The sequence below is a fragment of the Anguilla rostrata genome, chromosome 12 (genome assembly GCF_018555375.3).
Source record: "Anguilla rostrata isolate EN2019 chromosome 12, ASM1855537v3, whole genome shotgun sequence".
In the NCBI taxonomy this organism is placed as follows: domain Eukaryota; kingdom Metazoa; phylum Chordata; class Actinopteri; order Anguilliformes; family Anguillidae; genus Anguilla; species Anguilla rostrata.
In genome coordinates, this window is record NC_057944.1 from 24,058,941 (window position 1) to 24,284,523 (window position 225,583).

The window sequence follows — 225,583 nt, forward strand, 5'->3', positions numbered from 1 at the left end:
TGGGATTGGTTAATGGTCTGCATGAAATATGACAGGCAATGCAATTGCAACCCCTGCACAAGTCAGAGATGCTGTTTCCTGAGTTTCCTGAGTTCTTCAGTGCATAAACCACAGCAATGGGCACTTTTTGCTTCTTCCAGGGGAACCATTTCAAGAGAGCATGGCATAAGGCTCAAGAGATGAAGGAATGCTTTGCAACCCAACCCTAAAACATGCCTCTACAGTGGGCCCAGGAGAAACTCTTTAATTATGAATTGATTGTGTTGACTCGAGACTTTTCGATTTTACTTCAATAAATCAATTTCGCCAACGCAGCAAGTACCTTCTAGTCTGACTCCGTCAGTCCCTCTCTTCAAGTCAGCTTCTGGCAGTTTGGAGGTAATAAAATTGGGCTGGTGTGCATTTCAGAGCTCAACTAATGATTATGGCATTCGTTTATTATTAAAGACTTCTACGTATCAGTATTTTACCCTGGAAGAAACATGGAATAGAAAGCAGCTACTAGAGACTAGGACATGTTGAAATGATGAATTATTTCATAGCTTGTACCCACTTGTTTTATACTGATGCATTATTCATTTCTGCCTTTGCAACCTAAAGCTTGTTTGTCCCACAGTTCAGGGCTTTCTCTATGTCCCCCCTGATGATACATGACTACAAATCAAAACAGATGCATTAAAGGATAGATTTGCAGCAGAATTCAATATTATACATTAAATATGTATGTTATAAGGAGGTGTCTCTACCTATAGGTCGGATGCAAGTTATATTTCTATATACCATAGCTATATATAGAATGCAATATTTGGCCATCCTATAGCTGTTTAAGCCTATTACTTAAAGTGACAACATAAACATTATACATGTCACAATGGGGTAGATCTGTACTGTGCCTGGGAAACTTTTCTCAGGGCACACTGACCCTGGATCAGTTCTAGCCTGTCACACAGATTGCTGTTAATGTTACATGTACTGATCTGGGATCAGACTGGGTTTGTTGTGGGTGTGGGAAGCAGAAGTTGTTTTAAAGAAGGGAAGAGTTCCATTCTTGCAGGCATTGTAAGAGAAAGTCAGGATCGCAGTGAAGGGTAAAATAAATTCCAGAATTCCCTTGTGTTCACCTCGCATTAGGCTGCATGTCATGTCCGTCATAAATGCATGGTTTGCAATATCTCTGTTACGTGCTTTCTTCCTATGACTTTGCATTATTTATTTGCTTTTGCAGACATCCTCTCCCAAGAGCAGTATAAACAGCTCACATGAATGCATGCTGTCCAGTTATGTGAGTGCATACATCCTGATGCAGTTCAATTTATTTCAGATGCCCTTTTCAAGAGTGCCATTGCATTCTCTTACCAGGGATTTTAAGCCATGCCCTAGTGGTAACAAGCACATCCACTTCAGACTAGCATTCTGATGCATTGTTCAATTACCAAATAGATACCACAAGATTTCACTGGGCAGAGGTGTAGAGTAGGGAACAGGGCTGGGCAGTGCCATTTTACCCTTGAACAAGGTACCTTAAAATTAGAATTCCTTCAGTAAATATCCAGCTCTCTAAATGAATTACATACTGTATCTTAAAAAATATAACCTGGATACGAGCATTTGTGCACTTTGTAACTGTTCTGTATCAGGGATACGCAAATCTCACCCTCAAGGCCGGGAGTTCTTCTGGTTTTCATTCTTCCCCTCTAATTAGGACTGCTTTAAACTTGGGACACCAGGTGAGAGTTAAATCTCTGGCCAATCAGTGGCATTTATCGATCAATTAACTATCAGGTAGAAAAGAAACCAGCAGAACTACTGGCCTTGAGGGCAAGATTTGACTACCTCTGTATTATATTCTTGATACAGCAAAATGTTCAGTGTAAAATCAGCTCTGATTACTATAGAATTTTTAACTCTAGTACTGTCTCTGTTGGACTCCATGAATTGAACTAACACAGAGGATTTTGCTGTGCATGATTCTTATTTTCACTTTTATTTTCCATAATAAGCAGCCCTGGTTTACTTAATCCCACCCTGTGCCCGGTTTACCCACCCTAACCTTGGTTTATTTAAATCCACCCTATCCCTGATTTACTTAAACCCATACTATCCCTGATTTACTTAAACCCACCCTATCCCTGATTTACTTAAACCCACCCTATCCCTGGTTTATTTAAATCCACCCAATCCCTGGCTTACTTAAACCCACCCTATCCCTGATTTACTTAATCCACCCTATCCCTGATTTACTTAAACCCACCACCTGATTCTTAAATCCCTGATTTACTTAAACCCCTATCCGCTTATTAACCATCTGGTTTACTTAAACCCACCCTATCCCTGATTTACTTAAACCCACCCTACCCCTGATTTACTTAAACCCACCCTACCCCTGATTTACTTAAACCCACCCTATCCCTGGCTTACTTAAACCCACCCTATCCCTGGCTTACTTAACCCTGTAGAACCCATAGCAACCGCACACTGCTGCCTTGTAGAATCCCATAATGGCCATGGACGGCCTTCACAGCTCACGACATTACTGACAAAAGCCGGTCCACGTTTTTTACCATTGAAATATGTATACCCAGGAAAACAGGAAATTACGCAATACAACAAACTGGCAAAAACAACACTTGTTACCATAGGAAATATCAATGATATTTGGTTTACAATTATAACAGCGCAAAGACCTAAGAGACCGGTGATTCTGCTAACATTAATCCAGTGACAATGAAGCAGAGGCTGATAAGGAACTAGTGAGGGAAACATAAATTAAATAAAGGTGATCAAAAAACTAATAACATATTAGTTGCTAGTTGTTTGGGAGAGTTATACTTGCTGGCTAGCTAGCTAACTAGATGTAACTTTGGTGAGATTAGCCAGCTAATCGGCAAGAAAGTGTTTTAGTTGTTATTGTTGCTGTCCCTACTCCACATGGCACTCCCAATCTAGGCTCGCTCGTATCACTGTATCCTTTAAATTTGTTCCTGTAGCACTTTCATGTTACACTTGTACCTCCATCCAGCACTTATACTGCACTTGTATCATTATCCTTATGTTGTAGCTCATGTCATGCCTCCTAGGTTGACTTAACATAACTTTCTGACCTATTTCATACTTACTGTGTGAACTGGACTTAATGTTTTCATGGCTATGAAAGGGTGTTACATAATGAATATTGTACCTTATCAAACCTGCGCTTTTTAGTTGTTTCAATGACCTTTTGGCTTGCACTTACTGTACGTCACTTTGGATAAAAGAGTCTGCCAAATAAATAAATAAATGTAATGTAATGTGAAGATGTCTGGGAATCTTCAACCCACTGTGCATTTCTCATTGCCATTGTTACTGGGTAAAGATTTGGAACTACTTCGTGATATGTGATATATTTGTGAGCTACATGCCTGTGTGTGCCAGAGAACAGATCCACTGGAGCGAAACAATGTGGTTTCTGGGTCTGAGGATTAATGCTCTCTCACCCAGTCTTACCAGCATCACGTTACTCAGCAAAATAATTAAATGAGGGAAATAAATGAATTAATAAAACCCTACGGTGTTCACAACAACCCAGAGTACTGCAGTTTTCCACGCCTGCAGGTCAATTTTGAGCTTTGTGAAAAGCCAATAGAATTAGGAGCCCTACCCACTGAATGCTGTCTAATTACGCTATTGAAGGATAAGAAGTTGGAGGCGTGACACGTTGTACCTTGGAGCTTTGGCCTTCAGAATGAAGCTTGACTCCTGTGCTCTCAGGGGTATGAAGGGAGGCACTTGAACGTGACAAGTGTTGCCTGATATTGTGGTTTACGAGGAATTGTGACTCGTGGTACAGCCCCTGAAAATCGCTGAAGCCGTGAAGGGAACAACCTCTTTCAGAACGGTATTGCGAAAGGATTTGAAACAGCTGACGAGGATTAATTGCATGTTTGTTTGTTTGCTTGTTTTTGTAATGCTGGCTGCAAAGGTTTTAACAGAAGGTTTTTTTTGGCGCTCGTGAGCTCACAGAATGAAAAAATATAAATATAAACTGAACAGGCCGATATTTAAAGCTGAACTGTGTTTTTGGACATAATGATACATTAAATCTTCTCAAACAGACTGGGTGGTGTGATAATGTCTAAACGGCATAACAGAGCAGAAGAAAGTGCCCAGGAAATTCCTTTGTGTGAACACACTCAGATATGAACCTGGTGCCTCCGAGCCCAGAAACCCACCTTTACCTCTGTCCTTCTTTCTCTGCTGCCCATATTGAGCCAACAGCAGCTCCTCAACTTAGTCTGACCACATGTGTGGTTCACCATCACCATGTGCACTGAACATGTTTCAGCCCTCCTCCTAGAATTTTCTGCATGCACAATTTTGCTACATATAAAGGACACGGATGTGCCGTTAGTTCCTCTGTATATGGCTTCTTCAGGCATTCTAAGCTTGGGACAGGGAGGGGGATCTTTCTTTCTCTGAGCATTGTTCAAAATGCCCTTTGAAACTCGATAAATATTTGATTAGATAAAGGTCTGAAATTATTTAAAATGCTTTAAGCACAGCCTCATATCTAATGCAAATTATAAAAAATTAAAAATGTGAATGTATGCTGGCCATCCCATGAACCTGTCTCTGGAAATGGAGTGATTGCATATCAGGAAGACATTAGGCTGATGAGCTTCAGAGGCGTAAAGGCCATATTCCAAAGATCCAACGACTAGCGCATGAGCGCTGAGACAAGAGAGCCACACCAAAACAACATTCAAAAAGCTGTAACTCATGGCGAAGCAACGATCGCCAGGGTTGGAAAGATACCAAAATAACAGGTTGCTTTCAAGCAGCCATCAGCTGTCACAACAGGGGACAAGGTAAACACACAGTAAGCTACCGCAACACCCTATTGTGCGTGCACAAAGATGCCCAGATAGGTCATTACGGGGCCTAAATACAGCAGAAAGAACTTCCTGAAGGATACATGTTTGGAAGGTAATATGCGTGTACTTTGTCACAACAGTGACCCCCCAACAATAGGTGTGAATGACGACCGTCCCAGGAGCTCACACCTGATTCATACCTTCAGAACTTCGCTTGCACACCCCTACAATGGGACTGAAACAACAATATTATACCCAGGAGAGGTTATCTTGACCTAGGCCATGATCTGTTATCTCTAGATTTAAAACTCATTCTTGGGACCATCCCATCTGTCCAGAATAGGAGGGGATGTCGTCTGAGCTGAAAGGAGAGCAGAGATTCCCCAGGACCCCGGTGTGTGATTATCGGAACCAGGCTTGGCACTTTCTATGTTCTGTCGAACCGAGCCATCACGTGCATACCCTCTGTCGAACCGTGACATCACGTGCATACCCTCTGTCGAACCGTGCCATCACGTGCACACTCTGTCGAACTGAGCCATCACATGGATGCCCTCTGTTGAACCGAGCCATCACTTGCACACTCTCTGTCGAACCGAGTCATCACATGCACACTCTCTGTCGAACCGAGTCATCACATGGATGCCCTCTGTTGAACCGAGCCATCACGTGCACGCCCTCTGTCGAACCGAGCCATCACGTGCACGCCCTCTGTCAAACCGAGCCATCGCGTGCACGCCCTCTGTCGAACCGAGCCATCACGTGCATGCTCTTGGTCAAACTGCACCATCACGTGCACGCCCTCTGTCGAACCGAGCCATCACTATGTATGCCCTCTGTTGAACCGAGCCATCACATGCACGCTCTCAGCTGAACTGCGCCATCACGTGCATGCCCTCTGTCGAACCGAGCCACAACGTACATGCCCTCTGTCGAACCGTTTCATTAGCATGCCACAACGTGCATGCCCTCTGTCGAAACGTGCCATCATGTGCATGCTCTGGGTCGAACCGAGCCATTACGTGCATGCTCTCTGTCGAACCGAGCCATCACGTGCATGCCCTCTGTCGAACCGAGCCATCACGTGCATGCCCTCTGTCGAACCGCTTCATTAGCATGCCACAACGTGCATGCCCTCTGTCGAAACGTGCCATCATGTGCATGCTCTGGGTCGAACCGAGCCATCACGTGCATGCCCTCTGTCGAACCGTGCCATCACGTGCATGCCCTCTGTTGAACCGCTTCATTAGCATGCCACAACGTGCACGCCCTCTGTCGAACCGCTCCATTCACGCACCACATCATGCTGTAGGCACAAGGGACTGGTTCTCCTGCTGGTGAACACACAAGCTGGCTACTTGACAAAAAGGGCTTATTTTAACCTGCAACATGGTGCATGCTGGCATCTGTGTCAACGACAAATACTTGCATGCCTTTTCATCTTGATAGTGTGTGGGGGGTGGGTACATGGGTAGGGAAGAGGGGGGTGTAATAGGGGTTTGGGGGGGGGGGTTAGGGTAGTCCTGGCTGAAAGGGTTTTGTGGGGTAAACACCATTGCACTAAAAGGGGGGGGGGGGGGGTTGTCTGTGTGCACGTGTGTGTGTGTTCAGGAAGATTGCACAAATAGGTTCAGGTCCTCTGACAAACTCTATAAAAAGCCACAGGTGCAGCATGGCTTGTGAGAAAACTTCTACTGCTATTCCTCTAAGGACACACCTCCCCATACACGTACACCTTCGCTGCTGGTGCAGAGAGCGTGTAGCCAGAAGAAAGGCTCCCCATCCACCCCCACAGCTTTTCTGGAGTCCTGTGCCCTTCTCCTCCACCAGGTAAGCTCCACGTCTGGGTGAAAGGGACTCTCTTCTTCCCGCTGTCTCTTTACAGATTTCATTACATTACATTACATTACAGGCATTTGGCAGACGCTCTTATCCCGAGCGACGTACAACAAAGTGTATAACCATAACCAGGAACAAGTATGACAAAACCCCTAGAGAGAAGTACCGGTCCAAGTACAGGGAACAACCGCATAGTTCAACTTGGACCCTGATGGTTAAACTGATTAACACTAACTGATTAACACTAACTAACACTAACTAATAATTTCAGCGTTGTGGCTCTCCTACAAAATGAGTTCACAGGCATTTACAAAGTTACAAGTTTGGAATAGTCTCTCACTGTATATGTGATTGTTCCTCATGTATTCATCATGCGGGAATCACACATTGACATTAATTAGTCTAATATCCCCTAATTTTACCCTCTGATCATTGGATTCCAACCTGCTCTGCTTTTAAGCGTTTTGTGTTTTCACTCATAATCTACGGAATTAAACTTCACTCCAGTGTCAGTCTTCTGTCCTGGTTCTTTTCCTGTACATCAAGGTTAATTTACAAACATCCCTTCTGGATCATATATATTATTACATTTCATTCATAACAACTTTTTCTTATTTACATGGAAAATAGCCACACACCAAACTAGAAATAACTGAAATGAATTTGAAACATTAGTAAAATACATGCGAGGCTGACCTCTATAACACACCCTTTAAATATCTGTGAATCACTGACTGACTCATGCAGATGGAGAGCTGATCAAAATGAGAACAGAAACAACACTCTTCTCTATTCCTCTGTTCCTACACAGAATGTACTATACAGTATGCAGGTGGAAGGTAAAAAATCATCAGTGATTCCTTTTCCTATGGTTGTGTATGAAGGTAAAATAATTTTAAAAATATGTCTTCAGCTTCTTCTGCACCTTCAACAATTTCTCTCTCTTTTATCATAAAAGCATATGGCAAGTACTGGTGTCATAAACTAGTCTTGGTAAAAAGAACACTTTGGTATAATTCAGCTGAGAAATGTATTGCATAATGATGCTAATTTATCAGACAGACAATTTAACTGATACATTTTCTTTTGATTAACAATAGCAAATTGTGAAACCATACTGTTAAGAGAATGTGTCTCTCAGAAATGTGAAAAGCCTTTTCATTTTAAAGTTTTATATCAACTGTGAACCAGTTTTTCTGAAACTGAGAGGAAGTGGGTGCTGTGGTGACATGTGGTTTTTGGGTAACAGTCCGGCATCTTGCTTGGTGACATGTGTGCAAAGATAGTGCAAGAGAATTCTTTATTTGACCATTTGGTCAATCTTGGGTATCTCCTAGTCATGTGCAATTGTATTACAAAGGTGATTAGTTGATTTGTTGATTTTATTATTTGACTGACCCGCGATTAGAATATTGATGACTCTGAGTTTTAATCTAACCATGCCGAGTGAATTAGTCTGCAGTTTTATTTCACAAGCATTGCCAGGAATTTGGGTAAACAAAGAAAGTCGCAGCTTCATTCAGTAAGCTTGTTGTTAGTATTCTGTGAATAACATTCATGTTTACTGCAGAGGTGGGCGTTTCATTTTTACCTGATTCAGACCTATCTGTGCCACTGAGTACTACCTACATCCTGCCTGTCCCCCGTCCCCCGAAATGAAAAGGGGGCGAGCACACTGAATAATGATAAAATCAACAGGGTATTCAATCAGTTGCTTGGCTAATCTTTTTCATAGCTGAGCATCAAGACGTTGAAGGCAATTCTCTCTGTATTCTTGCAGTAGTTCTTTGGCATTTTCACATTTAGGTAGAAGGTTTGGCACAGGAGGTCCCGGTTGTTTACTGGAGGCTTCATGGCCCCTTAATAAAATTTAAGAAGCATCAGATTTGAAAGTTTCCTCTGTAATGAGAATGACAAAACGTTCAAGGATAAGAATGCAAAGCTGAGTACTTAGTGGGACTACAGAGAGTGTGACACGGCCCGGGTGGTCCTTGGGCCCATGCTGTGTCATGTTTCGTTGTACATTCTCACTGAAAATGCAGGAGCCACACTATCAAGGCACAGCAGTTGGTAGCACAGCATGGTGGAAGGAGGATTTGCACAGACCAAACTGCACACACACAAACTTGCTCTCACATTCACCCACAGACAGACACAAAAAAGACTCCCCCCACCATAAAAAAAAAAACAACAAAAAAAAAAACGTGAAACTTGATTAAATAATTACTTTGTGTGGGACACAGAACGTCTCGGTGTACTGGGGCAAATGCAGGGAGTGCTTTTAGCACTACTTGTGCTGTTCTATCTCTCTTTCTCCCTCACACTCTGTCTCTCACTCCCTCTCTCTCTCCCTCCCTCCCTCTCTCTCTATCTCTCTCTCCGTCTTTTTCTCTCTCTTTCTGTCTCTCGCTCTCTCTCACACTCTCCTTTCGAAGGTGCACCACCTTCCAGGCCATTGCTGTGTACAGGGTAGGGTGGGAGTCAGATGTGGGAGGTAGATGTCGGTTGGCATGCACGGTAGCTGTAAATTTCAGAATATTCTGGAAGTGCGCCCATGACTAATCACTCATGTAGGTAACCATCAGGCCACCTTGCCCTGGCCAACCATGTGAAAACAAAACCACAAACAAACACGAGCACTGCCATATTGAGGAGGGAACTGGGGGCATGCTTGGCTGCAGGTGGTAGCAGTGGTCTGGTTCGGTATCAGAGGCTAGACAAGGGAATGACACACTTCAAACAGACCTCTTTTTCTGCTACCTAAGAGGGTGTGGGGAGTCTGGGGTTGGAGTCGGGGGGTGCAGGGGGGTGTAAACTGCTCCATGTGCCCAGGATTACAGAATTTCACTGAGGATTAAAACTCACAGTACACGCAGGAAATTTAGTGAGCGGAGAGAGCCTATAACAGCGAAACAATCCCATGACAGAGGGAGCGCAGAGACAGGTATGTGGAGAAAGATCTGCCAATGATTGTGTTTGGGCTGATGAGGTCTAAAGTGGTATGCTCCTCATTTGGGCAAAATTGGTGGGTACTGCACGCTTTACAGGAAAGGTTTCCTGTGAAAGGTCTGTTTGAGTGCCGAAGTTTCCCTGCTCTCCCTTAGAGCTTTGACGTCCTACACTATAACCCTAGCAGAATTTTTGCCATCTCAATTTAAGCAAAGACTCATGAAAAGGGATCTTGTTTTGAACCTTTTCAGTTCACGGACCAGCAATTTGTGTTCTGTTGATAATACCGATGTGTCATTTCAAGCTGTGGTTACTGAGAGACCTTGTATAAAATGTTTTGGTATGTCCTACTTATGAAAAACCGTAAAACCTGTCCTACAAACTGAAAGGGATGGATTTTGGATTTTGTCAGAAAGATAATAGAAAATGAATTTAGTTCATTATCAAAGTGTTACTGTTTAGGCAAGTTTAGGAATTTTATGTTTTTATGCATTAAATATTCAAATGAATATTACTGTTATCCTTTTAAAAGTATGCCTTAAAAAAAAAAAAATATATATATATATAACAAACAAATCGCCACTGATCTTTCTGGCACAAAAGACATACTAAGTGGAGTGCAGCAATTAGGTCATCCTAGGGTTGTGCGGTATACCTGTACTGAAAATGTATAGTACCAAAATTTTACAATGGTACGATACCAGAATTTTGCAAAGTTTAATATTTTATGAAAACATGTCTGACATTTTTTTCTGTTGTAGAAAAATGATTGCCATCCATTGGAAAATAAATACTGTGCCTTTCAGAATTGAATATGGATGTACCAGTACACATATTCATACCAAACCATTGCATGTACACTGTAAACTGAAAAATGTGCACCCTGGTTTTAATGCACATGAATGTGGAACTTAAAATTCAAAACTCAGAGTTCCCCTAATGATTTGGCGTTAATGTACCTTATTTTGTTCAGCAAGAAGTTATGGCCAGTTGGCCCAGGGTTGCCAACCATCATGCTTTTGGCATGAGACACAGGCTGTCATGCTTTGCTTATGCTTTCATACAAATGAAACACATTTCATACCAAATAAAAAGACTGCGACTAAAAACAAAGCCACTCCCAGATTGATCAAATTGTGTATCAGCTTGCAAGACAAAGTTAGATTGGTCCATAAACGTTCCAGAGAGACTGTCAATTGGCTTCCTTTCTGCAATCCCCCCTCCCTCTGTCGGTCCATCCACAAAAAAATGGATGGCACTTGAAGAAAAGGGCATTCTCAAATAGATAGTCCTGGTTCATCACTTGCAAAAAGAATAGGTCATTTTGTCAGTACAACCATCACCTTGAGCAATATAGATGTGTACAGATCATTGATCATTAGGCTCAAACCTTCCTCCATTTTTCTTCCTGCAGAAAGACTCCGGACCTCCCGGAATGTTTCCGTCTGTCCAGAAGCGTGTCCGTGAATATTTGGCAGCCCGGCGGATCCATAGAACACGTCTGGTGACCAAGGATGGCCGCTGCAACATCGAATTTGGCAATGTGCTGTACAGCAACCACTTTGCCCTCCTGGTGGACTTCTGGACCACATTCGTGGAGATCCGCTGGCGTTACGTGCTGCTAATCTTCACCGCTTCCTTCGCTGGAAGCTGGTTCCTCTTCAGCCTACTCTGGTACTGGATCGCCAAGAGCAACGGGGACCTCCAGTGGCAGCACCCACCAAAAAACCACACCCGCTGCGTGGACAACATCCATGGGCTAACCAGCGCATTCCTCTACTCCCTGGAGACACAAACGACCATTGGCTATGGTGGACGAGCCTTAACAGAGCACTGCGGAGGTGCTATTACCCTGCTCATAGTCCAGTCCATCCTCGGAGCTGTTATCAACTGCTTCCTGTGTGGAGTCATCCTGGCTAAGATCTCCCTTCCTAAGAAGAGGGCCAAGACCATCACATTCAGCGATATGGCTGTCATCTGCCCCAAGCGGGACGGCCTGTGCCTGCGGATCCGGGTGGCTAACCTCCGCAAGACCCTTCTGATCGGGAGCCAGATCTATGGCAAGATGCTGAGGACCACGGTCACACCAGATGGTGAGACCATCATCATGGACCAGGTCAACATTGACTTTGTAGTGGATGCTGGTAAGGACAACCTGTTCTTTGTCTGCCCACTCACACTCACCCATGTCATCGACAAGACCAGCCCTTTCTTTGAGATGGCTGTGGACACGCTCCACAAGCAGGAGTTTGAACTGGTGGTCTTCCTAGATGGCACTGCCGAATCCACCAGCTCCTCCTGCCAGGTGCGCACTTCTTTCATCCCCCAAGAGATACAGTGGGGCTACAACTTCTTGCCCATAATCTCCCGCACCAAGGAGGGAAAGTACCGGGTGGACTTCTCCAACTTCTCCAAGACGGTGCCTGTGGCGACTGCTCACTGTGCCTACTGTTTCCACAATGAAAAAGGCCACCACCACCACCACCAGAACCCAGGTGTAGAAAATCAAGGCTTTGAGGTGATCGACATAAATGACCAGTAGGATGGCACCAAGATGTGAGCTACACTTCAAGTCCTGGGCCGTGAGACAGAGATTAGTTTGTCTTGGGTAGGGCAGACCAAATCTGTCCAAGACGCCTTAGACCATGAGGTGCTCTGGAACTTGTACAGCCCTCTTTCCCCAAGAACAATTAAAAGCTCTCAGGCCGGGGCTAAAGGGACATAGAGTGCCATCTGTGGGACACTGGAGAGTCTTCCAAAGTGGACCGTGTCAGGAAGAGGACATAGGGTACAAAGCGCTGCTACATTCACTGCTTACAATTAATGTAGGATTAGTGAGCTGTGTCCACTGCCTATGTTTTTAAATCAGATTAAGGTAACAGGCAATATTATTTCACCGCCTGCAAGTGAAGGGAGAGGGGAGGGGGAGGGAGAGAAGATTTGGGAAGCAGGAAAAAAAGTTCAGAAATGACATCACCGGTAAGACCCCTTCTTGGAATTGTTCTGCATTTTTAATGGAACAATTATTCACTATAGGCCATGAAACATCACAGAGAAAGGTGGTGCAATTTTGCACCCATTTTAATAAAGCTAAATGCTCGTGAGTGAGTGAAAAACGGACAACTGGACCTAAACATTGGCTTATTGAATGTTTTTATACTGTGAAACAGAGGACAGTGTGGGGATGGGGAACAAAGGGTGGGGGTGGGGGGCTTGGGAAATCCATATTTTTGTGAATCCATCTCAAATGAGAGCTTCTTTAGTAATTAATTTAGGAAAAATCTAAAGTTTTAAGTAAAGCCTTAAGTTAACTTTGTTGGGATTTCAGTTTAAGTCCATTTTTATGAAATATTTAAGAGCTGTAGGAATAACAAATGGGGTTGATTAAGAGGGATTTTCTCAACACAGCTGTGTGTTTTAATAGTGTTAATTTTCCTCCATATTGATTGAGGGCTAAAATACTCAGGAAATATGAACTGCAGTGGAATGAATGTTCGGATACTGAATGTTAACTGCACACAGCCATGACAAAGAGTCAAGCGCTAATACTGTTCTGTATGCATGGGGAACAAAAGATGTACGATGTGTTCTTTGTGAAGTAGTTTTGTATTTGAACTCAGGGTAAAACACCACTGGTAACGAATAAAAAACATTTTCTGAAGTGTTGTGTGATTTCCCAAGGTCTTTTTTTTTTTTTTTTCTTGCTGCAGCTTCATTGCTTGGGAGACCTCAAAGACATGCTTTGTATGTAACAATGAAAGGTGAGATTTTACAGGGCTTGGAGATCTTTCACACACACAAAGCTGAAGCTTCAAGTTGTAATGCAGCGCAGAAAATGCTTAAATTCATCGAAAGTGAAAATGAATTCTCCAGGCGAACATGATGAAGGTGAGATGTCTTCAATAACTTTCAGTCCTCGAGTCCAAAGAAGATGAATTTAATCAGAAACCCGATGCACCCACAGGGGCAAATGAACTGTAATTTGATTTAATGGCAACACATGTCCAGAAAACGATGAAATGCAAAATGTCCTTAAGGACAAATGACAGAAAGTCCATCCCTGTACACCGTTCTACATGCCACAGATAAACCATATAACATGTTTACCTATGGAGCTTGAAAAAAAACATGGTAGATTTCATTCACTTTGTCAAGGATCAATCAACCAAGAGGTTCAGAAGACAGAAACAACTTTAGTCTTCCTTTACAGCACGCAATATGTGACCAGCTTATTCTTATTTCAACTCTAGCAAAAAAATTAGCAAAGAGCCAGCCATGCTGAGTTGGATTTATCTGAAAGCTAATAACAATATGCACAGTAATAATTATAATATAAAGAGACTTGAAACTTTTATTATGATAAGCGATCTGAAGAAAGCAGAAAAAGTGACACACCTGTTTAATCTTCTTATGTTTAATATTTTTTTCAACCACTTGCACAAACATTTTTCTATGATGCCATTTAAAAGGCATTGTAATTTTAATTAGTAACCTGGTACCAGTCCATGTTTGACATTTAAAACGTGATATCAACATTTCACCATTTCCTTAAAGAGATTAATTAATATTTAGAGAGGCATAAAAATAACTCACTTTTAGTACACAGTGAACAGACAAATTACTTATCATACATGTCCCAGTGGAAATGACGTTTCATTGTTCATTTAAAAAAAACAAACAAACAAAAAAAAAAAAAAACTCCAAGATAAATGTACGAAAAATGTAGAAAAAGGTTCAGGCACATAAAACTGAATCCACTGTGGTGGACCAAGTACTGGTAAGGCAGCTTTTAAACAATTACAAAAAGTAATAGCACATAGTGAGGCTAGAAATAATTGCAGGCCAGATATGACAGATAACAATGACATTCAACAACAAACCTGGCTACGCAACCAGAACAATGACAACGAAATGCATATCAGCGATGTTAATTATAATGACAAGAAACGAAGTCTGTCATCGTACACAGTAAAATGTCGTGTTAATTCAACTTTTTAACGATAACCTTTGGTGCCACTCTGGAATGTGGGACCACATTTTATCTGATAAGATGTGAATTAACACTATTAAGAGTTTAATTAACACTGCACATTTTACTTTGTAGGCCTGCTTCTAATTTAGATGTAGGCTGCCATCGATTTGAAAAAGAAAAATAACATTAAAAAAAAATAAAATAAAACACGCTGACAAACCCTCATGATACCGATCGACTTTACCCACAAACAAGTTAAGTAGTGACAGCAGACTCAGTGTTATCCAAAAACATGGCTTTGATAGTTTGCCAGGTGTCAGTCATTTGTGGTCATTATTTGCCCCGAGGTAATGAGACATTTACAAAAAAGTTTAAGGGATCGAATGAAACAATAAGCTATGTTTTAAATAGGTTTACAAGAACCATAATTATTTTAAATGGGTTTAACTTATAGGCTAACGTATAAATAAAACGATTCCCTTCGACGCAGAACACTGTCTAATCTCGCCTTCGTTTTGCCCGATGTAAAATTAGAAAGGGTCGTATCAGCCTCAGAAAATTATTGTTACAGTGATAATTATCGTAGTGCTAGGCTATACAAAGTGTCGTTCACATATAAATCGCCGTATCCGTCCCTGCAGTCGCACTGTTTCTCTACGAAAAAGAATAGAACAGAAATGTACTGGATGTACCTGAATTTAATTACATATTTACAGTTCAGTAACAAGTCTTCTGTTCCAACTGCGCTTGTTACCAACCTTATTTGCAGAAGGACACTCTGTTTTAATGCCGAAATCGTAAGAGCAGGGTTTCCTGCACTGTCAGTATTCTGATACGTGACTGTGAAATGTTGTTAAAGTTATTTCTTCACCTGGAAACAATAGGGGAAATGTTCTTTCTAAAGGAGCAATGCGGATAAACAGATGCAAGTTGTTTAATGCAATATTTCAAGGTCTGGAGACCAAATAGCCGCATTGGCAACACTGAATCTGAAAGCATAGCCAAAATTATGCCGTACCGCACGAGGGCACTGCCGACACGCGTAGCAAAATACCGTTACTTAGCCTAATTCTTTACCTCATATCAAGAATTTGACTGCAGCATGGAGTCTCAGTTTTACTGAAAACGGATTATATGGGAAGCTATATCACGGATTCTTAGCGTTGTTGCAGTGTATTCAGGCCAGATCGACGTCATTTAAAAGGGGACATACTAAATTAATTCGGGTTTCGTGATCTTGATCCGGTTAAAGTTCGGTTGACCGAATGCATCGATTCAGCGGTTGTATTTACCACAAGTTAATGTGGTGTACAACTAAACTATGATTGAACCATTCAGGTCAAGTAGAGTTCAGTTGTCAGAACTCGAAGTTTAAACCTCAGTCTTCAAAAATGTCTTTGTAGATGGCCCAAAGACATTTAGTCAGTTGCAAAATAGCATTGTTCTTGGCAGGCTGTTATTATGTTTGGTCTGTGTTGAGTACCCCAGGCATTGGATTTAACTAAATCCTGTGGCCAATCTCTTCCCAAACTCTATTGCACTTTCATTGACTTGTCATAGAACACATACATGCCATTCTGTTTTTCATTAGTTCACAATGGAACTTCCATTCCCAGATTGAAAGTGAAACATGACAAATGTACATTAACAGGGTGACATTTGACTATGCATGCATGCGTGAATGTATGTACATACACATAGTGTGTATTTCTATATGGTGAAAACAAACTACCAAAGTGTATAAAAATACCCTTAAATAAAAGCTAATGTGCACTCTAACCATGTGTGAATTTGTTTGATTACAAATATAAAATTGTGGAGTACAGAGCCAAATCAAGAAGAAAAATGTCTCTATCCCAGTCATGATGGTGCTCACTATAAGTGCATACATCAGAATTAAGGAATTTCTTAGTTTCCCAGAGCTTTGGTTGGGTTACAGTTTAGCTTAGGGACTTTATTTTCTACATAAGTGGTTTATTGAGCTGATCAGACTGCACCCCTTTTGCCAGAGCTCTGCTTGTTTTTTAGAGAGCCATGCTTTGGATATGCCCAGTTAAACCTGCAGGCACTGCAACCCTCCAGGACTGGAGTTAAACCTGCAGATACTCCCGCCCTCCAGATCTGGAGTTAAACCTGCAGATACTCTCGCCCTCCAGATCTGGAGTTAAGCCTGCAGATACTGTGGCTCTTTAGTACTGGAGTCCCAGGTCCCTGATTTGTGATCTTTATGGTATTTTTTGTTGACAAAAGTTGACAAAACTTTTCAGGAGCTGCAATGTCAAGGATTTGGGAACCGTGTCACCAAGTAGGATGGGGGCAAAAGGGCAGGTTTATCAGCAGGGGTGAAAGGCTAGCTTATTTTTTAAGTAAGTTTTTGCATTGGCGTTTCAGAGAACCGGTGTCTTGAAAGGGCCCACGCAGGAGGGGGTGAAGCTGAATGGGGCAGGAAGGAAGGAGGTTGGGGGAGGGGGGAGGGTGGAATCCCATTGTTGAGACCCCCACCCAGTGGGCCCCCCACCCCAACTTTCTGACGCGGCGCACTGGGAGATATGCAGCTGCTCGTCAGCTGTTACAGTAACCACGACGATCCTGCATTGTTATCGGTGGCACAGAGGTGAGAATCCATTCCGCTGGTATGCAGCCACTTCCTCAAAAGAAACAGAGGAAGGAACACTGGGAGTAAACAGCTAGCAAGAGACAGAGGGCAAGAAAACAATATACACCCCTCCACCCACCCACTCACCCAACCCCACCTCGGTGAAACAGAGTTCATTGTCCCACAGTTCATATTCTAACTTTAAATCAACAGGCCTCAGGTAGCTTTTAGGTTCTGAACTAGTCAATTATTTTCCCTGGATGACAAGAGAACCAAGAGATGTGGTATGGAAAAATATATCCCCCTCCTGAGACTGCGGTTGCTCATTTATACCGTATAAGGCATGCACAGGATACTATGTTGGAGCCATTCCACTTCAAGGACCGAATGCAGACACGGTGAGCTACATGTGTCAAACTTCTCTCAATTAGGCAGCTTAGATGGCTTATAGCCAGACAGTGATGCAGTAAAGGTCAGTTACATAGAATATTTCATATTGTACATTCATGTCAGTAACTGCTAAGTTGACAATGTGTAAGAAAAGTGTGTTTTTTAAATAAAAAAAACAACAAAAAAACAACAACTTTTTGTGTTATTTAAACAAGGGGCATACATACACACTCCCTTATAGTGAAATGTTTAATACCATTCCTTCATCCCACCTAATGAAGTGCCTAATTTAAAATCATCAGTCAGTATAGTCATCAGAAATCATCCTGAGAAGTCACATTGATTTTGCACCAGGACTTCACTTTTTCCACACACCATGTACACCCCCACATCCCCACCCTGCAGAAATTCAATGGAAATATGTTTTCGTTCAGCTTCAAACGTGCCCCCCCTCCTCCCCGTCTCCCAGTTTGTGTCTGGAGGGGTGTCTGGTGCGGAACATAATATGGCTTTCTGGAGCTGTGTTGGCTGGTCCTTGGCACAGTGCTTTGAAAGGCAGGTAGAGCAGGTCGACCAGGGTGGAGGGGGGCCAGAAGGTAGGGGAGGTGGGGGAGGAGGGTGGAGGCCCCCTCCTGACCTCCACAGAGAGGAATACCATTCCAGAAGTTTCCATAATTGCACCCCACCCTCTGCCACTCCTGAGCTGAGCTTGTAGTGTCAGGAGCATGAATAATTTCCATTTTAATTTTGCAAAGTTTACTTTCGTGAATCAATTGCATTGCCTGGAAGTTAAACGAAAAATGTGAGGAAAAAAAAAAGCTTAAAACACAAAAACCAAGTTCAGTCAAGGCTGTGCTGAAAACTATTGGGAAAAGGCTAAAGGAGATAAACCAGCAAATCTATACAAAATGGTTTCAGTATTACTGTATATGGAAACATTTGGGCACAAAGAAATGTTTAGGAGATACTATGAGAGACTTAATGGACATTGGCTGAAAAGGTGAGTTTATTTTGACTTATTTCAACAAGAGAAAAATATGTGTTCTTTTTATTTTTTGAAGAAAACACATTTATTTTGTCATTTCCCCTATACAACAACCCTTTTACAAAAGGTAATACATAATATATTGCAGGAAAAACAGTAATAACAAAAGAAAGATTACTTGCAAAATTATATATATATATATTTAATATCCAAAGTACATTGCATATATAAAGTAGCAAATTCCCCCTTTCCCTGACTAGCCATGGTGCTAAGAAATGGAAACGGGTTACAATTTTCAGATTATTGCGTTCATGCTACATCTAAAGTGTTTCCCTTATTTTTATTTGCATAACGCAACATAATAAATCAAATAGAGGCTGCAGTACAAAACCTTTTAAGTGTTGCTTACGCTGTCTGCATGGCGTCTCGGGTCCCTTTGCACACATGGAGGGAAGCTGCCTTCTGTTTGAATAGAACTGGGTGATTTTTAAGCACTGATGCTATTTACTTACTAACATTTATAAAAGTCCATAACTCCTGTATCAAATGAAAAGATTGTCTTATGGAATTGACAAGAATTTTTTCCCTTTTTTAAATTGTGGGTAGATGCTTTAAGGCATTCGGGATTGTATATCGATAGCCACAGCAAGGCACTGGCAGAAACAATTTGTTTTCAGTGTAAAAATGAAAGCAGTAATGGACACTTGTCGGCGTTGGCTTGACTACTTTGGTAAGTCCCCTTTCTTAGTGCCATCTAGTGGTAAAACCAAGGTACTGTCATTACGTTGGGGAAGGAGCTCACTGGCCAAGACAGAGTGAGCAAATTAGTGAGTGACTACTGTTTCTGGGGCTGCTTATTTGCAATTAAAAGTCAGTTAAAAAAAAAAAAAAAAAAAACCTATTGCCCAAATGTACAGATAAACAAACAATATAACGATGTACATATCACATATCAGTTACTGATTCTTTTCCAAAAAATTTGCATTTTTGACCGAGGTCAACTCGTATTAATTCTCAAGATCTTTTAATACTGTCATATATGAAAATAAATCTGCATAATTTATACAGTAAGTTGCTTTAACGCTTAGTTGACCAATGTTAAAAAAGAAAAACAAAAAGAAGGAAATAGTTCTGACGAACGCACAGCGTTCGCGAATCCGAGGAGTTCTCTGTTTCTTCACTGTTTGGCGTTTATGTTATAGGAAAACCGGATGATACAACCTCTCTGAATTCGGCTGTTCATAGGAATCCTTACCAGTAAAATAGGAGCCCTACTGACTGATTTAAAAATTGAAATAATGGCACACAACCAGAAATCTATAATGGTACATAGAGTGAAATGTGGGAGTGCAGTTAACATGGCGAAAATGCACCTCTGAACTCTACAAGGGTAATAACATAGGTATAAGTCAGTTGTGCTCCTATCTTATGTGAATAAACAGAGATGAGCTCCATCAATCAGAGTATATTGGTAACAGCTAGTAGAATAATAGATATTTTCCTTCTTCCTGGCTAATATCCACAGGGGCCCAGCAAGTACGGCCAGAAAGTAACTAACCAGTTACCGATGTTGTTGTTCTCTTGGTTGCTACCAACATATTCTGTGAGTGGCGGAGTGCCTCTCTCTGTTTTCTGAGCGTAAGATGAGGTCAGAACTGTCTTATCTCTATTTTATTATCCCAGGAGCTGCACAGGAAGTGGCCTCAGTCCAGAGCCCAGATGTCTGTCAGGCTGGGCAGAAGCTGCGGGCACTCACCGCCCGTGGCAGCAGGCCAGCAGGGACACGGGGGCTCCCCAAGAAAGTTCCTGCTGGGGGGTGAGGGATGGGAGTGTGTGGTCCGGTGGGACTGCAGAGCATTCACATTATTACCAGCCTGTGCCACAGCACAGGGGCCACAGCGACCTCTTATATCTTGTAGTTTCCATGCCAACTGGTTTCATTTCCTGAGGCCGCCCCAACATGGACAAAAAAATAAAAATTAGAACATTAAAAAAACAGCACTCCAGCTCAGGTTTCTCCAACTTCCAGTTTGGAGGAAAAGTCTCCAGTTTGGAGGAGAAATCTCCAGCTGCCAGATTTCCCTCCAGAGCACGAGATGTCCTCTGTTATCCTTTTTTCCCTCCTCTGGAGTGCCCTGTCAGCTCCAGTGGGGGCGGTCCAGACGGGATATGGACGGACGGACAAGCTGACTCAACGTCATTAGAAACTGTGTCGGTGGGGCTCAAAGGGGTTTTTTGGGGACTGGACAATTCAAGACCCACGGGAAGCCAAGGACAGAGTCTGGCACAGAACACAACAGTTAAAATGCCAATGTGGTCCCATAATGCCCATGATATGGGGGTACAGTTTTTGGGGAGGGGGCAGAGGGGTAATACCCCAGCTCCGAGTGCAGCTTTAAATGGAGGAAGGCACAAAAACACACAAAAAACATACACAGCCCTCCCCGGCCCCACACATAAACAAAAACAGTCTATTTTTTTAAACATACGATTAAGTAGTACTCCATTTAAGACTGGATTGTGAAATCCATTGTATTCCTTCTTTTTGAGAAAAGTAAATCCTTAATTTAATCTTTCATTTCATTCAGGCAGTTTCAGAGGTTTTTTCAGATGTAAAGGTGGTCGCCCTTCCCCTGCCTCTGTTTGTGAGTGCGGGGGGTTGGGAGTAGAGGGCGGGGTTGGGGGGGGGGGGGGGAATTTTAATAGTAGCTGCCCAGGTGGGACGGCACATGAGAGTTGGGGTGGCGGGGCACGTTGGGGTTTGGGTAGATCCCCCCTGCCGGCGAGCTCCAGTAGGGGGCGGTGGGTCCAAAGAAGTTGGAGGAGCTGACGGGCATGGAGGGGGGGTGGGGGGAGACGAAGTTGACCTTCTGCTGGTGGGCGTGGTAGGGGGGCACGTAGGCCAGGTCCGAGGGGTACTTGTAGACCGAGGACTCCGTGGGGTGGGGCTGTAGCGCCTGGGCGATGCCGTGGAAGTCGAACTTGTAGGCGTAGCGCTTGCCGTGCACCTTGGTCATGATGTTCTTGTCGTAGTAGTAGCGCAGCGCGCGGCTCAGCTTGTCGTAGTTCATGTTGGGCTTGCTCTTGCGCTCGCCCCAGCGCCGCGCCACCTCGTCCGGGTCCGTCATCTTGAACTCGCCGTTGGTGCCCTCCCACGTGATGCAGCCGGCGTTGGCGCTGTCCGACAGCAGCTCCAGCAGGAACTGCCACAGCTGGATCTGACCCGAACCTGGGGAGAGAGGGACGGGGAGGATGTCCAATCAGAGTCCCCATTTACATTAACATCCATTATCACTAAAGTGCACATCTGCCATCAATGGACTTGCATTATCACTAAAGTGCACATATGCTAACATTGAACACCCATTATCATGGAAGCACAGATCCATTGCCATTGGACAAGCATTATGATTGAGGCATAGATCCGTTCTCACTGAATACCCATTATCACTTAAGTGTACATACAGTGTCGTGAACGGCCATTTTCACTGGTGTTCCGCTTTGACAAAATCCCTAACATGACCACTTCTCTCCTTGAGGGATTTAGTTTTGGAGTTGCATATTGATGCCCTTAGAAACTGAAAACAGAAATGCAGCTTGGGATCCCTCAGGCAATACAACAGCAGCCTCTTCCTACAGCACAGAGCCTGAATGTCCTTACCTGGGTTAGCTAACCGACTACTGGTGGGGCCCAGGATCTGGTAGGGATCTGGGGGTACAGAAACACACAGGGTGAGCCCATTATTGTGGGTAATGGGGGGCAGTACAACAGAGTGGTTTATTAATATTAATAATAATAATAATAACAAGAAGAAGAAGAACTTAATTAATGGTTATGTAAGAAACCCCTTAGATACAACAAACGGTGCTGATAAGAGGCAGACTTCTGTGAACTGCCCTACAGTTATTATTTTAATTAGCAATGAAAAATAATAATTTTCATGGGTATATAAATGAACAAAGGATCACCTGGCTGTGTCCTCTGCTGCTGCTCAGGAGTCTTGGACATGCTCTGTGTGACCGCCGGCGGGCCTGTGGAGGGGGTGGGGGGAGGGTGGGGTGGGGTGGGACGGGGCGGAAGGACAAGGCAGAGAGAGTGGTTTGGAAATTCAGTCAGGCGGCAAGGTGGACAACCAGGGGCATGCTCTCGAGGCGCGCTGACACAACTCCAGAAAAAACAGGGCAGCAGCCGGCTTCTCTGCTAAGTGCTTAATGGAGCCGAAAGCCTCTGTCCCAGGCCCCGCCCACGGGGCTCTGACTGGCGCGTGCTGGCCTCAGCATGGGCGCACTAAGCGGCTCAGTAAAAACCAGCGCTGCCACGCCCATAGAAACAGAGTCACTGAAATGGTTCCGGTCCTAAAAAGCCGAGGTCCGGTCACCAGTGTGAACAGAAACCTGGAGGCTGTGTGGTAGAACTGTCACTTCTCATTTTCAGTGGTCTGCTCTGTGGTGGCTAACAGTCTATCTGTCAGTGTGAAACAGATGCTTTGGGAGCAGATCTGGCTGTTGTATATCTGTGGTGGAATGGGCTCTCTCTCACCTTTTCCACTGTGCATGTTGTTCGACCACCCTGTCCTCCGTGCTGATTCGTATGAGGTGTCTGAGAGGAAGAGAGAGTGACATGTAAAAAACAAAAAAAAAACAAAAACAAAAACAAACCAGCCTTTAACCTTGAATTAAACAATGAGCGCTTATGTTTTCCATTTAATTTTCAAGTATAAAGTATTTAAAACGTGAATGACTTTTAAATACTAAAAAAAACTAGAAATTGTAATGTCCTGTGTGTGCTGTTATTTTTGTTCTGCATCAACTTCTCGAAGGACAACTTTTTGTTGACCATTTTCTGTAGAAAGTACAAATTTGTATACAGAAAATTTCAAGTTAAGAGAGAGAGAGGGATATATAAGGAGAGGGAATTTGACCAGAAAACGAGAGAGAGTAGAGACGAGAGTGATAAAAAAGAAGAGTAAAATTGATAACAGTCTTTCCCCAAATCAGAGAAAACCTGCAATATCGTTGACACCAAAATGTGACACCATACATTCCTCAAATGACCTTGAAAAGACCGTACAGTCCAAACACAATGTCACCAAACATCAAAACCACCACTGTGAAAAAAGACGCATACTGCGACACAAAAGCACAAAACTGACTGTAGTGTATAAATGAAGGGCTTGGCTTTCAGGGCTGGTCTAACACCTGCATCATCCTTCACAGGGGTTCAGTCATGAGTGAGGAGAGACAGGCCCTCATATCTCCCACACAGACAGGCATATCCCCTCTCACCCCCCCCCCCCCCAACACCGCCCTGGATTTTGTGAGTAACCAGATTGTCACAGGAAAAAGAAGAGAGGTGTGCCAAGAGACGGCTATAAAAAGCCTCCTCAGCCGGAGATCTGTCCAGAACCTTCTGAGGATATCTGGCTGGGTTTCGCTGCTGGAACCGGAACGCAGTTACGCCTCTAACCTGACAGAACCCGCTAAACGGTTTATGGGACAGCAAGGCCGGCTGAGCCTAATCCATCGGGACTTGACTCGCCAACACACGGACACGCACATAAGTGCACATGCATACACGTACATGCACACACACGCAAACACACGGTTAAGAGCCAGGTTGTGAAGTATTTCTACTTTTGAAGAGTTAAAAACAGATTGAATCTGGACAGGAAATGCTGGGATCCCATGATGCTATTGGGTGGCTGGGGCAGAAATCGTAAGGAAAGTGCCTTTCTCCACTGAGCGCTAGCGCTAACTGTCTGTCAATGTTCCGCCGCAGCCAGGCTTGTGAATAGACCCATCGGGTGCATTATTGCGTTGCCAATCTGTTCGATCTGTATCTGCATGCTTCTGTTTGGGCTTCTCCCATGCCTCGGCCCCTGTCCCGCCCATCTCTGGGAGCACCGCTCACTGCAGGCGGGATGTCCCACACCCCCAAACTGAAGCTGGTTAAGGGCAGTTACACCCGCTATACTGCTGCTATTGACTCAAGCCCCTGGAGACCTGCCAGGTCACCTAAAAATCAGAAACCAATTTAAGCTAAGAAAATAGGTGGTGTGGGTTGACTGTATAATCAGTTAATTTAATTGATAAATTAAACTGCAAGAAGAACTCTCCAAGGTGAACAGTTACTGCTTATTTCATTACCAGCTACCGAGTGTGAGGTAAAACACCACCCTAGGCCCTGGTGAAGACAGACGTAAATATATTTTATGTGCTTCTGACAGAGGAGCAATGCTACATCACGTGTTAATGTGTGCCTTTCTCTTCTGCCATTTAGTGTGTGCTCCGTGCTCTGAGCCTTATGCACATACAAATCTGGTGCAGCTTGTTTAGCTTGGGGCCCTCCTGCGCTCTGATAGGCTCCTCAATGCCCAGAACACGGTGCAACATCGCCCTCTTCTGGACTAATGGTATAGAACAACAAATCTTTTTTAATAATAGGACTTGCTTTGTAGTTTCTCAGTAGATTTTTTAAAGTTGTATGAACAGCAAAGTTTGCATCTCCAATCCAGAGCCTACATGAAAACATCTCTCTCAGTGTTATAACCAAAAGCAAGAAAACCTGTATATTTTATGCAATGATCTAAGTAGCATAGCATATAGGATTCACATTTGAAATGCTAATGTTCAGGAAAGGAAAACATCCATACTGTTTAAAGTTATGTTGTGTTTGCTATGTGGCCAATACAACATCAACTGCATGTTTTAATAAGCCATAGAAAAGACAAATGAAGAACAAAAGATGAGAAATAGGAAAGCAAGCACCAAGCATGTTTTTGTCTCATTACCATAGAAACCAGCTCACTCAGCAAACTGAAGGAAGGAAACATACATTTGAACAATTAATTCCTTCTGCAATTAAGCCATTGTGAGTTTGGCCTCCTATTAACCCTGGGATTGAAAACAAGTCACTTATGTTATACTTTCCAGTATACATTAACACATCACTAGATGGAGCGGAAATAGAATATAGACTACACATGCGTATGTCTATGTATGTGTTTATAACAACAAACCCATAGAGGTGAGACTATTCTTTCTCAAGAACCGCTTTTTGGGGGGTGGGGAGGGAGTCGGAGGGGGGAGAAATAACAAGCGGCCTGTTGGATCGCTGCAGAGTCTGTCAGGCCCAATCTGGAGGGGGCCAGAGGGCCAGCCACGGCGCTCTGCCTGCGGTGGGGGGGTCCTCAGAGAGTTGCGTTTCCTGCTCGCCTCGTCTGCAGACAGCCTCTCTTTGTTTAACCGACCCTTCCACCCCCCCACACCCCTTTCCCTCCTGTGAAAAAACACACAGGAGCTGCCTCCTTCCAGGAGAAGGGAAGGGTTACGGACACATGAAAAGAAAGAGAGAGAGAGAAAAGGCGTGAGAGAGAGAGAGACAGACAGACAGACAGAGACAAAGAGCAAGAGAGAGAGAGGCAGAGAGAGAAGCAGCGAGTGAGAGTGAGAGTGAGAGAGAGGGGGAAGTGGGAAGGGGAGCCCCAGACGAAACACAACTTTGGAATTTGAAAAGAAAACAATTACAATGGATCCCGCTACTGTCTGATAGCACAGATGTGTCAGCTTTCCCCTGTGTCCGTCTCTAGGTTATAAAAAGGGGGGGGGGGGGGGCGCGTCTGGCGGCCGCAATGGTGTGACATCACAGAAAAACTCTGGCTGCGGTTAGCATTTATAAATTTGATTAGCCGAATCAAAAGTGCGGCAGGACACAATAGTGAGGCTCAAGTGCAGTGCACTGTCCGGGGGCGGGGCCCCATAGTGAGGCTCAGGTGTGGTAAATGGTTTGGTGTGGGACAGAACTGCAGCAGGCGCTTTGGTTGGGTGCACCGTGCCATGCCCCGGCTACAGAGGGAGGCCTGGCTCTCCGTGCCCCGCCCTCGCCTGTTCCCTCAGGCCCCGTCTGACCATTTCCATGGCAGCAGCCTCTGGGAGACTCGGCTGTGGAGCAGCGAGTTCAGGCAGGATCCAGCCTCCACTGAGGGACCAGTGTGGTGCTCTGTGGGAGAAACCCTCGCCGCCCCAGCCAAAACCACACTCTGCCAGCCTGCTGCTCTCCCATGCACCCGCACGGAAGGGTCCGGAACCCAAAATCCACTTTCGGCAGCGTGAGCTCGCATGCGTGTGCGCACGCACAGACACACACACACCTGTGCACATATAGTACATGCAAGCATGTACACAAACACGCATACTGTACATGCATGCGTGTTCAGTCATCGAGTCCACCACTATATATTTGTTTGATTACTTGCTGAGCCAACAGCTTTTGCACAGCTGAAACTCTACATATTAACCACACGTGCAACTGCTCACAATCTGCAACAGTAATACCACCGCTATGGATTTCCCTCTGCAGCTTAATAAGTTTAGTTCCTTAGCCACGGCTCCACAATGCCTGGCTTGTTCAAAGCCGTTTGCCATGTTTACCTCTCCTGCATTTATCGATCACACTTTTCTTAAACAGTTTGTTTCATTAAAAAACCTCTGTTTACCCAAAAGATTATAAGACCCGACTGCAGCCCTCAATAAATTGTAAGTCAAAAGCCTCTTTTCTGAGCGCACATACACACACACACACACATGATCCCATGTTTATACAGCTCTTGTCTTTTCATCGCGATTGCAGAGCTAGACCTGATGTCAGTTTACCGTTTAACATTTAATGGAAATATAAATATAAATATATTAATGGAAAATGGCTACAGTAATGAGTAGACTGGACAGAACTGCAGGGCGTCAGACAGACACTGCTGTGCTAGGGCTCGGATGGCACCCCACCGTGTCTGGGACCAAGCGCCACAGAAAGCTGGAGCGGGCTAAATCAACTCCAAGGCACATTCATATCCTGTGTAAACATTTTAGAAGCTTGGAATTATGGGAACCTATCTGCAAATAGTTTTCAGATGTCAAGCTTAGGAATTTGGAATTTTCAATTTCCATGTCACAGCTTTGTTTTGTAATTGTAAAGTAATTCACTGAGTTTCAACTATTGCATAGCAAGAAATGTGACAAAGAACATTCTCACATTAACTATTTTTTTTTTTTACAAAAATGTCCAGTCAAACCCCATAGCTAAGTCTTGTCATATCAACCAAAACAAGTAAGAGGACTTGTTTTAGGTGTAAGGGGGGCTCGACTGGGATCTTATCAGAACAGCTTCTTCCCTGAGCCCTACCCAGAGTGCAATACTCACAGAACCCCAAGCCTATCAGTATTATTGCAGCCCTGCTTCCTCCCTCTGGACCAGACTGCCCGGTCCCAGCCACCCTGTCCCCCAGAGCCATGGGGCAGTAATTCCCTGCTGTGTGCCTGTGAGATAACCGCTGGGCCCATGGCAATATCCAGTGTTCTTCCCTTCAGGAGATGGTACCCTGTGCCGTAAGATGTCTGTGTAACAAATCACCTATCAGCTTTTTAAAGATGTGTTTCACATTTAGAACAACGATTACGTCAGGATATACAAGAGATTTATGAGGCTATCAGAACGCTTTCTCTGAAATACACTCACATAAAAACAAACACACACAAACTCACAGATACATTCATAGTTCCACGATCACGCACACACTCACAGGCACTCACACACATATATTCATACACACACATACATATTCATACTTACATCTCGCGCGCACACACATTCACACTTACACATGTACGGACACAAACACACACACACACACACACACATACACACACGTGAACGTCCATACGCACACACACATACATATGCACACAGTAAGCATACACCTTTCTCCTCACCCCTTCTATCCCTCCCCCATCCCCTCTCCCTTGCCCCACCAGCCCCACGTTCTGACCCTCTGAATCTAATTTCCAAAAAAACAAAGGTATGATTCTCTCTTCTTTTTGTTGCCCCTCACCACCTGTCCCTCTGCTGACTCCTCAAACAACCTGCCCGCGACACAGACTCCTTCTCCCCCAGTCTCAACACTCACACACGCTCCTGCTAATTCTCCACCAGCCAACAACAGAGGCCTGCTTCTGCCTTTTGTCTTGCTAATGCCCCAGTATTGTAGCCCTCCCAATGGGCACCCCTCTTCGCAGGTAGGGTATGAATGGGAGGTTGGAGTGGCTCTGTCATTAGCGCTTTGACAAAGGATACACCTGCCAATGGCAGTGTTTACGATCATATCTGCGGCTGCTCAGCAGGGAGAGCAGAGGAGGCGCTGGCAGCCACCTCTGTGACTCAAAACTGAAGTGCTCACCACAGCAAGGATTTGCCTTTTATTGTTTTTGCTAAATAAATAACCGTAGCTACCGCTACTGCTACTGCTATCCTACCTGCCACTGCTGCTGCTAATGTTAACCCACCCATTAATGCTACTGCAACTGCTATCACAACCAGTAATGCTACTGCTACCACTACCATTATCTCACTCAGTTCTACTACCATTAACCCATTCACTAATGATAGTGATGCCCCTATTCCACCTGCAACCGCTGCCTATACAAATATTATATCTGCAAGCAATACCACTGCCTGTACTGTTATTGCAACCACTAGCACTATTACAACCACTACCGCTATCCTATCCATGACTGCTACCGCTATCCCACCTGTTTGGGCTAACATTGTGCCGACTGCTATCCTACCAACTGCCACTGCTGCAGCTATGCTTAACAGTCCCTGGTTTATGGACAGGTGAACATGTACACTGTCTTACCTTCCTTAGCGGCCAGGCGCGGGGGCTGGTCAGTGTGAGATGCAGTGTTGTATGTTAGCGATGAGCTGCCTGTAACACACAAGAGACCAAGTGATGGTGATTAAATGTTCATTTAAATGTACTATAAAATTTGTGGAATATGAAAACGTTTTGGTTTCACGCTTCCCTTTAGTACAGACCAAGTAGATGTCACTAAATAGTATTCTGGTGAAAACAGGTTTTATAATTTTGGCTCAGAGTTCCATAGATCTGTTTTCAGCCCAAGTGTATTGTTAAGTATCACTTCAGTTTAGTCTTAATTTGAGACCAGTAAAATCCTATGACAACTATTTTATTGCACACAAGGGCTCTAAACATTCTATAAGCAGGTTGCCGGTGTGTTTACCAGTACTTACAATTAGCATAATTATGTTAGCTTACAAAAACAACCTTCCCTCTCATTGTCTCCTATGTTACTTTCAAATGTCTTATTCTCCTAGTCTCTGGTCGTCAGGCGGCACTTTAGGCAAAATGCAGCAGGATGCATATTTAAGGGAAACACAAGACCAAAATCAAAACAGAAAAAAATTACCATACGAGGCTCCTTTGGGAAGTTTTTATTATTATTATTATTTTTTGGAATGGGAACAGGGAAAAGCAACAAAATATAACTGAACTAGTCTTTTTAAAGCTAAGCAGCATGCATTGGCTGCTGTCGAGAGAGGAATTAATTCTTTATTTTTTTGGGGCGGGGGTCTCCAGGCTGTGTGCTGGGCTGGACTCATATTTTACCTTACGCCTAACCCCCTCCCCCCCTCCCCCTAACAGTTGCAGTCAACTCCTGAATGTGCTGTGGCCAAACAGGGCTGCCATTGTGTGAGGTGGAGTCCCTGCACAGCAATCAAACGCAGCTCCCCATACAAAAATAATTCCATGGGCGAGCGAGCGCTGGGGTGGGCGTGCAGGCCTGGGATGCATCCTGAGAGAGGGGTTAACCCTTTCCCGCCCAGACATACCACAGACAGGGCCTCTGGTAAACAGAGAGAGAGCGTCCCAGTGTTCCAGCGGCACAGTAGGAAGGCAGTGTGACCTTTGCCCCCTTAGGCTACACCTGCACATGCTCTGTGGACGTTTTATTCTTTAAAAGATGATGCACGCAGTGACTGTGTGGCCACCTGCGGCCTTCGGTATAGAATATGTGGTTTCAGCCTCCTGTAATGTCACTGTTTATCCTCTAGGGGTCTGCAGCACATGCAACCAAAAAACCACTGCGGGACCGCTGCCCGTCACAGGCGCCTCTCCCCTCAGTTTGCCCCAAAGTCCCAGGCCAGGGGGTGGGTGGCCTTCTTGGCAGCAGTACAGGCTGCTGGCCTTGCTAACAGTGCTAATCTGCAAATAGAAATGACTAAAGCAGAGAGCTTAAAAACAGAGAAAGGGAGGGGAGAGCGAGAAAAGAGTAGGACAAAATTAAACGTGAAAGGAGGAATGGAAAGAGCAAAGAGAGGGAGTGGGATTGAAAGGGTTAGAGGACATGGAAGAGGTAGAGACAGAGGGCAGAAGAAAAAACAATGAAAGAGGTGGAAGTAGAGAGACAGACATGCCAGAAACAGACAGACTGACAAAGAGAATGTTTATGGCCTGTAAACCATGAGAGGGAGAGGAATATGACGAGCGCCATGGGAGGGGGCTCTCTCTCGCTCCCGCTTGCCCCTGGCCCCCCTCCCCCCCGCCGCAGCGGTCCTGCCGGGACGTCTGGAGTGGTGAAACCAAACCGCTCCATCATGTGACGCTCAACCACTCCTGCGGCTCTAGACATTCAAGCCCCCCCCCCAAAAAACCCAAAACAGACGTGCGTTTTCTGCGAGTGCTTTGCCACAGGATACATTCGTTCCTCGCAGTATTAGGGGAGGGGGGTAACACGTGGCATCAAACCCACGCACACGGGTGCGATAACAAAAACAGTCCGTAGACTTTCCTCTGACAGGATAATTTGGACAAATTCTCAAATTGCGCCCCAAATTGAAAGCACATTGGCGCGCTAGGGCAATCGCTTCAAAGATCTGGATAGAGGACATACGTAGCGTGCAGACAATCAGCCTTTTACCCAGTGATGGCAAGATACAAAAATCCACAAATGCATTGAATACCTCAGTGTATGTGTGCATGTATGTGTGTATATGTGTACATATGTACGTATGTATGTTTATGTGCGTGTGTGTAAATATATATTTATACTCACATACACACACAAACATATGCGCATGTGTCTGTGTGTGTGTGTGTGCATTTTTATTCTAAATAACCTTTGGCATATTTTATTGGCCGAGCCCTGTACTGCTGTGGCCTGAGGGCGGGGTCACATCTCTTTTCTGCTGTGAATGAACTTAATGACACCAAAGAATGTTAATCAGAGTTTGGATAAACAGAGACAGCCCCCTCGCTATAACACACATCCGTAGCACTGCTGACGGACACTGCCAGGCCTGTAATCACTAAACACTTCCCTACCCCGCTTTCCGGTGTTTGGCTTTCCCTCCGAACGGGAAGCCCCAGAGTCAATCCAGTCCTCACGAGCCAAGGAACTGCGCTATTTTCTGGAGTGTTTCAGAATAAACCATGACTCCTCCCCAACCCCCACACCTCGCCACCTTCTGTGACTCTCCTGTTCATTACTGCTATTGATTGATTTTTTGGGAGTGGGTGGTCCTCCCTAATTTTGTGCATCCGCTGCACCCTGTTTCCTTGAGTTTCGTGCCTGGATGGAAGCATCAGTCTGTTGCATCTTCCCTGAATGCTGGCCACCTTTGGCGGGCGCTTGCATGCTTTTTCGCCCACACAGGGCTGGTGCCAGAGAGCCTGAATGTCCCTCTGAAACGTGTGCCCTTTAGCAAAGATGACACATGCTGCCGGCCCTGGTGACACACAGGACTTGGAGATCAGAGCCGGTCAGAAGTGCTATCCCTGCATCCGTCGCATTTCCTCCACCACCACAGCCATGGGCTGACAAAGATCTTCCCATGATGCCACGGTTGCAGATCATCACGATTCCGGGAATCTCATCAAATAATCTCTCTCTGCTGGGACACACCCACTAATAACTGTGTCATAATATTTGGGGAAGTGCAGCTGCAGCCGTCATTTGCGCTGGCTGTCGGACCTGAGCCCTGGCAGAGGATCTGAATCAGACGGTGCTTGATGCGGGACAGGCTCAGAAGAACAGCCATCCTTGCTGCTCACTACTCCTCTCTGCAGAGGACAGGAATCATCACACAGAGCCTCTGAGCCTGCTGGGAAGGGCTGGTTCCCCCCTTGGGAAGGCCAGGTAATTCCCAGGGAAGGGCTGGTTCCACCTTTAAGAATGTGTGTGTGCATGAGTGTGTGTGTGTGTATACCTGCCTGTATGACACCTGTGTTGTGAAATCACTGCATAATGGTAATGTAAAGTGCTATGTAACAAGTTGTGTAGTCGCCTGGTAGCTTACTATTCCTGGTAATTGAAGTAATGAGGACACGGCTTGTCGGTGACCTCATGAATTTTTGTATTGTGCGGGATCCTGCCATCGGCGAAGACGCCTGTCAATTCCCTGAGGTAATTGAATGGCCAAGAGCAGGCTACGTGGCATTGTGACCCGAGGTGAGCTCATGAAGGAGGCAGGAGCTGCTTGCCAGCTAGTGTCAGGAGAGTGGTTTAATCTCATAGGCCTGTCCCTTAATGTCAATTCCATGTTCACGGTCCTCCTGTCATTTGAGAGCCATATTTTTTCAATTCTCACTGTTGCTCTTTAGCCATATCAGAAATATATATATATATATATATATATATATATACACACACACAGCATTTTGCATAAATGTCAAGTTATGCATGCATTCAATCATGCTTCAGTTGGTTTTCTCTTTCACCCATTCATACTTGGTTTGTTATTTTTTACACAATCTAATTTATTTTCTCACTCATACATAGAAAACTTGCTCAAGACAAATTATTCATACATTAATTCAGACACTAATTCATGCACTAGTTCATTTATTTCTGGTTCCTCCTATCATCTATCCATACATTAGTTGGCATGTTTTTCATTTATATAGTAACATTGCTAACCCCTTACATGCCACAGTAATTCAATCATGCATGCATTCTCATTCATCCCTGCATCTATTAGTTCACTCCTTCATTTGTCTGCTCACTCATACAAGCGCAACCCATTCAATACATTAATCCATTCATTTATTCATCATTGCTTTCCTTTATGCATTGCTGAATCTATTAATTCAATCACTTCATACATCATGAAATATTTCTTTTTAATATTGTAATGTTAATTCCTTGTTTTCCAGACTAAACCCAGGGTGAGCAAACTCAGTTTATGAGAGAAATTGTCAGAATTTCATGAGCAAAACCACAGATTAAATTCTCCCAAAAGCCCACTAATATATAAAAATAAATATTAACAAGTGTAAAAGGTTTTTCTTTTCACACGCTAAACTTTCCATTATGTTCAACGACTGCCAAAAAAATCACAGTGACACATGCTTAAACCCCTCAAGTCAAACTGAAGAGCAAAGTGTGCCGCGGTTAAACAGAATGGAGCCATGTGTTTGCAGTAACTTGCAGTCGTCCCTCTCTGTAGGACGTAGCGGTTGCTGTCCTCCTTGGCTCAGTCACCCCTGCCCAGTCTCTTTGGCATCTAGGTACATGAATTTGGTCCCCGCTCTCAGACACTCTCCCTGCACAGGCTGGATATCCTCAGAGCAGCCATGTATGGCACAATAATCACATCTTGTAGGGATAGCGGCCCTAAGAGAGCGCGTTGCAAGTAGCTATTATGTGTGAATCAACTGGCCTATTTGAATGTTAATAGCGGCTATTTACCAATATGGAGTCTTTATGTGTTTAGTCATTGGACTGTGTTTAGTGTTCAGTCACAAAGGCATCAAAGAGCCTTCTCCCTTGGCCTAGCTGAACAGATGCAGGCATAACACAGACACACACATATCTATTCGGCATTAGCATTTCATTATGGAGATGGAGACAATGATTACAGCTGGCTCCATTTAAATGAGAAAGCAAAAAAGAAAAAAAAAGAAAAAAGAAAAAAAGAAACACCCGCCATATAAATGAATTAAATTCCCCCTCAGAGTCTAACACAAAGAACAATGAAATCTCACCTGCAGGAGGTGTTTCTGAACAGGCAGTTAGACAACCCCTCTTTTTTCCATCTAATTAAAATTTTAACACAATGACATAAGTAAAAGTATAAATGCATCAATCATGAATTAAAAAAAAACCCATTAGCATGCCATTATTATGGAAAAATATGAGTGCGTTAATAAAAGCATGTAATTTATGTCTGCACCGGCATGAACCTACTGTACCTCCTTTTTATATATTCAATGCTTTCACTCCAGATAAGTATTTTATATCTCTACCAAAAAAAATTACATAAAGATTAGTAAGGCATTTCTTTATATCAGGCATACCAAAACCTTTGTCTTGGTGGGCTGCAGAGTATTTTGTCTCACCGTTACTCAGATTGATCATACGTGCAGTTCCCCCAATCTACGCATTTCCATAAGGTCTGTGGTGATCATAAGCCCAAAAGAGCTTCACGTTTTGTTCTACGATTTAAATGACACCCATTAATATCAACACCTTGGATTTCCAAACTGTTATGCACTTTTAAACAGTAGGTTGATATTGAAACTACAACAACCGTCACCCTAATTTCAATACTAGCCCGCATGCGCGGGACAACCGTCGTAGTTCAATATAGCAACTTGTTGGTAACTTACTTTTTTAAAGCACATAACGCCTTCGAAATTCACGGTTGAGATATTAATCTAATTTATCCCGTAGAACAAAACGTGTAACTCTCGTAGTATTACGTTAACCATAGACCTTATTTTCGGCAGAAAACGAAATCCCTATGGGGAAAAAATCATCTGCCGAGGGAACCCATCGCGGATGAAACATCCCGGTTGATTTACAAAAAGACGTCATCACTAAACACTCTATTCTGCCCGTCAGTTTGCAAACTAAAGGTGAGTATGACGAATAGTAGATGTACGAGAATAGGGAAAAACACATTTTTTAATGTTGGGTTCCCTTTGGGAAATATCAAGCTAGCTTAATTGCTGGTTATCTAGTTAATAAAATTAGATTTCTGGCAGTTAATACCTTTCTACCCAGGTGGTTTCCTATCATGGGGTTAACACACGTCCCTGGAAATTCGTACTAGACTATTTTGCAGTCATTGAGAGCACGCGGAAAATGAGACAATTGCTAAAAACAACCAGTAATGCCAATAAAACGAAGCAAAGCGCACTGCAACGCGACAAACAAAATAAACACGGCAACGCGTCGCGACTGAGTTTAAAGTTATAGCCTATGACTGGCCCCACAGATCGGTTTTCGGAATTTACACGTTACAGCAAGTTTTATTGCTATATTTTCTTCACTTACTACTGTAGCTTGATCTTAGCAACTTTGCACCGTTGCTAGTCAAATATGTTATCAGATATCTAGTTTAGGTAGCTAGCTAATGTGACAGGACAGGGTTTTTTAAAAGAGAACTTGCAATAAAATGGGGGAAACGAATGATTGAAGAAATAAATTGTATGGTGGACATAAACCAACTATGGTTTCCTCCCACAGTCCAAAGACATGCAGGTTAGATTAACTGGAGAGTGTAACTGGCCCCTAGGTACTGTATGAGTGTGTGTGTGTGTGTGTGTGTGTGTGTGTGAATGGTGTCTGTGCCTTGTGATGGATTGGCAGCCTCTTCAGGGTCTATTCCTGCTTCTCACCCATAGACCGTATAGCTCTCACCCAATGCATGCTGCCTTAGGCTCTGGCACCCCCTGTGACAATGACCAGCAATAGGTACACTAGATAATGGATGGATGGGCGAATGGACATAATACATCCACATTTTGTTTGTGCCCCCTGAAAAGTTTTTGGTGCACTATGCCCCTGCTGGCAGTGTTTGCATAGTGGCTCATAGTGGCCTGCTTTGTTAGAATTCAAAGCACTCGTAATGAATTTGAGTGTCTTTCAAGTGTTTTGCCCTATTCTTTAATGTGGGCAGTTTACATACTGTAGTGTAAGTGATAGGTGGCTCAGTCATGTGTAATGTTTCATGCACCAGTTTACCATTAATCTAGAATACTGCCAACATTTATTGGAATATTATTGTAATCTTATTGTGCATAATGTGGGGTATTAGTATCTCCATGATATATATTATCTGTTCAACTTTACAGTGTTCTGATATGTGCTAGATTTCCCTTAGAGTGGTTATAGCCTAAATGGTAACATTTGTAAAATGTTATCCCATCCCCCTGTAACAAAAGATTACATGCTGTAGAGTACACAAAAATATACAAGAATGAATGATTACATATTTAGGTATGTGTAGCACAGTGTGTTACAATTTTTCTGCATTACAAAAAGCATTTTATTCATTTTTGGAGAGGTTTTTGGACCCAAAGATATCTTAGACCCCTATACTGATTGTAGTTCCCACTTGAAAATGATGCAAAAGTGAGTTTCATGAGTCCAAACTGTTGATTTGAAGTCCAATATTTGACTGTATTGATTTACGGCAATGCACATTTTGGATAGTTTTGGAGACACAGAGGGACACCAGGGTACACTGCTTACTTTTTGCTTCATATATTTTTAGTAGTTCTTGTGTATCACCCTCAGATTTTGTACGCTTGTGGTCAAGTTCATTGATTAGTGTATGATCGAGGACATGTATAGTTTTACCTGCTTTATAGGCTATATGTCATCTCTCAGTATTTAATTTCAAACTAAAGGAAACCAACTTCATTTTTGCACAAATAATTGTATTTGTGGCACTATATATCTGCTTAAAATATAAACATCAACTAATCTAAGTCTCTGTGATGCTCACATCTGGAATTATAATGCTTTAAATAGAACGCCCCCAAAATGGGTGAGGATTGGCATATGTGTGAAGGGGTTAAGATAAAAACTAAAACCTGTCCCTGTTATTCTCTGGGTCCAAGTTTCAGAACCACTGATCTGCACTTTATCAAGTTCATACTGATGTTTTTTTTGTGTGTAAAGAATACTACAGGTAGGCCTACTCTTACGGTAATTTATATGATGTTTATGAGGACTGTTGTTTATACCACTTTCATGCAGACTGTCAGTTATATCACATTTATGCAGACTGTTATACCTCGTTTATATGGCATCTATTTCGGATTGTTTGTGAGGAATACTGCAAGAAGCACAGGTGGGTGGTGCTCTCACCTGCAGGAACGATGACCCGCCTCTCATTGGTGGTCATGTTTGGGGGTGGTCCATTTTTTTCATCCATATAGCTCCCGTAGTTCATCTGAGAGCCGTCCGTCCCGCCCGCCAGTTTATTGCATTTCCCCACACTGCAGTCGACCGGGGACTCCCTGCAATGGGGGCAGGCAGAATGAATGGGGGCGGGATCAGGGGTAAGGGTGTTGGGGGGGGGGCGGGGCAGAATATATGAGGGGCAGAGTCAGTGGTGAGAGTGTGGGTGGGGCAGAATGAATGGAGGCAGGGTCAGGGGTAAGGGTGTTGGGGGGGGCGGGGCAGTGGTGAGAGTGTGGGTGGGGCAGAATGAATGGAGGCAGGGTCAGGGGTAAAGGTGTGAGGAGGCAGAATATATGAGGGGCAGAGTTAGGGGTGAGAGTGTAGGGGGGCCAGAATAAATGGAGGCAGGGTCAGGGGTAAGGGTGTGGGGGGGCAGAATGGATGGGGGCAGAGTCAGGGGTAAGAGTGGGGGTGGGGTAGAATAAATGGGGGTGAATCGTGAAACATATCTGTTTTAATGGAAATGATTGTGTGCCTGTGTGTGTGTTTGTGTGTGTGTGCATGCATGTGTGTGTGTGTGTGTGTGTGTGTGTGTGTGTGTTTGCGTGCACGCATGCGTGTGTGTGTGTATGAATTATGGATGTCCCAGTGTACACTGCAGTGAATCCAGCCCCAACTCTACCTGGATCCATTAATGTGGTCATATTCCCGCTTGACATTGACGCGTACGGGCTGGCTGATCCACTCTTGCTGTGGGGGTAAGGGGTTGATCTTGTGGGGCTGTCCGTAGTCCTGTGCGCCCGATGCAGTCATGTCAGCCTTGGGGAGAGGAGCAGCAGCAGCGTATGGCGGCTCGAACAAAGACTGATCTTCGCTCACCACTGACAGCGCCTCCTAGTGGGCAGGAGGAGAAAAAAGCAGATGCTCATTTAACAGATGCATCCAGGTATTACAGTATTATGGGTGCACATCACCCATTGACATTCATTCAAGTGATAATAAACATTAGAACTCCTGACATGTCATGGAGTGCATGTATTAATTTCTGTATGAACAAGGCGCTTCAGTATTAAGGACCACAACAAGTGAACAAATGTCCTAAATCACAGAAATCATATTTTCAGGACAAAAACGTACATTTATAAATTTTGTTCCAGTGTATTCATCATTTGAATGACCTGCACGGAAGATGCACTAAATATGCTATTTTCACTGGCAAGCCAATGAAATCTCTAAAACGGTATTTCTTTATGCAAAAATCTTTTTTAGAAACAAATTGGCTAGGAAATGGTGATCACTTTGAGAAAAGCAAAGTGCATTATATCCATTTGCATTTGTGCAGTTTTGTGTAAAGCATTACAGTTAAGATAATGCCAGTATCAGGACTGTGGCAGAAAGATAAAAAATAAAAAAAATTCACGTTATATGGGGGCTGAACTCAGGTTGTGTTAGGAATGAACCCAGGCCCAGGTTGTATTTGGGCAGAACCCAGGCTCAAGTTCTAATAGGGCTGGACCCTGGCTTAGGTGTTTTGGGGGCTAAACCTATAGGCTCAGGTTCTGTTAGGGCTAAATTCAGACTCCTATTAGGGCTGAACCTTGGCTCAGGTTCTGTTAGGGCGAAACCCAGGCTCGGCTGAAGTAGTCTCTGTCTGGCACATTCTGCAGCCAATGTAGACTCGTTAGATGAAGACTAACCAGACTGAACAAAAGCAAAATGCTATTTTTGCAAAAAAAAAAAAAAACATTTAAAGAATGAAAAGACAGATGATAGATGACAAAAAAGTACAGTTTACCTGATTTGTGAAATGTGCATTTTTATGATATTCTGAGCCTTGCAAGCATTCGCTAATCTGTGTTTTTCAAAAGAGAAGCTTGTTGTGGCATAGTAATATAATAACCTGCCTGCTTTATACAGACGTGTGTGTCTAATCTTGTCTTAAGTACTGGGTGCGGCCATTTAGGTATCAATAATAGAGGTTATTTTATGTGCAAAAAACACATTCTGAAATAACAGTGTCCTTGTATAACAATTAGTATTCAAAGCTAATATAATGGCACTTTACAAGCAAAAGGGTTTTCTATGTGAAATGGTTTTCTTGTTGCTTGTAAGAAAAGAATATAGAAAGAAGGACCAAGAATACATACATAATGACATGGAATCCAGTTGTTGCATGTAATATATCTCACTATTTTCCATTAATTTCTCTAAAACTTATGAATTTTATACAGCTTAGTGTAAAGGACACATGTAAAGGACGCACTGTAAAGCAGTGGTTCTCAAACTCGGTCCTGGAGGCCCCTGTGTATTCTGGTTTTCGTTCCAACCACAATTGCAATCCCAGAATTTTAACAAGCTGTTAATTTTTCTTGATTGGCTGCATTTCATGCTTTAAAGGGATTATTTACTCTCACTCTCTTAAACCACATTATGCCAGAAATAGCTATGCATGAAGAATACAATGCCCATGTTCATATTGTGCTATATTGAGCTATATTGCAAACAATTACATAGAAGTAGGTGTTTTTATCAAATGAAAGACTAAGGTTAATTGATAGGTTCCTAATTTGGTTGTTGAACTCATATTTTATTTCTTTAAAATTTTCCTAAACTTATTAGCTCAGGGAACCTTTTGGGTTCTTGACTGCCTGAAAACTGGCTCATTGCACCAGTGTCTGCTGCTTGCTTGCCTGGAATGGATGTCTTGCGATCGATATTAATTCATGTGGGGCTCCTGCTAGCATATTCAAGTAAGGTCACGGTTCTTTCTATCTGAAGTTCTGTTGACCCTTTAGTGAAAACCACTGCCATCAATAACTCAACTTAGCAAGTGCTTCTTTTCTTTCAATTTGTTCTGTAAGATAGTCATTTTGTCAGACACTGAAATGAGCAGAAATTATAACACTGTAAGTTTGTTTTGCAAAACAATGGCCTAAGATTAGTCACATTTGTTCCATCTATTGCTGTCTCACCATTTTGAATGACACTGAACTATGTCTAAATACCCGTTGTTCTCTAGTGCTGGTTCAAAACAACTGAGAACAATCTATGGGAGTTGGTGGGATTTGATCCAAACCAAACCCTTCAGGCCATTGCAAGACCGGATAATGCCATGCCTGGAAAATCAGCTGCAGTTGTTCTACCTTTTCCATCCAGGTGAATTCAATAATCATCAAGAATAGCCACAAGCGTATTTATCAGAGTCAGGCCAAACCGAAATATTTAAGCTCTTTAGATTTAGGTAAAATGCTGTCTAAAGGATTAAAGTATTTCAAAACATGATTTGACCCAAGTCTGGTTTTCACACATTACTATTTTCTCCAACGTACTTAAGATATTGGCAAAAATATTTAGCCTCCCTACTTCTGAGAAAAAATATTCCCTCCATCTGGACACTAATTAGATGCAAAGAAGTTATTTTTATTCTGAGGAGGCATTCCAGTGGTGTATTGTTTTAGCCTGAAATATGCACAGTAAGTATTACATTTTATGAAAATAAGTTTTTAAAATTTGTTCATATTGCTTTAATTTGTTTGGATCGCTTTATATAAGTGGGCTCTACTTTTCCTGCACATAGTTTACCAGTTTTGCAGTTAGCAGTAAACAGCTTCATAATGGTGTTAAGGTGGAGAATTTTCCTAAATTGCAGAAGGATAAAGAAAAGGGTCCCAAACTATGCTGGAAAGCTGTGAGTAAAATGAGCAGTAAAATGGTATTGAGAAGATATCAGGAAACTAGCAAATGAACACAGGGCTATGCTTATAGAGGGAAGCTCATAAGCACCAAATGCATGCTGGCAAAATGAATTGCATGTGAATACCATTTCTGAAACGGATCTTGGAGAGTGCACTGCACAGATGCAAACCGCCTACCAAATACAGTACTAAAGCTGTAAATACCTGATGACAGATGGCACAAAATGCTGCCTTAATTAGAATCTCATAAACCAAGCCAAAGGTTTTTTTTTTCCATAACATTTTTACAACGGGTTTTGTTATACTACACAATTTAATCAATCATGTTACCTTTTTTAAGAAAGTAATAACATCAGTAAAAGTTTACTGTAGGACATTGTGATTGATAACAAATATGAAATGAAGGCTTACAGTTTATGGAAGCAGATAGGCCTACATCTCAACCTATCGTTTTCTACTGGCTAGCTTGGCTTCAGCACTACCACTGTAGTATCTCTGCTTTGCTCTTATCTTTGTAGCTCCGACCTATCTCCGCTGGCAGCGCTGTGAACGCGCAACAGGATTCACAGGCAGGTAGAGAAGCCTCCTTGCAGGGAGCTATCCTGATTGGTTGTTAAGATGTGTGCACACACATGTGCATTATACTTTATTTTCTTTTGGAATTTAAAGGAGACTGATGTGTGTCTGATTTCATTAGGATCAGGACCTATAAGTGATTAAACATCTTTTAAAGCAGTTAATTTGTCGAGGTAATAGGAATCAGGCATACGTCTGGGTGAATGCAATTTGCATAGAGAAACAGAATCAGAGGTGGACATTCCAGGGGTCAAAAAGTAAAAGTCCTGCCATGTATTTCATCCACCCCTGAACTCAGCCAGCTGATTTAGCTCTACCTCCTGGCTGAAGAATGGTGCTCATTAGCAAATCCAGGTGACTTGAACAAAATCCTGGGATGAACTTTTACTTTGTTCACCTCTGAACAGAATGGAAGTTTACTACTTGTTGAATGGAGTGAAGGCCCCATTGAGGGCTGGCTGGGAATATTTTGGACTAGAGCCGAAGCCTGAGAGGCTACTAGGTTTCCCTTTGACCCAATAATGATGTTTGTTATAAGAGATATACACCGAATAAGCTGTCTATTTGTATCCGGTTTTGAAGTAATGGGATGGTGTAGCGGGGATGGCAGAGTGGTACAGTGGGTGAAGAGCTAAGCCTGTAAATCTGAAGGTTGCAGGTTTAATTTTGAGGTGGGACACAGTTGTTGTACCAAAAATAAACAGTACCTAATCTGAATTGAATGGATTACATGCTTTATAAAAATAAGCTATCAAAACCATTCTGCAATTTATCAGACCTGTGTTTAGTAGTTGTTCCAACGACCTTTGGTATGCAATTGTTGTACGTCGTTTTGGATAAAAGCGTCTGCCAAATAAATGTAATGTGAGGTAATTCTGCAATTAGTGAAATGAAAGTTTAGCCAGTCATATTTTGTTGGCAGTAAAGAAAAGGTCAATGCATTATAGGATTTTGAACCACATTTACAAAAGAGGGGGAAGATATATTTATTTATTATGAGTTGTTTTTTCTTAAGTTAAAACTCATTTACATCTTAGGTATTTGGTAGATTGACACGATTTACACACAACTCTTCTACATATAATCGTTTGCACAGCTGGATATTTACTGGAGCAGTTTAGGGTAAGCACCTTTCTCAATTTACCTCTCCAACTGGAAATCAAACCAACAAACCTTTGAGTGGCAAGCCTGGTTCTCCAACCGTTGTGCTAGTTAAGAATGTAAAGTTATAATAATAATAAAAATAAGTTATATCGTTTTTAGTTTAAATTCAGATGTTAAGCCAAAATGATTTACTTAAAACCAGCAAACTCATAAAATGTGTGAGAAATAAGAAACAAAAACACTTGCTGAAATTCCTTACTGAAGGTTAAAGCCAAAGCACACTGTTTTTAGTCTCAATAGAGGTCTTTGAGTTTATTAAGAAAGTCCTGCTAAATTTATGTACCCATATTTTCCTGTGGTGTGCTTGATGTCGAGATTCCTATATGAGGTAAAATAAATTCATATTTGTCATATTTGCTTGAATTAGTTGGCTTTTGCTTAAAATGCACCGTGGTCATGGAATGTGCTACAAAACAACAAAAGATGGATGGCCCTGACACTTTGGCTGAATTCAAAGCACTGTAACTGAGGAGAGTTCAGTGTTCATGTGCCATTATCCTGAAGTTATTTTTTTCTTCTTTATTTTGTATAATTTGAATTGTCTTATATTGTCTTACTTATTGTCCTTCTTCCTGCTGTTTACCTATGACACCCTTGTCAAAGAGATATTGAACACAATGGGACTCTCCTGGTAAAGAATAAATAAATATAAGAATAATAAGAATGAATGAATAAATAAATAAATAAATAAACAAATAAACACATAAATAAATAAATAAATAAATAATGCCCTCCATAACGTTTGGGACAAAGGACACATTTTTTCTCGATTTGGCCCTGTACTCCACAATTTTAGATATGTAGTCAACCAGTTCACATGTGGTTGCAGTGCAGGTCCTCATCCTTTATGTAAGGGTATTTCTATACCATTTATAGTTTCACCATGAAGAAATTACAGAATTTCTGGCTTCACAGGTGTTTTCAATTAGTCAGGTGTGTTCAATTGCAGGTAAGAGTCTTGATTCTAGGCTTTGCTTGCTTTGGAGTCTGTTATTGGTGTTTGTCAACATGAAGACCAGAATTTTGAAAATGAAAGTCAAGTAAGCCATGAGGCTGAGAAAAAAAAGATAGTCGAAGACATAGGCCAAACTTTAGGCTTACCAAAAAAAATGTTTGGAACATTAAGAAGAAAGAGATTATTGGTGAGCTCAGTAATCATAAGTGGCCTGATAGGCTAAGGAAGACTGTTACAGTTGATGAACAAAGAATTTTCACCATAATGAGGAAAAAACCCCTAACACCTGTCTGGCAGTCCAGAAACACTCTTCAGGAGGCCGGCTTGGATGTGTCAGTGACTACTGTATTCAGAAAACCTCACAGACAGAACTACAGAGGCTACACTGCAGGATGCAAATAATTAGTTAGCTGCGAAAACAGGTTGGCCAGGTTACAGTCTTCTGAGTAAGTTCTGAATAAAGATCTTGTGGATCGATGTGACTGAGATTGACTTGTATCAGAGTGATGGCAAGAACAAAAAGAACTGTTCAAGATCCAAAGCACCCCCCCCCCCCCCACCATCATGGTGGTGGGGGTGTTATGGTTTGGGTATGTATGGCAGCCCCAGGTATTTGTTTTCATTGATGATGGAGCTGTTCATAGCAGCAACAGAGTGAATTCTGAAGTGTACAGAAGCATCTGCTCATATTCAAGAAAATACCTCCAAACTTATTGGATGCCGCTTCATCCTACTACAAGACAAGACAATGATCCCGAACATACTGCTTAAGCAACAAAGCCAAAAACTGGAATATTCTTGACTGGCTAAGTCAATTCACCTGATCTGCATCCAAATGAACATGCATATTACATGCTATAGAGAAAACCTAAGGAAACTAGCCCCTGAAACAAGCAGGAGCTGAAGATGGCTGCAGTATAGGCCTGGCAGAGGACCAACAGAGAGGCTACTCAGCACCTGGTCATGTCTGAGGGTCACAGACTTTAGGAAGAAAAGATCTGTAGTTTCTACCTGGTAAAACATAAAACACAGGTGATACATAGATTCAGCAGATGACTTGTGAAGCTCCAGGGACATGGGAACAGACTAGTAGTCTCGGGGTAACATACACCCCTGACTTCAAAAAGTATAGCAGTGTGTGGTCCACACCATCAATACAATCGTTCAAGCAGATGTTGCGAGTCATTGTCAACCCAAAAACGCTATCGGAACGGCCCATGCCAGCTAACTGAAGCCTGATTAGTACAGGACTGTCAAAAAAAGCGTCACAATATTGCCAGATAACAGCGACTGTGCCATTATGGCTGTTGCAAGCTGCTGTCGCTTTGACATATCGCCAACCCCACATAATCCTTGATTGGCAAGGAACGTGCTCCATGATGATTGTGGAACATTTTAAAAATAGGATTGTCAAAATTCATATGTGATGGTGCACTATGCAAGTGCATTATGCACTGGGTCACAAAGAATTTTCAAATGGGAGTGGAGATGGTGTGTGCGTGTGTGTGTGTGTGTGTGTTAGGGAATGGGGCTGGCATTGGAGGGTACACAGCAGGCCCAAACACTCTTGTTCCTAGGGAGCGACACCACAGTCCCACAGTGCCCTTTCTGTTTAAGAAAACAAAAGAAGTACCTCACTGTAACTTATATTATTGAATTTTACTCAACCAGGCCTTCATTTTTCCTGTGCCCATGAAATGTCCTGTCCTCTGACCTGGGACTGCTCCTTTTTCAGTGTGACACAATGAAATCACTTGACTTGACATTGTGCTCTGAAAGCAATGCACCACTGCTGCTGATACCGTTAGGATTACTGTATCTACGACTGCTACCAGAGATTGCAGTAACAGGATTAATAATAATAATAATAATAATAATAATAATAATAATAATAACAACGCTCTTGTAGAGCTACATCGCTAAAATTGCCACGTGCCAGAGCCAGTACCAGCGGCCGCAGTCGCAACTAATCAAGCACGACCGCGTCGTGACTTGAGGTCTGGAGGGATTCACGCGCTTGAGCGACACACTTCCAGTCACGACTTCACAGAACTGCGAAGTTGTTTTTTTGCGTTCACACGCCCTTTTCGTTGCAGATCTACTGAACATTCCTGCCTTTTGTTTGAGGAGGAAAGGGAAACCTGTCCGGAAACGAGATTGTGTAGAACAGGAAGCCTAACACAGCTTGATAAAGACTCCCCCATTTGATGCGTTCGTTTGGATACAGTTACTAGTCAATCAAGAATGTGGCTCTTGAGAGCCACAGAGAAATACACCATATTTATGTTGAGAGGGTGTGGGCAAGATAATTTCTTCTGAATACAAACAATTTTATGTTGCCTAAATTTGATTTGAACACCTTACGGATAAACAGGCGAACCACCACTGCCGTTTTAAACCAAATAAAACTTAAATACGTATAAATACTGATAGCTAATCCTTATCCTTGCACACAGACTCTCTCTCTCTTTCTCTCAAGGCATATATACATGCAGTAAAAATCTGCTTTTTAAAATTACAATATAAATTAGAATCAACAATATATTTTCCTTGTCTGTTATTTAATACGAATTGTTTATATTCCAATGCACTTGCTTTGCACTTTGCAATCTCAACCGCAAGCACAGTCTTGGGTGAAAATGATTTCATCTCCAGCAAGCAATTATGCTCCGTCAGTGCTTTCGTGGACCCCAGAATCACACCACACCCAACGCTGCTATGATACTTTTTCAACCACAGGAATCCCACTTTTTTTGCTTTCAAGGAAAACATATTCGCGTTTAATTTCTTTACATTTTTCCTGAAAAATCAACAGCGACCATCCACAGACTGTTTCAAGTATACAACATGCCGAATTTGTCTAAATATTAATCCAGACACATCATCTTTATGATGATGCTTAAGGGAGCTGTTCACTGCGAAAATGTCTGAAGTTATAGACGCATTCCTGTTTAGCCCCATTAGCCGGCCAAACCTTCTTGAACTCACTCATACAGGTTATGTTAACATAAAACGCGTCTCATACATGTGAGCTTTATTAGTTGTATGGTAAACTGCGCAACAAGAGTCAATATGTGGCTTCCAGCCATGATATTAGGACGGAGGACGGAGGACGGAGTGTGGCACAGTGGGTAAGGAACTGCGCTTGTAACCAAAAGGTCGTAGGTTCGAATCCCGGGTAAGGACACTGCCGTTGTACCCTTGAGCAAGGTACTTAACCTGCATTGCTTCAGTATATATCCAGCTGTATAAATGGATACAATGTAAAGTGCTAAGTAAAAGTTGTGTAAGTCGCTCTGGATAAGAGCGTCTGCTAAATGCCTGTAATGTAATGTAATGTAATATTATCGATTTATTGTACTCAACAGTTTTGCGGTTTACGCATGTAAGTGTGATTCTCAAAAGACAGTTTGACGATTTCTGGTTAACAAATAGTTAAGTGACCTAACTGTGAATGTGTATTTAACATTACAGCTTTAGACAGGCTGAGAACGAAAAGACGGGGGCGTATATATTTTAACGAGCAATTGCTTGTTCATACAAATAGGCTATAGAAATAAACATCTGGCGAATTCGTTACGCAGTTAATTTCATAAATATGGTTGTATTATTACTATTCTTATTTTCCTAAATAATTTCGAGTTTTCCATGTGCGCTGGACAGCTGGATTATTGGCGCTGTGGTGTGAAAGTCCATCTTTCACATTTCAGAATAATGTTTTCTTATGATCACTTTTAGCACTGCCACTAAATCATATTCCGTGCCTTTTAGTTTAGCTAAGTACAATGACAATGCGTCACCTAATAATCCGTTTGCATTTTAGTCTGGAAATGTACACACATACAGGCATAGCCTGTGTATATTGTTCGGACAAAATAACCACATTGTTTAGCTTGAGACGTGCGTCTGCGATGCGCTCTGCCCAACTACAACTGCAGATTTCGTTAAAATACTACGTCTCGTCCTGCAACGCCTTTTTACATTCAACAAGTTTCTGTACAAAGGAAAAGGAAACTTAAGCAGAAAGAGGAAAAAAGAAGGAAATCTGGTTACCGCTTTCGGGGCAAAAAAGAAACCGACACTTCACTAGCACCGCTCAACTCCAAAGCGGGACGACCCATGCTAAAAGGAGGCGCAACTCCAAAATTCGAGCTCTCCCTAAAGCCGTGATCCCCGTTCCCCACCCTTACCTTAATAGTTCCGTCCATTTTGGGAAATTTTCAGTGGACCCCAACAATATTCCAAACATGACACGCTCCTGAATTAATTCCAGCGCCCGATATGTCGCGGAGAGAAAGAGACAGTTAACCGGATGGTTTTTTTTTCTAAATTTGGGAAGTGAAGTCACTACTTTTGAGTAGGAAGCTATGTGTGTCACTGTTAGCCCTGCCTTCGTTACAACGCCAAAGAGCAGGATACTTGTCCTGAACAGATAAGCAGAGAAAACAATGGAATTTTTTTTCTTGTTTAAAAAAGTTTACTCTGAAATGTTTATGAAATTGTTCAACGCGTTTTGCACACAGCGAAGAATATTCGTTTGTATTTAGTCGAACTGTCAGTGGCTGCGGGATAGATTTGCCTTTTAATATTTTCTAAACTTTTTCCGGACATAAAAACGAATGCAAAATCGCTCTGCATTGCTCTCAAAAGCAAAAACATTACAATGATGTTCCGTTATTTTGACATAAAATGTCACATGTTTGTTTAAATGAATTGTCCGTATATACGTTAAAATCGAATTCGGCAACTCGAAACACTAACACGTGGAGTCATAGTATTCAAATCTCTTAAATCTTTTTATTAAACCCTCGCTCTGGTGCATTTAAAATTATCTCTGCCCAGTAAAGGGGTAGGATTAAGATCTAGAATCGCTGACGCAAACTGCTACATTTCAGTAAAACAGCCATTAACTGATAGTAAAACATTCAGGACATAGACAAGCTTAAGAGTGTTACCTGTGACAACGAATTCGCCAATCTTTCCTTTTCAGTGGTAGTCCAAACCTCGATAAAGTTCCCCTGAAACACCATTAATAAATTCCGAGCAGGCGCGCCCCTGCTGCACTTTTCCAAGTCTGCGCTACACGTGCCTCCTCTACCCAACTTAGAAACGAATGATGGATCCTATATCTCCATAAGGTTGAAGACATATCTATTGGATCTAATAACGAAGTCCTTGTTCTGCATTCTTTGTATCTGCCCCCCTCCCACTGATATTAGACAGCTTACGATACATATTACAAACAGACTGGTTTAAAGCATCAATGTAAATAACGTAATATGAAATATGCTCCATTAGAACAATGAAACTAAATCTGGCACATGGTTTTACCTGGACACTAATGCATTCCGGATGGCCTCTAAAATTTACGCCAGATATATTGTCTATTATTATTAATATTATTATGATTATATTGGAAATATTTTAAAGCGAATATTTTATGTATTTTAAACGTAGCTGTAAAGTGTAACAAAATCTCAGCTAAAGGGGCCCGTCTCTGACTTTTTCCCTTCCCAAAGCAGTGTTTGGTGAGGCAGCATGCTGGAGCTCTCCCCCTCTACGCATTTTTTTCTCCTTCTTGAAATTACCCTCATCAATTCCGCCAAAATCTCAGCGCAGATGCTAGACAAGGAGCCAGCACTGAACGTGACCAGACCAATGGGGTCTCAGCCTGGAGGAGCGGGGCTGCAGCTCAGCCCAACGGAGTCTGCGCCGCCGCGACTGACATGAGGGGTCGGGCTGTCTGCTCTCGACTTGGGGGTTTGCGCAGGGGAGAGGCCCCCCTTGGGACCGCCACATCTGGATCCTGCTAGGGGTCAAGGCTTCTCGTGCCTTGGGCCAGTTCAGTGTGGTGTGATTAAGGGAGACACCTTGTTTAACTGTTTGGTGGCGGTCCACCTTTTTGCTTAAGTTGACCATATGTTGGTTTTTAAAATTTCATTCAATTGTCACTCGCTTTGATGTCATGCTATAGTCTATTTGAATACGTGAATTTAAAAAATTTGAGGGGAATATTTTTGGTTTCCCTTTAGTCGGTGAAATGTATCCTCCGATTTTCTTCATTGGCGTAGTTCGATATAGTGTTTAGGGCAGACTTTACACAATATATGTTTGTAACTGATTCTCAGAGCCTTGTCTGGAAACAGGACGCATCGCATGGAGACATGCATACCCCCCCCCCCACCATATCACGCAGCTATTCAAAGAATCACTGAAGTTTGGAAGCGAAACATGTGCCTACCCGAGGGCCTGAAAAGTGTACACGCCATTGTTCTAATTAAAATAAAATTATCTCTAAATAGATGGCGAGACAGAGCTCTTTCTAGGCTCGGGGGAGGAATGGGCCATTTGTAATGGGGAGGGATGTTGGCGTGAGTAATGACGGAGCTCGAGGCTTCTTGGGAGCACGAAACCAATTCCTTTCTAAATTTCATGCCCGTTTCAATAGTCAATGAAAAACAGTCCAGAATAAGTTACCTCGCTATTTCACATTTCACAACTTCAAAAAAGCAAGTTGATATTTGAATTATTAAAATGTTATTTTGATATGATCTGCATATAAATATGGCCAAATAAATTAATAAATAAAAATAATGAAATATTAAATCAAATATTAAGCAATCTACGTGTTTAATGGTCGAGTACAAAACTGCGCACATGATATAAAATGATGTAGTCTAAATCGGCCTAAATATTTATGGATGGGAAGCTGGAAAACTGACTATTTTACTGTCGCTGCCATTGCCTGCCAATTTTATTGAAAACAACCCTACTGCGGACACCCCGAAGCGGACAGGACAGCTAAAATAGAAATGCATCTACAAATAGACCTAACAAGTCAGTGACTGTAATGCTTGGTCGAAGTTTATCAAGGAGCGTTATGCATATATGATGTGGTCGAGACCGCATTCTCAGCCGCTTCCCTAGCTTGACCCATTTATTTTTTGTGAAGTGAATCAACTAAAGGTGCGAACCAAGGTTTTGTTTTGGCATCGGCATAGTCCGGCATACATTTTTTCTTTTGCATGACTACCATATTTTGACATGGTCTATTCTTGAATGATTTAAATAATTTAAAAATTGTATCAAAGTAAGCCTAAGTTTTTGTGACTGGTTGTGCCGTCGTTGTCATCACCTAATTCCACTACATACAATGACAATTAACTTATTTGTACGCTTTGCCATTCTTTACACAAATTGATTTTGGTGTGTTAAACATAAAGTACTGGAAGGATAGAAGGACTTGTTTATAGTCACATTAATGTCAATCGGACAAATATTAAAACAACCAATAAATCACGTTTAGCAGCAGGCTTTCCAAGCACCCCACTTGCCTGGGCCCTAGTGCGGTAACAAACATTTTTGAAAGGCCAGTAAACAAATGCAAGTTGGTTTATACAGTGAACCACAGAACATCTGGATCTACGCTCACGCTTGACAGCCAAACACGTCCTCCCACCCTGCGCTGCAGGAGGCCAGAAATCCTCCACTGCTGGGAGGGAATCTGGGAAGTGGGCGGACACCGTAAGGTGCAGGCTGGATTTAGACTATTCTGACTATCCACAGCCACTTACCTCACGTGGGCCACAGACGCCCTCAAAAAAAAAAAAAAAAAGATTTTCGTTGAATTTCAAAAGCAAAATGAACAGCTATATGAAACGGAATGTTCAAATAATATCTAGGCCTAATAATCATGCTATTATTCGGGGGTCTTGTATTATTATTATTATTATTATTGTTGTTGTTATTGTTATTATTATTATTATTATTTCACTAACATTTTCACTATAAGTGTGCACTGTGGAGTGTGTTTATTGTTTGTTTATAGACCTCGTAATCACAGACAATGAAAGTGAGTACAATTAATTGAATTCTCCACACCTCTTTTCCCAGTAAACGCATAAACAAAGTCCATGGGGTAGGCATCCAAATGTCACCGTCTCTAGTCTCTGGAGTCACCATATTTAGCCAAGATAAAAACAGCATTAAAATATGGAAGAGTTATAATGTTCATTTTCGTGACAAACCTTTTAAGACATCTCTCTTCAACCATGAAACTGTTCGGCCGACATGCATCGGGGCTTTCAGCCTCCACACTGAGTGCTCTGGTACGCCCGCTGCCTCTCTCGGGTAAAGGAAAAGCCAAAGTCAAAATATTGAGGGCAGAAAACGGAGACTGCTCCACACAGACTCGGACTGTCTGGCCCCTTGCTTGAGGCCATAATTAATTTGAGATTTATTTTTATTGGAGAGTTCGGGTCTCGCGGGTCTCGCCTGGCCTTAACCAAACAAAAGTACAGCTAGACCGTAGATTCGCTTGAATGAAGTTGAATATTTCTTTAAAACTTGTCTCGAGGCGTGCCTGGTTCACATTCTGACCGATATTTTGCTCCCATACAAAATAGAGGAGCTCAACTCTCTAACTGCCGAAAAAAATAAATCATTGCGCTGACCATATTTCTTTAATTTTCCGCTCCAGTCATGGCTCCTTTTCTCTTCATTGATATGTACGATTTAATGAACGTTTGACGTGTCTGCTGAACACTGCATACAACATTGTACGACACAGCTCTTATAAAAGAACCCACGAGATCTGTTATCATAGTCAATGCATAGCACTTTCGAACGGGCCTACCCTGACTTTTAGTATAGCCTACTCGGTATCCTAATCATGTGAAAAAAATAAACAATAGAAATTAGTCTCAAAGCCTGTTTATTAAACTGATTCACCGTTAACCTGATTATTTAGAGACAATTATTTTATTCCATTGATTATTCAGCCATTATCAGATGGCATTGCGAAATGTGTGAAGAGGAAACCTAAAAGCAATTTGTGACATATATTTTATTTAATCAGTGACCTTTGGCTTTCATTTGTCAAAAATTATGCCCGCCCACGATAACACCGCCAAAAAGTATTCAGAGCTATCTTTTGATTCCCATTTTGGTATATTTTCTTACTCTTCTCACTCTGCTTTTTGTGAATTTTGAATGTTTTTTTAAGGATTATCAACTTCCGTTTTATTTTTATAATTGAGAAAAAGGAAGAAAAAATCCTTGTTCATTTTCATAAACGTTGTGTATTCCAGTCACTGAGCGCTCCATATCCACTTGGAGAGGGAAAGTCTGATTTCAAAGCATTTTTTCTCCTCAAACATTCCGTTGCAGCCGGTCTCTGGAAACAAATCGAGAATTGTTCGTAGTGCTCAAGCATGTGCCTACTCTAAAAAACAGTCTTTGTGCAAAGCAACACAAACGTTATAACTCTTGAGTGTGTGGAAAAATCTTCGGTGCCAAGGGTAATAGGTTTTCATAACATTACACAACAGTACACCTTTGAATTAGTATTCAGTATACTAAGATACTATAAGTCCTAGGGCCAGAAGAAATCTAAGCACTGCAGGCTTTGTCTTCGACCCCGAGCGAGGAGATCAGACCAGGAAACTGACATTTGATTTCAGAAAAATCTTTTTTTCTGGTTTCTTGCACGGAGTTAGAGTCGATGGCTTCTGGGAAAAATAATACACAATGAATGAATGAATGCATTAATGAATGAAGGACAATTGCTTCCGCGCATTATTTATAATCAAGGACAACACGCTGGACTACTGTTAAATGGGACAAAAACATTTGTTTTATAATATGTAACTTATCTAACATGAAGTGACGTGTTATACTGACAAAATATCTGGAAAATAGCTACAGCATTCATTCTTATGAATTATTCAAGACAACTCCCTTCAAATAAACACGACAGAACATGCGTTGTTTCGATTGTGATAGTTTTCATCAGTCTGTAAACGTTCGGAAGACCGAGGAGAATATGTGACACATATTTTATTTGAGCTCATAAAGTTCCAAACATTCCACCACAGAAGCTTGCAGTTATACTCCTGGATTTTTCCAAAAAAATCCATTTTTGTTCTGGAGCTGTGCCATGTCAAATGAAAATAGGACAATAAAAAACATCCCCCCATCTCCTTCAAATTGTCTCGAGGCATTAAAGTTACTGGACGAATTCCATAGCGTTCCATATGATCTGATGTGCGGGGTGTGTTTTAAAACGTGTAAACCAGATGTCGGCTATTTGGTTTGTTTACATTCTTTGAGACTGTGGTGGAGAGAGACGAAAAAACTGCACGATGTCACATATAATAAAACATGTTGAAGTAATCAGAATGACCCACTATAAAGGCCACGAGATAAAATTCGTACTGACATCTATGTAGATGAACAAAATCATATTTTATGGCCCAAACGCATTGGCAGCAGGCCGTTGTCCTCCTGCACAAAATAAACGCAGCTCTTCATCAATTGCGGTGACGTAACAAATCTTTGTCCTGCTGTCCAACTTTATGACGTCATGTCGTAAACACTTCATAAATGGTAGGCTATTTGCAATAGCTCGTGTCTCATTTTGGGCCATGAGGTGCAATAACGAAACGAAAGGTCGTTATCGCAATACAATTAAGCTCAAGAAAATGACCATGCATACGTCGCAAGAGTCATTTAAGTGCAAAGAGGTAAAGGTGCGGCCCAGACCCTTTCTCCTACATTACCTGTTCGAAGAGGCGATGGTGTCTTACCTTGACGTAAGACGCGGTGTCTGGAACAGTCTGGAACATTTTCTTCGTTGGAAAGGGCCTGAAAATGTGTGGGTGCGTTCACGTTACAGACCCTGAAAATACCGACGGGAAAAGAAATTCATTAGAAAATAATTAGAACAACTTAACCATTAAATTATTATTATTATTATTATTATTATTATTATTATTATTGGTGTTGTTGTTTTCTTTGTTTATTGTTGGTCTTCTTGTTGTTCTTGTTTTGCTGAGTAGTGCAATTACATTGCAATGGCATTAACCATCACGTACATGCCAGTTTTAACCAGAGCGTCCTGACAGATGCGCAGCATCTTGATTCTGACTTTGACAGCCTCCTTGAATCTCTGGCGGAGACATGCAAAGTATTATGTGTCATCTTGCCCGCTGTGCTATAAACAGAATTATCACCGATATTTGGGTTGCTGTTCCAATATCAATTCCTTTGCAAATGCCTGACCTGCCGACGACGCTGTTCGCATCTGTTTGCAAATATTTTCATGTTTTTAATTGATCTCAGATTTAACTGTGTTATTTGCTGAGGCTACAATAGATTGTATTTTAAATTACTTAAAAGAGAATTAGACACGTGTACATGGTAAATAGGGAAGTAACACACCATGAGCACCACAGTGTTTAAAGGTCTCACTATAGACCGCGACCATCAAAATAAGAAAAAGAATGTTTTGTTTTGTGAGCCGACTGGGAAAACTCAGAAACTGCTTCTAAAAACATGCTGATGGGTATAGGTAATTCCCATTCCTTAGACTCAGAACAAGAAGGTGGAATAGTCTTACCCACTGTGCACGCAACAGGCTAATTGGACAGACACATGGAAAATTGAGCATACTATTGACATCATGCGTTTGTAGCCTAGCCTACACACGTTATGACCAGGGAGCTAATTAAATAATATTAGCCACCAGGTCATAACGGACACACGATATGATCCGTTATATTTTTGGATAATGATTTGATAAGTATTCATAAAGATAGTCTAAACCAAAACAACAGCAGCCGCAACAATGTCAACACCTACTACTAATACTACTAATACGTATAATAATAATAATAATAATAATAATAATAATAATAATAATAATAATAATAATATAACGTGTAGTAATACATATTTTTGCGCTAAGGAAAAATGGTTAGTTTCTTCCCTACCCCCATCCCGTTCTTCGCAAAAGCTTGCCACATATTGAAACACTTTTCTCTTTAATAAGTGCAGCTTACAAAGTCTGGGGCGAAAGGGCACCGCGAGGACGGTGTCTTTAGGTTTTGCCTCAACGTGCAATTATCGAGCGTGCAGTTTAACATTCCTTACTAGTCAGAATAGAATGAAAATAAGACCGCCACTACTTCCAGAACACGCTACAAGAATTAAAAAAAAAAAAATCAATGTATGAATTCAGTAGCCTACTTTTATCAGACCTATGGGCGCCGCCAAAGCCACCAATCCTACTGGCTATTAAAATATTAGTATGATGGCATCTCATTCATTCATTCAGTCATTCATTCATTCATAAAGTCATCAATACAGCAACATGATCTTCAGGAGCCATGGTATAATTTCATTTTTAGGTCTACATTACGGAGGAGATCAATGCATTACCACTGTGTAATTCCATACGAAAAGCTTTTACAATAGCATTTAAATTAACGGAGGAGATCAATGCATTACCACTGTGTAATTCCATACGAAAAGCTTTTACAATAGCATTTAAATTAAATATATTTATTTGACAGACAATAACTCATTTCGGCACTTATACTCATTTCACAATCTGCTACGCAGAACAGGCTACCAAATGCGCGCGCACAGACATTTGCACACACAGGACATAACTTTTGGTTCAACAAACAAACCGCAGGAGTTACAACCTACGGAATAGGCCTATTAGATTACCACTTCGTGCAGCTACAAAACATGTAACCATTTTCTGAATGGTCGCACAAGTACTTGCATTTAAGTATCTTTTTTTCAGATTTAAGAACTTCATAATTGCATAGCTGTTTGTTTACCATTTTAAACATTACAAAAATAAAACGAACCACTCAAAATATAACCCTTTATATTAGCTGTAAATAAAAATAAATAAATAAGATTGAATAGTTCAATCAAGAATATCAGCAAATGACACTTTGAAATAAGTTTTGATCATTGAACATCTTGCTTTATTGTTAATTGGAAATCAATTGGGGTGTGTGTGTGTTACAGTGAAAGGAAAACGCGAATGCTTGAAACTTTTTTGAATCACTTTAAGGTAAATGTTGGGCTCGCCCCATAAAGTTTCCCGAATGCATCCAATTCCAAAAGGTAAAGGGGCGTACGATTCCGCATCTGCACCCAATTACTCGGTTGGGGACTCAGGAGGACTGTTAAATAAATGCCTGGACTTTCCTTTGGGAGGGCCTGTAGACTGAGTGCCTCTAGTGTTACATTTTAAGCATCTTGCCTTGCACGAGAGCCGTACTGTTATCCATCATAAATTAGAGCAAACTTATTTCGCAGAGTAAGAAATATTTATACATTGTATAGTGTTCATGTCTGTCGCATAGGACAGATTGAACTAATAACTGCTTGGAGAAATTTAATCCAGAATCCAGAAACCGCGAGGACGTGAGCATGTGCAAATTCTACTTAATTAGTCCCCATGCAAGTCGCAGGCTTATACAATTTCTAGGTATCGCATGCATTTGTTATGTTATCCAAGCAAACAGCGGGGCCGTAACCGATTGATTGACACGCTGTGCAAAACTTGCAAGTCCACCGATAACTCCACGAGGGAAGGAAGAAGAGAAACGAAATAATAAAAACAGGATTTACAGTGATGTTATTGTACGGAGGGAATATTTCCAAGGAACGGCAGCTGGGAAGAAGAGAACACCAAAAGGTGGAAATTACGTATTCTCTCACTCACCTTTCGATATCTTCGTTGTAGCTGGTAAATCTTTCCCTCAAATTATTCCTCGATATAAATAATTAGTCCCTTTACGAAAAAAAGTTTCTAGCACAGATGACAGTTAGTACGGTGTGCCGGGATTTATGAATGAAATCGCTTCTGTGATGTCTCCCGTCCACAGCCAATGAGAAAAGAGTGACAAGACTCCCCCAGCATCCTTGCGTAGGAGGTAGTCCGGACTACAATCCAGCTGAACCGTGAAATAAGGAAAATTTAGCATAAATGGGAACAGCGCCGTGAAAAAACAAAAAGCGTGAGGTCCTTTTTTATATTTGAAAACAAATGACCTCCCTCCCGAGTCGCTAACTGGTTTCAATATGTCACTTACCGCTGAACAAAAGCGGGTGAGCTCAACCGGTTGATCAAAGTGGTACTTAAAAGTAATTCGCATTATAACACCTGCTGTTTAACGGCGCCTTGATATTTGGTCAGGATATGGGCTCGGCCTACAAAAAGTACAGTTCCACCTAGTGCCTACAACAATAACTTAGTATATGAAAAGAGAGAAAAATATATTATGTAAAATGATAGTATTTATGAGCTCAGATAAAATGCTTAACTAATTACTGTATGTATATGGAATGTACTTTGGAATAATGTAGCTCGACGCCTTTTTGTCAGCCAAGCTGGTCGGATATCAATGTCATAAAAATAACAACCCATAGGCTTCATAACCACTGGAATTGTTTCTCAACTATTCGTGACAGACCATGAATTTATAGATGCCCCATTTCCAACTGTTCCGCAGAAATAGTTCCCAGGAATATATATGTAAACCCATTGTCCAGATGTTTGGGGTTTCGGTCTCCATCACATTCACAAAACTGATAGTGTTCACGTACTTAAACAGATATTGACATTAATGACTCACTAGAGAGTCCTCGATAAAACGTTTTTAGTGACCAATGAGCTTTTCCGCAGCGCTAGTTTTGCTTTTATTGTTTCTGCCGCGTAATGTCTTTTTCAGAAACCATTTCATGGGGAAGTTTTGAGGTTGCAGGACCCGGTTTTGTCTGCCGGTTCCTGGTGGACAACCTATCGACAGCATCCGCGCACCATGGCCTCGTGACTGAGACACGCGTCTCCAGTGAGCCTCTTTTTCCTGTTCTGTTGACCCCACTCACTCCACTAACTCCATTTCCTATACATGTTCTATATCCTGCACCAGAAATGCACTATAAAGGAAGTCAGTTAACGCACTGGGAGAGAAGTTGCTCAGGCATGCAATTCCGCTGTGACTCAGGCTACACGACGTCATCGTGACAAGCGGTTCACTCTTGGGGGTGGAAAAAAGTCTTACATGCCTATCTCACTTTGAGCATTTACAATGCTACATGCATCTATTCTCACAATAATAATAGCGTATGTAACTTTATCAATTAAAGCAATGTTGCTGAGATATTCAGGATCCTAAAATAATTTTCGGACCATATAGGGTGAAAGATGATTCACTTTGCAAATAAGGGTCATGCAAAAGCAAACACGAACCCTAAGGAAATAAGGATTCTTGATAAATATATTTAGAGTTAAAAGCAAAAACAAAATTGTTATTATGTGTATTCAGCCAAAGATTATTTCAAACTACTGGAAGAGCTCTTGTGATAACTGCAAAATATTTGAGAATACGGTGGGGAGTTGCATATCTGCATTTTCTGTGTGCTTTTTTAATTAGTAGTAACCAGAAATAAATGCAATGTTGAGTTATAAGCTGTCAGCAATTTCAAATAAATGGCAGTTTATAGTCCTCTTTTTAGTTTGCTCTACTAATGAGTTCTTAGAGTATATGTGGTTCCTAGAGCATTCTTATTCTTATAGTAAATGTGGTTTGGCATGCTGTGATAATACAAAGTGTGTGATGCATGTGTAACAGAATAATATCAATGAAAACCTTTCTAGGACCTGCAGGACAATGATTCATTTTCTTCACAATGCAGAACTCTGCCCCCCCCCCCCCCCATTGCAAGTGAACATGAATAGTGCACAAAAACATGGTCAGACCTCATTTAGTCAGTCCAGAAATGGGTGTGGACCACACAAGTTTAATTACATCGTTATTACAGCAGAAACACTGGCAATAAATAGGATCTATGGGATGTTTTGATGACCGAGCCAAAGCCAGTGCATGCATCTGTTGATAGATGACTTATATTTCTGGGTGTGTATTATTATTATTATTATTATTATTATTATTATTATTATTATTATTATCATACACAACCAATGAACAGCTATAATAATAATTTTGTATGGAAACTTGAACTGGAGAGCTTCATTTGTTAAAAACCACAAGTGAATAGGGAGGACTTCAATGAAAGGGCGAATTGTTGCGACTCAGAAAAAGGACTGCAGAGGTTTTATAGAAGGCAGGGATTTATCCTGAAATCAAAGTAGATTCTACAGAACAGCGAGTCTGGTTTTATGATTTGCTCCAGGTGTATCAGTAATGTAATAATCTTCTTTATCCCGCTGTCTTCAATATCCTCAACCTATTTTACTGATTTGCGTACCATGCTTTTGCAGAGGAATGAAGTAGATCACAGGTAAAATACCAAGCTGATTTCAGGATGGGGTCACCTGAAAATGTACCTGTAGAGCAGTCTTTCCAGTCGCACAATCCCAGTCAAAATAAGAAATTCCTTAAATATGTTATCACTCAAGTGATAATGAATAAAACAACATTTGTATGTGCTTACATAAAACATTGAAATCACATGAAATCAGTTAAAATGGAGACATTTTAAGACCAGACATTCCTTCCTCATGCCATGCTGGAACTTCCTCGCAGGAATCCTGCTCATGCTCATTTGTAGCGGGATGCTAGCTCATGCCAAGCCGGGCCTTTGTAGTGTGAAGCTTGCTAATGCCACACCGGGCCTCCCTCATTGCAATCCTGTTCATGCCACGCCAGGCTTTTCTAGCGGGAAGCTACCGTCATACTGGACTTCCAAGTGGGAAGCCCGTGGGAGTGAAATGTCGCTTTCATCTGAGTGACAGTTATATTACAGGTAACTTCACAAAAACGTTTGCGCCTTTACATTGATGTTATCAATGGCAGTGCTGACAGACACAGCTGGCAGGGAAATGACATCAGGTCTAAACCATGAAAACCATTGAACCATTGGGTGGATTGTTGAGTTGTCAGTGGAGTGGTGTCCCAGCAATATGGCCGACTTTCTTCACTTAATTTTAAATTTCATAAAATACATTTACTAAGAAGGACAGAGAGTGGAATAACTGAAATTCAAAGATGTCAAATAACTAACTAAAATAGGCTTGGGCACAATTCAAAATAGCTCCTGTTTGAACTGTCAAAATCCCTTTAAATCAATAAACCTCTGTACTTCTGAGGAAGTGCTTGTTGGTTTGGGGTTGGCACTGCATTTTCTCATTGATCTAAAGCGTTAACATGGCATGGTGGGCCCACTTCTCCTGGGAGTAACAAACATCTCAAAAATGTTTGTATTTGGGAATATGTACCAGCATACAGACATCTCTGATTGTATCACAGAGGGTAATGAAGCCCCTTTAGCTCTGAAGTATAATTTGTTATTTATTTAGCTGAAGGAGGTACCGAGAGAGATGATCTGGAGATGGAGATAGCCAGCATTCCAAGCCAGTCCTCGGGGAGGGAAAATGGGCAGAGTAAAGGTTCTATTCACGCTAACATGGTTAGCGCAGATATGGTGCTGGCCAGGGAGCCTGTGACCCCATGCTGAAGAGTGTTCAAGCACTGAAGGGTTTTGGAGGCTCTGTGATGATGTCCCAGCACTGAAGAGTTCTGTTGGTTCTGTAATAGTATTTCAGTAATGAAGAGTTCTGGTGTTTCTGTTGTGGTGTTCCAACAGTGGAGGGCTCTGCTAGTTCTGCAATGGTGTGGGGCCTTTTCCCTGGGTGCACTAACACCTGATAGCATTCACTGCTTAATGCTGCTGAATGATCATCTTCACCCCATGTTAAAGCATTTCTGTCCTGCAGAGAGGGGGGTGACAATGCCCCCATCTACAGAGCTTGAGGCTTTTCTCAAAGGTTTGTGAAGAGGAAGACACTTATTTTATCCATGTGTCTGCTTTTTTTATTTTAGCCAGATCAGAACTCAATCATGCATTTCTATATTATTGAACATTATGTCCCACTACTGCTAATTAAGTCTTAAGTGTTGATTGACATTCTCATCACAGAGTGGTGTTGTCTGCCTCCTGCAGAATTCCATATGCTGCATATTCCGCCCACACATAGGGGTCCATCACCCTGTTCAGTGACTCTATAGTGGTGTTAACAGTTGCACACTAACTGTTATTACTGGTGCTGGACTTGCTAGCTACTTGGTGCACTCCTACAAAATGACCAAGGGGTTGCTTACAGAAAACTTGAATCGTTTTTCAGCTGCAGCAAGTGAAAGTCATGTTGTTGTGATGAGGATGTGGAAGTCAAGTGTACAAGCGGTGCTGTAATCAGGAAACTGTTTGAACAGGAACATGTGTGTCAGAGAAGGCTGGTCCAGGTTTGGAGCAGGAACGTGAGTGTGCCAGAGAAGGCTGTTCCTGGGTTGTATGCGTGTGTGTATGTCTGTCTGTATGTAATATGTGTAATGCTTACAAGTGTTCTTTTCTACCTATATAACTGGGCACCATGGTGTTGTTCCACATCCAGCAAGTGGAAATATGTTCATGGTGTGCGATTGTGTGTGTGTGTGTGTGTGTGTGTGTGTGTGTGTTTGCACGTGTACGTGTGTGTAATTGTGTGGTGTGTGGGGTGTGGGGTATATGTTCATATATTATATGTGTAGTGCTTCATGAACAGAATATGGTGGAGACACACCTCCCTCCCTCCAAACTCACACAGACAGGCCAAGTCTCACCGCCACAGAAAACATCCGCAATGGTCTCATGCGTCTGCACAAACATCCACTCCCAAAGCACACATGTATACCTTTACATACACAGCCCAGTCTGGGTGGGGGGGGGGGGGGGTGACCAGTGGATGCAGTAAAACACTGGCTACTGAAAAATACACCCCATGCTGGGACCGTTTAAAAAATCTGAAAGCGTCTTCAGCTGATATATCCAGTGACTGTTCCTCATTCAATAAAAAAAAAAACATTCAAAAGAAGGAGAGATGAAATGAAATAGATGCGCTGGCCCCTTTAATTTCTGCGTGTCCGTCTGCACGGAGAGGGCCCCGCTCGGAGAGGCTTGACGCGCGGTCTGCTTCGCCTTCTGCGGCGTTCTCTTTGAGGCTCCCGTCCCCCAGACGCGCCCGACAGGCTGAACTCGATGTGGGCTGCTCACCAGACTGCGAAATTCATTCATCTGTGCCTTCAGACGGCCAAATCTGGATCTAATAACGGGACCTGGCTATTGATCCAACTCTCTGAGAGGGTGTGATTGCACGGAGCGGTCACTAGAGGGCTCTATGCTCTAGGCTAGCGGCTGTTCCTAAGCCTGCACGCTTTGCCATTCAGTTTAAAAATATAAGACCCTGCCCACAGTTTTTCACAAAGCCAGAGGACCTGTCTTTGTAGACCATAACAAACAAACACTGTTCAAACTTTGTGGTAGCCTGCTGATCTTGGTAAGAATATTGTTCAAATGCTTCCTGCAGATTCACACTCACTACATGTTGAAAAAGGGGTTGCTCCTGTTTGTCCAGAAGGCCCGGGTGAAATGACTGTTTTGGGTTATACTTGACGGTAGCTGTGTAATGTCACTGTGAACCAACGGCGTAGTTCCTGATGTTTACATGCAGGACAACTAGACCGCTTTGGACCGTGGCCTCCCTAAATCCCCGTCCCCGCGCCGACGTGCGAAACGGGAAACAGATTTGCATCTTATAGACGCAGGGCTGGCCAGACTAGGCAGCCAAGGGGGGAGTGTGGAGTGTGTTTTTGGAAACATACAGGGGTAAAAAAAAAGGGAAAATAGGCCAGGCACAACAAGGCAGCCTCCTCCTGGGGACCGAGGGGGCTGCAGACTTCAAAGCCGGGCGAGGGGGCGAGCGGGTCCCGGGTCGTGTTTGTGAGTAACTGTGAGGGCTGGACCCCAATGCCGGGACTCCCCCGCTGCATTCGTCTCTCTCTCTCTCTCTCTCTCTCTCTCTCTCTCTCTTAAAGACGCAGGGACCCGCATTCAGTCTGTGTAAAACCTGCGTTAGCCTTCACTTTGCAGGAACAGATTTATTTCTCACATAATACCCTTTTCCTTTACACAATATGTGCAATATGATTTTGTTATTGTTGTCGCAACAATATGATGCTAGCGCCTATAGCTGCCCAATGAGAAATGCAAAAGTTTTGGGAACTGAATTCTTGGAAACATTTGACTTTCCAAAAATTCAAAAGTTTTGGATCATTTTGATGGATCATTCATCAAAATTATCCAAGTCAGAAGAGCAGTTAATGAGTAAGTGAACACTTACTAATATATTCAACATAACATCTTTTTTCAACCCCCCCCCATCTCCCCCCACCCCCTCAAAAAAATAAAAATAAATAAAACTTGAGAATGAGTTCTCCAATTGTCAATTCATGTTCATAGACCATTCAAATGTAGATTTATGATATCAGGGAAAAGCCATGTTTCCTCTGAAATACATTGTTGAAGTTAAGGAAGTAGAGTGCGTTAGAGTTTGGCCTCAGTCTCACAGTTACACTAGTGAATGCAGCACCCACTTAAAAAATGACCCTGGTCTCTCTTGTTACTGACACAGTGACAGTTAGTGGATGACAGACTACCCAGGCACTTTAATGATCAAGCCAGAAAAATAATACAGGTCCTGAAAGGAGATATGAGAAAACTCCTGTTTGTTGTGACTCTGGATGCTGTTGCTGTTAGAGCTTGAAAATTCCATTGCAATTTTGCAAGTCTGTGCGCAGTATGTACAATAGAGGGCGCAGTTGAGCTAAAAAACGAATTGCCTCACAATCATTGTAAATTCACAGCACCAGTGTTGATGCTGATGTACACATTTTAAATATGGGTGCACCAGCCAAATCCCTGATGCACGTATATAACAGTGAGTTGTAGCTATTTTGGTGGTGTCAGTGAATGTAAATGTGTCCTTCATTTCAGCATGAACATAGTTCATAGTTCACATAGTTGTTGTAAAACAACATTATCCATTTCTCTTGCAGTAGAGGAAAATAATTACCTTGTCCTCGGTGATCAGTTAAACATTTTCAGCAGTTACTTTTGAGAACTTACGAATTCTGATACCAACAGATAAGCACAATACGAGATAAAAATGTATGTGCCAGATTTTCCTCTGAAACACTATCATGTGTTTCACTGAATGTGCAGATTGAGTTACACATCTGTGAATTTTCTATGTCAGTGACATTCACTTCTAGGCCAGGGATCCACAGTCATGAGATTTCACACAGATGTTTCTCAGTGGTTGACACCTGGAACCCCATGGTAGTCCGCACACATCCAGTAACAGCCACTACATTTGGAACCGTCCTATGAAGACTGAGGTCATGTAGATCCCCACTGGATGCTACATGCTACATAATGTCACTGAAGAGCGGGCACATTTTCAGAGAGATGATTTAGTTAATTTGAGTTCAAATAATGACATCTGAGTCATGTGAGACCCCATTGCCTAGGGGAGTTGAGACCCACAGGAAAAAAAGCCTGAAATCAGTAGTTCCAATGGAGTGATCCTGATAATTTGACAGGATCTAGGAAAATTAATCAAAATTATGCAAACCATTAACTATGGGGGTATCCATTACTGCAGCTGTAGCTCTGAAGGCCTTTGTGTTTCACATACAGCCAAACGCTTCTCTCTGACTTCATTAAAAACAAAAAAAAAAAACATTTTGTCAAACATTATACATTTCAGGTGCTGCCTGCAACTTTATATTCTCAGCTAAATACCCAGATGGACAGCTTTATTGTTGCGTTCATCCTCTCTGCTTAATGACAAGGGGTTCTGGTTAGTAACGGGGTTCCACTGCTGCTACGCCACACCTCTTCACAAATGAGCCCTTTACCATTTACAGTACAGGGCCTCTTTTGTCACAGTACTGCCCTTGATTCACACCCCTTCTTAAATATTTATGAGGCACGTCAAATTGGAATTTTTTGGCTTCATGACATTATATCACGCTGCAATCGCTTAGCGTGCTTCGATGGTTCGGAGACATAACGTTCTGTGTTAAGAACAGAGTTCAGTATCTGGCGGGTTTATAGTATCTGTGCTATAACTAAGTGCCGCAGAACTCCTTGTCCTGCTATGACACTTTAGAGGAGCCAAGATGACGTGCAGCAACATCCCAGGGCTACATCTGAATGAGGCGGCAACAAGCGTGCAAGCCTCTCTTGTTTTTATGTCCGTGCAAGATCTGTAATTATGCATGCCTGCAAACGGGCCAGGGGCCTGGAATGGGTGCACTGAATATTTTCCCATAATTTAGGTCATTTCTTACCTGCAGATAAGAGGGAGATGAAATGAATGGCAGTATTATTACGTCAAAGATGTTGTTCACTGAGGGTGACTACGATGGTGATTTATGAGTGAAATACACCTGCATTTTATTTTATTTTATTTTTGGGGGGGGTTCTTTTTTGGTATTTTGCACCATATTTATCTTTCTGAAAAGAGGAAAATAGAATATAAATGAAGCAGCAATGAGAGGTTGAGCTCAGGAGGGCTGAAGCACTTTATTTTTTGTGATGAGCGTGAGCTTGATGAGAGGGGTCTGGAGCCGGTGTGAACCTGTCGATGGAGAAGAGCAGTGTTTTTTTTTTTTTTTTTTGCGAGGGGGTGGGTTGAATGGGGCCTGCCCTGTGGTCTGCACCTCACAGATTCACCTGTGAAGGTGAGAACTTAACCTGTCTGCAATCAGCTGCAATCAAGTTTTTTTTGGTACATGTCACTCCTGAATGAAATTCATTCATTTCATTCCATCACACTAGCACACACTATATTAGGGTGGATGGATGTTATTGAATGAAATTATAAGAAGATAAAAAAGAATACTGAGGATGACACCAAATGAGTTACAAGGCTCAGTACAAAATGTAATAACTAAAGAATTGACAAAAGTGAAAGGTAAGGAGGATGACGGGGAAGTGATGCTCATTAAAATCTCTACACTGTAGGATTTTGTCTCAGACAATTTATGCCTGATAAGAGTGTACATGTGGAGAGAGAGAGGAAGGAAGAGAGTGGCAGAGATGGAGAGAGAGGGGAAGGGAGAGAGTGGCAGAGATGGAGAGAGAGGGGAAGGGAGAGAGTGGCAGAGATGGAGAGAGAGGGGAAGGGAGAGAGTGGCAGAGATGGAGAGAGAGGGGAATGGAGTGAAAGGCAGAGATAGAGAGAGAGAGGGGAATGAAGAGAGTGGCAGAGATGGAGATAGAGGGAAAGGAGAGAGAGGCAGAGATGGAGAGATGAGGACAGAAGAGAGTGGCAGAGCTGAGCTAGAGAGTGTTAAGGTGTCAGTATAATCAGAATGAAACAGTCGAACAAAAAGACGTGGTGTTTTCAGTTTGAACAACTCGGTGTGTGCAAACCCCCTGCGTGAACTGCTTGCAAGCAGCTGATACATTTGCAGACCCCTGTCTGCAATTGGTCCATCCAAACATCACATGCTTGGTTGTGTCACGGATGACTGGCTGGGGAGTAGAGTTCAACTCTATTTTCCTGTTCATCTCATCACTGTACTGTCCTGTAGCAGGTTATGTGATGGGAGACCTACATTTTTAGCCATACTAAGGATAAATCTTTTGGACAGAAATGTAGCCAAATAAAAGATGAGGAAAAGCTAGGAAGGTAGTAACTTCATTACTAGTTTATATGTAGTTTCCTCATCTTTTATTTGGCCACCTTTCTGTCCAAATAATGTATTCTTAATTTGACAAATGAGGTCATAATTTCCTAAATTTAATTGGTCTATTGTGGTGAACCTATCAGATAGCACACTACTTCCTGAAATCCCCTGTATCCCATTTAGACATAACCTAGTAGCATCATCGTCATGACTGGAATACTTTTGAGATGAACACTTTTGAGGTAAGAGTTGCTGAACTTCTGCAAGGATGTCATCATCTTTATAATCGATCACGCATTTTAAAGACGATGAAATGCGGGCAAATTCCTGGCACAAAATTTCCATGGAGTTGGGTTCCAATGATGCTGAGCTGTGCAGTGGTTCTTTTTTGGGAAGTTTGTATGTTGTTTGTAGTATACCGCCTACTATAAGGAACCAGGGGGCTTCCTAGATTTGTACCATAGTAAAGACAGACCTGGAAGGGGTGGTGTCATTACTTGCACCAGAACCAGAACACTGGTCCATCAATTATTTACAGCAAAGGCTCCATAAACATTTGGATCCGGGCATGGAGCAGGGTGGGAGGGGGTGGGGGGTTGGAAAGGCTGTTCTCAGTACCTGTCGGGTGGGGTGGTGTGGGTGAGGTTTAAGGTGGGAATTTGAGAATTCATGGTGTCCAGACATTAAAAGGATAAGCTGTAAAGAAAGAGTCCATTTTAGCACCACAGTGCACTTCTTGGAAATCGGTGTCTAGATGGAACAAGCAAATGAAAGAACGGCCGTTTTTCTGGGAATCTCTTCTGAAAATGGAGGCGCAGCCCCACCCATTTGTTTGTCCTGGCTGACCTGCCCCTTCTACAGGGGTGGAGACCTGCAGGGTCTGCTGGCGTTTCATTGGTGCTCAGCTCTTAGTTGATCAATTAAAGCATTCAATCACTCACATCAGGTGGTCTCCTGGATTTAAATCAGCAGACCTGACTCTCACTGTTCTCCAGCCATGGCCATCTCAGCCACCATGAGCTGCACAGGTTTGTGGTTGTAGTAAACGTGCACGTCCATGTGAATGCCCATGTGGTGGCCAGGCGAGTATTCAGTAAGGCACCAAACACATTGCTACAGTTGACCTTGAATGCGACTTTCACTCTGAATGCTTTGCAGCGTTCAGAAAAAATGCATGCTTGCTTCTGCAAGGTCAGCATGCTGGGGGTACTATGGTGTGAACGCAGGTGTAGCCAGAAGCAGCAAGAGAGGCATTTAAGAATCGGTGTCACACTGTACACAGTTTCCCCTCACCGTGAGGTGTTCAGAGTTAACATTTCACTGTGTTTCTTCACTATTCACAGGGTGAAGGGACACAGGGTAGAAATCAGCCCCCCCCCATCCTCTGCATCTCCTTCATCTTCATTAGACATTAACCTGAACCCGCACCCCCCACCCCCCACCCTGTGTCCTGAACCCTACATCCACCCAGATTTCTTCATTTTGCATAACCATTTAGCACACTCCCTTTCTCATTACGAGATAAGCATCTTGCTGTTCAGTTGCTAATTAAGAGGACAAGTGGGGGTTAGGGCTAAAATGGGGGTGGGGGCGTTTAGTTTATTTTGGAATATTATCAAGGTATGAAGGGCATGCTGGGTCACACATCTCCGGTAGTTAAGGGGCTGTGGCGCTCTCTCCTCTTTCTTCGCCCCACTTCACTTTTTAATTTTCCACCCCCTTCTTCCTCGTGCTTCCTTTAGTTATTTCCGTCTTCATTTTTTGGAGCGTTTCAGTATTGGGCGACTGCGTGTAGTGTGGGTATAAAAAAAAAACAGGCTTCCATGTTTTACTTTAATTTGCTGAGTTGGATGAAAGATCAAAAAGCACATGTTTTTAATTAGATGATTATTGATGGCAGGTTAATCAGAAGACTTACTTCCAGAAGACAAATATTCTGCTGACTGCAAAACTGCAACCAAGAGCAGATTATTTAGAGACATCACAGTTTTCTGTGTAGAATTGGTTTTGTAACGATTGTATTTGCACAACTGAAACAACTGAAAATTATTTTGGTTAGCTTTGCAAATCACAACTGCAACTGCACTGTATTTTTATTGTTATTTTTATTTGAAAATGAAGTAACAATGCCAAATGTATTTTTGTAATCTTAAAGGCTTGCAGTAGAATAGTAGAATACATAGCACACAGTCCCATGATTTCATCAAATAAGTTTGAGCTCAATCATATCCACATATTTCATACAAGAAACCATTTCATTTAAATAATTATATATAAATTCTAGATATATGTTTTCAGGGGCTCCAGGACTTCCACTTTACATTGCACTTCACATGCATCAACCAGGACTTGATGAAATGAAAGGCAGGTAAAGTATTGCATTTGAATTACCAAGCACAATTGGCCCTTTTCATACTAGTTTTACAATTCCTGGTACATTCACCAAAATACCTGAGTTAATGCAATCTGAGATTGCAACGTGAGATCAGCATTTGTGGAATGATTCTTACATGCATCACATAAGCCTAATTGCTCGCTTTCAGGAAAGTTTTTATTTTTGCCATTAACACATGTAGGTGCCACACACATAGAATTTGGTCTACAAGTGACTGATGCAACTTAGATGCTGGTGCAAAGTGACTGCTGAACTCAACTCCAGTCATTCAAACAGTGCTCTTCTGAGCATGCCCAGATCATCAGAATTTGTGGGTGGGTCGGGGGGGAGGCATCAGGGAGTCACTGACAGGGCATCTCCACACGCGTTTCTGCAGGACGGCCCCGCAGGAGTCGCTATGGAGACAGGATCGCTGTCCTGGGGCTGTCACGACGTGGCGCTCAACACGAAACATCTGGACCCCTTTTCGCGATGTTCCGAAGCCACAAGGAGCCGAGGATGTTTGCCTGATTTAAGAGGCCTGTTTAGAGCTGTTTGGACAACTCGCTGCATGGATTAGTGCCTTAATTAAAGATAATATCAACTCGTAATATCTCTCCCACAGAATTCCCTTTCACACAATGTAACAGTCTAAGCTCTCTGGGAGGCTGACCCCCGGGTACTTGACCTGAACCAGCCAATGGGGGGCAAGTTGTCACCATCACCAACTCTCAAAATTCCAAAGCTGAGGGCCAAGTTATAATGTTCAGAGTGCATTTTGTGTGAAACCACACAACGTGAAAATGCAGCCTAATGTATGGTCAAAATGGAGTAAACTACGCCTTAGATCTAAATTATAGATTGTACACTGACCAGTGCACTGCTTAGTTTGCTTTGCATGAATATCTGGAGATGTGGTTACATACATTACCCTATGTGGTTTTCCACATCTATCTTAGACACCTTCCTCCATGCCTCTCCTGGCCCACCAGTGGATCCTAATACACAGCATGACAAACACTGACATTACAAGTGCAGCAACATTTATAGGGCACATTTAGCAGGCTACACTTAATCACATTTGGACTCATGTAAACTATAAACTTACACTGAATATGCTACAATAGACCGGCTGAGTTGTTGGAACACTCTGAAGCCAGTTTCAGTTTAGATAAGGCAGTTATTCATATTAGTTCAAAGTTTCTGGCAGGGTAGTAGACCTGCAATGGACAAATCCGTTGAGAAAAATATAAAGGAGATTCTACTTCCATGACATAGCTTACTTTTACCAACGTGAAGTTCCAACAAAAATATTTACACTAAGGCTCTCAATTACTGATGGATAGAGGAGAGCAGGGAAAAAACTCTTCCTTTTTTGAGGTCTATATCTAGCCTGGTGATCAGAAGTTGATAGTGTCATAAAGTATTATATCCTCACTTTATTCACGGCAACACAGCTTTAATCTAAAAATACCCCAGCAAGAAAGAGAGGTCTCAGCACAAAGATTAGGCTTCTACCTCTCAAAGCGAACAGCCAGGATACTCAGGTCCCAAAATAAACCGACTCCTCATAAAGGGCTCCTTCTTTGTAGTCTGTGTAGAAACATCTGTGGGGCAGTCTCTTATGGGGAAAGATTCAGGCAACGTATCAAAGCGAAACCCCGACGATTCTCCTGAAAGAGCAGAGTGGGAGGAGAACTCTTTCTTCCTCAGAACGCAGAAAAGAAAACCTACAGCAAACAGAGCCGGTGCTAATAAAAATCTATTAATATGAGCTGTCGGACATATATCTTCAAATATAACCCAAAAAAGAGTGGTGCTCAGATAAGGCTTCAAGGTTCGTCCTCACTTGCAAAGCGAAGAGTCTTGGGCCAAGGTCACTTAATTACACTAAAATACTTGAACATAGTGACATTTAAAAGCATGAAATTACTATTTAGATGACAACAGTATTCCCACATTGATGTGAAGAGTATTCCCACACTGATGTCTTGTAAAGAGGTGAGATCTCGATGGTCAGAGATCAGACTGCATGGTTGTTCTTAAAAGTATTTATTTATTTATTTATTTATTTATTTATTTTTACAGTTGATTAGATTTAATATAACTTGTGGAATTACTTTTAATCATCAGTAGCCTTATATGTAACTCATGTGTGTTCTACAAGCGTAAATTAAAAATCACTCACTTATTTTGATAAATATCTTTAAGTAGTTTGTGAGTGCTTTCTATTTTAGAATGAGCATTACAATAAAAAAAGAATAATGTTAAAATAACACATTAATTAATGCAATCTTTTAATGTCCCTCTTTATACTACATAAATGAAGGCTCAGTATTACATTGCGGTCTGAAGAAAAAAAAAAAAAGATTAGCCTCATAGAATGCACATATCAGCTGCACAAACTGCACCAACTCTGCATCCGGAAATGTGTATCCAGCGAGGGACTATACTCCTGTACTTTGTGCGCTGTCTGTAAAATCTCCTCAACCAGGTCAGGGTAGGCTATGCATGGCACAATCAAGCCATGCGGTATACGTTGTTGTAGGAAATGTAATTACCACATCTGACCAAAATCATACATTCAGAAATCTGACTAGGGCAGTAAGTTCAAGCAACACTCATTACACATCCCGCAAAACATTCCGAGACTTCATGGTGATCTCCGATAAAGCGGCCTTTTGAGTGATGGGTTTTAATAACGGGGCTTTTTTGCCTGTTTAGTGTAAAAGCGTGACCGCGAACGACCGGAGGAGGAGACAGTCAGAGAGAGAGAGAGAGACGGACACAAGGTTAGTGATGAGAGCGGTCTCATGTGGAGCAGAAGTGTATCGAGGCCTCCGCCTTTGAACTCACAAGGTCGCTAATTGAAACAATACCGTGGCATCAAAAAAGAGAGATCTGGATCGCATTCATTTCCCTTGATTCAATTTAGCCTGTCAGGAGGGAGCACCCAGATCTCCGTATGGCGATAACTCATCCCCATCTCCTTTCACCCTGCCCGCCTGCCCATCTGCGCCCTCCACGCCCGCCTCGCTGCTTCAAAAAAAAAAAAAAAAAAAAAAAGTGTAGACAGAACCGTCTGATCGTAGCTCTCCGTGGCACGGTCTAACCTTGAACTTGTAGGAGCTTTTAAATTTACCTGTAGGGGAGCAGCTTTCCCCGGCTTTGACCGTGCACCTTTTAATTCAAACAAATGTTGTACCCGAGGGTCAGGGAGTGTCAGCATAACAGAAGGTGTTTCGGAGGAGCTGCGGGTGTTTTGCTGATAATGTTCATTTTTGGGGCTGAGAAGTCATCTCTAGACGGGAAAAAATTTCTTTTTTGCCACTTTCGTCGATGCCTGTATATCTAAGCTTGTGATCTGCCTTCCGAAATTGTAAGATGTCACGGCACAAGGCTCACCCTTCTCATTTCGCACAAGACTGCTTTAGACACCCGGACTGCTGTAATCGGTGTAGCACATCCGCAACTTACTCCAACTCAGCCTGAGAGCTTCAGTGAACACTGCTGACATGAACACTCATTGAATATTCAGGAACCAAGTGCGCTGCCTGGTCTGCTCCCTCGCCGTTAGTATTGTTTGCTATGACGTCGTGTGGGTGGTAAGCACATCCTTTCTCGTCTATAGTGCATGAGCTGTTCAGTTCGGCACAACACAGGCATTCAGTATAAGAGGCCTTGACTACCTTTTCCTGACCAACCTCTCCCTCTAAATTGCTCCATGACAATTCTGGCGTAGTGGTCAGGACGCGTCAGGGGAAGTTAAGTCACGGGAGTAACCATTGTTTCCCCTTCCTTTACGACTTTATATGGAAATTTTCCTGGTCTGTTGTTGGAAAATAACGAGGCCTCGTAAATGCACAGTAACGGGTTCGGAGTGGAAAGACACAATCAGTCCATCCCTTCTTCCCGAAAGGCGTCAGTGGGCATGATAACACGTGCGTCTGGACTGAAGAATCCAGGACAATTCTCAAAATGTTACTCCGAGAAATTCCTGGTGGGAGAGATTTGAGTGTCATGTTCAGGGTCCTTAAATTAGTTTATTAGTGGGGCAATACCAATTACAACCTGTCTAGCTGTTTTTTTGAGTAGGCTACATGTGACCCCACTTCTGAAACGAGTGGCTTTTGGTCTGGTTTCACGAATGAATTCGAACATTAAACAGAATCTACACCTAATGTTTTATCATCAAAATGTGTTGTGTGCTAATTTATCATCCACCCCCCCCCCCGCCCCCATACACACACACACACACCTGAACCATTAAAACAGATCTCCATTTCTATATCGAACTGCCACTGAGCTAAATTTCACTTGTGTCCCACTATGATATTGATAGATGATTATAAACGGTCTCTTATCAGTTTCAGTTTGATTTTGAATGACACTCAACCTCATTAAATTAATGTGAAAAAAACTTCTCATATGGTTTGGTTAAAGCTCCGACGATAACATTCAAAGAGATGCCACTGTATAATTTATGAGCACTTCACACAGCACCCTGCTCCATTCTAGCCCATTTAAAATACTGACACGCACTTCTTCATATTTTAAGGAAACCCCAAAATCGGTTTTCAGTGGACCCCTGTAATTGCCGAGGGTGGGACTAATCCGCAAAGTGTGCCTTCCCACCTCCTCGCAGTAAACGCTACAACTGGCAGGTAGAGCTGCAGTCCGGCCAAGCACAGAGCTGTCAGGAAATCACGGAGAACGAACGACCAGGCAGAGTTTCACTGTCAAGCAGCGGTAAGTTTGTAGTTTTGTTTACTATTTTGTTGTATGCACTAATACTTGCAGAGAACTAAAAATGAATGAAGTAGCATACGATTTTGTTTTTAGATTGTGCAAAGACGACTGAGATGTGCCATAAATAATTCGCGGTTGAGGTTTCAGGTTGAAAGGCAAGCTTTGAAGTTGCGTTCAAGGGTGCGCTACTTACTAAAAGGGGGGGCTGTGTTTTGATTTCGCGTGTTTTCAGATGGGCTGAACAGCTTAATTATTTGGCAAGAACAGAATAGAATAGGAATAATTCAATTTAAATTAGACATTTGGCAATGCGATGTGTTGGCTTGCCTATCACTGACATAGCGTTTTGCGTAGCCTACTGTAATGTGTTTAATGCCGCGAGGAGCATGCAAATCAATGTATCCTGTATTATAACGAGTCCGGTTAATTTGGTGGACATCCGTTTCTTCGCGTGGCAATAAGCTTCTTCGTTTTTATTAAACGAGTTGGGAAGTAGACGTAGCTTATTTTATGTTAATTATTTAAAAGTAAACACATTTTATTACTGTTTTACATTTTTTGTGAGAGCTATTTTGTAAATGTATAATAATAGTAGGCTATCACATAGAGACATTTATTAAACTGTCCACCTTTAAAGGATCACACACGCTGGACTATAATATATGTTTGATATTTTGAAACTTTTTATGCACCGATTACCTTTGCTTTATAGTATATCGACGATCTTTTGTGCATTACCTTTAAAGCGGCTTGAACGCTTTAAACGACTCGAAATGTGCATTATTTGATCATATGCAAAGTTCCCTCAATGCTTTATGGTGATCGACTCTTGGTCCAAATTAGGTATTTTCCTTCCGCAAGGAAAAGCATACAGATCAGGCTGCGGGTCTGCGTTAAAATGGTCACGTAGTTTTGATATAGTCCAGTATACAGAGAGTCTGGGGGGGGGGGGGGGGGGGCTAGTTCCCAGCTCCTTTACATGGATGGGCCCTACTTCATTTTTTGGGTTGAAGATATAATTCTGCTGCTGTCATGGTTATATGTTTTCTTTTGTGAACTTTTTTCACATTGTTCAACATATGTGTGAGCATAGATAGACTACATTAACACAGCTCACTGACACTTTCCCACACTACAGAGAGCTCAGAAAAGTAATTCAGCCACTGGTCACAAATAAAAAAAAGTACTTGCAGGGCTCTGCATTTTCTAGATCATCTGTAAATATAGGTAGCCAGATTAATGTCTTTCTGTGTTGCAATAGAATACACCTAACATTGATGAATGAATAAGTGGACGAATGAGTGAATAAATAAATAAGAAACTGAACAAACAAACCTATAAATAAATAAATAAATAAATAAATAAATAAATAAATAAGAAACTAAACAAACAAACCTATAAATAAACAAACAAATAAATAAATAAATAAAACCAAGAAAGATGTTTGGTTTGATATAGCAATCACACGCAGCCGAGAACTGCAAATTGCATTCCTTTTTGTATACTTGGTAACCTTACATAGCATTTGGTTAGTGTTAAATTGACCCTGATTAGACTGACATTCTCATCCCTTGTGAACTTATATAAACACAGTTAGTCTTAAATTAGTACTAACTATATATTTAAAAAAAAAACAATCTCAATCAAGCTCTTGTCAGATATGCATGAAAAATTGCACATTAATGGTTACTTCCTGCGGAATATAGAGGGGTGGCCTGAGACCTGTATCCAGAGCTGGCAGAACGTTGTGAGAACATTACAGCATGGTTGCAGGCTCCATGGTCCGTCCGCCTGAGCGCTGTCTCCCAGGGTAAACAACCATTGATTGATGGATCCTCTCTCCTCTGTCTCTTACTCCAGCACCCAGGACCTCCGCAATGAGTTACTACATGGATCCTCTTTCTGTCTACCCTGTCCCTCACCCCTCTGACCGTCTGGACCTGACGGTAAGACCCCGCCGTAAATCCTGCCCCCGTGTTTAGCTTCCGCACCGAGCAGCGTGGCAGCCAGTACCTCTGGACTCCATCAAATGGTGATGATTGCATTTCCGCTGTTGCCTGAAATACAAACCTGGATAAGGCCATGATCAGAAATCATGGTGAAACTCAGAAGTCTTTTCTATTCATAATTTCTGAAAATATACAGTATCTGTCACAGACCAAACCCCACTTGCGTGTGGATCAGTGGTTACCCCAATGAATACAGCGCTGACTACATCACAATCTGCAAAGCAATTGTCCTGGAACGTAATGTCTGACCGTAATAGTGAATCGTGGTTCTCACACTGCACAGGCTGTGGTTGGCCATTTGACCACAGCTGTGTGCCACAGTTCTCACACCGCACAGGCTGTGGTTGGGCTGTAGGGTCACCAAGGAGGAAGGATCACGTTGGGGCATCTCTCACCTCAATCCTCAGCGGCGAGCACAATTAGCCTCCACCAGCAGCAACCATGATCAGCCTGCACCAGCAGTGACCAGGATCCATCTTTCCTAGTGGCTGGCTGAGTGAGCATTTCAGAGGGAGTTCCCACAAGGCCAGCTGTGCCTGAGATAAGACTGGGCAAAAAAAAAAAAAAAACCTCACTTTCCTGCCATCAGTCACAGACAGGTGAAATGACAGTATTGTGTGTTTTTTTTTAATAGCCTTCAGTGCAGTCCTGGCCACAAACAATGAGCTCAACTCTGAAATGTATTTGCTTTTACCTCAGCCAGAATGTGGCCTGATCTCAGGCAGGCACTTAAAAACCGCAGGACTCACACTAGCACACCTGAGTGTTTCTTACTGAGCTCTATAAGGACTGAACACCCAGTATATGTAGTGCTTGGAAAAGGCTTGGCAGCATTCATTTATGCCATGTTTGGGTCTGAGGTGGAGGAGGGATTGTGCAAACAGCAATATCGCCACAGCAAAGGCGGTAATCAGCACAGGCGCCGTGGCTAAGGAGGGGTGGTCAGGAGGGCGTGGGGATTTGCATCGGGTGGCCACATAAATGTTCTCATTTGTATGCGGAAAGTGGGCCTATTAGGTGCCAGAGTGGAGGCCACATGCTAATAGCCACCCAACCTGGCCTTGCGCGGAACCTTCCGGAATAAAGCTCCTGTGTGCCTAATTGGCTCAGGTGGTCCGCGCTGCCTTTGAAAATGAGCTGGCCGCACGGGCCTCATGCGGGCTCGGCGAGGTCACAGGGAGGGCTTCGGGGCATATTCCCGCTCTTTTAAATTTACATGAATTAAAGAGGGGATTGTTCCTCGCCACACACCCCCTCCACCGCACACACACAAACATAACCACACACGCACATGCACACACATGCGTGAATGCCATACACTTGCCCCTCTTATCCATGGTCTGAAACTCTGAGCAGGAGCTCAAGGTTAGCCTTGACCTGGCACACCTGGATTCCATTAGCAGTTGTGCTTAACTGCTTAAATGCAAAATCATAGACTTTCGTTTCTTCTCAGACATGTTTTGGTGGGTTAAGTTTGGCATTCACTGAACTTGCCAAACAGCGTTCATGAAGATAATGTCAAACATTTAAATGTGCATCAGATTTTAAGAAGACATGGGTCCAGGGTCCAGGTCTTGGATGTATCTTGTATCACATCATCATCACTTATTCATTGTCTCTCTCCTTTTCACTCACTCAATCACTCACTCACTCATTCACTGAAACAGACATGGGGTAAGAACATGACAAATTTGAAATTGCCCCTTTCAAAAGATAAAAGTTGCTGTGGTCTAATTATCTGTACTCAGTACACAGTTTAAAAACTAATATATAAATATATGCATGTGTATGTATGCATACATAGTGTATTTCTACATACTTGCAGCATTAGATATGTACATATATCTCCATAATCCTTTGTGCATTAGGAGAAAAACTGTGACTGAAGCCTTGATTCAGTCATCACTTGTCTGTGATCTCGACCTACAAATGAATACATGGTGTTTAATGAGTTCACTTACATTGCTGAACTCAAAAAGCAAAAAGAACACATTGCATGTGTCTGCTGGTCACAGGACACATAGTGATTGAATCCAGGCCTAGGTTATGGAAAAGAGTGCTGTGCAGTTATATTTCATTCCACTAAACGTGTCTCCTTTTTGCAGAGACAGAGTGGCAGCATGGACATTGCTCCACAGAGCTCCATGCTTAGCACCTGTCAAGCACAGCACCACTACCCACCACGACCCGTCTATCCACAAGAGGTGACCCTGCAGGAAGTGCCCAACGGACCGGAGTTCTGCCAGTCAGGTAAAGGCACCGACGCTGCTGGCAGTAGGAGTGGCTGGCAGTAGGAATGGCTCTGTGTGTTGTGTTTCTTGCGGAATTGCCTTCTTTAAAAGACAGGTTTTGAAAATCTAAGGTACAAAGGTTTAAGAAGGAAAAGGATCAAACAATGTTTCCTGACAAAAAGAACAACAAACTGTATGGGAAAGCTGTAGAGACCAACATACTTTAACAATTTGTTACAGGTAATATTCAAATGCTAACAAAGGTCTTTGAATTGTAGGTCACTTGATAGACCCTTTTTTCTTTTTCACTCTCATACACAAACACACGCACATACACTGAGTCTCTCTCGTGTGCACTCTCATGTACACTCACTAAAATATTGTGACTCTCTTTCATATTCCTGTCCCTCTCATAAAGTGCATTAAAACGGCACACATTCCTGGAGCAGATCGCTGGTGTCCATATTTGGGTGAAAGTCCTTTGGGTGGGGGACTCTTGCGGTCCGTGTCCGACCGTGGAGGGGGGGGGGGCTCGGCGACGTGCGACTCTGACCCCGAGGTCGATGCCTTTAGCAGATGCCTCATACTTTCCGCCCCCGGCCGCCTTGCATGCCCCACATTTTTTGCTCTTTTTGCCTCTTTTTTTCGGTTTATTTTTAACCGGAACATTCCTCCCACTGTGTCGCCTGCCTTTGACTCCGGGGCTCCCTCCTTGAAAGAGTGATTTATTCTGAGGATGGGGGACGCACGCCACGGGGAGGGGGAGGTGGAGAGGCGGGGGGGTTGCAAGAGCGTGCTCGACGGCCACCAGATTTCTTCCATCAACTCCCAAGCTGGCCCCGTGGGCGTGAGACTGGGGGGCCCTGGGGAACGCGGCCCCTGGGATATATTTGATGGCGTTTGCTGACGCTCCTTGCCGGAAACGCACTCCGGGCCCAGTGCTGGACCTCTGACTAAACACTGTCTGTCAGAAAACAGAGCACCAGCTGAACTCCCTCTGAAGCCAGCATTTCTAGTGTAGTACAATGATGGTACAATATGACAGTAGAATGTAGTCTAATGGTAATACAGTGGCTGGTCTGAGAACTAGGCTTATAAGTTAGGGGTCGCTGGTTTGATTCCAAGGGAGGGCACTGTTGTTATGCCATTGAGGATGTCCTGAATTCCTTCCATAAACATTCAACTGTTTAAATTGACTTTAATTACGACAAAAATGGAAAAAGTAAGCTCATTAGTATGCCCAAGAAAACAATTTTTTTCTGCAGTATGCCTAAATATAATACTCTCACTGTAAGTGGAAGGTTGCTGTACACAGTGACACCAATAGTGCAGAAAATTAGGGCTGGATGGGGGGATTGAGGTGGTTTTAAAAGGTGGCTAAAATGTACAACATGTGGAGCATGTTTGGCACTGTACTGTAGCATTTTGGCAAATACGCTCTCTAAGTTGGAGATTGCAGGTTCAATTCAGTGGTGGGGCACTGCCACTGCACCTTTGAGCAAGGCACTTAGCTTGAACTGCTTCAGTGATGGAAGGCTCTACAGTTAAAGCTGTTATCTGAGTTCCCCTATCCAAGGAGCTTTGCTCAGTAAATGAATTATGTAACGTAACTTGAGCTTGGACATCCGTGCTTCAGATACATGCTGTTATTTATTAGCTCCATTATTTTTGGGTAATGATTATCAATATAAATGTGTGGTGATGGCAGAGAGAACCTTCATTAACCCCGTAGTGGGTGGAGTGGCTGTAGCAGTGGCTTTCACACACGCTCGTAGGATTTGCGCACACAATAGGCGCAAAACTTTTCTTTAATTCTTAAATTCTAAAAAAAAAAAAACCAGCACAGGCGTCATGAAGCCAGGCCTTCGATTTTGTGCATATCTCCGGTGTGTCAGAGGAAGGATGCCAATCGTTCGTAAACTGAAGGAAGCACCTTAGCAATCGCATACAAGCCATGCATACTGTAGGCCCGTGTGCATACACCAGCCGTTCGTCCCTCTCCGCAAACGCGTCTGCGCCTCAGAGCTTATGCATTGTCCCCAAAGACGCGTTCTCTCTGCAAGGCACGAGGAGCCAAGTAACCCAAAAACAACAAATACGCCACTGCTGTGTTGGGCTTGGCAGCGCAGTTTGTGGGTTTTTACATATCATTATCAATCATCATAAATCACTATTATTAATGGACAAAATGAATTACCCACAATCCCAACAAGGTTATTATTGTAAAATAAAAAAATAAGTGCGCGAGGGAAAAAAATGAAATACGTTTTTGAAAAAACAAAACTAAAACTGCCAAACCTGCTTTTAAAACTACATAAAGCTAAGCTGGAGTTGAAATCAAAAGCTAGTGAAAAATTTGAGGTTATTCAGACAGGTTAGTTAATGTAGTTAAAATCAACACATATTTAATATTTTAATATACTATTATATTGATATAATAATTGCACCGATGAACACTTGTTACCATGAGGTCTGTTACTACTTAAAATGATTTGCTTGAAAAAGCATTCTGAATAGAAACATCTTTTGTGACTGCCAAAGAAACATAGAAATAGTTTTCATAGAAACGTTCGTATGTTCTGTATGTTCATATGGAAACTTGTATGTAAATTGCACAATTACCACTGAAACTTGAGCTGGAAATACTTCCATTTCCTGCCTACACTGCTTATTTTAGTTTCGCTTCCCCCTACTAAAGGCTTAAATGAAATTTTAGCTTGTAAGGTATATAGGCAATGTAAGTGTGCACCTGGGTCTGTTTTATCTTGCATGCAACATTTTCATTTGGGGATTTGGAAGATTTAAAAAGGAAACCCCTTATATGTATGTGCTACTGACTATAATGAAAGTCACCCATGTCTTGTGACATAGGAAATGGGCTTATATAAAGGAAAAGGCAATAGAATGGGCATGTGGGCAGGATGAGGTCACTTGTGTGCCACCCAGTTTGGAGTAAGGCTCCGCCCATTTTAGGTTTTGTGACGCCTCACTCTGACATCACCGAAGATGAGGGTCAGGGGGCAGCTTCAGAGAGGAGCAGACAGGGAACCCCACCACAGGTGTGCTAACTCAGGTTTCCACAGGTCAAAGGTCACAGGCTCCACCAGCACAGCTCTGTCACCAAGGTAACCTTGGCTGCCTAGTCTCACTTTGAACATTTTTGGTCCTTGCTGAAATATACAATTAATCAGTTTCATATTTCCTGCTTTTGAAACCTCAAGGTTTTTCCACATTTTTTTCCGTGTGTAAAACCATGCTAAAAATGTCTGGTTCATATTTTTTAATTTATGAAAAATGTAGCTGGTGAATGGGCGTCAGCTGAAATGTGGCAAATGTTTCATAATCAGATAAAAACACTTCTTTATGTGCTTGTTTGAATCTCATTCAGATCTTTACTTGGCTCTCAAATTATTACAAGTGGATCTAATATCTAGTCTTGTGAATATTCTTAGGTTTGCATTGGTTGATACATTACTATTTTACAGTGCAAACACCAATTTAATGTTTTAAATAAAAAAGCAGATATTCTACTCTCCTCTTTAGTGATCATGATGGGTTAGTTTGTTTGAACATTGAGAGGTAATGATTGTATAGCATGTAGTCATTAAGCATGTGTGTAACTGGAAAAAAGCGACCCTGCTTTGAGTGTCTTTCGTGTGGGGTGAGAGCTGTATTAACGGGCCGTGTTTGGCTCTAAGCCGACTGTCACACAAAGCTGTCTGACGTCCTCCATGCCAGAGCCGTGTTTATAATCACTCTCCTCCACCTCCACGCCCTGAACACTTTCACAAGCGCTGCACGATCTGCTCCCAGTCACACACACATGCACGCACGCACGCACACACACACTCACATGCACATACGCACACATGCACATGCACACACGCACACACACACACACCCACACACGCACACACACACACACCCACACACGCATTCATGCACACACACACACACATACACACACATGCATGCATGAACTCACACATGCACATACGCACACACACACTCTCTGTCACACACACACTACACACACTAACACACACAAAGGCACACACTCTCTCGCACACACATGCACACACACACACTCACACACCCACATGCATGCACGCACACACACAAACACACAAAAAAAAGTTTAACACACAAACATGCACACACACACACACACACACACACACACACACACACACACACACACACACGCACACACACACACACATATGCACACTGCTTTCCAGTGTGTTTTTATTTGATGTGATTTGACAGCTGGACAGTTCAACGAGGGAGAGGAGTGGAGGGAGGGTGCGGGGTTTGGGGGGGTCACCGCTGAAGAGGGGCACGTCCTCACGGGCGCATGCACATTTTTTATTTCTAAAAGTAAACAGGCGGCCTGCGGGGGTCTGGAGGTTATGGGAAAGGAGGAAGCGCAGATGCTAATCACAGCTCCGCACACTTCCCCCCTAAACACCAGAGCATACAGGCCAAGCGTAGTGACACAGGCTGGCCTGGGCCAGAGCCTAGGGCCCTGCGCAGTAACACAGGCTGACCTGGGCCAGATCCTATGGCCCTGCGCAGTAATACAGGGTGGCCTGGGCCAGAGCCTAGGGCCCAGTAACACAGGCTGGCCTGGAGCAGAATCTAGAGCCCAGTAACACAGGCTGACCTGGGCAAGAGCCTAGGGCCCTGCGCAATAACACAGGCTGGCCAGAGCCAGATCCTAGGGCCCTGCACAGTAACACAGGGTGGCCTGGGCCAGAGCCTAGGGCCCTGTGCAATAACACAGGCTGACCTGGACCAGAGCCTAGAGCCCTCACACAGTAACACAGGTTGGTCAGTCACGTTTTATCCCCCAATTTAGCAACAATGCAAGGTATGCTGGACAGCAATACAATGTCCCTCCAACTGATATCTTCAGAGTTATGGTTATAGCTGGTTAAGGCTTGGGGTAGAAGTTTGGAGTTACAGTTTATGGTTAGGAAAAGGGGTTGGGGCAAGGGCTTGGTTTCAGTTTGGAGTATTCTTGCTGCTATCACAGATTCGACACAAGCGGTCCTTAAATGCCCATACTACGTGCTATCATATCACCAATTAAGATGTTGTATGACATGTACCACAGGTTGTTATTAGTGTTGTGTTTAAGGTGGCTGGGTTTATGTTTTCTGAAACTCAGCTTCTTGTGAATGCCTTGTCTTGTGTTTTCTCTTGTGTTTATAGTGGTTCTCCTGGGGTAGGTTTAAATAGGATCAACCAACCATCTTTTCTCAGTGATACAACACACACACACACACACACACACACTCACATAGACACACACACAATCACTTGTTTAAAACCAGCACTTTGTTACTGATCATGTGTGATCGCTGTGCCCTACTCAGGAACTGAACCATTGAACATGCAACCCTGCAGTTGCAAGCCCACATTTTAAAAACACTTGTAGCTCTACAGTGCTACCTAAATGAGCCCGGTGTGTGTAATTAAGGTTAAAGGAAACACAAGCGGGGCTCCCCTACTTCAGCGCAGTGGCCTTTTGTGAAAGACAATAAAGAGGAGATTAAGACATGGGTCTGAAAGCCGACATGAGAAGGGGGACTTTCCTTTTGGCTGGGATCTCAATCAGTGTAAGGGGAGGGGGGGGGGGGCGGAGGTGTAGACAGCCAGGAGAGAGACATGCCTCCCCCACCCCTCGCTCCACCCCCGGCACTGGAGGCTGAAGCAGGGGAGGATAATTGAATTATCTGCACAATGGACTGCTGGGGGCACGTGGTGGCGCTAATGGAGGAGAGAGAGATGTCCTTTTAGCGAGGCTAATTGTTTGGAAAGAGCCTGGCCTTTGTGCGCCGTCCCGCCCCGCCGCCCCTCACCAGCTCCACGGGGGTCCTGTGTGATCTCGGCAGGCCTGCGTCCTGCCCACAGACCTGATCAGACAGCCGGGACACCAGGCAGGCTGGCCCGGGACACCGGGGGCAGGACGGAGGCCACAAGACTCCCATTCATAGAGCCAGACGGGGAGGGGGTGGAGGTGGTGTGCTGGGGACGGGGGGGCTGAAGGGAGGATCATCCTCCAAAATCTGATCACAGGAGAAGAGCCTTTCCAATCTACCCCTGGGAATAAAGGCATGCTAATTTGTTACTTGAGCTTGTGGGTACGTGAGCTTCACTATTTACTGTGTGTGTGTATGTCATACATTCAGTACATACATTGCTTAAGCAACCAGGGAGTTTTTCAGGGCGAAGTCAACCACCTGACCTGAATTTATATGAATTTGCTTTGGAGGGTCAGTACTGCGAAGAACAGAAACAGAGCCATTTCCTAAGAGGTTGCGTGGTCTGTGGTTGCTGACTGTCTCAGTGTAGTCAAATGAGAAGCTCATTGATGGTATCAGTGGAGGTGCACAAATGTAAAGTACACACTGCAATAAAAGCTGTTTGCTCGCTTTGCGCTATTTCAAGAAACGGCCGATGGAGGTTGACCTCAGCTGTGGAGGACTGACGTATGAAAGATGTCACAAAACCAGAAAATGAAACTCATGTTTTTCAGTGTCAGATAATCAAGCGATGCTTCAGCGCTGTTAGCCAAACTGGTGACAGCAAAAAAGAACAGAGCGGTGTTATTTTCAAGAAAAACATTCTGAACTGAAGCACATTGTTAGTACCGGGAACTCTCTTTTCCCTGCTTTAGATCACTTAGTCATGACGAGAGTTTGTCAAATCATTAACTCTGTGGCAATCCGAACTAGAGAAGTCTCTATAAAGGCAACTCCCTTAGCTTACACTGTTTATTTGCATGACAGATGCCTATTCAGGGTGACTTACACAGCTGATAAATGCTTATTCAGGGTAACAGGGTAAAACAGCTTACATTTTTTAACTCTATCCATTTATACAGCTGGATATTTACTGAAGAAATTTCAGTTCAAGCCACTTTCTCATGGGTAAAACTGCAATATTCCTTCTGGGAACTGATTACATTTTGCAACTTACTGATTACAAACCCAGATCCTCACCTGGTTCTCTACTCCACCAACTCAACAGTAGCTTCAACAGCTGAAGAATGGTGGTCCATAGGTACCACAGAATTCCAGGTTGGTAAACCGCAGAGTTTGATCTGGACCAGAGGCAGATCAAACAGCAGCACTCACACTCCCACAGTGTCGGAGGACCAAGTATCCCCCTTTCTGCTTTATGGCATTTCCCAGCTTGCGCCCATGGTAACGTGGTTCGCCAGGTGTTGAAACAGATGAGGCTGGAACCCAGGACATCATGTTGCCGGGATACGGCTCAGAAGCGTAGTCTATGATCCCACTGAGCGTGTCTAGCTGCACCAAGCCTGACCTGCCTGCCCTGCATGCTTTCCCCATCATCCTTATTCCCACGCACTTCAGGAGAAGGCTTTTGGAAATGATTGTGGTGGAGAGAGCTGTGCGTTCAGCGAGGAACCATGAAAGCTGGCTTTGGGATAGAAAATGACATACACACATCAGTATTGTCCTGGCAGTGGCTCATTTTAGGGGGGCTGACCAAGAGCCTTATCTGGAGTATGAGGTTTATTAAGTATTTTTATAAATATCCCAAGACCAAATAAACCCATTAAATCTACATGTTGCTATATCTGTCACTTCTGTTTCTCACACGCTTTTGGGCCTATTCTGCCTTTATGAGCTCCTTACTGGCAATTTGACACATGATAAATGCATGAATACTAATATGAAAGATGTAGGCCAGTTGCTAGTTCCAAACTGCAACACTCACTATCTAGCCAGTACAACAGCACATGCAGTTAGATGTCAGAGCTGAAGACCCAGGTCCCGTGAGCAAGGACCTTATTGTACTTTAGCTGTTTCAGGGACTTCACGTTCTTACACTATCCTGTTCCAACATGTATGCATGGTTGTGAAAAACCGAACACTGGAGGATGCAGAAATTCCACTGAAATATTTCTATAGGTTTGTTCCTGTTCTGTACGTATTTCTGAAGCATAGAGGCTTATCTGTAGCCATGAGAACCTTGAAGGTTGTTTCGATGCTTTTTGCAGTAAAACATCAGAACGGCATGCGTGTTGCCAATAAAAAGTCTCAACTTGGCACGCAGCAACAAAATTTAAGTTCACGTGTGCAGGATTGAAACGGAACTCATCTCTGTTATTAAAGACTACTCAGCAAGCCCCAGTCCAGATAATAGTCAAGGGGAGCACCATTAGTCTTAATGGCCACCCCTCAGGCACCAACCGGCCCAGACCATCCTTTTAAGAGTAGATACAAGGAGCTCATTAATACAAAAACAGAGGGGGAACACAGTGAGTGAGAGAGAGAGAATGAGTGAGTGAGTGAGTGAGTGAGTGAGTGAGTGAGAGAGAAAGCGAAGGAATAAGTGAGAGAGAAAGAGAGGGAATGAATGAAGTGTATGCCCCCCACCACCCACCACTAAAGGCCACTAAAGGCTCCTTGTGAAGACCTGACCACGAACCACACCACATCTCAGAGGTTTCCACTCCAGCTTCCATTTCTGTCAAGTGAAACTCTATCCAGGCCAGCTAATGGAAACCTTGTGAGATTCCGGTTTTAAAATCCATATGTAATCAATGCAGCTGGCTGCTCCCTACCCACAATTCCATTTTGAAGGAGTGCAGTGTTGTGATGCAAGCCATGCAATGCAAATCCATATTGAGTTCTTATAACAGTTATAAGTTATGGCATTTATACATGCAGACCCTGTGACAGTACTGCATGTTACTATGATAACACCAATTTTCAAAATTTCTAAATGTCATTAGGATTGCATGCATGCACATGTGTGTTGCAATAAGTACTCATTTTTTTGAAATCACATTGTGGTTCTTTGGACTTGCCCATGTGCACAATGTTACATTATATCTCTCTTCCACATGAACCAACCTTGAACATATGACAATTGCAGTGGCAATCTGTTGCTATGGCAGCTAATTTGCTTAGGGCTCATTGTCAAAAGACGATTTCTCTCTCTCTCTCTCTTTCGCTGTTCCCTCCTGCATTCACCCCATCACTTTCCCTTTCTTTCTCCTTCTGTCTCTACCTCTTTCTCATATGGTCTGTTTAGACATTACTGGCTCCCTGCTCATGGTAATAAGCCTGATTCAATTACAGAAATGACATGTTCATTGTGCTTAATTAAATTTTCAATCTCAAAATAAATACAATAAAATAAAAATATTTAAATGAATGAAATAAAATGAAATATTTAAATGAATTAAACAGAACCTCACACAAATCAAATTCCTGTCATGGACTGTGATGACGTGACACTCCCGATTCAATTTAGTTGCAATAAATAGCCTATTGACCTGAATAGTATGCTATTTCTTACTTGTCTGAGTGGCTTTTGAACATGCAGCACATTCCTATATAAAAAGGAGTGGTGGGGGCCCTTAAATTGGACAAAAAATGTGTTGCTCTCAGAGGTTTTGTTTGGTAGGTGTAGAACAGTCATAGATGAGGCCCGGAGAAGTGATTCTGTAAAAGCCAAACATGGTTTTTATTTATCAGGACAATGTGAACAGGAAGTTCACAGGGGTGTTTATGAGGAGAAGCACAAGTTATGAGGACTCAGGCCCCTTTGAGCCAGACAGTTTCCTGGGTCAAAATGATGTTTTATGTGGGTCCACGGCAACCATCTACCACTCATCAACACCCCTCTCCCACACACCCATGCACACGCACACACGCAAACACTTGTAGACACACCCATACACATACACACTCAAACACGTGTGCCCGACACTTTCAGTCACACATGCACACTCAAACACATGTATTTAAACACCCATGCACATACACACTCTTTTTCATATTGACACATGCTTACACACACGCGCGAACACACACACACACACACACACACACATTTGAGCATGATTGCTGAGAATTGAAAAAAATAAATAAAAACAGCTCTGCCCTTATTTAGCCGTCTGTCTAGCCTGGAATTATGTGGGTGATGGGCTGTGTCATTGTGTGGTGTGGTGTGAACATTGCATTGTCATTTACAGCACTCTTTTCTGCGTGTGCACTTTGGGATGTACATTATGTTTCAAAAGTGTTGCTCAATATGTTTCCTCACATCATTATGACCAAGTTCGAGAGCTCAGCCTTCTGTTTTCCGATGCTGGCTTTGTTAGACGCTGTTCCAGCTGTAACGGTTTAAGTGCCTTGTTTGTAGGATATCTCAAAAAAAGTATGGGAAATTCCAAGAATGAATTAGTCGACATCTCGGGGTGTCCTAACCAGCTATCAGCCTTTTTTGGGTTGTGTAATTTGCTGAACACATGTATTGGCGCAATCACTGTTCCCCTACGGGGTTGCACGATAATGTCACCGCATTTTGAAAGTGAGAGAGCAGACAGGAATGTAATTGAATTCGGCGTGCTAACGCCGCCCCTTAGAGATGACATGCGTGTGTACGGAGTTGAGACCAGCCTCTTCTGAGCATAGAGGGACAGAAACGCCCTGGCGGGAGGGAGGGAATGAGAGAGGGAGAGAGAGAGCTAGAGAGAGAGCGCGAGAGAGAGAGAGAGAGAGAGAGAGAGAGAGAGAGAGAGAGATTTGTACAGAAGAAATTAAATCTATTGAGGGAAAGAGAAAAAACGCGTTTAAGACTGGGAGGAAAAGGAAGGAGCGTGCGAAAGCGCTTATTTCTGCAGCGCCAGAGAAGAGTTTAAGTGAAAGCAATTGAATTGGATATAGTAAAAGAAAAACGAGAAAATATTATATTTTTGATCTGAAGATCATGACGGCAGCTGTTGATATGAAACCGACGTTAACTATCATAAAATCAGAAAAAGTGGACGGTGAGTACTAGCCTAACAGACTTTTTATTGCATGGGGATACTGCAGTCTCGCCGCTGTGTTCGTTTCTGAATTGTGACTGATGGACACATATAGCGCCACAGAGACGCAACTTTTGAAAAGATGAGTTGAGTTCCTGTGGCGTTTTAATGTGTGGGCTGAAGAAAGCCTCCCATCTTTAAGGTTATACTGCGTAACTGCTTGCCCGGGATTCATTTCAAACCCATCTACTTGTATCCACTGTAAAACGTCAGTAGCAGTGCCAAACAATGTATCGTTTCCAATATGAAAATGTAACTGAAGATGAGAGTCAACAATCGTTTACAAAATAATGACAGGTTATTGACATGCCTTGTGGGGAGATCGTTGAATTGAGTGTTTATTTTACAAAACAAACAACCATGGAAACGCGTGTCTACGGATAACTTTTTTGTTAACATCATCATCAAGTATTGCTTGATTATTAGTTATTTTCAATTTCGGATTGATATAACTGTTGATTGTTTTCTGTTCTAGATATGTGTTTAATTTCTAGGTGTATTTGTCCACAGAAGTTCGATTAGAGTTAACCTCTGTTGAAATTACACGAAGTCGCAATAATTGTGAGAAGTGTTAAACCGTTTCATTCAGAGAAACGTCTGATAACTTCAGTTCCATTCTAACTCTGAATGAACACGGACTGTTAAGACTTGACTGCTAGACCTGTTTTTGCGCAAGGTAGACAAACGGGCCTTTGGTTACAAAAAAGACAATGTCCCTTCATGGTAAATCTTGTGTTCGGACATGATGTACTACGGTATGCAGTGACGATCAGGGCAAAGTTTTTGAGTGGAGCTATACAGACCCGTGCTAATGTACTTTCATTCCATTCACTAACGTATCAGGTTCCCCAGTGTATTGATTGATATTATAATTCTTTTAGCGAGTAAGATACTGCACTGAAATGCATTTGCCAAACCATTAGGTCTGCATTTGCTCAAGCAATGCTTGTGGTCATATTTTGTCTTCCAATAGGAAGTATAAACTTAAGGCCACATGAAAACATGGCCTTGAATTTTTGAGTTATTTTTAGTTTCAACTTATCCCCCCAACATGGGGAAATTGTATCTGCAGTGTTTTTGTAGTATCCCATGGCTATTTCAGGCTAGAAAGCTCTTTTTTTGTGAAAATTTTATGCTCAGTTCTGCAACAGTAAACTATAAGTATGACTGCTAAATAGCATTACAGATGATCAGTGTGTACACCCACTGGCCTTCCCAGTGTTAATTTATGTAGGGGTGGCAGTTATGTGTGTGTGTGTGTTTGTTGGGGGGGCATTTCTTGGATTCACTTGGATCCTCCACATGTAAAATTGAAAAACACGGCAACCCACATCTGTCCTATGCCTTGCAGCTGGATCAGCCTCACGCTTCAGTGTTTCTACAGGGTGTGGTAGCGTGTGCGGTAATGTTCTGCGCTTGGCTCAGTCCTGGCATTGTGTCAGTGGCAGCCCCGCCCCTCCCAGTGAGGTTCAGCAGAGTCGGGCAGCGCCCAGGTGATGGATCTGCCAGGCCCTGCCCGTGGAGGAGCCGGCCGGCGGCTGCACGCGCCCACACACAGCCCAGCAGAGACGCCGCACACGCTGGCTTCCTGTTTCAGGTCCCACTGGGGTCCCCTTCTCCCTGAGGGTCAGAGCCGGGTCGGTTCCTCTTTTTTTAGGGATGAGTTTGGGGCTGGCAGTGTGGTAGTGAGCAGTCTGCGCTCAAGGTCTCACCCCCCCCCCCCCCATCGCTTCCTCCTCCTTCGTGGGCTGCATGACTGCCTCGGTAATGTAGGTGAGGTTTAGAGACGTCATGGAAACACAGTTCTCACTTTTTAAACCACTTCAAGCTGATGAGAGAAGGGTAATGCTGCCTAGAGGGGTGGGTTTGACTCAAAACCCTGTGAAGGCACCTGGAGAAGCCATAAACGCGCACACACACACACACACACAGACACACACACGCATATATTCTCACAAACTCACAAACACACACACGCACACAAATGCTCACACACAAATACTCACTGCCATAAATAGAAACAAGCATGTATGCACACCAACACATACACAGGTGCAGGCACATGTATGCACACTTCAGCAAACATGCCTGCACACACATTCTTGCATAAGCCCTATTTCTTTGCACCGGCTCTTTCATTGTCATACACAAACACACACATGCACCTGCATGCGTGCTTATGTACATACAGTACAAACACATGCATGCACCTTCATTCATATTTATGTATGTAATCACACACATGCATCTGCTTGCATGCCTATGCACATACAGTACAATCACACACATGCACCTGCATGCATGCTTATGTGCATACATAACATATGGATATTTTTATAAACACACTTATGCATATTCATGCATACTCTCTAACTGACACAAACACAGATGATTCAATGTAGTCTTAGACGTTATAACTGACCACCTACTGTTGTTTATAATTTCTTTCTTGTGAAGCTGCAAAGGTTCACGACGGGAGTTTGCTAACAAAAACTTATTTCACAGAATGCCCTCAATGTCCTTCCTTCTCAAGTGCTACTAGTTTCAGAAGGTCAAACAAAGCCTCCTAAATTTTGCTAACCACTTTCCAGGGTGTTACAGTGACATAATGACATTGTAAAGTAACAAAAGAGAAAAAACTTTCTGCAGAACAGGAAGAACCTGAAACGACTCTCTTCAAACATGGATCCATGGACGAGGTTCACGTCTGCATAAATCTGCCAAAGCAATGACCTTTTGAATGTTCTACAATAGTCTCATTACACAATAGGCTGTGGTGGTACACAAAAAACGACCTTGAAATGACACAAGTGCGTAGACTGGAGACAGAAAAACAGCCACTGGCCCGGCAGACTTGGCCTGCCAGACACCCGTACTCCGGTAGATTCTCCTCGAGACTCCGGGTCGAGGTTTAAAATGAGACATTTTTGGCACAGGCTTCAATGCACAGCAAGAAAAAAATAGCATTTGAAAAATGAATAAAGGAAATGTTGGGAGCAGATGTGCAGTACCCTGCCAGTTATGCTGGGGTGAGACTGTAGTACACAGAAGGTAGGGCCTGTCTGAGCTCCATGCTGGGGTGAGACTGTAGTGCACAGAAGGTAGGGCCTGTCTGAGCTCCATGCCCGGGTGAGACTGTAGTGCACAGAAGGTAGGGCCTGTCTGAGCTCCATGCTGGGGTGAGACTGTAGTGCACAGAAGGTAGGGCTTGTCTGAGCTCCATGCTGGGGTGAGACTGTAGTACACAGAAGGTAGGGCCTGTCTGAGCTCCATGCTGGGGTGAGACTGTAGTGCACAGAAGGTAGGGCCTGTCTGAGCTCCATGCTGGGGTGAGGCTATAGTGCACAGAAGGTTGGGCCTGTCTGAGCTCCATGCCAGGTTGAGACTAGTACACAGAGGACAGAGCCTGTCTGAGCTCCATGCGAATGCCAAACATGCAGCTCGCTGGTGGAAACGTGCTCGACGTGGCACACGCAATGTGCAGAACCTCAACAAAGATAGTGCAAGGATTGATAAAGCAGTTTGAAAGTATTCTTGATGCTTGGGCACCCTTGTTTGACAATTGGCATAAATGCCATATAAATAGAGAGTGAGGCTATTTTTGGTAGCGTGAATGGCTCCTGGTTCTGGGGGGCGGGGGGGGGGGGGTCTGTTTGTTTTCCTGCAGAGCGCCTCTGCAGCAGACAGGGTTGAGCGATTGGCAGGAATCTTCAGTGGGAGGGGTGGGCGCTTATCTGATGAAGATGGTGCGCCCGTGCGCCAGCCCCGGTCGGGGAAGGAGGCAGCCAGCGGCGGAGCTGGAGGGCTGCCGGCAGCGCGAAGTTGGGGCGGCGTCACCCCAGGCGCACGCTCCCGAACCCGCGCTCTCTCCAACCTCGCCACGCCGCACCGCCACCCACTCCCCGCCCCCCCCTCCCAAAAACCAGCAAAAAAATGCACCTTTGATTTGGGCCTGGCTGCAAGCAGCTGTGTAAACAGTTCGATGTTTCTGGTTTTTCTGATGTGGGTCTCCTGGCCGCCCAAAACAAATGACTCTGCAGTCGGGATCGGGATGTTGCTTTCCTGCGCAGAATACATTTGCATCAAGTCATCAGGTTGGAGGGGAGGGTTGTTGGGAGAGATCAGAATTCACGAGGTAGGGGTGGGATCATAATTGGGTGAGTTTCAGGCAGTGGGTGTCCTGGTCTCGTAGTCTGGCTAGTCTTACGGTGTCCGTCAATTTTCTTTTTCAAATGCATGGACTCAGCATTATCTTTTTACCCAGAAGTCTCTGCACTTGTACCCAGTGGACATAACTGCCGCCTGCTGTGAATGGGTTTGGGGGTGGGGGGTTCTTCTTCCCAGGCTTCTGCTGTGAGTTCAGTCTGGGAAAGAAATTTGTGCCTCCCAAAGGCAGGACGGGGTGTTCTTCTGTAATCAGGACATGGAGGGGTGGTATTCTCCATGACTGGCCTTAGGGGCCACGGACCCCCCCCCCCCCCCGATCACTAATAGCCAGCGGAGTCTTCCTCTCCGGGCCGGGACTCACCGGCCACGCGTGAGACTGTTCCCCTGTTCCGGGGGCTTCTGTCTCCGCGGCTTCATCGTGCCTTTTGAAGCTTTAGAGCACACTGCCCGGTGACGCATCAGAGTTCTGCAGTAAAGGAAAGCGCGCATGAGAGTATCTGGATGAAACAGTCTCGTCGTCTCGCAAAGTTTTCCGCTTATCAGGCATCGCGAACCAATTCACCTCTGGCTCAACCAGCATTTCGTAACACTTCGGCACGCTTAAAAACAGACAAAGTGTTGGAACTTAAAGGTGATATTAGCCACATTTCCCAATGAGAGCTGCAAACATTTAAAAGGTGTGGGGGGGGTTAACCCTAACCATGTAACATGTGGAGCTGGGCTCCCATTCCCCAAGCCCAGCACCCGCCCACCCTCCCCGCCCCCGCACCCCGTCTCGTTCCACCGAGCAAAAACAACAACAGAAAGAGTGTGTCGCGAGCTGGAAGTTAACAAGCATGAGGGGTTTAAAATTTTACAGCACCCCTCTTCCCCCCTCCCCAGGCCCCTGTGCACCCTTTGAGCCATCCCCAGCCTCTGTCTCGCGTCGCCTCAGCCCTTGATGTGGCGTCGCTCGGCCCCAGCGGACCGACGCGGTTAATTACTGAGTCACAGGCCCCGAAGCCGTGTGCCGCGCTGGCGAGGCTAACGCTTAATGACGCTAACGCTTAACCACTCCATGCGCAGGCCTCCCACCACACTCTCTGGCGCGGTAGGAGACTCCATCTCCCAGAGTTCCTACATGCATCTTGTGCCTCTCCTTTGAGGCATTGTGCGTGGATGTCATGAGTCATTTGCGTTGAGATCAGTTTTGTCGGCAGGTGCGTTACATTGTCAGGCCTGTGTTTAAAATGCAGTCCTCTACTGATAGATTTGTTCTGCATGCAAAGGCCCATGTGCGTCCTTTAAAATAGAACTGTGCTCAACTTTATAGTTTTAGTTATTGGGTTTAAAAGCAGACGTGAGTAGATGAAAATGATTCACTAAATGCATCAGAACCCTGTCGCTCAATCGGCCCGTTTTCAGATGTGAGGCTAAAGTTGCATAAGTTTTGGCCTGCTATATGGCTCTGCCTATATACCTGCCATGTACCTCTCATCCTGCATGGAAAACGAGGGATGTGGTGGGCAGGACAGGGGGATGGGGGTAGGGGTTGGATTTGGGGGCAGGGCCCTAGGGGAGTGCAGGGGGGTCATGTTGTAGGTGAGACTTTTAGGGCCGCTTTAGCTTCGGAGGGGCATGAGTGACACGTGATCAAGTAGTGCCTGGGAACAAGACGGCTGGGGGGTGAGAGGGGAGTTGGAAAGGAGAACAGCTGGATTTCTTTTCTATTCTTTTCCCATTCCAAATCATTTTTCTTTTTTCTGGTTTTTTTTTTTTTACAAAAGCAAATGAACCCCCGGTTCAGAGGTGAATGTTGCTAGCTACAATTACCGCGGCCGTCTGGAGCAGGCCCCCCCCCGGGGTCTCCCAGGGGTCCCCCTGTAACGAGACCGCTGTCTGTGACACTGAGCGGGAGACAGCCTGCTGCCAGATTCTCATAAAAGCACTTTAATGGCCCTGCTTGCTGTTTGTGACCCAGGCTAAATGGCAACTTGTGAAACAGGGAGTTAAAAAGGCAAAACAAACAAACAAGCCTGTTCCTCTTCACTGTTTTTGAGCTCAACTTTTTACTTTTGTGATTTTTTTGAGTCGTTATGCCAACTAAAAGTCTTAGAAAAACCTAAAATTGAGAATAGAAAAATTTAGTGAAGCATGTTGAAATATTGAGGATTCTGAGCTTTTTTATTGGTTCATCCAAATGTATTTTTTGCTACACTTTTTTAACTTTTACCATATATATTATTTCTGATAAATTTCAATCTGTCTGGTTTGTTTTAGTACACTATATTCTCAGTTTGGATCAGGTTTCCCTTTAAAATGATGATTCTGAGATTGATTCCTGATTTTTAAACAGTTCCCTAATCACTAGATCTTTTTTATCACAGTGCTTTGATTATTTTTACTCACAATGTTCCATGAAAGAACATGCCCCGAGTACTGATTAGATGCGTGATTAGGTTCCCTGTAACAGCAGCAGAGCATCGATTACATCGCTTATACACTGGGGAAACTTCTATTTGTCTGTCTGCAACTGCTGTTCAACTCAGGGCCAAGTGGGCGAATTACAGTGTTGACTGTACATGTGGTGATAGCATGCAAAATAATATAAATATGATATTCTGTTGATACTTGTCAAGTCGGCTGAGATAATGATTCACGTCATACATTTTTTATGTGACAGGAATATGTGCATTATAGGGAATTACTAGTCAGTTTGATGTCTGTAATTGTTAACTAATTCATGTTTGCTCGCAAACTTACAAGATAAATTGAAGCTAAACATTGCTTTATTTGTACACTATTTGTACACCACATGCATTCACATGTGCGGATAACATTCAGATGATTTTGTAGATAGAAAAATAATGTTCATTATTCAATTTGGTCATTATATTCACACAAATGTACAATCGTACCTTTTTAGTGTACATCATTTTATTAACGATACATCATCATTTGGTGTACAAACTGGGCAAGCTCTTACCAAACAGCAAAGGTAAAAGTTAAAGAGTAGTATGAGAGAATGTTCAAGCAGAGAATGTTAAAATCAAGCCGTGCAGTGTTCAATTTTACGTAGTTGAAATAGTGTAAAAATTTCCATGGGAAATTTACCATTTGTAAATTCCAGGAAATTCGCAGTCCCAGCTGGGGGGTTGTTCCTTGCATAACCTTATAACCAGACCATCGCCAGACTGACGCCAGATCTGCCGCCCCGCCTCTCACGGCAGACTCTTACTCTCGGTTTTGCTGTGTGCCACTGAGTCACCGGAATGCCGGCCATATCTATACCTTTGAGACAGCACTTTTATTTTCCAGCAACCAAATCCCCAACCCCCCCCCCCCCCCCCCCGTCATTTCATTGACTCTCTCAGTTCTCTCTCAACTGCTCGGTTACTCATTCTTTTAAAGGCGGGTAATTGATCTTTCCGTTTTAGCTCGCGGGGTGTTCGCGAAGACTCTGGTTAATTATGCCGTGCAGCCGTATTTGAATTGGTTTTTTGTCCCCTTTTTGGAGGGGAACGAAAATCAAGAGCGCTCAGAGTAGCGGACGGGGAACACACGTGTGATGCGTGGCGTGCGGCGTGAATGGGATACGGTGTGCGTGAGACATGGAGCGTCTGTTGCCTATGGCTGTGTGGGTATACTGGGGGCTAAACTGTGTCAGAACGGGGGATGGGGGGGGGGGGGTCATGTAATGAGTATTCCATGAGTTTTGAAGATTTTTTGTACACTGCTAGTTTTGTTATTTCATTTCACTTTTAAGAAACTGCTGTGGGCCTTTACAGTGTAGCGTGATGCAAGAAAACAAAAAAAACTAAAAAATGTTTGAGGAGTTTATGCAAGGGCTGACTTTGTTCAGCGGGGGTGTGGGGAGGCAGGATGGACAGGTCTTGGAAAGGGACGGGTGGTGGGGGGTGAGGGGAAGGAGGGAGTAAACAGTTTGTCAGAACGGCCGTGTGTTTGCTTTTTACACCTAAACATTTTCTGAGGCTTTTTTAAACCAAAATGGTGCGTGCGTTTCAGACCGCCGTGGTTGCTCTGCGACTGTTTACATGCAGGGTGGGGAGCGGGAGAGGGACAGTCGGAGGCCTGTTGGCCCGTTGTTGGGACCACATCGTGGATACCTGTGCAGTGAGAGACCAGTTGAGGTTTCCTGGTCCTGACTGGTCGTGACTCTTGCTGAGAGTTGTGGTCCACTGGAGCGCTATCGATCTCAGTCAGGGTTTGTTGGGGTTTCTTTGTTAAGGGAGGTTCCTGTTCATAAGAAAGAGTTGAGACATGTAGCAATGTGGCAACATGTACGTTTGTGACTTCCTCATATGTCAAAATAAACATAGTGTGGGATCCTGTCTTGGTTTTGGCATGTGCTGTTTGAGAATCATGCTGCATTGAAAACTCTGGAGTGGTTCTGAACCCATCAGCCTGAACAACACCGGTCCAAACTGTGGCGGTGAGTCTGACTGGTGCCTCAGCGGCAGGGCGGGTTTGTGTCCGTTAGCATCAGGGACAGGGCGGGTTTGTGTCCGTTAGCATCAGGGACAGGGCGGGTTTGTGTCCGTTAGCATCAGGGACAGGGCGGGTTTATGTCTGTTAGCATCAGGGACAGGGCGGGTTTATGTCTGTTAGCATCAGGGACAGGGCGGGTTTACATTCGTTAGCATCAGGGACAGGGCGGGTTTACATTCGTTAGCATCAGCGGCAGGGCGCGTTTGTGTCCGTTAGCATCAGTGGCACGGTGGGTTTGTGTCCGTAAGCTTCAGGGGCAGGCCGGGTTTACGTTTGTTAGCTTCAGCAAGGCTAAATCTACCTGCTGTTTTAATGTACTGGTCCAATGGCCCTTCCCTTCTGTAGTACTGTGTGGCCTGCAGTGTTGTAAGCATTGCTGCTCATTAGCTGGTGCTCTGTGTGCACGCTCCAGCTGAAGTGCACTTTACATGAGGCTGTGAGTTGGCACAACAGCTACTGAAGAGACGCATTTGGCAGCTGTAAAAATGGGGAAGGCTGTTATAAAAAAAGGAGAAAATGCCGGGTTTTCTAACTGTGTGAAAGATTTGCGGTGGGTGGGTACAAAAGTCCTCGGTTCTGCCCCCAAGCTTTTTGCTTCTTCCTGTCCGCTGTCTAGGAACCGCACGGCCGCCCGACTCTCGTTCTGGCGTCCTCTCCTCCCGTCTCAGGGACCACCCAGGAGCCACCAAGGCCTAGGTCACACAGGGCACCGCCCACCTCCAGATAAATGCTACTAACTGACATCACTGAGAGAGAGAGAGAGAGAGAGAGGCATGTGGTTCCCATTCCGCCTAACCGCTGAATGCGGGGAATTTGCACGTGTTTCCGGCGGGAATCTTGTCGGGCTAAGGGCTGTGACGTCATGTGAGAAAAGGCGGTAAGACAGATTTCATGGGACAAATGTGAATGGGGAGATTCCAATACTCTTACACAGAGAGAGAGGGAGAGTCTGTGTCACAAAGAGAGATGATGATTCATTCAGTTTTATTAAAAAGAACACACCACCAATATTTCTCGTTATCACATGAAAACTGACATTCATATAATTATAATTACACTCCAAACTTGTATTTATACTATTACAATAAAACTACTATTACATGACATTACCCTGTAGATTTCCATGACGTTAGTAACCATACTCTGGCAGTGCTGTGTATTAGTTGTAAACACATGGAAAAACATTTTGAGTTCTGGTTTGAGTCTGAGGCGGTAGCCATGGTACCCCGTGGGGGAGTGGTACACAGTGGGCCAGCATTTGAGAGCCAAATCCTCAAACATGGAGGAACGAAAGACGCGGAGCCAGGAGCCGTGTGCCCGGCGAGCGCTGAACACGCCCCGAGACTCCACGGCAACGGCGCCGGAGAGCACGGAGTGGGCAGCTTGAAGGGCGGAGTGGCTCCAAGAATAGAGCGCCACTCCAGGATGGGAAAGCCCCAGGCTGTGACCCCCCCTGTGACCCCCCCTCCCCCATGACCTCCCAGGCAGGGCAACTCTGGGCGCTCCCCGGAGGTTGGCACGGCTAGGCGCGGCCCGCTAAAAAGAGAAAGCCCTTCTATTCTTGTTGCCGGCCCCCGTATTCAGATGGAAATTTGAACAGCGGCAAAAGAAGCGGGACATTCTGCCCCCTCACCCCCCAGCCGTCCTCGCTTTGGCCTGGTTTATTGCCCCCATGCCCCCAGCCTGGGACAGATAAAGATCACTCTCAAAGGGAGGGGCTGGTAGTGCGTCAAGTCTGAACGGGTTGCAGGGGGGCAGCCATTCGCTATGAAACACGTGGTGCCCACCCCCCCCCCCCGGACGCTTGTCGAACCCTGGCGTTCACACACACTCCGAGGCCGCCCACGCGTTGAGTCAGAAACAAGGCGGGTTTTGTCCGTAGCAGCCGAAATAAACCCGCCATTTCACGGGCTGGGCATTTAACAAACACCCTTCCCGAGTGGGCACTTAGGCTCAGACCTGCTCCCCTTTTAGATCTCACGCCCACGCTTTCTCTCACACTCCCAAGAGATACTGAAATGCTCACATACATGGACACACATACATGCTCTCACGCAGAAACGCACAAACTCATAAACGCGCCGTCACACCCCCGTACGCACACTTGCATACATCTATGACTATATAAAGCCATTCTCTTGATGCTTTTCCCAGTTATTGCTCGTTAAGTCAAAGTTGCCCACCTTGAGCATGAAATTGCATCATCTGGGGCTGGAGTTATGAATGAGCTCCAGTGGAGGCGAGCAGCTGTAAGACAGCATTGTTCCTCCTCTCTGTTCCTGTCCCGCTCTGATGTCAGGGCTCTGGGTGGGCTCAGAGCTCCTCATTCATTCATTACTGTCTTGTGATCGGCTCATAACCAATCAGTGAGTCACTCCCCCCAACGGGACACCAGGCTCTCCTAGCAGGCCACAGAATCCCCATTTCACAGTCTGCTGCAACACGAGGACAGAGGCGCTGTTAATTTGGGTCAGCCCTACCCCCGTCTCTCTGCACGCCCCAAGCCTACTCCAAAATTTCGCGGTTTTTAGCCAAAGACTCGCTCGGATGCCACCTCTCACTGCGACAGACTGGACCCCTCTCCTGGTCCAATGCCTGTGACAGGTAACAGGGTTGGGATGCGCATTCAAATTCATTTGATTTTCAAAGATGAAATAGTCCAATAATCACCAAGGCGGTCACCCCCAAACACTGTATGTGATACTGTATTATGTTCAGTACTGGTAGGAGTGTGCTTGGTGATGCATTTTATATCAGGGTTCAACAATCACGTACTTGTGTATCTGTAAGTGAGGTTGGCTGATGATTCGGTGCATCTTCCCAGGGCCTCCTGACCTCAGTAACCTTTACTATTCTTTATCAGTTACAACTTGCTTTTGAAAGAGTTTGCTGGCTCTGCACATTCATGCCACTTTCCTAACCAAAGCATTGCACTTTCATCTCAAGCTGGCGATGAAAGATCTAGTTCATGATAAATACTCACCACAAACACAACGATGAAGCAATGCAGTAATTGCACAAATAATCTTGCTTTTTTCTGAAAATTTGCCTTTCTGAAAAATCAGAAAAACAGTATACTTTCTGAACTCTCTCTGAGCCTTGGTAATTTTACAGAAGTTGCAAAGTGTTGCACTTTCTTCTTTCCCGCTTAGGACCAGTAACAGCATAAGCTGTGGTGACCTTTACCTACCAACAAATGCTTTAATGTGAACAGTTTGCAGGTCTGTCATGCGCTTAACCACAAGCACTAGCTGCCGGCTACTTGGAGCGTAAGCACGAAAAAAAAAAGAAAAAAAGAAAAAGTTGACTTAAATTCAAGTTCAAGGTGTGAAGTTATCATGACATCACGCGAGGGGAAAATAAAGGAAAACTCTGAAGAGAATGGGACTGCGCTTGGTCTCTAGGCATAGTGTCCCACCCACGGTGAGGGGAAGGGGCTCTTTGGAGTTGGGACTCGTGCTAAACGGCGTCTCGCTGCGTGGGAGAGCGACCGAGGCCTTAAGAAGGTGAGAAAAGCAGTGCGAGCGCAAAGCGACTCGCTGTACCTGTTTCGTTTCATGGACGGGCCGAGGGGTCGCTGCCTGTGACTCTACCGCAGGGGCCTGGGAAAGCGCTCGCTCTCGCTCGTTTCACACCCCCAACCGCCCCAAGAGGGGCTCGGTCACATGGCTGAGCGCTGGGGGCTTGCTGACCACATTACGCTTCGCACTCTTGTCAGGCTTTTCAAAAAAAGCAACACTTTTTCGAAAAAAAGCAACACAAAGAGCAATGCCTCATCTTTGACGCTGGAAGACTCCGGTTTCACCTGAGCTCCGTTAGGGAAAAACCAAATGAGTCATGTGCTCTATTTCTCTCCTGCATTCCTTTCATCCATTTATTAACATCGACAGTGTTAGAAATGAAACCCTCCCTTTCATTACCATGCCCTGGTTTTACAAAGCCAGTCGCTTTTTACATAGAACACAGCAGGTACTTCCTCTTTTCTGGGCGGCTGTAGCTTCTTTCCTTCAGGAGCAGAAGCTCGGGCCTTGGGTGGGGGGGGTTGTAATGGGGAGAGGCTGGAGAGACACAACAGCGATAAAACCCATGCCCTGATGCTCAATCAGGAGCTGTAAGTGCAGAGAGGGAGCGCATCCGGCTAATAGAATCAAGCGGCAGGACGTTATTGAGCACGTCCATTTGGATGTCCGGCATAATGCAGTGTGTCAGGTCCTGGCTCCGCTGGAGGGAGAGCCGGACGGCAGGCCGACGGAGTCGGGTTTCACAGGGAGAGAGGGCGGGCGCTTGTCTGGAGGGACAGCTGAAGGGACTTTCCGAAAAAGGACGATGTGTGGTGGTGGGCAGGGGGTGGATAAGGAGCTATAGGACATCCCTCTAACCCCCCCCCCCCCCCTCCCCCGGTGCTGGTAAATTTGCTCCTGCGAAAGGGCCAAACATCTGGGGGGATTCTGGGAGATTATGTGTTTCGGAGGACAGCCGGTGTTCCCGTTACCCACACCCCAGCTCCTATCCCTCCCTGTATTTACGTTTTACCCATAAGCAACCCCACCACAAGCCCACAGTTCCTTCAGTTGGAGCCCCTAACAGCCTCCTCCTGATGCACTGTAACAGTAGGGGACTATGGTCTGTGGGGAGTCTGATCTGTACACATCCTCCTGCCATAACCTGGGCAGTGGGTCCCAATTCATCCAGTGCCCTTGAGTAAAATAGCCAGGACCATGCATTTCTATTTTCCTCTATCTTCATCATTCTCTTCCTTACTATCTCTCCATGTTTTTCTTTTTACTCTTTCTTTTTCCATTTCTCTTTCTGTATCTATCTCTTTCCCATTGCTTATTTCTCTTTTTATCTCTGTATATACCTCTGTGATTCCCTCTTGTTTTTTCTCTTTCCTACATTTCATCTCTCTGTAACTCTTTTAATCTCTATTTCTGTATCTTTGTATCTTTCCCTCTCTTTCTACATTTTCTGTGTTTCTCTCATTTAATCTCTGTTTCTTTGTCTCTCTTTCCATCTGTCTCTAGTCTTCTTTGTATCTGGCTCCTTTTCCCTATCTCTCTATTTCCCTCTCTATATCTCCCTCTTTCCCACTGGGGGGGCTTGTCTCCTTAGTCTAGCGAGGCTAATTGAATCTGCGGCAGTCATCGGGCCATCAAAGAGCCTTCTTGTTTCCCGCTCTTGTCCTCTTGTGTGCCCACTAGCACCGCGCAGAGAACAGTGGGCTGTGTGTCCAGCCGACCCCTGGCTTGGCAATGCTCCGGGTGACATCACCACCCTGCCCTCGACCTCTGACCCTGCCCCCGCTGACCTCTGACTCCAGGGCGGTGTCCGTGCTACAGTATCCCCTCTGTGTGCAGGGGTGACCAAAGAGTTGCAGCTCATTAATAAGCATGGTCCCCCAACCACCCCCCGTTGCGTCCCACACACGTTGGAACCGTGGGCCACCTCTGGGCCACGGTTCTGGGATAGGGTTTCAGAGGTCGGGGTTGAGGGGGGGGCACACAGCCTTGTGTACTCTTTGAAGCTGGGAATGTCAGTCAGCATGTTCAGCCGAAGCCAAACAAACAAGCAAGGCTGCAGAAATACACAAATACACAAGCAGAGGAAGGAAAGAAGCTGCATTTGGACTCTTGACTTATAGTTTCTGTGGAGTTTGAACAGGATGTGATTTTGTTATTGTATATTTTATCAGAAAGAGAGTACTTGATTGGATTCCATTCAGGCTACTTTTCCAGTCTGGCTCAAATGGAATTGAATGCTATTAAGTGCTCTACACGCCTGATCTATTTGTGTTGCTAAGTGTTCAATGCACCTGATTTTTTCCCTTTTTTGATTGGCAGATCTGGAATGTGGTGATGTCCCTCTGCTGACACCTGGCAGCAAAGAGATGATGTCACAGGCTCTGATGGCCACATTCAGTGGCTTCACAAAGGAGCAGCTGAGACTAGGAATTCCAAAAGGTGATCCACGAGCACAAAAAGGCCAAGTTCTCTCTCTCACTTTCTCTCCCGCTCTCTCTCCTCCACTCATTCTCTCTCTCTTCCCTTTGCTCTCTCTCTCTATTTCTCTGTCTCTCTCCCTCTCTCTCTTTCTCTGGCTAGTGGGACATTATTACCTTGTGGGAAGTTTTCTGTTGATGCAAAACTAAAAACACTTCTCAGTACCATTAGATCATGCTGCTGAAATGTGTTCTGTTTTTTATTTTTTTTTGTTTGCATTTTTTCTCTGTGCCAGAAAGGGACCATGGCGTAAAATAAAGGGTGTGTTTGAAAAGGATGACAGAAAGAAGTGGAAAACATAACCATGCTTTTTGGCTAAGGGCCTGTGAGACAGCGCTGAAATGCTGATTTTGGCTCCAAATTCCCAAATTAACCCAAAAATGTACTGTTGCCGTTGTAGATTATAAATTATTTTACTTTATGGATTGAAGTAGACCCTTAAAATATACTTCACAGGGACCTTGGATAAAAATGTACAATATTCTAGATACAAGTGGGCATAAATACATGGATTATTAATAAGAGTAAATGTGTAACCGTTTCCGGGTTATCTCTATGTTGAGAGTAGAGGGAAATGTCTGAAATGGGGGTGTTGTAAAGCCTGTAGTGTCAGAGACTGACTGAGTGAACACCCATTTAGTGTGTGTGGTGACTCCGCTGTGGAACAGATTGAGCACTCGTGCCATCATGAATGAACCATGAATGAGCTGTGAATGAGTTATGAATGAGAAATGTTTGGGATAAGACCCTTCTGCATTGAATTTACAAAATGTAGTGGCCCATGCGCGTGTAAGAATGCATGCGTCTGTCAGCTTTGTGTCAATTAGCCCTTGTGTTACCTGCACGCTCAAATGAATTTAAGTCATTAACACTATTAGCACTAGCATTAGCAGTGAAGTAATAAATGGACTATAAGGAGATATTCAGTCTTACCTAAGCCCCACGACTGTGTGTAAATCAGCGAGTGTGGTGTCTTCCTTCATTTCAGCTAGCAGAAAACATGGTGCAGTGGCCATGACTTTTGGCTTTGAATCCAGGCATTTGAATCTGGCAGCGGGAGTTGCTAACAAGGACGGCCAAGCCGCACACAAAAGGTGTCTTCGTGACCTAATTTCTGTTCCTCCCCCTCCACAGACCCTAGGCAGTGGACGGAGAACCACGTGGGGGACTGGCTGAGATGGATGGTGAATGAGTTCACCCTGAAGAACGTGGACTTCCGCAAGTTCTGCATGAACGGCGCCAGCCTCTGCGGCCTGGGGAAGGAGTGCTTTCTGGACCTGGCCCCCGACTTCGTGGGCGACATCCTCTGGGAGCATCTGGAGATGCTGCAGAAAGGTAAGGCTTGAGTCCCAAATTCAGAGGCTCTGTGAAATGTTAGCGTTTCAACCTCTCCTTCATGCCTCTGAAAGATAGAGCTTTAGTCCCAGATCTAGAGGTGTTGCAGAAATGCTGGGCTTGACCTCCATTCCACTGAATACTGAAGTGTGGTTTAATCCAATGCACTACAGTAGGTTCCACAGTTTGCCCCAAACTCTGCACTGTATCATTGTTCTACATAGCATAGCATAATACAATGAACAGAGACCAGCCAGGCAATGGTTTTAGTTCTCCAATGATGACGTTGATGTTTTTTTTTTATTTAAAAAAACAAAACAAAACAATTTTAACAGCAAAAACAGTCTCTGCTATATCCATAAATCCTTAAATGCCCTAAGTTTAGCTCATTCTCTTTCATGAAGAAGACACAAAACATTTTCCTGTAAATGGCCTGACCTCCTCCTTCCAGGACTCCCGCTATACCTCAGATTACTTTGTCGGTAAGTACGGCTATAAGCGCTACATCAGCGGTGTCAACACCTCCTGTCCGTTTGAACCGAATGTTCCATCTCTAGAATTCTGCAGCTCCCCTCAAAGCAGATGTACCCTGCTGTTCCTGCACTGTGGAACAGAATGTTCTGTCGCTAGAATCCCTGCAATTCAAGCACTCTTAGTTCAGGAAGGAAAACCGAGCGCAGAGTCACACTAGTGATACATGCTAACTCCACCCGGCAGAGTCTTATCAGGAGCCTTTACTGGGAACCAATTTAGTGCCTTTGGCTTTGAAAGCAGGGTTTTGATTTGTACAAACTGGTCAGTAGTGACTGACAGTGTAATTTGGCTCCACCCATAGTTGGGCTCATTAAGCTTTATCAACCATCACTAATAAACAGCCTGGCTATTCGCTTGCTGCCCCTTATTAGTTACTGACATTGTATGAGACCAGATGCATTGTGTCTGAATGCCTTCATGTATTCTACTTTCGAAAGCCAGCTATTTAGGGATGATATTTCTGAATCTTTGCCAATGCCTGTGAAATCAGTCCATTATGGAGGCCAGCCATTAGTAACTTGACAGCTTTTCTTTCAAAGCTAACATGAAAACACTAATACCCAGCACTTCCGCTTCCTGCCCAGGCTATGGCATTGAGCATGCCCAGTGTGTGCCTCCATCGGAATATACAGAGCCGGGTTTCATCACAGAATCCTACCAGACCCTGCACCCCATCAGCTCAGAGGACCTGCTTTCACTCAAGTACGAGAATGACTACCCCAACGTCATCCTGCGGGATGCCCCTCTGAACGCCCTCCAGGGCGACTACTTCTCTATCAAGCAGGAGGTCACCTCCCCCGACAACATGTGCTTGGGGCGCATCAGCAGAGGTAAGCTGCACTCACCCTCCATGCAGATAGGGGGCAGCAGTTCAGTGTGCTGGGTGGAATGCGCTATGCATGCGCACAGGTTTCCATTCCAAAAATAAACGAAATGGGGCTGGGGGGTACTGAATGCCGGTGACGAGCAGAGATTGCCACAGATTACTTATCCGTGCCATAGTTGAATGAATCAGGACTTTGAAGTGGTGTAACTGTGAGCTGCTCTGTGAGTACCACTGTGAGTATCACTGTGAGCAGGACTATGAGCAGCACTAAGAGCAGGACTATGAGCAGCATTGTGAGCAGGGCTATGAGCAGCACTGTGAGCAGCACTGTGAGCTCCATTGTGAGCAGCCATATCAGCGGCCCTGCTTATATAAATGGTAAAGGAACAGTAAGAAAGGCCTTTTTTTGTAATCGCTAATAGCAGTCGCTTAGAGGTGTTAGCGGTAAGCCTCACGGATTGTCATGTTTTTTGGCGGGGCTCTCGCGTGTCTGCGTGTGCACATCTCTCGTCTTGCAAAAGGCCACATCTGCGAGCTTCCCAGGGCGAGGAGAAGAAAAGAACCTCTTTTGGTTTGGCTGTGGTTCACATCAGTCTGCCTCTGCCGCTGTGACTCTGCAGAGGCTCAAGTGTTTGTTTCGGAGTGGGAACTTCTCAAAGCCACACCGCCTTCTGAAGCACCGTCTGCCTCAAACAAAAAAATATATGTAAAACAGCAAGAACGAGGTAACCTTTAAGACAGCTTCTTCTTGAATTTGCACCAAACATGTGGTTTTGAAGTTCTCACTGCACATGACAGCAGGTGTCAAGAGTCGAGCAGCGTGCAGATTTCTTTGTTGGCTTTTATCCCTCCTGTCTGTTTTCACCTCCATATCCTAGCCCATGATAGTTTAAAAAAGAATTAACAGAATGTTTTTGGTGGGATTTGGCAAAGCCGGTGGGGTTTGTTCTGTGAACAAATGACCCGATCGCCAGTGTGCAGTAAATGCAGAATGCAGGCTTGTGAACCGCCAGGACATTTGCCCGCAAGGTATATCCAGCACTCACACACAATAAATTCTGGATTTGGCTGCACGCTGTGGTTTTTAAACGTGGGAAAGTATCTATGGCATCGTAGAAACCGACATGTGGCTTCAATTTTTGCAATTTTGAGATTTGTGGATCAGCGGTACATGGGATTATCTTTCCCTCTTAAATAATGCTCAGTGGAAACACTGCTTTTTATCTTGGCTTGGCAAGAGGAGATGGCAATTTGTACTTTGTTTCCTATTAGACTAAGTCAAATATCGGCACATGACAATTACGGGAGATGAACAGCCCTTGGGGGACAGGGGGGCACTCTTTGCTTGGCTTTGCCAGGGGAAGTACCAGTGAGCATTGACGCTTTGCGTCACTGCACTGAAACTCAGAGACTTTTCCAGAAACTATCCTTCCCCCGTGAAAGCCCTGTTTCTTTTACACACAAACATTTTCAGTTAGCGGCCACATTGACTGTATTCAGCTAAAACACCTGGGGGTTTGAGGCTTGGCAATGCAGTGTGTGCAGTCTGAAGGTGTGATTTCACTTCGATGACAAAGAAGTGTTTCTCTCGCGTAAGCAATGAGCTATTACAATTCAAATATATTTCTAAAGATTCTGCGAAATGAAAAAGAAAATGCTGACAATATTTACAGGTCTGCACAACAGTTAACATACAGAAGAGAAAATATCACACCTCTCAATGTCTGTTTATGGGGGTGTTGAATTCACAGAAAACCCCTGCAAGGGGACAGGTGAAGTCTGTTTTTTTTGTCTTCAAGGCTTACTCCATCCTAAGACTTTTTTGCATCTTTTGTCTTAGCTTTTATAAACCGTTCTTATCTCTGAAAAGAGGTATCTACCATTTTATGTGGGGATAAATGCATTTAATGAATGATTGTCAAGGCTAGAATTTAAGCAGTGTTGTTCTGGCTCTAACAGCAGTTATAGATGTAAGCATAACAAAAAAAGTAGATCAAGTTAATCTAATCTTATTGTATCCCCTTTTGTTATAAGTCACTGACTAAGAGCCTCTGGTTGTTAAGTAAATTGTAGTTTTACCACTTTTGATAGCCTTGCCTGGTTATTTGTGTATCTGTAATAGAGTATTATATGTGCTTTTTGTGTATCAAATTCCTCCCAATAAAATCATCTGCTATACACATAAATGACTCCTTCCCTTTCTCATTCTCTCTCCCTCTCATCGGTTCAGGGAAACTGGGAGGCCAGGACTCCTTCGAGAGCATCGAGAGCTTTGAGAGCTGCGATAGGCTGACGCAGTCCTGGAGCAGCCAGTCGTCGTTCAGCAGCCTGCAGCGCGTGCCGTCGTACGACAGCTTTGACTCCGAGGACTACCCCAGCGCCCTGCCTGGTCACAAGCCCAAGGGCACCTTCAAAGACTACGTGAGGGAGCGGTCCGACCTCAACAAAGACAAGCCCGTCATCCCTGCTGCCGCACTCGCCGGCTACACAGGTACCCCTCACCCCCCCGCCTGCTTCTGTCGCCACAGCGACCTGTCCGCCTTTGGCGTCCGCCCTGGGCCAGCTCATTATGGGTCAGGAGGGAATATGAACCCCTGCAGTCTTGATCAAATGAATCATTAGCACAGAGACATGTATTCATGTGGGTGTTGTTGTTCTTCCAAGCATACAGGGTGTCTCTTCTGGAAGGGATAAAGACAAAAAATAATCAGTTTGTTGTGTCGCAGCGATTTTGTATTAGTCATGTGTTTGGGCTTTTGATGGTTGTAGTGGTTGAGCAATCAGCCGCTCTGGTAATGGGGAATATCACATCTGCCGGAAACTAACATCCAAGTTCAGATCGTTTGTTCTGAAAACATCTGCACTCAAGGTTTTTTTTCATTTATTTTTATTTTTTTTACTATTTTCTATTACAACCCCCAAACAAGCTAAAGATCAAATGCTGTCAGGATTTATTATAAGAAGCAGCAGGTATGCAGGTAATTACAGTATATTCATTTATCAGACACTAATTCACAGTGACTTGCAGCGTGTATCCCCCTTAATTATATGAGCAGTGGTGTTACAGACTGTACCCACAGCACTCCGAGACCAGAGACAGTGTATGTGTAATATTAATGAATCACTAATTTAGGTTAATAGGATCATGACACGATTGTACGTACATGCAGTTACTTAAATGGTACTACCAATACCATAACATTTATTGAATGAATTACATTGCAAGGCCTGGGGGGTTTGGATGGGGGAAGCAAAGATGCATTTCCAAGAGGTGAACGCTGTGTCTGGGAAGAGTAACCATACAGTGTATGGAAAAATAATAAATAGCACTAGTCTCATTAATTATGCATTGTAAGGCTCAGATCCAGCTTTCTACAGTATCTCAGCATTGTACATATAGTAGAAGTGCACTGTAGATGATCAATGGTAGGGGGATGAACAAAGTGTGGTTTGAATGTTGACTTAGATAGCTGGGCATGATCCTTGCGCTAGATTTTAAAAGCATCACTTTGCCAGAAAGTGGGCACCTCTTTGATAAGCATATGAAGCTGCCGCCGCAGAAACCGGCGTTCCTTAGAGCACTCAAATCCGCGGCAATCCGCCATCTGTACTTTCACAAAGAGAGCTTCTTAGTGAATCTGAGGCACTTTGCAGGAAATGACATGCGCCAGTCTTTCTCTCTGTCTGCCTCTACTCTGATGGGTTTTTCATGTGCACGTTTTATCTACCCCACATCTCGACCTATTTTTCAGGTTGTCTTGGCAACCTTGGAACTACACAAAACGATACCTGGCGCCTGTATTTAAACACTACTTTCAACCTACATAGCAAATAACAAAAAATATACAATTGAAGAAAAATATCTAAAGTTTTAAAATACAGATAGAAAGTCTTCCGAAATCTACTTCTGTGAACTTTTCTGCTCTGGGTCTTTCAAAAAATGTGTGATGTGAAATGTGAAAGCTTAATTGTATTGTTAATGCTGTGCCCACTAAAATAAGCATCTTCTGGAACAAGGCTCAAATAATCTAAACCATTTTAGAAACATGTCAGGGTTGTATACACTGGTGTAGTGCTTCTCACATTAAGGAGTGGGCCCGTTACGATGAATCCAGACACACACCATCTGTACCTGCCCCTCTTGTCGAGGTGCCAGCCCTTCAAAGGAACAGGCCCCACCTATAAGCAGAGCTCATTCAGCTCATTGGCTGTGACAGCCCTGCAAAGGAACAGGCTCCACCCATTAGCAGAGCTCATTCAGCTCATTTGTTGACTGTATGGCAGCATGAATCGGAGAGATGAAAGAGGCTTGTGTTTTAAGGGGGGGGGGGGGATCATCAGTTCTGGATCATCCTCACCAACATGCATAAATGGCCTGCAGAGGTAATGGAAGAGCGTCTGAAAGCTGGGTAAAGAAACAGACGGTCATGCATACAGACAGACAAACAGGCACACAGACAGAAAATTGACCCCAGAGCTGCAGGCCAGAAAGGAGCAGGGTGTAGGGACCAGAGAGGCTTGTCCCAGTCCAGGCCTGGGTGGACTGGCGCATCTTGAGAAGCCTGTGGCTATAAAACACACTCAGAGGATCTCTTTTGAATCAATGTGAAATTGACATCACAGAGCAGCCAGGAAAGGCAACAGACATTTGCACGCAGATGCACTTGCGTCACAGGTTACGCACATTTCAGATTTTATTACAGCTCCCGGTTTTTTTTCTTTAATTTGCGTTTCATTCATCTAAATTACCTTTTTGTATCCATAACTATACAGTCAATGTTAGTCTGTGTATGCCTGATGCAAAAAAAAAAAAAAAAGAAAAGAAAAAAAGGCAACTGAACAAAAGCATCTGTGTATGCCCTTTAAAAACATTAGGAGTCTACGGTTTCTTTGGAAGCTATAACTGAGTCAAATCTATTTCTGCTCTGATTATATTAGCACTTCAATGGGCCTTTGACTCTGGCATGCATATCCAACTGGACTTCTCAATTCAGTGTTAAAGCTACAGTTCCAATGATAAAACATTTACTTGTAAGAATGGAATATTTTGTGATCTGTAGTCCATTTATTGAATATGTGAAACACTGTGTTTTGAGAAATGAGAAATGTTTGGAAGGCAAAATGAACTTCATTTGAGAAAATAAAATGCTGGCTGCATTTTCACACGGATTCTTTTAATGCGACATTAGCATACATGTTTTAAGAGAGCTCATTCAACCTTTGAGATTAGTCATACCACTTGATCCTGAACTTGATCTACATGTTGTCAACTGATTGGCCTTTGGCAACTGCTATTTAACCATTGAGCAAATCAGATCTGGAGGGGGTTAATTTATCATGTGAGCTTTGCTGTGTAACATGTGCTGTCACAGAAAGTGTGCACACAACATGGTCAGAATATATTGTTCAAAAACTGAAGGGACAAGAATTAATTGTTCTAAAAATCATTCAAAGCAAATATACAGCGGTTATAGATACACTACAAGATGCATGTGCAGCTGGTTTGTCTCTTAGTTTAAAGTATACAGTTGTTTTATGAATTAAGTAATATTGTCAATGGTACTGTTAAACTCATTCCAGCAGAATTTTAAAAATGCCTCTTGTGCAACCTCTGCTATTGGTAGAGTGTGAAATATGGACTGAATCCATCTTGAATTTGGAAGATGAGGCCAAGAAACCTGCTTGATTACTTTCAGTTGTCTTGATTTTGTTCTGTTCTCAAACTCACTGTCTATAAATTGGTACTTTTTCTTGTTCTCCACTCCCTCCAAACACACAGACCATCTAAGAGAGATGTTGAATGCACAGGGCAAAGTAAAACACTGAATCCCCTTAAGTTCAACCACACACAGGAAATAGAAATAGGTGAGAAGTAACTCTCTCCACCTTGCAGTTTGGGATTTTTTTCATTTTTTCATGGGTCTTAGTGGGACCATAAGCACCCTACCCCCCCCCCCCCCCACTCCACCCACCTCCCCCACATGCACACACACACACACACAACCACCTGTTCAGACCCAGCACCACTCCAATGCAGGCAATGTCATCTCAGTGCCAAGTTGTTTCTCAACGGCATTAGATTCCCCCATCCACTGGCCAGGAAGAATGAGGAACATAAAGGGGGGGTTGAAATTTGGAACATATCTGCTTGTAAGCATTCACATGAACTAGTACAGTATGGCCTTCTTGTTTGTTTTCCTTGTTGAGAAATGTACTTTGGAGCTTTTAGTTGCTCGTAGCCCAGAGCCCAGATAAATAATGAGAACACAGTTATTACTGGCATGGAGAAGCAGCCCTTGGGTGATACCATTGCTTTGCTCTCCATTGATCTCCTACTAAGTGCAGTGGGAAGAAGGTACGCGCTCTTAATGTGCAAAGGGCGCCGTGCATACTGAAGTGCACAGCTGCTTCCAGGCTTTTAAAAGGTACTGGTTCACCTCGTACTGGGCGCTCCAGAAGGTTCCGAGTTTTGGGAGAGCTTTCAGAAGATAAGAAACGGTGCAGCTTACGGGAGCAAGATTTCAAGCGTGTGCGATTAAAAAGAAAACAAGTGCAGCATAGAAAAAGCTGTGGGTGTTCTCACCGATCAACCGCAAGATCAAAGCAACTGGTCCTGACCCACCCCATTGCAAACTACGCTATGGAAACAATTGTAAACACAAAGTCAGAAGCAAAGTAAAAGTGTTTTGTGTTGTGTTCAAATGTAGCTTGCTTACGAAATATTTGTCTTATCTTACTACGATTCTGTTATATGAATGTGGATAATATTGATTAATCCTATTTATCAAGAGACATAATGCTATTTTTGTGTAACCTATGAATTTCATTGAAGATAGTACTGCTTTATGAATCCAAATATGTACTATTAAAAGTAATAACTTTATTGTGCATTTTTGAATATGTTCTCACTGGATGGCATTCAGGAAACATTTGTCCTCTGATTTAGATATAAATGCAAGACTTTTTGTTCACAAACTCAGTTTTAGTGTTAGTTGTAGGTATAGACAAGTGTTATAGTTATAGACAGGTAGGTGTTGATTGAGTCTCAGCCATTATTTTCTGTGGTTATGTTACTAACTTTAAAAGTTAATGTGGCTGTTTGCACAGGACCTAGGGTCAGGAGGAGATGAGATGTTCTTCTGCACTACTTTAAACTTTAAAGCAAGACTTCACAACCAAAAATGGGACACATAGCGGTTTGCTGGTCATCTTAAAATCTAGTAAACAGTTGATTAAGAAATATATTTTATGGGTATAATTAGAACTTAAAGACCAATTTCAGACTAATATCTGTTCGCATTATCATGTCGGAGAGTTGACAAAAGCATCAAATAGCTTGGAAGGACATGCAGTTGACAGAGAAATGCTTTGGCAGTTGAAGACCAGAGTCTGTATTCTGCCTCTAGCTGATCTAGGATCATAAGCTAACAGGCAAAGCTGATCCTGAAGCAGGATGTTCCAGCCTGGCACTGTGCTGGAACCTCTCAGGACAGGCCTAACTCAATCAGTGTATGTGAATGGACATTTCATTGGTGGGGGGGGGGGGGGTAGATGACCACTCCACTGTAGTGAGGCAGTGACGTAGCAGTACTAAATGTAGCACTCGGGAGTGTGTGTAGAATGAGGTGGATGAAGGCCAGGGTCTGTTCTCTGAAACACAGGCCTCCAGTTCTGTGCAGTGGTGCTGAATATTCACTGGCTGATGAACAAACTTTTTTAGGCCTGGCTGGTGTGATTTCATTTGTATGGAATTCATATTGAGAGCAAAAAAAAAAAAAACATTGGACTATAGCTCCAAGGAGTGGGCAGCGAACAAGGGCAACATCACTGCTGCTGAAGAGGGTCTTTGTGTGCAAAAACCCTCCAAAAAGGCAGCTGAGTTTTTAGCTTTTTTTTCTACAAGGGGAACCTCTCTTCCCGGAATTCCCCTCAGCTATCAAAACACTCTAGAATATTCTAGAATCCTTATATCATCTCAAAGTTTAAAAAAAGACTGCTGATGCACAGATTCCTAAAAAAGCTGATCCTTTGAGGCCTATTCCAGGGTTACTTGGGAAGCTTATGTATTTTTGTTTTTGAGGTAAGACAGGAATCAGCATGAGTAAGGTAACAGCGTGAACTCGCCATATCAGATTTAGCTACATTGATTATTTTCATACTTATTCTGCTGATTTTCATGTCACAAAGCTGTACGAAAGGCTCACAGGGTTCTGATCAGCATCGCCCGATTCTGTCCGACAGGCAGTGGGCCCATTCAGCTGTGGCAGTTTCTCCTCGAGCTCCTGACAGACAAGTCCTGCCAGGCCTTCATCAGCTGGACGGGAGACGGCTGGGAATTCAAGCTGTCCGATCCAGATGAGGTAAATTTCCCGGATGCTAGGCTACAAGAATGCCTTGTTGGGTTAGAATGAACTTTTGTTTGAATTTGAGGACTTTATCTACAGCAAAATCTCTGTAGTCTTGCTCTGAAATAGCTGGAAAAGCATCATTACAAAAATCTGTCTGTTCTGTTCTTGAGTGCTTTCATAAACTTGGCATTGGGAGCCAGACCCACTTACTGGCTATAGTTTTGTTAGAGGTGGGTACTCCACTCTTATTAAGTGTCTTTCATGGTCAGACAGGAGCTGGCCCCCGTCTGTCGACACAATCGCAGCAGGTAACCAGTCTTTCTGTATGTCTCTTTGAAGGTGGCACGGAGGTGGGGCAAGAGGAAAAACAAGCCCAAGATGAACTACGAGAAGCTGAGCCGCGGCCTGCGCTATTACTACGACAAGAACATCATCCACAAGACCTCGGGCAAGCGCTATGTCTACCGCTTCGTCTGTGACTTGAAAAGCCTGCTGGGCTACACCCCCGAAGAGCTGCACGCCATGCTGGACGTTACACCCGACAGGGACGAGTGAATGCCTGGTGGGCGAGGTTTTGCAGAGAAAGGGGAGGAGCCATGGAGGAGCCCAGGGATCTGAAGGACTTTCTTTCCATACTGGTGGGTGTGGTCAGGACCAAAACGGGATCTTTTTTTAGCACGTTAGCTTTGGTTCCTTTTTCCTTTTTTGTTGTTGTTGATGTTGTTTTTTTTTGCCATTTGAGCTCCTCACAGTGCATAGTGTGATTCCGGCACCAGGTTTCTGCGCTGCCTCAAAGACATTATCAACAAAATGTACTCATACACACAATGACAGACGTACACATTACAGATATATAAATATTTAAACATATGCGTACGTAATTACGTTGAAGCTCAAGGTAAATGGAAAGCTATCCATTGAAAGTTTTGTTCATCTAAGTAGCACAAGCAACTGACACAGAAGTGGACCAGAAGCGAGCAAAGATTCTGGAATGAAGGGAACAAACATGGACTGTGAGTTCCTGCTATGATACTGTTGCCAAAATGAAAAAAAAAAAAAACAATATAGAAATATATGATATTTACTTAGTTACTGTTGCTCTGCCTTTCTGCACACATAATGCATGGACAGAGTTCTCAGTAAGGACCAAAAACAAGAAGATTGTTATTTTATATTATTTTAAATAGGTTTGTGCCAGTATTATTGTCCTTAAAGGGATATTTCACTTTGGAATTATTTTGCGGACCTTCCCCAATGTATTTTCATTGCAAATACAATGGGGTGAGCTTCACAAAATTAATTGTCATAGACCAAAGTGAAATATCCCTTTAAAACTTCCTGTAAGAGAATTCTATGTTGTACAAGTTAAGTACTTTGGCTCAACAGACTTTTGGACTTATGTAACTAGGAAAACATCTAATTGTGAATGCCTACTGCCTGCAACGTTTCCACATGTCAGTCAAGTATTTTTTTTTGTAGGAAAATTTGAAAACTGATAGTACTGATCTGGTTCTGAGATGACACTGGAGACAAGGGGGATAATTTTACTCATTACCGTAGACATCAAAAACTGTGCTTGCTCATTTTGCCAGTGGCTGGCTTGCACAACTGAAAGTGACCGTTGCCTTTCAACTGCTACTGTGACTCCACAGTCAACCACAAATGCATCCTCGCTACTACAAGAACACCTATACAGGTTTCTGTACCATCTGACACATTTCCATTTTCTATCAGTCCTGTCGGCATCAGGACAACTACAAAGCACAGGGATTAAAAGTTTATTACAGGGGTAAACTGTTAAGATCACAGGTTTCGTGTGCTGCAAAATCTCCACTCCTTCTTTAAGTTCTCTTAGAATAGCAGGGAAGATATCGGAGAAATTGCGTTTTGGGAATGCATGGCGTTGTTGGCTCTCTGGCATGCCCAAGATTAAACTTCTGTCGATTTTCCAGGAAGCTCTTATGAAGATGGATCTTAATTGAATTGTGAGGCAATATTCCTGAGGTATTGTTACAGATAAGGAGCCTGAGAAGGTTTGTTGACTATACTATAATACTGTTCCATGAGGGGAGTGAAATGGCGTCAGTAAAGTGGATGATCTTCCATCAACTTGGGCTGTGCTAAGATGCAGAGTCTAGCCGTAGAAGACGTTTGTAAAGTAAAAGTGTTACTCCAGAAAGAGGGGGAGGACTTGGTAAAAATACAAAGGAAAATGTAAGAAAGGTTTGAGTCAAGGAAGCCTATATTCTGGAAAAGTATAGACGTGAGTTGTCTTAAGAAAGGTCTGCTGGCAAACAAAGAGGTTTCTTTTGCATTGAGTATTGCCGGCTGATGGGAAAAGGCCACTTTGAAAAAATACAGGGGCAACTGATGTAGCATTTGCATTAGCATTAGTGAACTGTATGGATGCATTTTTTGTATTGTTTTGTACAGAGAGCTTTGAAAACCACTGAAATAAGTTGTTTCTGTAATGGTGTCTTGTACATCACTGATGCAGGTTGATGGGGAGCTAAGTACTCTCTGATTTCCGGCCTATGTACCACATGGACTTGCTGTACACAAGTCTGAAAATATGAAGGAACTCATTCAAATTGCTCATAAGTAGCTGTAGCGCTGTTGGCATGAGCACGGCCAGCCATTACTGAACTCCAGGTCATGAATAAGTAAAACACCGTTGTATCACTGCTGCCTTCTGTGGGAAGATTACTGCATGTAGGCCTTTAGGGGGAAAAGAAAACTGGTATAGAAATCTTAAAATACAAATGTTATTGTTTACAATGGCTGAATGTTACCCATCCTGATTATAAATAGTGTTACAGCTGTCTATTTGTACAGATTGTATTTCATATGTTATTAAGAGACCTCAATTAAACAAACAAGCTAAGACAAAGTACTAATAATAACCAAAACATGTGAGGTCTCGGGTAAGAGAGTTGGGCTGGGCTCATCAATGATGTTTGAAGACAGCGACCATAAATCCTCTGCATTAACTGTATTATTATTGCTTCAGTTTGACTTGATCCATGCCGCAGAGCTTTAGGTATGGATTTGATGAAAAGCTCTGACCGTTTTGATGGGACTACTTTTTTTTCTCAGATTACTGGACAGTTTCTATGCTTTTACTCTTATCCTTGCCCTGGGAAAGAGATGCAGCTTCTGTCCACACTCACAATCTCTGTCCTCCACAATGGACATACACGATCTCATGACTGTCTTGGCTACTTTCTGTTGGGAATATTTTTGTGAAAATTGGATTGCCACGTCTGTCAAAATTTACACATCACCTGCATATCTCGCTATTATGCAGGCAAAAAGCAAGAAATCAGGTTATCATACAGTAGCCTCTATTTTTCTGTTACTCCAAAGAATGTTTTATATAGTTGCATCAATGATCAATTTGTTTGCGTGTGTGAAACAAAGGTTACAGCTATTGTAAAGGTTTTTTTTTAAATGCCACCCACAGTGTTAATTAGAATCAAACATCTTTTGTGTCGATTGCAAGAAGCATAAATTACAGGAAGCGGTTACACATTTGGATCAGTAAAATTGTTCTGCACACCCGGACTGTTGTATAATTTACATAAACCATAGTATTATGTGAATCTTTCTCCACGGATTTTACTTTTCAACATTATTTTGGAAAATACATCCATACATGGTATTTCGATGCATACCAGAGTATTCAAATGCATACCAGAATATTGTGTAAGGAAACCATTTTTGTTACTGTTGTTGTTGCTTTGTATATTTTATAGTGTTTATGTATTTTTATGTTAATGAAATCTTTTATGTATTTGTTTCACAAACATTTGAATATTTTTCAAATAATTTATATTTTATAAACTTTGAAATACAAGAAGCAGACAGCTGGTGCTTTCATGGGAAATAATGGTAGTGCAGGAGAAAAAATAAAATATGTAGCGATTTTACTTTTTTTATACAAAGAAAAAAAATGAACAAACAATGAAAAAAAAACCTGTCTGCGTAAACAGTTGTGTAGAAAATTAAAGGCTGATGCTGGCCCATCATTGATTTCTGCTGGGAAGTTTTATAAACTGCAGCTTCTATTCTTATTGTACTTCAAATTGTTATGTTACAAAATATATGTGAAAAAAATATTTCGTAATCTCTTTGAGTTCCGTGTTTTCCTTTCTTCTTCATGCTGGTCACCATACACCCAACAGCAAGCAGAGTGAAAGAACTTAATACTCTTGCAAAAGCACTCATGGACCAAACAATTCCTAAGAAACAGGCTCTTGGTGACTGTGTGACCTTGGCTGCTGATATTATGAAGATATGGGGTTTGTGAGATACGTGTCACTGTGGTGGAGTCTTTTCTTCTTGCAGTGTACAGACTGCAGATAAAAAAGCAGTCATGATCACTGCAGTGCTGAACAAGGGACCGGCTCCATGTAGCAAAAACAACTGAACGACAAATACAAGGCTGCTCCAGCTTAAAGCTTTGATTACAGTCATGCATGGGATTCAATGTAAGGACTCACAAGACTTACAGCTCACAGTCAATAGTTTTCATTCTTTGATTTGTGCATGATGCATTTCATTAGTCAGATTTTTTTTTTTTATACTGTCATTTATACTGTGTGAATGCCCAGACCCAGGAACCGTTACACATTTCCTCCAGAGAGTCAAAATAACACAGGACTTGATTTCTGGCTCCCTGATGCCTGTGGTTAACTCCCCCTTCAGGACCGAAATAAGAAACAGGAAGAAAGGGAAATTGCGTGGAACAAGCTAAAATTAACAGGCTGCAGCCAAAATTACAAAAAGAGAAACACCCAAGAAGACTAAAAACAGGTGTTATTATATCCAAACGCATGAAAGAAATTCTCCTCTGGTTCTCTTCAAACACAAGTGTGCTGCTTGGCTTGTTCTCTCCCTCCTGGTCTGTCTCTCTCTGCTATGATTTTTAGCTTGCTGCAGTGGGTCTGAACGGCTGCTCTAGTTGGCTGTAGAATTGGCCCCATCTCCCTCATGGCTGTGTCATTCCTCCCCTTGGCTCTATCTCTCAGCAGCTCCTCTCTTCAGTCCTTTGCTTATTCATACACTCCTACCTTTTACTCACCTTGAACATCACAGGCTGGCTTTTTCCACAGCTATCTCATATTCTTTTTCTTCTCTGGAGATTAAGTGACTCGCCTGACAACAGTGTGGTCTCACGGTCTTTTCTTCAGCCTTTTATGATGAACTCATTCCCCACAACAGCCAAGACCTTAACCATGAACTTTTGCCAACACTTTAGTTTGTATTTTTCAAGAATTTAAATTTTATATTGTGTTGTTACAGAATCATCTTTCAGAGCATACAGTGTTGCTCAGTCAATTAAATCTGTGCGCCTTTTCGTACATCCCAAGGCAGACCTTGAGTTTAGTAGGAAATGGTTATTGAGCAACTCTATGTCTCTTGTTTCCAAAAGCATCAGCCACAAGAAGACATCCAGGCATGACTTCAGTTGCCCATCGCCAAACCATGTTTTGCATTGGGAATGATGGGAGTTGAAGTTCATGGAAAGGTTGTCACAGAGTTCTTGTAGTCGAACTCTGGACTTAGGGTTCATTCCAATCACTTATTTTTACCTACTTGCATCCTTTCCTCATGTCCTTTCCTTGCTATTTAGCTCTTCCCAACAGAACACGCAAGGAAAGGACACAAGGACGGAGGAATCGAGGAAACACATATTACAATTACAGATGTGGCAGATGGGGAGGGGTGGGTCCACAGGTCGAACATCCAATCCGAAAAGGATGCAATTGTGTTTCCTTGTTTCAACCACTCTTCAGGAGCCACCTAGCTCCTCAGTCCTAGCTCCTTCAAGGAGCATTTAACAGGTTAGAATGTCCATAAAGATGGCGGACCTTGATCAGTTTTCGGGTCACCTGAGGGCCGAGAAGACAAGTATGGATAAAATAAGCGGTTGGAATGAGCCCTTCATCTCAGAGAAGCACCTTTGTCAAAAGCCGTTTGACATTTTTCCTCTTGAGCAATTTGTGCAAACTAAGTTTGGGAAATGGCTCAGGTATATTGGGCAGGTATCCCTGAGTGAAAAAATTGGACTGCACATGCCGCTGTAAGGGGAATGACTATAAAACACATGACAGGTAGAGGAAGAGAACAGCATCATGAGTAATAAGTGGCTGAAATGACTATGATTTCTGAATGAGCATTGCAAGCTTTAGCAGCAGCCAGTGTAACATCAGAGCTGGGAAGCACCACTGTGTTTCCCAGCATGGCTCCCCATGGCGTGTAGCTGGGTAACAAGCGTGTCGCTTCCACAGTGATGGGGTGACGTCAGTCCAGTAACAGGCACAGTGAGCCCATTCACTCTTGTGTAACCCTAGGCTCCTAAAAATTCCACATCTAAATAAAAACATGCAGGGCTGTGTCTTGCTCTGCCTCCCTCTCTCATTCTCTCTCTCTCTCTCTCTTACGCTCTCTCTCAGGCAGAGCTGGCAGCAGTACGGAGTAATAAAGGAACTGGTAATTCACTTCCAGTCGGTCTGAGCGACCGGTTCTTCCCGGCTTTTACCGTCAGTGAATGTTCAACCTCATTATGGGCTATAATAAGAACCCATCACTGGCTGGGGAGTCAGGCTAGAGAATGAGAGAGAGAGGGGGAGTGGGAGAGAGAGAGAGAGAGAGAGAACCAGTAGATGAGAGAGAGAGATCTGCTCATCCTTACTGCACTGCAGCAGTCTGGCCTGTTGAGCTGTGGTCATCGCCTCTGTTTTATGAATGAACGATGATGGGATCTGTTTCCTGCTTCGGCAAAGCACTCTTTTTTCTCTCGCCCTCTCCCGAAGAAAACAAATCTCATTCATTTGTTCAATATTTTAACACGTACAGTATACCCTGGTTGTTGTTCGTTTGTGGGTGATTATATTTTTTTCCTCACTTTATCAAAAAGGAGAGGTCAAACTCTAGATAATCAGCACTAGTAATGGCCCATCATTTTTTTCCCCCATCACAGCAAATGATTACTTGGTGATGTTACCATGGCTACCACAGTCTCAAACTCTCAGCTAACCACAGACTTTTCAATACAAAGTGGAAAAAAATGTTTTTAGATACTCATCAGGTACCCATAATCCTCTTGAAGGCTTGTTCCCCTCCATGATGATCAAACGCCTTGAAACATTGCCCTTAGACAATGTTAGACGCTGGTGTTCAGGGCAGGGGAATGGTTTTATGGTAAACAAAATGTGTGCTCTGAATTAAGGATAGTGCTGTACTATACTTCTTTTCATTCCTGACCATTTGTGAGGACTCTGGGGGGTTAATCTGCCTCAGTCACGTCTCAAACGTTAAAGCAGCCAACGGAAGAATGCAGGATTTATAAAACATGCTGTGCTAAGCAGAATCACTAGTTTACCGTGCTCTTGTGTATCTGCTATGCAACCCATACCCACTCAAGGACCATTAAGCCTGTTTATAACTGCTTTATAGAATAGATGCATAAATATTAATTACGTTTAGCAGAGGTCATACGTAATTAAGGAAATTCAGATTAGCCACGGAGCCTTATCCTCGATCACTGACAAGGTATTACATTTTTTATGATTACAAAACCACCAAAACAACTTTGTTGGTCTTATACAAGTGATGGTTATGCCTTTTTTAACTGATATTTTACTTCTTGGTTGCACTGAATTTTGAGTTTGCTTCTTTCACAGAATTTCTGTTACTGAATATAGTTTTAGTTAGAATAGAATGGAATAGTTTTCTGTTATAGAGGTTTTAACTCATTTCAGTCTTGCTGTTTTAGATCTTGGTTGATGTTGTTGTGGACCTTAATGTTGAAATCTGAGCTGGATGCCGTTTATCAGTGTTCTGTTTGTTTCTCTCCTTCCAGTTTCCTCAGTTAGCTTCCTCTGTCAACACTTGCTATGTATGGTTCTAGGTTGTGAAACTCTGCCACCCCATGAACACACGCGAAAACAACCAGAGCTTCATTGGCTGACTTGCCCCCTCATTGACTGACGTTCCCACCCTGAATGCATAAACCCCACGTGCACATAATTTGACGCTGCTTTTGGCTCTCTCAAATGGAAAAAAAAGATGCACATCGATGGGGGATTTCACTGGTTATTTTTATCTCACGAAAAAGTTTCCATTGCTTTTTGACAGAAAAAAAGAAAAAAGCGCGAAAGAAAAGAGAAGCCACACACCTGCCAGGGGTACAGTGCAGATGTCGAGCGATGTCTGGCATTGCAGACGCGATCTGGGGAGCTCATCTGTATCTTGATACCCCGCTTGCTCACTTCAGAACATCCCCACGATGGGAGAGAACTTGGTTGCCAGATTTCAAACCAAATATTTACCTAACCGGCCACACCAGGGCCATTAGTCTCTGCTGGATAGTCTTAACATAGCAATGAAAAAGTGCAGCAAACCCAGCAGAAACAGGAGAGTCCTCAATTTGAGCAATACAAGGGGCCATGAATCATGCTGTATATATATTCAATATATAAATTCTGCCTAAAAGTACCAATAAGTGCTGCTTTTTTGTTAAAACCTCAACAGATGTAACGCATGAGTGGTGGGAAAACACTATAGAACATTTTTGTACATAGAATTAGGATTGTATTTAGCAGCACTGTGTAAAAATCTGTGTTTAAAATGAGAAGAAAATACAATTGAAATAAGATTTCCTGAAATTCCTCTATAGGTTTCTGGAGAGGAGAGTTTCCATATTACATCTTTTGAAAACCATTATTAAGTGAAAAACCATAACATTTTTCTTATTTTTTCAGCATTTACCTTAGTGATTATCTGCCTAGCAGACAAAACAATTTGAGGATGTCTGTTTTGATGAATGAGTGAGGGTTAAGGAGGGATTATAATGAGTGAATTCCTATAAATCGAGTGAATCAATTTCACATGTACTGCATGCTTCCAAGAATAACACTTGGAGCAGTCACAGGCATATATTATCTTTTGACTGTAATCTCATTAGTTCATAGTTCACTCCATCACTGGAGTATTTGGCCATTTCAAACAGATTTTGGTTACTTGTGCAAGAAGGAATAAGTGGCTGATTTCAGGTCCACAACAAAAAACATGGCGGGTGGTGGAAGGAGATGATAATAGAGCAAATGGCAGTTGGTGGAAATAGATAAATGTGCCACTCCAGTCTTGGACACATTTGTTGTTGAAAACTATTCCATCAAAGGTAATTTTGTACCACCGCATTAAGGTGTCCGGTTACAGCACACAATGGAAGAGAGGATGCATGTGGAGACAGCTGTATTGACAGTCTTAAGAACAGCTAATAATCTGTTTACCAGCCAATGGACAAATAGTGCTGATAAGATGGAACATTTCTGCAAATTATAAGTGCAGTCATAATTCATGGCTCTCACTTGGCTAGAAGCAATGAAACATGACTCCAGTCAGTTCTTCATCAATGGCAAACTAACAAAGCAGTTCTATTCTGGTCGTACTGTCCCTCTTGGTGAAACTCTAGCTTAGTCTGTAATTATCAGAGACCAGGGAAAGGTGTCCTGGGTCTCTTAAGAAAGCTCAGTGGTGTCAGATCTGATTGAAAGTTCTCATGGACAGAAAAAAAGAAATAGTAAGGGGGGAGGGGTGCTTATGAATGATTACCCCTGCTGGAGGTTCTGCTCCAAGTTTCCATGAGAAATTCAACAAACAAGAACATCGGGGGCCTTAACATTTATAATATCAATGCTTGCACAACAACAAATATGGGTCTGTCTTTGTGAAATCCAAATAAGTGTGTCTCTGTGAAAAACATCCCCCTTGGATTGTTTACTGAAGAAGACAGAAGAAGCTTGCTTATATTATTTATCCTGGATTAGCATTATCGGAGCGAACACCCAGCCCTGTCCTTTGTGTTGTCCTTCCCAGCCTGCCGCGTACGGGCGGCCGCTGCTCCCACGGAGGCGCACTGGCGGCGGTGTCAGCGCAGGTGCGCGCTGTATTATCGCTGCTTATGAAGGTCAGGGCCGGGGGTGCGTTTCTGCAGCGCCGCCATTTGCATTTTTATTGCGCCTGTCGCCGCCGTCAATAATACGGGGGCCGCCCTCGCCGCCGACTCCCGCCCCGCCCCGCACTGCCCCTCCGGCCGACCGCTCGCGGAGACGAGGCCTTCCCCCGCCGGCGCAGCGCCCACATTCATGAGGGGCCGCGGCGGGCGAGACCTGGCATTCTGGACAGGAAATGGACCGGGGTGGGCCGGTGATGGGGACCTTCGCGGGTAATGATGATTGATCCGCGTGGCGGCTTGGCGGTACGCGGGCAATAAGCTGACACAATGAGAAGCGGCCCAGGCATTTGTGAGGAGGTGAGGGGGTCGGTTTGGAAGGAGGTGCTGTAAGGGGGGAGGAGGGCGGGGAGACTGGGGTGCGAGAAAGCAAAGGTGTTGGGTTAGCCACTGTCCTGCTCTGTGTCCAGCCTCTTTAAAAAATGATGGATGTTGATTGCAATCTGTGTGCAGGGTGCTCAAGGGGGTACCTCAATAGTTTTCATTTTAAATAAATCAGCACAGTTATCTTTTAACATATATCTTACTGGAGATAAGCTTTCCAATGTTTCCAATTGTTCAAACATATACATTGTCTGTAATTTAGCTGTAACACTAAGAAATAGTAATCCAGTGTTTTGGGTGTGTGAAGCCTGCGATAGTAGTCCAAGGCAAACTAGCTAATGTTAAACTTCTTCAAAATGGCACAAATGAAACTGTCTAAAGTGTGGCTGTATTTTACCCAAAACGGGGACTTACCTTTGCAATAAAAAATATGTTGTCATTTCCTCTTTATTTAAAAAAGGTAGACTACCGGTTCAGGGCAGGCAGCATTACTTTGCTAAGCTGGACATAAAACACACACACAAACACATACACACCTATACACTCATACTGTATATTTTATAACTTCCATTCAACCAAGACATCTGATTGGAGCTTGAAAGTCTTGTCAAATCAAAAGAATCATTTTCCTTTTTTCTCATTAAATAACCATCTAAAAGCATACCTGAGCCCACCTTTTAATATGTAACATTCTCAACTGAGGTAGTTGCAAACATTGCCGAGTATTCATTTGACAGATGAACACGCATGAATATGATGGTAAACTAGAACTATTTTTAGCTGCTATAGCAGCTGAGTGGATTGTGTTTTCTACAGATGTTGCTTAGCATGCATGAATTTGGTGGTTTGCAGCTTTGCAAGCACTGGCACCTTCTTGGGTGCTGTGTCAGTGTTTTTATTGATCTAGAAATGTGTTGGTAGGTAGGGTTAGGTAGTGCGGAATGGGTTAGCGTTGGGGTAAATGTTAGGCGTTAGGTTAATTAGAAATGGGTTCGGATTAGTTAGAAATGAGTTATGGTTAGGTTAGTTAGAAATGGATTAGGGTTAGTTTAGTTAGAAATTAATTAGGGATTAGGGTTAGAGTTAGAAATGGAGTTCCCCTTAAATAGAGCAATGAGAAATGTTTGAAGTGCAGTATGGTTTTTTGTTCTTTTCTTCCTGCTGGTTTCTGTCACAAAAATGATTCAGAATTAGACAGAATAATGCATGAAGATGCAAAGCAATGCCCAGAAAAAAAAACATTTATATCAAATGTTGCCTCTTCAATACAGTTTTTGCTTGATCACATAGTCAATGCAGGTTTTGCAACTCAAGTGTTGATTAACCTTTCTGCCCACTTATATCCACATTTCTGTCATCACTGGCATGATTAAATATTTTAACAAACTAGCACTTCAATCTGGGCATGGTTTTTAGTGCACAGAATGCAGGCAGCATTAAAAAAAAACAAAAATATATATATATATATATAAATGGCTAAATGAAACAAATCACAACATTTATGTATTAACTTTGGTGCAAAATCAAACGTAGAACAAGGTATGGCAGGATTACTTGCATGTCCTTCCTGTTCTCTTATAAAGACTTTATTCAGAATAAAAATTCTGAATAAAGCTCATGCTGTATACTATATTTGAGCATCCCTGAATAGTTTAGTTTGACAATGAATTTTCCTGTTAGAGCAAAGAGAAAGGGACATTGTGCAAGTTTTTTTGTGCGTGTGGATGTGTGTCTGTGTAATTGTGTGCACACACATATGTGAGTGCGTGCCTGCGTGCGTGCGTGCGTGTGTGTATGGGTGTGTGTGTGTGTGTAGGTGTGTGTGTGTGTGTGTATGTGTGTGCAGCTGCATTGGAGCAGGTTTTGGTTGCTGTCCAGTTGCAGCGTCTAATGTTTTTGCTTCTTTTACTGTGGGTCAGTTGGGACTCAACAATGTTCCCAGGACATCTGCTCTCTGCGCCCACATCTTTCAGCTTGATCCTCTGACCAATCAGAGGCCTTCAGGGTCCCTCAGACCAGACCATGCCTCCCTGCGATTGGATGCGGGGGCTATGGCCCAGAAGGGAAGGCAGAGGCCTGAGAATTTTCCGAAAACCAGCCCCTTTTCTGCCTCTGACATCTGCTTCCAATCAGAGCGCTCCGCCCAGTCCCCCCCCCCACATCTCTCTCTCATTCTCCACCTCCCTTTGAGCACCCCTTTACTCAACCTTCAGAACACTTTTTTTAGTGATTTTTAGAAAATATATATTTTCAGTTGGTGACATTTAAGTTTCTCACATGGCAGTTCACATGCATAATTTACATAGTCACGCTTTCATATTCTCTGCTTGTATTTTCACATTCCTCACTGAATAAACAAATTTCCTTATGCCCACGGTTATAGTTCAGCTTAATGACCACAGAAGGTATTTATTAGCTTGTAAGACTCACTGATATGCCTTGTAAACACGGTGATTTGCATTGCCGTCCAGTTTATGCAGAAACAACAAGCTGAGATCATCCAGCAAATTTTAGCATCGCAAATAATTTGCTCTATATTTTTCATGTGAATAACAGGGAAGATAACTGGTAAGTAATCTCATTCAGTTCGTGACTGTATATGATTAAAAGATCAAAAACTTCCCTGATTAACAAGGAATGTGCTTTTTTTTCTAGCCTGACAGAAAATTCTCACAATTGAATGCAAATGGACACCCAGACATGGTTGATTGATGTTCTTGGCAATAGATGACAGGAGGGTAATGTGAGAAAATTACAGGGTAAGAGCGCGAGATTAATCTGTGCAGTCAGAGACTTGGGAGTTCTACTTTCGGTTCCGTAAGTTACCATGGAGTGCCTAAAACCATACAAAAAGTAAAATATTTCAATTAAAAACTATAAACCAGGAGCATCAGCTTGTTGCTCATTTGATGAAATAAGTAATTGTGCCTAAATGCATCACCTCACCCGTCCTTTACCTGCACATTAAAGAGCAATTAAACTCTAGTGTTATTACACTGCTGTCCTTGGTTTCAGCCCAGTATTTTTAAAACCGGAATGCCATGGCAACCTGTTCATAAACCTTCTCATATTCCACCTAAAAAGTGCATTAAAATATGTTCCTGAAAACATTTGAGATGAGAAATAGGCCATGTCATTGCTGAATCTTGATTCATATTTGATCTGCAACGTCTGGTTTGACAGTTTGATCTAAGTTTCATGAGCCAGGTGCAGCTGTGCTGTATTAATTCATTTGCATAGAGAAAACTTTATGCAAATGAGATGGACACACCTACTCCACCCACCTCTAGGAAGAATTTTTCAAAATTGTGTAGTAGGCGGAGCCTGGTTGAAACACTGAGAGCAATTACTCTTTAATATACATTTCATTGCTTGGGCTTTTCTATTTTACCAGCTAGCTTAATACTTCAGGTTACAATCTGCCCAGTCACAATTAATCACTGACAGACTCCTCATTACTTATCTATTACCATTTAGCTTATCTTTAACTAACAGCCAACAGAGAATGGGCTTCCGGCTGTTCTCAGTTCAGTTCAATTTTATTGGTATTGTGCTTTTTAGATGTTCATTGTCACCAAGCTGTTTTACAAAGATCACCCCACCCCCCTCCCAAAACCATATGTAGGGTATCAGTGGCAAGGAAATATTCCCTGTCTGGTAGTAGGAAGAAACCTTGAGTGGAACCTGACTTTAGTGGAAGCCCATCAGCCGCTGACTGGCACTGGATAAATTGAAAGGGCCTAAATACATAACATGCATAACTAAGAAAATGACAATGGAGCCAGGCAAGGATAACTCTGGTCATGTGGGGAGATGGGCTGTTTGGGCCAGTGGGCGGTACAGCCAGGCAGGGGGGCCGGAGTGGCACTCAAGCTGAACCAATGGAGCCGGGGGAGGGGGGTGTTTGCTCAGTCACCTGAATGGCTACAGCTCCCAGCAGGTACATGAAGTTCGGAGAAGAACAGAAAAAAACAAAATCATTAGGATAGTTCAGGTAGGTAGGGTAATAGAGCAGGACAGATACAGGCTCCCGTGTGCAATAAGGAACACACCAGCAGACTCTCGCAATGGCAGCATAGCTAGAGGGACAAGAGGCAAAGGACAACACTGTCATGATGCCAGTCCAGAGACAGTCACCACCAGACCATGACTGGATCAACTTAACACAGAGATGCCATGCCTGATCTTGTGACAGCACTGACAGCTCATTCTTCAGAGACACTGGCTTATGTCAGCCACCCAGTCCTGTCCCTCAGCTATAGTACTTGCTAAAAAAAATAGGTTTTACACTATATTCAAGTTCCTCCAGAGATTTCTCCCCACCAGGGAATTTTTTCTTGTCACTGTTTTGAGTGTTTTCTCCTCCCACTGGAGAGTTTTTAGAGGGGGATCTTCGTGACAGTCTCTGTAAAAAGTGTTATACAAATGAAATTGAACTTAATTTAATTCAACATGCATTACTGGCATAAATTACAAAGAGCAAATAGCCAAATTGTACCATATAAGTGTTCTCTCTGCGACTCATGGGGTAAAGGAGATGGAGGGAGTGTGAGAATCAGAGATGAAGGTAGATAACTCAGATGGTGAAGATGGGCTGAGTGAAAGTGCTGGTGATGGTGGTAGGGAGGCCAAGGATGGGGGAGCAGAGCAATGAATGGAGGGAGAGGGAGCTCAAAGTTAGATAAAGGAAGTGTGGCAATTATGAAGGGAGTATAGAGTCATAGATGGAGGTAGAGAGAGCTCAGAAAGATAGTGTGAGATTAAGAGATGGCGGTAAAAAGAACTTGTATAAGGAAAGAAGAGGAGATTTAGAAATGGAGATAGAGACAGCTCATACTGTGAAGGAGGGAGAGTAAGATTCTCAGATGGAGGTAGAGAGGATTCTCACAGCTCCAGTAGGAGGTCATGCTGAACTCATACTGCCGGGCCAAGGAAACGCTGTTCTCAGCAACCCCCAAACCCTCCCCCTCCCTGAGAAACCAGGGTGTGGGTCAGCGCTCCCTGCCAAAACCTCTGGTTTTCTCTCCTCCTCTCTCTTTTCCACCCCTCTCCCGTAGCTTACTTCTTCCCTCCTTTCCCTCTCTCGGTTTTTTCTTTTTTGCAAATATTTCAGTTTTTCCCCATGTTCGCTCCCTTGTTTTTCTTCCCTGTGTGGTCTCTGTTTGAGCTTTCTTTACACGCCTTTCAACTCGTTTGTGTCAATAAACACTAAACCTGCTTGTAATAACAGGTACTTTCCATAAATATTCCCAAATATGCTTGGCCAATCTCCGGAGGGTAACCGAAACAGACAAGCGGGGAGATTTTTAACTTCTTTTCCCATCCCAGCTTTTGGCTGCTGTGAATTGTGTCAGCTGGGTGAACCAAGCCGAGAATGGTTGAAGGACGCTTGGCTCAATGTCGAACTTGGCTTAACGTCAACTCGCTTCTTGAAATTCAGCATTGGTCACACATAACCACAAGATATTTACGCGTTATTCTTCTTGTAATGTTTGCCACACATGTCAATGTTTTTTTTTTTAAAGTACTGTAATTTAACCACAAATGATGTCATCGTTTTGCATGCTTAAATAAAATAAAAAAGACACGTGCTAAGCAGTTGAGGAGTCCTGCAGCTGAACTAACATTAAGATGAGGTCATGACCATGCGCCCAGGTGAAATCTGCTGTGATCTTTTCCTAAACAGGGAAAATGCACATTGCGCCTACCTGGTTACAGCTTCCTTCTAATGAACTTTGGCCTGTCACATCTTTTCTAATCTCTGCATTACTTAAGCATGCAAGCCTTTTCCAGTGTGCCTGAAAACAGAAGCCTCAGTTTTTAAACATTTTCCTATTCACAGTGGGTGTTGTAGTCTGTATTCCCGGTCACTTGTCTCCCCAGTACTGTCTCTGTGTCTGTATTCCCTGAGCTGCTTCACTCCCCTGTACTTGTGTGATTTCACTATTCGGGTGGTTCCGGGTTTTCGTGGTTTCCCCCCTTCTTTCCAGTCTTGCTTTACTTACTTCCTGCTTATTTCTAGTTTTACTAATTTCTACTAATCCCTACTAACTTATAGATTGTAAAGTACTAACCTCACTAATATACTAACATGTGAATATTACTAATGGACTAACACACACTAGTTTTGGGTTTTTGATAGTTTAGATCACTATACTAATACATTAACCAGTCTCCCCTTTTCCATGCTGCGCTGTAGCTCCGCCCCTTTTCTTTCTAGCCTGCTCTAACGCTGAGTTCTGCAATTGCCTGCACCTATCTCTTGCTCTGACTCCACCTCTCTCTCTCTGCACGTGTTTTACCTGCTTCACCCAGGCCGTCTATTATCATTGTTGTCTATGTGATTCCAGTCCGCGTTTTGTCAGTCCCCTGTCATTGAATTAGTTTTCCTAATGTTCTTCACCTGGATGTTGTTTGTTACTCCTCCCTCACTCACTTAACCCCTCCTTGATTGTTATCTTCCCCAGTGTATAAATGTCAGTCTTTTCCACCTGTTCAGTGTCAGAACGTTGATCGAATTCATTGTGCTGATTGTTAGTAAGCCTTTGTCTATCGAGATTCCTGCGACACCCCTTTGTACGACTTCGAGTTTGCCTGCCCCTTTTGGTTTTGTTTGCTTCTGGTTTGACCTTCGCTTTGCCTTGACTTCTCTTTTGCCTGTCCCTTTGTACCTTCGCCACTCTGATCTCCTGGTTTTTGACTTTTCGCCTGTTTTTTCACTATTCTTTTGGAAACACGAATCGGCACCGTACTCTCTCTGATTACCTGGCTTCGAACCTCGGACTGAATAAAGACAACGTTTTTTGGATTTCCCTGGTCTGCGTGTGGGTCCTTAAACAGAACATCACAGTGGGATATGTATTGAAACTTCTTACACGCTGTGCTACTCCCCTTGTGGGTCGCCTCTTCTTGCTTGTCCTGGCACCAGCTGGTCTATGAATCCACCCTATCTAGCCACACCAGGGTCACCACAGACTGGTCATTTGTTCTGGGCTGCTGGCTAGGCCTTGCTGGAAATCCCCTGGATGACATGGTCACCATGCCAGGGCAAGGACCGGCATGCTGCATGTGTTCTTTAAACGCGGAACCCACTGAAGGGTAGCACGACGATGAGTCTTAGGATGAATGGTCCAGTTCATAAAATGTTAGGCAATTGTGCATAGCACCTTTACCTGACCTTTAAAGAAGCTAATTGTGCAACTATGCAAGAAACTGTAAATCTTGTTCAGCCTCATAGAGCCCAGAGAGTAGAGCTGGCTCTACAAACAATCTGTTTCTAGGAAATAAAGATCCTCTATACTGATTAGCTGTTCCTTTACTGGTGTGGCCAAAGTAACCTCTCAATCCACTTTGAAGAAAAGAAGATTCTCTTTCAAGGAAACTGATTTTAAGTATAATTTAAGAATAATTTTATAACCATATTGAAAGCTGCAAGAATCAGATAAATCATGTTATGTCAAATGTTAAATAATATTTGTGATTCAAATTATTAGTGGGCAGAAATTATTTATTAATGGATTTTAATCATCATTTTTTTGAAATATTGTCAGCTCACACAGAAAAGTTTTCCATTTACAAGCATTATTTCGAATGCTGAGGGATACCACTGTACCTTATTGAACATGTAACTTTGAATATAACTTGACTCGACGATGACTTTCAAGCTCCAATTAGGTGACATTGTCAAATCTAAATGGTAAGTTCCACTGTTCAGAAAGCAAGCCTCAGTGCCATTTAAGGCCAATGACAAGGGCAGATTTTCCTTTACCAAGCCACTAAGAGTTGCAAGTCATGAGAAACAGGCCGTAAGGCAAGACATGTTTGGGTTATGGTTTTGGTGGGGCTGCATCACTCAGCACCAGTGGTCCGGCAGGCGACCATGGCCCACAGGCACACACCCCACTGAAACTGGTGTCAGACGGTAACAGGATGATGTTAAAGTGCTCAAATAACAGCTGAGGGGAAAGAAAAATGCTGAGCACCTGCTAGCCTGACGCTCCAGACTGACTCATCAAAATCTGGGGGTATCTGTGTTTTCATAAACGGTTCACCACATTCCTGGGTCAGGGCAAGGCTCTGCATAGCTCCCATGATGCACTAGGATGGGCCGACTTCCATCAGAAACAGACATTTGGCATTATCTTGAATTGTGATATCACACTACAAACCAAGACTCCTCCCCCGAACCCCATCCAGGACCAATGAGGAAAGCTCCTGGACCAGGAAATGTGCTAAGCTCTCATGGGAGGACTCACTGTAGTTTTATGTTTTCACTACATATTACAATATTAATGATTGAATCATAAAATATAACTGAAATTATTCAATAAAATTATAAATTTTATCAACATAATAAAGTAAAATACTAATTTATTGGTTTTATTTGCACTTCTGAATGCACTATTATTATTATTATTATTATTATTATTATTATTATTATTATTATTATTATTAATAATAATAATTAAAATCAAACTCCTTATGTAAGAGGCTTAAATAATCTAGTAACTTGGGATTGCACATGTGTTCACTTTAAAGGACAGAGTGTAGACGGACAGCATTAACACTGCGAGGAAGAGCCAGGTTTACACTGCCAGTGTGAACTGTGCAGCTCTCGCGTGATATTCTCAGCCGGCCTCGACACTCAGGCACACTTCTGTCCCCAAACAATCCAGCGCATTTCTGGCAGCGAGTTCTGGTGTAAAACAGCAGAAAGCCTGTGCCGATACTGTACTGTCCTCTGGAGGAATTTAGCCCCCCCCCCCCCACCACCCCCCTGGGCTTTTCTGCATCCAGAGGCCACAGTGAGTAAAGTAATCCAGACTAACCTTTGGCATTGCAGAGGTTAAGGTTTTTGTGGGAAAAAAGACAAATCCGCCCGGCAGATTGTGTGAACGCGGCTGTGCGCGACATGAATGGGTTCCTTTCTCTTACAATAACACAGTAAAAATCTTACGGTTGCCTTGAGCCATAAACTATGCAGGCAGAAAATTATTGAAGAAAACATTCTGGGCTCAGCTCCACAGCAGGCCGCTGGGGCTCTGGCTGTGCCCGGGGGGGCGGGTTATTTCCCATGAGGCCGTGCCTGGGGGAGACTGCTGGGAGGAAGGGGCACTGGGGGAAGTGTGCCCACCCGGTGGTTGGCATCTGCTACCGGGCAGAGAGAGGCCAGAGCACACAGGGACCCCCCACCACGCAAACCCACAGGGGACGGGCACTGGCAGGACCATGACTCAGTACAGAGGCTGCAGTCTATGGTATAATCGCACAGGAAGTGGGTGTGAAACCAAAAGCATTTTCAATGTCACATCTCTTCACATCCACATCTTTTAACTTCATTTATTATTCTCAGATGAAGAGACTTACATTCAGCGTGCACAAGACCAACATCAAACATGAAAGGAGACAAACACAATCACATAATGCAAACACGTTCCATTAATTTTCAATTTTATAACAGGTAAATAACTGTTGGAAAGAATCTTTTCCCCAGACAGTCTGTTCTGTAGTGGTATAAGTTTTCAGAAAACAGGGATATAGTGGCTAGTCTTTGTAGTGGATGAAGAGAACTATGACGGCTCCAGCCGAGTTCTTTCAGTGGTCATGCGGTTGTATGTCCTGATAATATGTCGAACACATGAAACATGAACTGAATAAAAAGAAAGATCTTCTAAATATGAGGGCAAACAAAACATGTAACTGCCACCTGTGTTTATGAAGACCAGATGTTCATGTGATTGGTGGTGTAGTAGATGAAAAATTAACAGGAACATTTCAACTTAAAACTGTTTGTGGTGATGGCTTGTCTGCTGTAATACACTGTTCTTGATTAAGGGCTAGCTCATATAATTAAATCATTTTTATATTTCTATCTCCATTTTTGAGTGCCTCCAGGTGGTCTACTAATTTGGTTTTATAAAACAATCATGTAATGTGACCTTTACCCCCATTCTTTGGTAAAATGTCTGTTTTCAAAATTTGTAATAACTTTCAAAGAGTGCTGTTAAAGGATTTCATATTCCTAGAAGCACTCTAGTATATTTTATATATTTTCCTCTTGAAACCACATGACCTATCTATGTAAAATAAATGCATCAGGGGCTGGTGGTTCTGGAAGAGGGGAAAAGTAAGCAAATGATGCAAATGTTGTATTTTTAAAACTTGGATGTTCAGGGATATAGCATTTTTAAATAGCTACAGAGAGAGAAAGATCATGGAGAAAAAAATACAAGCTCTATATATTTCACTCTCTCCATAAAAAGCTCGCATCTGACACCATATGTCAAAGTTCGCACAAGCTAGTTTCATGTGGCAAAGAGGCCGGGTCTGTGTGGCTCACTACCTGTAGATTATCTCAGAGAGGGAGAGATGATGGAAAGATTCCACCCAACGAAAGCTTTGAGTGCGTAAAAGAGCGATGTCTTCACCACGGTAATCTCATGTTCTGTCATCTGTGTTATCACTAGTGCGGAAAGGGTGATCTAAATTTGGAAGCAGAAGAGTGTCACACACAGGCTGCCCTACACTTTTTAGAGAGCTTTGACATTTTGGTTTCAAGGTTACAGAGTGGTAGTGTCGTACCCACTGCTTCTCCTTAACAGGCAACAACAAATCTGTTCAGGCTTATTGCAGTTAGACTTGATATAGATGTAGGCGGTAACTTGCATGGTAGAGGTTTAGAGGCAAATAAGCCTTGCTATTTCATTTTTATTTGGCATATTTGTGGACACACAAATTCATATTCCTTCTGTTACACTCTATGGTGCGTAGTTAGTTACAATAATTAATGGTTCATTTTTTCCTTATACAGTACAGCCCTGTCAGAGGATGCTGTAGGAACGAAGCTCAGTCCAGTACCTGCTGCACCGTGGGAAAAGTCCAAAGCTGGAAGCCTGTGCGAAAATGTTGAGGTCCATTGGAACCCGCTCTGAGCGACTGAGTCATACAGACGTGTCACCCAAGCGAGAGATGACAGAATCGCGTGAAGACAAGGAAGGGGGACCAGCACACTGCCTCGACGTCCAGCTCTGCCGGCCGAGTCAAGTACCTCCCCCCCCCCCCCCGTGCCCTCACCCCTCCCTGACCCCCTCCAGGAGTTTTCCATCCATCCCACAACCGCATGACGGACAGAGGGGAGGAGGGAAATATTCTCTGGGCCCAATTCCCAGCATGCACGGCATTGGTAGTGTAAACAAGGCCCTCAAGTGACTCAGGACTAATATAAACACCCAGTTGGGCACCACCCAGAGGCAGAGAAACTTTAAAGGACTGCAGGGAAAAAAATATGACGTAATATGAAGGACACAAGAGTGAGAGAAAGGGTGTTTTTTTACATGCTATGGCTGATGTAGTGAGCTTTGTGTTCTTACTGAGTTTAGCACATGGCTCCAGAAGCGGGTGGACATTGAGTCAATTTTCCCAAACTGAGCATTTGTGCCGCTTCCTCATGCCAGTGGAGACGCAGTAACAGGTCTGTTACACGGGGCAACAGTAACAGGTCCATAAGGCTGGGCAGCAGTAACGGGTCTATAAAACAGGGCAGCAGTAACAGGTCCATACTGCAGGACAGCTGCAAATGCTCCCATGTTGAATGAAACATACGGATTTTGGGTAATTTCCCAGAGAGGGATCACCTGCTGGAAGCGGAGCGGGCCAGGTTGAGCTCATAGTGGGCCTGATACATGCTGCAAGCTCTGTCCTCTGTCTGAGTGACACAGACTCAGAGATAACTCATTACATTACATTTATTTGGCAGACGCTGTTATCCGAAGCGACGTACAGAAGTGCATTTCATGGTCCTTGACAACGACAAAACACAGATTCAATAAGATAACCTGTGTTACCTCATAAGTCACTGCAGTCACACACATTCACAAACAAGCACATGCATGCAAAGGCACACACACACACACACACACACATGCAAACACACACACACAGACACGCACAAACACACACATAATTCTTAATCTCACTCACAGGACCTGGTGATACAAACAAATTAGAGCAATGAATAAAGTGGGGAGATTAAAAAGACAAAAAATGGAAAAAAATGAGAAAATTGTGAGAATAACCAATTACCAGAAAGAAAAATCCTTGTATTTCTCTCTCTGTCTCTCTCTCTCGCTCTCTCTATCCGTCACTCTCTCACACACACACATAAAACAAAAAAACTAAAACGCTTAGTTAAATAAATACAGACGTTTAACATTAGACGTCAATGATGTCATAGAGTTCACATCCAACAGCTGAGAAAAAGTACCCTGTCTCCATGCTCGTACCCCCCTCCCCCCCAGAAAGACTCACTAATGACCCTGTGACCCTTTATGTGGTGTTATTGTGTTGCCTCCTGCACTTGTTGCGGTAAAACAGCGAGTGGCATGAGTAAGACAGGGGCTCTGTGATGGCCGCTCTCACAACGTTCCCACATCAGGGCCGTGGGGAACGCCTTCCACTGTAATCTCCAGGGCCGCCGCTGGGAAAGGCTCTGGCCGACGTTCTCACATCATGCGACACAGAGCAGCGCATTTGTAGCACAGCGGCAGATGTGAGGCAGGGGTGGGGGAGGAGGTGGGGGCAGCCGGGGGAAACACCAGGCCGGCTCCCAGAGGAAGTGGAGAAGGAGAAGGAGGATGCAGGGAGGAATCTCCACAGGTGGCAGGGACTTCGTTACACAAAGACTTTGCTGGGGTAAAGATGACCCAAGGGAAGATTTTTACTGCTTCTTTTGCTGAATTCTATTGATTTTGTGCAGTTTTGACTGAAGCTTAACACCTTAAAGAAAGCATAAATAACAAAGAAAAAGTCATTGTGAGGCCAATATATTTGGTTTCTGAGTGGCTCAGTCACTAAAGTCATCAGAAGTGCAGAGTTTGGGCCTGTAGTCGCAGACGCCCTCTCACGTATGTTACTAATAAACTATGATTTGGAATCTACGCTGGCACGGCACAGTTGTCCTTGTCCCTCATGAGTGGGGTGAGGTTCAGTCATCCAGGACTCCATGGTTCTTTCCACTCTGAATTAGTACATCCCAGTGGCGTGCCTGGTGCCCAGTGTGATCTTCCTGGCTTCCAGGTACAGGTGGAACAGCACTGACTGTCTCAGTCACACTTCGGTGTTGATCCATTACCAAAACCTAGAAAATAGTAAACCCCTTCACTCCCCCTACAGATCATACAGTGCGAGAGAATCAATTTTAAAACTACAAGCTTGGTGTATGAAATATTAAATGTTACAATAGGAGTGCATGATATGCTATGTTATGTGCATCAAGTGCTTTAGTTTGTGTTGCGAAAAGCAGTAAAACTGTACAAAACTTTCACACATTAAATCATAAAAAAAACAAGTTTGTGTGCCCTTTGGGCATTCGTAACACTTACTGCAGCCAGTTGTTTCTTTTAGTCACTGCATCTGATTGTATTTATTCATAATGTGTTTCTTTTTACAATAGTGGTTATTCATTATTATTAATTTTGACAATTTGTCTTTCTGTGCAAAATATCACTGAGAGTGAAAAGGGTAGTTACTTCAAAACAAACAGCACGACAACAACGAAAAACAAATGTGCATAAGCACGAATAGCCAGCAAACACAGATTAGGCCCCGTTCATGAACTGCATTGTAACAATTGAAATTCCGGCGGGTGGCTCACTTTTGCCCAAATGCAATGGTGTGCTGCAGCTGATATCTCACTTTTCCCTGGACACGGTGGTGTGTTGGAGCAGAGATGACTGATTTTCAGGAAGTGTGTTTCTAGGTCAGTGACCTCCGGGGCATGGGCAAGCAGTAAACGCAGCGCGTTAAACTGGACACCCTCAGTTGACCGCAGGAAGGCACCGTGATAAACAGGCAGCAGCTCGACTTTCTTCACCCCATTTTAGCTGCGATTGCACTTTCACAATCTGTTTGAACTGCAGCGTCTACAGGAAACCACCTTTATCAGTGTGTCACAACACCGCTGCCAACATCTCGCACTCTTTTTCACCGTGTTTAGAACAACCGTACACCCACAGCCCCGCACGCACGCATACGTATGCGCACTCATGCGCAAATACATACCCGTACTCTCGCATTCACACCAAGTTTAGAACAACCACACCCACACATATAGGCAGTTTCACACCAAGTATAGAACAACCATAAACCCATACACACACAAACACACATGCACACACACACAAACATATTTACGCACAAACTTTGATACAGATCTAAAGTGTCAAATATCAGGAGATCAGACCTTTCTTCGCATGAAAGGTCTTCACCAAACATGTGCACATTCATACATCCATATTATATATACAATATTCCTGAATTTTATGATTTGGTTTTCATAATACTTCAGTCACTCCAAAGGACTCCAAAAATGCTGGGAAGTCCATTTTGTTCAATTTATCTGTAAGGAAAATAGCTAAGTTATAAATTAAATTATAACTGTTTAGATGCACTACATAGACCTCAATATTTTAAAATTTAACTTAAACTTTAAAACTTTAAACTTTAAAATAGACACATGAGTATCTTGTTTTCAGATACCAACAAAATCAGCATTGCAGATGAGAGACAAAGGTCTCTGGAGGTAAAATACATAAACAAGCTTTTTTTGTATAATTATTCCTTTAAATTCCTCTAAATGTTTTTCTTTCTCAAAGAGAGGATCTATATTGTAATTCTAGTTGACATGAAGCAAAGCACGCTACGGAAGAGCGAACAGCACGCCCACAGCTCTGGAATGATTAGATTAGGAATCCTAACAGAGGACGGCCCCTGGAACATTCTGCATCTCCGTGTGACACAGTGATGGTTAACAGCACCTGCTGACTTACTGAGAAACCAGAGCTGATGAGCCTTTTTACGACATATTCACATGATATCCACCAAAACATAAATTAATACAATGCTTTATATGAAAGGTTAAATGTAAGAGTGACATAACATTTTTGATGCTTATTGGATTTCCAGGAGCCACCACCACCCAGGTAAGGTAGGCTCCCAGTGTTCACTTCTGCTGGTTTTGAGACCTCCGGACTGGGGTTTGAGGAGACCACAGCGAGGGGGTGAAAGGGCATCACTCCTGAGGCCAATGCTCCATGGATGCAGGCACTCCAGAACCCTCCTCAGGAACATCTGGGGCCAATTGGCCCAGGCAGGGAACTCAGGTGGGGTGTCATAGAATGCTTGCTCTCTCACTGGAAAAGTATTCAAAAAGCACTTGAGGCCTTGGATTCTCTGGTTTGTATGACATTCTCAGATTCTAAAATATTTTGTACCTTGCAAAATCCAATTAGGTGTTCTTTTCCTAAGGAATTCACAAAATCATATTCACATGGGCCATCCAACTTTACGGTTGATCTGAAGACTATGAGCCTGCAGACAATGTTGAAACTAACCCATGGCCCCTACCACAAAAACACAAGCATAATGGAAAATCATACCATATACATTGACAAACTGTGAGCCAAGCAAGGTGAGTAGGATAACCAATCAATGCTGAGACTGAGGGAGGGACAATAGGGTTCAGTGTGCTGGTTTGGGATCAGCACCATTTCAGTTTTCATTTAGTTTCACTTAAGTTTCTGCTGATCTAGGTTCAGTTTTTGTTTTTAATTCATAATAGATTAGGTTAGGATATGGACAGGGAAAACCTGTCCTAGATCAGTGCTCCTGCTAAGAGACACGGACCTACTGTAGCACCCAGAAGACTGGAGAGCAATTTTCAATAGGTGAACTTAATGTAATTCATGAGTGAACAGCGTGGCTGTCATCAGAAAAGGGGTCATTTCGAGTTGTCCAGAGGCAGCGGCTCTTCGTGGCTCTTTGAGGCACCAGCTGTGCGTCTCTCTGTTCCTCTCAGAACTCTTCAGAATGCTCAGTACCCTACCGAAGTGACACCATGAAGAAGTACCTGAACCATCCGTGACTGATGTAAATCACACAGCAGAGGTCAACCGGCAGAGACGCTGAAAAGAAAGACCAAAAAGAGAGGGAGGACAGGTCCCTCGGGTGCAGGAAAAAGAAATAATAAAAGAGTTTGTAAATTACAGCAGCCTTCCAAGGCCGGGGGGCTGGAGTAGGGCTGGGGGGGGAGTGTGTGGCACGACTATGCCTTTGCTTGAGACAGAGTCTGTGTATTTTTAGCAGCGGACGTGTTTTTAATTTACCTGCGGATGTATAAAAAATGATTTATCGATCTGCGTTTGGCCCCCTGCTCCACAAGAGAATTAATCAGGTGTCGGGTACATGGAGCAGGGGGCGAGGCAGATGGAGAAGGGGGAGGGGGGGTGGCACGAGTCAAATTGGAAACATATCCTTTCAACATGTCTAATCTGCGCATCTTATCGGCGAGACCTGCTGGCCCCCGCGGTTGAAAGTAGGGTCAGGTTTGGAGAACGGGAGGCGGAGTCACGGCAGCTCCAGTCCGGACCCCGGCTCCAGTCCGGGCCCCGGCTCTCCCAGGTTTACAATTGGCGCCTTTGATGTGGAGCTGGTGTATCTTAGCCACGGCCCAACACTCAGCTGCTATTTTTATCTCCGCCCAGGTGGGATTGGATCCAGACGGCCACCTGATTCCAAACTCCCCCCCCCACCCCCTGCCAGCCCCCCTCCCCCCCCCCCCAAGGTGGAGTTTCCTGCCTGTGCTCTTTACTTTACACTCCTTGGGAACATACACTAGGGAGTCCCAGTTAAAAGAAAGAAAAACTTAAATGTTCAATCAGAAAACAGCCTCAAATCATGACAGAGAAATGGTTCCGGCAGCTGTTGACAGTGGCCAAAGAAAATATGAACGAGTGCACAGAAAAATAATGACTGTCAGCCAAAACTTTTAGAAGAGGCTTGAATTAATCTTAATTTTAAGTGCCAGTTAAGTCCACAACGGTACTAGACATTGGGTATAGTGATTCATAATGTAACCACTCAGTGTCTAGTACACTTTTTAAAGCAAGGGGTCACTATTCAGGGAAGGCAATGTTACGTACCGGGTTATAGCAAAGTTCTGAAAGGTTGAACCATAAGGGAGGGGGCAGATGGCTGCAGTGGCTGGCCGAGGTACAACCAAACAGGGGTCAGCTGCTCAGGAAATGTGGGGGACGTGCCTTAATAGGCCTCAACTTCCTCCATCTTTAGAGGCTAGTGAATGCGATAGACAGACAGGGAGTGTGTCTGATGGAATTCCTTTCTCCTTTGGGTTCAGCTTGCATTTATTTATTTTTCATTTTTTACTGGTAATCGTGTTTTTTCTCACAACACTTTTTTTCAGTTTGAGGCTATGCCTCAGGCAGAGAATGTCATTTGGAGTTCAACTTGGTGTGCGATCTATGTCCCTAGATCTGCTGAGCATAACGATGTGCAAGGGTTGTATATGTATTTGAACAGAGAAGCTTGAATGGGCACAAAAGTAGTAGCAAAAAGTATAAGACATAAAACCTGGGACTAATAATGTTTAAATAGAACTAAAATGAAAAACAGAGAAAAACTAAAAATGAAACATATGGTTGGCATGCACCTTCATCCAGATGGAATAAAAATACACATTTCATCTGCATTTAGATATTCCAGAAAGTTCTCATGGGAGATATTATGGAAATATTTAATATATCATATACTAAACGGATTGTATCTGCTTCTCAATGCATATGCATACCATTTATTACATGTATTGACTATATAAAGCACTGCAAAGCACTGATTCAATCTAACCACAGTATGCTTTCTTTTTAACTTGGGCTGATGCTTCCAGATATCCATGAATTTGACAATAGTATAGAATAAATTATTAAATGATTTAAATAAACAGTTACTGCTATTATTATTATTATTATCATGATGATGATGATGATTATTGTTTTGTAATTGTTTATTATCCATCCTTGTCAATGCCATTTTTGGTACCTATAACACAACTTAAATGTGTTTGGGGGGAGGGCAGAAAATAAATGTTACACATGAAATTATTTAATTCTGCTTCTGAATAAAAATTAAAATAAATAAACAAACAAACAAACAAATAAATACATAAATAATCTAGATTTTCTCACTTTTCTAAACTTTTCTGATTTAACTCAGGTCATTTAGAATGGAGTAGAACTGTAAGCCATAGAGTGTGAGTGTGTGTGTGCGTATGTGTGTCAATATATTTTAATCCATGTTAGAGGTGCACTCTTTGTATTGCATCAAAACTAATTTATGCCTGTATTCAGTGTGCGCACACACACACACACGCGCATGCACACACACACACACGCGCATGCACACACACACACACACGTATATACACACACACACACACACACATACACACGTATACACACAAACACACACACCCACATGCACACACACACATGCACACACGCACACACACGCACACACACATGTATACACACACACACACACACACATGTATACACACAAACACACACACCCACATGCACACACGCACACACATGCACACACACATGTATACACACACACACACACATGTATACACACAAACACACACACCCACATGCACACACGCACACACATGCACACACACATGTATACACACACACGCACACACACATACCTATACACACAGACACACACACCCACATGCACACACACACACATGCACACACACACACACTGATGCAGAAACTCCCACACAGTGATGTGAATCAGGCCTCATGGCACGTCAACAAAAAATTACGCCCTGAAATTACAAAACCGTAAACCAAACAGGAAACAGGACGGTAATTCATTAGGGAGAAAACCCCACATGATAGCCGTGTGCGTCAGCCAGAGCTGCGACAGAGGTCATATACAGGAAAATGAGACGCTTGAAGTGACAATTATTAAGAAGCAACCATGCCCCCTTGCACCAACCCCACTTTCTATAAATGAGATGTGAAATTCAGGAATCCAGCATTGAGGCCTGTCTGGGTGGGCGGCTGCCTGCGTGGGGGCCCGGGGTAGAGGTGGCATGTACACAACCGCAGGGCCCTGCAGCGGACTGCCTCTGTCGCTGGTGGATTCCGTCAAACCCTGCGGTGATGTCACGGCTTTCTCACCACTACCAGCTTCTGCAGCTTCTCACACTGCAGTCCACGCTGCAGCTTGATTGCACGCTGTGCAGCCCAGATGGTGTTTTTCACCAGGAGAGAGAACTGCAAGTACCGGGATGTTTAAGACAAGGGGAGAAACTGCAGGTGCCACAGAGACACCCGCACAACAAACAAACTCCTCCTTCAGTTCAAATTAAAACATTATTGAAAAACAAAGGATAGTCTGGAACATGCTCTGAGCACAAAGTGCATGATCAACTTCACAGAGACAGAATCTCATGGGCTGTATCCAACCAAAGCAGAAGGTCTGGTGTATGGTGATGTGCTCCACATTCTTGATCAAATCCAAACCATTACAGTGCTGCCTGTCACCAGGACTCAAGTAAGAGGATATATATTCTGCCTGAACATTATCCATGGAGGAAGGTTTCAACTGTTTAAGATTTCCCCACCTCACTGTGCAACAGTGATTCCTCTGGGAAAATCAAAATTACATGATTACAATTGGGCATTCCGTACTGGGAGTGGAATGGAAACATTTGGATGGGATTTCATGAGCAGTAATCTGCTCCTCAAAAAGCCAGCAGATCTGAGATCTGGCCCGCTTGACATCTGACCCACTTTCCCACCACGGCAAACAAATAATGTATTGTAAAATCGGATCTTGCATCTACTCCTTGCTAGTTGCACCCCCTAGACGGCTCTAAACAGAATGAAGGAATCTGCCATGAAAAGCAGTACATCCATCTTCTGCTCCAATTGGGCCAGTTAGTCGTGGGAGCCCTCGTGGTGGAGAACGAGCTATGGGCAAACCAGCTCATCTATAAAAAAGGGGCCTGCCATGGATAATTCTGCATTTTTACACTAGTTTTTTAAATTTGAGGACATTATAATTGAAATGTAATGTAAGTCTGCAAGCTTTCATTTTGATTCTGTGATTAAGGTCAACTGGATGACTATCAGAGGTGTTTACAAAAAAAACAATGCGAAGGGGGAGAGCCGTGTTGCTTGTCACGTAGGCTAAACATATTTGCCAAATTAAACAGCTCCTTTATGGATCATTCTATACAAGCACCTGGAGTCGTCCCAACAATGAATTCCTCCCCCTCCCCGCTCAATGTATTTGTAAGACATCTGTGATTCTATTATAGATGCATGTGAGCCAGACACAATGGATCCTACTGATGTTCTCTGTCTTTTTTTTTTTTTTCTCTATGAGTCATTACACAACTGAACTTACAGCAAAAGGATGGCATTTTGGAACTGTTTAGCTGCATTGCTAGGCAACTGTTGCTGGTGACAAGAACCCCCTAGTGAACAAAGCTCTGTGGAGGGCGGGGGGGCAGATGCTGCAGCACAGTGGCTGGGGGTTGTGGATTGAGGGTTGGGGGTGGGGGTCGGGTCTGAGTTTGCGGGCCTTCTCCCTCACCAGGACTAGGAAACATCTGGACTGCCGACAGCAGCAGATGTCCCCGCCTGATAAATGCTTGCACAGATTATCAGCAGTTAAAATGAACCCTGAACACCAGCGCACACACACACACACACACACACACACCAGTCTAGGATGCATTTTATGTTCAGGGGGGTCCTAGCCTTGGCCCCAGACTTTTAAAAGGGTCTGGTAGCCACACTGAACAAGCTCTTCCATTAATCTAGGACATGGAACACCTGGAAAAAACTCAGAATAGACTCTTTTTTCATGTTTGAGTTGGGTTCTATTGTCTGCATCTAGATTTTGATCCATTGTCAAAGGAAGTCTCAGAGGGCCCCCTTTTTGTCTGTCCCCCTTCTTCCTGTCCTGATTGTCACTTCCTGTATCTCCAGCGAATAGGAGTATCCTTTTCAATGCATTTACACTCCCCCATGCGACGTACTTCCAACTGTCTTTGTTAGCACTGCTGATGTCAAGTCAAGTAGTGTACACATCCCTATAAACCATTGTTTTAGTTGATGTGGTTTATATCTAAAAGTTGGCTGCGTTGTTGACCACTATCTGGCTAACATTCAGAAGTTGACTTGAAATAAAAAATCACAGAGGCTCAATTTCAGTTCAGTATTCCAGTATCAAAGGAGAACACTTTCATAGAAATAGTGAAATTAATTACTGCAACAGAGGAGCAAATAAGAGACAGATTTCGGTTTTTCTTCTTTTGCAGATTGCCGTCCTGCTCTCCTTCTTGCAGGTGGTACTTGGTACATTGGCTACTTTTCCTGCTGTACCACAGAAAACAAACCTCCTTATAGAAGAACATGATGTGCCATAAACATCCACAATTCCCGAAGAATAGGTTATTCCTGTGTTTCTGGTTTAGATTTTACTACTGTGTATAAGACATGTCCTCTAACTACATTCAGAAAAACCAAAAACCGCTAAAACCAATACAGCTAACTGCACTGTCAAAATATTTATTCTACTTTATTCAAGCTTGCAATCTGACATCAGAGTATATGCATGTAAATTAGATAACAGTGTTTTGATTATGTCCATAAACTACAGTTTGGATGGAGGAGATGCCTGACAAATGCGTTTCACTGTTTAAAAATATACTAATCTGAACAAAGGAGAAAATAATAACATTCATAAACAAATGTTGGGCATATGAGAAAAAATATGTTTATGTTTATTTTCTATTTATTTTAAGTGTATGTTCAGCTAATGGAATGAACAGAAACGTTCTATTTCATTGTAAACAACAAATATTGATGTTATTTACATGACCGCCATCTGAAGATGCAGGTAAATGTCAGCAGAACTTCTGAGGTGGAACCTCAGAGTTAGAGACTGACTGCTCGACCGAACCGGGTAAGAACCCGTCAGTAGCTTATGAAATTACGCTTTCTCAAGCTCCTACTCCTAAACATAAATATATAAATTATGTCCTCTTTCATGTTCTGTTAAATTCTCTTTCATATTCTCAATGATGCCGAAAAAAAGCCCGGTGTTGACACAAGAGGAAGGGACAAATTCAGCGTTGGCCCATTAATGTGCAGGAATTTGTAGATGGATTTTGAATAAGATATGAGCGCCCCCCCCCCCCCCCCCCCCCCTTGCTTTCGTCCCGGCCTTGATGATGATTAAGAAAGGCGACTAAACAACCCCAGAGGACCACCAGCGGGCCTGGGGAAACGGCTTCACAAACAGGAAGTGGAATAAAGGACGACGAATGAGAAAACAGCAATTGGGGAGGGGGAGGAAACGAGGCCAAGGGGGGAGGGGTGAGTGCAAAGGACAAGAACAATGAGAGGGGAGGAAACAGATGATTAAAAATAGGACCCCTTCTCCACCCCCCACCCCTTCCCCCCCACAGATACACACACAACAGGTCACGGTCGCAAGCTGAAACAATGGAGCACGGCAGAGTGGTTGAAAACCGTCAGACAGTGAGCAAGCTGGGCGAGGGGGCGAGCCCAGGACGCCCCTGTCCTTCCCAGCACCCTGGGGGGCTACTCGCCACAGAATTCCATTGGCAAATTTATCCCTCTTTCACCTCTGAGAGGAACTCCCCATCCCACACAGAGCACATTCACACAAACAGTGTAGGCAGTGTGGGCTTATGACTTTCCAAACTTGAGACATCAAGAGGTTACTCTCACACTGTCCTCCACACATTCAGGCCATTGGCCTAGTCAGTCAATTGACTTTAAGCTGCTTTAAATAACACATGTATGCCAAATTACCTCAATTACATAATGACTTAATCTAGAGGAATCAGGGTTAGTTGGATAAAAATCAAACCTGTTTGTGGTCAGTAATTTAGAACAAAGTGGTTTTTATTTACAAAATTAATTCAATGAGTCAACAAAGAAAAGAAAAAGAAACACACAATTAATTCAAACGAGTCCAATTTTTGAAAGGAAGGGCTTCTGAACTCAAACCGAAACATTCAGCTTGACCAGGGATACAAACGTGAGCAATGATGCTCCCAACTTGTCAAATGACAGGAAAGCTTCCCGCAAACTTTGTTTGAGGAAAATGTAAATAAATAAATTTATATTTTGGGAATATAAATGTGGTTCATAAATCAAATTGGCTAATGCAATAGAGATTGACACCAGTGGCAGAATAGGGTCTGATTACTGTTGTTTTTTAGAGAGAAAAGGCACAGGAAATGATGAGTGGAGATTGAAACGTCCACCACATTAGCGACAGAGCATTAGCCTTTACCTGCGCTGACCCCGTGCGTCCTAAAAGAACATGCTTGCTACTTCCGCTCCGTTTTTAGAAATTGCCATGGACCGAACTATTCCACTTTGTTTGCTGGAGCGATTTTTGCCCTCTGTACATCTAACTGCGACGGGCCACAGATTGAGTCTGTAGCAAAAAGCACGGCGCAAGAAAACATCCGTGCCTGGCATTAGAATGCTATCTTCAGAGCGCTGCTCCCAGATAAAAAATGACAGGAATAATTCTGGAAAAAAGACAGAGCACTGTCTATGCCGGTCCAGGATCAGGTCTCAATTATTGCATATCAATTGGCTCTGACAAGTTCAAATGCAGCCTACAAGGAGATATTGGCCTGTGAGATAATGGAGCGCTCTGTGAGGGAAGTACATAACGACTCTGTCAAAGAGACAAATGGCCGGGTTACGGCTGGGTTAGGAACCAAAAATGAATAGATATTTATAATTGTAGTGCTGACATGTATTTTAATGTGCTTCACCTCATATTTTCAGCTGGAGTGCAAATAACATGCTTTGTATGCACTTTGTGTGGAAGGATGCCAACAGCTCTATGTGAAATATTGGGGAATGTTAAAATTGGGGTCTTAACTGTTCTGCACTGTACTGCCCCCATTCAAGGCAACAAAATGATCACACATCATGACCAAAATGTGAAATATATAGCCAGTTTTCGGATAGCTACAGTTATTGTGTTGTATAATATTCTTAGCAATAATGGAATAACTCTAACACTAACTGAGGTCATTCTGTAGTAATATTTTCCTAACTTGTTTTTACTCTCTCTTTTAACACCCAGATAAGCTTTTACAAAGAAAATAGCCTTCCAAGCAGAATAATCTTGTGTGTGCTTATAATAAATGCCTGTGACCAGGTGGCTTTTCCATTAATCTCTTGGAGCATCCAAAAGATGAGGCTGTCAATGCAGCAAGCAAATTAGCAGAGCATATTTAACATTAAACAGTGAACTAACTTAAAATTCAAACATGTTGATGAGTAAAATTAATTTCTTTAATAAATTTTAATACCATTTTAAATGCCTATGGTCTCCCAAAAAGGACACTACATTTAGATGGTTTTCAACATCTATTGTCTCTGATCTCCAATCTGAAGCCTTCTCTATGATCTCCCTGGGTACCAACCCTCTTGCTTTCTCTTTAGATGGCATTCTGTAAACTTATAAAAGTAAAAAAGCACATTGTTTATTATAGCAACTCAGAGGTGGCATAACTGTAACAGCTGTTACATTTATACAGATTTACACAGACATCATGTTTTTTTTATTCAACTCGCATCCAATTCAAGCTAGAATACACTCCAAAAACCATTTAAAGGACAGTTAACTTTTTAAAATGATGTATGACACAGTAATATTGTGTACATTTGTTATGGCAAGGAGGTTAGGACCAGTAATATTGTATACATTTGTTAAGGCATAGAAAGTCAGGAACAATAATACAGTGTACATTTGTTATGATATAGAAGGTTAGGGAGAGTAATATTGTGTGGATTTTCACACTGAGCAACCAGAATTTTGAATGAAACGGAACTCTGCTGGGGCGGCAGGTGAGTCTGCTTTGCTGTAGTGGAAATCGCCTATGTTCCGTTTTTTTGAGACCGCATTCCACCCCTGGTCTGACCGTGCTATGTTCACTCTGGCGGGTCAGGGGGAGAGACCCCGACTGCGGGGAGTGCTAACACGGGGCATTAAGAGGGAAAAATCCGAAAGGCTCGCCTAGTAGCTGTTAACAGCCAGGGTCGCGATCTCTGGCCGGTTAAAGACCCCCTTGAGTTTTGGCCTGTAACCAGATAGTTGAATAACAGAGGAGAGAAGTCGGGGGGGGGGGGGGGGGGGGGGGGCGGTTAGGGCCACCTCCTAGGTCTCTAATGAGATGTTAGTATTTGGACTGGGTGCTGCCATAGAGAAAAGGACAGGTCACAGTGACAAGTCACCTGAAAGCGTATATCACCGCCTGCACACAGCAAGGGACAAGCGAGAAGCTGGCCTGGATGCCTAAATTATGGCCGCAAACCGTGACAGGGATTTCGGAGGGGTTCAAAGTTGGACACGCTGTCTGCTTTAGCAAAACATAGCCAGAGGAGTGGGCAAGCAGGGCCGTAAATACCCTTCGAACCCTTGCTTCTCGGATGGCTGGGGTAGGCCGCACACCACGGCCCACATTTGCGCCCCATCGCTGGGGTTCAAACGGAGGACGGGCCACCTGGACCCCCACGCTCCTCAGACTTACCAGCTATGTCAGACATGGGCAGTACTTCAAATACAGATATTTCAAATATGCATTTGTGTATTTATTTTATATGTAATGTGTGTGCGAATGAGAGCATCGTTTAAATTAATGTGAAATACGTTGCACAATAAATGCTCAGACCTTAAGGTTCTGATCAAGTGATGCATAGAAAAAAAACATTTTATTTTAAGGATAACATAAAAGCATCGGACTTCTATTTTTTCATGGCTTATAAACAAGTATGTGACATAATGAACATAGAAAAATCCACAGTTATCGTGTAGAGAAAAAAAAAACCCATACATTTCCCTTGTCAATGATGGGAAAATATTAGAATACAGAAAAACTAAAGATTAGTGGCAAACGTTAGGCATTGGCCAAGACAATACCTGAAATTACCTTCTTTTTATAGTGACATAAAAAGCAAAATAGCACACACAACACATAGCCTCTCACCATTAAAAACAACTTGTCAAAAAAAAACAGCATTGCGAAATGTACCTCAGAAACAAAAATAAAACCATCAGTTTTTCCTGTGATTATCAGATTTTCCTAGTTCACATTTTCCACTCGGCAGTATATTTGATATTTTTCGAAAAAAAAAATTTGAATCAGATAAAATTTGACCTGAATAACATGAATGGCAAAAGATATTGCTTCCTTTAAAGATATGTAGAAGTCAGCATTGCGAAATTTAGACAGCACATACTGTAGATTGTCAGTCTTGAACTTAGGAAGAGAGTTTTATTTCGACTTGTTTATTAATTCAGGAAAGGGTGAATAAACAAGAATTGTCAGCTCAACCATTATGAGGGTGCACTGACCTGATTTAGTTCAAAAAAATAAATCCTAAATGAGTTGTAGAAAATGGAAGTAGAAAAGGCTGCCAAAACAAACCTATGAACTATAATTTCTTAAAACCATTTTCATTCATTTAACCTTTCAGCACTTACCTGGTGACCTCCCTCACACCATATTAATGGGCATAATCAGCAGAATACTCAAATGGAGGACTGCACTGCTATCCAGTCTTCCCGGGCCTATAAAGTTCTATCCCGATTAATGCAAAATGACAAAAAGATTTTGATGTTGCTGTGAGACACCATTATAATGAGAAAATACCAATTTCTCCATACATTTCTCATTGTTTCCTAGAAGTTCTATCAAAGTTTTAGAAAGTGCATTCCAGCCGTGTGGTATACAAACTTACCATGGTTACCATGGCTATCATGTAATTTAGAAAAAACACTGAGAATTTGAGGCAAATACATTTTTACATTTGAGGAATGTTCCCAATGAAAGTATTGAAACAGACTTGGTTATCATTGCTAATATTCCTGATGAAGTTAACATGATTAACCATCCACTGATAAAAAAAAAACAAAAAAAACTTGCTGCTGCCGCCTGTTTTCACACTGTGGCTGAAAAGTTGGGCTCAAACAGACATGAGTTGAAGGAAGCCTCAACAGGAGAACTGCAAGTGCCAGCAGGGCACCTGAACGATCAGCGGGGCACCCAAATGCCCAGTGGGGAGCCCAAATAACCAGCGGGGTACCTAAATGACTAGTGGGACTCCTGAATATCCATTGGGGTACCCTAATGGCCAGCAGCTTATACTAATGATCATCGGGGTACCCTAATGTCCAGCAGTTTATACTAATGACCATCGGGGTACCCTAATGACCAGCAGCTTATGCTAATTTCCATCGGGGTACCCTAATGACCAGCAGGGTACCCGAATGGCCAGTGGCACACCCGGCTAGTTGAGGTAAGCATCATTTATGCATTGCCCTGTGAAGTTGCCAGTCACAATCTGCACTGGTAGTGTCCAGATTTGAACCTAGACTATGGGGCTCATCTATGCACTGGAACATCTACGCACTGGAACAGTGCCTTAACAGGATGCACCTCCCAGGACCCCCCTTCAAACTCTATTTTAGCTTGAATAACAAAACTGAATAACATCCTGAGGCTGGTCTTTTGGCCTTTAAGATGACATTTATGGGACAATCCAGAAACGGGACAATTGCACGTGCTGTGAACATTTAACCTAACTGTTCTAACACTCCAGTAATATTTTTACTTTCAAATCTTTTAAAGTCCAAGACAGAATCAAATATAGCTTCTGATATGCAAACAGAAATCTGTGTCAAAGGTCTTTCTAAAAAAGATATTCCAGCAAAACATATCAAATTGCCCATATACAGTATATATCAATTAAATCTACTAAAAGTTAAACTATTATCAAAATGGCATACATTACTTTTCCTGAAATGAAGCATGGAAAGGCGTTGCATTAAATCTATTACTGCCGTAAGTCCTCAGACTGTGAGGCTTCTATGGTGGTCAGATAGCACAGAATGGATGTTGCAACTACAATACCCACAGTGCTCAGTGCAGATCAGTTCAAGCAGGTATGCAACAGTGTCCCTGTGACTAAGGATGTCAAAGAAGCCATTTGGATGCTTGAGGTAGTGGATGGAGTGATGTAGGCCCCTCAGGAGGGAGGTGGGGGGTTATGGGAGTTCAGTGTTGGAACTCACCATGACGTTATTTATGTGCCCCTGAGCACACCCCTGCTGACCTCAGGCTTACATCTCTGGTAAAGGGATCAGGTCCCACACCCCTCCTCTCTGCACTGCCTGTACCTACCCTGAACAGAGCTGTCAATCATCACACTAACAGCACAATAGCTTCTATAAAGAAGTCCATTATATGCAGTGTTCATACAAGTTTCTCAAAGAGCAGGGTGAGGTAGAAACTACTAATTGAGGGCAGGGAAGTCACTCTTTCAATGTAATAAAGCAGGAGAAAAGCCTCATAACTACTTCTATTACAGAAAGGCCACTGGCCAAACGGTGTCTTTTGCAGCTGAGAAAGGTCAGCTTAGAGGTAGGTTGGAGGTTTGGATTTAATCAAACCCTGAGCAATGGAAGAAAAGGCAGACACGACATGTGTGGGCGAGGCATGCAGTACAGGGATAAGCACACTCTGCCTGTTCAGCCTCAGAGTCAGCGTTCAGGGTGACGGCCTCACGGGTGTCACGCTTACATCACTGAAGTGACCCGGGAGAAACAGCAAACTGTGGTCATCTCTGAGGTGACTTTGTGGACATTTAGGAACAAGATGTACATATAAAAAAGGGAAGATGGAGAGAAGCAGAGAAATCAGTTAAGAAAGAGAGTGAGAGAAATACAGATTTAAAGGTAAAGAGAGTAGTGTTGGTGATAGTGAATAGAGAGTAAGAGATGGAGAGAGACGTGGAGAGAGAGGGAGGAGGTAGAAGTGTTTAGCTCATACATAGCCTTGCCTGAAGCTTGCTTCAAACTTGACACCTTAAAAAAAATATGGCAAACAAATGGTCTCCCATGGGTGCGGTGCTGGTGAAACCACAGAAGGTTCGTCTACCTCCCCTCTGAGGGTATATATTTATCCCACAGAAGGGCATAAAAGTACCGAGAGCAAATAACTCCCTGCTGGTTCAGGCCACTGAGAGCACAGGCACCTGCTGCTCAAACCACAGCATTTGTCAAAGAGGCCAAATTAGAACATCGCCCCGGCAACTGAATTGAATCTCCTCCAGCTCCTCCCCCAAAAAAAGAAAAGAAAAAAAACCAAGCGAATGTATTTACGCAAAAGAGCAGCGGCATTGATCTCACCAGCATCCAGATCAGCTGCCGGATATTTATGCCGCGTTAAAAACAGGCGGCGGGTTTTTTTTTATCACGTTGCGCCACGCGGATGGCAGAAGCACAGGAAAAAACACCCGCTGTGTTTGCGCACAGCTCTGCTTAGCAACGCACTGAACACACCAAATCGGACGGTGCCGTTCTCTCATGATTTCCTGAATGCAAATAACCAAACTCCAATCTCCCAATCACAATAAAGAGGAGACGCTTTTAGCCAAAGCAAATCACAAGGCCACATTTCAAACACTAAGCAAAAAGACGGGTACAGTTACGATCATATAAGTGCCACCATCGCTTGCCTCAAGACCTGCAAGGTTAATGAAGAGCAAGGACGAGTCCTCTCAGCACGAAAAAACAAAACTATTTGTGTTTTACACAAATGCAAAATCTGCAAAAAAAAAAAACTTTCTCACAGGAGCAGTCACCTAATTTTGGGGCCTATGAGTCAAATGCAAATGAAGGCCGTTTCAAATGACTGGGCCCTCGCAAGGATGTCTGTCTTGTGGCCCTTAGACCGCAGCTCCTGCAGCACTCGCCTTATCTGTGTTCTCTGTAGTTCACACTTAGCATGGCCCTAATTCTGACGCATGTTTCTTTTCATCTGTCCTGGCCAACCTCAGGAACAAATGACAGCCTTTTGTTTTTGAGCATCAGGCAAAATAAGGGTGCCCCAGAAAGCAGGTTACCAGTGGATGGTGCACCACAGGAACACTTGCAGCCACCTTCGAGGGTTAAGAATGAATCTGCTTGGGATATGCACATACAGAGATAGATGCACACACACACACACACACACAGACGCACATGTGCGCACACACACACAAATATATACATACATATACACACCCACACAAGTACACACAGAAATATACACACACATTTCACACGCACACACACAAACACACACAACACACCCAAGTGTTTTGTTGCAATGGGTTGGTGGTCAGTAAAACAAGAATGCTGTGTTTAGCAGGTCAGTGACACTGCTCTGAATAACGTCGGAAAAAAGTCTGGTAGCTGTTTAGCAGCAAAGGTCATGAACTCTCCCTTGTTTATTGCCACCCTAAACGTGCAGTTTGTAACGAGACCCAAGGAATAACAGAGCCGGATGGATATGCACACCACGGAGAGCCCATCCATCTGCAAATCAGTCACCCCTCCGAAAAACCTGCACGAGAGTAAACACGCATTTGTGAAAGCAAAGCAGGTATATGGGTTTCACTTCTGTACAGGGCCAACGCCACTTGCTTTCTGCAAACCACTGTTTGGTCCCGTGTGCCCCTGGTTTGAAGTTTCAGTGGCACGTAATGTGCCTTCTCCAGTTGAAGATAAAAGCTATTTCTGCAACACCCACAGAGTCTCGTTCTGCAGTGTGCCTCTGCAGGAACATTTGTGCTAATCTGCCCCTCAATTAGAACATGCATGTTCAATGAGGAAATTACTGTTGAACTTTTTAGTTATGTGAATGCAAGTTTACCTATACTTATGTGCTTGTGCGTGTATTCATGTGTGTTTGTGTATTTGTGTGAGAGGTACATAAGAATGCATATCTCCATTGACTGCTGTTCTTTCCAAGCATGGCGCTGCTGTGTCACCCTTATGTGCTTATGTATCCATCTGTAACATGTGAAAATACGAGCTACCGTGCCCTCCATAAATATGGGAAGAGTAGTGTGAAATTTGTTATTTTTGCTATATACTTAAGGTGTTTGAATTTGAGATCAAAAAATGAGTGACAAACTTATGGACAATCAGCTTTTATTTAATATGTTTACGTGGATGTATGTTTTACCATTTTACAGACACAGCTGTTCTTGGGTCCTCCCATTTTCAGTTGTGCAAAAGTAAGCCAACAGATGACTGACAGGTGTTAACTGTTCCTCTGGTGTTTACTTTTTTGCATCGATTGTTTGTTTTGCATCACGGTCATCGAATATATGCTTTCAACCACAATTTCTGACCCTGTCTTTCCCATAGATCTAAATGCAGATGTCACTTTTGGCACTGTTTTCTATTGAAACACTAGCCAGTTGAGCAGTCTTTGTGACTGAAGCTTCTGCCATCCGTGCCCCAATAATGAACCCTCTTTCAAAGCCTCTTAGAGCTTTTCCTTTTGTCATCTTCATCCAAAATTGAGGTCAACTGAGCCTGCTTAGCATTTTTATACATGCCACCAAGCATGATATGATGTTAATTGCTTAATTGTATCATGCAGTACACCTCTATGGAAGTATCTGCATTTGTTATGTTTCTCCACTCATTTATTCAGGTTTACTGGCACACTTGTCTTCATAGATGATGCAACTACTGATAGCAGCAGCAGAATGATTTCTGAAGTGTACAGAAAATCTTATCTGCACAAGTCTGTCCAAAGTCCTCCAAACTCATTGGACAGCACTTCATCCTATAGCAAGACAATGTTCCCATACATACTGCTAAGCAACAGAGGAGTTTTTTCAAAGCCGAAAACTGGACTGGCTAAATCAGTGACCCAATCTGTCATGGTTCTGTGTTTTCCTGTCTGTGTTTCCCTTGTTGGGCCGCCAGATGGCGGCACTTCTGTTTTGTGTCCTGCTCCCCCCTTGTTAATTGTATGATTGTTTTCAATTGTCTCGTTATTCCATCATTGTTCCCACCTGTGTCTTGTTATCCCCTCCTTCTGGTTTGATTGTTTTTTGAGTTCACCTGTGTCTTGTTACCCCCTGTCTATTTAAGTTCTTTGTTCCCTTGACTCGGGTGCTGGTTCCTTGTGTTTGTTCCTGACTTGTGTTTGTTTCAGACCGAATGTACTTGCCTGTGTTTTGTTTGGCCTGCCCTTGTGCTCTGCCTGCCTGTGTTCTGCCCTGCCCGTGTTCTGCCCTGCCCGTGTTTGTGAGTTCCTCTTGTTTTCTGTTTTATTTAGATATTTTTTGAGTTTGTGTTTTTGCCCATCGTGGCCTTTTCTGTTTCCTGTTTGTTTGCCTTTCTGTAAGTAAAGTCTTTGTTAATTTTCCCCTTTTTGAGTTTCGTGTTTTTTCCCACTCTGCGCCTGGGTCCTAGTCTCCGTACCGTGACACAATCTGAATCTAATTGAACATGCATTTCATATGCTAAAGGTATATATATATATATATATATATTGTCTTTTGTTCATATTTGGTTCTATGTTTAATCCAGTAATTAAAATATGACCCTGGGTCTTGAAAGGTTATTTACATGATTTCTTGACATCAGTTAATTGGATGAATTAAATTCACTCTATAAGTATACCAAAAACCTGAAATTTATAGAGCATGATGTATGAAGTATGTTGTATGACATATGAAAGAAATGTATACAAACACAGGGCCTGTTACACTTCAGCTGTTCCTCTGTGTGCTTACAAATCTTACAAATGACCTCGATTATACTGTTTACTATGAGGTAGGGGCTCCTCTAGTGGTGTAGTGGTGTTACTACATGTATGTGAAGTGTATACCGGAATTCCTGATCTCAGATCAACTGTTGGGGCCAGACATTTACACTGAGGTGTGCATCATAGAGATTAAAAAAAAATTGTAATCAGCAGCAGAAAAAAACACTGTCAATCACTTTATTAGAACCACATTCAAAATAATATGCAATATAATGTGAACAGTATTTATTAATGTAATAATAATAATAATAATAATAATAGGTCACACATTCACCTTACTTACACAATGCATTGTAAAATCACTATGGGCCATATGGACCCACATGCCTGTGCCTGTTCTTTCATTATACTTGGCATTTGGGATCTTATTACATAACAGATGTGTGATGTGCACAGTGTAACCCATGCAATGTGTGTGTGCGTATGTATGTTTGTGTGTGTGCACATGAAGGGGGGCAGGAATTATTGTGTATCAACAGTGTGCATATGTGCGTGTGTGTGTGTGTGTGTGTGTGTGTGTGAGAGAGAGAGAGAGAGGGCATGTGTAGTAAGGGGACCAGGGCTTTCTTCTCAAAAATGAAATTGTAATTGGAAGCATATGAGACATGGCCGGCGTTGGGGGGAGGGTCCCACTGCTGCGAATGAGCTTGCAGCTGAGGGAAAACTAAAACTATAGGGGTGGTTTGTGGGGGCAGGGGGGTGTAGGGGCATGAGAATGAAGACCCCTAAGTAAGACCTCTGATTTGAAATGCCCTGGGAACACGCAGGGAGGGGAGATTGGTGGGGGTGTTGGGAACAGGGGGGGGGGGGCTCCAGCAATCAAAACCATATTGACCAACAACGAGAATACTGACAGGGGACAATAATGACAGTGAGAAAACCTGTGTACTTCATTACATTTCTACAGTGGACTACACCCTGCCATGGCTACAATGTTCTACATTATGAATAGGCCTGTATCACATAGCCATAGCCACGATATCACTTCAGCCAGAAGCCTGAATCACGTTTCCATGATTAGAATGTACTAAATAACAGGCCTGCATCTTTCACAGTGGGTGCCTCTGTGTAGCAGTAGTGTGCGAAAAGCAATGGCTATGATATGATTTGAATTCACCCATTTCTCTAGTCTTGCATGTACATAATCTTTCGACTGGAGCAGCTCAGCTCGCTAATATGGATGCCCCTTATTAAAGTGTGTTATGGCTATAGAGCCTTATGGACAGCAGCTGTATGAAAGACCTTTGGGGTGGGTTGGGACTTGGGACTATTTGCATCACAATATTGTGCCCATTGACAGTGTATTAAATCATTTTGTTCTGCTTTCTCCTGCAGAGCCAGCGATGTGTTAGGAAAGCACTGGAGGGCTCGGTAGAGCCAACTCTGTTCTGTCCAGGTCCCATTATATATAGTTTCATAAAATTTGGCCCGAGACTGGCTGGTGAGCGTTGAAGTTCTTTTTCTATGTTGGAAGCAAGCCAGGAAAAGTAACAGTTACAGCTTGGCTGAAATCTACCCTCTTTCATCTGTTATAATAAATTAAAGGAGCAAGAGCGAGTGAATGAGAAAAAAAAGGAGGAAAGCTATAAAAGAGTGAATGATATAAATAGCAAGGCAGAGAGAGGGCCCAGCAGCCCTGGATCCGACACTGGGTCCGGAAGTACTCTCGCCCCCCCAACCCCCCCACATCCAGCTGAACTCTGCGTCTCATCAGAGCTACCTGCAGGGGGATTAGCCGGGACCTGCTCTGTCTCCGCCAGAGATGACATTTCTCCCAGACCTGTAATGGAGACCAGCTGGATCGGCACAGGCGTAGGAGCAGATTTAGGCCCATTCATAACATTCAGAGTTTTAATGAAAAAAGGGGGCGTTATATGGGTGGGGGTGGAGGAGGGTGAAAGTCTGACTCACGACCCAGACTCTGCCCTCCCGGAGACTTCAGGGCATTGCCCTTCTCCTTGGCTAGGATCCTCCAAAACTTCCTACACCCGGCTCTTTTGTCTCCTCAGGAAGGGGCGGGACGCTGGAGGAGGTCGGGGTGATTTACAAGACCAGACCAATAAGAGGTGTGACATACCTGCCAGACTGAAATCCCAGGCCCTGAAAATGCTCTCCAGGCCATAGTCTGTACAACAACTTACATTGCTTATAGCTCTGACCCACCCACCCACACACACACACACACACAAACACAGTCTGCTGTGGGCCTCTGACCCACACACACATGCACGGGCACACAGTATATATGTCTGTAACAAATAGTTAATACCACTCTTTAAACAAGTGAACTGAGGATTGAATTTTATTTTCACTCAGTCTGGAAAAAGCCCACAGGAATTTTAACCCCTGGGAAAGTCTTTCAGTTGAACACTTTTACAGTATTTTGGTGATTTTGTTTTTGAGCAGTAGTTTAAGAAGCTAACCTTTCTTTGCTTTGTGCAATTCTGAGATGCAGTTTTGCCTCAACCTTCCATTTTTCCCATTCTGCTATCTCACTCTGAGCTGAAAAGCCCAGCCCAGGTCACCTGTCTCTATGAACTTCAGCAGGTGGCCTCATCTACCCCGTCACGACTTGAGAAACACTGAGTGTTGCGTTCATGGATACTTGCGTTTTGCAGGTTATGAAAGGTTGGAGTCCTGTGCAGAATGCCAAAATAAATGCAACCCGACTCAAGTAGCTCATCCTATCAACTCTTAATAAATGAGTTCATGTTTAATTGATTCACTTCGCACACAGATTGCTGAGCCTATATCCAGGCTACATTAACCAGGCACATATTGTGGTACTGGATGCAGGTAGGGTAAAATAAATATCCAAAATGGTTGTTTTCTGATAAACTTCAGCTTTAGAAGTGGAAAGTTGAAGATTTATGGGCGATTCAGCATGACTGCACTGTATCTATAGCAGGCTCCCTTCTGGGGCGCCTTTCAGACTGTCGTTGATGCATTCCAGACTCCACCTGCAATCGGGTTACCGCTCTGTGCGTCGTTTATAACGGGCTGCTGTGTGTTTGTATTTATTTCACTTCCTGTTCCTGAAGTGTCACCATCTTATATTCAGTTTGCCAGCTGTCTTGACTGTTTTTTGGGTCACACATTCTGCACACTGCGTAAACACTCGTAAATCCTCACATGAATAAATGCATATAGGTATATAAGGGTGCTATGTCACCATCTGTGCAAAAAATGACCTTGACATACCGAATGACAAATAGTTTTTGCTTATTTGATGTTTTTGACATAAGCCTGAATGTCTATGTAATGCTTATGAAAAATGATCTAGCTTTTCATTGACTATTCATAGAAAACCTTTTTGTTATGATTAGGCATTCATTACACATTATGTTGCTATCGGAGATACAAATTGGAGTGATAAGATTACAGCTGTGGGATGAGTGCAGCGTCTTCCATCATCCTCCCATTCATATTTGGACTAATTAAACAGTGGAATGTTTGCTTAGACCCTTACTCTTCCAGCATACAGTAACCCTGCTTAATATGGCACATGGTCTTTTGGTATCAGCCAAGCATTTCAGAGAACAATTGTCTCTTCTCCTCCCTCTCTTTCTCTCTCTCTCACTGCTTTTCTTTTGAGATAATCATCTGCAACAGTTTTTTTTCCCCTGTATTTGACATGAGTATGTTATATGGCATCAACAACTGCAGAAATGTCATCCTGCTAACCGGAGCTGAGGAGAGTCTTTACCATATAATCTGTATCTAACGGTGTTGGAAATTAATTAGAGGATTTCTGGAGAAGCAAAAGAACGTTCTTTTAAAAAATGAGCCCCATGGAAAGTTTAACCACACTGAGCACTCCCCTGGTAAATGATATGTACATAAATACTTTGATGACCAAACACTTTTCCTGTATTCAAATTTCTCTCAGGAACACAATAACAGTGATACCTAACACTTGTACTGAATGATCTGCTAGTTTTAGTAGTAACTCAGCATTTAATTTCTGAATTAAAGCAGTTGATCACACAGTTAACTCTCAGATTCCTGGGTTTAAACTGGTTTCTGATTTCTTTAAGGTGAAGACAAAAACCAGCAGAGACTGTGGCTCTCCATGGTCAGAGTTTCATATGCCCCTAATGGGTCTTGGGAGAGGGTGACCTTGAGATACTCTGATTAAAGGGGAAGTTTTTCAGGGGAGTGAAAGTTCTTGGTGTCCTGCTGTGTGTTGCAGTGCCTAAACAGCCTCACTTGAGGTGGTATCACAACCCCATCTCCAAAAATACACTGCACCCCTACGAGGTCTCCTGGGAAGACAGCGGGGGACTGATGACACATGGATCCTTCCGGAATGGACCCGCGCTGTAACCTGACTCATGAACCTCTCCGACCGCCAGCTCGATGCCCGGTCCAGACCTGATGCTCGAGGGTATTCAGTTTCCCATTCAGAGTTTAATTACAGATCGATGGAAAATCAGGCAAAGTGTTTGACTGCGCCCAGCCCAATTTACAAAACAGGAAGAAAACAAGTTCTCACTGATATATCCCTCATCAAGACTCAGGACAATACTGAATATAATGGACATTATTTACGCAAAAGAGATTACACCTTGAATTAGGTAGATATGCACAAAACACAATCCCATGGAAGCTTACTGCCACTGCTCTGGAAGAGAGGGAATCTGTGTCACAAAACATGCAATGTGTCGAGTCATTTTCAGTTCTCCTGAGTCCACAACTTACCACATCGAGTCAAAGGGAGGAGGACGTGCTGGCCGTGCGCAGAGATAAGGAGGAAAAACGAGATTTGTGCTATTAGTTCCCTTTCTGCGGGAACATCACATATATCTACTTTTAATAAGTACATTATTTTCATCTCTCCAGTCAAAACCCATACACTCCCGCTGCCACAGAGAGGGATGACTGACATCATGTCAAGTGATGGCCATATTTCTTTATGTCAACTGGTATCATATTAAGTTCTGTGTCTGCGGCCAATGGAGACATTTTTATAAATTTGGTACTGAGGAGGAGAAATCTGGTGGAGGGCATGAAGGGACAGGTGGGGTTGGCGAAAAGGGACAGGTGAAGTGGGTGCAGAGGGACAGGTGAAGAGAGACAGGTTGGGTGAGTGGAGAGGGGCAGGTGGGGTGGGTGGAGAGGGACGGGTGGAGAGGGACAGGTTGGGTGAGTGGAGAGGGACAGGTGGAGAAGGACAGGTTGGGTGGGTGGAGAGGGGCAGGTGGAGAAGGACAGGTTAGGTGGGTGGAGAGGGACGGGTGAAGAGAGACAGGTTGGGAGAGTGGAGACTGATGGGTGGCAGTCTCCACATGATCAGGACCACATTACAAAGGCAACAGCAGAGACAGTGAAATTAAAAGCCAAGGTCACACTGACAGCTCATTTACATTTACAGTTAGCAGATGGTGTTTTCCAAAGATTGCTTTTCTTGCCATACAATCCATTTATATTGCTGGATAGTTGCTGGAGCATTTCAATTTAAGTACATTGCTCAAGGGAGCGACAGCAGTGCCCCCGCAGGAAATAAAACCTGCAACCTCTGATTCACAAGCCGGCCCACTAACTATTATACTGCACTACGCCTAAAGCCACTGCCCCACACTCATGGCCTCCCCTGCGTTTTATGAAGGCATTTATTTTCTGAATAACACACCTGGAATTTTAGACCCAGAGCCAGCCCAAGTTTTAGTGCTGACACGTCCTAGAGTCAGGTGTGCCAAGGCCCAGCTGAAGTGACCAGTCAGAAGAGGGGCACTGATGTCACCCTAATTTTACTGAAGCTTTTTACTGAGAAAGGAGAGTTGTAGTCAGACCAGCGAAAGCCTCGGAGCTACAGGCATCTGGCTTCAGCTCCTGTTTGTGAAGGAGAGGGAGAGAAAGGCTCTGCCTGACAGAGGTCCCAAGCTTCTCCACTCAACAGAAAAATGCCTTTCAGTATCCTTGGATACGGTCATGATACTGTGCTTGATGTGGTTTAGATGTATTTTTAGCTTTCCAAAAAAAAATTGGTTTCTGCACAATGAGGCGCTTGTTCACATGCATTGTCTGATTTCCATGCTGAAGACACAGAGGACAAACCTCTGTAGCAAGCTGACTCTGACCAAAAGGAGCACCATCACTGCACACTACAATGCACAAAACAGGGAGTGTGGACACAGCAGGAATGCTGTTCAGTTTAATGCACAATTAACAAACTGCTCTAAAGGAAGCTTTGAAATAATCATCATTAATTGCATTTTTTTATTCATCCAAGAATTAAGTTGTACATGAACTTTTCCTCCTGGAACAGAGATGGACTGTAAGACCAAACCTGGTGAATGGCAAGATAAAATGCCTCCATATCAGCATAAACATCCATTTAAAAAGAGGTTACAGGGCACTGAGAATGCAGGATTACTGATATGAAATCACTAAAATAAACAAACAAGGATGTTGTAAACAGCTCTAAAAGAACAGTCCAGGAATGTAAATATGGAACACTCCCGGTCAGAAGTTTGGAACTCTCGGCTGGACTGTTTGGACCGAGGTAACCTTGTTTCACAGTGCTGAACGGGACCATGTTCTCCTGGACATGGGGGAGAGATTCCAGGGTCTTCCAGTGGAACGCTGTGTCCTGCGAATCTTCAGTGAGCTACCTCTCAGCACAGCCAACGACATCTCTCTCCATCCTGGGTAACCTGCCGGAGCCGAGAGGGGCCAGAGACGGGAAGGCTAAATGTGCAGTGGAGATGAATAAGATATCGCTAAATCATCAGCCGAGTGGGATGGGCTAAAGCTACTGCTACAGCAGAAGTAGACAGACCCAAGTGAATGCCACGAGACAAATGTACAAATGCTAAATATACAGCTTTTCATCTGGTTATCATTGGATTTGAAAATAAAATGATTGACCTATTTTTAAATGTTATCTTATATTTTTATCTTGTAGCCATGCATAACCTGATTTCTGATATCAGGGGGATCTGAAAATAGAATACTTTAATCAGCAATTTGTAAGAAATGTACCTTTTAAAAACAACCAGTCAATGCAAGAAGCTTGAATTAAATTAGTTATGACTGTGAGCCTCGCTACAGTTGGCTTCAATGCAACATATCGACATTTTATCTTGTGAGAGAAGCTGAGACAACGCTAGAGCCAGGAGACAGAACAGCTTATCTGTGAAGTTATAAAGCATCATAGCGGTTTTCTGTCACACATCACCACTTTTCATCTGTTACGAGAAAGCCGGACCTCCTGACCTGGAAGACAACAGAAAACGAGAAGAAGAACGAGGGCAACCCTAGCTTTATAGCTTGTCACAAGGGAGATCACCTTTCAATGACTGTCTTTTGTGGTGGTGTAACTCAACGGAGGTGCTTGACACAGGATTCTGATGAACTTGTTACCTTTAGATGCGAAGAGCTAGCTTTAAAACGGCTCATGGGAAAGAGAGCATACTAACACATGCTGTTTTAAAACTGCTAAATTGAGAGAAATGTCTTGCTGGAGACAGACAGCTTGGGTTGTTATCCAGATTTAGCCCCCCCAAATTCCTTTGTGAGGAAGAAATTGCCTTACCAACTTCAGGTCATGTTGGAACAAAAATGTAAAAATGCCAAAAAAGGTGTTCTCTTGGAGAGCACAACACGTTTATTTATTTAGTTGATATGACACTGACCGTTAAAAGCGTTTCAATTGGCCCCAAACCCTTTGCCAGCCAAGAGGAAAGATTGCGTAAGACGGACCGGTGCCTAAGAGCTTGTTTTATGGCCCGATTTTAAGCCCTGTTTTAAGTGACAAATGGCCTGTCCCAAGAGAGGCGGACAGTCTGGAGTGTGATTCCTCTGAGCGCGCTGACGTTCCTGGCTGCCGCTCAAAAATGCGTCAGAAATCAAACAAACGAGCGTCAGAGCTTATGGGGAGACGAGGAGCACAGCGGCTCGAGGAGCGAAGCCCGTCTCAGCGGCGTGGGTTCACGGCTCCTCACCACGGCGACGCCAGCCAGCAGGCCTGTCTGGCTGCCGCTCGCTGTTTCTGCAGCTCTCTGTCGCCCTCTGCCAGGTGTTTTGTGAAACTGCAGGGGGGTTTAGCTGAAACGCTGCGATCCTGCTTTTTGTTATTTTGAAGTACACATAAATAATAAAATGTAGCATTTGCAAACTATTTTTAGCGAATATTTCATTTAAAATTAAGATCTCAAACAAACCATGAGGCAGATTATTGCAGGAGACTAAGCCTGCCAATGCATGATGTTACTTAAGTTTATTTATCAAAATATGAAGTCCTGGGAACTTATAAATGAGTAAAATATGAAATCTTGAGTTTGAAATGTGAGCTTCATAATGCTTCATAATTTGTGGCACGAACATCATTTTTTCTTGATTTTGCTCAGCACTCCAGAACTGAAGGTTATGAAACCCTGAGAAGAGCAATGCAAATCTCCCTTCACTATCACCGAAAAGACTCTAAATATTTACCCTTTTGGTTTGAGTCTATAAATTCAGCAATCCTCTGGATGTATCAGTGGAGAACAGTATGAGCCATATGCAAAACTATAACCATCTGCAAGTTTCCTGTACCAGATAAACTGGGTCATGTTAACGATTGACTAGATGCTCCAATCCTGTATTGCTTCTAACCATGCTGTTTCTTAATAACAGGAGTTTCTAGTTGATAACAGGATTTTTTCTGTGGTATATGTAGAGACCATCCATAGCCACAGTACTCCAGTAGGCTACTTTAATACATGTACCTTAATGCATATCATCTGAGCTCTCGTTTGTTCAGCACCTTTTCCTCAGTGGTGTCTATCATTTTGATACTTTAATCTACAGTACAGTTTGGATTCCAGGTATATGCCGTATATCATAATTTAATTATAATTTAAGGCCATAGTGCTAGCCTGGGAAATTTCACTGGCAGTGATTCTCAGGGCCCCTACAGTTTATTTTCACTGGGCTATTTGTAATGGGTCTAATATTGCTATTTGAGTTGGTGGCATTTACTGTTGTCAATAGAATTTCCTACCACCTCTACTGATGCACATCTTGTGTCTGCTGTGGCATTTAATGTGATCTTTCCAATTTGTCAAGTCCATTTGGTAACCATGGAGTTACAGCATTCTGGTTTGGACAAACAGTGTGACCTTCATAGGTTAGTTTCAATGATGTCCATTGAGCTTAATCCTGATGACAACAGGAGATGTCTTAACTCAATTGTCTCAAACGAATTAATTATAATGAGAAAAATAACACGTTGATTCTGTTAGTAGTTTTAGTAGTTAGTAGTTTCACTCAGAAACTTAGCCTGACCATTCAGGAACTGAAAAGCAATAAGACTGATTCTCGGAATCTCAAGCCAGATCAAGCTGCTAATTACCATATTGGTTTCCATCAGGTGAACTCCTCCAGTTCAACCTCCTATGCCTTCCAGCTGGAACGGAGTGCAGTATCAGCCTTGGACTTAATGAAGATTTGTGTTTCCGTCGCGGAGGAAACACTGGCCCTTGTTTTAATGAAACAGGTGAGAGGATTAAACCAATAAATGGTGCCAAGAATACAAGCCAAGGGTGCTCTCTGCAACCAAATCCAGAGTCAAAGTCCAGATAAGGAGTTCAATTTACTGTCTAGGCAATGTGGTCCAATAAGGACTGTAAATAAAGTTTGAAGGACTGTAAATAAAGAATGAAGACATAATGATGACCCACACTGTAACTAAGTGCCAAGTCTGCACACACTTATTTTGTTATGATTGGATAAGACACATCTCTGAGCTCTGAGGATGCTTATAATTGGATAAGACACTTCTCTGAGCTCTGAGGATGCTTATGATTGGATAAGACATATCTCTGAGCTCTGAGGATGCTTATGATTGGATAAGGCATATCTCTGAGCTCTGAGGATGTTTATGATTGGATAAGACACATCTCTGAGCGCTGAGCTCTCACAATGTTTTATTTGGCTTTAAAGGTAATCAATGAATATGCTTTTAAGTTCTATTTTGCAATTTGATAGCAGGCAGTATTTCAGCTTTTTTCAGTTTTTTCAGTTTTTGGACCAATAACATACTCTCTCCACAAAATTCTGAACACGCAAGCGCAGCGCGAGGGAGTGAGCGGATTGCAGGCTCGCTGCTTCTTTGTTTTACTCAGAAAGGGCCTTTTTTTGAACATAAATAAACGGCAGAAAATGCGAGGGGTGGTGGGATTCGAGACAACCACGAGCCGCGTGCCAGATGTGTGCACGCTGGCAGCTGGGTGACAGACGCAGTGAAATTTTATATCATTCTATAAATACCGAGGCCAGATGTTTCCTATCGATATGAGAAGATTGCAAAAATGTGCTGAGGATTAAGCTTTGGTTAGCGTTCATTTGGCAATTAATAACCTTTCTGGACAGAGTGGCCATAAGTGATGGAGTTGAAATCTTATGAAGAATGAAGAGAGGTGAGCCAGTGTGGGGGTGGGGGGTGGGGGGTGGGGGGGTGAGTTATAAACGGCTCATAAAGTCAGTAGGACAACATTCACATTCAGAAACATTTATAGTGACTGTGCAGAAACTCATACAGAAGCATGCTTTCACGCAAAGCAAGGCCCGTTTTTTACTTGAAAGTAATTCTTCAGGTGCTCTGAACGAAAATTGGTATCACAGGCCACACATCTGGGACTTGAAAATGTGCAGTGTTGGGTATCCTGTGGTTTTCCATTCACTCCGTTTTTATTTTTTGCAGTTTTGTGCAAATATTTAGGAGAGAATTTTTCAGATGATCCCTCATGCTGCTATCTTAACCTCCCTTTTCCATTAATGACCAAATGGGGGGTCAACAACCTCGTCCTCATGACCATGATTCCATCCCCAGACTCCAATCCCTAGATCTATTACATCAAAATGGTTCAAATGCAGTGCACAGTATGTCTTTGAAAAATGCCTTTCAAATGTGTTTCTTTTGCTGGGTTATATGAGAACTTCTTCTTCTTCTTCTTCTTATTATTATTATTATCATACTTTGTTACAATTATAAGAGAAATGGTAGATGTTAGATTGTGTGAGCTTGTGTTTTGGCTGCTAAAAAAATTATTGTGGCACCAGACTATTGTTTTAGAATCCTCCTGTTGTGTGTATTTATGTACCGAGTTGGAGGACCGGTAAACTTTCAGAGGAATAATAAATGACCGGGGTCATGTGTTCAGAGCTGAGCACCTCTTTCACCACTTTACCCACAATCCCCTGCACCCCGGGGGGAGTTCTCCGCTTACTTGATAATGTGGCGTTGTGTTCCCTGAGGACCCATTGTCATCATGAGGTTTTTAATTTATTTCTCGTGTTGCCACTCAACCCCCTGCCACCCCCCCCCCCCACCCCCCTCACCACCACCACCCCACATTCCATCGGTTCAATCCCAGCTCCCCATCCGATTATGAGTGCCGTTTAAAAAGACTGTGTTGTGTGTTAAAGTGCGTTTCGCGTTACGCGTGAACGGCAAACATCCCGTTCATTGTAGAATCATTGATGGCACATCTTGGAGGAGTGACCATAGAACATGAACTCACAGAGGCTGAAAATGGCTCACCATTATGAGAGATGGGCCCCCATCCGTCAACCACACTCTGCAGGAGACCCAGGGGCATGGGCTGCGTCCTGCTGGCACAAGACGCACCGCTGGGTTTGAGGCTTACGCGGCGGGTGTAGGATCTTTCACAGTACCATCAGCTTGGTTTTCACACGGGCCAGCTGTCTGAGACAGGCTGGAGTGGGTGAGAGGAGCCGCTTCGCTCACAGCGAACCTGTTCAGTGCTTTCCCATCATCTTATAGCATCTCACCAAATGATGCCTTCTGATATTTAATCAGAAAAAATCTCTCGCACTGGATTCTTTCCTTACAGAAAGCTGGTGTGCACATCTGTCTGCATGTGTGTGTGTGTGTGTGTCTGTGTCTGTGTCTGTGGATCTGTGTGTGTGTGTGTGTGTGTGTGTGTGTGTGTGTGTGTGTGTGTGCACATGGGAAAGCACACACTGTACACACATGTGGTAATATTCAGCAGCATGTGGTCTGGCTTTGGGTGTATGATTGATGCTCACTTTGACTGTCGCAACTGAACGGCTGCTTGGAGAATCTACTGCTCTCTCTCTCTCTCTCTCTCTCTCTCCAGCTGTTTCCTCCTTCCCAACTGCTATGGTGGTGCGGAAGGCTGCCGGTCAGTCCAGCACAAATGATCCCCCCTTTGACTTGCCACCAGTCACCTTGCAGCACACGCTGTTGCAGTGAGTCATTTCCTGTTTGTCCCCTTGGGGTTGGGGGGGGGGGGGGGCTGGGCAGGTTGGTGGTTGGGGGTGTTACTGTAAGGAAACTGCAGCCGGGCTAGAAAGTGGGGATGAAGGAAGGGCCATGGGACTGTTTACTTTCTCCTAGCCAGAACATCTCACTTTCTTTCTTCCTTTTGCTCCCTCCATCTTGTTCAATCCTTTGCCGAGAAATGAATCACAATGACAGTGATTAAACCCTGATTATCTTGTCTCACATATTAAACTCGAGAGAATAGTAGAATATACTGAAGTTTTCACAATGTGAAAACTTCAGCTGACATAAAGGCCTTAGCAGGTGCCTGTTCTTCTTAACAAAAAAACTCGCAAAATACCTTATAGGTCATGTCCTGGGGGAAAAAATAACATCAGGAGTTTACATTCTTCCAGAAAAGCACATTTTTCTCCTTAGCGATGACATATCAGGAATAATTATAACTGGTAGTTTATCGCCCCTCTCTAAACAAAACAAAGCTTTCTGAATATCTAGGCACCGAGAGTCCCACATTTAATTGGAGACACTGACTGGCACAGACATCAAAGCAAAGCAAATGGCCTTAGTCATAAACATTTTTCTGCCCCTCCAAAAACACAAAAAAGAAAAATGCAAAGAACTTCGTAGGAGAAAAAGAAAGCAAGAGTGAGGTGGGAGGGGACAGATTTGTGACAATTAGGCCGATGCCAGATAGAGGCCAGCAATCACCTGTTCCCATCTCCCACACCCCCCCCCCCCCACCCCACTCCCCTCTGTTTATGTTCAATAGCAATTTGGAAAGTACGCTGGGCAATTAGGTTGAGGGAGTGGTCTGGAGAACACGCCCAATTCCAAAACAAGAGGCCAGTGTTTGGATCCCTTTGCACGCGGCCCAGAGGGGTATTCCCCGGGGGGGTGAGGTGGGGGTCAAACGGCCAGTTGGGCTCTGGCCCGTGGGGGTTCTCTCTGCCAGCGCGGCAGAGATGTCTGGAGTAATTGGCCGCTGGTTTCTGTCAGCCTGTGCTGATACCATCACTACCCTGGCCTGTGTCATTAATCACTGGCTGGCGGGGGCTTTCTGTGGGAGCGCCGCGGGTCGTGTGCACACGGCGGGCAGCAGGGGGCGTCTCGCCCGAGCCGCCGGGGTCCGGGACGAAGGTGCCCGCTGACCTGGTAAATGCACGTCCCGAGGTTTGAACCTTTTCTGCGGTGCCCCCGATCCATTTAAGAACGAGAAGACAAGAACTGCAATGGAGTGAAAGATAGAGACTGAGACCCAGGACGGGTTGGTGGTGAGTGTGCACATGGCCCACTGAGACTCAGGCCAGGGTGGTGATAGTGTGCACATGGCTCATTGAGACACAGGCTGGGGTGGTAGTGTACACATAGCTCACTGAGACTCAGGCCGGGGTGGTGATAGTGTGCACATGGCTCATTGAGACACAGGCTGGGGTGGTAGTGTGCACATGGCTCACTGAGACACAGGCTGGGGTGGTAGTGCGCACATGGCTCATTGAGACACAGGCTGGGGTGGTAGTGTGCACATGGCTCACTGAGACACAGGCTGGGGTGGTAGTGTGCACATGGCTCACTGAGACCCAGGCTGGGGTGGTAGTGTGCACATGGCTCACTGAGACCCAGGCCGGGGTGGTGCTGGTGTGCACAAGGTTCTCTGATCTGAAACCCAGCAGAAGCAGCACAGGGAGCCACAGGGAGTGCTTTTATGGTCAAGCTGACCACCGATGAAAATTTGATCCACACATGAAAGCTCTGTCTCTTTGTCGGAGGGGCTCATGACAGCTGAGACGATGACAGATCCTTTTTTATTCACGTCTGCCGAAGAGCAAGCGATGATCAAACTCTGGAACGGGGAAAAAAAGCTAACAGAAAAAACATGTGTGAATTCCATTCTCCCAGATGAGAATTCCATCAAATAAAAGGCAAAAGAAACAGAACAAAAATATATTTTCACATCAAATTGTACACCTTGCCTTTTCAGCCAAAAAAAAAAACAGTCTGTCTCACGGTTCTGTCAAAGACGCAATATTTTGGGTGGCACTCCTAATTGTCTTCACCACCTAGCAAAATGTGACAAGATTTACTGCCATCTTTTGGCAAAGAAGTGTAATTGCAGCCTTTTGTCTCGGCTCCCTGGAGTTCACGCTGTGTATGGCGGGGGGGGGGGGGGGGGGGGGGTAGTATAGCTGCGATGCATTAGCTGGCTTGATAGTGTGAAATTCTACAGATTTTCAGCTCTTACAGCTCAGCCTGTTAGCCTGAAGATGTTTAAGACACCAGAAAATCCCTGTATTCTCCCTTGCTACACCATTACACCCAATACAGCTTCATCTGTGTGTTCCCTTGGGCCCCTCTAACAGCCAGCACAGCTCCCTCTTAACATATCACACACACGGATTTGCCTTTAATTGAGTCTGTCACAATGTGGGGCTAAAATATCGCTTGTTTCAACGAGTTACAGGAAAAGTCAGCAATTATTATAGAGCCCTCCTGGCATATGGCTCCACACAGTTTCTTTTTCGTCCATGCTCAGTGCAATTACCCAGCTGAACAATAGGGGCTTTATAATGTCCATAGACATGGTGATGGCACATTGAGACTTTTATGAGGCCCAGAGTGGGTGGAGCTTTTCCATGTAATAAGTGACTTACTGATCATCGTTATTTATTTATTCATTTATTAACCTGTAGTTCCTGAGCTGGTTCTTTTCCACAGCAGAGCTCAGGGAATGTGATCACGCAGAGCATTTAGGATTCGCTATTTTCAGGGCCTCGGTCTGCTTGTCAGTTTGATACATCCAATGACATATTCCATGGCTGGAGGTAATTATACTTCCTGGCCTTTTTATAGGGCTCTTCAAATTAAATTTAAGCACTAATTAAATGTATGTATGTAAGATTAATTTCTTATAGAATAGCCCTTGGCACCCTATGACATTGTCTACAACACTGGTGGTAAACTCCAGTTCTGGGCAGCTGTAATGATTGCAGGATTTTTCTGTTTACTTTAAATCAGCTGACAATGTAGCCTTGGTAACAAGGCATTTGGACCCTTTAGCCAATCAGAAACTTACGTGAAGTGCTTAAGTGCCGAATAACATCAAAAACTAACAGCGAGAAAACTGCAGTACAGGACGCTCAGCTACTGGACAAGCTAAGACACTGAGGCTGAAAATTACTTTCACACTTGACCTCCTGTATGAAGCTAGGTGAGGGGTGGGGGTTGAGGGGGCTCTGCTCTGACTCAATTATCAGATCTTCTGTAGACAATCAAAACTGCTGTGTTGGGGTAATTAGGAGGTGTCTGAACCTGGTGTGCACTTTGAAGACGTCCCCTGGCCGAACAGTAGAGTAGAGTGAAAGTGTGGAAGCTGGAGGCTGGTTGGAGGTGTGGCCAGGTGAGAAGCCCCCTCTCCATCAACCCTCCATCAGCCAGAAATAGAAACAGGAAGGAAGCTACCCCTTGTGCATAGCCAAGGAGAGAGAGAGAGAGAGAGAGAGAGAGAGAGAGAGAGAGAGAATTTAGAAAAGGAGAAAATAGGCAAAAACGAAATGCTGGCAGCACTCTCTATGACTTTAATTGGTTCCAAGTGTCCCAGATTCACTCATATTAAGTCTCCCAGCTCTCGTGTACACCAGGCCCCATCCATAACTCCTGCCTGCTAGAAATGTGGACTTCATTTGCTGCTATTTTTATTGTTATTAGTCAATTTCCTGGGGTATTGCTTGGCATTGATAGTGGCAGGTGATATATAGGGGTTTGGACCTGCACCGTGGCTCCTGCCGCCCCTGTAGTCTGTGCTCTGCCAGTTGAGCCACAGGTTAAGTGCAAGAAGCCTCAGGCGAGACTTGCCTGGGCCTGCAGTGTGAGGGGCAGAGGCCACCTCTGCAAACAGTGGGTGGGGAGGGGGGGGGGCTTGGTGCTGGACCTTAGCACTCAGTCTTAGCACCCTGCACACATCCAAGCTCTCTAGTCCTCTGTAACTCAGGACAGGATTTATTCAATCAGTACAGAACCCCAACACAGAGCCCCAGCACAGAACCCAAACAAAGAGCCGCAGCACATAGCCCCACCACAGAACCCCAACACATAGCCCCACCACAGAATCCCATTACAAAGCCCCAGTCACCCATATGGGCAAGCCATGGAGCATATAACAGGTGAGAAAGCTTTATTTGAATGTAATTCCAATACACAGGTAGCAGCCATTGTTCAAGTCTTCTGTTGAAAAATATCAGTTCATTTAAAATACTATTCAAAACCTCCGGTTGTGTAAATGCTATAAGGAATACTTAAAAAAGGGAGTAGGGGTGTGCGACATGCAAATAAACAAAACAATATGATTTAATATGAATGAAAATATTCTGCTGTCTGGCTGTCTCATAAACAATGTGCCTGTGAGGTCCATTGCTTCTGAATGATTCAGTCTCTCCTATTGTTCTTGTGTTCACATACACTGCTCATGTTTTGACTCGAAAGTGCGGCTGGATTTTGATTGACAGAATACATGTTGTATTTATTTCTTGCCAGCAATGCTGAATGATCTTTAGTGTCATTTCAGGAAAATATTTTCCCAAAACCATTTGCATTTCAAAGGCTTATTTTCCCTCAGTAATGATAGCGTATCCCTGTGTTTTTGTATAGCAGGGAAATGCACCGGCTACCGTTTTTGATTACTAATGACCCATGTCTACACGGAAAGGCAACATATGAGAGAGGTTAATATGTGTTTTCATTCGCCTTAAAATATACTGTGTAGACATAACACTGATGTTCGCCACTACTGCTTTTTGCTCTGGATAAGAGTATCTAGCAATCGATTGCAATATAATATAATGAAATATTGTATTTATACGTTTATAATGTATATATTCTGTTGCACCTTTCTCTAATGTTATTTCTAATATATTTCTGTGAAAAAAAAAAACTTAATTGCTCAAATGTATGGTGGAGCATATTCTATTGTACATACATCAAATTTTGGAAGTAAAATTTCCATTTATATGTATCGGAATACATGCTATGTATAACAATATTATGTATGTACACTTACAAAAGTATCCATTTTAGGACATCATAATGGATTAAACGGATATACATTACATTTTAACGATGGGGAATTCAATTCTTTTTACCGAGGACAGGTGGGCAGCATGGGATTCTGGGATAAATTTGCTCTTCACATATGGACAGCATTTAAATCTTTCTTGGCACAGAACACTGAAGTCTCCTCCCGAAGATGCACTGGAATCCCGCCCATGCCAAGAGTCTGCCGAACGGTATCTGGACAAGTGTTCTTCAACTCCTGCCGAGCTGATTTGGGTCTGGGGTGTCTCGCTCTGTGTCCAAATCCTAGGATATATCTGAGAGCCTCCAAGTGGCTCCCACCCATCCTGCAGAACCCTACAGATAAGGCTTTAAAGGAGGCCGGAAGCTAAACAAAGGTCATTGATTCTCTTCTCCTCTGGGCCCAGTCTGCTGGGCCTGAGCCGACAACAAAGCCAACACGTGTGCATGTGGGCCTGTTGATTAGGGACCAGTGTGTGATTGTGTGGTACCAGAAGATGGGGTTCAGTGCATGATCATGTGCGTGTATACCAGGAGATCTGGTCCAGTGCGTGAATGTGTGCACCAGGAGATGTAGTCTAATTCATGAATGTGTGTGCCAGGTTTGTGAAATTTGACATCAACAGTCTCCGGACCCAGCCTTCCCAACACCAACAAAGTTCTGAATTATAAGCACAAGTAAACACTGTAATCTGTAAAATAAGATGTCAGTAGAAATCTAAGAGAAACAAACCCACATCTCTTGTAATTGGATTATATTGTTTTACTTCATCACTGTGTTGTAAGGGCATTGTGTTCAGAAGAAGAAAATTAAAGTGATTTGTAAGTACGTATGGCACAGTATGAACTACAGTAATCATGAGAAAAGCTACATTTCCAGTCAAAAGCAACCTGTTATTATCCCTTCGCATTTTGGTTTTCAAGCCCTGTCTCTCTCTCTCTTTCTATAATATATATATATATATATATACATATATATATATACATTCAGGTTGTTTACTTCATTTTTCACTCGTATATACATATATATATATATATATATATATATATATATATATTAAATTTCCCGTCGCATCATTTATAAAACTTCAGAAAGTGTCTGTATTGCTAGTGCTACCAAAAACAGGCATGGTGGTCTGTTTCTCAGGAGACAAGTGCATTTTTTGCACTTGAAATTAGAATCTGTTCTATGTCACAAAACCGGAAAAAAGAAAAAGTGTCTTGGGTTGGGCTTTTACCCAGAGGGCCTGTGAATGTGCAGAGGCTTGTGGGGGGAGGGGGAGCTCAAATTTCACTTGTTGGTCAGCGTGGACGCACACCAAGACCCAGGCCCGTCTGCTTTTCTCAGGGGCTAAAGCCCTTTCTGGGCTTCTGGTTTGTGGCCCCTGTGGCCCCAGTGTCTCTCACGTCCTTTCCTGTTTTGTGGCTGGAGGGCCAAGATAAGGGTCCCTGGCAGGGGGCCTGAATGCCGGCGTTTGGGACAGGAAGTGGAACATGAACAATGAGCTCAAAGGAAACAATCAGGGGCTCAAAAGATTAGTCCTCCTCCTTAGCCTCCCCTCCACCCCCCCCACCCCCCTACCCGACCTGTCAGCGGATCCTGCTGCAGAGGCCACTCTACAAAGCTGTGAAGATCATGCAAGCATCCATCACTTCTGCCAAAATGCTGTCCAGAGAGGGAGATACATGTATATCACGACACCAAGGTATTTCCTGTTGTCCTATTACATACTGTGTCATGGAGTTCCACTCATTTTTTTACTCCAAAGATATGAGGCGAGCCACGGTCTACACGATGCCGAAGAAACGTGTGATGCCATGTTTGCATACAATGCCCAATGTGACAGTAATGGTCATGTTTAGTGCTAGGCTGCAGGAGCCAGTATGTGGTAGGGTAATGCCACAGTATGTGGCCCATGTTTGTGCACTCTGTTGGGGTCTGCTGGTGGAGTATGTGGTTGGGTTAAAGGGAAAGCACCAGATATAAAAAGTGAAATACATCAGCCAATGAATGACCACCTATATCATACTCTATGATATGATAGAGTGAGGAAGTGAGATAATGTGAAATTAGCTATAGCTAGCCCCTTTTCCATTAAAGAATTAGCCTATATTGCTACAACTTGATACGCATAAGAAAGTTATTGCGACAACACTAATGCAAAAAAATGCAAAACGATGCTTGATTAATTTACTCACTCGAGCTCGATTAGAGTAGATTCTAAGGTAGGAGCTAAGCTAATGCCGTCTATCTACAGCCATCGATAGAGCTAACACTGATAGCATGCAGACTGTATTTTCCAATATCCTTGCACTGGATGCACAGGGACATACAGAATTGGTATCAGTCTTCTCAAATGAATCTAGCTAAAAAACAAATTGCCCAAAAAGTACTCTGGTTTTTGGCTTCGGGAAGAATCAGGAAGAATCCTCCAACTGTGACATTTTATTAATATTTAATGGTTTTCTACCGTTATCCTGTTTTAAAATAACACAACTTTGTTTCGTGCAGTAAATTATAGGCTACCTTACCAGCTAGCAAGACAGTTAGCCAGCTAACAATTGCAATAGCCTATTTTATGCATTCATTTTAGTTAGCTCTCTCGTCAGCAGTCTTTGGGTGTTTTCACACTTGGTTCATTTCAGCCTCTCAAGTGGACTCGTTTATTGTGCATCTGTGAACACGCTAAACAAACTCAGGTGCCTCTGAAACAGGCTGAGTTCAGACCCCATCAGGAGCTGGTCTCAACACGGTTCATTTGTGCTTCTTTTTGAGATCCACTTAGTTTGTGCATAGTGAACACAGTGTGGCCCCGGTCCACAGCATTGTGCTTGAGACTTCCCATGCATTGATTCTACACAGCTGCGGTGACTTCTGAGTGTACCTGGCTAAACATAAATGGCAGAATGGCTACTGGTAGTGTTCAGGGGATTGTGTGGTCAGAAGAAACCTATGTTCCTACATCAGCTTCCTCAAAATGTAATACAACCAAATGATAAATGCATCTGCAGAGGCTGTCTGGAAGAAAATTATCTATAATCAGGGGCTGACATAAGTGGTACACTAGTACACAACGGCAAAAAGATTAAAATGTATGGCAATTTTATGTCATAACTGTGCAAATGGCTACCTATTTTTAGGTATGCATTCCTTAGGACAGGGGTTCTCAATTTTATCCAGGAAGGGCCAGTGTGGGTGCAGGCTTTTGTTTTAACCGAGCAGTAACAATCCTGATTTTATTAATGAAGGTCCTTAGCAAAGATTCTAGTGGTTGATTAGTAGAATCAACGTGAACACCAAAAAGATGGTCAGCATTTGGTTAAAGGGTGGATGCACAGGTTACCGCGGGGCTGTTGGGGTCTGATGGCAGTTACCCCTATGCCTACCAGACGGCCTGCCAGAGGTCTGCGGCCATGTTGACAGGCGTGCCGCCGCCGGGCCGCCGGCTGATGATTTACTGTCTGACTTTTATCAGGGCGGCGCACATGGGGGGGGGGGGGGCTGTGGGGGTGGGGGGCAAGCGGTGGGCTGGCTGCCACTGGCAGTTGAGGGTCTTGGGTGGTGTGTACACACTGCTGCCTTCCAACCGCTAAGCCTGCAGACCTCCACAACTCCCCCCCCCCCACCCCCACCATAAATCTACACCTCCAAGCTTGTCAATCCAGCACATCTGCCCTCACACACCATGCAGTCTTAATATGCTTTCTCATCATCCATGTTACCCTAGTTCCCCATTTTCATTCCAGTGTTTCATGTCTTTCCACTATGCCCATTTATATCTCTGATGTTTTTGTCTGTCTTCTTTCCCTGCTCTTATAACCTTGAAATTATCCTTTTTTGTGTGTTTTGTATTTAAGTTAAAGCATTTTGAGACTGTAAAAATGCAGGGTAAATAAACCTTTGCCTTGACATGACAACACCATCCACCCTCTATTTCTCTTTGGTTCAAGAGCAGGCTTATGATGAATGAAACATTTATTGAATGTTTATTTCAAAAACGCTCCTGTGGACACATGATTATTTTTGAGCGCATATTCTTATGAATAATTCATTCCTGAATATTGGTGAAAATACGAACTTAAAAAGTAGATATTAATCTGTAGGAATTCTCTGGTGACTCATGGGTTAAACTCTTGCAAAAAAATCATTTTACCCAGTCTAGAACATAGCCAGATACCAATTTTTTTTTTCGGGGGGAGGGTACCATTTGTGCCCTGACTTTACATAAATACTATCATAATGGAGCTGTTATTGGATTAAAATGTGAAAGCTTTACTGAAAATGTCTAATGGGTGTTTCACTGCAGCCAAGGAAATTCTTCCTGGCCATAGTGCAGAAGAAGTGACTGTCTGTGGCCAGCATAGAGAAGTGTTTTAGGGCGGAAGAAAGCCCATTCTGATCGAGCCGTCACTGTGGGATCAGAGCTGAGAAATACGTCATTGTGAGTCTCTGATCTTGCAGGGCACGGTGCTGCCGCTCCCCCCCAGCCCTGTCTTCAGTAGGCCTCTCTGGCCATTCACCTCTCCACAGAGCCGCTGCTGAAGTAATGTCTGAGCTGGTAATCAGTCTCCGAAGGGAGCAGGCCTGTGAACCGGCTTGCTTTTTCTATTCCAGTGATGGGAATGTGAGAGGGCACCCCCCCCCCCTTCCCTCTCCGTTTATCCTCCACCCTGGGGAATAGCCATCCCCCCCTCTTCAAGCACGAGAACTCAGGCGGGTTTGGACTCTGAGTCACACCAAGACTCAGGTTACAGAACCTCGCTGGGTCACAAAGACTCTGGGTGTTCCCGTCTCTGGCTGTTCCTCTAGTCATTTACCTTCTCATCATCATTCTCATATGTATACATATTCAAAACAGAAACTGAAATGTAGACAAAGTAGTGAAAGCACAAATTAGTTCTGGTAAGTAAAATAAGTGCATTTATTGGTTGTAAATAAATGTCTTATTAGCCTTCTGAAATATGGCTAAAACCTGCTTCACACCCACCACACAAAACATAAGGTTTCTAATATAAGATTTCAAATAAGCTCATCAGGGTGTGTCTGGGTCCTGGCTTCTGCTTTAGAAGTATAATGTTCTATGGCTAACCTGTTACAGTGTCTCCACAAGGCCGCTGAATGTTCCATCGTTTGCACACAGCTGTCTAGCCATATGATATCACTTTTTTTGGTTTTCAGATGGGCAGATTAATAAATAAAAATATATAGTTCTCCATGGATTCCACATCTGTGTGTATTCGCAAAGGTCATTTTTTCATGAAGGCTTTATTAGGTTTGAATCTCAACGATATTTGATCTCCCACTGTTGTCCCCCTTGTTGTAGTTTTCATATCCAAAGCAATGCATTTTCCTGAAACGTGCACAAATTGCATGTTCCAAAAGCTCAGTCTAAAATCTTTTTGCATTCTTTGCGTGTCTGAGATGTCAATAGCATTGCACTTCACGAAACAAAAAAATAATGAGTCTCCTCCAAAGTGATTTACACAAGCGAAGAGGGGACTGAGAATGGAGAATGGCACTCAGCCTAATCTGAGAATGTTCCAGAATTTACCACACCTTTCAAAACTCAATTGGGTTCCGACAGTAGAATGGGGAAGGGGGGGGGGGGGGGGGGGGGGGGGTTACACGTTAGTCATGCAGACTGATTCTATCCTCCTTTATCTGGAGAATAATATAAATGAAGGTCTTGTATTCCCAGATAATCCCTCTACTTCCAAATAGGAAATTATTATATTTGAAGTTATGGCAGGCCTTCCTCAGGCACTGGAAATAAACCAGATTTTTATTTATTTATTTGCTCATATTATGAACTAAGACAAACAAAGTCCTGCCCGGAAGACGTAGATGTAGAGAGGGAGATGTAGAGAGATCTAAATCCTCCTCCCTCCCACTCCCCCAAATCTGGCTGCCCTTGCACATTTTGATTTACATTTCTCTCATGTAGCTACAGGCTAGAAGCTGAAAGGTGCCTTTGGCAGCAAAAGTAAGGAGAGAAAATTGAACTGATTTAAATTTTCCTTTCTTGGCCCTTTGCCTACCTGTTTTCCTTTCTGAGGTAGAATGGTTTTTCAAACTGTTTGGTTTCAGATACACTACGATGCTTTTGTTCCCCCTCCCCGCATCTAAATGGGGCTGCTACTGTTAACAGCTGCCAAAAAGGTCGGGGCATCCCAGTCTCCCCCTCTTCGATGGAGTAAGCATCTCCCCCAAAGTAACAACAGTATCTCTGTTTTACCACTAGATGGTGCACCAGCAATATGAGTTTGACCCTGACAGGAAATGCATGAGAACAAGAATTACTCAGAGAGGGTATCAGTCAGCAGGTACTTAGCCATGAGGTGGAAATTCTAACTTCTCACTGTGATTGATCGCCTTTGTGCAGTGAAAAATGAGCAAGATTTTATGTAATGGAATGAAATACATGCGCTCATTTATAAATGGTGGTTGGTGACTCAAGACTTTTTTTATTTATGATATAAAAAATGTTCCATTACCTGAATAACAGAAAATTATTATCAGAATTATGTTCCAGAACCTTGTACATTTTGTGCTTGTCTCTATGAAGGCAACTGAAGCTGCAGCATGCTGATAAGAATTACTTTAACATATAGGAACAAAGAAAATGAGTAATAATCTAAGAGGCATTGTTTATGCATTCCACAAGAAACCTTTCTTTAAAATGCCAGGGGATGAATCACCATAACAATAGCATCCACTGTGTCTCAGCCATTGTGTTTTGTGTATCTCAGAGGAGAAGATCAGTTGTTTTAAGGGAAATATGGGAAGGAAGAGGTGGTGCCAGAGAGGATTGTGGGAAGAGGTGAGGGACTGCTGCCCTGGGGGGCTTTTTAAAGGGCACAGGGGTGCCTCAGTGGGGTACCTTGAAACAGGGAGGTCAAATGTGGGGGACCTCGAAAAAGAGGTCAAACTTGACCCGGCTGCAGTGAATGCATGTTTTTAATGAGGTTTCCATGCCTCGACCCAGGGTAGCCAGGCAGCCCACTGCAAATTCATGACAGACATGAAAAGATAAAGAATGTCTGATAACGTGTTTATTCTTGAAGCCAATGCATTGAATGCAAAGAAGCGATAGGAAACCGGAAAAACAGCAATGAAAAAAATTACAATAGTTAAATACGTATTTTATCAGCTAATAGCAGTTGATTCTTTAGGATAGTTTTCAGCTGAATGTATTTCATCAAGTACACTTAAATTTGCCTCACAGTTTGTCAAGTTCATTTTGCCAAGAGCAGTGGAATACGATACACTTGCATTTATTTCAAATTCAAGGGCCCAGCTTGATGACATCTTGGCCTAGTTGTCTATATTGAAAGTTACAAGAAACCTTTATATTTTTTGCAGGTGAAGGTGAAATTTCATTGCATGCCAACTATTTTTTAATACGCTTTATCTCCACAGCTTATTGTTGTGTAAGAGACTTACAGCCTGGCAAGTGTTCAGTGTGGCAGTGTGGAGGTCGATACTTAGTCAATATTTCTCAGTAAAGTATTTCAGCTCCCTATTGTATCCCCAGGGTATGGAAGGTCTGAGTGCATTTAAACTTATTTTTCATTTTGTTCTAGCTTTGCCACAAAGTCTGAAAAATCTGGAAAGTATCCCATAATTCCTAGCAGTGGGGGAGGGTTTGAGGGCTGGCTGAGGAAGAGGAGGCAGCACAGTGGAATTGACAGCATCTTGTTCAACATGAAGCATCCCTTCTGTACCGCTGCCCGTTCAGTACCGCTGCCCGTTCAGTATCGCTGCTCCTTCAGTACCGCTGTTCCTTCAGTATCGCTGCTCCTTCAGTACCGCTGCTCCTTCAGTACCGCTGCTCCTTCAGTACCGCTGTTCCTTCAGTACTGCTGTTCCTTCAGCATCGCTGCTCCTTCAGTACCGCTGCTTCTTCAGTACCGCTGTTCCTTCAGTACCGCTGTTCCTTCAGTACTGCTGTTCCTTCAGCATCGCTGCTCCTTCAGTACCGCTGCTTCTTCAGTACTGCTGCCCCTTCAGTACTGCTACTCCTTCAGTACCACTGCTCCTTCAGTACCGCTGCTCCTTCAGTACCGCTGTTCCTTCAGTACTGCTGTTCCTTCAGCATCGCTGCTCCTTCAGTACCGCTGCTTCTTCAGTACCGCTGTTCCTTCAGTACCGCTGTTCCTTCAGTACTGCTGTTCCTTCAGCATCGCTGCTCCTTCAGTACCGCTGCTTCTTCAGTACTGCTGCCCCTTCAGTACTGCTACTCCTTCAGTACCACTGCTCCTTCAGTACCACTACTCCTTCAGTACTGCTGCTCCTTCAGTACTGCTGCCCATAAAAAAATATAAAACTATATTAACCATAAAAAAGATATGAAGAAGCTTACTTGTTTTGTATACATTTGCTCTGTCACGTTGTTAAATCATATTGGCTAGAAACTATTGCCTTGTAGTTAAGAAATAAATAACGTGCTTCAGGCAGCACCTATTCTGAGGATATCCAAGATATCTGGGGAAAATCCCCGGAAGGATCTGGCAAATAAGTAATGATTGATGGGTTGGCTGCTTTTGTTGTGACAGTGATCAATAGAAGTCCCTGTTCCCTCATTAAACGCACTTCTCTTAATCCTCCTACGAGACAGAGCACCACTAATTTGTTTGCTCTTGAAAAAAAAGACCAACCTCCAGGTATCTGCACATTCTTTTCATCTGACAGTGTCAGAGCACCAGCCTTCCCTCTCTCTCTCCCTCCTTCCATATCTCCATCTCTCTCTTCTTCCTTCTCCCCCTCTCTCTAACTCCCTCCTTTCTTTTCTCTGTCTCTTTCTCCCTCCTTCACTCCCTCTGTGTCTCCCTCCCTCCCTCGCCATCAGTAATCCTGGGGTGAAACCTTAGCCCACTATTACAACCTGACAGGCTCCCCTTGACATCTGAGAACACATTGGAACAGTTAGGGGAGACCCGACCCTTGACCTCTGACCTCAGCTCCAACGACACGTACAACCAGCCTCCCGCAAGACCCACAAGAGTCCCCCCTGGGAAGTCAAGGCGTTTTCTGAGGGACGAACGTGTGAAGTTTTCCAAGCTACCAATGGATTCAATTAGGGTTAAGGGCCCAAACTAGGGTTAGGGTTAGGGTTAGGGTTAGGAAAACGGTAAGTCTGAGGCTAAAGGCAAGTTTACAGCTGTGTTCAGCAGCTTGAAGAACGGTTAGGACACAGGTTTGTTAATGATTTTGAATGAGGACGGAGTGTAGCACAGTGGGTAAGGCACTGGGCTTATAACCGAAAGGTCGCAGGTTCGATTCCCGGGTAAGGACACTGCCGTTGTACCCTTGAGCAAAGTACTTAACTCATTGTTCAGTTATATATCAGCTGTATAATGGAATACAATGTAATGATGTAAAAGTTGTGTAATTCGACTCTGGAAAAGAAACGTCTGCAAAAATGCCTGTATGTAATGAAATGTATTATTGTATTTGTGATATTTACTTGCTTGTTTAATTATTTTAAAGGGTTGATTGAATTTTCCAAGCTACCAATGTCTTCAATTAGGGTTAAGGGCACTAGGGTTAGAGTTAGGAAAACGGTAAGTCTGAGGCTAAAGGCAAGTTACGGCTGTGTTCAGCAGCTTGAAGAATGGTTAGGACACTGGTTTGTTAATGATTTTGAATGAGTCAAATATTTTCTACTGTAGCATGGGTACCTATGGCCATTAAGAATGTGCAATATATTCATATTTATTCAAGAAAAATAAATGTATTTAAAAGACCTGAAACATATTATTTTGTATATGAATTATTGTATTCTTGATATTTACCTTGTTTTTTAATCAATTTTAAACAGCTTTTCTGAAATTTTCCAAGCTACGATTGGCTTCAATTAGAATTAAGGGCCCAAACTAGGGTTAGGGTTAGGAAAAACGTAAGTCTGAGGCTAAAGGCAAGTTACAGCTGTGTTCAGCAGCTTGAAGAACGGTTAGGACACTGGTTTGTTAATGATTTTGATGACAGTCAAAATATGTTCTACGAGTGCATGAGGTACCTGTGGCCATTAGCAACTTCGAAATTATTCATATTTTTAAGGAAAAAATCTTTTTTTAAAAAACTGAAACATATTTTGCTTATGTATTATTGTATTCATGATGTTTACCTTGCTTTTAATTAATTTTAAAGGGTTGTCTGAATTTTTCCAAGCTACCAATGCTTCAATTAGGGTTAAGGGCCCAAATTAGGGTTAGGGTTAGGAAACGGTAAGTCTGAGGCTAAAGGCAAGTTGACGGCTGTGTTCAGCAGCTTGAAGAATGGTTAGGACACTGGTTTGTTAATGATTTTGAATGAGTCAAATATTTTCTACTGTAGCATGGTACCTATGGCCATTAAGGACATGGCAATATATTCATATTTATTCAAGAAAAAATCTTTTTAAAGACTGAAACATTATTTTATTTGTATATTTATTTGTATATTTACCTTGTTTAATAATTTTAAAGGGTTTCTGAATTTTTCCAAGCTACAATGGCTTCATTAGGTTAGGCCCAATTAGGTTAGGTTGGGAAACGGTAGTCTGAGGCTAAAGGCAAGTTGACGGCTGTGTTCGCAGCTTGAAGAATGGTTAGGACACTGGTTTGTTAATGATTTTGAATGAGTCAAATTTTCTACTGTAGCATGGTACCTATGGCCATTAAGGACATGTGCAATATATTCATATTATTCAAGAAATAAAAATCTTTTTAAAAGAAGAACATTATTTGTATTTGTATTATTTATTTTGTATTTACCTTGTTTTTAATCAATTTAAATGGGTTTTCTGAATTTTTCCAAGCTACCAATGGCTTCAATTAGGGTTAAGGGCCCAAATTAGGGTTAGGGTTAGGAAAACGGTAAGTCTGAGCTAAAGGCAGTTGACGCTGTGTTCAGCAGCTTGAAGAATGGTTAGGACACTGGTTTGTTAATGATTTTGAATGATCAAATATTTCTACTGTAGCATGGGTACCTATGCCCTTAAGGACATGTGCATTATTCATATTTTCAGAAAAAAATCTTTTTAAAAGAAGAACATTATTTCTTTGTATTATTGTATTTGTGATATTACCTTGCTTTAATAATTTTAAAGGTTGTCTGATTTTCCAGCTACCAAGGCTTCATTAGGGTTAAGGGCCCAAATTAGGTTGGGTTAGAAAACGGTAAGTCTGAGGCTAAAGGCAAGTTGACGGCTTGTCAGCAGCTTGAAGAATGGTTAGACCTGGTTGTATGATTTGAATGAGTCAAATATTTCTACTGTAATGGTTACAGCTTGAAGATGGACTGTTGTTATGATTTGATGGTCAATTTCACTGTACATGGGACTTGCTAAGACATGATATTATTTATTCAAAATAAAAACTTTAAGAACTGAAACTTTTTTTCATTATTGATTGGATTACTCTTTATTATTTTAAAGGTGCTGAATTTCCGCTACCTGCTCATAGGTTAAGGGCCAATAGGTAGGTAGAACGTAAGTGCTAAAGGCATGCGGCTGTGTTCAGCTTGAGAATGGTAGGACACTGTTTGTTAATGATTTGATGATCAATATTTCTCTGTACAGGTTGGCTTAAGACAGTTATTATTATAGAATAAATTTTTAAGAAAAATTTTGTATTTAGTATTATTTATTTTACTGTTTTTATAATTAAGGTTGAATTCAAGCTACAAGGCTCATTGGGTAGGCCCAAATAGGTTGTTAGAACGTAACGAGCAAGAAGTACGGCGTGTAGGCTGAGAGGTTGGACATGGTTTGTTATATTAAGCAAAATTCAGTACAGGTACCTAGCCATAAGACTGTCATTATTCAATTTATTCAAGAAAATTTTAAGATGAATTATTTATTTGTATATTATTAATCTTTTAATATTAAGGGTTCTGATTTCAAGTACCATGCTCATGTTAAGGGCCAAATTAGGTGGGAAACGGTATGAGCTAAGCAGCGCCAGCTGAAGATGTTGACATGGTTTGTTATGATTTTGATGTCAAATATTTCTCTGTAGCGGGTACTATGGCCATAAGGACTGTGCAATAATTCATTATTCAAGAATAAATTTTTAAGACGAACTATTTTGATTGATATTTATTTTTATATTACCTTGTTTAATCTTTAATGGGTTTCTGAATTTCCAAGCTACCAATGGCTTCAATTAGGTAGCCAAATTAGGTTAGGTTAGGAACGGTAATCTGAGCTAAAGCAAGTGAGCTGTGTCGCAGCTTGAAGATGGTTAGGACACTGGTTGTTAATGATTTGAATGAGTCAAATATTTTTACTGTCGGGTACTATGGCTTAGGACAGTGCATATCATATTTATTAAGAAAAATCTTTTAAAAGACGAAACATATTTTTATTGTATTATTATTTATATTCTTGTTTTTAAATTTAAGGGTTTCTGAATTTTCCAACTACATGGCTTCATTAGGGTTAAGGCCCAAATTAGGTTAGGGTTAGGAAAACGGTAAGTCTGAGGCTAAAGGCAAGTTGACGGCTGTGTTCAGCAGCTTGAAGAATGGTTAGGACACTGGTTTGTTAATGATTTTGAATGAGTCAAATATTTTCTACTGTAGCATGGGTACCTATGGCCATTAAGGACATGTGCAATATATTCATATTTATTCAAGAAATAAAAATCTTTTTAAAAGAACTGAAACATTATTTTTCATTTGTATTATTGTATTCGTGATATTTACCTTGCTTTAATTAATTTTAAATGGGTTCTCTGAATTTTACCAAGCTACCAATGGCTTCAATTAGGGTTAAGGGCCCAAATTAGGGTTAGGGTTAGGAAAACGGTAAGTCTGAGGCTAAAGGCAAGTTGACGGCTGTGTTCAGCAGCTTGAAGAATGGTTAGGACACGGTTGCCATTAAGGACATGTGCAATTATTCATATTTTCAAGAAATAAAAATCTTTTTAAAAGACTGAAACTTATTTTGCATTGTATTATTTATTTTATATTTACCTTGTTTTAATTAATTTTAAAGGGTTTCTGAATTTTTCCAAGCTACCAATGCTTCAATTAGGGTTAGGGCCCAAATTAGGTTAGGGTAGGAAAACGGTAAGTCTGAGGCAAAGGCAGTTGACGGCTGTGTTCAGCAGCTTGAAGAATGGTTAGGACACTGTTTGTTAATGATTTTGAATGAGTCAAATATTTTCTACTGTAGCATGGTACCTTGGCCATTAGGACATGTGCAATATATTCATATTTATTCAAGAAATAAAAATTTTTTAAAAGACTGAAACATTATTTTATTTGTATTATTTATTTTTATTTACCTTGTTTTTAATAATTTTAAAGGGTTTCTGAATTTTCCAAGCTACCAATGGCTTCAATTAGGGTAAGGGCCCAATTAGGGTTAGGGTTAGGAAACGGTAAGTCTGAGGCTAAAGGCAAGTTGACGGCTGTGTTCAGCAGCTTGAAGAATGGTTAGGACACTGGTTTGTTAATGATTTGAATGAGTCAAATATTTCTACTGTAGCATGGGTACCTATGGCCATTAAGGACATGTGCAATATATTCATATTTATTCAAGAAATAAAAATTTTTAAAAGACGAAACATTATTTGTATTTGTATATTTTATCTTTATATTTACCTTGTTTATAATCAATTTTAAATGGGTTTTCTGAATTTTCCAAGCTACCATGGCTTCAATTAGGGTTAAGGCCCAATTAGGGTTAGGGTTAGGAAAACGGTAAGTCTGAGGCTAAAGGCAAGTTGACGCCTGTGTTCAGCAGCTTGAAGAAGGGTTTTAGGACACTGGTTTGTTAATGATTTTGAATAGTCAAATATTTTCTACGGGCCCCCCCCCTAACTCTAACCCTAACCTACCTTTTTTTTTTTTTTCCCCCCCCCCCCCCCCCCCCCCCCCCCTACCCGAACCCTAACCTAACCCTAACCCTAACCCTAACCCTTACCTGACCTACCCTACCGCTAACCCTAACCCTAACCTAACAACCCTAACCCTAACCCTAACCCTAACCCTACCTAACCCTAACCCAACCCTAACCCTAGCTCCAACCCTAACCCTAACCCTACCTCCTACCCTACCCTAGCCCTAGAGCCCTACCTACCCCTAGCCCTGCCGCCTAGCTCCAACCTAACCCTGGCCTAACCCTAACCTAACCTGGCCTGTCCCTACCCTAACCTGCAAGGCCCTGACCGCCTAACCCTAACCCTAACCCTAACCTCCTAACCAACCTAACCCTACCTAACCTAACCTTAACCTAACCTAACCTGTGCAATATATTCATCTTTATTCAAGAAATAAAAATCTTTTAAAAGAACTGAAACATTATTTTGCATTTGTATTATTGTATTTTATATTTACCTTGCTTTTTAATTAATTTTAAAGGGGTTGTCTGAATTTTTCCAAGCTTCCAATGCTTCAATTAGGGTTAAGGGCCCAAACTAGGGTTAGGGTTAGGAAAACGGTAAGTCTGAGGTGAGGCTAAAGGCAAGTTGACGGCTGTGTTCAGCAGCTTGAAGAATGGTTAGGACACTGGTTTGTTAATGATTTTGAATGAGTCAAATATTTTCTACTGTACATGGGTACCTAGCCATAATGACAATGTGCCTAATAATCTATTTATTCAAGAATAAAAATCTTTTTAAAAGAACTGAAAACTTATTGCATTTATATTGTATCTGTGATATTACCTGCTTTTTAATAATCTTAAGGGCTGTCTGAATTTTTCCAAGCTACCAATGGCTTCAATTAGGGTTAAGGCCCAAATTAGGGTTAGGGTTAGGTAACAACGTAACTCCTGAGGCTAAAGGCAAGTTGACGGCTGTGTTCAGCAGCTGAAGAATGGTTAGGCACTGGTTTGTTAATGATTCTGAAATGAGTCAAATATTTTCTACTGTAGCATGGGTACCTATGGCCATTAAGGACATGTGCAATATATTCATATTTATTCAAGAAATAAAAATCTTTTTAAAAGAACTGAAACATTATTTTTCATTTGTATTATTGTATTTGTGATATTTACCTTGCTTTTAATTAATTTTAAAGGGTTGTCTGAATTTTTCCAAGCTATCCAATGCTTCAATTAGGGTTAAGGGCCCAAACTAGGTTAGGGTTAGGAAAACGGTAAGTCTGAGGTAAAGGCAAGTTGACGGCTGTGTTCAGCAGCTTGAAGAATGGTTAGGACCGGTTTGTTAATGATTTTGAATGAGTCAAATATTTTCTACTGTAGCATGGGTACCTATGGCCATTAAGGACATGTGCATATTCATATTTATTCAAGAAATAAAAATCTTTTTAAAAGACCGAAACTATTATTTGTATTTGTATTATTTATTCTTTATATTTACCTTGTTTATTAATCAATTTTAAATGGGTTTTCTGAATTTTTCCAAGCTACCAATGGCTTCAATTAGGGTTAAGGGCCCAAATTAGGGTTAGGGTTAGGAAAACGGTAAGTCTGAGGCTAAAGGCAAGTTGACGGCTGTGTTCAGCAGCTTGAAGAATGGTTAGGACACTGGTTTGTTAATGATTTTGAATGAGTCAAATATTTTCTACTGTAGCATGGGTACCTATGGCCATTAAGGACATGTGCAATATATTCATATTTAATCAAGAAATAAAAATCTTTTTAAAGAACCTGAAACATTATTTTGCATTTGTATTATTGTATTCTGATATTACCTTGTTTTAATCTAATTTTAAAGGGTTTCTGAATTTTCCAAGCTACCAATGGCTTCAATTAGGGTTAAGGGCCCAAATTAGGGTTAGGGTTAGGAAAACTGTAAGTCTGAGGCTAAGGCAAGTTGACGGCTGTGTTCAGCAGCTTGAAGAATGGTTAGGACACTGGTTTGTTAATGATTTTGAATGAGTCAAATATTTTCTACTGTAGCATGGGTACCTATGGCCATTAAGGACATGTGCAATATATTCATATTTATTCAAGAAATAAAAATCTTTTTAAAAGAACTGAAACATTATTTTTCATTTGTATTATTGTATTTGTGATATTTACCTTGCTTTTTAATTAATTTTAAAGGGGTTGTCTGAATTTTTCCAAGCTACCAATGGCTGCAATTAGGGTTAAGGGCCCAAATTAGGGTTAGGGTTAGGAAAACGGTAAGTCTGAGGCTAAAGGCAAGTTGACGGCTGTGTTCAGCAGCTTGAAGAATGGTTAGGACACTGGTTTGTTAATGATTTTGAATGAGTCAAATATTTTCTACTGTAGCAATGGGTACCCTATGGCCATTAAGACATGTGCAATATATTCATATTTATTCAAGAAATAAAAATCTTTTAAAGACCGAAACTATTATTTTGATTTGTATTATTTTATTCTATATTTACCTTGCTTTATTAATCAATTTTAAAGGGTTTTCTGAATTTTCCAAGCTACCAATGGCTTCAATTAGGGTTAAGGGCCCAAATTAGGGTTAGGTTAGAAAACGGTAAGTCTGAGGCTAAAGGCAAGTTGACCGCCTGTGTTCAGCAGCTTGAAGAATGGTTAGGACACTGGTTTGTTAATGATTTTGAATGAGTCAATATTTCTACTGTAGCATGGGTACCTATGTCCATTAAGGACATGTGCAATATATTCATATTTATTCAAGAAATAAAAATGTTTTTAAAAGACCAGAAACATATTATTTTGTATTTGTATTATTTTATTCTTTATATTTACCTTGTTTATTAATCAATTTTAAATGGGTTTTCTGAATTTTTCCAAGCTACCAATGGCTTCAATTAGGGTTAAGGGCCCAAATTAGGGTTAGGGTTAGGAGAACGGTAAGTCTGAGGCTAAAGGCAAGTTGACGGCTGTGTTCAGCAGCTTGAAGAATGGTTAGGACACTGGTTTGTTAATGATTTTGAATGAGTCAAATATTTTCTACTGTAGAAACCCTAACCCTAACCCTAACCCTAACCCTAACCCTAACCCTAACCTAACTTCCTACCTGCCTACCTCCTAGCCTACTCCTGAACCCTAACTGGCCCTACCTGACCTGGCCCTAACCTAACCCTAACCTAACCCTAACCTGCCCTACCTGCCCTAACCTAACCTGCCTCAGCCCTACCCTAGCCCTAACCCTAACCTGGCCTAACCCTGAGCCTGCCTAACCCTAAGCCTGCCCTGCCTAACCCTAACCCTAACCCTACCTACCTCCTCCCCCTAGCTCCGGCCTAACCCTAAGCCACCTAACCCTGCCGGCTCCTAACCCTAACCTAGCCTAACCTAGGCCTAACCCTACCCTAACCTGCCCCTAGCCCTACCTCAACCCTAGCCCTAACCCTAACCCTAACCCATATATTCATCTTTATTCAAGAAATAAAATCTTTAAAGAACTGAAACATATTTTGCATTTGTATTGTATTTGATATTTACCTTGCTTTTAATAATTTTAAAGGGGTTTCTGAATTTTCCAACTCCGTAATTGGGTAACCAAAATTAGCGTAAGTCCCAACTTCAGCGCTTAAGGTTAGGCACGTGAATTTAAATAAATTTTCTACTTAGCATGGTACCATGCTAAGACATGTGCAATATATTCATATTTATTCAAGAAATAAAATCTTTTAAAAGAACTGAAACAATTATTTTGCATTTGTATTATTGTATTCTTGATATTTACCTTGTTTTTAATTAATTTTAAAGGGTTTTCTAAATTTTTTTTTTTTTTTTTTTTTTTTTTTTTTTTTTTTTTTTTTTTTTTTTTTTTTTTTTTTTTTTTTTTTTTTTTTTTTTTTTTTTTTTTTTTTTTTTTTTTTTTTTTTTTTTTTTTTTTTTTTTTTTTTTTTTTTTTTTTTTTTTTTTTTTTTTTTTTTTAAAAAAAAAAAAAAAAAAAAAAAAAAAAAAAAAAAAAAAAAAAAAAAAAAAAAAAAAAAAAAAAAAAAAAAAAAAAAAAAAAAAAAAAAAAAAAAAAAAAAAAAAAAAAAAAAAAAAAAAAAAAAAAAAAAAAAACATGTGCAATATATTCATATTTATTCAAGAAATAAAAATCTTTTTAAAAGAACTGAAACATTATTTAGCATTTGTATTATTGTATTCGTGATATTTACCTTGCTTTTTAATTAATTTTAAAGGGGTTGTCTGAATTTTTCCAAGCTTCCAATAGCTTCAATTAGGGTTAAGGGCCCAAACTAGGGTTAGGGTTAGGAAAACGGTAAGTCTGAGGGTTAAGGCAAGTTGACGGCTGTGTTCAGCAGCTTGAAGAATGGTTAGGACACAGGTTTGTTAATGATTTTGAATTAGTCAAATATTTTCTACTGTAGCATGGGTACCTATGTCCATTAAGGACATGTGCAATATATTCATATTTATTCAAGAAATAAAAATGTTTTTAAAAGACCAGAAACATATTATTTTGTATTTGTATTATTTTATTCTTTATATTTACCTTGTTTATTAATCAATTTTAAATGGGTTTTCTGAATTTTTCCAAGCTACCAATGGCTTCAATTAGGGTTAAGGGCCCAAATTAGGGTTAGGGTTAGGAAAACGGTAAGTCTGAGGCTAAAGGCAAGTTGACGCCTGTGTTCAGCAGCTTGAAGAATGGTTAGGACACTGGTTTGTTAATGATTTTGAATGAGTCAAATATTTTCTACTGTAGAACCTAACCTCCTAATAACCTCTAACCCTAACCTAACCCAAACCCACCTAACCTAACCCAACCCCTAACCCTAACCTAACCCTAACCCTAACCCTACCATAACCCTAACCTAACCCTAACCCTAACCCTAACCCTAACCTAACCCTAACCTAACCTAACCCTAACCTAACCCAAACCTAACCCTAACCCTAACCCTAACCCTAACCCTAACCCTAACCCTAACCCAACCCTAACCCTAACCAAACCCTAACCCTAACTACCACTAACCCTAAACCCTAACCTACCCACCTAACCCCTAAGCTCCAACCCTAACCCTACCCTAACCCTAAACCTAACCTAGCTCCCTAACCCTAACCCTAACCCTAACCCTATCCTAACCCTAACCCTAACCCTAACCCTAACCCTAACCCTAACCCTAACCCTAACCCTAACCCTAACCCTAACCAAACCCTAACCCTAACCCTAACCCTAACCCTAACCCTAACCCTAACCCTAACCTGTGCAATATATTCATCTTTATTCAAGAAATAAAAATCTTTTTAAAAGAACTGAAACATTATTTTGCATTTGTATTATTGTATTTGTGATATTTACCTTGCTTTTTAATTAATTTTAAAGGGGTTGTCTGAATTTTTCCAAGCTTCCAATAGCTTCAATTAGGGTTAAGGGCCCAAACTAGGGTTAGGGTTAGGAAAACGGTAAGTCTGAGGGTAAAGGCAAGTTGACGGCTGTGTTCAGCAGCTTGAAGAATGGTTAGGACACAGGTTTGTTAATGATTTTGAATGAGTCAAATATTTTCTACTGTAGCATGGGTACCTATGGCCATTAAGGACATGTGCAATATATTCATATTTATTCAAGAAATAAAAATCTTTTTAAAAGACCAGAAACATATTATTTTGTATTTGTATTATTTTATTCTTTATATTTACCTTGTTTATTAATCAATTTTAAATGGGTTTTCTGAATTTTTCCAAGCTACCAATGGCTTCAATTAGGGTTAAGGGCCCAAATTAGGGTTAGGGTTAGGAGAACGGTAAGTCTGAGGCTAAAGGCAAGTTGACGGCTGTGTTCAGCAGCTTGAAGAATGGTTAGGACACTGGTTTGTTAATGATTTTGAATGAGTCAAATATTTTCTACTGTAGCATGGGTACCTATGGCCATTAAGGACATGTGCAATATATTCATATTTATTCAAGAAATAAAAATCTTTTTAAAAGAACTGAAACATTATTTTGCATTTGTATTATTGTATTTGTGATATTTACCTTGCTTTTTAATTAATTTTAAAGGGGTTGTCTGAATTTTTCCAAGCTACCAATGGCTTCAATTAGGGTTAAGGGCCCAAATTAGGGTTAGGGTTAGGAAAACGGTAAGTCTGAGGCTAAAGGCAAGTTGACGGCTGTGTTCAGCAGCTTGAAGAATGGTTAGGACACTGGTTTGTTAATGATTTTGAATGAGTCAAATATTTTCTACTGTAGCATGGGTACCTATGGCCATTAAAGACATGTGCAATATATTCATATTTATTCAAGAAATAAAAATCTTTTTAAAAGAACTGAAACATTATTTAGCATTTGTATTATTGTATTCGTGATATTTACCTTGCTTTTTAATTAATTTTAAAGGGGTTGTCTGAATTTTTCCAAGCTACCAATGGCTTCAATTAGGGTTAAGGGCCCAAATTAGGGTTAGGGTTAGGAAAACGGTAAGTCTGAGGCTAAAGGCAAGTTGACGGCTGTGTTCAGCAGCTTGAAGAATGGTTAGGACACTGGTTTGTTAATGATTTTGAATGAGTCAAATATTTTCTACTGTAGCATGGGTACCTATGGCCATTAAGGACATGTGCAATATATTCATATTTATTCAAGAAATAAAAATGTTTTTAAAAGACCAGAAACATATTATTTTGTATTTGTATTATTTTATTCTTTATATTTACCTTGTTTATTAATCAATTTTAAATGGGTTTTCTGAATTTTTCCAAGCTACCAATGGCTTCAATTAGGGTTAAGGGCCCAAATTAGGGTTAGGGTTAGGAAAACGGTAAGTCTGAGGCTAAAGGCAAGTTGACGCCTGTGTTCAGCAGCTTGAAGAATGGTTAGGACACTGGTTTGTTAATGATTTTGAATGAGTCAAATATTTTCTACTGTAGCATGGGTACCTATGGCCATTAACTCTCTGGGGTCTAAGGGTAAAATGAGGCACACTGGTGATTGTGCGATGCTCTGACATTTGTGTAAATTTCATCAACTTTATATACAGTGATTCCAAAGTGTTTCATATCTTTGTTTTCATCACAAACTCAGGTACAACAATATGGCAGCAGTAAGTATGTCATAATAATGTGTGGATTGTAAACTGCTCTAAAACACACAAACTGTAAACAGTAGTTTTGAACATGGAATGTTGTAATAAAATACACTAAACAATTGTGAATAAGACTTTTGGTCACTGAAATGTGTTCTTCAAGGTCTTGGGTATCAAAAGATGACAAAATATTTTAGCAAATCCATTGAGAAATATAAAATAAATTTCTAAAAGTTAGTGTTGTGACTACTATTTTTCAACACCAGGTGAGAATGGGAGGGCAAATGGCCTTTCTGTAATGAATATGCATTGGGTAGGAATACCTGCCAGCTAAGTAGGCTTTTCACACCTGGCCTCATGCCTCCCCACCACTAAGACAAAGACTCAGTGAGCCATTTAGAAGACAGAAACAAAGACAACTTTTGATTTGAGAACATTTATTGAAGTAAACTGCATGGAAGATGAGATGAGACAGGTGTACTCTTGCAATGTCTGCCTGGCCTCTTAGCTAGTGGTGAACTAGGCCGTGTTTCCTGATCAACATCTCTGCAAATATAATAAAAACAAAATTGTTAGGACATGTGAAAACTTTATAGCACATTTCCTTCAACAGGTGAAAATTAAATGTGCTTTACAAAAAAGGGACAAACCACTAACTAATGAAAACAAAATTTATGAAATGTGACATCATGTACAAAGAACCAAACAAACACAACCAGACGCAGAGAGGTAGCCTATAATTTTGAGAAGCAATGGTTAGAATCATTCGTAGTGTGGGAATTTACAAGCGCGCATATTAGTGAATATTCCTACAAATACACAGAGAATGTAATACAGTACACATTTACAAATACTGCAAGCTATCAACGAAAAAACATTAGCTTAACTAAATAAACAATGATATTCCAACTAAACTACACGCAACTCATCAATAACAATGCCTCAATCTGAACTAGGCTAGGTCTGTTTATCTAAGTGGTTTTTTTATTGCTATTTCCCGAACTTACTTAGAGTATGCTAATATCGATTGTGCAAGGACAGTTTTAGAATCCTAGCCACGCCACTACACGCCAGGCATGAGCTATTTATTACGAATATGATCGAAAAACATACAGTCTACCTAACACAACCAGACGCAGAGAGCCTAGCCTATAATTTTGAGATGCAATAGTTCGAATCGTTCGTAGTGTGGGAATTTACAAACGCGCACATTGCTGGATATTCCTACAAACACACAGATACGTTGCAATACAGTACACATATTTACCAATATGATCATAAGAAATATACTTACGCATGAAGTTGATCCTCAGCTGGATCAGTTCACTGTTTGAAATGACACCGCTCTTCATCAGTGTCGGCTTCCGGACGGACCATTTTCCAAAATTAAACGAAATGTTCACCTCAAAAGAAGTGAATTAGGGGACACTCTGTGACATTCTATCCCGCTTTCGCAGACTTGGCATTTCTCACATGGATCTCGCATCGACCCTCCTTTAGTTTCCTTCTATGGCGAGTAATTATAATGTTGTTAACATGTGAATGCGATTTGGGCAGACTTCCTGCTGAGCGAAATTCACATAGTAATGAGTAAAGTTTAGCAAAGCATACATGATCTAATTTATCAAATTTGGAACATTTAAAACAATTTATATTATTTGCCAATGGGCGCATTGGAAAGTCGCGATTCTAAGGTTTCTGTCAATGTTTTTGTTGCGTCTGTATGATAACAGCACGTGAAGTTAATCATCCAAATAGAAACGAAAGTTAATTTCATCTTGTCGAGCTCCGCCGGCGGAGCTCTCGACCCCAGAGGGTTAAACAGCGCATGAAAGGACTGCGTAGCACCTTTCCATGAAAATGTCAGCCGGATGAAAGATGTGGCCAGTCTGGATGTGCAGGCATTCAATTTCAGTGCCACGGCAACACTGGGGGTTCCCATTCGTGTAAAAAAGTTTTTTATTCCGCATTTATTCTGTTACCCTGCGGCAGTTTTTTTTCCAAGCCCAGCGCATCGATTTAAAAAGTTTGATTCCCGCACCGCACAGACTGAACAAAGAGCTCCTCTGACAGAACACTGGGTGGTGTAATGGCAGCCAGAGTGCTTGGATGAGCGTTAAGTGATACTGAAACAAAATAAGTTTGACGAAACAAGGGCTAGCTGGTCTGAAATAACACACCAGAATGGTGGACCTCTGTGGGTTCAGGAGGGTAATTCTTATGAGGTTTAGCATCTCTATCGCCTTGCAAACTCTTTCAGTAACACCTGCGTGCCGCCACAGGCTAACTCTGTAGCCATCATGCCAGGTGTGATAATGCATTATGACAGCAGAAAGTCCAAAAGTCAAAGTGTGATTCATTTATCCTGCTCCCTGTTCTTCTGTTTGCTCCCAAACTCATAATTATAGAGAGGCCTCTTGATGTGAGGATTGGGTATCAGTAGCCAATAAAAGAAAGGGAACTGACCTGAATTTAATTCAGATTTCATGCGGTTTCATGTCAAAATTGCAGGTTTTTCAGTTCATTTTTCTTTCCTTGAACTTTCTTTCCAGTACTCTAATTCAGAATAATTTGTTTTGCCTCCAATAGTGCCACATCAATCACTGTAACTGAAATATAAATCCATGCCAGGGGACCGAGTAAAATCCTGCATGTCTTACCACATCCAAAAACGTATCTTGCCACAGTTCCCCAAAAAAAAACAAAAAAAGAAAAAATATTTTGGAACAGTTGACAAATGAGGGCTCCTTTCTGGTCCGAGGAACAGAAAATATATAGGGCAAGATGGGAGAAAAGCACCCCCCCACTGAATTTTCTTCCGGACCGATAGATTGCGAAATTCATTTATTAAATGTCTTTGTTCTTTTAAAATTTGATATTTCATCTGGCTCACCATAATTTTGACATCTATTCCACTGGAAACTTTTTCAGGTGTCACATTTTGTGTCCCTGGAACAGTGTATCTGTATGAGGCTGTGTATGAATAGTTATCTCTTATTTTGTTTTGTATATTATTTTCTCAGTTATTGTTCGATGTTACATTCATTGTTTCACCTAATTTACAAATGTCATGACACAAGCTAACATACAGTACACAAATACCACACACACACACACACACACACAGTCACCCGTGCATTTTGCAGTAAAATACATTTTTTACATTTGTAGTGATATACATAGGAAATTATTGTACTGTGTGCATTTTTGGTGGTGTCTTAGCGACTCTTGGAAAGCATTCAAATGCAATGTCTATGCAATACCCAAAAGAAAAAAGTTACCCCGGGTTTTTGCTCCCATACACCAGCCACACAGGTCTGACATAAAGTACTTCCTCTCCAGTGCTAAACCTTTACTTTTAGTGATGCAGGGCTGGGGATGACCACTGCAATACGTGACAAACAGCCAGAAACAACGCAAAAAGGCATAACCGGCTGATCGGCATTTATTATGCCCAAATAACAAAGTTCTCAATCAAACAAACAAACTTTTTTTTTTTAATTAACATGTCAGAGCAGACTGTGATCTATAGGCTAGTGGGTGTTGTGATCTACAGGCTAGCGTTTCACATGTTAATGCTCTGGGCCCTGGCTCACAGCACCATGGAAACAGGCAGGCCTAGGGCCCCCAGGGGCCTGTGCAGGTACCTGAGTAAGGGATGAGGAGAAAGTAATAAAGGGTGGAGTGGACGGAGAGTACGCACTGTGGGTACTGTTATAGCCTCCCTCCACAATGTCCTAATGAATCACTGGAAGTGTTCCACCACAGTCTGCAATAATGCCTTACACTTCATTTTGCTTTGTGGATACCTTTGTCTTTGGTAACTTACACAGCTACCTTTTTCTTCTTTTAAATGAGTCTACACTTAAGCGTATTTCATTTAACGTTTTTTTTAACGATGCAAAATGTTGCCTTTCTTAAGAATCAAAGCTGAAATATTTGGGAAAAATTCATTTCTTCTAGTTCACTGTAGGATGCCATAACTCAACTGCCCACAACTGTAGGATGTTTTTTGGGAAAGAGTTGCAGCTGATTTCTAGGCTGACTGCTGAAATATGTTTGGTGATGGCTGTGCGCATATTTTAGGATCACAAATCTATGAGCTGAGCTCTACAGAGAGTTTGCTTGATTATGTTAGCTTCATGCCTCTCTTTACATCACCTACCCACCCATGACTGGGATAGGGAGAGGTAGCCTGAACTAAACGGCAAGGATCGGCACTTAGCTGGAATGACAGTTGATGTCATGCACTTCCAAGACCAGCTTTCAGAAGCCCTACAGGCACTGTGGCCTTCCAAGACCAGGGTTGACTAACCTTGCCTTGCCAACAGTAAAATAATTTTAATACTCTTTTAAATTAGCCTACCATTTTCGAATGCAAAAAGTGCCAACGTGTGCAAGCTGTAAATGTCTTTCGTGGAGACTCATAATAAGCCCATGATAAAAGTTATGCAACATCAGTGCCGATAGATGGGCCGATTCAGCGAAAGCCATTAGCGAAAATGAAATCTAAGGTTAAAAAATCACAGCAGGAGCAGGACACTGAAAATTGTCGGCAGTATCAGCAAAATAACAAAAATAAAAATAAAACCAGGCTGAGGAAATGCAGAGGCAACTTTGTCAGAGTAAAGTTAATCTAGTCATCATACCTGAGAAATACAAAATGTCAGACTAAAGACCCATCTCATCTTGCAATACAAGATACAATGCCCCACTAAAGTATGGGAACAGTAGAGTAAAATGTGTTATTTTTGTGGAATTTGGATTTTAGAGGAAAACAAAAAGAATATGAGACAAAAGTACAGACAAAACCAAAGTTTTACTTCATGGTATTTACATGCATGTATGTTTTAACCATTTTACAGACAGCTGTTTTTGTGTTGAGTACAATTTTTTGTTGAGTCATCTTTTGGTCACAAATCCAAGTGCCATTAAGTATAAACACTACATGGCCAAAAATATGTGGACACCTGACATCCAACATCCCATCCAAAATTATGAGCATTAATATTGAGTTGGTCCACCCTTTGCTGCTATGACAACCTCCACTCTTATGGTATGGCTTTATACTAGATGTTGAAGCATTGCTGCAGGGCTTTGCTTCCATTTAGCCAGAAGAGCATTAGTGAGGATGGGCACTGATTGGGAGATTAGGCCTGGCTCACAGTTGTCCGTGGGCACTGTCATGCTGAAACAGGAAAGGGCCTTCCCCAAACTGTTGCCACAAAGTTGGAAGCACAGAATCATCTAGAATGTCATTGCATTAAGATTTGCCTTCACTGGAACTAAGGGGCCTAGCCCAAACCATGAAAAACAGCCCCAGACCAAGGGTTGTCCTGATACTTTTGGTCATAGTGTAGCAAAGATAACTTAACGCACTCTCCGGTCTCCATGCCTTTGCCGGGTGCTGTGTCCGTCTCTCGTCTCCGCCGTTAGGCTCCCGCTTCTGTGGAAAAAAGAGCAGGTGCAATGTTTGCGTAGCATTTTTAGCTAATGGCTTCAAAGGCGATTAACATTTATTGATTGTGGCTCCCAAGCTGCGCTGGTTTAGTGTTTGCTGTTTTGTAGGCCCGAGGCGAAAGGCAGCGCAGACTGTGTTTACACTCTTCAGACGGCTCCTCCCCGCTGCCCTTGGGAGCGTTTGTGTAACCCTCGCTCCCCCGCTTCGCCTCGGCGCGGTAAATAAACTCCGCCCTTCTCCTCCGCGCTCCGGCGGGCAGCGCCGCGCGGGGGCCGCGGGGGTGACCCTTCAGCCGCGTCCCATATTTCTCAGGAATCGAGCCCGTGCCCCGACCGAAGAAACGGACAGCACGCTGTTTGTGGGGAGCCGGGGCGAGGGGGCGTGTCCCCGGAGGCCGGAGGCAGCGGTACGGAAAGCGTCTGTGATCTGCGGTCTGTCACGCAGACCGAGCCCCCAGCTGGCGGCCGCTTTTGGAGCTTGTTTCCTCAGCGTGCCCGTGTGCCACACTGGCCGATCTGCGGCGGCTCTGCCCTCACTGCTGCGCCTGAAATGGGAAAGGTCTCTGGGGCTCACAGGCATCCTCCCAGACATGCTGGGGCTGGGTCCACATCTCCAATGGGACAAACGCCTCCTCCTGCCAAAAGAAGCTTACGAAATGATGATGATAATAATAATAATAATAATAATAATAATAATAATAATAATAATAATAATAATAATAATAATAATAATAATAATAATATTATTATTATTATTATTATTATTATTATTATTATTATTATTATAAATTCATTGGTTTATTCATTATTATTTTTTAGACATGCTTTGGATTTCTCCCCGGTGACTGCGAGCCGTAAGAGAGCGCCACTCTGTGGAAGTTTAGCTAATTTCATCATCAAAACGAATCATTTTCTCCTCACTGTGCGCCTACATCTGACGCTGCGAAACAGAGGGTGGAGTGAGGTCCTGAATTGGACCGCACATCACAGAACCCACAAAGTCCCACTCATTTATTTCCTTTGCGCCTAAGCGTTTTTCTGGCAGCTGGTAGGGATCTAATTTGACACTTCATTTGTGCAAACGGGTGACCTAACAGTTTGTCTCTGCATAAACTGCCTGATTAATCATTAAGATTATCATCTCATTAATTTGGACTCTTGTGTATGGCTTGATATAATAATTTTCAAACCTGCATAAATGACAAACACATTATTTCCTGTTTGTGCCCAGGCATGAATATGTGCATGTGTGTTACTGTAGAGCTTTAACACTTTAACTGGCAGACCAAGAAAGCATATTCATTTGTTCTTTTCATTCCTTTGGCCGGTAATAATACCAAATGTTTTCTTTTGATTAACTATACAGTTTTTGAACTGTAATAATCAGCCAACCAGTTGGGTTGTTAAAGGTGCACAAATTAAAATGTTCAGTGTTAAATCGACTCTTACAGAATACTTATGGTCCCTATTGTATTGGACATTTTACTGTGTACAAGCAGCTCCCTCAAGTTCTTCAAATAAAAAAAAAAGGAATCTCACAAGGAAAATTGAGTAGGCCGGTAAAGGCTTAAGCCCTTGTACCTATATACCATTCGGGGACTCAGTTGGACCCACAATACACCTGTATCTTGGTGTGTCACCATCTCATTTCATATTAGGCGGACACACACTAAAATCCACAATGGTTTTATAAGCTGTTGATCTCTGACAAACACAAGGCCTTTTTCTGATACCAACAAGAGCTCAAAGATAACTTACAGTACAGAATATTCAATTTGCAGCTAATCCAACGTTAATATCACTGTAATTTTCACTTTCCAGATCTCCTTGGCAAATTCCGCATTGTGCTGAGAATCTTCAAACAGTTTATTTCCAAGGAGCCTTTGTGTTTTTAACACTCCTTTCCACATTGCTACGGATATAAAAGGACCTGTGAATGCATGCTTTAAGAGACTATGCAGACAGTCAAGGCTGCATTTGATCATGTGAAAACAAGTGAGAACCAAGCAATTAGCACAGCAGTATTCTTCAAGCCACTACCCATCCCTGATCTACAGTAACAACTCCAGGAAAAAGAGTGCACTGTGATTGACTGAGTATCATAGATACACTTTGATAATTTATGAGAGGGAACTAATTGAAATAAAAGTAGAAATTACATTCATCATGGAACAATTAATTGTATGTTCAATGCAGAACTACACCCATAGTCACAATAAATGCCATCCCTTATATTGACATTTATCAGGCATTGTGCCAATGTTGCCATTACATAAGTAACACCAAAACATCAACTTAACTCCTTATTTGTCTTTCTTGAGCTTAAAACATGTTTGGTTTTCTATGCTAATCAGAAGACTTTGTTTGCATAATCACGTACTCAAGTAAGAATAGTTGTATTACATGTTCAGGTTCACTGCCATAACAAGGCTGATTAACTTATTTTCTGTGTTTTTTTGAAAACCGGATTGGTGAGGGGCATTCCGGGTCTTATGGTTGGGTCAGAACCAAGTCTACCTTCTCTGTGCAGTTTTCCATGATCTCCAGTCTTGTGTTTTTGGAAACTGGAAGCTCAGATGGCTTTTTGCGCCACTGTTTTCCTGTTTTCCTTTTGTTCCTTTATTTGCTGCAGGACGTAAATGCAGAACACCCCGGGGAAGCTCTCCCCTTATGCGCAAGTCTTAATGACTCTCAGAGAGCTTTGCACAGGGTGCGTTTGTGCTAAGCAGGAGGAATTCTTAATAAAAGTAATCCACTGGGGAATGCCGAAACAAAGCTGGAGTGGGTGGATGGGGGAGCTCATTAAATTATGTCCCCGATTACTGTACAGTAAGTTCCAAATATCATATTCCCAAAAATCCTACTAATGCTCTTTAATCGAGTTTGAGAATTAAAGTGGATGATGCATGTCTTTATTTGACCCTCGTGTTATCATTGTATTTTGCATGCACCTGTGCCAACAGGGTCTCTCACGGACTCCCTGTGATAAAGCCTCTTCATTGAATTTTAAACCCTAAATCAATATTTTTCATGTAGAAGCAACCTGTCACTCGTCAATAAATCAGTGAATAACAGTTTTTTTGTGTTCGCAGTCCAGAGAGATTGTATTTCTGCAATCTACACCACTCATTTTTGCTACAAAACATGCATCGTAATTGATTTTTTTTTCTTTGCTGTAATGGATGTGTGCCACATAACTTTGAATATGACTTCTGATGTCATAACTACAGGATTAAAAAAGACTCATAAGACAATCTTAAAAAAATATAAAAAGGGCAATGTTTAATGTTTTGTAATGGTTGGGACGTACCAGGAAAAGTCATCACGTCATGATGAAAAAAAAAAAAAAAAAAAACAGGGATTTTTACTGCTGTTAAACCAGGATATGGTCATTTTTAACCCCTTTAACAGGAGGGTTAAATAATTCAACCCACTTGGATGGTAATGTAGGTATTTTAAGACTAGCAGCAGTATTCATCTTCTTTTCCAATATGGAACAACTTGTAGGCAAACCAGAACAATAGAGCTGGCGTGTAACCAAGTAAACACATTAAAATAATATTACATACAGGCAATGTCTAATATGGTTTATGGAATTTAGGAAACTGGAGTTTCACAGGAATAATTGTTAAATTGTTCTTTTAAAGCCATATAATGTATCATTTGCTGTCACTTGATATTTTCCTGAAGTCCTGATGATGTGGGGTTATGGCTGAAAAAAATGATGAAAGCCAGGTGCTTGACTGTAGTTATTTTTCTTCAGTTCAGGCATCCAAGTCAGACTGCCAAAACAAGGGTGCTATGCTATTACTCATCAAGTCAAACAGCATCAGTGTAGCATTTCATTATCTGCAAAGTTACTCCATTTTTATGCTGTTTAATTTCAGGTTTGCACACTTGAGTTTCCAAGGCCTGCAGTGCAAGTATATCACCAGTATGTTTGTGATCTAGTCTTGTTAGCTGTCTACCAAACCTTACCCTTACCTAAAAATACCAACTCCGCTGCAAACATGGCAATTCTTGCTCGTTTTAGAGGCTGCTAAAAACCTCTCAATGTTATGCACCTAAGACATCCAAATTGGATGCACACCAGTCCCAGAACCCAAACCCAGCCCAACCCGAACCAACCCAGCTCTTCTTTATGCTCATGTGTTTGCATCTGCTGAACCTCATGGGCAGATAAGCTACTGTATACTGTGCTGCAGAGCTGGGGGTGGCCACTGTATCACGTGATGAACAGATAAAATAAAGTCAAAAGATTACTGGTTTACTGCCCTTGAGTCCAGGGACTGAAAAACCCTTTTTGAAACAAGGAATGAGGAAACTATATAAAAATAATCATCCATAGACCAAGTCCGAGCAAAAATCAGTGACAACAAGTGTAAACAAACACAACAGCAGCCAATCAGAAAAAGGACTCCCCTTGGCCTGGGAGCAAGACCCTTTTATAAGGCCCAGTGATTATGCAATGGGCAGCAGCTGCTGTGACTGAAATGGGCCACTGCTTCCACCTTGCCTGCGAGTGGGGCCAGCGCTGTCCTTGGTGCTGCAGCTCTCCCAGGTTGCAGGAGCACATGGGGTGCTGAACGGACAGTGCACCATCACCCTTCCTGGCTTCACAATACACAAACACACACATAAGCTCAGAGTGACCATGTTCTACTTAATAAGATGGAAACAGTGAACTCAAAAAATCCATTTTGACAGTGTGTATGGAATACGATTAGCTGCGTTGTGATTCTACAATAATTTACAGCTACTCCTATGAAAAGACGTCTCAAATAGTACACATACTCTTCAGTTGCTTTTCCGGGTTTAAACAAGAGTCAATGTGAAAAGGTATCATCTGGAAGAAAATAATCTTCTCAGTTAAATAATTACAATGATCAAATATTAAACAGAAAATTAATAGCAAATTATCAACCCATTTGTATCCAAAACCAGTGAACTCATTTGAGTCCGCTGTAATTTTGTGGCATCCTAGAGGGGATGTGGGGCATGAAAATTTCATGACTTCATTGGGCGAGGCTGAGGTTCTAAACAGCAGAGAGGAGGCAGTGAGTGGAGGAAACAGAAGAGAATAGAGCCTGACTTATTGAAACTTATTCAACACCCTCACCCAGACACCTGTGAAACTGACCTGCCAAGAAAGAGCTGGATGTTTAATCCAAGCCTCCTCTGAAATGGATTCAGTCTGAAAGAAGATTGTGTTTCCTTTGTTTGTTTGTTTTGTTTTTAACCTTCATTTTCCTTGAAGGAAGGTGCAGACTTAATCGGCGGTTTGAGGAAGGGAAAGAACACTCAGGCAAATGAAATAAAGAGTAAATAAGAGACTTAGACACAGCATAGGCAGTAACCCAATCAAGAGTGTTATTTTTCTTGGTTAGAGACATTTTCTCAATAGAGTTCCTACAGCAAACAAGGTTTGTGCAGTTGTTTCCTTTATTCAGTTACATTCAGAAACTTCCCCTGTGCACACTCTAAATAAGATGCATGCAAACGGATTGTAAATCCTTTTTACACAACACTGAGCATATTGTGTCACAGGCTTTGTTTGCTAAAATGTAAATTACAGGATGTAATCAGTGAGACTCTGCAAGATTTCACATACAAAATATCTTGTCATAAGTCTGTGTTAGATATGAGATGGATTTGATACAATGCGTGGCTCATTGATGATTGGGTCTCACAAATCACACTACAGTGTAAGGGATTACATGCACTCACAAATGTGATTAGTCAGGCCTAAAACAAACTCACCTAAACTCAACCCTAAAGCAAAACTAAATCCATTTTTTTCTATTTTCTTTCTATCATATATCCATTCACCTAGTCACTACAGATTTTACTGCTCCATGCTACCTTTGCCCTTTTATATTTCTGTAAAAACTGATGTAATTGGACGAAAATATTATCTATTCTAGAAAGCCTGCACATTTTGATTCGTACAAAACCGTCTAAAAGATGATCTTGAAATGCTAGTTCTACCTGCATGGGTTGAATATTACCCTTCTTTACTGTTTCTTTTGTCTGTACTGATACCTTTTCAGAAGCATTCAGAGAGATGCCAGTTCTTATTGGAATATAGCAGTTGTATCAACTAAAACTGTAGTGAGAAATAAGCAGAGTGTTCACGTTACAGATTAAAAGGTAAGTCTATTAAAATGCCTTTTTTCTGGTAATTTGATAATTGCAGCGGAAACATAAGGTCACTCGCTTTGCTCCAGCCGAAGGGTGAGGAACTGAAGTGATCTGATTGTGCTACTGATCTATTATAAGCAGCCTTTGTAGAAGCAAATGGTGCATGAACTTTTTCTCGTGGGCCTGCAGACTATGTGCTTTGTTAATTCATCTACATGTTTATTTTGTGCCTTTGGCTGGAACTCAATATAACAATAATTTGGTTTGAATTCAAATAACAATTATCCATAATAATTATTATTATGAGGTTTTTTTGTCTTTCTTTGCAGACAAATCTTCTGAGAAATCCCTGACTTGTAACTTGAGCTGACACTTTTGGTTTTGGAGATATATACAAGTGAACACATTTTTTTTCCCCTACTATAATAAAGTTTACTGTCGAATCCATATCATATCCAGGCCTAAACTTGGCATTACCAGATACGGACAAGTCTGGAAAAAATCAGGGGTTGCAAGAGGACTTATCTATTGAACAAATCGGTTAATCGGGAAAAAACTGAGGGTAGTGAAAAAATGTCAAAATCACCTTAAGGTTCAATGAAACTTAATAATGCTGTTAACAATGTGAAATACGTAAAAATTTTAATTAAACAATTTTAATAAAACTTTCTAAAATATGAAAAATAAAATGCAAAATAAATTGATTCTTTTTAAGTAAGAATTACAAATTGAAGAACCCAACAAATTTTTCTCCCTAAACACCTAAACCCTAAACCCAACCATAACCCTAACCCTAGCCAAATTCTAATTTGAATCCTAAAACCTCATTCTAGCTTGAAGAGTTATCTTAAATATATTATTTTTCAATATAAATTTATGATTTTTTGATTTTATGTTTCAAGTAATTTATTTTTTCACCTTGACACATTCTGCATTCTTAAACACAATGAACAACATTGGTTTGTTGCAGTTGGAACAACGTGCGGAACTGATTCGATATGAACCGAAAATGGTCCTAAATAATTTCATGATGTAAGTGTGACACAGTGGATACTAGGTCAACGTATAGTGAGGATCCCCTTTATATCAACCACTATGTATTATACAGTAGGTGTACTTTATTCACATTAAAACTAATGTGGAACATAGATCTGCAGTTGGCCAAAGGTAATGCTTTACATTGACTACTTCTTCACGGTGCATGCATAACATATTTGTAGATGCTACATAAGAATGTTATAACACCTGCATAAAGTATTTATAGCATGCTGTCCCCTGCCCGACAGCTCTGATTGCTAAGCTGTATTACTAAAACCTTGCATGGTGTATGGTGGCTGTGCTCCAGGTTATAATGATTAAAATGTTATTCTTTCTGTGGATTTGAATGAGGTGGCAGTACTTCTCATTTGGTGAATGTGTAATGAATACTTAATGTGGCTCTGCTTTTACCCTTAGGCAGTGTTTGGCATGCATTATGAACATACACTTAATGCATACACAATTTTTACTAGCCTTTGTCTATTTGAACATCTTTACATAATAAATGAAAGCCCAAGCATGCAGAAAAAAAACAAGGCTTATTCACTTTCATATCCCTTTGTAGTTTCATAAAATGGTGGAATGATAAAATGTGGGCTGATATACAGAACATGCTCAAAGTTACAAAGCATTGTGATCAAAGTGTATCTACAATTCACTTCCATTATCCTTGTGTTGTGTGACCTTTATATTTCACTACATAATGATACTAAGGAGAAATGTACGAGGAACAATTTCAGCCAGAGGAACAGAAAGCACTTTGGCCACAATTCATTCAACATTTGTCCTTAACTTTAGCTCATGATATGTAATTATTGCCTTTTTCTTCATAAACCCTTTAAACAAGTTCAATGGCAGCCAAAATTAACTTGCCAGACTGTGAGTTAACGTTATAGACCAGTGCTGATTGAATCCAGGTTTTTGCCTTTAACGCCTTGTTTCACCTTTGGTGTTGTGTGCTAGTGTTTTAATGTTTCTGAAACCATATGATGTGATGTTTTTAATTCTGTCGGGATCTCTTTTCTGCATTCTTGCAGCGAGATGTGCCTTTTGTTTTTCCCCCAAAAGATTTGTGACAATGCATTCTGGCGGCACCCTCTTGACACTCCTGACATTCTTGACACACTCCTGATCTGATTAAAGTCACTCCGAACTCTCAGATCGGTTTAATGAAGAACACTCCTGAATCCCACTGAGTGTCTTCTCCTGGTCTCCTTCAATAATACCCGTGGCGTTCATTTGGCTCACCTGCCACTCAACCCATCCGGTGCCTCATGTGTGTCAATCTTGATGCTGGGTGAGACTATCCTGGATCAAACGAGGACAAATGTCTTCCTTTCCTGTTAGGCCGTTGAGAAGGGGGGGGGGGGGTGTAAGCCGTCATGCCGAGTGCAGGCTTGCGTCTCTTCGATAAACAAAGCGTGCCTAGCTGCCACCTCCCTAAGGAGAACGCCGACAGAATACACACATGAATATTTAACAGGTGGAAATTCGGGCCAATTATGAGGCCCGCTCATCTCCTCCTGGTGGCTGATTGGCATTCTTAATAATCAATGCGGGAGCTGTCATCACGGTGATTGTTCTGGAAGGAGGAAATGGCACGCAGCCGGTGCTGTGAGAGCAGTAGGGCACAATGTGTCCGCGCTGGCGACTGTCAGGGAGGGAACAGTGCTGCTTCAATGAACATTCACACTATCCGCGCACACGCGCACACACCGCACAAACACTCATACACACACGGACACAAACCCATACACATGCACACACACACACACACACACACACTGCACACACACCACACAAACACACCACACACACACACCACATACACACACCACAAACACACACAGACACATACACACACACACAGACACATACAAATACACATATACACGCATATAAATCTGCACACAGAAGCGCACACACACATTACATTACATTACATTACAGGCATTTAGCAGACGCTCTTATCCAGAGCGACATACAACAAGTGCATCAGTTCAAGGTGCAGAGGTGCAGAAAAACACACTAGAGTGAAGTAAAGATTGTAGTGCCGGAAGTGACCACATAGATAGGACTCCAACCCTGTAGGGTAACCTGTTCAGCAAACAAGCAAACAATCCTGCCAAATACAAAACTAACATGATCACATTAGCCTAACTAGGTACATTGGGGCACATGAGGGCACACTCATGCATTTGCTCATACACACTCACACAAAGGCATACATACATTCTGACACGTACATACAAGCACAGCACATTGAACTGCATAGACTCCATGTGAGTACAGACACATGCATACACATATGTAGCCATGCTAACACATACAACCACACACATACATTCACTCACAAGCACGAACACTAATGTGCATACTCACACACACATGCATATAGCCACTCACACTCATTGACACAGAAATATATATATGCTACATACACTATATGACCAAAAGTATCAAGACACCCCTTGGTCTGGGGATGTTTTTTTGTGGTTTGGGCTAGGCCCCTTTATTCCAGCGAAGGCTAAACTTAATGTTACAGCATACAATCACATTCTAGATGATTCTGTGGTTACCCAACAGAAGGCCCGATCCTGTTTCAGCATGACAATGCCCCCGGGCACATAGCAAGGTCCATATAGAAATGGTTTTGTTGAGAACAGTGTGGAAGAACTTGACTGGCTTGCACAGAGCCTTGACCCAGACCCCACCCAACACCTTTGGACTCACTTGAAAAGCAAACTGCAAGCCTGGCCTAATCGCCCAATCGGTGTTCAGCCTCACCAATGCTCTTCTGGCTGAATGGAAGCATATTTCTGCAGCAATGCTCCAACATCTGTTTGGATTTTGGATAGCATGTTGGATGTCAGGTGTCCAAATAATTTTGGACATTGCAATGTACACATATGTATACATATAGTATAAACGGGCCAAAATAAGATCACAATATCAAATAACTTTCATCATGCCCAAGTAATTTCAGACATGATCAGTTAAGGTTAGTCTGTAACACAGCCACACACAATGGCATCTCTGGATAATTAAATAAATACGGAGCAGCCATGACAAAGGACAGAGAAGAGGACAGAGTAATTGTGAATGAACAGACCCTGAAGCTCAGGATTAAGACCGAGGGCTACACATTTATTCTCATATTAACCTTGATGAAGGACTTTGCCGGCTGATTTCCTCATTGCGCCGTGAGGGTGTGCGAAATGGAGAATTTGCCGGGCGTCCCCGTGCCGCGTGACCTGCTACGATAAAGCAGCTGCTCCGCAAGCAGTGCGATAAAGAGAGATAGCGGGCTGAGCAGCACCGCGGGCCGATTGCTGATCAACCACAAAACATCCAGAAGCTGCTCGGCCCCCTCCTGGTAGAGCTCCCTGCGTCCCAGAGCGCACAGGAAATGTGCTGCTCTAACCAATACAAACTTTTACATCTCCAAGGTAATAAAAAGAAGTTAAACTCGAAAACTACTCTACAGGCCATGGGTAATTTGGAGAGCTTAGAACCACTTATCATTCTTGCACACCCCAAATGCAGTTATGAAACCGGTAGACAGCTTAGGTATTCTAACTGCTTGGGCTGAAACAGATAATTATTGTTATTCTTTTAATCTTGCAGAAAATTCTGGACGCGGCAGGGGCTTTATTGGATAAATGGTTTCTCTGGCTCTAGGTTCCATCTTTAACCATCTTGTTTGCTCCCTTGATAGATGAACCATGGAAAGTAAGCAGTGTGATATTTTAATGAGAAGTTAAAGAAGCAATAAAAAGGAAGGCATACGTATGTCCCAACACGCCTGGGGTAGGAGAGGGAAAATATGATTTAGTGTAATTATGCTTCTATTTACAACTGTCGCAATTAAGTCACTGTTTGTTTTCCAAAGGAGAAAAAAAAATGGTAAAAATTAGATGCATTCAAAGAACGGGGAAAATATTAAATATTAAGTATCCAATTATCAAAGATCAGAACAGCAGAGGAAGGGATGGTAATTAACTGATGGACTTAAATATTGAATAGTGTAGAAACACACCAGAAACCGCTAAGACAAAATGACATAATTATACATGCAGTAAATTCACAAGCGCATAAATGATCACTCTGATTGTTGAAGCCTTGTACATATTGTCTTCAGATGATGACTTATTAATATACATATTTTACAATAATTTAAATTCAACATTAAAACATTCTCTCATGCAGAGAGATTTACATAAGTGATTCATAAAGGTTTAGGCAACTAAGGGCCTGATTTGCTAAGACCTATAGCAGAACCTTTCAGCACACACAAAACCAATAACATGACCAATGACTGCTCATGGTATTTGTTCTTCACCAATCACTGGTTGTGTTATTAATTTTGAATGTGTGAATTTTGAAGGTTTTGGAGGTCTTAGTAAATTTGGCTCTAACAGTGCTGATGCTGTCATCAGGCTCAGAGTTGCAGTAAATACATAATCTTACAACATGAAGTTAGGCACTACAATAGGTGCAAGAGGGAAATAGGGAATGTAGTATTATTTAGAAGCAAACTAGTTAGGGGATGTAGTTTTAGATTTAGCAAAGGTACAGCTGGTAAACCCCTGAGAAACACCGGACGTTAGCTCTGCTGAGGGCTCATTCCACCTCTGGGTTGCCAGAAGAGGGTGTGGGTGCGGGTGCGATCAAGAGGAGAGCCCCTTTAGGAAGGGGACACATAGGGGACTGTGGATGTGGAGAGCAGTGTACTGGCATGAGTGTAATATTTGCAGAGGCATGGAATGCATATATTTAGGCTGATTATTAATGAGTTGAGCAGCAGTATTCTGTATGAACTGGAGAGGCAAAATGCCACCTACAAGGAGGTCAGCGATGAGAGCAGTAGATCAATCAGTAATGGGAGAGCAGCAGTAGACCAGGGAGGAAGGGGAGAGCAGCAGTAGACCAGGGAGGAAGGGGAGAGCAGCAGTAGGCCAGTGAGGAAAGGGAGAGCAGCAGTAGGCTATTCTGGAATGAGCTGTGTAGCATATGTAGTAAGAAAGAACAGATTTGACTGAAGAAATTGGCCGCTTAGTTAATGCTACTGTATTCTTTGTGAAATAATATCATCCAGGACTGTGGATACTAAACTGTTGTCTGTCCTGGGTGATGAACAGATCCTGGAAGGGAGAAGATGTAGGTATATCACATCCGTTTTGGCAAGACTGAATTTAAGAGGATGACTGATTGCGTAGTTCAAGAAATCATTAAGACAGATTGTGATGCATGGGGCAATATGTTCCTCTGTTATTGGAATGAATGGTGAGAAACAGCTGGTAGTAGAAGAAGCTGTGTGAAGATATTATTGAACCAAGTGATTTAGAGTCTAAGAAAACAGGAGGGGCCAAGAACAGATCCCTGAGGGCCGCCAGTTAAGGTAGTGGATTATTATTATACAATATTAATGTAGTTATTTAACAGATGCTTTTAGCCAAAGCAACTTTCAAAGTGCATTTCACATACACATCCATCCATTATTTATATCTGCTTATTCCTGATTGGGGTTGCGGAGGGTGCTGGAGCCTATCCCAGCATGCATTGGGCGAGAGGCAGGAATACACCCTGGACAGGTCGGCATTCTATCGCAGGGCATTCACATATACAATAAAAGTAGAATATTTTGAATTGTACACATAACCATAGTTCTCTTACTCTTAGACAATGTATTACACCAAATTGTGATGGCTGCACATTGTGCTGCTCCCTAACTAGCATCAGTACAGACATAATCAGCTACCCCCAGTTGGTAGAAGGGAAAATTGAAAAACATTGAAAAATCTTGGGACCAAACAATTTTCACTGAAATCATGGCCTTTCATGAATGATACCTGCTTACCATTTAAATGTATCTGCTTCCTGAGAACAAAAGAAGAAGCGTGTCGACTGCTTCCTCTAGATGTAGTTTCAACGGCGCATCCATCCTCCACCCCACCCCTTCACCACCCTCTCAGGTTTTCTTAGCAGTGCAGTATCCCACGTCTGGCGATGATGAGGTTGCCGGTAATGGGCCGGACGTGCAGCAGAACCTCTCCTGTTGTGTGTCTGTGAGTGGGTATCTGGAGCGGGGGGAGGGAGTGAGGGGGGTAGCTCAGGAGAGTGCAGGGGGACGCTGGTGACAGTTCTGGGGTACAGATGCATTACTGCATCGCCCGAGGCTTAATTGAGCTCTCCACAACAGGATGGCGCGCTTTCTCCCCTCCGGCCAAACTCTTGCTCCTTGGAATGCAGAGCGACACTTCCAGGCTGCGCCGGAATGTCGCTGGAGCGTGCAGAGAGGTAAACAGGAGCAGCAGGAGGAGGAGGAGGAGGAGGGGGGGAGGAGGGAGGTGAGTGGGTGTTCCATACTGCTCACATTATTCCCTCCCGCTCAGATCTGCTGAGTACTTCTTCGCGTGAGTGTGGCTGTTCGGGTTAGGAGATGTAGAATTGCGTGCATGTGTGTGTGTTCGTGTTTGCGTGGGTGTGTGTGTCTGTGTGTCTGTGTGTGTGTGTGTTTGTGTGAGAGCGAGAGAGAGAGTGATTGTTAGTGCATATGTGTACATGTATGCGTGTCTGTGTGTTCACATTTCCCTGTCACACCATACTGTGCACATGCAGTATGTGTGCATATGTGTGTGTGTGTGTGCATTTCCCTGGCATAGGGAATCACACATAAGTCCTGTAATCTGGTTTGCTGTGCTGTGCCGGTCTGTTCCTGAGTGGCGGTATGGGACGCGGTGAGCCCTGTTAACTCACAGCTTTGATGTCCCAGGCTCAGGACCGCCATCTCACGGGTTTAGCGCCATGGTCTCCAAATTTTGCCCAGGCACGTCTGCGGTGCGGCTGCAAGCACTTGAAAGGGAGCCCCTGCCCCTTTCACACCAAAACGGGGGATCTGGAGGAGGAGGCGTCTGGCGAACTTTCCTAAAAAACAGCTCTTTTCTCGCTAAGGAACGATGAGGGGGGTTTTAAGTCCCGCACCACACCCTCTCCCCCCTCCACCATCCTTCCGTGAGGACACATCTCTTCAAAATCTGCACTATTCCATTTACTTCCAAATGAGTCCATTTCAGATGTCTCCCTTTTTTTCTTCTGTAAACATTAGAGGTTTTGGACTTTTCCCAAGCCATCCTCCGCAGAGCTTTGTCTCTCAGCAGACTCAACTTTGGGCTCCTCTGATGGGCAGGTTTTTTTTTTCCCAGGGTGCACTGGGCCTCTCCAGCTCTCTCCATCAGCCTGAGTGCAGGGCCAGATGGCGCTGAAGAGACCCTCCTGAATAAACAGGGCCTGGCCCGCCAGCCCTCTTAATCTCTGCTCTTCACAAGAGGCTTCAGTTTCCCGGGCGATACCCGCACTTGACCTTTATCGCCAGAGACTCACTCGGCCTGCGCTTTCCCGCACTTGTGGGGACCTCTCAGCACCCACCTCCCCCACTACACCTCCATCTGTCCATCCATCCATCCCTCTCTCTGCCAGATGCATGAGCGCTCTGCGTGAGCGGGGACCCGGGGCCACTAAACGAGCGCAAGGCCTCCGCGCCCGTCTTCGCGACGGAAGATTAGTGGAGCAAACACACAATTTTGGCGGCTTGAAGAGGGGCCATGTGCTTGCCTGCTCAGTCGCCTCCCACAGGATAAGCTGGAGTGACAGTTTAACCTATTCTGAAATTAATACAAAAAACATTGTCACGTTTTTTTAAATTGAGAGAGCTTTTTCTGCACAAATATACACAGCCTGGTAAATTTGGCCAAACGTTAAAGATGACTCCACACATTATGCTTTGTAATTATAAACTGCATTACTGCTGGCAGATGTAGCCTACTCAAAGACCACATATCAAAATCATATTAGACAAAATAATGTTTACAATGATAAAGTCCTATTTTACAGATCAGTGTTAAATCAGGTGAAGTAAAAAACCAAAGACTTTATATATAAGCACGGTTTTAAATTAATTTGTTTTTTATTATTCAGAATAATTTCAGTCACATATTGTATTGCTGTGCCATTATGTGTATACTTAAAAAGGAAATTGATAAATACATTTTATGGTAGCACATGCTATTAAACTAAAGTTAACAGCATGTGCTTCCATCCTGGGTCATCTCTCACTGCTTCCCCATCCTGGGTCATCTCTCACTTCTTCCCCATCCTGGGTCATATTACTCTGCTTCCTCATCCTGGGTCATCTCTCACTTCTTCCCCATCCTGGGTCATATTACTCTGCTTCCCCATCCTGGGTCATCTCTCACTTCTTTCCCATTCTGGGTCATATTCCTCTGCTTACCCATCTTGGGTTATAGTTCCCCTCTTCCCCCATCTTCCCCTGCTCTTTACTTTCTGCCTGTACCTACCCCTCCCTGGGGGGAAGAACCAAACACCTGTGGTTGGATGCGATTGGCCTCCCGGGGAGCAGGTAGACCTCCCCTGGCAACAGGCTCCATCGCCGCGGCACCCGCTCAGATCTCTGTCCCCAGACATTCATGGGTCTCCCAGGGGAGCCAGTCTGCCAAATAAGCTCAATTCAAAGTCAAAAATCCCCACCAGCGAATATGGAAATGTGTCAAAGCCACCAAAGGACCTCACGGGGTCTCTGATGGGAAGTGATTTGGGTTTGGTTTTGGTCTTAAACACCCCTCTGGCGGGGGTGGTAAATCTAGCTGATTGTTCGCACTGCATACAGATTGGGACCTCTTTTCATTTCTGCTTATACACATCATCTAAACTGAGGGAATCGATTTTTTTCACTCAACTTTTCTGAGAGATTTTTTTCTTCTCTTAAAGGGCTGTCGATACCCATGGCGGGACTCCAGAAGGGTGGAGCGGACGTTTTCAGCAATTAGTGCCGTGGAGGCGAGGGGGGTGGAGGCTGACATTCCGAAAACCGGTCATGCCCCTCCTGGACCCAGCTCCATGGCTCACAGCTCCTGACTGGCAGCTAACATTTGGAAAGGCCTCTCAATCTCTGGGCCAAACCAAGCCATCGCTCAGAAGCATTTTTTTTCTTTGAGGTGGAGGAGAAGTAACTAGAATTTCAAACGCTTTGCCGCACCATAACTGAAACAAGCCAATAAAAAAGGGAGATCCATGTCGAATAAAGAATGAAAAAGTGGATGCAACCTACAAGATCAAGTGATTTCATTCGACAGCCTATCTGTACTATCTTCAATGTATGAATCGTTCGTACAACCGTTATAATTAAGGAAGTAGATCTCATTTCAACTTTGGTGGGGAACAACAAATTTTCTTACAGTACCACTCAATACAACATGATAATATTGAAGGGAACCATTTGATGATTTCCCATAAAATTGAGGGGGGCGTGTTCCCCCTGGGATCTATGTCCATAGTTATAATAATAACTGTAGTATATGTTTGTTGTTGTTATAATTGCATTGATAGCTGTGCTACAGTATACCGTGCTATGATCATCGCTAATTTTGATATTGCTTAAGGATTTGTGTTCATTGGTTAAATTGTTAAAAAGAGTCCAAACTACACCCTAAATCTAGATGAGCAGATAAAAACAAATTATTCAATTGTGCATTTATGAAATTAGAATATAGGCAATGGCAACCACACCCCTATATGATCACATGACCATAACAAATCATGTGAAGAGAAATTTGTGTTAGTTCATGAAACTGACGTTTTCAACCAAACACTGTTCGCCTGCCGCCCAAAATGCACAGCATGTCTGGATCGCTTCCTGCAATTGGGTCGAGTTTCAGTAAAACCGCTTCAGTGCTCACTTAGAAGCGGCCAAAGGCCACCTCTCACAGGTAATCCAAAATGAGTTGTTTTCTGCATAACCGAGTTCAACTGCATGCCTTGCTGCCTGCCCAAATATACAGAACTAATGGTTTGATTAAATTGTACCAAACACAGCAGGTGTGAAAGCACCCTAAAATATGACACTGGCAATGTGGCAGTAGGCTGCTATGGCAGTACAGAACTTCCTACTCTAATCCAATGTTTCAAACATCATCTGTTTCACAAGGGTGGCACAGGGGGCCCGGCACTGCTGCATGATGGGTATCAGCGCTGTGTTTCTTAGCAGAGTTTTCTAGGAAGAAAGGCTTCCCTTTGTCACTGCTGTTCTGCAATATCATTTTATCATTCATTGAGGCAATCTCTTTTCTTTAATTAACCTTTCATTATAATTAAATTGTGTAAATGACCTCAGAGTGATTGTACTTCTCCTTTGAATTTGTCACACTTGTGCAGATGGGGCCTGCGCAATGGAAGCTGTTCAACTTTCCACAAGGACTATTTTACATACAAAAAGGCTATTTTATTATTAGAATGAGAATGGATTAAGTCAATGATCAGTACTGTAGTTTTAATAAACTTAAAAGAAAGTGTTATTGCACTTTATAACGTTATGCCTTTAACTTCTTGGATGTTCTACTGGAAGGCTCTCTGCCTTCTTGTTGATAGGCTATATTCCATGGTTCTCAAATTAGTCGTGAATGGTCTGCCACATTCACACCATCTATTGCAATGATAAAAGTTCAAATAATTGTAACTTTGGCACGTTGACTGGCTGGCATGTGCTGCGGAGCAATCCTGTCCGGTGAAAATAATGACAGGCAAGTCACAACGGCAGAACTGCGCTTTCTGAGCGACGAAGCCGTGCAGGCTTGGACAGCGTCTCCGGCTCGAAGCAGCAGGATTCCACTGCGCGCCACTCTGCACTGGCCCCCCTGCGGTGCAGCGGCCTCACACACCTTCTCTTCCCACAATAAGACTGATAAAGTGTGCTAAACAGCCCTCCCGCAAAGCACAGCCCGTTCCGGTGCTCAGGTTGCCCAGAGAGACGCCGACCCCGGTGACCGCGTGCCGTGATTGGCTGCTGCGGTATCGTAGCGAGCCATCGTAGGCTGTCGGTGAGCGCGCGGGATGGCGCTAGGGTGCACCTGCTCAGTGGGCACACGCACCGTGGAATAACCAACAACATTGGCACAGAGTCATTGGTTCACAATAAAAAACTAAACACATGTGCCACAGCTGGGTCCCTCTCTGTCCCTTCATGAGCAGTTAGCGAATTACACTGCACCCACTGATTGCGTCACAGTGGCTCTGGTCACATTACTCAACTCACAGTGCCACAGCTGGGTCCCTCTCTGTCCCTTCATGAGCAGTTAGCGAATTACACTGCACCCACTGATTGCGTCACAGCTGGGTCTCTCTCTGTCCCTTTGTCAGCAGTTAGCGATTCACACTGCACCCGCCACATGTGCCACAGCTGGGTCCCTCTCTGTCCCTTTGTCAGCAGTTAGTGGTTCACACTGCACCCGCCACATGCATCACAGCTGGGTCCCTCTCTGTCCCTTTGTCAGCAGTTAGCGATTCACACTGCACCCGCCACATGTGCCACAGCTGGGTCCCTCTCTGTCCCTTTGTCAGCAGTTAGTGGTTCACACTGCACCCGCTGATTGTGCCACAGATGGCTCCCTCTCTGTCCCTTTCTCTGCGGTTTAGCAGTTTACACCTCACCCGCCATGTACCACCGCAAAGACACATTACCTGACGATGGCAGCCAGTATGACAGAGAAAACGGTTGTGCGCAATAACAAGACTCGTCATAGGGCCAGGGGAGCGAAAGCCGGGCCTGTCTTTAAGGGAATATTCGCAGGTGAAGATATTTCAGTGTGACACAGAAAGACGTTCTCCTGGCGAGAGGAGAGCAACACTCCAAACAAAGGGAGTGGGGATGCGGGGTTGTGGGGGGAGGGGGCTTGGAACAAATTACAAGACAGTGCAAATGCCACTGCCTCTGTCTCAGTCTCCTCAACTGTGATAAGATAAACGCTGCTGGATATGAACTTTCGCCACAAGCACCGAACCATCCTGGACTAATGGCTGTGGTGCATTGTGGGATATGCACATATCAGAAAAGCGGTAACCAAACAGGAAAAGAGATAACAGGCAGGCAGAAATTTTTCCTGTAATTTATAAATGTACATTTATATGCATTATGTATCCTCCTAAGACCAGGAAAATAATTTTGTTTGGGAACAGTCTCTGGACTTAATATCAGAAAGCATATACTATGTTGAAATATAAAATACAAGAGATATTCCATAAAATAAAATACATAGTTTTTTGAAAATATGTTAACTGAAGCAAGTTTTGTTATCTTCCTTATTGTATTTCTTATTATGTACAAAAAATGAATAAATAAATAAAAAAAACTCTGCCAGGCCTCTAGAGGACATGTATTTTTTATAATAACTGAACCACAAAGAGTGTTGTATCTGTCTTTGTGATGGAATCAGAAATGTATGACAAAGAGAGACATATCACAACCTTGGAGATGGTTTTGCAACTTAGTGAAAAGCATTCAAAGTTGTCCTCAGTGAAACCATGGCAGCTGCTGGAGGATTTGCAAAAAAAAAAAAAAAAAGAAAAAAAAAAAAAGAAGAAGCAGTTTGTTTGGCTCCATTGTGAAAAGAGCCTGTATTTGCCTGTTTACAGAGACTAATCCTGTCTCGCCATCTTTTCTCCTTCCTAACACTAGGTGGTGCTGTAGTCCTGCGGCGCCGCCTCACCTGCACAGGGCTTGTTTTTCAGCATCTTTTGTAGAGGGTAGAGTAATCGAGTTGTGGTTTCAAGGAAATATTGTAATAATAACAATATTGAAGCAGCTAAATAGACATATGATGTGAAACGGCAAGCCGTGCTGTGGTCCGTGTGAGACAGAGCCACATTGCGGTCTCAGTTTGACAAGTAGACACGGGACCAGACCAGCGAGACTTGTAAATAAGCCCACAGCTCCTTGCCTCCCTCCCTGTTACCATGTGTTTTGTGGTGAATTATTTATTCCGTTCTTTTATCACGGCTCGTCCTCACGTGCATAGTTTCAAGAATTGGCGGCTTGAATGCAAAGCACAGCCTTTAACAACAAGACCCACTTACATTTACATATGGCAGCCATCCAGTTTGCTGCCCACAAACTTGTATGAGCCTGAAAGAAGGGACTGCATCAGCTGTGATGAAATACACACATGCAGACTGCACTGGTTGTGATGAAACACACGTGCAGACTGCACTGGTTGTGATGAAATACACACGTGCAGGGTGGACATCTGTGGTGTCCTGCATCACTGTTCTGAATGCAGAACACCTGAAGACCCTGCCTCTTCAAACCAAAAAGGTCCTCACAGCACCACCTTGGCCAAAATCTCCGTGGGACGAGGACATGAGAAACATTATTCACATACATCCCTTTCCCAGCATGCACTACAATATTAAAAAGATGTGAGCAATGGTGCTGATCATGGAGGGTGCGGAGCGGTGTGTTAATTTTTCTTCTTCACGGTGAACAGGGCTGTGCCTGAGTGAAATTAATTAGCATATGGGCCAAAGTAACAGACACATAATGACAGTTATTGGGCATGTCATTTCTTGAGCCCTGCCCCCTTCAGCCCCACCTCTCAGTCCCACTGACTCAGCCTCGCCCCCCAGTCCCGCTCCTCAGCCTGCCCTGTCAGTCGTCCGTGAAATGGGGTTCCATGTCCTTGACACATCCCCCTCCCGGGAGGGAGGGATCACACGGACGATCAACAATCTGACCCCGATGCGTACGGCAGTCGCCGATAAGTAAGAAATGCTTAGTCCAAACAGGTTACACCATTTTAATTTGATTCTGCCAAAGCTGCCCGGTTGCTCACCTCCTTGCTGCTCCGTTCAGCTTGTAGCCTTCATCTGTATTCCAAAGTCCTGCTGCCCCTCGATACAAATGGGAGCCACTCCACAGGTGAAAGTGTGTTTGCGCTCTTTGTGAAAGAACTGTGCCCGCTTAAAAACAGTGATTTCTGAATTTCTCACCAGGACAATCTGTAGCCCCTCGACCATTGATCACATACGTGCGTACACTCACACAGATTGTGTATTCTGTTTTCTCTAATGATTTTCTCCCTATTACTTCCCAATTTGTAAGGCTTAATTGTACATACTGTATGTCAATGTTCACTGCTGCAACCTCTGCTATTGATTTGGGAAAATGCAGACAAACATGCGTGCTCCTCGCTAGCATGCCACTGCTTCCTATCACACTGCTGTTCACACAAACATGAAAACGCTTTGTCTAACACTCAGCAGGTGGGCTTCTGAGTGCCCGATTGGCCCGAGTTCGCCAGAGACAGGTAATGTAATCCTGGCCAACAGAAATCCTCCCAGCCCTGGGTGACGTTAGAGCCAATCTGCACCGCACTTTGAGGCAGTCGGCCACAGCCAGCACTGGCATTAGAACAGTGCCTTAACAGGATGAGCCACCCAATAGCCTCCATTTGTAGTTATTTCCAAGATAACATTTAAAATTATGACAACCTTTATGTTATTAATACCAACCCAAATACCATATACCTGTTGGCACTAATCCTTACAGTATTATTATTATGCAAACCCTAATTTTAACCCTTATCACTTCACAGTAATCCTAATTTTGACACTGACAACATAACCATAAATACTGTAAATCAAAACTGTAAACTGGACTCAGATATATTATTGACAGGTAGCTAGTTGAATAGCTTGATCTTGAATAACTTGATTGTTGAATAGAACAACCTTGCCATGGCTCCCATGCACTGCTTGTGGAACCATATGCAGTGGACCACTATAACAGGTTCTAGAAAAGCCACATAAAACAGAAGATGTTAATTGCGACCATTCAATTTATCTTTTTAATTGGCTGATTTAATCACAAGAAGGAAAACCTGGACCAGAAACTCTCGGCCATTAGGCAACTCTGGAGTCCCGCACAGACAACTCCACCTTCATTAAGCTCAGGAAAAAAATAAAAAATCATTTTGATGATGGTCACGTCCAGAGGTGATAAGACGTTGAGCTGCAACTTCATTAATAAGCGGAAAATGGTCCAGGCTTAGATAAGTATCCAAAGAACAGAAAAAAAGAATAAATTAAAAAACAACATTTGTCTGTTCAGTGACTTTCGCCATATGTTGGTTTTGCTGAAATTTCTCATAATTTCTGAAGAACCATCAAAACGAAGTGAAGGCTGATTTAGTAACTCCCTGTCCAGGCCTCCATTACTGCCCTGGCACACGTCTGTCCTGCTCCCAAATGAGCCTGACAGTGAAACAACACCAAAAAAAAAACAACAGCTACAACTACAACTACAGCACCAACAGCAACAAAACAACAACAGCAACAAAAAACAATAATAATAATAATAATAATAATAATAATAATAATAATTATTATTATTATTATTATTATTGTTCTCTGGCAATGAGAAAGGAGTAGATTATTGACAATCAAGCAATACATCTGCCTGGGATTTTTCTCATTTTTTTATTTTATATTTATTCCTATTTCTTCATCCGACTCTGAGAACAGCCTCCTTCTTGCTTTGCTGGGAGAAACTCCGTTTCAAAAGCGGTGTTTAAAAAAAGGAGCCTGCCCGTAGCTTGTTGTCTATCGATTGTAAATGTTGTGAGAGCTTAATTGATTTACACTCCTGCATCCACAGCATAATCTCCCGTCCTGGGAGCATGGTGTGTTTTTGCAGGTGAGTTGAAAGCAATTAAATATTGTTTAAAAATAATAAAATATAGACGAGGAGCAGAGCGATCTATTCACCGTTGATCTATTCAGTCGAGTGCACCGTTTGCAAGGCGCCACCATCCACAAAATCGTGACTGCCATATTGTTTGGTCAATTCGGTCAATTCCAGCAGACGGTAGCTTGAATTGTCAGAAGCCTTTCCATTAACCATGTTTGCACTCACAACCCTCTCGTTCCAACCACTGAAACACGTGAAATAAGCACAGGCAGGAATTTTTGGTCCGTTCTACCAACTCCAAAGTTGAGTTTAGGAGTGTCAGGGGTTTCAATTTAAAATCTGCGACCAATTTAGGCCCACAAAACCAGTTGAGCTAATGAACCTCTGGAATAGATCATTAAACGTGATTGATTAAACTAATTTGATCGGGAGCTGAGTGTAAACCAAAGACATGCCTTCCAGGTCCAGGGTTGCAGAACTCCGGGTTTGCTTGCTTTATTAGAATCCTTGCGGTCTTTTTCTTCAACGTTTCAATTCTCACTTCTCTCTTTCTCGCCATTAAAACATAAGAAATGGACTCTGTAAAAAGCAACGGTGGTCGAAAGTCTCCCTGCTGATCCGAGACGTAATGGGCGAGCACACGGATCGCTAAGTGTCATTACTTCTTTCGTGTCTAGGCACGGCAGGAGGCGGACTCATTCTGCCGTGCTCCGGTGCCTGTTAACCAACAGCAAAGAGAGGCGGGTCCATCCGCCCGGAGAGAATTCGAGGGACCGATACCACCCCCACCCCCTACGCCCAGCCACCGCTCGAGATGTAAACACGTCCCTCCGTCTCCGGCGGCCGCCCCCGTTTTCGGATGGATGGCAGGCGGACTTGCGTCGCCGTGGCGAGAAGAGCCGTTGCCGCGCTGGCGGAGTGGCGGTCTGATTGCTTCTCTTGGCTCATCATCCGTCGCAGTGGGAGGGGGGGTTGGGGAGGATTTTGTTGCTTTGCTTTTCCTCCGCCTGCCAAGTTTGGAGGAGCTCGGGCGATCCATCTGTCCTTCTCCTGCAACGCTCTCCTTCCTTGCCACCCATGTGAATAATCCTCATTTAC

General features: G+C 42.8%; 4 protein-coding genes and 1 long non-coding RNA gene across 10 annotated transcripts; 3 read left to right on the forward strand and 2 right to left on the reverse strand.

The window, feature by feature from the left end:
• Positions 1-6,488: 6,488 nt before the first annotated feature.
• LOC135235993 (ATP-sensitive inward rectifier potassium channel 1-like) lies at positions 6,489-12,825 on the forward strand. The gene is made up of 2 exons (XM_064302107.1): positions 6,489-6,680; positions 11,053-12,825. The coding sequence occupies exon 2, from the start codon at positions 11,074-11,076 to the stop codon at positions 12,178-12,180; it is 1,107 nt and encodes a 368-aa protein (XP_064158177.1). The 5' UTR covers positions 6,489-6,680; positions 11,053-11,073; the 3' UTR covers positions 12,181-12,825.
• A 5,759-nt stretch (positions 12,826-18,584) lies between these two features.
• LOC135235994 (Friend leukemia integration 1 transcription factor-like) lies at positions 18,585-29,414 on the reverse strand. Its single transcript, XM_064302108.1, has 5 exons — positions 29,270-29,414; positions 23,122-23,181; positions 22,551-22,613; positions 22,243-22,290; positions 18,585-21,810 (listed from the first exon to the last, which is right to left on the reverse strand). Exons 2-5 carry the CDS (start codon positions 23,135-23,137, stop codon positions 21,281-21,283), a joined length of 657 nt encoding a protein of 218 aa, XP_064158178.1. The 5' UTR covers positions 23,138-23,181; positions 29,270-29,414; the 3' UTR covers positions 18,585-21,280.
• Positions 29,415-34,991: 5,577 nt separating this feature from the next.
• Positions 34,992-71,750, forward strand: LOC135235997 (uncharacterized). 3 transcript variants are annotated; one of them, XR_010324482.1, is made up of 3 exons: positions 34,992-35,290; positions 69,599-69,668; positions 70,072-71,750. It is a non-coding gene; the product is annotated as an uncharacterized LOC135235997 (long non-coding RNA). The 3 variants fall into 3 exon arrangements; XR_010324483.1 differs by lacking the exon at positions 34,992-35,290 and adding an exon at positions 61,755-62,073 and having other exon boundaries at positions 69,585-69,668; XR_010324484.1 differs by lacking the exon at positions 34,992-35,290 and adding an exon at positions 62,550-63,099.
• Positions 37,438-57,795, reverse strand: LOC135235995 (Friend leukemia integration 1 transcription factor-like). 2 transcript variants are annotated; one of them, XM_064302109.1, is made up of 4 exons: positions 57,487-57,795; positions 54,518-54,636; positions 38,251-38,462; positions 37,438-37,684 (listed from the first exon to the last, which is right to left on the reverse strand). In XM_064302109.1, the coding sequence occupies exons 2-4, from the start codon at positions 54,581-54,583 to the stop codon at positions 37,453-37,455; spliced, it is 510 nt and encodes a 169-aa protein (XP_064158179.1). In that variant the 5' UTR covers positions 54,584-54,636; positions 57,487-57,795; the 3' UTR covers positions 37,438-37,452. The 2 variants fall into 2 exon arrangements, with proteins under 2 accessions (XP_064158179.1, XP_064158180.1); XM_064302110.1 differs by lacking the exons at positions 54,518-54,636; positions 57,487-57,795 and adding an exon at positions 48,149-48,310.
• Positions 71,751-74,246: 2,496 nt separating the features above from the next.
• Positions 74,247-119,356, forward strand: ets1 (v-ets avian erythroblastosis virus E26 oncogene homolog 1). 3 transcript variants are annotated; one of them, XM_064302104.1, is made up of 10 exons: positions 74,247-74,423; positions 76,284-76,369; positions 78,538-78,682; positions 104,020-104,139; positions 105,313-105,513; positions 105,921-105,995; positions 106,632-106,877; positions 109,104-109,364; positions 115,115-115,233; positions 115,561-119,356. In XM_064302104.1, exons 2-10 carry the CDS (start codon positions 76,301-76,303, stop codon positions 115,774-115,776), a joined length of 1,452 nt encoding a protein of 483 aa, XP_064158174.1. In that variant the 5' UTR covers positions 74,247-74,423; positions 76,284-76,300; the 3' UTR covers positions 115,777-119,356. The 3 variants fall into 3 exon arrangements, with proteins under 3 accessions (XP_064158174.1, XP_064158173.1, XP_064158175.1); XM_064302103.1 differs by having other exon boundaries at positions 74,255-74,423; positions 105,918-105,995; XM_064302105.1 differs by lacking the exons at positions 74,247-74,423; positions 76,284-76,369; positions 78,538-78,682 and adding an exon at positions 89,132-89,485 and having other exon boundaries at positions 105,918-105,995.
• Positions 119,357-225,583: the final 106,227 nt, after the last annotated feature.

Excerpts from the sequence above, each read along its gene's own strand:
- LOC135235993 (XM_064302107.1), top strand. The coding sequence starts at position 11,074 with ATGTTTCCGTCTGTCCAGAAGCGTGTCCGTGAATATTTGGCAGCCCGG.
- ets1 (XM_064302103.1), top strand. The coding sequence starts at position 76,301 with ATGAGTTACTACATGGATCCTCTTTCTGTCTACCCTGTCCCTCACCCC. Across the intron at positions 104,140-105,312 it reads GAGACTAGGAATTCCAAAAG|ACCCTAGGCAGTGGACGGAG; the intron begins GTGATCCACGAG and ends CCCCCTCCACAG. Across the intron at positions 115,234-115,560 it reads AGCTGTCCGATCCAGATGAG|GTGGCACGGAGGTGGGGCAA; the intron begins GTAAATTTCCCG and ends GTCTCTTTGAAG.
- LOC135235995 (XM_064302109.1), bottom strand. The coding sequence starts at position 54,583 with ATGTTCCAGACTGTTCCAGACACCGCGTCTTACGTCAAGGTAAGACAC. Across the intron at positions 38,463-54,517 it reads ACCATCGCCTCTTCGAACAG|GAGGCGCTGTCAGTGGTGAG; the intron begins GTAATGTAGGAG and ends CCTGCCCACTAG. Across the intron at positions 37,685-38,250 it reads GACCACATTAATGGATCCAG|GGAGTCCCCGGTCGACTGCA; the intron begins GTAGAGTTGGGG and ends CCCCCATTGCAG.
- LOC135235994 (XM_064302108.1), bottom strand. Across the intron at positions 22,291-22,550 it reads GCAGCAGAGGACACAGCCAG|ATCCCTACCAGATCCTGGGC; the intron begins GTGATCCTTTGT and ends CTGTACCCCCAG. Across the intron at positions 21,811-22,242 it reads TAGTCGGTTAGCTAACCCAG|GTTCGGGTCAGATCCAGCTG; the intron begins GTAAGGACATTC and ends CTCTCTCCCCAG.